The 243,793-nt window shown below is 42.2% G+C and overlaps 3 protein-coding genes and 1 long non-coding RNA gene across 5 annotated transcripts; 2 read left to right on the top strand and 2 right to left on the bottom strand.

Annotated features, from left to right (window-relative positions):
• Positions 1–20,794: 20,794 nt before the first annotated feature.
• On the bottom strand, positions 20,795–29,372 carry LOC149458008 (uncharacterized). Its single transcript, XR_016313528.1, has 2 exons — positions 25,373–29,372; positions 20,795–25,288 (listed from the first exon to the last, which is right to left on the bottom strand). It is a non-coding gene; the product is annotated as an uncharacterized LOC149458008 (long non-coding RNA).
• Positions 29,373–29,822: 450 nt separating this feature from the next.
• G3BP1 (G3BP stress granule assembly factor 1) lies at positions 29,823–105,787 on the bottom strand. 2 transcript variants are annotated; one of them, XM_089682802.1, is made up of 12 exons: positions 105,645–105,787; positions 41,639–41,752; positions 40,550–40,631; positions 40,275–40,448; positions 39,294–39,384; positions 38,560–38,653; positions 37,697–37,910; positions 37,511–37,612; positions 33,733–33,844; positions 33,437–33,562; positions 31,091–31,200; positions 29,823–30,917 (listed from the first exon to the last, which is right to left on the bottom strand). In XM_089682802.1, the coding sequence occupies exons 1-12, from the start codon at positions 105,722–105,724 to the stop codon at positions 30,708–30,710; spliced, it is 1,509 nt and encodes a 502-aa protein (XP_089538928.1). In that variant the 5' UTR covers positions 105,725–105,787; the 3' UTR covers positions 29,823–30,707. The 2 variants fall into 2 exon arrangements, with proteins under 2 accessions (XP_089538928.1, XP_089538929.1); XM_089682803.1 differs by lacking the exon at positions 105,645–105,787 and adding an exon at positions 66,941–67,095.
• ATOX1 (antioxidant 1 copper chaperone) lies at positions 105,701–125,786 on the top strand. Its single transcript, XM_089682804.1, has 4 exons — positions 105,701–105,851; positions 116,212–116,287; positions 120,212–120,370; positions 124,297–125,786. The coding sequence occupies exons 1-3, from the start codon at positions 105,723–105,725 to the stop codon at positions 120,340–120,342; spliced, it is 336 nt and encodes a 111-aa protein (XP_089538930.1). The 5' UTR covers positions 105,701–105,722; the 3' UTR covers positions 120,343–120,370; positions 124,297–125,786.
• Positions 125,787–204,805: 79,019 nt separating this feature from the next.
• Positions 204,806–239,967, top strand: SPARC (secreted protein acidic and cysteine rich). Its single transcript, XM_089682801.1, has 10 exons — positions 204,806–204,891; positions 225,509–225,578; positions 225,675–225,728; positions 226,891–226,984; positions 228,148–228,269; positions 228,584–228,704; positions 231,139–231,272; positions 234,746–234,894; positions 235,905–236,053; positions 239,089–239,967. Exons 2-10 carry the CDS (start codon positions 225,522–225,524, stop codon positions 239,115–239,117), a joined length of 909 nt encoding a protein of 302 aa, XP_089538927.1. The 5' UTR covers positions 204,806–204,891; positions 225,509–225,521; the 3' UTR covers positions 239,118–239,967.
• The last annotated feature ends 3,826 nt before the right edge of the window (positions 239,968–243,793 follow it).

The following is a 243,793-nucleotide window of genomic DNA, read 5'->3' as shown; positions in this document are numbered from 1 at the left end:
GGATGAGAAGAAGGAGAAGGATGAGAAGGAGAAGGAGAAGGATGAGAAGGAGAAGGATGAGAAGAAGGAGAAGGAGAAGGATGAGAAGAAGGAGAAGGAGAAGGATGAGAAGAAGGAGAAGGATGAGAAGAAGGATGAGCAGAAGGAGAAGGATGAGAAGAAGGAGAAGGATGAGAAGAAGGAGAAGGATGAGAAGAAGGATGAGAAGAAGGATGAGAAGGAGAAGGATGAGAAGAAGGACAGTTCTGTGACAGTTTCTGTCTATTTCTGACAGTTCTGGGACATTCACTCCATACAGCGGTTTCAACCGCTGTATGGAGGGAATGTCATAGAACTGTCAGAAATAGACTATTAATGACAGTTCTGGGACTGTCCTTCCATGCAGCGGTTGAAACATTGTATGTATTTGTTTCCATAAATGGATCCATTTATGGAAACAAATACATACAATGTTTCAACCGCTGCATGGAAGGACAGTCCCAGAACTGTCATTAATAGTCTATTTCTGACAGTTCCATGACATTCCCTCCATACAGCGGTTAAAACAGCTGTATGCAGTGAATGTCCCAGAACTGTCATAAATAGTCTATTTCTGATAGATCTGGGACATTCACTCCATACAGCTGTTTTAACCGCTGTATGGAGGGAATGTCATGGAACTGTCAGAAATAGACTATTAATGACAGTTCTGGGACTGTCCTTCCATGCAGCGGTTGAAACATTGTATGTATTTGTTTCCATAAATGGATCCATTTATGGAAACAAATACATACAATGTTTCAACCGCTGCATTGAAGGACAGTCCCAGAACTGTCATTAATAGTCTATTTCTGACAGTTCCATGACATTCCCTCCATACAGCGGTTAAAACAGCTGTATGCAGTGAATGTCCCAGAACTGTCATAAATAGTCTATTTCTGATAGATCTGGGACATTCACTCCATACAGCTGTTTTAACCGCTGTATGGAGGGAATGTCATGGAACTGTCAGAAATAGACTATTAATGACAGTTCTGGGACTGTCCTTCCATGCAGCGGTTGAAACATTGTATGTATTTGTTTCCATAAATGGATCCATTTATGGAAACAAATACATACAATGTTTCAACCGCTGCATTGAAGGACAGTCCCACAACTGTCATTAATAGTCTATTTCTGACAGTTCCATGACATTCCCTCCATACAGCGGTTAAAACAGCTGTATGCAGTGAATGTCCCAGAACTGTCATAAATAGTCTATTTCTGATAGATCTGGGACATTCACTCCATACAGCTGTTTTAACCGCTGTATGGAGGGAATGTCATGGAACTGTCAGAAATAGACTATTAATGACAGTTGTGGGACTGTCCTTCCATACAGCGGTTGAAATATTGTATGTATTTGTTTCCATAAATGGATCCATTTATGGAAACAAATACATACAATGTTTCAACCGCTGTATGGAAGGACAGTCCCACAACTGTCATTAATAGTCTATTTCTGACAGTTCCATGACATTCCCTCCATACAACGGTTAAAACAGCTGTATGGAGTGAATGTCCCAGAACTGTCATAAATAGTCTATTTCTGATAGATCTGGGACATTCACTTCATACAGCTGTTTTAACCGCTGTATGGAGGGAATGTCATGGAACTGTCAGAAATAGACTATTAATGACAGTTCTGGGACTGTCCTTCCATGCAGCGGTTGAAACATTGTATGTATTTGTTTCCATAAATGGATCCATTTATGGAAACAAATACATACAATGTTTCAACCGCTGCATTGAAGGACAGTCCCACAACTGTCATTAATAGTCTATTTCTGACAGTTCCATGACATTCCCTCCATACAGCGGTTAAAACAGCTGTATGCAGTGAATGTCCCAGAACTGTCATAAATAGTCTATTTCTGATAGATCTGGGACATTCACTCCATACAGCTGTTTTAACCGCTGTATGGAGGGAATGTCATGGAACTGTCAGAAATAGACTATTAATGACAGTTGTGGGACTGTCCTTCCATACAGCGGTTGAAACATTGTATGTATTTGTTTCCATAAATGGATCCATTTATGGAAACAAATACATACAATGTTTCAACCGCTGTATGGAAGGATAGTCCCACAACTGTCATTAATAGTCTATTTCTGACAGTTCCATGACATTCCCTCCATACAACGGTTAAAACAGCTGTATGGAGTGAATGTCCCAGAACTGTCATAAATAGTCTATTTCTGATAGATCTGGGACATTCACTTCATACAGCTGTTTTAACCGCTGTATGGAGGGAATGTCATGGAACTGTCAGAAATAGACTATTAATGACAGTTGTGGGACTGTCCTTCCATGCAGCGGTTGAAACATTGTATGTATTTGTTTCCATAAATGGATCCATTTATGGAAACAAATACATACAATGTTTCAACCGCTGCATTGAAGGACAGTCCCACAACTGTCATTAATAGTCTATTTCTGACAGTTCCATGACATTCCCTCCATACAGCGGTTAAAACAGCTGTATGCAGTGAATGTCCCAGAACTGTCATAAATAGTCTATTTCTGATAGATCTGGGACATTCACTCCATACAGCTGTTTTAACCGCTGTATGGAGGGAATGTCATGGAACTGTCAGAAATAGACTATTAATGACAGTTGTGGGACTGTCCTTCCATACAGCGGTTGAAACATTGTATGTATTTGTTTCCATAAATGGATCCATTTATGGAAACAAATACATACAATGTTTCAACCGCTGCATTGAAGGACAGTCCCAGAACTGTCATTAATAGTCTATTTCTGACAGTTCCATGACATTCCCTCCATACAGCGGTTAAAACAGCTGTATGCAGTGAATGTCCCAGAACTGTCATAAATAGTCTATTTCTGACAGTTCTGGGACATTCACTCCATACAGCGGTTTCCGGCAAAAAGTGTATGTGCAGAGTTCCTCTATTCTGCAGATACACTTAGAGGAGCTCTGCAGATACACTTAGAGGAGCTCTGCACATACACTTTTTTCCGGTTTGGAATTATTCTTATTTTCATCCTACTTCTTCTTCTTCTTCTTCATCCTCATCCTCATCCTCTTCTTCTTCTGAGGATGAGGATGAAGAAGAAGAAGAAGAAGAAGAAGAAGAAGAAGTAGGATGAAAATAAGATTAATTCCAAGCCGGCAAAAAGTGTATGTGCAGAGCTCCTCTAAGTGTATCTGCAGAGCTCCTCTAAGTGTATCTGCAGAATAGAGGAACTCTGCACATACACTTTTTGCTGGCTTGGAATTATTCTTCTTTTCATCCTACTTCTTCTTCTTCTTCTTCTTCATCCTCATCCTCAGAAGAAGAGGATGAGGATGAGGATGAGGAAGAAGAAGAAGAATGAAAAGAAGAATAATTCCAAGCCGGCAAAAAGTGTATGTGCAGAGTTCCTCTATTTCTGACAGTTCTCTCACAGCTTCTTCACATGTACAGCGGTTGAAATATCTGTATCCTAAATGGAAACTAATAGATACAAATTGTATCTATTAGTTTCCATTTAGGATACAGATGTTTCAACCGCTGTACATGTGAAGAAGCTGTGAGAGAACTGTCAGAAATAGAGGAACTCTGCACATACACTTTTTGCCGGCTTGGAATTATTCTTCTTTTCATCCTACTTCTTCTTCTTCTTCTTCTTCTTCTTCTTCATCCTCATCCTCATCCTCTTCTTCTGAGGATGAAGAAGAAGAAGAAGTAGGATGAAAAGAAGAATAATTCCAAGCCGGCAAAAAGTGTATGTGCAGAGTTCCTCTATTTCTGACAGTTCTCTCACAACTTCTTCACATGTACAGTGGTTGAAACATCTGTATCCTAAATGTAAACTAATAGATACAATGTTTCAACCGCTAAACATGTGTTCCTTCTGTCAGAGAACTGTCAGAAATAGCGGAGCTCACTGCAGGGACACTTTTGCCGGCTGATCGGGAAATGTTCGATTCGCGCACCCGAAGTAGGCAAAATTTCGGTTTCGACACGAATCGAATATTTCCTGAAATTCGACTCGAATTCCGGTTCGCCTAGTTCGATTCGCTCATCTCTAATTATAGCGTTTAATCAGGTGGTTAGGAGGCAATATAACGCCTCCACATCCGTTGTCAAATGTCCTCTGAAAAGTGGTCTGAACACAGATCCCTCTTCAGAAGGTCTAAAAATTTTTGTGCCCCTCAATGGACAATAAAAAAAAGTACCAGTTACACTTACCGGTAACAGTGTTTCTGGGAAATCTTCCAGGACAGCACACCTGAGAGATGACTAGCTCCACCTGACAGGAAACACAATCCACTTCCCTCCACTCCTCAGTTATGTACGAGTATTACTGCACCCTTGTGACGAAAGGTGAGCTGTCTCGAATTAACCAACACCAGACACGGATGGGAAGTAGGCCTGCCGGCCTGGACGATTTCCCAGAAACACCATTACCGGTAAGTATAACTGGTACTTTTCTCTAATCATCATCCAGGATGGCACACCTGAGACGAGAAGCAAGGAACTCAGACCTACCTTAGGACGGGACCACTGCCTCTAATACTTTCCTGCCAAATGCTTGGTCCTGAGGTGACAACAGCTCTACCCTGCAGTGTCTCACGGAGGTGTCCTGGCTTGTCCATGTGGCTGCTCGGCAGATCTGCTCAATCGATGCTCTGGCCTTCTCCGCCTAAGAGGTCACCTGTGTTCCAGTAGAGCGAGCCCTCAGGTGTAAGGGAACTGAAACCCCTGATTGCTCATAAGCTAAGGATATGGCTTGTCTGATCCATTTAGCTATTGTTGGCTTAGATGCATGCTGTCCCTTCCTCGGGCCATTAAACAAAATCAGAAGGTGATGCACCTTCCTGACTTCACTTATCTAAAAAATGAGACCTCTTTTCCCTCTCATTGCTAGGGTTTTTTACAGAAAGACCATAGGACAATCCCATGTCCTATGAAACTGTGAGGCCACTTTGGGCAAATAAAGAGAATCCTGTCTAAGCATTACCCTGTCCTCTGATACCACCGGGAAGGGTTTCTTGATAGGCTCTGAAGGTGGACTATCCTCCTTGACATTGTGATGGCTGAAAGGAAGGCCAACTTAAAAGATACAAAAGAAGAAGAAAACGCCTCTAAGTGCAGTATAAAGGACATTTATTCAGAAACAATGTAAAAATACTCACATGGTAAAAGTGTTGTTGGTATAATGGAGTATCAAATGACCGAGTCCTCGCTGGGAATTCCATGGTCCACGCTGGGGGAAACTGTAGATAGATGAAAGAATCCGGCCGGCGTGTCTTGGAAGATGGCGTTGGCACGCACCCTGGAGTGCAACGTCGGCGTCTAGCCTCAGTTACAAGCAGCGGTCCTGTCTCTCAGGCGGTGCTCTTTTCCTGGCTTGCTCTGTGTTCGTTGTGCAGCTCACTCTGTTTCCTGTGTGTGTGCTAAGAATGGCAGGGGGACAGTGAACTGCACAGCGAACACAGAGCAAGCCAGGATGAGAGCACCGCCTGAGAGACAGGACACGACCGCTGCTTGTAACTGAGGCTAGCCACAGACGTTGCGCCCAGGGGTGGACGGACCATTTGGAAACTCGGGCACTGCCCGAGGTCAGTAGGGGGCCCCATGAGATGCCCCTGGTACCTTTTTCTTAGGCTTTTTTGAGTTTGGGCAAGGCCACAGGGGCCCCATGATCCCCTATTGCCCGGGGGCCCCATGAGTTGTCAGTCTGCCCCTGGTTGTGCCACAGGGTGCGTTCCAACGCCATCTCCAGAAACTTACACCGTCCAGCTTCTTATGCCCATCTACAGTCTCCCCTTGAGCAGACCACGGCATTCCCAGCAAGGACTCGATCATCATTTGATACTACATTATACCAACCAGCTTCCTTTACACTTTTACCATGTGAGTGTTTTTACATTGGTTTCTGAATTAATGTCCTTTATACTGCACTTAGAGGTGCTTTTCTTCTTCTTTTGTGTCTTCACCCAGAGCCTGCTACAGCCTCAAGAGCTTGTCCTAGTGCTATATGGACTTACTTATATATAGACTTTATCATGTATTTTTCCCTTGTCTCTTGGCATTAAGAATTGGGAAATCTGATTGCGCTGATTTTTTGTTTTTTTTTGTTATTAACTTAAAAGATAAAATCTTATCAGAAATTTGTGCCACTGGCTCAAATGGTGGTTTGGTTAAAGCCTCTAACACTAAGGTCAGGTCCCAAGCTGGAAAATTATGTAACTTTACGGGGGTCACCCTTTCCCTGGCCCCCAGAAACCTCTTACCTAGGGGTTCTGACATAAGTCTCCAAAAAAAAGACCAACAAGGCCACCACATGCACCTTCAGGGTGCCTACTGCTATACCTTTGTCTACCCCTGCTTGGAGAAAGTCTAGGATCACAGGGACCATGGGAAGGGAAACGCATTTCTTCTGACACCAACTGGAAATCGCTCTCCACACCTTGGCGTATATTTTTCTAGTGACCGGCTTCCAACTGAGAAGAGAATCACTCTCTCAGAACACCCCCTTTTTCTGGAGGATCTCCCTTTCAAGAGCCAAGCCGTGAACCGAAAAACTCCGGATTGGGGTGCAGAGTTGGCCCCTGTAAGAGAAGATCCCTCCTGACTGGGAGATGCTGCGGGGGAGTCATGCCCAACCTCTTCGAGGTGGTGAACCAGGCTCTTCTTGGCCACCACAGGACCATCAAGATTAGTCTGCAGCCTGACCGACTCAACTTCTGAAGTACCCGTAGGATCAATTCCAAAGGGGGAATGCATAGGTCAGCTCGAAATCCCATTCCTGCACTAATGCATCCACAACCTCGGATCTCTGTTCCTAGGCCAGGGAAAAATACAGTCTCACCTGTTTTTCCTGCAGGCAAAAAGGTCTATCTCCGGGCTGCCAAAAACCTGACTTATCTGAAAAAGACCTTGGGATTGAGTTCCCACTCTCCCTGGCAAATTTTCAGCTGAGAAAATCTGCTTTCATGTTGGCCGACCCCTTTATGTAGACCGCCGACACCGAAAGGACCCTGATCTCTGCCTATCCAAGAATCTCCTGAGGTAGGTCCAGGATCTGGAGCTCCCCTGATGATTCAGGTATGCCACTGTCAACATATTGTCTGAAATAATTTGGACTTCTTTTCCTCCCAATCCTGTCTGCAAAAACCTGACTTAATGCCAACAGCTCCCTGCAATTGGAGAAGTTGGGCTTGTTTGCCCTCTAGATGAGCTCCCCAGCTGTACTCGCTTGCGTCCGTGGTTACCTGAACTTGATCCAACTGTGCCCATGGTCTCCATGGTACCAGATTCTGGGACCTGAGCCACCATCCCAGCGAGCTCTTTAATTTCTTCTGGAGGGAAACCCTCTCCTCCAGCGACTCCACTTTCCTGAGGATAGAAGGAAGAATTGAAGCTCCCTGGAATGATTGTACACACTCCACGGCTGGAATGTAGGCTGTCATGAGTTCTACTTTTTCGGTCTTCTCTTGGAGTAAAAAGTTTTTGTGCTCTGGAGTCTGCTACATACCCCAGGAATACCTTGTTTTGGAAGGGAATCAATGAGGACTTCTGGCGACTGACAATCCACCCCAAAGATTCCACTTTTTCCAGGTCTCTCAGGACTTACATAGTTAATTTGGCTGAAAAAAGACAAAATTCCATCCAGTTCAACCATAAAAAAAGAAAAGTTATAATCCTACACCCAGAGTGGATCCAGAGGAAGGCAAAAAACCCAGCAAAGCATGATCCAATTTGCTCCTGCAGGGGAAAAAATTCCTTCCTGATCCCCCGAGAGGCAATCGAATATTCCCTGGATCAACTATAATTAGAAATGTTAATATCCAGTTATATTTTGTGTATCAAAGAAATAATCCAGGTCTTTTTTAAAGCAATCCACTGAGCTGGCCAGAACCAACTCTTGAGGGAGTCTATTCCACATTTTTACAGTTCTCCAGACGTAAGGAGTGCCTCCTTGTATTCTGATGACCTCAGGGTGCATAACTGTATACCGAGTTCACTTAATGAACCACTGATGTATTTATACATGTTGGGCATATCCTCCCTCAATCTCCTCTTCCAAAGAGAGAATAAATTCAGTTACTCTAATCTTTCCTCATAGCTGAGCTCCTCCATGCCTCTTATCAGTTTGGTTGCCCTTCTCTGTACTTTTTGTGAATTGGTGCCCAAAACTGAACTGCATATTCCAGATGAGGTGTTACTAATGATTTGTACAGGGGTAAAATGATATCTCGCTGGAGTTTATAGCTCTTTTAATAGAACCCGCACCTTGGCGTTGCATGCCATTATTAAGCTTGTGATCTACCAGAACACCCAGATCCTTCTCCACCATTGATTCCCTCAGTTGTACCCCCCCCTAGTATGTATGATGCATGCATATTCTTAGCCCCCAACTGCATAACCTTACATTTATCAACATTAAACCTCATTTGTCACATAGTTACCCAATTATACAGAGCATTGAGGTCGGCTTGTAAGTCGGAGACATCCTGTAAGGACGTTATTCCACTGCACAGTGTTATCTGCAAAGACTGAAATGGTGTTTATATTCCCAGACCCTAGATCGTTTATAAGTATATTAAAAACTAAGGGTCCCAACCCTGAACCTTGGGGTACACCACTGATGACCCTACACCATTCAGAGCATGAATCCTTACCAATACTCTTTGAATACGATCTTTTAGCCAGTTTTATATCCATTTACATACAGATTTTTCCAAGCCTGTAGACTTTACCTTACACATTAACCGTGTGTGGGGAACTGTGTCAAACGATTTTGCAAAATCCAAGTATACCACGCCCACAGCCACCCCTCTGTCCAAGGATATGTTCACCTTCTCATAAAAAGAAATCAGATTTGACAACTCCTGTCTTTCATGAATCCATGCTGTTTGTTGCTTAAAATATTTTTTTCTTATTTTATGTACCATTAACAGCACCTGCGTGGGCACGCCTTCTGCAATGTTGGTGTTATAACATTATTCTCTATTTTTAATGTGCCATTGAGAGCCCCTGTGTGGGCATGTCTTTAGCTCAAGTCCTTCTTTGTTAAAAAGTTTAAAAATTAATAAAAACCATTGAAATACATATTAAAATATTTTTTCTGGCATGAACTCATCTATGTGGTCTTTTATTAAACTCTTCAGTATCGTCCAGACTATAGAAGTTAAACTGACAGGTCTATAATTACTTGGTAAAAATTTTGACCCCATTTTAAATATTGGCACCACATGGGCCTTATACCAATCCAGTGGTACTATGCCAGTCATTAAAGAGTCCCTAAAAATGAGAAACAATGGCTTTGAAATGACAGAGCTCAATTCTTTAAGGACCCGTGGGTGTATTCCATCTGTTCCAGGTGCTTTATTCACCTTTATTCTGTCTAAATATTTCTGGATCATATCCCCCATGCTCCTTTGTATACACAGAGCTGAAAAAGGTATTTAATAAATTTGTCTTCTCTTTGTCTCCAGTCACCCACTCTAGATTATTTTGTAAAGGTCCTACATGCTCAGACCAGACCTTTTTACTATTTATATATTTAAAGAATTTTTGGGGGTTTGTTCTGCTATCTTTTGCAATCTGACGTTCATTTTCTATTTTTGCTGCCTTTATTTCCTTTTTGCATATTCTGTTTGTTATAGTCTTTGTAATGTTTAAATGAGGATAGCGTTCCTTCTTTTTTATATTTAATAAAAGCTCTTTTCTTATTATCTATAGCTTTTATTTTTAACTTTGGCTGTAAGCCACATAGGTTTGATTTTTAGCCTTTTAAACGTGTTGCCCATGGGAATATATTTTGCAATGTGTTCACATACAGTCTTTGAAGAACTCCCATTTCTGTGTTGTGTTCATTGATGCCAATATTCCCTCCCAGTCTAAGTCTTGGAGAGCAGCTCTCAGCCTTGGCAAAATTAGCTCTCTTAAAATTGAGCGTTTTTATTTTTCCCGTATGTGCTTGCTGTTTCCAGCTAACAATAAATTAAATCATGTTATGATCACTGCTATTCAGATGGTCTTTTATATGAACATTCGTAATAAGCTCTGCAAGGTTTGAGATTACCAGGTCCAGCAGAGCATCATTCCTAGCTGGGACTCTATGAACTTTACCATAAAATTGACCTGTAGTAGGTTTAGAAATGTTTGCCCTTTAACTGTTCCTGCAGTACCATTACTCCAGTCAATTTCCGGGTACTTAAGATCCCCCATTATTATCACTGTCCCAGCCCTTTCAATCTGTGCAAGGCACGGAGTCTCCACCTCCTCATTAACACTGTGAGGCCTATAACAAACTCCAATGATTACCTTTGTAGTACACACCCCCTATGTGCAGCCACACAACACTCTCCATCAACTAGGTCCGCTTTCACACTCGCTCTGAAATCACTTCTCACAGACAGACACCATCACCTTTCCTTTTTACCGTCTCTCCAAAAGAGAACATAGCCAGAATATTAATGGCCCAGTCATGTAAAAAATGAAGCCAAGATTTAGTAGTACCAAATAAATAATAGTTCTGTTCATGCCCCAAAACTGCAAACTCACCTATTTTGCTTGGCAGACTTCTGGCATTGGTGAACAAACTAAGTCATTGACACCTTATGCACACATATTTTGCATATTTTTTATTTTCGTACAAATTGTACAAATTCCAATGGTTTTTTGCAACATTAGAATCTTCTTATCTGCCATAGCCCTCCCCTCATCTTTCACCATTCCACCCATCAATAAGTATTGACCCCTGTTTGATCTGTGTACCCCATTATAATTCAATTCTCCTTCCCCCCCTCGATCCTTGTTTAAATACTCCTCCAGCATCCCCATAAAGCTCTCCCCCAGCACAGCAGACCTCCTTCCATTTAGGTGCAAACAAACTCTAGCATATAGGTTGCACCCCAATGAAAATTCAGCCCAGTGCTTTAGAAACCCAAGTCCTTCCCTCTTGCACCAGGTCTTTAACCATGCATTTAGTTCTCTAATCTCCCCCTGTCTTTCCAGAGTTGCACATGGCACAGGTAATATTTCACAGAATATCACCTTGGAGGTCCTTCCTTTCAACTTGTAGCCTAGTTCTTTAAATTTATTCTTAAGGATCCTCCACCTTCCATGTATTCTTTCATTGGTTCCAGCATGAACCAAGACAGCTGGGTCATGTCCAGCCCCTCCCAGTAATTTATCAACCTGGTCCACCACATGCCGAACCCTGGCACCAGGGAGACAGCAAACCATTTGGTTGAGGCGATCCTGGTGACAAACTATTCTATCAGTCCTTCTGATTATAGAATCTGCTACTACAACTGTCTAGGCCTTCATGCACTACCCTCACCACCCCTCCCAGATGGTCTGCCCTCCCAGCTGTTAGGGATAGCAGTGAAATCCAGTGGTACCATCTCTGAGCTTCCACCCCTACATCTTCACCCAACTTGGCAAATCTGTTTGGTTGCACAAACCCAGGACCGGCCTTCCCTTTCTGTGAGCCCCTACCACTCCCTCTCATTACAGTAACCCATCTTCCTACCCAATAATCCTGAATAAACCCTCCATATCAATCCCATTTGCTACCTGCTCAGGGAGCAGAAGACCCCTTTCAAGGTTGTCAGTTCTGCCCAGTGTTGCAACTTACTCCTCCAGATCTCTAACACAAGCTTCCAGAAGGGCAACCCACTCACATCTGTCGCAGAGGTATCCATCCTGGAGCAGTTGCTCCATTGTGGCACACTGTGTACTACACAAAACCTTCAACCCTGCTAGCACCCATATCCTAGTTACAATATTAATATTACTAATAGGAAATAGCAGTTTTCACTTACAGGTTAGTAGACTGCTGTTATAATCTCTGGTTTTCAACTCCGCTCTTTTAACTCCACTTATCAAATGTTCACTTGGTCAAAAGGTCCAGCAAGCAAAATACAGGCAAGCTCAAGGATGAGCAAGCTCAGAGTGAGCTCTACAGCAAGTTATATAGGACCTGGAGCACCTGTGACCAATTAACCCCTCCACACTGAAAGAAGGCAAGGACAGGAAGAAAAAAAAAATGCTATTTAAAAAAGTAAAAAGTTTTTAGCAAGACCCAAAGAAGAAAATAACTACTACAAGCACCAGCAATCACCAGCAGTCAAAAGTAAAACCGTTTTTACTCTCCACTCAAATTTCCCACTCTTTAGCCATCAGCCAGCAAAAAGTGCCAGACCAGACTTGGTGAGAATCCATAGATCATCAGATAGTCTAGGTAAGAGATGAGGGAAATCCCCTGAAGGTGTAAATAGGCTACTACTTTGGCCAAGACCTTGCTGAATATTCTCAGACTGGCTGCTAGCCCAAAGAGGAGGGCTCGGATCTGCCAGTGACTGGCCCCCTGTACTGTGAAGATGGCGATTCGTAAGCAGGCTTGGTATTCCAGGGCAATGGGAAAGTGAAAGTAGGTGTCTCGGAGAACCACAGTGACCATAAACACTCCTCTGAGCAGATGTTTCCATACACTGTAGATACTTTCCATATAGAACTTCTTGTACCGCAGGAAATGGTTCAACCTTCTGAGGTTTATGATGAAGCAGAATTTCCCCGAAGGCTTTGGGACCACGAAGACTTGGAAATAAAATCCCAGAAAAAGCTGGTCCGTTGGCACAGGGACAATTACCTCCTGATCCCTCCCAAAAGACCCTCTGCCTTTGCTCTGTCTCTGGGGGGAAAGTCAACACAAAGGCATGAGGGGGGATTGAAGAGAATTCCAACTGGTACCCCTCCCAACTGCAGAATGTATGGGCTCTCAGTAATCTTCCCACATTGCTGGAGGAACCTGGACAATCTTCTACCCACCCTGAGATCTATATCATTTGGGGTCCTTACTTGTGGGTTTTGAGCCAGAAAAAAGGAAGCTCCCTTTGTTGGCCCATTTCTTGGGGCATTCCTTCCTAAATCTTTGCTGGCCATGATTAAGAGGGGGGCTCGAAAAACTTCTTCCCCTTATCCTTTTTGGCCTTCACAGGGAACTTCTTACTCAATAACATCTGGTCCAGCCCTAGGCCAAACAAAAAGAAACTCTCACAAGGGAAAACCACAGAGATGGGCTCTTGATGTCTGATCACCCTCCCAGATTTGACCCACGCTGCCCTCTGGGCTGAGTTAAGAAGCACTGCAGTTTTAGCCGATGTCCTGACCATCTCCACCACAGCGTCTGCTAAGTAGGCTACTGCCTTACTAACCACCTCCAGGGATTCCAACACCTCTTCTGACTGGGCTTCCCTCTTTTTCTTGGCACCCTGAGAGACGTGATCAATTACTCTATGCATCCAAGCATCACTATCCCTAGCAATGCAGGCAGATGCCAGGGCTGGGGCCAGAATAGCGGCATTAGCATCCCAGGCTCTACGCAGCAGCATCTTGGACCTATGATCCATCTGATCTCTGATGTTACCTGAATCCTCAAAAGGCCAGGTCAGATTTTTTAGATACTTGGGAGTTTTGAGGAATTTCTCTTGCTCCTCTTCCCCAAAGGGGTACCACCTTTTCCAGGTATTTAAGACTTTTCTCTCAGGATCCTTCCACTCTCTTAAGACAATATGTTTGAGAGTCTGTGGACGGGTATCACCCTGCCCCTATACATCTTATCTTGGGCTGAGACCTGTGTTGGTGATTCTGGGATGTCCTCTAAGGCATAAATAGCCCTTAGGAGCCCTTCCATATCTTCCACGGCAAAAAGGTGTCCAGCCGGTCTAGATTCCTTGATAGCCTGACTAGCCCCTTTCAAATCTTCCCCCTCTAAGTCTTCCTCCTCTGTGACCTGAGAGGACGAGGGACCCAAACACCCCCCCCCCCACTGCTTCCCCATCCACATTCCCTCCTGGGAAGATGACCCTTCCCTAGAGAACTGTGTATCCACCTCCCTGGATGGCAGAGCTGGGGAGTAACATCTCAGTTTGCACCGACAAAAACTCCTTCATAAATTGCAGAGGTTTATTTCCTGACAACTTGTGGATACATTTGTAACAAAAAGTGTCTAGCATAGTCTTGCAGGAATTTAGCATTACAATAACCCCACTGTTTGGAGCGCGGGGGGGAGGCTTTAGCTTTAGGTGTCTTGTGGGAGCTCTACTGGGCGATTCCACACGGCTCTGAAGGAGAGACAAACAGAAACTCCGGTTAGTACTATACTCCTTCCCCCTAAGTACACCTGTAAGGGAGTGGGTAAGATCTCTACACCCCTCCTCTCCCTCATTAGCCGAGACAGACTCACCGCCTGTGGTCTTCTCACTGGCTGCAGCCACTGCCTCGCCTTCCATCTCTGCAGGGCCCTTGGGACTGTGACACCTTTGCCAAGCTCCTGGGTTCACACTCCCAGGGGTGATTCCTGGAGGCTCCTCACCGGCCTCATGAGCAAGGGAACGCTGACTGCGCCGCTATCTTTACAGCAGAAGTCCCACCTTAACCGGAAGTCTGCTGAGAGCGAGGTTTGGTCCACAGCCTCACACCTGCTTCCAGTTCTGCGCACATGGACCTTGGGTTCTCCGGCTGCCTGCCCATCAGCCCTAACAGAATTATCATGACCTCCACCGCACCCCCCCCCCCCCCCGCCTGTCTACAAGCGCGCACTATGTGGTTCTTCGCCCAGCATTCCCCCAAGACCCATGGGTAACAACCTCCCAGCCTGGTCCTCATCCCCGCTGGCATGAATGAGGGAAGAAGGGAGCCTCGCTCCCGCAACACCAGGCCCACCTCCCTTGTGCCTGGAGGCTCCTACACTCTGGGATCCCTTTAGTGGGCGAGTGACCCCAGTTCGAAGCATGCCCTCCCCGGCTCAGCTGCTTAACCCCCAGGGGGAACCATGCAGCCCCAGGCCTTAGGTCTTCAAAAACAACATTTCACTGCCAGGGAAACATAATAAAAAAACTGAGGAGTGGAGGGGGTAGGGCGGGGAATTTAAACTGTTTGATTGTGGTTTTTGTCAGGTGAAGCTAGTCATCTCTCAGGTGTGCCATCCTGGAAGATGACTAGAGAAATATCCTATTGATCTTGCCAGAAACACAGCCCTTGGAATTCATGAAGACTGACACAGACAGATTTTGAAAAAGTGTCTGATATGCATTCTAAAACTGGCGCAGTATGCCTCAAATTATGTACCTGTCTAAAACTTGTACTTGGTGCATGCTATGCCACTTTCAGAATGCATGCGAGACACTTTTGCAAATTCTGTCTTAGCATGCAGAAATAAAGTTATGCTTAATTAGCTACAATTTAGTAAGATACGTTGGTATTTTATTTTAAATTTGGCGCAGGTGTTGCACCTCAATGTAGATGTGGAGCAAATTAGAACTTTGAAGTTTGGCCTGTTGGCACAGTTTCCAATTTGATTCTGAGTGCTGCTGCAAGATCCTTTTGGATGAAAGTTGCATCTGCAGAGGATTGGATGTACACCTGCTAAAACTTTGAAAAGGTATGAACAGATGACCAGGCAATGGCCTTATAAAGCTGGGCTACAGAAGCTTGGTGCCAGAATGGCCAGGAAACATCCACTGACCAGGTGGAGGATTTAGCTGATGGATGTTGTTGCTTTGGAGGTAGATGAAGAGCAATTTTCTTTGGATGCTTTGGAGCAGGGTACAAGGATAAAAGGGCTACATCTTAACTGAGGTGGAGGACAGATACCACCTTAGGAAGAAAAGATGGTCTTAGGCATAAGATTTCCTTGTCTTTGTGAAAAATGAGAAAACGACTCCTTACAAAACAGCTGCCAGCTGAGAGACACATCCAACAGACGTTACAGCAACCAAAAAGTTAATTTTGCAAGAGAGATAAATGTAAAAGGATATTTCTGATGGGTTCAAAGAGTGATTGCTGCAGGACAGAGAACCAAGTTGAAGTTCCAAGAAAGGACAGGGTGCTGTAGGGGGCCTGATCCAAGATATACTTTGAATAAAGGCTTTACCAAGGGAGAGGGAGACCAGAGGGTTCTGAAAAAGAATGGACAAGGTCGAAATCTGTCTTTTCAGAATGCTTAAGGCCAAGCCCTAATTGTACGACAGACAAAATATGAAACACAAAAATCTCTGGGACTGAAGTGCCTGCGTTGACACCAGGCAAAGAAGGATTTCCTGGTATAATAGATCTTTCTGGAAGTGGCTTTCTTGCGTTCAACAAGGTAGGAAAAGCAGGCTCATAGATCCCTCTGTCCTTTAGGACCTGAGCTTCAATAGCTCTGCCGTTAAAAGTTAGTAACTGAGAAGCAGGATGAAGTACAGGGCCCTGAGCAAGTCTGGCATGTTGGGGAGAGGTCAGGGGTCATCTCTGAGTAGTCTAAGTATGTCTGGGTACCAGGTTCTTCTGGGCCAGTTTGCTGGAATTAGAATTACCGACTTCTTCTCTTGTTCTATTTTGTGGAGCCGATTAAAGTGGTTGTAAATCCTTACATATGCCCAGAGAAGGGACTGGCCTCATGTAGGAGGATTTGTTTCATCTCTGTATCACCTAAGATGTGCCTGTTTAAATACATGTAGTGGAGAAATACTGTAGATAAAGTGCAGAATTCACACAGGATCACTGGGCTCTGAAAAGCAGGGGGTGGAGAGCTGAAGTTACATCAGTGAGGCAAGCTCTGAGAGCTGATTGGAGGAGAGGAACACACCCCTTCTGTACACAGCACACAGGAAGAGAGTTGAGGATGCGGTGCCCTCTCGGGACCTTTTTTCTCTTGGGATCAGTAAAATGTAGTGGTTCACGCAGATAGAGGAATGAGCCAGCAGGCAGAAATGACACTCAGACCCCATAGACACTTGAGTCTTTCTGAGCTTCAAGCTGAAAAAAAGCTCAACAAGTAAAATCCCATTCATTTCAATGGCCCCTGTTCAACTTTGAGCATTTTGTCGCCTATAGCAAAACAAGTGTCACTGAAATTTGTGTCCCCATAGACTTCAAACAGAAAATGTATGAACAGCAAGAAATTAGCATTTTTTTAAAAGTGTTTTCAGCTCAAAGAGCAGCTCCCCTCCCCTTTTCTAGCATCACACCACACCTTATAAACATACATCTGCTGTTCAAAATGGAGGAGAGCTTGCTGCTGGAAGCCGAGAGCTTCATTGTGCTAATTCATGGCCACCTCTGCATCTATGAGCCCTGGGATCCCCATTGTAAGGGCCAAGCAAGAACCCCCAAAGAATGGGAGGCAGTTGGAAGAAGCTTGCTGCCACACTGAAATAGGTACACTGCTCCCCAGAAAAGGAGAAAGGTACAGAACTTCTGTGTACAGCAGCCATGTGCTTGATTCTGGTTTTCCTGTTGTACGTGCCTAGAACCTTTCTACGGCATTTCTTGCAGGCATGTCAGTCAGGCATGATTTGCCATGGTTTTTAAACTTCATATCTTGCTCTAGAACTTTTGTGGAAGCTTGCAGCTGTATTCAACTGAGATCCAGTCATGTGATCAGTCTTCTCCATCCTGTGTAAAACCTGCCTAGAAGTTTTCAACATTTCAGCTGCAGGTCTTCCAGAAAGCAGAGCAACGTTATGTACTTGTAAACAGGTTTTCATTGGACACATATACACAAGTTTCTATTGGCCACATCACAAATGTCTAAATGACAAATGCCTAAAAAAAAAATACTCCTGCCATATTGGCAATTCTGCTCTAAAACCGTTCAAAACCTCCTGGAAAAAACACTTGGGAAAAAAAAAAAAAAAGACAACACTGAGCTGCTTCTCCAGGCAAAAATTACAAAACTGCAGAAGCAACGATTTTTAAGCCAGTGTGCATGTATGAATGTAGCCTCAGTGCTCTAGGTTGAGACAAGTACAAACTATAAGGGTATATGTTTTGTTCATTTTTCATGTCTGAGGTTTACAATTGTTTTAAGCGGAATTCAAAATGGAGGGAAGGCATAGAACCTGTCTGAACTGAGACCAGGGGCATTGCCAAGGCATCTGATGCCAGTGGTAGAGGATCCTTGTCCTGGCCACTATCAGAGGTAGCTTGTTATTGAATCTGGAGGCCTGGATATCCACATCCGGGGTCCCCCATCTCTGATGACAATGTCAGGGTGAAGGGCTCAATCCTTTTAGTCCAGGCAGTGAAAGCTGAGTTAATTTGGCTTCCAGTTGTCCACTCCTGGGACATGGACAGTAGAGGCTGCTGAACAATGGGGGAGATTTACTAAAATTGGAACATGCAAAATTTGTGTAACTCTGCATAGAAACCAATCAACCTTTTAAGTGTTATTGTCAAGGTTTAATTGAACAAGCTGAAGTTAGGAGATGGTTGGTTACTATGCACAGCTGCATCAGATTCTGAGTGCTCCAGTTTTAGTAAATCTCCCTCAATGACTCTGTCCATGAGATGGGTCAGACCTGCTTCCTTCAAGGCTGCATGGGTCCTGGTGCCCACGTGGTGGCTGATGCAGGCCACAGCCATGGAACTGTCTTATTGAACCCTGATTGGGTGGTCTTACAGGAGAGGAGGGGGTCCAGGTTTGCAAAGCCATCCTTACTGCTCTAAGCTCTGGGATGATGGGGAGCTTAGCTTCCCCCTATGATCATGTTCCCTGCACCATGAGGGAGTAGAACACTCACCCCTGACCAGATAGACTAGTATCACTTTTCCAGTGAAAAGGAAGGAAAGACTTCACCATAGTTAAAAGCAGAGTTCCACTCAAAAGCGGAAGCTCTGCTTTATCTGCCTACCCCAGGGGGGAGGGGGGGGGGGGGGAGTGGAGCAGGTACCCGCTCCCACTTCTGGCTCAGTTCCCCGTGGTGAAGTGAGCAGGAAGTTTGGCCCCCTCCTCCCTCCCGCAGTCTCCCAGGAACTTTCACAGGTCCCAGGAGACGCAGCATGACTTGTGCATGCACAGTGAGCACCAGGCTGAGAAGCCACAAGATGCCAGCCTGGTGCCCACAGCTGAGATGCCAGTGCCGTGGAGGAGAGAAGGGACAGCCCGGGTGAGAATGTCGCTGAACTCTGGGACAGGTGCGTTTATTAAAAGTCAGCAGCTACAAAAACTGTAAAACTCAACTCAAAAATATATGACGTATTTTAACTCATCCGTTTTTCTTTAAACCATGTCAGGTATACAGATAGACATTGCATCCCTTTAAACCGCACTTTGCATGTTATTTTAAAGCAGTCCAGACCCTTGGCTGCAGAAGATCATTTAGCAGTATTAGTCTTACCACTGTTAAATGTGACTGTTCAGCTCAAGGCTGCTGGTTGTTAAGGAGATGGCACCCACCAGCATCCTAACAACCATGACTCATCCCTGCTGTTAGCAGCAATTTCCCACTGACAACTGAAATGCAAAACAAAAGAGCTGACAGTAAAGAATTAAAAACCCTTCAGGAGTGATGTGGATTTCTTGGGGACCTCACGGTACTTTAAGTTCTTGGAGAGTAAGGCATTTGTCCAAAGGGAAGCTGTCCAGGCACAGATATTCCAACCTCTGGGCAAAGATTAGTTAGACTGTGGGGGACACACAGACTGAAGAAACAGTAGTAGAATCTGCAAATGTTTAAATCCTCTGGAACTGGAATGAGATAGGAGACAATCAAAAATTAACAAGAGTGCAAATTTCTTTTGTGGGTCGAAAGAAACATTTGAAAGCATGAAGTGTGAAAGCTGGAAATATCAGCTTGCAGCTACAAACTAGTGTTGAGAACCCATCCCTCTGCCGAACCTCTTAGAAGACCTGGCCCCCCATGCACACTTAAGGAAGTGACTCCAAGTCCAAAGAAATGCTTCTTGAAGTATAAAGGGCAGCAGGTTTTGGCACTGTAGGCTTAGCCTTCTAAGAAGAGTACCCTTACCAGTCACCTTCTGGGTGTAATCATCCAGAGTAGGACTGAACATTCCACTTGCTTCTTGCCAGGAAATTCCCCAACACTTCAGCCACAAGATCATGGCATGTAAAAACAAGACCCCCCCCCAGCAAGAAAGTTGCTCTACGGAGTCTTTCAAAGGTGTCCACGTGAGTAATCTTCAAATTTTTGTCAAATACGGTATCAGCACTAGTTGGATCCCTCTCTTTCATACGATCCTACACTCCCAGACCTTAGTGATATTAAAGGCATTTAAAAAAAAAAATAAATGTCATACTTATACCTGCTACATGTAGTGGTTTTGCACAGAGCAGCCCTAAACCTCCTCTTCTCAAGTCCCCCGCTGGTGTGCCTAGCCCCTCCCCTTATGCCTCCATAGCAAGCAGCTTGCTATGGGGGCACCCAAAGAGGCTCGCTCCCAAGCCACTGCTCTGCTTGGCCATTCATACATAGTGTGGCTTGGCCCTGCCCCACTCTCTCATTGGGTCAATTCACTGACTGTGATTGACAGTAGCAGGAGCCAATGAAGAGGGAGAGTCCTAGGAGAGCCGCTGCTCTTGTACACAATGCTGGATCAAGAGGCAGCTCCGGTAAGTATTAGGAGGGGCTAGGGAAGCTGCTGCACACAGGTAGCTTTTTTACCTTTATGCATAAAATGCATAAAGGTAAAAATTCCTGAGCTTTTACAACCACTTTGGCTTACGCCTACAACTGCAATGGCTGGGTGTAAAGGTGCTCTCATGAACGCAAGAGGTTTTATAAAGCACCTCCAGGCATCGCTCCTCGGTGTCTTTAAATACAAGGTCACCATCCCCTGCTTATGTGCAGTTGTTATTGAAATGAGAAACTGCTGGATCCACTGAGGACATACTACCATTTCTTTGTGAACGCACTTTGCATGAGGTATTGGTGAGCGAACCTTTTTTGGCAGAACACACACCTTGCGAGTGTGAGCCTAGTACATATACAAAACACACTTTAAATAATGTATAGAGAAGGATTGAGGATTTGGTAGTGACCACAATTCAAATCCAATTGAAACCTTTGGAGAAGAGGACTCAGAAGTAACTTTAAACTAGTCTGGACTACGTCAGTGAGAAAACTCAAAAAACGCCTTTTGGGTAGGAGATAAGTCCTGACCTTGGAAATCTTCAGAAGTAGATTCCTCAGATGAGAATCCCTCTCTGTCCCCCTTCTACCAAAATAGTTCCTCCTCTGTCATTAAGAGGGAGGGGGGTGAGCAGGTGAACACTTGTTTGTGACCAAGGCAGTTCAAGCTGGCAAGTATTCTAGACAGCTGCTGCTGGAGGAGATGCCTCAGAGGTAGCAGAAATACAAGCTAAGGAAAGTAAGTCAGAGCCACACAGAACAACCCGACGCCCAAGAGATAGTTTGCCTGGGGGTTACTCCCAGTTTCCTACAAGTAGGTATTTGGGACCCCTCACTCCCTCCTCTCTGCCATCTGTGAGACATGGCCTGCTGAAAAAATAAACAGGTAGCCGTTTACTAGTAAATAGCAATGCTCATCAGCTGAAAGGCGCAATTCTCAAGACCACCGAAGCACTGGTATCCTTTAGTAAGAAAGCCACCAGGAAGGTAGGCTGTATACTTGCAGCAACCAGTACTCCCACCACCAGGAATTTCTGTGCTCCCCAGTTTTATACCACGCTGTGCTGCTGAGACCTGTAATCCCACACAGCCAGCTCAGGAAACTTGATAGGACCTCATACTAGCATTTTATTAGTGTACAATCACCCAAACATGGCAGCATAACTGTCATCATGGATATGAAGATGCTACCTTATACTACCAAAAATATCACACACATTAAGTTTAAGAGCAGCCCAGTCTTAGTCCGTAGGGTTCAATATTGAGTTGGCCCGCCCTTTGCAGCTATAACAGCTTCAACTCTTCTGGGAAGGCTGTTCACAAGGTTTAGGAGGGTGTCTATGGGAAGGTTTGACCATTCTTCCAAAAGCACATTTGTGAGGTCAGGCACTGGTGTCGGTTGAGAAGGCCTCGCAGTCTCTGCTCTAATTTATCCCAAAAGGTGTTCTAAATCGGGTTGAGGTCAGGACTCTGCAAGCCAATCATATTCCTCCACCCCAAAACGCACTCATCCATGATTTAATGGATCTTGCTTTGTGCACCGGGGCGCAGTCATGTTGGAACAGGAAAGGGCCATCTGCAAACTGTTCCCACAAAGTTGGAGCATGAAATTGTCCAAAATGTCAAAGTATGCTGCTGATACCTGAAGAGTCCCCTTCACTGGAACAAAAAAGGCCAAGCCAAACCCCACACCATAATCCCCCTCCACCAAACTTTACACAATGCAGTCAGGTAAGTATCATTCGCGGTAACCACCAAACCCAGACATGTCCATCGGATTGCCAGACGTGATTGGTCACTCCAGAGAACACATCTCCACTGCTCTAGAGTCCAGTAGTGGCGTGCTTTACACCACTGCATACAACTCTTTGCCCTTGGTGATGTAAGGCTTGGATACAGCTGCTCAGCCATGGAAAACCATTTCATAAAGCTCTCTCCGCATGGTTGTGCTAATCTGAAGGCCACACAAAGTTTGTATGTCTTTAGCTGTTGACTCTGCTGAGCCAGTTGGAGACTTCTGCACACTTCAGGATGCATTGACCCCATCCCCCAGTCATTTTACGTGGCCTACCACTTTGTGGCTGATTGCTGTGGTTGCCAGTTGCTTTCACTTTGTTATAATAGCACTAAAAGTTGACTGTGGAATATGTAGTATCAGGAAATTTCATGGATGGACTTATTGCACAGGTGGTAACCTATCACAGTACCATACTTGAATGGTGATTGAAACACCTGAATCCAAAGATTTGGATGGGTGCCCCAATACTTTTGGCAACACAATGTATATATCTTATTATGTAACATACAGAACACGGTTTCTCAACCTTTTTTTAGTCAAGGCACCCTTGAATTTTAAATTCAGCACAGTCCTGAGCCACCCATTACAAAATGTAAAAAACTATAGCAATCGTTCTACAGAAAGCAGCAACATCTGTACATGTAGGAAACCCAATGTTAGAGGCAATTATTCTTCCAAAGCAAATACACCTTTGCATACTGGTACTGACTAACATTCTATGGTTTCTCTCCTCCCTCAGCTAACAGGACCCCATTGCAGACAGGAGCAAGCAAGGATGGTGGGCAGGAGCCCGATGTCCTTATCAACTTAAGACATCATTGATTATGTTGCCAGCAGCTAGCCAAAGTTGTAAATGGTACACAATGAAAATCTGTAGCTTTGTCTAAAAATAAAAAAAGGCAGACTTGATCCATTTGCTGGTTTTTATACCATTTTTGGGAATTTTGCCAGGGCACCCTTGAAGCAACCAGAAGGCACCCTGGTTGAAAAAGGCAGATATAGAAAAATCCAACAACAATCTATCAAAATTCTAGTTCCATGAACATGTTGAAAAATGGTCATAAAGAACACTATTGTAGACAATTTAGATAGCAAATGTTAATTTAAGCATTTCCAGAGACCACGCATCAGATGTTTTACATGCAGAAAAATGTTATGAACCTTTTAAACTATGCCAGGTCCTAGGAAGGAGAAACTGTGAAGTATCTAGGTTTTCATTAACAAATTAGGTAGAAGGCCTGTTATGAGCACTATGTTTGTGCTGCCACACAAACCACACACTACAACCCAGAGCCTGTATTGTTGTGCGCTGTATCCAAAAAAACTAGTGTATGTGCTTTTTTTTTTTGCTACATTGATGTGCCAGAAGCCCATGCAAATAAATGGGCTAACCTTAGAAAGTTCAACTTAAAATAAAAACAAACAAAAACCACATATGCTGTCACATATGGGTGTCCACTTAATCATCATCATGGCTTGTCTTTGCTCTGCACATCACCAGTTATCACTGCTGAAGAACGTTTTAGCCTGTTAAGTGGCTGAATTATCATGGTGATAAGCTGCAATAAAGCCCTGTATGACTTTAAGCCTGTGTGTTCAGCTGTTTGTTCGACAGAAGTTGGTCATGAGACTGGCTTCTGTAGAACAGACATGCTGAATCCAAACAGCACTGCTCAGTGTTTTTTTTGGAGTGGGGTATGGGAAAATCACCACACTAAGATCAGTTTTTCTAGTGTGTACCAGGCTTAAACAGTTAAATATCAATGATGTGCAGTGAGAGTGGGGGAGGGGGCAGCGGGAACTACAGAGATGATGCACACAGGTATCTGTGGGTGGAAACATATGATCCTTATAGAAAGGGTCAAAAGTTACTGCTCCCACATTCTGGAAATACAAGTCAACAAAATAGGCCCATATTTTCAGTATAAAAAAAGCACCCTAAAACCAGTAGCATTTTTATATTAAACAGAGACAAAACTGATTTTTTTTTACAGAGAAATTTTTTCTTGCAAAACACTTCTATTAAATCACTTCAATACCAGGCACATTCAACTTCTTAAATTTTCAGCACTCTTCCACTGTGAATGACACTTTTCAGTCATGCAACACTGTACCCATATGAAATTTGTATCTGTTCACACAAATAAAGCTTTCTTTTGGTGGTATTTAATCACGGCTGGGTTTTTAATATTTTGCTCAAAAAAAAAAAAAGTATCGGTTATAAAATTTTGCCAATAGATAACCCTTCATAAATTTAGGCCAAACTGTATTCTACTACATTTCTTTGATGAAAATAACCCAAATCAGTGTTATTCATCTGTAAGAAAGTTAGAGTTCACAAACTATGGTATATCTGAAATTCAATCAATCTGGATGTACTAACAGCCCATTTCTTTTTTTTTTTTAATTTATATAAACATGGCCGCAGTGCAGTACAGTGTCAACTAGTGTGTTGTTGATCACCTACACTGACTGGTGACAGTATGTATATAAAAATTCTTTTAAAAAACACTGTGACCAGAGCAATATATTACCAGTGTTTTTTTGCTTTATTGCTTATAAATTAGTAAATTTCACTGGTCTAGGCAACCATTTTTACTGAATGAAATTAAGTCAGTGTTTACTACTGTGGTTAGCTGTGATTTGCCACAGCTGGTCACATGGTAGATATGTGGTGATTGCACATAGTGATGGTACAGACAGGTCACAGAGGTAAACACATTGTATGGTGTTCATGCATGTCATCCATTGTGTACTATTGTCAAGTGATCGCCATGGTGCATTCCAAGAGAAAGATGTACGACATCCACTCAAAATGGTGAATGTTCCACATGGCCATCATGTGACTATAGGCCAGGCAGGACATTGTTAATCTGCAGAAGAGGGAAAAAAAAAAAAAAAAACCCAAAAAAAACAAAAAAACACCACACTTTTGTGAAGTGTCACTTGCCAAATTGCAGATGCATGAGAAAATGCACGACACATTCAAACAAGGTCCTATAGGTAATGAATTTGAGCATCAAGGGAGGAGGAACAAGGAACTATGTGCTGCAAAGCCTACTTGGATGCTTTATATCACAAGCATTCCTGCAGGTGTGCCTGATTAATATGGAAAAACCATCATGCCCTGGCTCTTCGTTTTGTTTTTTTTTACAAAAAAAAGGCCTTCACCACCAAGTCTAACTTGGTGATAAATCAACTTTTCTCCATATTTATCATGGTGATAACACATTTTTGTGGTTTTCACAGATAAAATACACAGAAAGTATAGAAATGGACCTGTTGTAATCACAAGCATCCATTGTGAAGAGAAGGGAACAGAAAATCTACTTTTTTAGTTCCTACCCAACTTATTGTTTATTAAACCTCTCATTAGGGACTTATCACTGTAATAAGCCCTTTTCAGTCTTATTCCCACTTGATACAGTTTAAACATACACCATAGTTCCAGCAAGGGCATCCTTTGTTTACACAAAGTCCAAAAGGAGCACCTCAAGATAACGCCGTGTGAAGAAAACCTAGGCCATATCTCAACAGATATTCCAACCAGAAATATCAGCCCAAACGTGAGGCAGTAACATCCCCATATAGGCGGACCTTTCTCCCATCTTAACCAAAAGCTTTTAACAGACAATGTCTGGGCAGCCTCAATACATAAAGAGCAACTCCACCTTTGTTCAGAAAAAGTAATTCCCTGAATGATCAATGTACATTGCAGGGATTTTAACAAACGGTTTACAGATTCCTACTCTGAAGAAATAAAGATTAGTTTTTTAATTATGTAGAATAAGGCTGTATATGTTTAATTGTTTTGGTAAATAAATTCCATTAATCCATTCACAATGTCATGCTCTTCCAGAGGTTTTTGTAAGATTATTGGGCAGTTTCTTTGCCTACAAGATATCACAGATGCTTGGTTTACTTTTGCAGTTTTCAAAACTGAATTTGACTCAGCGGAGATCACATGCCTCTTCTTCACAGCACAAAATGTTAAAACATGAACAGAGTTAAGAAAAAGACCTTAATCCTAACTTCTACAAACCTATGAATACAGAATCAACCCCTTCAGTGCTAAGTTTCAAGAAGTTCAGTGAATAGAAACAATATTTTTCTGATTGTTTGGAGTGGAATAGATCTGCACAAGAAGAAAGTGAGACTAAGTGTGAGGAGGAAGGGGCTGACAGTCTAAGTTTCTTAAAATATATATATTTTGTTTAGCCAAATTAGTTAACAAACATGGATGTTTGTTTAAGCAAATAACATATGCTGGAATGTTATTGTTTCAGTTGAATAAATCCATTTAAATTGTTATTATTAAGGTAATGATTATTTTTCTCCTTCCTAAGTACAACAGAAAAGTTGTCCAAATATGAATGATTAACCTATTAATCTGGGGATAAAAAAACTAATATGAAAAGTTGTTATTCTAAAAATCTTCATCTACTTGCATATTAAAGTTATACCAGCAAGAATTAGTCTTTATGTAGAAAACTATGATTTAAATCAAGCCTTACTGACTAGTGATTTAAATCAGTTTGATTTAAATCAAATCCACCCTGATTTTAGTGCAGGGAACTTCAACACACGCAGGAAATTTATGAAGGTGTTCTGTACACCAACTATGTAGAGAATGCCTCCAGGAGCCATGTTGAATTGACTATAGAAAATTACAGTAGCTGCAGTTTGACAAGGAAAAAAGGTAATTAATGACATTAAAACCACAATACGGCTTGTGCAGCTATTGTATATTATATTACTTTACTTGCTATATACTTTTGCCATGAAAGTGGAGTTACCCTTTAATTCCCCCCTCCAATTTTGGACATATAGAACCATCATCCATGCACAACACGCAGTACATCTCTGCAATACATGCACATTCCACAAGGTTCTCTTTAACCAGTTGCCGCCCGGCCTATAGCCATAGGGCAAACAGCTCATCCCTCCAGGTGGACGCCATATGGCGTCCTTTCAGGCATGCGCATTGCACACACCCACGCTGTGGCACGGTCACCGACTGTGTACCTCGGACAAGTAAAAAAATTAATAAAATGTTTTTTTTTTTTTTTTAAAGTACTGTCACCAGTGTCCCTGATCACTGCCATGTCATTACATGATGCTGTACTGCACTGGTGACAGTACGTAAAAAAAAAAAAAAAAATTTTATATTTCTTCATTTTCAAAAAATTACAACTTCAAAAAAACTTGCCATGCCTGTTCTGAAATAAGTCGGACTGTCTACTAAGCAAAAAGGGTAATTTGGGGGATATCTGTACTGTTCTGACATTCTTGGACCTCAAGAAATGAGATTGGCTGTCAGTAATTTAAAATTGGTAAATTTTCAGATATATCCCATAGTTTGTAAACGCTTACTTTCCTACAGACTAAAGAATACATCCTAATGTGGGTTATTTTCACCAAAGAAATGTAGCAAATACATCTTGGCCTAAATTTATGAAGAACAATTATTTGCAAACTTTTATAACAGAAACAAAGAAAACCATGTTTTTTTTTCCAAACATTTTTCGTTTTTTTTTGTTAATTTAGCAAAAAATAAAAACCCCAGTGGTGATTAAATATCACCAAAAGAAAGCTCAAGTTGTGTGAAAATTATAAAATTTTAGTTTGGGTACAATGTTGTATGACCGTGCAATTGTCATTCAAAGTGTGAGAGCACTGAAACCTGAAAAATGGCCTGGGCAGGAAGGGGGTAAAAGTGCCCGGTATGGAAGTGGTTAAACATGCAATTCCTGTTGATCCTGGTAAAAAATCAAATGAGCACCTAACTTCCTGAAGTGAGATGATAGTTCTGCCTTTACTGCAGTGAAATCGCAAGCAATGTTATACAAGCCCTGCTCAAGTTCTCGCCTGCAGGACTTTAGACCACCCCCCTCCCTTGTATACTGTAGAGAATGAAGGTGCTCCATAGTCCAGAGAACAACTCAGGCAGGGCTTTTCTCTGCTCTTGCAAGTCAGGCCTGAAGATTAACCCCCCCCCGCAGCCACCAGACAGTATATGCTTTTCGAAGGCACAGACCCTGAATAATAAAATTGTGGCAGGCACAATTTATGTCACATGATATTAAGAGCATGTTTCATCCACCACAAATGTGTAATTTACACAGGATGAGGTTATGAAAATAAGATAGCCAATACTCAAGCCTTCAAATTGCATATGACTGAACCCGCAACCACTGTGCTCAAAATTGTTCATAGGCATCACTTTTAAAAGCCTTTACAGGTTTAGCAATTTTGAAGTTAACTATGAACAATGGCCCTAGAATTACAGCTCTAGCTCAGACGCTAGCAGGGATATGAAACATGTAGCACAATGGTTATTTCTGTACATGGGCATACTTGCCACATGCATTTGTGTTCTTACATGAGCGTACAATAGACTGTAACGTGTGTGTGTTAGGGGAAAAAAAGATAAAATAAAAAAACACAAACACACACACCTGTGTCATCAATAGCCCCATATGTGATGCATTAGGCAGCAACAGGTTCTCTTTACTGAGACATTGTGGGCCCTATTAATTCCCCGATATCTCCCACTGAAGCTAAAGGAGCACAAATTTTGCACCATTAGCATCTTCACCAGCCACAGGGTTTGGAAAAAAGGAAGTCAGAACACGGAAGAAACAGCGTGCTCATCACTTCTGTGTTCAGTTGCGGGGGGGGGGGGGGGGATATCAGTGTAAGGATACCCGCCACAACGATCCAGGATCCACTGGGGGGACAGAGGAGTCCAAGTGACATGGTAGGGATAGTACGTTCAGTGGGCTGTGGAAGTGGACAGATTTACAGCTGCCCAAAATCAAACCCACTCAAAAGCCCAACTCTGAACTCAGAGGTCTAGCAAGTGACTAACTTTATGCTATCTTCTGCTCCAACAAAGACAAGTTAAAAAAAAAAAAAAAAAAAAAAAAAAAAAAAAAAAAAAAAAAGAATTCTTGAGCTGCAAGTACACAAACATATCAGGAATAACAGACAGACTATTAGAGGCCCCCTTTGCGACAGGTGCTGCAAACCTTTCCGGCAAGCAAAACTGTATATTGCAAAGTGGGTAAGGATTAGAACCACTATGAACAAGTTACTGCTAGCCAGGGCTTTGTCAAAGATTTTCCACTGCTTCCTGCTTACATTTTACCAGGGTGCCACTCATGTTCTAATAGCAGCACAAATAAAGAAGGGCCCTGTTGCAGATTCAACCCCCCCCCCCCCCCCCCCGCTGTCTTCCAGTCTGGTTATTTGCAGCACAGAAAGTGCAGGTCTCTTATAGGAGCCAAGGATAGCTGTATAAGCACGACAGAGGTTCTAATTCTTCTCCACTCTGTCAACCTTCACTCACACTAAAGGTTTCAGATTTCCATTCATAGTCACTATGAAAATACTGAAATCTCTAGTGATGTGGCAACAGAATCTAATCACTTCAAAAACACCAGTATTTTTCTATCCACAAGTAGCATTGACAACCCCCAAAACAAGAGATGGAAGGGAAGATTGTAGCATTGGTTTCTAATTACAGTGTCCAACCTAATGAGCCCTTTAAAATAAACTGTTAAAAGAAAAAAAAAAAAAAAATCTCATTAGACAGTACAGTACCTGAAAGAAAAACATCAATTTTTTATGCATTTTATTTTTATAACTTGCCGAGACTGGAATGAGATAAATAGAAGGCACAACGATTTTGCTTTCTTTTTTGAAGTTTTTGTTTTTTACAAATACGAACTAAAAACCATGAGGAAAAAAAAATTCCCTATCAAAAAAATATTTTCACAAATTCAATGAGTTTTAAAGTCAAGTAGCTAGACATTTAAAACCTATCCCAAAATCCAAAATTTGAGTGGTAAAACAGTAGTTTTCATAATTTTCCATAATTCCTTGTTGGTGTTGTATAAAAAAAGTGAGTACAGAAATTCCAATGAACACCTTTTATTATTATTTTTGCAGTAAATCAGATGGAGATTGTAAGCAGCTGTTCTAAGCCACCCGGGTCTTCATCACTACTCACAGCTTCAATGGATATATACTACAGAGACCAGAATACTGTGCCAAGGACTAGCCTTTTCCCTCAAGTAGGGCTTTGAGTAGAGTGCCAAAACAAGTTTGATAAGTCAGAAACAGAGCCTATACCAGCATTCCCAATCAAACTTCTGGATTTGCTTAAATTCAGGAAATGTTCCATTGTGTTTTACTCCTGAAAACAGGTTTTGTTTTGCTTGATTTAAATCCTTCCCCCCCACCTAAAAGACATTGTCCAACAAATGCTGGATTCTGGGAAGAGGATCAAGAAGAAAAAAAATCCATAAAATCGCAACACAAACAAAAGGGTTGGGATGGGACAGGTGAAGTGTAGCAGTCCATCACATTGGGACAATATGCCAAGACATCCAAGACCCCAAGTTTCAGAAGGCTGCAGGACAGAAGAGGGCAATTTGCCTTTTGATGTTAGATGCCACTCAAAAAACACACGAGAAAAAAAAAACAAAACAAAAACCAAAAATCACTGGCGTGGACCTTGAATGCCTCTTCCAGCCCCAAAACCAGGCTTTTGTGACATTGCACCACGTGGCGGACCTCTCAGACCCCCTCCCAGACCTCCACGTGGTCCTCCAGGGCCACGGGGCCTGTCACCTCGACGGTCACCCTCTCGAGCAGCACGTGTTTTCTTCTCTTCTACGTTTAAACGCACATCTGCACGGAACATGATGGGCTAAAGAAAAGAATAAAAAAAAAAAAAAAAAACCATGAAATTAATCCATAATTTAGAAGACACTAGTATAACTAAATGCACTTTGCTGTGAAGACTATATTTTGCACCAAGTGCATAGGGTAGCAAATTTTGAGGGTAGAAAAAAAAACAAAAACCCTACAGCCATGTCTTACCCGACTGCTCAGGATTTTCTGAACAGGCTCTGCATCATCGAATACAACAAAACCAAAGTTCGGAAGCTTTCCACCACTGTTTATACGAAGTTCAACAACGGTGCCATAAGCTGGAAACAAAAGAAAACAAAAATGCAATCAGCCCCGAGAAGAAGAGTTTGAAACCAAAATATTACAACTTTTTATGTGGATCTACAAAGGGGTAACAAGTTATAACCAACTATTGCATTCTGCCCAAAGAATAGATTAGATGAGTGCGCAAATTCCATGGAGCCATCAGCGCATGAGCTGCTTCAGTCAAGGAACTCTATGCCTGGAAACAAAGCTGTTTAATTTGTAATTCAACCTGCAACAGGTCCCAAAAAATCTTGAGGAGTCTATTCTTGTGGATCCAGGTGCTGCTGCCGCCTGATGAATTCTGTCAATTGCTCATGCCTGGGGCATAAATGGCAGAATAGCTGGAACGTACAGTTCTGCTCAGGAAATGATTCTACCCATCACAGTAGCAAGACCTCTGGAAATGCAAGCAACTGCTGTGACGTAGTCCAACTTAACCTGATCAAATAACCCCTCCAGTCTGGGTGTCCAGTGTTGCATGGACAGCCAAATCTCCCAATGTTCCAGGTTTGTCAGGAGACTACAATCATCTGACATCAAATCCCCTGCACCCACAAAGATATCCAGACACCTCTCCAGTCTGGCTGGCATCCATTGCAAAGATCTTCTCCAGGGCTGAGGAAGTCTTTCTTCTGCTCTCTTTTGAAGGATAGCTGAGCCACCACACAAGAGACAACTTGGGCTATCGGTGCCAAGCTAATCAATCTGTCCAAAAACTGTACAGAATTATCCCACAATGACCGAATGATTTATGGGATCTAAAATGGAACTGAGTAAAAAGAGGATTGCGTCAAAATGAGGCTACAATCAGTCCTAGAACTCTCATCAAGAAGTGAAGAGTTGGAGGACTCCTAGATTGAGAGCAATTCTGGAAGGAGCTTTAATGTTTTCCCCCTTGAGACTGGATGCTGTAGTAAATTTGTGTTTAAGGCCATATGCCTAGGACACAGGTATTGAATACATAAGGCCCTAAATGAGTATTATTTGGCACAGCATCCAGCTGCAGTGTATTTCACTCCTAAACCCCTCAGATGCAAAACACACAAGGATTTGATGCACTGGGGATGGATGCACAGGTTGAATTGAGGTGTTAATAGTGCTGGAGAAACTCCTGGGGTTGAATCCCCAAAGTTCAGACCAGAATGCCTTCAACATCTGGTTATAGACCTTCCTTTCCCTCAAAACCTGGGCTTTAATAGCCATTAAAGACAGTAACTAAGAATCAGGAAGGCAAATCCTTGTGACAGAAGAACCTGATCTTGTAGAGCCCACGAGCCATCTGCTAGAAGCCTTACCAGGAAGGCCTAATACAGCTTCCCAGGTCAGTCCAGAGCTGAGCAGCATAAGAATGCCCACCAGCTGGATCCTGTATAGCAGACAAGTTTTTGGGGATGAATGGCACAGATCAAGGTGTACTGATCCCATGGAGCCACCACTTCCGCTAGAGGATCCCTGAACCTGGGGACAAGCCTGCTCAGTTTGTTGTTAAACCTGGAGGTCCACATATGGCATGACCTATCTATAAACAAAAGTACTAAAAAACCTGTGTTTAGGGGCCATTTCCCCAGGACCAGGCACTGCCAGCTAAAAAGTCCATGTCCCAGCAGTAGATAGTTGGCAGGCAAAAAGCTGACAAGGCTGATGTGAAGTTTTGTCCAAGGCAGGATCCAATCTACCATTCTTGGAATGGCAAGACTTATTGGCTCTTCCTTGATTGCTGGAGGCCACTGCTGAGGTGTTGTCCACCTGGATCCAGACTGGTTGACTCGTAAGTAGACCTGTGCAATGCTGTAGAGAAAGCATTTTTTCCAAGATGCCAATTGGAAGATGAGACACCACCAAATGCTGTTCCCTTAACAGGTCGCACGGGTACCCCACAATGGGGATATGCCATAAGAATGCAGCAGGGCTAGAACAGCTGAATAAAAAAAAAAAAAAAAGAAGGCAGAAAAAACGGTTTCTGCCTTAAATTAAAAGTTTTGTTGGGAAAGGCAAACACTTAATTCTAGTATAGGAAACTTATTCTTGGGGAGGGTAGAGTGAAGCATCACATTTATGTATTAATATTGAAAATGGACCATTTGTTCTGAAACATTAATTCAAAAAATTTAAAAAGAAAATGTCTACCAATAACTGGGTTTAACCAGCAAACAAGTCAAAGAATTGTGTTTCAAAACACCTTTCCTACTGACTGAAAAAAAAAAAAAAAAAAAAAAAAAAAAAACTTACTCTGAAAGAACTCCTTAAGCTCACTCCTGTCCACATCGTGTGGTAGATTTCCCACAAACAGTTGATGGCTGTCTGGGTATCTGTTAATGCGCCGTGTCTCCAGCTCTCCTTGTTCACCTTCCCGTACTAAATTAAAAACAACAAAACAAAAAAACACATGCATCACATGTAGAATACCTAAATGCGTTATGGAGGTGGGGGAGACACATGCAGTACATCTCTGAAATGCATGCAGAGTATTGAGGGATAAAATACTGGGGGGGGGGCAATAGTGTCTTATTCAGTAATGCCTTTACCTGGTCTGGGCCCTCCCCGGGGAGGTACTGTCATAGTCCTCTGTTCTCTGACTCTTTGATCTCTCTGTGGTGGTCTCTGTGTTTGATTTTCTGGTTTGGCTTCAGGCCGGGGCTAAAAAAGGAAAACAAAACAAGAAAAAAAAAAAAATTAAATTCCTGTACAATGCAATGGTCTATAGGATCTCTGCTCTTACAGTGACTTAGCTGCTGAATGGACACTCATAACCCAAAAGTAAAGCAAACTGTCCATCTGCCATAAGTGACAATGTCTTGCACAGTTGGGTGTAGATCAAAACTTTAACCACTATACTTCCGCGTTATAGCTGGATAACGGCTACAGCAAGTATTCCAGTTTTGGAAGGGCATCATATAACCTCCTCCCAGATCATGCCCAAAGTGACGCACACCCAAAACGCTGTCTCCTTTGGACACAGCTGAACACATGACATGGTAAAAAGTGGCCTTTTGCCACGTGATTAGCTGTGTCCAATCACAGCTGACCACAATATCATTGCAAACGCAAGTTGAAAAAGTGATACATTTACAGGTGAAACTCGATAAGTTACAGATTATCATTAAATTAGAATATCAAAAAGTTAATTTATTTCAGTAATTAAATTAAAAAAGTGAAACTCGTTCTATAGATTCATTGATCTATTTCAAGCATTTCCTTTTAATTTTGAGGATTATTGCTTACAGCAAGTTAAAGCCCAAAATTCAGTACCTCAGAAAATTAGATTACATAAAACCAAATTAAAAAAAATATATATATTTTTAATACAGAAAGGTTAGCTTACTGGAAAAGTATGTCCATGTACAGCATAATATGCACTATACTCGGTTGGGGCTTTTTGCATGAATTACTGCATCATTGCAATGTGGCATGGAACCGATCAGCCTGTGGCACTGCGGAGGTGTTATGGAAGCCCAGGTTGTTTTGATAGCGGCCTTTAGCTAGTCTGCATTGTTGGGTCTGGTGTTTCTTCCTCCTCTTGACAATACCCCACAGATTCTCTATGGGGTTTAGGTCAGGCGAGTTTGCTGGCCAATCAAGCACAGCGATACCATGATCATCAAACCAGGTATTGGTACTTTTGGCAGTGTGGGCAGGTGCCTAGTCCTGCTGGAAAATTACATCAGCATCTCCATAAAGCTGATCAACAGAGGGAAGCACGAAGAATTTCCTGGTAGAGGGCTGTACTTGCTTTGGACTTGATAAAGCACAGTGGACCAACACCAGTAGATAACATGGCTCCCCAAATCATCACTGACTGGACACTTCCCACTGGACCTCATACAACTTGGATTCTGTGCCTTTCCACTCTTCCTCCAGACTCTGGGAACTTGATTTCCAACTGAAATGCAAAATTTACTTTTATCCGAAAAGAGGACTTTGGACCACTGAGCACAACAGTCCAGTCTTTCTCCTTAGCCCAGGTAAGATGCTTCTGATGTTGTCTCTGGTTCAGGAGTGGCTTGACACAAGGAATGCGACAGTTGTAGCCCATGTCTGACACATCTGTGTGTGGTGGCTCTTGAAGCACTGACACCAGCCATAGTCCATTTCTTGTAATCTCCCCCAAAATTCATGAATGGCCTTTGCTTCACAATGCTCTCAAGGATGTGGTTATCCCTGTTGCTTGTGCACTTTTCTTTAACCACACCTTTTCCTTCCAAACTTTCCATTAATATGCTTGGATACAGCACTCTGAACAGTCAGCTTCTTTAGCAATGACCTTTTGTGACTTACCCTCCATAAAAAGGGAGGAGGTCAATCATTGTCTTCTGGACAGCTGTCAAGTTAGCAGTCTTCCCCCATGATTGCGTAACCTACTGAACCAGACTGAGAAACCATTTAAATGCTCAGGAAACCTTTAAAGGCATTTTGAGTTCGCTTATTAGAGTGTGACACCATGGGGTTTATTTACTAAAGCTGGAGAGTCCAAAATCAGACTCCCTTCTGCATAGAAACCAATCAGCTTCCAGGTTTCATTGCCAAAGCTTCATTAAACAAGCTGAGGTTAGAAGCTGATTGGTTTCTATGCAGAAGGGAGTCTGATTTTGGACTCTCCAGCTTTAGTAAATAAACCCCCATGAGTCTACAATATTGAACTTTCACAATATTCAAATTTTCTGAGATACTGAATATTGGGTTTTTACTAGCTGTAAACCATAATCCTCAAAATTAAAAGAAATGCTTGACATATATCACTCTGTGTGTAAATGAATCTATATAAAATATAGGAGTTTCACTTTTCGAATTGAAGTACTGAAATAAATTAACTTTTTGATGATATTCTAATTTATTGAGATACACCTGTATAGTCACATGCTACTAGGAGGTTTGCTCTGAAAACACCACATGACATAGAAGTACTACACTCTCACTCAACCTTAACCACTTGCCCTCCAGAGGATTTACCCCCTTCCTGACCATGCCATTTTTTTTTTGCTGTTCGGCACTGCACTATTTCTGTTAATAACTGTTAATTGCGCGGTCATGCAGTGCCGCACCCAAATGAAATGTATGTCCTTTTTTTTCACAAGAGCTTTTTGGTCGTAAAAACCCCTGATATTTTTCACTTTTGGTTATAAAAAATATCCAATAAACTCAAAGTTAGTCATAAATTTAGGCTAAAATTTATTCTGCTACATGTCTTTGGTAAAAAGAAAAATTCCAATGCATGTATATTAATTGGTTTGTGTGAAAATTATAGCGTCTACAAACTATATATATATTGGAATCAACACAGCTTTTAATTTCTGACTGCGTGTTACATTTCTTGAGGTGCTAAAATGCCAGGGCAGTACAAACATCCACCCCAAATGGCCCCTTTTTGAAAAGTAGACACCCCAAGGATTTTGCAGAGAGGCATGTTGAGTCCATAGAACATTTAATTTGCCACATTTTTTGAATGACTTTTCTCTAAACAAAAGTTGTTACTTTAATGATATATTGCTTATGCATGCCATGGGTATATGTGGAATAACACCCCAAAACACATTCTCCTACTTATCCGGAGTATGGGGATACAGCATGCGAGACTTTTGCAGCCTAGCTACATACAAGCCCCCAAAATCCAATGTCCACCTCCAGGCTTTCAAAAGGGTTCATTTCCTCATATCACATCCCCACTACCTATCACAGTTTCGGAGGCTCTAAAATGCCAGGATAGTACAACCCCCCCCATGAACTGTCATGAGTTAGTTTTTGACAGCTCAAGACAGTGATCTGTGATTGGCTGGAGCTGGTCACATGGTACAGGGTGCCGTGATTGACCCCATGTATCATGTGACAGCTGTGGGCCAATCACAACTCACTAGGAAGAGGAACACAGCCGATATGAATGAGATTGCTTACATTGTGATCACATAGCGATCACATGATCACTGGGTCCCGTTGACCGGGATCTTCATTCCGTTGTGTCCACTGGACACAGCAGTCGCAAGGGGGGGAGCGCTGTGCGCCCCCCCTATGTTTTTACAGCCAGTGCGACATATGGGTACCTCACTTTGCTATAGCTGCCGCCCTGCATTGCGGGCAGGTGGTCGGGAAGCAGTTAAAGGCCAGAAGCAGGGACAATTGGAGGGTACTGCTGTGGAAGAATCTGCCATTATTCTGAAATGCAACAAAAGCAGGCACCGACTTCCATCTCTACCCCAACAGCTAACAAATACAGATTTTTTTTATTTTTGGGTTAAGACTGCAACTTTCCAGTAAAATTAGGCAACCAATGAGTCTTACTTCAAAACTAAAATGTCACATGTCTAAGTTTACCTGTGACGGTTGAACTTTGACAACGTGGGGAGGGATTCCAGACACTGGGACAGCGCCACTAGGTGGGAGATTTTTGCTTGTCACAGAGGCCCAGGAAAAGGTCTAAAGTGGTTGAGAGAGCCAAGAGTTAAATGACAGTCTTAGGTCCCTATAAAGGCAAGCTAAATCAATAGGAATATCCTTTACCCTGGAGTCTTCCTGTACTGCTGGCGCAGGGTCTGCAGGAAGTGGAGAGGAGCTCTTTTCCAACACCTCTTCCTCTTCTGGAGCTGGTTCCTCAGAGACAGGTTCACACTTTTCTTCCACCACCTCTGGCTCTGGATCCTGCTCAGGTTCAGGCTCAGGATCAGGTTCTGGTTCTGCTATCTGCTCTTCCAGTGGTTCATCCAAGTCATTGTTACTGAAAATAAGATTGGTTGGTATGAAATTCAGTTAAAATTACACAAGTTCATCCATGTAGGACATCGGTTTACAAAACCAAACCTGAAAAACACAAAAAACTAGAGCAAAAATACAATGCATATGGTTCAGTTCACAAACACCAGAATTAGGATTTTTGCTTAAGACACTTTTCAAAACTGACGTTTTACAGCCTAGTCACATTGGGTGCAACTTGGCATGCAACTTGCATGCCTTGCAAAACGTATGCCAAGTCGCACCCTATTGTCCACTATTAGAGCAGTCATATTGGTGCGGTTCCAACTTGGTTGGAGCCGCACCGATTTCTAGTGCATATACTACTTTGGTTGCAATTTGCATAGACATCTGTGTCAGATGTCTTGCAAATCGCAACTGAAATTGGCAGGTCACCGGATTTTTAAAGCATGCGACTTCACTGTAAGGTCGCACAATTTCAATATCGGCTTTTATGTGACCAAGGGCTTAGATTTAAAAAGGACACTCACATGGCTGAAAATAAAGATCCTTATCCTAAAGTAAACTTTGTGAATTGAGCATTGTTATATGTAAATACCTTAAGAGCATTTCTTACAGGGCACACTGTGCATGCATTACAAATTCCATCAAAATAAAGTGGAGAGAGCAGTTACCTGCCAGACTGGTCATAGTATGCACCATCCTCTGTGGCAACTACTTCTGGGGTCTGCTGCCTTTCCTCAGGCTCATCTACTTCCTCATCCGATTCTAGAACAGAAAAAAAAAGGAAGAAGGATAAGAAGGGGCACGTTAAAGTGTTACTAAACCCAGGACCCTGCATTCACTATAGGTGGTCACCCACGGTACACAACATAGGAATGCAATTATTTTAGTAATTATAAACTGCTGAATACCTTTTCTCATCAACAGTTAGAGCAGGCTTGTGACTTCTATCAGTGCTCAGCTGAGCACTGGTTAAAGCTTTCTAGGATGAGTTTTCATTCTGCTCTAGGAGGGTGCAGGACTCCTGACCTCTGTCTGGACAGTGCTGATTGGACCTGTGCTGGTCACATGCACTCTCCCAAGAAATAAAAACAAATCTCTCCAGCCACAAACACCAAATTGAGCATGTGCAGAGTGACTCTAAACCTATGTTCTATCAGGAGATATTTTAGGGGACACTGGAAGAAGGGGAGGATCAGAGAAGACAGGATCAAACATCCTTTTTACACAATCTGGAGAATTAACCCCTTAGGTTCCACAGTGAGTATAACAAGCATGCTTTACTGCATATACAGACCGATTTTACTGTTGTGGGTTTAGGAACACTTTAAAATACATACTCAACTATAAATGTCATAGTATTATTGACAAGTAATGTCATAGGGGGAATTTATAAACGACATACCTTCTGGAGGTTCTGTATCGGAGTCACCAAAAACTTCATCTTGGTAACGGAATATGTCATTGTGGACATAAAATTTGTTTGCCACAGAACCCTAAAAAGGGTGGAAAAAAAAAAAAAATTAACACATTTAAAAGGTCATAATCCTCCAAATATGAAACAATTTGAACTACTGAGATTTTCCAGGAAACCAAAAAGTAAAAAGGGCTCAAGTTTACTAGAACCCGCATTTTTCACAGGCCTTTTGATTAGCTGCTGCATTTACTCTGCAACCGCTTATTTTAAAAAATTATGTGGTCACAGCTTCAGTGGGTTCAAATGAAGGGCAATGGTAAAATAAGAATACGCTAGCCAACATTTTCACAGGCATTCAAAGGGGGATGCTGGCAGCTACAAAGGATTATCCCGTGAGGCACACAAAACGAATACCAAGTCACAGACACTCTGACTTAAAAGCTACATAAAGCGCCAATTATGCAACAAGAAATAAATAGTCATACTGGAAATTAGTTAAGCGACCAAGCAAGCAACCCTCCTTCTGACTAAAGAGAATGCCATACGTATTAAAATGCAATAGATCTAAAATGGTGCTGAAGGAGGTGTATGCTACCCCAGCGCACAAAGTAAAAGTCCATGGCTTTCATAGCAGAAGTGGAAGCAGCCCATTAGAATAAAGCAATCTGTCATTCTGGAAAAGGAACACAAGGGGGCATCAACTAAGTTCAGTCTTACCAAAAAAAAAAAAAGAAGAAGTATATTAAAAAGCTAATGGGCTTTACATGCAAGTTGCCCATTGGCTTTATAAGTTCTGCGCTTTGTTGGCGCTCCCTTGTATTCCTTTCCATCTGTAGTCAAGTACAGAGGATGATCAGACTGAAATACTACCTTGGGAAACCAGGGAGGGAGCGAGGAGAACCATTTTATATGTTCAACATACCACACATATGAAATCAATAAATCAGTGCTGTAAGGCAGGGTATTTACCTCTGGTGCCAAAACAAAGGTCTGCATAAAGCGCCGCATAGGTTGCCGGTTGTTGGACAGCTCTCCCATGACTTGTACCACGACCCCATCATTAAGAGTGGCATGAGCATCAACATGTCGGATCTTTGTCCGACAGTCCTTGAAATTCAAGGACATTACTTTTTTATGGATGTCCTGTAGAACATGCAAACAACAATTACTCGTACACAAAGAGGAAGATGACAACCCAACCTCCCCACCACCAACAAAACCATATCAATTTATATAGTACTTACAGCTTGCCCATAGACAGCATCTGCTGGTTTCCCATTGCTGTCCAAGCCACCGTGAACATAGGAAGAACTTTTGCCATAGAACCTAACAAAACAATAGTAAAACTGTTTTATGCATATTTCAACTTGAGTATGAAAAAAAAAAAAAAAAAAAACCCCTGCCAGAATGAAGCAGCAAGAGAAATGGTCTCAGTTTAATTTCTAGCCCTTGACACAGAGTACGCAAATCTGCAAACCCACTGGACTTTTTTCCTTGGGGCCCCATATTTGCGTATCAGTCTTTGTGCTCAGAGGGTGCCGCACTAATAGGGACCTGGAATTCCCATTCCAGGTCACCTAAACTCCGTGATAGTCTCTAATTGGCTATCAGAGTGAACAGTCAGAGAGAACATACTCACATATACTCTTTAAAAAAAAAAAAAAAAGCCCAAAAATACTGACCCTGACTTTGACCTAGATCAAACCTTTTTCTAGGTATTATTATTATTATTAATAAATATATATATATATTTATTAATAATAATAATAATACCTAGAAAAAGGTTTGATCTAGGTCAAAGTCAGGGTCAGTATTTTTGGGCTTTTTTTTTTTTTAAATTAGTACAGGTGTGTTTTATGTAGCTAAAAACCAAAAATGATTACCATTGTTTCTGGGCTGTACTACGGGTACAAACAACAACCAACATACACATGTGATAGCGCTGCGATCATCAGGAGCAGAATTCCACCTGGATCCACAAAGTAGTTGTGATGATATTTACCAACAAGTCAAAGTTACAAAATTGTGCTTCTGCATTAACATTTCACCCTTAGTTGCGAAGGGGTTAAACTAGAACCCCAGCCAAAAACACATGATGAAGACTCAGAACTTGTGTCAAGCATTTATATTGCCACTGCATCATTAGGGAGATGCATACAGTGCTTGTCTAGTTAAAGACAAACAAAAAGGGGAAAGCTACAGATTTACAGGTTTTCAGTGGAACAGAAGTGGAGAGAAGTTGCTCTATTGGGGACATTTGCTTTAGTGATTGCCATCAAGGTGTAACATGCCCACACACCTGTGTAAAGAAGCCTAAATAACATAGCACATACCTATGCAAAAAGTCTGGTGCCTGGTTAAGAAGGGTATAATATTGCCTCACAAACTCCCGCCCGACAAGCAGGGGACTTGGCTTCTCCATCACCATTTCTTTGGTCAACTGAAATCTGAAAGAAGAGAAAGCATATAAAAGATCAAAACACTGGCAAATATCCATTTACAGTTAGTTTTACACTGATGGTCTAGTAGCTTTGAGTTCCTGTACTAAAATAATTATTTACAATGAGTAGTAAACCTATACATTATGGAAAACCCCTCCCGACCACACAACTTGGTCAGTGGTGCACTCTTTACAGCTATGGATACACACAGCCCAGCTCAGGTGCACCCCTGCATGTGTTTTACCACCATAGTAAGCAGCTACCTATGGTGGCAAATGCATTAGAAGCCAAGCGGATACCACTGCACTGAGCAGGTACAACATTTGTTATTTTAGACACACACACACACAGGGTTGAAGAAACTGCCAGTTGTGGTAAACTAACCATGATTTAAAAAAAAAAACAGGAGGAGAACATGTTATGACAGACGTTTTAAATAAAGAAAGGTGCCACTGCTGACCACGTTCAAACATAAAAATCACTTGCTAAGTGAATAGACTTCATCCTGCATTTTTTTTCCCCTTTTAAAATTATCCGCTCAAGTTTTTAAGGAGCAAAGTGTAAACCAAAACTAGATGCAGTCTCTGTCAAGCAATCCAGCTGGCTAATATTTGATTATCCCTCTATCAGTTAAGCCGCCAATAAATCCCCACGGTTCACCAACCAACCATGACCACAATAAGCTTGTGTAAGAATTTTAATAGTGATTTACTGATCTCAAGCTGCTTTCACCTTGGGCTATGTGTAGGAATATCTGCTGCACTTGAAGCAAGCCATGCCCCTAAATCCATAAATCATACAGCCAAAGTATTCCTTGCAGGACTGAATGTCTGTGTTTTGGAAGGGAAGACACAAGCTACAATCTGTTATAAGACTGCACCTGCTGCTACTGTAACACTTGCCATCTGTTTTTACTCTAGAGTTGGCACATCTTAACCCGAGGTAGGCAAAGTTCACAGAAAAATAAGCAGTGTGTTTTGACGCTGTGACATTTTATGAATATTCACTCTACAAGACAATTAGAAAGACTTCTCGTAGATACAGCCAGTTGCCAGACAACACTTCCTTTTGAAAACCATGTAAAAAGTGGATGGATTGTACTCAACCACCCCCATTTATTCCAAGTGATTTTTTTTTTTTAAAGAATGTATGAGCATGGCAGATATCTCCCTTCATTTACATCTAGGTCAAAGCTCCTGGAAACTTAAAATGAAGCCTTGCTGTATTGTGATGCAAAAGTAATGAATGGCAACTTATGAGGCTTATCTGCTGCAAATGGTACGTTATTGTCCATAAGTGCACTTATCCTTTAGTGACCATATAGTGACAGACAACACACTGGTCAATAAGGTAAGCCATGACACTGACAGGCAAGTAGAGAACATTAGTCTGTATCAACAGCACAGTAGTGAAGTCACATCTAGTCCAGGAAAAGAAAAAAAAAAAAATGCATTGCTTGATCGTGATCTGGAGTTAATCTTTTAAAACAAGTAGGGAAAGCCTTAAATGGTTGATTTTCTAACACAATCTTAAATCAAACCACAGGAGAGCAAAAACACACGCTAGATGAAACATGCTACAACTGAAAGTCTATCTACAGGAGGACATGCTATTTATGGCAACTGGAAATAACTTGCTCTCAAATTTCTAAGAGCTGCTACGTTATTCATGGCAAGCCAGGAGAAACTTTGTGCAAAAGTTGGTCGCTATGAATGTCAAGTTATAAAGACTAGAAGTAGGAGGTTTTTTTTGTTCTTTTTTTTAAAAACCATTGAAGCGCACTGGCCAATTATTAGTATAAGCACTGGGGGAAGGTCACTAGAAGTTCATTGTGCCTGCACACTTGGCCCCCCTTACACAGGGGGCGGAATCCATTTCCCTCAGTAGGAGATCTGCTGATCCCCTGATGAGCAGAGCCAGCAGACATCAGGTATGTTTCTGCAAAGCGGACACAGACACCACCTTCTCTGCTCTATGGGCATTCAATTGTAAGCAGACTGGTTGTGCCCTCCGATCCAATCTGTCTAAATGGGTGGCAACAGATCCTCTTCCATTATATATATATATATATATATATATAATCAGCTTCACCTGAAAAAAAAACTGTCAGGCAGACCCAACTGGACCAATTGTATTAAAGCGACCTAAATAGCACTTTAGAATTTTGGTTGCACATCCCTTTAGTACTATAGAATACTACCTCACGATTCACAAGATTAAAGCCCGGCAGATTTAAAGCCACACATTATAGCTCCATATTCATTAGATTTAGTGTCTTTTACACCCTGTTCCAAATTATTATGCAAATTCTATTTAATGCAGGCCATAGATCGCCCAATCTTTTTACGAATAAAAAAAAAAAAAAAAAGTGATGGAGGGAGGAGGAGGATTCCAGTCCGCTATTATATTTGACATTAAAAAGTACTGCGGTTGCAACAATGTATCTATTTGTATCCAAACCCCCCCCCCCCCCAAAAAAAAAAAAAACATCTGTATCTGAAATGGATACAAATAGATACAATGTTCATGTTTTGCATTGTATTGGTATTGTTCTGTCACGTGTTCTGTCCCCCTTTGTAATGTACAGCGCTGAGCGAACTATTGGCGCTTTATAAATACTGTATAATAATAATAATGTTGCAACCACAATACTTTTTAATGTCAAATATAGCGGGGCTCTCTGCAGGGACAGAAGTAATTAAATGCCGGCCGTAGAGGAGAAGAAAATCGGCCGATTTTTTATTTTTTTTTTACTGTTGGTGGTAACATCGGCCTATTGAACAACCGATTTTTTGGGGGTTTTTTTGTTAAAAAAACGGCTGGTTTTCTCCCCATCTATGGCTTGCATAAGTGTCACAAAGATTAAATATTTTGTTTTTCAGTTTAACTCATGGATGGCATTGTGTGTCAGGGCTCTTTTGATCACTGAAAACAATCTCGGACACCTGTGATAATTAGATTGGCCGGTGAGCCCAATTTAAGGAAAAAACTACTAAAGGAGGGTGTTCCACATTATTAAGCAGAACACCATTTTCAAGCAATATGGGAAAGAAAATGGATCTCTCTGCTGTCGAAAAAGAGTGAAATAGTTCAATGCCTTGGACGAGGTATGAAAACATTAGATATTTCACGAAAACTTAAGCGTCATCATCGCACAATTAAGAGATTTGTGGCTGATTCAGAGCACAGACGGGTTCGTGCAGATAAAGGCACATTGAGGAAGGTTTCTGCCAGATCCATGCATCGGATCAAGAGAGCAGCTGCTAAAATCCCATTACATAGCAGCAAACAGATATTTGAAGCTGCTGGTGTCTCTGGAGTACCACGGACATCAAGGTGTAGAGTCCTCCAGAGTCATGCAACTGTGCATAAACCTTCTATTCGGCCACCAATAACCAATGCTCACAAGCAGAAACTGCTGCATTGGGCAGAAAAATACATGAAGACTAAATTTTCAAACAGTCCTGTTCACTGATGAGTGCCGTGCAACCCTGGATGGTCCAGATGGATGGAGTAGTGGATGGTTGGTGGATGACCACCCTGTTCCAACAAGGCTGAGACGTCAGCAAGGAGGTGGTGGAGTCATGTTTTGGGCTGGAATCATGGGAACAGAGCTGGTCGGCCCCTTTAGGGTCACCGAAGGTGTAAAGATGACCTCTGCAAAGTATGTGGAGTTTATGACTAACCACTTTCCTCCCAGCTACAGAAGGAAGAACTTTGCTTTCCGTAATAAAATCATCTTCATGCATGACCATGCACCATCTCATGCTGCAAAGAATACCTCTGCATCAATGGCTGCTATGGGGATAAGGAGAGAGTCATGGTGTGGCCTCCTTCCTCCCCTGACCTCAATCCTATTGAGAACCTTTGGAGCATCCTCAAGCAAAAGATCTATGAGGGTGGGAGGCAGTTTACATCCAAACAGCAGCTCTGGGAGACTATTCTGACATCTTGCAAACAAATTCAAGCAGAAACTGTCCAAAAACTCACAAGTTCAATGGATGCAAGACTTGTGAAGCTGCTATCAAATAAGGGGTCCTATGTTAAAATGTAACGTGACCTGTTAAAAGGTTTAAAAAGTTAAAATGTTGTTAAAAGTTTGATTGAAATAACTTTTGACTTCAGTAAATATGCTGCAAACACAACAAAATGACAATTTTCAGTTCTTTACAACCTATAAAGTGTTTTGAAACTTACTGTGCGTAATAATTTGGAACAGTGCATTGTAAATTTTTTATGTTTAAAAAAATAGTTATCAGGTGGTTTGTTCAATAACATTTGAATTGTACTTTTAAATAGTTGATAACATGAGAATTATGCTGACTGTTATTTACTTCAATTATTTAGGTAAATGAGAAAAATATAATTTGCATATTAATTTGGAACAGGGTGTAAATAGAAGCAAGCACCCAAATTTGACCTGGTATCCACGTCTTGTACAGCAGAGCTCAGGAGTGGCAGGGGCAGGAAAAGAAGCACAAAGAGCCAGTCAGGTGTTCTGCAGTGCAAGGGCATGCTCATAGGAAGGCAGAGGGACAAATGTGAACTCACATGGTCCACGGTCTAGTAACTTCTGGGAGGTGGGGTGACCCTATGAATGGAAAAGGGAACCACAGAAAATATTCAAGTCCTCACCCCTGCCAGACTGGGTCAAATGCTGGAGATATGCAAATTTTTCCCAGGGCAGATTCTGTTCCAATCAGACAGAAGACATGTTTTCTCAGTTTCTGTCCACTGTCCATTTATACCCAACCAACCTCTGATGCACTCTGCCTAAACGGAAAAGGACGGATGCCCTCTTTTTTTTTTTAGCGGACCTGGAGGTAAGCGGGTACAAACAGACGAGTCTGTTTACACCAGTCTGTTCATAGGGATGAATGGACTTTCCAATCAGGTCCACCTGAAAAAACTGATTCCGTGAACAGCTGTGGATGGGAAGCCTCATACAGAGCAAGGAGATGCTGACAGCGCCTGTGGAATCAAACATGCAGCAAACACTTGTGTTATGTGTCGATCTAGATAATTGCTGCATGTTCGATTATTTAACAATGGCCACTAATGCCTGCCTTATTGTTTTGTATCAGGCTTCCTGCCCACAGCTGTTTGCAGGAAAGGACATGATCAGCTCCATTATAGTCATTTACTGTTCGCGATCGGCTCCATTATAGTCATTTACTGTTCGTGTCCATGCATTTCTTTCAAGGGTCTGGCAGGATGAATTCTGACAAAAAGGAGGTTTCTGCCATAAATGATGGACCAGCAAAAGCGTGCTTGTTCAGAACAGGAAAGGATGGGGTGGTGAGAGCATTAGGGGTGTGGAAACCGTTGAGAAAACGAAGGGCGTGCCACGTGGTGTGGGGGACGGCAATGGGTGATGTCGGAAGACGAGGGGTCTACAGGCATGATGAAAGGGGGTCTGAAAGCACTGTAGGTTGTGTTAAAGGGGTGTGCTGGTGGGTGAAAGAGTGAGAGCACAGATGCAACAGGTGTCATGAAAACAGGAGCACAGGCTCAGCAGGTGGTGTGAAGCCAGCAGTGCATGCAGAGGGTGGAGTGAGTGACAAAAGAGCTACAGTGGGTGGTGTGAGGACAGAGGCAGGTTGGCTGGTGTGAAGGGGACAAGCACAACAGGTTGTTTGAGAAGAGGGGAAAGGACAATGAACTTGATACTGTTGAGAAAACAGGGCTCAGATTTAGCTTGTTTTTAACCACTTGCTTACTTGGCACTTTTACCCTCTTCATGCCCAGGAAAATTTTCAGCTTTCAGCGCTGTTGTACTTTGAATGACAATTGCGCGTTCATGCAACAATGTACCCATATGACTTTTTTTTTCCCCCCCACACAAAGATTTCTTTTGGTGGCATTTAATTGCCACTGAGTGTTTTCTATTATTTCTATTACAGTATTATGTATTTCTAATACAAAATTTTGCAAACAAGTAATTTTTCTCCTTCACCGATGTGTGTTGATGAGGCTGCACCGATATGCAGCAATGATGGGCAAAGATAAGCGTTACTGACTGACGCAACTGCTCGGCAGCACTGATCATCAGTGCGCTGATGATCAGTGCAGATGTCCCGTCATTTGCCGGTTATTGGCAGTACTATCCTTATGCTATGACAGTGTGAGAAAAGTGCAGCCAATAACCAGCAACTGTATTCACATTGTGATTTTGTGGTAAACGGCAGCTGTGATTGGCCTTATACTTCATGTGATCAGCTGTGTCCGTAGGACACCCAGTTCACGCCGCTGGGGGTGTGCGTTCTGGGAGGGTGTCATATGATAGGACGCCCTTTAAGAACTGGACAGTACCGCTCTAGCCATCATTCGGCTATAGCGCGGTTGGAAAGTGGTTAATGAAGGACAAGGGGAAAAAAGGGCACATCACATGCATCTTAATACAGAAATAATCTCCTTTAAAAGCATTGAAAAAAAGGTAAAAAAAAAAAAAAACACTTGGAAAATGCATCAACACATCAAAAGGAGAAGTGAAGTACAGACAAAACATGGGGGGTGAGCAGACAGCAGTGACGGAGCTCTCACCCTTAGAGCCAGCGGGAGGACCAATGTTGCATCTGAGGTATGATTTTTAGAAAAAAAGCAATCCTACATTTATCTTTTAAATCTTGGGCATTTTTAAAATGAGAACACAAGTATCAATCAAGTAAAACTACTGTCATACTTACAATGCCAGCATGTTTTACTTAGCCCTACAGCAAAATCAGTGTTTATAGCACTGCCTGGCACATCTAAATTTTTATTAAACATTCAGCGCAGACCTGCAAGGAATGCCAAATCAAGTTACCAACAGAACACCCATCCTTGACAATACATTCTGGAAATTATAGTTCTCCTGCAGCTGTTAAGTACATGCTTGTCACTGTACTAATGACACTGGCTAGGAAGGGGTTAATTATATACACACACACACCTCTCTATATCTATTAATTATATTCTATAAAAATGAAGCTCTCCAACGGTGTACTGTCACCACTGCACAGGCCTCCATCTTCTTGAGCTCCGCCCATACAACAGGCTGAGCAGGAGTCCCGAGCCACGGCACAGTACGCTGAAGGAACAGCACAGGTATGTTGCTCCTTTAGCATGCTCCGGTTCTTACAAAAAAAAGAAAAAAAAAAAAAAAAAAAACAACCACCTTGACCACTTGCCGGGCACTTTCACCCCCTTCCTGCCAATTTTCAGCTTTCAGCGCTCTCACACTGTGAACGGCAATTGCGCAGTAAAGCAACATTGTACCCATATGAAATTTTTATCTTTTTTTTCCTCACAAATAGAGCTTTCTTTTTGTGGTATTTAATCACCACTAGGTTTCCATTATAAAATTTTGCAAACCGGTAATTTTTCTCCTTCACTGATGTGCATCGATGAGGCTGCACAGAGGCAGCACTGATGAGGTGCCATGGATAGTCAGCACTGCTGAGCGCTGCTCATCAGTGCAGGTGTCCTGACATTAGCCAGTTATCAGCAGTACTTTCCTCACATTGACAGTGTGAGGAAAGGGCCGCCGATAACCGGCAACTGTATTTACTCTGTTCTACTGTGTCATTGGAAACAGTTGATCACGTGGTAAGAGGCTGCTGTGATCGGCCTTTTACCTCATCACGTGGTCAGCTGTGTCCGTAGGATACAGAGATTACAGACAGCGCTGGGTGCACGTGGTAGGGCATCCTATGATGCCCTCCCAGAACTAGACAACTGCGCTGTAACCGTCTTTTGGCTGTCATGTGGTTCTGAAGTGTTGTGACTGACCCTCCGGTGCAATGGTCACAAAAATAGGTACAGTGCCCTAAATAGTATTCCTACCCCTTAATGTTTTCCACATTTTGTCATGTTACAATCAAAATAGTAATTGTATTTTATTGGGATTTCTTGGGATAGACTAACACAAAGTGGCGCATAAATTGTGAAGTGGAAGGAAAAGGATAAAGATAAAGGATATAGGTTTTCACAATTTTTTATAAATATTTGAAAAGTGTGATGTGCATTTGTATTCAGCTCCCTTTACTCTGATATCCCCAACTAAAATCTAGTGGAACCAATGGCCTTCAGAAGTCACCTAATTAGTAGTAGAGTCCAGCTGTGTGTAATTTGATCTCAGTATAAATACAGCTGTTCTGTGAAACCCTCAGGTTTGTTAGGAGAACACTAGTGAACAAACAGCATCATGAAGGCCAAGGAACACAACACACAGGTCAGAGATAAAGTTGTAGAAGTTTAAAAGCAGGGTTAATTATATATATATATATATATATATATATATATATATATCTCATGGAGCACTGTTCAATCCATCATCTGAATCCAAAAACCATTTATAAAATTTTCCTTCCACTTCACAATTCTGTGCTACTCTGTGTTGGTCCATCACATACAATCCCAATAGAGTACATTTACGTTTTTGGTTGTAACATGACAAAAATGTGGAAAATTTCAAAGGGTAGGAATACTTTATCAAAAACACTGTAGATATACACCTTTGTTTCATGCAGATCAGAATGTATTGTTGCAGCAGTATTCCCCATCCCAAACACAAATGGAAAGGTTAGGTTTGGGGCAAAGGTTTTGAAGAATACCTTGGAAAGTTCATTATCTGCCTCCAATTTGATAGTAAAGCCACACACCTCACTACTCTATTATTAGGACTAAAATCAGTTGCATTAACATTAGTGTTCAAGTTAGGGATGCACTGAAATTTTGGCCACCGAAACATATCGGCTGAAAATAGCTCTATCAGCATTTTGCAGATAGGAAAAATTTAGCCGATACAGGGGACTGTGTACTGCACATGTGAGGGCGGAGAAATACAGGAGAGTAGCAGTGTATACAGTGACTGGCTGTCACTATATGTCAATGCCTTTTTTAAAGTCCAATTGCCAGTTTTTTGGGATTTTTTCCTTCTTCACTATAGCTTAGAGAATCAGCTGTCACTTTCCCGAGCTAAAAGAAACAGTTTCTTTTTAAGTGAAAATAGTATTAGAATCTGCACTGGTCAACATAACATCAAACATACAAGCTACCAGCACTATATTCTGCTACTGTGAATATACAAACATATGTATGGAGGTGCAGCACTAAAATAACCAAAAAGAAATGAGCAGTGAAAGGGGAAATATCAGAAGTCATTGACGTTTGAGTCTAATGAAAGCCCAAGATCTTTCTATCCTTAAAAAAAAAAAAAAAAAGGTATTACATTTTGCCACTTCCTACAGGGAAAAAAAAAAAAAAGCCTTTAAGTCATGAAAAAATACAGCACGAGTAGGAGGATCATAAACATTAGGAGCCACCCGTTTCTCAGTGGTAGAACTTCCCTATAGGCAACAGGGATTTTCAGGTGACTACTTGTCATTCTAAGAATGTATATGCTCACCTGTCCCTGTGGGAAACGATATATAGGACGTACCACTAGGGAAGCACACATTTGCTTTAAACAAACATTGAAAATATTAGAAAGGGCTTTAAATGGCAGTGCTTCATGGCACTATGCGCTTTCATAATAAGGACCCTGAAGGAACCACCTTCCTTGTTATAGATAAATACATCCCTCATTGGAGGGGTGGTAATGCCAAAAGAGATCTCGCTCTGAGGTTAGGTGGATCTACGACCATAAGACTTATGTACCATATTGCTTGAATATAGATGGGGATATAAATTGTTTTATTAATAATTAAGGCATTATTTGTTATGTAAATTATACGGTTTTTTATCTTTTGTCGTATTGTAGAGACTGCCGGCTGTATTTTAATTAAGTTTTTTTTTTTTTTACAGACAATAATTCAGAGGTGTAATTACCCTGTTTACCTCTAGGGATTATTTTAGAATTCTTATAGTGCTCGCCTCCAGGGGGTTGAGACATTCATAACATTTCGATGCATCTGATCATCAGTAGGGGGCGGTGCAATAGAGGTTGCTTGTATGATTCCCTTTATATGGTTTGGTCGCATGGGTCTTTGCATCGCGGTCTGCACCAGCCTGCGGTATTTAGATTGCCATAGCAACCTTGATGTTGCAGTGGAGGTGACCAATCACAGTCGGTCTTCTCTTTGGAATCTTTCCATACAAGCGCGGTGATGGAAATGCGCCCTTAATCCCCGATGATGTCATATCTAATGAAACGCATTGGGTGGAGCTAGGGCATACATCACCACACATGCACGCCCGCAGCCCTCTTAGAAGTGGCACACGCGTTCTTTTACCTGCATACAACGCTGTATTGGATTGTGATACAAATGCATTAATGTGGTTCAATAAATATTTAAGGATTTTACACTGTGGGTGCTTTTCTGGTTTCATGTACCTGCTTTCAATGTGCTTAACAATGATCTTCCCATTTGAAGTGCGGGAAAACGGATTAATACATGGTTGGAGGCCAAGAAGGAGTTTTGGAGAGGCTGCTGTTTGATTACATCTGTGCCTTAATTGACTATTCTAGAATATGATGGCTAATATTATCCGGTAAGCCTCCTGTGAGCACTGAGTGGGGTGACACATGGTGTATTTGGATACACTTGATATTCTTTATCATTGAAGACGCAGGATTTGATTGATGGATATTATTTATATATAGAGCGTTTGGCACAAGGACTGATTTGATCACCTTTTAGTGTTTGTTCACCATTCACATTATTTTTGATTTGAGCGCTGTATCTCCATACATAAAAATTTTTTTAGTTTTTCTGCCATGCTAAAAGGAAAAAAAAAAAAGCCAACAAATTAATTTAAAAAACAGCACTAACATATGACAGCCAGTGAAGGAGGCTCTCTGAATACACTGCTCCTCTCCTGCCCCCTCCTTGCACACAGCCCCCCCTTACAACGATAGCCTGTCATTCATATGCTATCACATTGGGGAGTATTGGTCACCTATGTGATAGCAATAAACTCATAAAAAGGCAACAAAAATCGTAAAAAAGACAACAAAAAAGTTAAATAAAAAAAATATATTGAAAGTAGAAAAGAAAAAAAAAATAAATAAAAATTGGAGCCGCCCCACCTCCGCAGACATTTCGGTTTGGTTTTTGGCCACATGCATTCTGAATTTTCGGTATCTGTTTCGGCACCAGATTTTTCATTTCGGTGCACCACTAGTTCCAGTAGCGTAAAAACACTTGTAATGTCTGGACAAAATTGATAGTGCAGACGCCAATAGTATGCAATACCTTATCCTGGGTAAATTACAATGAACATCTGTCAGTTTCCCACCATAAATCACAAAGGAATGCGCACGGTATTCCTGTGCAATTTAAACCCGTTCGTTTTGAATGGGTGCATTCTAGTGTGAAGCAGGGCTTAAAAATGTTCCAAAACCCAGGACCCTGCATTCACTATATCTGGTCTCCCACAGTACACACAACATAGAAATGCAATTATTCTAGTAAATATAAACTGCTAAATACCTTTTCACATCAGCAGTTAGAAGTCACAAGACTGCTCTATCAGTGTCCAGCCGAGCACATTAAAGCGTGTAGGAGTTTTCATTTTGCTATAGGAGGATGCAGAACCCCTGACCTATGAACAGTGCTGAATGGCTCTGTGCTGATCACATGCACTCTTCCAAGAAAGAAAAAAAAAAAAAAACTCTAGCAATACAAACCAAACTGAGAATGTGCAGAGTGTCTCCACCCAATATTTCTTATCAGGAGATAAGAGGAGAACACTAGGAGAGGATCAGAAAAGTCAGGATAAACCAGCCTTTTTACACAATGCAGAGGATGAACCCCTTAGGTTCCACAGTGAGTATAACAAGCATGCTTTACTGCATATACAGACTGATTTTACTGCTGTGGGTTTAGTAACACTTTAAAGTGCACTAAGGTCTATGTTGAAATTAAGTTTATCGTTTTCTGCTAGGGGTTCCTTTTCCTTGTGGTAACTGCAAAGGGATCCTATTTAAGTGTTACTAAACCCACCAATAACAGTAAAATCAGTCTGTATATGCAGTAAAGCATGCTTGTTATACTCACTGTGGAATCTAAGGGGTAATCCTCTGCCTTGTGTAAAATGGCTGTTTGATCAAGTCTTCTCTGATCCTCCTCTTGTTCAAATGTCCACCTGATAAGACAAACGTAACCCCTTAGTCACATGCACATGCTCAGTTTAGTGAGCATTGCTAAAAAGTTTTTTTTTTCTGGGACAGTGCATGTGAGCCGCACAGGGACAATCAGTGCTGTCCACACAGAGGGTCAGGGGTTTTGCATCCTCCTACAGCAGAAAGAAAAAACTCCTCCTGCAAGCTTTAACCAGTGCACTGCTGAAGTCACAAGACTGCTCTGATGAGAAAAGGTATTTAGCAATATATATTTAATAAAATAATTGCATTTCCATGTTGTGTGTACTGTGGGAGACCAGATATAGTGAATGCAGGGTCCGGGGTTTAGTAACACTTTACCCCAGCTAAAGGTGAAAAAGGTCAATACCATGAAATATTGTTTATACCATATGGGGAGGGGTGCCACGACGACTCACTCAGCATTCTCGTGGTGTGACACAGAGCCAATCAAGATTCTGCAAACATGGCCAATACTCCATAGTAGGTAATTTCACAGCAGCTAGATGTGGACACACTGGACCCTGGTCAGGCTGCAGCAGTCCAAACTTTATGCTGAGCAAGAGTACTCTTGTACTACCGTATTTTCAGGCATATACGACGACCCCCTACTTTTCCTTTTAAAATATAGGGTTTGGGCTATACTTGCCGTATAAGACTATCCCTCTTCCAACGCACACCAAATAAAAATTAAAAAATATCAGATTTGATGTCTATATGGTATGTTTTTTCAGTATGGTATTCCAATGATGGGGCACTATTCCTCCCACTGACACCAATGATGGTGCCCCATCATTGGTGCCAGTGTGGGAGGAATAGCGTCCCATTGGTGCCAGTGTGGGAGGAATAGCGTCCCATCATTGGTGCCAGTGTGGGAGGAATAGCGTCCCATCATTGGTGCCAGTGTGGGAGGAATAGCGTCCCATCATTGGTGCCAGTGTGGGAGGAATAGCGTCCCATCATTGGTGCCAGTGTGGGAGGAATAGCGTCCCATCATTGGTGCCAGTGTGGGAGGAATAGCGTCCCATCATTGGTGCCAGTGTGGGAGGAATAGCGTCCCATCATTGGTGCCAGTGTGGGAGGAATAGCGTCCCAACATTGGTGCCAGTGTGGGAGGAATAGCGTCCCAACATTGGTGCCAGTGTGGGAGGAATAGCGTCCCAACATTGGTGTCAGTGGGAGGAATAGCGTCCCAACATTGGTGTCAGTGGGAGGAATAGTACCCCATCGGTGTCAGTGTGTGGTGTCAGTGGGGGGGAGGAACAGTGCCGCATCGTTGGTGTCAGTGGGAGGAATAATGCTACATCATTAGTATCAATGACACCAATGATGGGGCACTATTCCTCCCACTGACACCAATGACACTTGCGGACCCCTGCTCCAGCATGGTGCTGTTGCAGCCAGCATATGTGGTTGCAGCAGCACCTCTGCATGGCACACTTACCGGCCGCTCCCTCACTCAATTTTCGTGGGGCCGCTTGGCTCCGCCTCCTCGCCAGTGATTGGCCGCCTGTGTGCCTTTCCTGAGCTACAGTTCTGGCGCCCAATCACCGGTGAGGAGGTGGAGCCGAGCGGCTGCGCGAACGTCAAGCGGCCGAACTGAATGAAGGAGCAGCCGCGTTTCCTGGACTGGATCGTCGTGGCACTGGGACCGGAGCCAGGTAAGAAACAGCAGCCCACCCCTGTACTTAATGTCCCTTCCGTTGGAAGGGGGGGCGGCACCAAGCTGCCCCTAAAAAGTGCCTCCCTGACACCAAGTGTCAGCATGCCGTATACCGGCATACAAGACGACCCCTGACTTTTGAGAAGATTTTCATGGGTTAAAAAGTCGTCTTATACGCCAGAAAATACGGTAATATAAAAGTTCATTAATCTTCAAAGGGAAACGCACCGTAGTTATACCTGCGTTTATGTCATAAAATATTAAAAAATCAGCAAACAGTTCATCAAATTGCTCTCCTGATGACGCTGTTATTCCCAATAAGCTTGATACACTCTGGTGATTGTGCATGAAATGGATAAAGTGAGCCCTACACGCCCAGATGTTACACCGCCGGATCATGGAGGTCCAGCGGTCATCTCATAGTACCAGCTGGTCAGTGTTTTTGTTGAACAATTTCACTGCATTGCTTATTTTATCTCACACAAACCACAGTGTATGTTTTATCTTTGACATTTTACCTTATACTGTTGAAATATTCTTATTTTGAAATACTACACTATGGGAATCCCCCCTTATTTTGCTCTGCACCGAGCACTTTAATTTCCTAGCTATCCCCCGAGGACCATCCCAATGCCTGAAAGAGGATGACCCACGCATTCCTTAAAAAGGAACCCCGGCTGAATGTCTTTTCCTGTAACCAAAAAGGAGAGCAGACTACCTCCAGGCTGTATCCAGACCCACCTTAAGAAGGGATACCTGGTAGACCACCTATATATGATACACCGTGCTAATTTTAAGCGCATCTGGTGAGTGCGCACTTTATCCAATTCTTGCACAATCACCTGAGTATATCAAGCGTCATCAGGAGAGCAATTTGATGAATGGTGTTTGCTTATTTTTTTTATATTTTATGACAAACGCAGGTATAACTACGGTGTGTTTCCCTTTGAAGATTTATGAACTTTTATATTAGTTCAAGAGTTCTTGACTCGTACATGTATATTTGCTTAGCAGCATACTTGTCTTTTTAATACACCTTTTAGCGCTGCACTTTTTTTATATCTTTATCTGAAGGAGTTTGGTTTTTACCTCAGTGCAATAGCTGCTCTTATAACTTAGAGCTCGCTTTCTCTATTTACATGAACATGAGTACTGAAGACCTACTTAGACAAGGTGGGCTAGTGAAGTCCTAAACTACAGCTAGCTCTTGAAGTCAAAAGGGAGGACTATTTAGGATCTACCAGAAACAAAAACCCCATCTGAGGGTTATGTTTACAATCCAAGAGTCAAGAAATCTAATCTAAAGCCAGAGAATGACTGTTTTCATCTGCTGCTAATCACACATATGCTCTTAACAATCCCTTTAAAACAAAGCTTGAAGACTTGACACTTTACATTTTAGCCCAACAGTGCAGAGTGTCAAATTCCTCAATACTAGGGTCCAATCCTAAAAGTCCCCAGCCATGTGCACAGCTGCCCCTGGGTTTAAACGATCTTTAGCCAGAGGCACTTTGAAGCTGAACTAAACACTCTCAATTACCATTAAAAAGTAATTCCACTTTCGTGGGGAAAAATAGTGTATTGCTACACAAGCCATATCGTAAGTGAATGTTAATATTACCCTCCGTTTTCTATTTGCAGCACAGTAATTTTCTGTAAAATGCAATATGGCTACCTGAGTCTGTAGACAGATGGCATACAGAAAGCCCCACAGAAATATCCTGTATGTGTGATAGTCTCACTGATTTTCCCAGAAGTCTGCACCAAGATTCAGATTTTGGGCATGCCTTGCAACTAAAATTTAATTTTTTATTAGTAACTCCCAAAAGACATCACATCTAAAAAAGGGATGTGGAACGTGCCATTTTCCTCAGAGGACTGCAGGTACAGCAGCTGATTGACAACTCTAAAGTCACTCCCATACAGATCCACTCTGCACATGGACAAACGATTATTTCTTCAGAGCAACAAAAGGTAGGAATCTGTAACAAAGTTTTGTTAAAATCCCTGCAATATATATAGATCAGGGGGAATTTATTTTTCTATCAAAGTGAAATGACCATTTTTTATTTTTTCTTAAACATTTCAGTTGCTTCCTGGTTACCTGCCTAGACCAACATGTCATATCCCAGGAGTCTTCATTTGCTTTTTTTGTTCATCTGGAAAAGGGTCTCTCACAGCTAAGCACGCCTGCCTGAGCTAAGGGCAGATGGATTCCAGGAAGTAAATACTACATGAATCATCTGCCCTTACTCAAGATGTCCCAAAGCTAGAAATGCTAGGGGGTGCTTTTCAACCATGGAGACACGGGTGGATGGGCACGTTTGCTTTGAATATTACATGGAGTTTTCAGTTTACGGTGCTCAGATATAGTGGTCTTTTAAAAAGAAACAAAAAACTGTAATACTATGAGTTAACATTTAAATACTGCAAAAGGATCACATGATCTCCTGCATCATCCTGGTAAGTTTTGAATCCAGAAGTGCACGACTGTGCAGCATGAACCCATTTCTGCCCAATGCAGACATTAACAAACCCTGTCACTAAGGGCGCATTACACCACCTGTTTTCAGTGCATTTACATGCGTTTGCAGGAATTATTTTCTCATAAATTTCAAATTTTTTTTACCAAGTTGATTTTACACACGTTCACGGTGCATTTATGTGGGTACTAGGGCAGAAAATGCAGGGTTTTTTTTTTTAACGCACATAAAAGCAATACAATAGTGTAAACTTGGCTTATTGGAATACATTCATTTTTGTTGCCTATGCATTCATACTGTGTTTAAAAATGCAGACTGCACCTGCTGCAAACAAAGCCTAAGTGGTACAATAACTAAGAGGCACCTCTAGATGCCTGCATGCTAATTCTGTTAAGTAACTAGGGTTTCTCAAACCCTCCCAAAGTCCACCAGTATCCAAAAGGCTCCTGACGGGGACAAAGAAACTCTGGTCCACCTAGACAAAAAAAGGGACACCTCACCTTGTGGCTAGCTGAATCCATCTACCAAGTCTTGGGTGAGGGTTGTCACAAAGACAGACCCCCAGGGCAGGGAAGGAAGGAACCCGATAGCCACATTCTCCCCCTAGACTTCAGGGAAAGCTTGAAAATGTACACATGAAAATGGAATGAAATGGAGAAAAAAAAAAACCCCACACATTGAGAGTAAAATGCTTAAGTGTTATAGAATGGCCAGGTATTGCAGCCTGGTAACAAACTGCCCTGGTCTCAGCCAAGAGGCCTAGTCCATTAGGTGAGGTGCAGGAGAAAGGGGGGGGGGGGGGGGGGGGTGTAGGGGAAAAGTCATGACTTAAAGCAGTTTCAGCTGAAAAAAAAAATAAAAAAAGTCAGCAGCTACAAAAACGGTAGCTGCTGGCTTTTAAAATAAAGCCACTTACCTGTCCCACGGTCCACCAGTGTCCTCACCACCTCTGGTTTCACCGGCCGTCTTCTCTCGCTGGCATCTTTAGATGTGACAGCTTGCGGCTTCAGCCAGGTGCCCGCTGCGCTTTGTGTATGGCCCCATGGTCTTCTGGGACCTGTCACGTGTCCCAAAAGACTACGGGGAGGAAGGGCAACTTTCGCTTCAGATTGCCTAGGCAATCACAGCGGAAGTGGGAACATGTCAAATTCGGCTACCTGCTCTCTCCCCCCCCCCCCCCCAAAGGTGCCAATCATTAATGGGGAGCAGGGGACAAAGCATTAAAGCAGAACTTCCCCTTTTGGGTGGAGCGCCACTAATGCTCACTCTCACAGGGAAGTCCCAAACCCATAGGGATACTAACACCTCCAGGCCGTCACTTGACACTGCAGGCTCTCTCCATTCCCAATGCTCAGCCAGCACTGCTCAAATCCAGGGGTACTGGCGGCCCCCCCCAACCTACTGACCCCAACCGTACCCAGTGGATGTTTAATTCGGATTCTGAATACCTAGAATGATAACTGCTAGTTCAGGGCTGTGGAAATTTTCAAAAAAACTACTTGTTCAGGGACTAAAATCAGTGTCACAAATGACAATCTACTTGCCCTGATAAAAAAATAAATTTTAACAAAAACCCGTATCTGCTTTAGGGTCCTTTCATCAGTTCAATCATGTTTTTTCAAAGAAAAAACAGGGGAGTTTACATCAGTTTTTAGTCATCACCTGTCAGCGGGGTTCCCCACTGACAGCTGAATGTAAAAAATAAATCATTTCAAAAACTTGCGTGGGGTCCCCCCCTCCATCCATACCAGGCCCTTTGGATCTGGTTTGGATTTTGAGGGGAAACCCCACACCAAAATTTAAAAAAGTCATGACTTAAGGTCAGGAAAAGGGGGCCCCCCTTCTCCTCCTGAACCATACCACATGCCCTCAACATGGGGGGTTGCCTCAACAAGGGTGAAGGGCCATTTCCCCAAAACCCTGGACTGTGGGTGTCTGCGGGCAGGGGGAATAATCGGAATCTGGAATCCCAGATCCCCCCCGTGTGAATGAGTATGGGGTACATGGCACACGTTTAGAAAAATCATTTAAGGCCTGAAGATTACGCAAAACTCCAAAACATTATATATTTTCTGAAATTAGAGGCCCTAGTGCAGGGGCCTCCAAACTGCAGCCCGCGTGCCAGATGTGGCCCTTTGCTTTCCTTTATCTGGCCCTCAGTGCACCATTCCTTCCACTGACGCCAACAATGGGGCACTATTCCACCCACGATAGAGCACGGTTCCTCCCACTGACACCAATGTAAATTTTTTATTCCCACTGATACCAGGGCATTTTGTACTCCGGCCCCCCCTAAAGTTTGAAGAGCAGTAAATTGGCCCTGTGTTTCGACACTTTGGAGACTCCTGCTCTGCAGAATAAAATAGTTAAAATTGTTTATGTCACACGATATTGTCACAAAGGAAAAATGCAAAATTTCAATAAAAAATACAATTGGATAATTTATTGCTTTTAGTGCCCTAAAATTAACAATTTTTTTTTGTAAAATATAAAAGATGAAGGTACATCAAGTAAATAGATTTTCAACATGTCAAACCTTAAATTTGCATGTGCTCGTGAAATGGCAACCCTATATTTTCTATAGGTGATGCTTTCAAAGCCCCTAATAGGTCATCAGTTTAGTGTTACGGAGGAGGTCTGGTGCTAGAATTATTGCTCTCATTCTGGCGTGTGCAGCGATCTTCATGCGTAGGCGCCCCAGCACATGCTTTTACGTTTGTACATAAGTACATATGTGGGGGTGGGGAAGCCTTGTAAAATTTTGGTGGGAGGTTATATATGTTTGGGTGTAACCAATAAAAAAAAACCCCACACCATCACATATGGGACAAAGTCTATGTGATGATTTTTGGTGACAGATTTTTTTTTTTTTTTTGAGACATCCAGGGTCTAAAAGACCCTGCTTGTCTCGCCTGTGCTCCCTGAGCTGTGTAAAAGCAATCGGGTGGCAGTGCTGTTGCCCGAATGCTTCCAAATGACAGGTGAGCCCTGTTGCCTGGCACCTGGAAGTACATGTGTTAGGTAATAGGAATTGAACATCCCTGTAGTTACTAGTATGCGTAGCCATCTACCAACCTGTCAAGCCATCAAATGGCTGGTGTCATCGCCGATCAACGTACACCATGACAACTGCAGATCAACCAGAGGCTAAGATGCCAGCATCCTTAGTTGTACAGGAGGCTTAGTTCTGACTTAAAGTGGAAGTAAACCCGATTTTTTTTTTTTAATAAAGGTTTACCTGAATATACCTTACATATCCCCTATACATGCACGGTTTAGGTGATATTTACAGCTGCAGTGCCCATGTCGTCACTGGTGCATGCATTGCTGTGCTGTCCATTGAGAGCCGTTCTGCAGCAGAGACATCATCACAACTAGGCCAAACGGCTCGTGAACACGGAAAGACCAGGTGAAGATGGAAGCCTCGGGAGTCATGACAGCACTCGGCTGAAGGACTTCATTTTCAGACCTTTCATAATGTGCTCTTAACTTACAAGGAGAAGTTTGGGGGGTTTTGCAGGGTTTGCTACCACTTTAAGTGATATAAAAGTAGAAATTGGGGCATAAACTTCTTTACATGTCCTTGTTCAGATTTCCTACCTTCACTGGATATATCATCCATATTCTGGTTCACACAGTAGTTGCTCTGAAATAGCCTATTCATTTTCGAATTAAACTGTTAATTTTCTTTGTTTGCATGCATGCAAGACCAGTGGCTGCAATGCCTCCTATTCCCCCAGTCACTGGTCCTGGCACATCCCTTCTGTAGTTCTTCCTCCAGGAAGCAGTGATGAAATTCAGCCCCACTTGCAGTGGTGGGTGCACCGAGACTCAGACACATTCACCATGTACAGGCCTAGTGTATCCATCCACATTCACTACAATTCCCTGTGGTTGATGGGAACTGTTGTTTACTTTTACTGTAGAGTTAAGAGGATCTGATGTATTCCCTGCTGTTACACCTCTTTCTTGGCAGAGCAGATGCTGTTATTTGAATTACAGAGGTAAGGTCATGAAAATGTATTTAGACTTTTCTCCTAAATGGTAAGGATTTTCAAAATTTAACTGTTTAGTGTATTCTGTAGGGGAGGAGTACTAATGGGTGATTTTTTTGTCCAGCCCAGAGTTTTTCTTTAAAGTTAGAAGTAAACATTACAGCTCAGCAATTCTCAGATGTGCTGGCTGCATTAGTGTTCTTTTCTAGGCTCTCATTTTCACCTGGTGATCTTGCTAGTAAGTGTTTTTCAACAGAACAAGCTGTCCTGCAGATATAATAGCTAAAAATGTTGAGAAACTAACATGGGTGCGTACAAAAAAAAAAAAAAAAAAAACCCACACACCACGGTTTACTGTAACAGATTACAAAGTGTGGAGTTTGTCTTCAATCTGTTAATGTATCTAAAACTGCTAGTACATCCAACACTGCCCTAACCCGAAATTAACACTTTTTCTGCCCAAATATGTGCCCCTGTGCTCCTTCACCCAAAGTGGGGGCACTCATACCAGGTGTGTGTAAAGCAGGTCTCAGATGGGTCGAAAATTCATCCACAGAATAATCGGCCAATTTTCGGATCGTTAGTGGGTGAATTTGTCGGCTGTTTTTCATGATTTTGACACATTTTTTTTTAATCGGTCATGTTGGGAAAAAAACAGCCGATTTTCACAACAATGATGGGCAAATCGACCGATCTTTTTACCGATTAAAAAAAAAAAAAAAATGCGCATGAGCCGTGACCTGCAAGAAAAAAAAAAGAAGAACATCTATATCTATTTGTACCCATTTCGGATACAGATATTTCTATTCGGATACAAAATAGATACAATGTTGCAACCGCAATACTTTTAAATGTCAAAAATAATAGCAGAGTGTCCCTGCAGAGAGCTCCGCTATTATGTTTGACATTTAAAAGTATTGCGGTTGCAACATTGTATCTATCTGTATCCGAATAAAAACATCTGTATCAGAAATGCATAATGTAGCAACTTGGCTATACTTTTAAATGTCAAATACAATAGCGGAGCTCTCTGTAGGGACACCGCTATTATATTTGCCGACCGTAGACAGGGCGAAAATCAGCCAATTTTTTTTACCAATGGTGGTAACGTCAGATTGAACGACCGATTTTCCGTTTTATTTTTTAAAAGCCGCCCGGTTTTTGCCCCGTCTAAGGCCTGCCTCACTGGCCAACTCACCAGGCAAAAAAGCCCCTAAAAAAATTCAGCCACCATAGCTAAGGATTGGTATGCTACAATATAAAATTTTTGGTTTACGATCACTTTAAATAAGGACCAATTATAAAATGATTTCATATTAATGTACCCTACATCAAAGTCAATCTGATTAGGTGACCTTTTAGATGGGGGGCCGCCGTCAACACGGACTTGTATATGTTAAAGTTGAAAGGCATAAATAGCCATTTTCCCTCATTTCAGATGGCGTAAGAAATGCTAGAAACGCTGTCAATTTCACTTTTGCTACATGTGTTGTGTTAGAGAAATCTACACATTTCCTGTCCCAAAGCCTCAGATCTATATCCCCTCCTGGATGTCATCAGAACAAGTTCCTCCAGTATGTCCTGAAATTTTGGTTGCCATTCAAATTAGGGTGGTCCATTTATCATATGCACAGTAAAGTGGACCTTCCACAAACAACCAAAAAAAAAAAAAACCAAACACCCATGGTCCCACAGGTGACATTACTATACCTCCTGGACACAAGTTTGGACCAAGGGAGTATTTTTTGGTGGGCCCGTTCACATTTTCACATGCATGTTGCACTAAGGTTTCATTCCGACATAGGCGGTGGGAAATCATGATTTCAAAAGGTGCTGCGACAATGTGAAATCACGCATCAGCACGTTCAGGTGCCATTAATTTCAATGGCACCTGAAACCACGGGGCCTTTTTTGACACAAGGCAATTGAAATGAAGGACATCTGAACACACTGATGCGTGATTTCACATTTTAAATAGTGCATTTTGAAAACAAGGCAATTCCTTCCACAATTTAAAGCGCCTGTATGTGAACGGAGCCTTAGACAGCACAATGAAAGCAACAGACTTTCAACCCTCAAAACTGTCTCAATTATCAGACAGGCCACTATGTTCCAATGCCGCAGTTCCTAGTATTGCTATTTAAATTGAATGACAACACATGCAACTTGTGTTGGGTTTAATGCGATGCACAGATGTAAAGTGGCCCTTATTCCTACTTGCAGCTATTTTTGTATGGGTGGCAGGAAAGCAGTCCTCCTATTCACATTGAAAGGATGCTAATGTGCATTTGAATAGGCTGCTTAATGTGCAAGAACAGGGACTTCTGCATTTTCCTAACACAATAACTCAGGTGTGCATGTGTTTAGGAAGGGGAGAAGCCATCACACTGAACATCAACATACAGGGTATGAATGGGCCCCAAGAAGAGAACAACTCTCCTTCAAAGGGGAAAAAACATCAAGAACGTGACAGGGGTTCTAACCCTTACCAAATCGAAATATTCCAGCTTTAGATACAAAGAAAATTATAGATTCTTTATTTGATTGAGCAGCCTTTCAGAGAATAAGATGTATTTAATGATCCATATCATTGAGCAGGTTTGATTAGCAGCGTTACATTCACATCTCTGTGTTCCTGGAGCACGCAAAAAAGCATTTGGCGCCATTAATGGTGGCTCAAGCGCAGCCAATGAACGGGCCAGAAAAAGATGCAGGAGCTTCTTAAGGGTGTGTGTTTGTAGGACCTACACTGATACGGAAGGAAAAAACACAACACACGCATTTGCAAAACGGAAAGCGTAAATGGGGCCTCAGAGGGGTGCTCCCCCATATCTCATCCTGAAAAATGGACTCTGCTCCCCACATTGTCCCCCCATAAACAGTATACAGATGAAGAGTTGTCCCCCCCCCCCCGCATAAACAGTATACAGATGAAGAGTTGTCCCCCCCCCCCATAACGGTATACAGATGAAGAGTTGTCCCCCCCCCATAACGGTATACAGATGAAGAGTTGCCCCCCCCCCCCCCATAACGGTAAACAGATGAAGAGTTGTCCCCCCCCCCCCATAACGGTATACAGATGAAGAGTTGTCCCCCCCCCCCATAACGGTATACAGATGAAGAGTTGTCCCCCCCCCCCCATAACGGTATACAGATGAAGAGTTGTCCCCCCCCCCCATAACGGTATACAGATGAAGAGTTGTCCCCCCCCCCCATAACGGTATACAGATGAAGAGTTGTCCCCCCCCCCCCATAACGGTATACAGATGAAGAGTTGTCCCCCCCCCCCCATAACGGTATACAGATGAAGAGTTGTCCCCCCCCCCCCATAACGGTATACAGATGAAGAGTTGTCCCCCCCCCCCCCATAACGGTATACAGATGAAGAGTTGTCCCCCCCCCCCCCATAACGGTATACAGATGAAGAGTTGTCCCCCCCCCCCATAACGGTATACAGATGAAGAGTTGTCGTCCCCCCCCCCCCCATAACGGTATACAGATGAAGAGTTGTCCCCCCCCCCCCCATAACGGTATACAGATGAAGAGTTGTCGTCCCCCCCCCCCCCATAACGGTATACAGATGAAGAGTTGTCCCCCCCCCCCCCATAACGGTATACAGATGAAGAGTTGTCGTCCCCCCCCCCCCATAACGGTATACAGATGAAGAGTTGTCCCCCCCCCCCCCCCATAACGGTATACAGATGAAGAGTTGTCCCCCCCCCCCCCATAACGGTATACAGATGAAGAGTTGTCCCCCCCCCCCCCATAACGGTATACAGATGAAGAGTTGTCCCCCCCCCCCATAACGGTATACAGATGAAGAGTTGTCCCCCCCCCCCCATAACGGTATACAGATGAAGAGTTGTCCCCCCCCCCCCATAACGGTATACAGATGAATTGTCCCCCCCCCCCCCATAACGGTATACAGATGAGTTGTCCCCCCCCCCCATAACGGTATACAGATGAGTTGTCCCCCCCCCCCATAACGGTATACAGATGAATTGTCCCCCCCCCCCCCATAACGGTATACAGATGAATTGTCCCCCCCCCCCCCATAACGGTATACAGATGAAGAGTTGTCCCCCCCCCCCCATAACGGTATACAGATGAAGAGTTGTCCCCCCCATAAAGGTATACAGATGAAGAGTTGTCCCCCCCATAAAGGTATACAGATGAAGAGTTGTCCCCCCCATAAAGGTATACAGATGAAGAGTTGTCCCCCCCATAAAGGTATACAGATGAAGAGTTGTCCCCCCCCATAAAGGTATACAGATGAAGAGTTGTCCCCCCCATAAAGGTATACAGATGAAGAGTTGTCCCCCCCATAAAGGTATACAGATGAAGAGTTGTCCCCCCCATAAAGGTATACAGATGAAGAGTTGTCCCCCCCATAAACGTAAACAGATGAAGAGTTGTCCCCCCCATAAACAGTAAACAGATGAAGAGTTGTCCCCCCCATAAACAGTAAACAGATGAAGAGTTGTCCCCCCCATAAACAGTAAACAGATGAAGAGTTGTCCCCCCCATAAACAGTAAACAGATGAAGAGTTGTCCCCCCCATAAACAGTAAACAGATGAAGAGTTGTCCCCCCCATAAACAGATGAAGTTGTCCCCCCCCCCCCCATAAATAGTATACAGATGAAGAGTCCCCCTACTAACCAGAAGGAGGTGGCTCAGTGCTCCCTCCATCAATCACAATGAAGACACGGTCTGGTATCCCCCAATGGAGCCCCCTATAACACCCCTTTCCCCTATTGGGAAGACTCGGTCACCGCTCACACGTGAAGGCGGCCATTATGAGGACAGGACTTCCTGGATACAGGCCGGCCACATACACGCCGCGAGGCGGAGACTGGCAGGTAGGTAGGCCGCAGGATGCACCGCGAGTCGTCTCAAGGAGAATAAAAATGAGGCCCGCGCTCCAGACTCCTCCCTCCACGCCTGTCCTCCTTCCTTCACCGTACCGAGCAGTCAGGAGACCGACATACCTGCTAAAGATCCGGCTTGGGGCGGGCTCTACGTTCCTGAGCAGCCTCGATTTACCTCACACAGCGTCGGCACAAGCAACGGCGTGCTCAGCTGCCGGCTACATATACCAGACCTACAACCTACCCTGCTAAGCCTCCCCGACCAATCACATCAATTATCCCCAAAATTTCGGAAGCCTATTCGTCTTTCAGCGCCTGGAAGGCGGAACAACGGCGTGACCGACCTGCCTATTAACCAATAAGAGTGTACAAGGGTTTCCGTAGGCGGGGTGCAATCGGAACAGGTCGCGAAGGACTACCAATAGCAGTAGACATCACATCGCGGAGGGCGAGGCTAACAGGGAGGCTCGCTGCCCACAAAGAGAGCCCGGGCCGGGTTGGCGCGTGGAGGTTCCCACACTAAAGCAGTGTGGTTGTGAAGAAAGGGGGCCCCTGCGAAACTGTGCAGGAGACCCCGGGAAGGATATAAAGAGAGGCGGGAAAAGGGCGCGCTGGCGAATCAGAATGACGGGACGGAGATGATTGACAGGAGAAGAAAGGATTTCTTAAAGCTAAAGCAACCCTTTGCCTGAGAACATACATGGTCATAAAACAGAACGCCCTCCTCAGTATTACCACCTACTGGAGAGGAACAGCTGGCCTCAAACAACATGAGGAGCCCAGAAGCTGAGCCATTAGTAGTAGCAGACCAGGGCCCTCCAAAACTGGAACAATACAGCAAATGGGACAAAGGAATGACCTCTGCCCCCCACCTCACAGTGTCCACTATAAACACACCTGACAACGCCACACAACCCCTTCCATCACCATGTCTGACTGACAACACACAACGCCATGGAGCTTGTGTAAGATACAAGTACCCACAACCACTGCACTTCATGTCCTTGGCTCAAAAAGAAAACATAGCCCTTCAAGCTGCAATGGCACATAAGGAGTTCTTAGAAGCACTTGAGGCATGCTAAAATGACACAATAATACCAACTGAGAGGCCACTTTAGCATGCCTTAAAGTGGCCCTAAAGTCTAACGCCAGCCATACACGGGTCAAATTCCAAACTCATTTTCTTTCGAAAATCTTTTGTAAGAATTTTTGTTCAAATTTTGCACCATTAGTGGGCCACAGCAAAGGTTGATTTTTGCGCAGCCATTGAATTTCAGTGATCGGGCATGATGGGCATTTTTTGAAAAACAAACACATTTCTAGTCAATGATAGAAGAACCGTGAGAGAAATGTCATTGAAAAAGAAATGAGCACGAGCTGTGACCTGGAATGAAAAGAAAATTCTTGGCCACGAAAGTTCTTTTCTGTAGCAATACAAGGTGAAATTAAGGGCTCATGTACGCGGGGCGTTTGGAAAACTCTTCTGAACGATGGAACCGACTGCTAGAAAACGTAGGTTAAAAAACGTCAGTTTAGCTGCATTTGCATACCGCGTTTAGAAGCGTTTGCATTTAGAAGCGTTTTTAAAAGATAACCTCAGGAGACCTTCCAAAATGCCCAGAATGCACTGAAAAATAGGAAATAATTAACGATTTCAGACATTTTGAGAGGAATAGAGAGAGCAGTATGTGTTGAGATGACCTGTCTTTTCTGGTTGTATTCACTATGGATCCCATCATAATGCGGTACACGTTCTACCTTTTTCTCCTTCACGCGAAACCTGGAACTGACTGCGCTGGTGTACCGGTCCATTTGAATACATGGAAAACACTTTGCATGCATTTCTGATGATGAAAAAAGGCTCTGGACAGCATCTGGATAAGGAACAGTTAAAAAACGCTTATAAATGCAAACGCTTATAAATGCAATTAACCGCGTTTACGAGCGTTTGACACGCCAGTAAAATCTACTCCTGAACGCAAGTTTGGTGCGTTCAAAAAACGACTGTAAACTCAACTGCCTATAAACGACAGTGTACATGGACACATAGGAAAACAAAGGAGAGTTCAGGGACTGCTGAAAAAAACGCTGAACAGGTCCTGAACGTCAGTTTAGCAGCTGCAGCGTACATGAGCCCTAAAGGCTTGGCTGGTTGAATTTCTAAATCAATGGTGGCACCATGGGATTGCAAGACACATAAAATTTCCAGTTTTCTAATGAAAATTTGTTCGGAATTCGAACCCATTTATGGCCTGCATAAGTGTTTTTTTTAGCTTTATGCATTAACCACCTCCCGCCCACCATAAAGTAATATGACGGACGCAAGGCGGTTCTCTCATTCTGGGAGGACGTCATATGACACCCATTCTAACCGCGCATGCGCAGCTGCCTGAGCGTGGAAATTGGTGGTGTGCTGTGTCTCTCGGGACACAGCAGATCACCAATCCACAGAAAGAGCTGAAGATATTGGCTCGGTCATGTGATCAGCTGTGTCCAATCACTGATCATCAGAGCACTGATGATCAGTGTGCCCTGATGATCAGAGTAGCCCCAGCTGTGCCACCTGTCAGTGTCCATCAGTGCCAGCTGTCAGTACTCATCAGTGCCACATCAATGCCACATATCAGTGCCCATCTGAGTTGCCTTTCAGTGTCACCTATCAGTGCTGCCAGTCAGTGCTGCCTATCAGTGCCCGTCAGTGCCACCTATCAGTGCTGCCTTTCAGTACCCATCAGTGATGCCTGTCAATGACCATCAGTGCCTCCACATCAGTGCCCATCAGTGCCACCTATCAGTGTCCATCAGTGCAGCCTATCAGTGCCCATCACTGCAGCCTCATTAGCACATATCAGTGAAGGAGAAAATTTACTTATTTGCTAAATTTTATAACAAAAACTAAGAAAAAAGGGGTTTTTTTTTCAAAATTTTCAAAGCTGAAAATTGGCCTGGACATGAAGTGGGTGAAAGTGCCCAGACATGAAGTGGGTGAAAGTGTCCGGAATTGAAGTGGGTGAAAGTGTCCGGAATTGAAGTGGGTGAAAGTGTCCGGAATTGAAGTGGGTGAAAGTGTCCGGAAATGAAGTGGGTGAAAGTGTCCAGAATTGAAGTGGGTGAAAGTGTCCAGAATTGAAGTGGGTGAAAGTGTCCGGAATTGAAGTGGTTAAGCTATACTGTAAGGCAGGGGTAGGCAACCTGCGGCTCTCTAGCTGTTGTGAAACTACATTTCCCATGAGGCATTGCAACATTACAAAACTGACAGTTACAGCTATGACTTGCAGAGGTATGATGGAACCTGTAGTCCTGCAACTGCTGGAGAGCCGCAGGTTGCCTACCCCTGCTGTAAGGGATTTATAAAGTCCTATCATTTACAGCTCTGCTTTCCAAGTAGCCCCAGCAGTCTATTTTAGCTTGAGGCTTGCTCTGGGTCCTAAACCATCCTTCAGCTCCAACTAGGTGGTTTAAGAAGCCTCAGAGGCACGTGTACCCCCAAACAGTGAGCAGGGTTGCCAACCTCCAGCAACTTTTTGTACTGACAGAACATGGAAATTTTCTGACAGAGCACTTTTTTTACTGACAACCTGAAAAAAATGACAGAACTATTAGAAACTAAAACAATCAATATTTAAACAGAATAAACACAATCTCTAAACACTGACAGTACCCATGACAGCCGTGGCCTGGCTTACACAAGTCAAGGCAGCATGATAAATTATCAGGCACCCTGCTAGGATACAGTTGAAAAACAAGTTCTGGTATGTATGCCAAAGAGAGCAATGGGCATGACCAGATTGCTTCTAATCATGGGAGCGGCCAAAAAGAAGACGATTAAATGGAACCACTCCCTAACCACCTACTTCTAAATCAGTGGTCTCCAAACTGCAGCCCATTGTTTGCCTTTGTCCGGCCCTTGGGGCACTAATCCTCCCATTGACACTAGCAATGGGGCAATAATTTCTGCACTGACACCAACAATGGGGTGTTAATCCTTCCACTGACATCAACAATGGGACACTATTCTTCCCAAGGACACCAATGATGGGGCACTATTCCTCCCACTGACACCAAGGAAGGGGCACTATTCCTCCCACTGACACCAATGACAGGGCACTAATCCTTCCACTGACAGTAATGATGGGGCACTATTCCTCCCACTGACACCAAGGAAGGGGCACTATTCCTCCCACTGACACCAATGACAGGGCACTAATCCTTCCACTGACAGTAATGATGGGGTACTATTCCTCCCACTGACACTAACGATGGGGTGCTATTCTTCCCACTGACACCAACGATGGGGCGCTATTCTTCCCACTGACACCAATGATAGGGCACTAATCCTTCCACTGACAGCAATGATGGGGTACTATTCCTCCCACTGACACTAACGATGGGGCTCTATTCTTCCCACTGACACCAACGATAGGGCACTAATCCTTCCATTGACAACAATGACGCGGTACTATTCCTCCCACTGACGCCATTGATGGGGCACTATTCCTCCCACTGACACCAATGATGGGCCGCTATTCCTCCCACTGACACCAATGATGGAACACTATTCCACTGACATCAACAATAGGGAACTAATGATTCCCTTAATACTAAAGATGGGACATTGTTTGTTCCACTGATGTCAGGACATTTACTACTCCCACTGGCCATGGTTCGGCACCACTAAAGTCTGAAGCTAGTAAACTGGCCCTTTGTTTATAAAGTGTGGAGACCCCTGCTGTAAATGAACATAGCAGCTTCTTGGGTGAGTACACATTGCCAAGGCCTTGATGCTTAGCTTCATAGTGCGGTCATTTTAACACGCGATATCAAGTTTCATAGGTGGTATTGTCTGTCAAACTGGCCTGTTGAGCTCAATGGGGTTGCACAGCAGCCCCCAGCCAAATGCTTAGCTTGCGCTTGTGACACAAAATTTCAATGCAAAATTCCTATTCAGCTGGGAAAAAAAACACATTCAGGAGGCAGCAGTATTACCTCCCGCTCTAACAGTGGGAGGGACTTAAAGTGGCATTAAATAACGGGAGAGTGCGTTAAGTACAAAGTGCAGGGTTCATGTGTGCACTACATATACAGAGTGCAGCTTTAAAATGTGCGCTACATACAGAGGGCCAGATTCAAGTGTGTGCTAAATACAGAATGCAGGGTTCAGGGGTGTGCTGCATACAGAGTGCAGGGTCCAGGGGTGCACTGTATACAGAGTTCAGGATTTAGGGTTGCACTACATACAGAGTGCAGGGTTCAAGTGTTTGCTACATACAGAGTGCAGGGTTCAAGTGTTTGCTACATACAGAGTGCAGGTTTCAAGTGTGTGATACATATAGAGTGCAGTGTTCAAGTGTGCGTTACATACAGAGTGCCGGGTTCAGGGGTGCGCTGCATACAGAGTGCAGGAATCAGGGGTGCACTGCATAAAAAGTGCAGGATTCAGGGGTGCACTGCATACAGAGTGCAGGTTTAAATTGTGCGCTGCATACAGAGTGCAGGGTTCAAGTGTTTTCTACATACAGAGTGCAGGTTTCAGGGGTGTGCTGCATACAGTGTGCAGGGTTCAAGTGTGTGATACATACAGAGTGCAGGGTTCAAGTGTGTGCTACATACAGAGTGCAGGGTTCAAGTGTGTGCTACATACAGAGTGCAGGGTTCAAGTGTGTGCTACATACAGAGTGCAGGGTTCAAGTGTGTGATACATACAGAGTGCCGAGTTCAGGGGTGCACTGCTTACAGAGTGCAAGATTCAGGGGTGCACTGCATACAAAGTGCAGGATTCAGGGGTGCGCTGCATACAGAGTGCAGGATTCAGGGGTGTGCTACATACAGAGTGCAGGTTTAAATTGTGCACTGCATACAGAGTGCAGGGTTCAAGTGTTTGCTACATACAGAGTGCAGGGTTCAAGTGTGTGCTGCATACAGAGTGCAGGGTTCAAGTGTGTGCTGCATACAGAGTGCAGGGTTTAGGGTTGCACTGCATATGGAGTGCAGGGTTCAGTGGTGCCCTGCATACAGAGTACAGCCCCCTTTTCCCCCAAATTTCCCCCTCCCCCAGTATAGTTCTCTACTCCCAGCCCCTCCCCCTCCTTGATAGTACCTGATAGAGAACTGTGACTGCAAAAGAGCAGGATAGGTTACTCAGGACAGTGTAGTGTATCTGTACAGCCATGGACACTCAGGTTCAGGCGCTGTAGCCACCAGGCAAGCACCAGGTTCCAACTACCTGTCTATGCAGAGAGGCAGCAGGTGGAGCACAGCTGAGATCCCTCCGCAGCTGGAACTAAAGGAGCAGACTCGGCAAATGCAACCGCCTGCTCCTTCTGCCGCCAGCTCCAGCCTGCTTCCATTTAAAAATAATCCCAGCTGGCTCCAAACTCTGCCTGGATAAGTGGCTGCAAGTGCTGTGTCAAGCTGTCAAGGGATTCTTCAACCCTAACCTACCTGAAAAAACTGATTGTTACTGACATAACATTTCTCTAAGAGACATTTACTGACAGCTATAAAAATCGCTGATTATTACAAACTGTCAGTACATTTACTGACGGTTGGCAACCCTGAGAGTGTGGCCTTGTAAGTATGTACAGAATGTACACATAAGCATCCATATTTAATTCATTCATACCAGCATGCATGTGTTTAGTGTTGAAATGACAAGCTTTATAAGTCCATTGAACTGAGAGACTCAATCTGGATTGGTTCCAGAGTGCACAATCCAAGTCAATACACCAGAAACATAGATTGCAGGATCTTTTTGTCAATGAGCTGCAATGCACTGCATTGGTGTGAAGGGATTCTCATAAAAAGTTAGTCTCTGATATCTGTATTTTGCTGGTGCTGAAAAAGGCCGAATAATGCAACAGTAAGCATCTTGTGTGAACAAGCCCTATACCATGGTCCCCTCAAAAGGCGACACATTGAATACAATACTTCTCGTCTAGTGATCATTATCAATTAGAGAGGCTTATTTTTCTAAAATCAAATTAAACCTGTCTGAGAGAATGGAACAGTGAACAAAATAAGGATACCCATTCTGGGACCAAAAAAGGTTAAACTATAACTAAAGGCAAAACTTGTTTTAATTCTGGATAGAGCAGAGAGGGATGAGAACACCTGTCAGTTTTTATTGCCATCTGTGCCCCTTTTAGGCAGTTTTACCCTCACTATTTGTCCTGTTTGCCATTATCTAGAAAGTGAAAGAAAATCCTACATTTTGGGTTGTCCCCAGAAAAGTAATTGAGGGGAAATCTTCCAATAGGGACACTAGTTCTGGTGACCTGGGGGGGACCCCGAGGAATTCCCCTATTTTACAGGGATATGGGAACTGCTAGAGACATAAATACTGTATATACACACACTACCCAGGTTGAACTGGATGGACTGATGTCTTTATTCAACCGAACTATGTAACTACATAGTTAAGTAGCAGAGGGGGTTGTTAATTAGTTTCAGTTGCTTTGGTGTTAATGAAATTAACAACATGTGCACTAGATGGGCAACAATGAGACGGTTCCCAAAACAGGAATGGTTTTACAGGTGGAGGACAATGAAATGTATTGTCCTACTCATCTTTTCTGACTATTTTTCACTAGTTTTGCATTTGGCTAGGGTCAGTGTCACTACTGGTAGCATGAGGTGATACTTGGACCCTACAGAGGTTGCACAGGCAGTCTAACTCCTCCAGGATGGCACATCAATATGTGCCATTGTCAGAAGGTTTGCTGTGTCTCCCAGGACAGTCTAAAGAGCATGGAGGAGATTCCAGGAGACAAGCAGTTACTGTAGGAGAGCTGGACAGGGCTGTAGAAGGTCCTTAACCCATCAGTAGGACCGGTATCTGCTCCTTTGTGCAAGGAGGAACAGGATGAGCACTGTCTCAATTAAAGTGTTACTAAACCCCGGACCCTGCATCCACTATATCTGGTCTCCCACAGTACACACAACATGAAAGTGCAGTTATTTTAGTAAATATAAACTGCTAAATACCTTTTCTCATCAGAAGTTAGAGCAATCTTGTGACTTCTATCAGTATCCAGCCCATCACTAGCTAAAGGTTGTAGGAGGAGTTTTTGTTCTGCTCTAAGAGGATGGAAATCCCCTGACCTCTGTCTGGACAGTGCTGATTGGCGTCAATGTGGAAAGAAGCCTCCAAACTCCAAGCAGATATCTTTTGCGTCCAAGAGTCTCATTTCCATGCCACACATACTCTCAGGTGCTCTCATAAGGATTACCTGCATGTTTTTTTAGCATCTGCCTCATGTTAAAAAAGAGAGTGCTTATAGGTATAAAGAACTCTCTTGCCTTCCAGCTCAAAGATGACATCCTGGACCCTCTTGGCAGATTCATCATACTCACATGTGACATCAACATACAACCCTTCACCCTGGTCAACATATATGCTCCAAATTCCTATCCTATCTGTTTTCTCCGTAAGACTTTATGTAAAATTCATAAGGCCACCTACTGATTTGTGGAGATTTCAATGCCTTAGCAGATCTGATGATGGACTCATCAAAACCACTCAAACGGTCAATTCCTACTCTTGGCCCACTTCTTCACTCTGAAGACCTGTATGATGTTTGGCACCTCCCTCACAGAGCGAAGAAAGACTTCACCTTCTTTTCTGCCAGACATACCATCTGTGCCCTTATTGACCACTTTTTGGTCGATAAATGGCTGCTCCAACAAACATCCTCTTCTTCTATAGCAGACATTACCTGGTCGGACCATACTGCCATCTCCACCTCTGTGGAGGAAAAAGATGCCTACGCACCTGTGCGCCTTTGGTGTTGTAATTCCAAGCTTATTAGTGAACCTTCTAATGTTTCATTTCTGATTCAACATCTCAGGGAGTATTTTGAAATTAATGCTACCCCCCAATGGAGATCCCTTTATATTATGGAATGCTCATAAAGTGTTATTGAGAGGAATTATCCTTCAAGTCTGTGCTAAAAAAAAACCCATTCTCAGCGCCTAGATGCAAAACTATTAGAAATTCACAAACTGAAGTCACCTAATAAAACCCAACGTGATCCCTCGCATTCATCTACCCTTCTTAAACTCAGACTACAACTGTGAGGTACAGTTTCAAGAAAAAGTATGTGAACCCCGTGGGATTACGTGGAGTTTTGCATGAATTGGGCATAAAATGTGCTCTGAACGTCATCTAAGTCACAACAATAGAAGAACACAGTCTGCTGAACATAATACTACACAAACATTAGATGTTGCCATGGTTTAATTGCACATAACATGTAAACATTCACAGTGCAGGGAGGAAAAAGTATGTGAACCTTTGGACTTAATAACTGGTTGACCCTCCTTTGGCAGCAATAACCTCAACCAAACGTTTCCTGTAGTTGCAGATCAGACCTGCACAACGATCTGGAGTCATTTTGGACCACTCCTCTTCACAAAACTGTTTCAGTGTAGCAATATTCTTGGGATGTCTGGGGTGAATCGCTCTCTTAAGGTCATGCCACAGCATTTCAATCGGGTTGAGGTCAGGACTCTGACTGGGCCACTCCAGAAGGCGTATTCTGTGCTGTTGCAGCCATTTTTGTTGAATTACTTGTATGCTTTGGGTCATTGTCCTATTGCATCACCCATCCTCTGCGGAGCTTCAGTTGGCGGACAGATGGTGGTACGTTTTCCTGCAAAATGTCTTGATAAACTCTGGAATTCATTTTCCCATCAATGACAACAATCCGTGCAGGCCCTGAGGCAGCAAAGCAGCCCCAAACCATGATGCTCCCTCCGCCATGTTTTACAGTGGGGATGAGGTTTTGATGTTGGTGTGTTGTGCCTTTTTTTCTCCACACATAGTGTTGTGTGTTCTTCCCAAACAACTCAATCTTGGTTTCATCTGTCCACAGTATATTTTGCCAGTAGTGCTGTGGGACATCCAGGAGCTCTTTTGCAAACTTCAAACGTGCTGCAATATTCTTTTTGGACAGCAATGGCTTCCTCCGTGGTGTCCTCCCATGTACTCCATTCTTGTTTAATGTTTTCCTTATTGTAGATGTGTCAACAAAAATGTTAGCATGTGCCAGAGATTTCTGTAGGTCTTTAGCTGACACTCTGGGATTCTTTTTACCTCATGCAGCATTCTGCGCTGTGCTCTTGCAGTCATTTTTACAGGACGACCACGCCTAGGGAGAGTAGCAACAGTGCTAAACTTTCTCCATTTGTAGACAATCTGTCTTACCGTGGACACATGAACATCAAGGCTTTTGGAGATACTTTTGTAACCCTTTCCAGCTTCATGCAAGTCAACAATTCTTGATCGTAGGTCTTCTGAGAGCTCTTTTCTGCGAGGCATGGTTCACATCAGACAGTGCTTCTTGAAACCAGTAAACCCAAAACAGGTTTTTTAAGGGCAGGACAGCTGTCAGCAACACATCAAATATCATCACACTGATTGGATTCAAGGCTGGCTCACTCCTGGCTCCAATTAGCTCTGGGAGAAGTCACTAAGCTAGGGCCTCACATACTTTTTCCTGTCTGCACTGTGAATGTTTACATGTTATGTGCAATTAAACCATGGCAACTTCTAATGTTTGTGTAGTATTATGTTCAGCAGACTGTGTTCTTCTATTGTTGTGACTTAGATGACGTTCAGAGCACATTTTATGCCCAATTCATGCAAAACTCCACGTAATCCCAAGGGGTTCACATACTTTTTCTTGCAACTGTATCTTATTTGAACAATTTGAACACTATGCTAGTGGAAATCGTGCAAGTAAATTACTTGCACATAGACTGAAAGCCCACCGGTCCAAAATGAAAATATCGCACCTTATTTACCCTGTCACCACTTCCAAGATAATCAATCCCCAAGATATTGCTAACTCCTTCATGGACTACTACAGCTCCTTATACAACCTTAAAGATGAACATCACACTCCACAACCTACCCCTCAAGATATCAACAGTTTCTTAGCTCGGCTTCAGCTCCCAAATCTCTCTACTGATCATCTCTCTAAACTTGATGCCCCAATTATAGCTAATGAAATCACTAAAATTATAGATTCCTTTCTGGCTGGGAAAGCCCCTGGCCCTGATGGTTTCACAAACGACTATTATAAATTATTTACAGAACAATTGGCACCTCATATGCAAAATATCTTTCAACTAGCTTTTGCAAAGGCATCCTTTCCCCGAGATGCTGAAGGCGTATGTTGTTACTATACCTAAACCTGGTAAAGATCCAACAAACCCTGCTAACTTTAGACCTACATCTCTGCTTAATTCTGATTTCAAAATGTATGCAAAACTTATAGCAGGGCGTTTGTTTCTAACCTATCGGAGTTGATCAATCCTGACCAATATGGGTTTACTAGGGGTAGACAGGCCTCAAATGCCACTAGGTGGATTGTTAATCTCCTGCACCACACTGGGTCCAGTTGAACTCCCTCTCTGCTCCTTTGTTTGGACGCAGAGAAGGCTTTCCACAGTATACACTGGGGCTATATGTAAAAAGTGTTGAAAAAATTTGGTTTTCAAGGGCTCATATTTTCGGCCATCATGGCCTTATACTCCTGCCCATCTGCCCAGGTCTTCACATCTAATCTTCTATCCAAAAACTTTGACATTACTAATGGCACCCACCAAGGATGCCCCCTCTCTCCCTCTATATTCAACCTTTTAATTGAACCCTTAGCTGAAGCAGTACGCTCCCACCCTCTGATGAAAGGGTTCCAAATAGGCCAAACCGCCCATACAATTCATCAATTTGTAGACAATATTATCTTATTGCTAACATTTCCTAACAATTCCCTACACCATGCCCACCAACTACTTTTATGGTTCAGTGCCATCTCCTATTACAAGGTGAACTGCTCTAAATCTTTAATTCTAGAACTTAGTGTCCCTAAAACTCAAAAACAATCTTTGCAAAAATCATTCCCTTTCTCCTGGAGCTCTCATGGTGTTCCTTATCTGGGCATTAAACTCACTCCTCGCACATCTCAATTGGCTGCACACAACTTAGACACTCTGCATAAAAAGCTAACCCAGGAACTAGCTCAATTGTCAATTTGAATTATCATGGTCGGGGCACCTTGCATCTTTTAAGATGCTAATTCTCCCCCAAATACTCTATCTTTTCAGAACTTTAGCAATCCCCTTCTCAGCAAAACAGCTACTCATACTCAACAATATGCTTAAAAAGTTTGTATGGCAAGGCAAGAGAGCGAGATGCTCGCACTCTCTTCTACTTAAACATAGGAATGCTGGTGGCATGGGACTAGTGAACTTTAAGGATTATTATTTAGCAACACACCTAGACCAGCTTAAACATTGGATTAACCCAGTAAATCCTCTTCCTTGGGTAGAAATTGAAAGAACCCTTCTCGTAACACCTTGTTGATAGCAGATCTATGGCTCCCCTTTCCTTTGAAAGGTTTGTCCCCACCCATTAAGGGCCAGGCTGCTGGCATGGAGAGCCCTGCACACTAGTCCTCATGCAAAGTGCCTTGATACCCCAGTGTGTTTTCCCATTGAAGCTTTACATTATCTTATACCATTAAATTTTATATCCGGTTACTTAGTGATATATTAAGTGATGGCAAACTCCTTGATCTGGAGAAATTGAAGTTGAGATTTGGACTAACGTCTCATGACCACTATACATGTTATAGAATTCAACATCTTCTTAAGTATTCCCCACCCCCTGCTATAAAGATGCCTAAACAGCTACTAGACTTTTATCTCTCACCTACTTCTAAACGCAAAGGAATTTCTCTTATTTACAATTTACTGCAAGAGAAATTGATCTTCCATAAATGTAAACCATTTAAACAATGGGAGGAGGACTTAAATTCCTCTTTCTCCACTTCTCAGTGGAGTACTGCCTTGAGGTCTATTTACAAAGCGACAAATTGTATACAACATTGGGAGTTAACCCAAAAAATTGCACTTTGCTGGTATTTCACACCTCTACGCTTAGCCAAAATCTCATCTGCACATCTCACCCTCTCTGTTGGAGAGGTTGTGGTCAAACTGGCAACCCCATACATACAGTTGCAAGAAAAGTATGTGAACCCCTTGGGATTACGTGGAGTTTTGCATGAATTGGGCATAAAATGTGCTCTGAACGTCATCTAAGTCACAACAATAGAAGAACACAGTCTGCTGAACATAATACTACACAAACATTAGATGTTGCCATGGTTTAATTGCACATAACATGTAAACATTCACAGTGCAGGGAGGAAAAAGTATGTGAACCTTTGGACTTAATAACTGGTTGACCCTCCTTTGGCAGCAATAACCTCAACCAAACGTTTCCTGTAGTTGCAGATCAGACCTGCACAACGATCTGGAGTCATTTTGGACCACTCCTCTTCACAAAACTGTTTCAGTGTAGCAATATTCTTGGGATGTCTGGGGTGAATCGCTCTCTTAAGGTCATGCCACAGCATTTCAATCGGGTTGAGGTCAGGACTCTGACTGGGCCACTCCAGAAGGCGTATTCTGTGCTGTTGCAGCCATTTTTGTTGAATTACTTGTATGCTTTGGGTCATTGTCCTATTGCATCACCCATCCTCTGCGGAGCTTCAGTTGGCGGACAGATGGTCGTACGTTTTCCTGCAAAATGTCTTGATAAACTCTGGAATTCATTTTCCCATCAATGACAACAATCCGTCCAGGCCCTGAGGCAGCAAAGCAGCCCCAAACCATGATGCTCCCTCCGCCATGTTTTACAGTGGGGATGAGGTTTTGATGTTGGTGTGCTGTGCCTTTTTTTCTCCACAGATAGCGTTGTGTGTTCTTCCCAAACAACTCAATCTTGGTTTCATCTGTCCACAGTATATTTTGCCAGTAGTGATGTGGAACATCCAGGTGCTCTTTTGCAAACTTCAAACGTGCTGCAATATTCTTTTTGGACAGCAATGGCTTCCTCCGTGGTGTCCTCCCATGTACTTCATTCTTGTTTAATGTTTTCCTTATTGTAGATGTGTCAACAAAAATGTTAGCATGTGCCAGAGATTTCTGTAGGTCTTTAGCTGACACGCCTAGGGAGAGTAGCAACAGTGCTAAACTTTCTCCATTTGTAGACAGTCTGTCTTACCGTGGACACATGAACATCAAGGCTTTTGGAGATACTTTTGTAACCCTTTCCAGCTTCATGCAAGTCAACAATTCTTGATCGTAGGTCTTCTGAGAGCTCTTTTCTGCGAGGCATGGTTCACATCAGACAGTGCTTCTTGAAACCAGTAAACCCAAAACAGGTGTGTGTTTTTTAAGGGCAGGACAGCTGTCAGCAACACATCCAATATCATCACACTGATTGGAGTCAAGGTTGGCTCACTCCTGGCTCCAATTAGCTCTGGGAGAAGTCATTACGCTAGGGCCTCACTTACTTTTTCCTCCCTGCACTGTGAATGTTTACATGTTATGTGCAATTAAACCATGGCAACATCTAATGTTTGTGTAGTATTATGTTCAGCAGACTGTGTTCTTCTATTGTTGTGACTTAGATGACGTTCAGAGCACATTTTATGCCCAATTCATGCAAAACTCCACGTAATCCCAAGGGGTTCACATACTTTTTCTTGCAACTCTATGTTCTGGTGCTGCAAATGCATTGAAAGCTTCTGGAAAAAGATATTTCACTTAATGTCTAAAAATTACAGGATTCAAATTTTGCAATCTTGAATCTAGGAATTGAAAATATACCCCACCGTTTACATATGATAGTCAGGCACATACTTTGGCAGCCAGACTCACGATTGCCAAAAACTGGAAAGCCCAATATGCTCCCAATCTCTCAGATGTGATTACCCTTACCAAAATCCACCACTCATATGAACGCACCTTGGCAAAATGGAGTGGGAAGATAAGGCACTTTGCCTCCTTTGGCATCCTTGGTCCACTTAGATCCATAAAAAATAAAGTGGACTACAATAACTCCTGATTGTTGCTGTTTATCTAGTATTTACAGTGCTTAAAGACCTGATGTCCCCATAGCTATGCTAACATTAATGTTTCCTTTCATGCTTGTATATTATGCTACTTTCATTCATCTAATGTTCCCGCTAACTACTGTTTCCTTGTATATTGCTTAAAATATAATGAAGACTTAATGATAAAAAAAAAATTATTAAGAGTATCAATTTAAAAAGCTTATATTGGTAAGGTAAGGCAAGCTATAGATGATGAAATTCTCTTTCCTTCAACCATGGGTGCGGGGAGATGTCGCTGCTGGAAGAACACAGTGATTACTGCTAGCGCTATAGCCGCTGGAAATAATCGCATCCTAAAAATCCAACATGCTGGTTGTACCCAAGTCAAATTGATGGATCGACTTGGGTAAAATCAGCCTGCCCATAGATGGATCAAATCTGGGCCGGTCCTTACTGAACTGGACGAAATTCAAACCATCTATGGCTGGATTAAGATACCAGAATGTCACATATTGCACTGTCAGTTTTACCCTAAACAGACATTTTCCAGCTCACAGGGCAACAATCTAGGCACCTGCAGACAAAGTGATTGTCACTGCAGCAGGTTAACTCTGCTGTTAACTTCTAACTCACACATACACAACGGTAACAGCCACTACATGTTTGCAATGGAAACACGCACTGTTAACAGCATCTGCTATTGCAATTCTGACCTTTACAAAATGTATGTGACACTCGCTGCCATGCCCAGACAGCAATGTAACAGAGTTTTAAAATATGATAGTCCTCACAGAGGTAAAGAGCGTTTCATTTCTGATTAGAGCATTCAAATATTCTGCTTAATGATTTTAAAATATTGTTTTAATGAAAAGAAAAACAGGGCAAGAAAATATTTACAGAAAAGATATTACAAATCAGACAATAAGCAACAAAAATAAATGGGATTAAATGGGAAAATGACTTTTGCAAAGTTCATCTGGTATTTGTTTTCCTGAAGAGTAAGCCCAATCTGATATATCAGTCACTAGATCTCATAAATGACCCTTCAGGCCCAATTCACACCCACGCAATTTGAAACACGTGCAGAACTGTGAGTTTACAAAACGCGCTAAAAACCACTTTGCATTTTCGGTGCTACTCATTGTTGGCATCCCAAACACACTGCTGTGCACAAAACATACAATTAACATGTAAAATCATTTCACCCTGATGAAGCCATGTGACCCGGTGGCATAACATGTAGGGGAGGGGCTCTGACGTCACGACGCTTAAAGGCAACACACAGCAAGTATACTACAGATTACAAGTGCACACTGTGGATTGATTTTACAATGATTTAAAGCAATTTTAACTCTTATTATATGTGAATGCACTACTATTTGTTTGATAAATGTTTTAAAAAGAAGATAAGGCACTATGCTTTTTATTACTCTCTATGGTACATACACTTATGGAGGAAGAGTCCTAAGGAAGTGAGGGGACCCCTGACATTCCCATCCAGCTCTAAGTCCAATTAAAGAGACACAAGCCTGATATGACCTCACTCAACAGTTTGGCCGTATATATCAGGTGAGAGCAGAGCCAGTGAAGGTGCACATTTGATTGATATCACAGCTTATTATTGGTGGATTGCACACAAACAATTTCTGTTACATCACCAGAAGGAGTGTGAAGTCACAGATTGAATAAGGACATTTTTGCTGCAATAGTGTGATAGAATTTGCTTTTGATTGTACTTTGTTTCGATATCACATATTTTGATTGTCAGTGGAGTGCGAAACTATTCTATATATTTTTGGTTTAACATCTATAACATGCAAAACCAAATGTGGCAAAAAGTCCCATGAGCTATTTTGCCAAACGTAAGGCAGACCATTGAAATAAATAGGCTGCCCTATGGATGTTATGCAAAAAAGTGTGTAAAAAAAAAAAAATGCACATCTGTTAAACACTAGGTATGAATGGGGCCTCATAGGGTAAGCGAGAGCTAATTTATCATTCACAGCCTTTCGGAGATTGTTGTTTTTAACATTTTGCTAAGGTCCCATTCATACCAGATACAGTGGGATGCATATTTGGCTGCACTCCAACTGCATACACAGTGCAAAATACAGGTTATCCTATGAGCATAGTTTACATTATTGCAGTGTAGTGAAAAAAGTACAGCAAGCAGCATCTTCCTGCACTACAAAAGCACCAAAACGTGCGCAAATGCATGTAAATGCACGGCGACACAATGCAGTGCATATAAATGCCCAAAGAAGAAAGAAAACTGATGAGACCTCAAAAGGAAGTACAAGCTTAACAAAATGCACTGCAAATGTGCAAAAAATCGTGCATCAAATGCACGTCATTGCACATGCAAAAACTCAGTTTTTGGTATGAATGGACCCTAAAGCTTTGTGTAATAGTACTGCATGGATTTCGAAGAAGGGAACACCCCAAAAACATGTCCAGAAAATGTAACATTTAGCATACATAAAAAGTACCATGGACAGAACTCAACTGTGTTTGACATGCTGCAATCTTTGGTAATTGCAAGTAGGCCAGGATGTCTAGATAATGGAAAGCAATTTCCTTTTCATTATGGCTTGTCACAGAAATATGAATTTACAACTTCTTGTGTTCTATTACAAGGAGTAGAAACTTTAAGAAAAAAATCACGTTTTATGATAAAGAGTAGAAACTTTAGAGAAATCTACTCTGTGGGCAATTATATCTGCAAATCTTCTGGCGATAGCTAGCACTACCGGGTACTAACAGAACTGATTTTAAGATGATTAACCTGGGTGAACATTATTCTCTGAGTTCAAATGCATTGTTTGGAGTGCTCTTAGCACGACTGCTAGATCTCATTGTGGAAAGTCTCCTTCTGGACAGGGATATAAACAACCGTTTCACTAGCTGATGGTTGGCAACCTGCTGACCCATAAATGTAGAAATGCTGAGACCAGTACTTTGAATGCGCTAACCGTCTGCTCTACGGCTCCATGTACACTGAAGCTGATCAACTGACGTTCAGGAGCTTTTCTGTGTTTTTTTTTCAGCAGCCCCTGAACTCTCCTTTATGTTTTCCTTTGTATCCAGGTACACTATGTTCTTTACAGTCATTTACAGGCAGGTGAGTTTACAGTCGTTTTTTTTAAAACGCACCAAACCTACGTTCAGGAGTAGATTTATCGGCGTTTCAATTGGCAAATGCTTGTAAACGTGGCTAACCGCATTTGGAAAATTTTTTTAACTCTTCCATTTCCAGATGCTGTCCAGAGCCTTTTTTCATCATGAAAATTTCATAGAAAGCAAAGAAAATATGTTAGACACTGCTGCAATAATTTCTGCACAGAGCTAGCTGGAACACATCCAAACACCACCACAAAAAAAAAAAAAAAGACAGGTCATCTCAACAAATACTGCTCTCTCTGCTTCTGCTCTCTCTATTTCTCTCAAAATGTTTGAAATAGTTAATTTTTTACTGTTTTTCAGTGCATTCTGGGCATTTTGGAAGGTCTCCTGGGGTTATCTTTAAAACACGCTTTTAAACACAAACGCTCATAAATGCGCTTAAATGCGGTATGCAAATGCAGCTAAACAGAGGATTTTAACCTACGTTTTCCAGCAGTCAGTTTCCATCGTTCAGAAGTGTCCCGTGTACATGGGGCCTAAAACGGAAGTAATTTGTGACCAGGAGCTTTCTCTATTCTTGGATAGCCATAGAATATACCTTTGTTTATATGGTACCAATTTTTTCATATATGGTGTTATTTTACTTTTCTATAACTCCCCATTCAGGTACCAAGTTGTTAGTCTGAGCTTCTAAATTTTGCAAGATAGAACCCACAAGATCATTTGCTTAGTCTCTGAAAGCTGCCGAACCCTGTTCTATGTGACCAGAACTGTTTTACCCTTTCCCTCTCTGCCCAACGTGTTTTAAATTACCTTGGGTAAGGAAATGTCCAACTTTACAGTGAATAGATCTGGGGGCCCCTTGTTAAAGGGGGCTTTCAGATTCTGATAAGCTGTCACAGCCGGTGCCCACACTAAAGATGTCGGCACCAGGGAGAGAAGACGGCCGGTGAAACCAGCGGTGGTGAGGACACCGCTGGGCCGAGGGACAGGTGTCTATATTTTAATAGTCAGCCGCTAAAAAAGAGGAGGTTGGGAGGAACAATAATGCCCAGTGGGGGGGTCAGAAGAAATAATAGTGCCCAACAGGAGGCAATGTGAAACAATAGTGCTCTGCAGGGGACAGGGAAGAATATTAGCGCCCAGCAAAGGGGTGGGGGAAAACAATCTCCAGTAAGAAGTAAACATTGAGGTTAGTAGTAAAAACACTTAGGCCCCTTTTACACGGGTGTCCTGTATGTCCATTTTCCATCTGTCCGTTTACGAATGAAAAATGGACACACCCATGTGTTTCTATGGACTAGCAGATGTAAACACATGATCATCTGTTTACATTAGGTATGCACGAAAATTTTGGTGGCCGAAACGTTTCGGCTGAAAACACCCCTTTCGGCCAATATGAAAAAAAGCACCGATACAGGTGCCGAAAAAACCCGCCCCTCGCCACTGCCCACCTATCGTCCTCCGCCACCAGCCGCCGCTCGGTAGTTCTCAGCCTTACCTAAGAAACCATCGAACAATCCCATCGTTGGGCATAGCGATGAGTTAAGGAAAGATGGCCTCCACTCATCTCTATGCCTTTGGAGGAACAGAGCGATGTCACTTCCGGCCATTCTTTTTCTGTTTTTTAAAGCACTAGATCAATGCTTTTTTTTGAGCCAATGCTTTACATTGCAGAGGAAAGATGTGGGGTCTTATTGACCCCATATCTCTCCATAAAGAGGACCTGTCACTAATTATTTCTATCACAAGGGATAAATGCATTTCTTGTGATAAGAATAAAAGTGATTAAAACGGACTGCAAAATAAACAAACGGGAAAAAAAAAAATAAATAAAAAATAATTTTAAAAAAGTTTAAAGTGCCCCTGTTCCCCCGTGCTTGCACATAGTGGTGAACACATACGTAGGCCATGCCCACATATGTAAACAGTGTACAAACCACACACGTAAGGTATCGCCATGAACGTCAGAGCAAGAGCAATAATTCTCGCACTAGACCTCCTCTGTAACTTTACACTGCTAACCTGTACAACTTTTTAAAGCATCACCTATGGAGATTTTTAAGCACAGCAGTTTCACATCATTCCACGAGTGTGCGCAATTTTAAAGTGTGACATGTTGGGTATCTATTTACTCGCCATAACATCCTCTTTCATATTTTACAAAAAAATTGCGGTATATATTGTTTTTTTTAATTGAAGTGTATTTTTTTCTAAAAAATATATATTCATTTTTAAAAACTGCGCATTTTGGTTTCAGTTTTCAGCCAAGTGCATTTTGAATTTTTGTTTCGGCACCAGAATTTTCATTTCAGTGCACCACTAGTTTACATCCGTTCATTTCCACATCCATTAACATCCATTTTTTTAATGGTAGAAAACCCTATTTTTCTTCCTAAAAAAAAAACAGAACAGACGAAAAACGGATGTAAACTGATGAAAGACGGATGAAAAACTGGCGTAAACTGATGAAAAACTGATGTGAACTGATCCATTTTTTTCTTGGAAAAAACGTGACTGAACTGATGAAAAAAAATGGACCGACCTTGTGAAAGGACCCTTACCTTGCACTGCAGTCTGTCTCACACACTGCTTATTCTCTTCGGGCCCCTGTCACACCAGTGGGCCAATGGGATCCGCCAGCACCCAATCCGATCCTGTATGCCCAAATAAGATTTATGGGGATCCATTCTCCATCTGTCCAGTGGATTGGATCAGATGACAATCGAGTGGAAACAGACAGGCGGTCCGGTTCTATCCAACCGTCCCACTGAAGTCAGCCGGCAGTGTCTGTGTCCGCTCTGCAGTGGCAGACGGACAGAGACCTGTCATCCGCCTGTTCAGCGGGATCAGCGGTCAGATACCCCACTGAGCAGGTGGATCACGCTGATGATCCACCCCGTCTGAAAGGGGCCTTCCTCATCCTGGTGCCTGGAGCAAGGTGCTGGAGACAAAGCGCAGGATACAGCCCGGATCTGTGGGATACCAGTATTTTGTTAAAATCCCAGAATGGTCCTGCAGAATCAGGAGGGTTTGGGGTATGCACTACTGTATCCTGTAATGGGTGGAGGTGAAAGGAAAGTACCAGTGAGAGCTCCGGGAAACCCAAAAGATCAATACTTTTGGATGTGATGGTTTCAGTGCAGACTTCATCTCATAATGTCTCAAGTGGTGCACAGCGACATGTGTTTTATTGTTATGCTTTATTCATTTATAATGTTTCTATGATGACAGGGTCGCTTTAAGTGCACAAGGTTTGTGATTCTTATATTTGGAGGATTCTAATGCGATTTGGTGAAAAAAAAAAAAAATGAAATAAAACAAAACATAAAACTAAAATAAAACCTGATGTTCACATAATGAGATTAGTGCTCATAAACACAGATTATATAGTTGTCACGATCTGGTCTCCATGGAAACAATTCTGAATTTTCTCATTTCTCCTGCACATACAGTATGTCATACCTAAAACCATCCCTCTTTGTCCCTAAATTAACCTTTTTAAGAAAACCTGTCAAGATCTCCTTCTGAAAATGCTATTTGCTTGGCTATCATGGTAATCCAGTGACTCCATTACCTCCATTACATTACACGCATAGATTTCTTCATCCATGACAAACAGTACGTGTGAAGGAATCTCTCGTCGGCTACTGTATTTACAGTATATAGTTACATAGTTAGTCTGGCTGAAAAAAGACAAAAGTCCATCCAGTTCAACCACAGAAAAAAAAAAAGTTATAATCCTACAACCACAGTTGATCGAGAAGAAGGCAAAAAAACCAGCAAAGCACGATCCAATTTGTTCCTGCTGGGGAAAAAATTCCTTCCTGATCCCCTGACACAGCTGCAGCGTCTGCGGTTGTCTGAATACCCAAACAGTGACTGCATCTGATTGGATCCAGTCACTTTGGCTGACAATTTTCCACTTGAAATCTATCGAATCGGGTGATGCTAACAGGGCCACCACAGCTCAAATCCTTGATGATTCAGCAGGAATCGACTTCAATTTGTGCCACGCTGTATACGGCAAGCTTTAGTCACTGAGCCAGAACAAGTATGCATATTAGGAGTTCTGACTTCACTTGCTACATGATTGTTCTGGGTCACTGACTCAAAAGTCTTGACACTAGAAACAGCTTGGCAACTAGTATTTTCAGAAAAAAGTCAGCAAGGGGCAGGGCAATATTTCTCGTAATACAAAAAAAAAAGCGATTTACAAATTTCTGATTGGAATTACCCCTACTGGTATTTTTGTTTCTGCACAGCCTCAAAGACAACATACAGTAGTTGCTAACATTTTGTATGATTTAGAAGGAGCACCTTAACCACTTGAGCACCTGAGGATTTACCCCCCTTAATGACCAGGCCTTTTTTTTGCTGTTTGGCGCTGCACTAATTCAAATGATAATTGCGCGGTCATGCAATGCTGTACCCAAACGAAATTTACGTCCTTTTTTTCACACAAATAGAGCTTTCTTTTGGTGGTATTTTATCACCTGTGCGCTTTTTATTTTTTGCGCTATAAACAAAAAAACCACGAAACTTTTGAAAAAAACAATATTTTCTACTTTTAGCTATAAAAAATATATCGTAAACTCAAAGTTAGTCATAAATTGCAGCCAAAATGTATTCTGCTACATGTTTTTGGTAAAAAAAATCCCGTGCATTAGCGGGCAAACTGGCGCTATCTAGGAGGAGCGCTAACACTATCGGAAGTCACCAGTGACACTAGTACAGTGATCAGTAAAAATCTGTTCACTGTAATCAATGACACTGGTGACAGGGCAGTGAAGGGGTTAACTGGGGGGGCGATCAAGGGGTTAAATGGGATTTCTGGTGCACTAGCGGGCAAACTGGCGCTATCTGGGAGGGGCGCTAACACTATCGGAAGTCTCCAGCGACACTGATACAGTGATCAGTAAAAATCGGTTCACTGATCAGTGACACTGGTGACAGGGCAGTGAAGGGGTTAACTGGGGGGGGGGATTAAGGGGTTAAATGGGATTACTGGTGTACTAGCGGGCAATCTGGCGCTATCTGGGAGGGGCGCTAACACTATCGGAATTCGCCAGCGACACTGATACAGTGATCAGTAAAAATCGGTTCACTGATCAGTGACACTGGTGACAGGGCAGTGAAGGGGTTAACTGGGGGGGGGGCGATCAAGGAGTTAAACGGCATTACTGCCGTACTGGCGGGCAATCTGGCGCTATCTGGGAGGGGCGCTAACACTATCGGAAGTCGCCAGCTACACTGATACCGTGATCAGTAAAAATCGGTTCACTGATCAGTGACACTGGTGACAGGGCAGTGAAGGGGTTAACTGGGGGGGGGGGGATTAAGGGGTTAAATGGGATTACTGGTGTACTAGTGGGCAATCTGGCGCTATCTGGGAGGGGCGCTAACACTATCGGAAGTCGCCAGCGACACTGATACAGTGATCAGTAAAAATTGGTTCACTGATCAGTGACACTGGTGACAGGGCAGTGAAGGGGTTAACTCGGGGGGGGGCGATCAAGGGGTTAAACAGGATTACTGGTGTACTGGCGGGCAAACTGGCGCTATCTGGGAGGGGCGCTAACACTATCGGAAGTCGCCAGCGACACTGATACAGTGATCAGTAAAAATCGCTTCACTGATCAGTGACACTGGTGACAGGGCAGTGAAGGGGTTAACCGGGGGGGGGGCGATCAGGGGGTTAAATGTGTCCTAGGTGTGTTCTAACTGTTAGTGTAGTGCTTTCTACTCACTTTTACTGTGTCTTCTTCTCTGTCTGGAACAGAATGTGTCCAGGCAGAGAAGAATGACATATCCTGCCCTGTGTAAATGTCAACACAGGACAGGATAGGACAGAGACCGATCATCTGATTTCAGCCAGAAATCACTGGCTGAAATCTAATGATTGATCCCTCCTGGATCGAATCGTGTCACCCGCGGGTCGGCGGGAGCGCGCCCCCTACCCACGAAAGTGTCGGGAGTGCAGAGCCCGTTTTAAAACGTGGTTTTGCGCTCCACTGCCGCCCTGCACACGTATATATACAGTGGCAGGGCGGCAAGCGGTTAAAGAGTTTGGTAGGAAATATGCATGATTACATTGTTACTAAACCCACAACAGTGAAATCAGTCTGTATATGCAGTAAAGCATGCTTGTTATACTCACTGTGGAACCTAAGGGGTTAATCCTCTGCCTTGTGTAAAAAAAGTTGTTTGATCCTGTCCTCTCTGATTCTCCCCTTCTTCTACAGTCCCCAATCCATGCTGATAGTACAGAACCCTGGGAGGCACTCTGCACATGCTTTGGTGTGTTTTGCTAGAGTTTTTTTTATTTTTTTGGAGAGAAGGTGCATGTGATCAGCACAGGGACATTCAATGCTGTTCGGACAGAGGGTTAGGGGTCATGCAGGCTCATAGGACAGTCAGAGGAGAATGAAAACTTCTACAAGCTTTAACCAATGCCCAGCTGGACACTGATAGAAGTCATAAGGCTGCTCTAACTGCTGATGAGAAAAGGTATTTAGCAGTTTATATTTACTAAAATAATTGCATTTCCATGCTTTGTGTACTGTGGGAGACCAGATACAGTAGTTGCAGGGCATGGGTTTAGTAACACTTTAACATATAGTTGTGAATTCAGGCTGAATGTTTTAAAGTGTTGGTCCATTGTCCATTTTCCTGCAGTAAAGCATAATTTTTCTGCATAAGGGCTCATGCACACAGGCATACATTTTTTGAGTTCAGATCTGTCATTTATAGGGATCCGAATGCAGCATTGTATGCTATGGGCCTATTAATACTGTTCTGCCCTCGTCTGTAGTGTTCAGCTGTGTAAACCAAAACTTAGAAAAATGAAATCTGCAAAAACTGGCGCTACAACTCTGTGTTTTGACCGTTTTACACCGCTCCTCAGAGTCAACATGTAAATTCAGAATGACTGCGTCATTCCGCACATGTGCCACAGTCACATAAATGATTCAATCAGGGCCGACATGTAAACAATATCAAGTAATCAGCAATGTCGCTAATTGCACATTGTTGTTTACATGTTGGAGTCAATGATGCTGCAGCAGTGTATTCACAGGATATATGTATCCAGGCCCGGACCGGAAAAAAATATAGAGCCGAGTAGCCCAGAGCCCTGGGGGCCCCTTCTCTTGGAGCCTGTTGGCAGAAAGCTAGGGCCTGTTTGCAAATGAGACCTTTACGACCCCGATAGTTCTGCCACGGGTGTCAGTTTTTTACAGTTTTTTTTAGGAGCCCTGTTGGGGGACTTTGGTGGGAAGGAAAAGGAAAGGAAAGGCCCCTTACATTAGAGTTCTCACAGAAAGGCGGGGGGGAGACTTCAATCGCAGTGGATGGATTGGCAGGTTGCACCTTTTTCTGCTGGCGGGGCAGACACAGTTGGAGAGGGCTGGAGGAGGAGAAGTAGAACCAGATCTCTCTATCCTCTCCTGTTCCTTACGGGAAGTTGAGGGGGGAACTGCCAGTGCTGGCTCTGGGCTGTGAGAAAGAGTCTCTCTCAACTCAGTGCCCTGCAGCCGCGGAGGATCCACACTCTGGCCCCTTGGGCCCCCCAAACAGAAAGGTGTGCCCTATGGCACTGTGGCCCTGTGCTGATCACATGCACTTTCACAAGAAAAAAAAAAAACTCTCTAGCAATACACATCAAACTGAGCATGTGCAGAGTGTCTCCATATTATATGTCTTATCAGGAGATAAGAAGGGGGGGGGCACTGGAAGAAAGGGAAGATCAGAGGAGTCAGGATCAAACAACATTTTTCCACAATGCAGAGGATTAACCCCTTAGGTTCCACAGTGAGTATAACAAGCATGCTTTACTGCATATATGTATTATTTATTTATTTCAGGTACTTATATAGTGCCGTCAATTTATGTAGCGCTTTACACATATATATTGTACATTCACATCAGTCCCTAACCCTCAAGGGGTGTACAATCTAAGGTCCCTAACTTACATCCATACATACACATACTAGGGACAATTTAGACAGGAGCCAATTAACCTACTAGCATGTCTTTGGAGTGTGGGAGGAAACCGGAGTACCCGGAGGAAACCCACGCAGGCACAGGGAGCACATGCAAACTCCAGGCAGGTATAGGGGGGCCTGGATCAGTAAGCTATGAGCCTTAGACAGGGGCGGACTGACAACTCATGGGGCCCCCGGGCAATAGGGGATCATGGGGCCCCTGCGTCCTTGCCCAAACTCAAAAAAGCCTATAAAAAAGGTACAAGGGGCATCTCATGGGGCACCCTACTGATCCCGAGCCCTCGGGCAGTGCCTGAGTTTCCAAATGGTCAGTCCGCCCCTGGCCTTAGGTCTGTATACAAGATTTAAAATGTGTAAACATGCTAAACATTCATGGACTCTAAGAACCTTGAATATTGTAAGTTTAAAAAAAAGGTATAACATCCGTAAAAAAAAACAAACATTTTAAACATTCACAGAATGTAAGAACATGAAGCAAGACGATGTGTAAAACAGGAGGTGCCAAATTCACAAGGAGATCTAAGGTGACCCTTCTATACCAACTGACTCATAGGACCATACCTTTCAACCATTTACCTCCCTAATACCGGAGGAGCAAGCACCCAATGATCAATGTCCTACACCATATGTCTTTTGTTAAGCGGCCAGTCAACTATCCCGCAGGCCCAGATCCAAGCATTAGACCTAAACCCCTGTGTACAATCTTCTGAAGAACAAGCAGAGCAAAGCATACGGTACAATGCAGTCTCAATTATGTAATGTAAGGCTAGACAAATGCTGATAGCCAGATGTGGTATGGTGACCATAAAAATAGGGAGGACTTTCCCCACCCCATATACATACACACACTGCATACCAATACTGTAAAATATCATATTGGGGTAACCTAGAGGAACAAAAAAAACTCAGTAAAAGCATTAACCTGACAGAAATAACATATCCTTTAAAAATCCCCAACGGTACATTTAAAGTGGTTCTAAAGGCTCATGGTGTTTTACCTTCATACATTGATAAAAAAACCTTCTGTGTGTAGCAGCCCCCCAACACATACCAGGGCCCCATTCCGATTCAGCAATATCCACCTTAGCCTTAGTTCTCTGGGGACTCTCACTCCTAATTGGCTGAGACAGCAACGGGAGCCAATGGCTCCTGCTGCTGTCAATCACAGCCAGTGAGCCAATTGGGAAAGGGAGGGGACGGGGTCGAGCCGTGGCTCTGTGTGTGAATGGACACGCAGAGCCGTGGGTCGGAAGTGTGCCTGCTCATGTGAGCAGCTTGCTGTGGGGGCACCCGACAGGAGGGAGGGGCCAGAAGCGGCGGCGTGGGACCCGAGAAGAGGAGGATCCTGGCTGCTCTGTGCAAAACTACTGCACACAGCAGGTAAGTATAGACATGTTTGTCATTTAAAAAAAAAAAACAACAAGACTTTAGCATCACTTTAAAGTGGTTCTATAGGCAAAAGGTTTTTACCTATTATTATTATTATAATAATAATACAGGATTTATATAGCGCCAATAGTTCGCTCAGCGCTGTACATTATAATACAAGACAGTACAATACAATACACGAAGGGTTCGAGGGCCCTGCTCCTTGGAGCTTACAATCTAGGAGGGAGGGGAGAGTGGTACAGGAGGAAATACCTAAATGCATTCTCTGCATTAAAAAAAAAAACAAAATACTTTCAATAGCTGCTCCTCCAGCCCCCTCTTACTGGAGTCCACTCTTGATTCCCATCTGCATCAACTCTTCTCCTCTCTGCCTGCTCTCACAAGCTTTGCTAATATTAGCAGGAACCAATGGCTCCTGCTGCTGTCAATGAAGTTCTGTGAGAAAAGAGTGGGGGAGGAGCTGAGCTGTGTGTGTCTATAGAAGCACACAGCCCGGTTTGAGAGTATGCTCCCATAGCAAGCAGGGGCACTCAAAGAAGAGGCGGAGCAGAGAGCACGGCGAGGGACCCCAGAAGAGGTCTGGGCTGTTCTGTGCAATACCATTTCAGAGCAAGTACGTATAACATGTTTTTCATTTAAGGAAAAAAAAATAGCTTTAGAACCGCATTAAAGGAGCCCAGTTTAGGGGCTTATTCACACTAGTGCAGTCTGTACTGCATGAACATGCCATTTGTGGAGCTGCATGCAGGCGGCCTACGTCAGTCAACGGAGAAACATCAGCTGTACTAACTCACCTGCACATCCAATTCCGACAGGCATAGCGGGATGGGTGCTCGACCCCCGAGGCACAGTGTCTGCATTCGGGGCCAATCCGAACAGCCATCTCCAATAACGAACATAGCTGCCTGCACAGACCTCCACACTGTAAAGATCTGACTCTTGCATGCATGTTTTTTAGGTTTCATAACAAACAGTACATCAGCTAGGAAACCTTTCAGGATCCCTGCCTTTGCTAGTACAGATTTGTTTGTTTTTTTTCACAAAAATTGGGTAACAAGTAACATTACGACAGAACACACCAAGTGCAAACAACGTTCTCTTCCTCTCCAACTCCATCTTTGTTGATCCTCCTTTATCTCATGTCACAGCTTGATTTCCACTACTTCCTGATGCCAGCTGATTGGCCATGTATGTTCAACAATTGGCCACTAGTGCTGCTGTATTCTTTAAAGTGCCCAGATTATGGACATTACTATTATTATTATTATACAGGATTTATATAGCGCCAACAGTTTGCTCAGCGCTTTACAATATAACGGGAGACAATACAGCAACAATACAGTTCAATACAAGAGGGATAGGAGGGCCCTGATCCTGGGAGCTTACAATCTAGGACATTAAAGGGTCAGTTCATCTTTAGTCCTCATGCACACTGGTAACGTTAGCTGTGTGAAGTCACGTTAAAAACGTGAGATTTTCACCTTTTTTTAGCATTTTTGCATTAGCGCTTAGCAGGGTTTTCCTGCGTTTTTCCGCATTTGCGGTTTTTAGCATTTTTAATAAAAAAAAATTTGGTAAAAGAAAAGTCCAAAAATGCCAGCGTTTTACTGCGTTTTCAGCGTTAGAGCGTTTTTACAGCTAAAAAACTCCTCTAGAAACCCCCTAGTTCTGGGTTTTTTTGCCAACCAAAAAACATTGATTACAGTGTATGTGTGCATGGATACATAGGATAACATGCTGGGGGAATTTACTGGCTGTAGAAAAAAAAATCAAAAGCCAAAAACAGCCGCTGTAAAAACGTCCAGTGTGCATAAGGACTAAGAAACATTTTCCAAGAGCCCCCTAAACACTGCAGCACCCCGAGCACATTCCAATCCACTCTTCAGCTTTTAAGCAAGGCAGAGGGGGGTCACCTATTCAAGCTTTTTACAAACAGAGAGCATATGGCCTACAGGTATGGAATAACAAAGAAGAGTGAAATGTAATGTGCTTGGGATGCTGCAGTGCATGGGAAGTCGGGGGAGGGGAAGTTTTGAAAAATGTCCCTAAAGGTAAACTAACTCTTCAAACTCTTTAAAGGTTAAATTCACCTTTTAAAAAATAATAAATGCACGTTATTTTGCAGGTAAAAAATGTGCATTTATTATTTTTTTTTAATTATGAGCCTGTAAAGCATTGTACGTGATCTGCAGATCATGGGTGCAGTGCCAGACTCCTGCAGATTGTCAGTGTAGCTGTGGGCAGGCAGTTACTGAATCACAGGAAGGATCAATGAACTACCTAGAGAGCTCATCACTGCCCTAGTAGTTCAATGAGAACTACAAGCCGAAAGCTGCAAAGGCTAACAGTAGTTGTAGTTCTCCTGTTCACAGAACACAGTGAATGAGTGATTCAGCTGGGTGGATGGATCTTTAACCGCTTCCCAACCGCCCTATAGCAGGTATACTGCTGCAAGGCAGCACAGGTGCGCAAAATCACATATATATTACATGCGATTTTGCATTTCCAGATAGGGGCCGCATGTAAGCACTACCCGCGCCACCATTCGCAGCTGCGGCTGTCAATCTTTGGGTCCCGGCCGGTGATTACTTACCGGTGATTTCCGAGCATCTCCGATGGGGAGGAGAACTGTTTGTAAACAAAACAGTTCTCCTCCTTGTCAGCTTGTGCACCCTGCTTTGCATGGCTGTTTACAGCACAGCCATGCAAAGCAGTGTGATTACAGTGAAGCATAAACACACGGCCCCCTAGTAAGACACACACAGCACACAGTTAACCGTTTGATCACCCCAGATGGTAGCCCTTCCTGGCCAGTGCCATTTGTACAATGTCAGTGCTTTTTTTTTAGCACTGACCACTGTATTGGCGTCACTGGGGATGTCAGTGACACCACGTTAGTTCCCCCCAGTGTCAGAATGCCCACCGCAGTCCCGCAATAAGTCACTGATTGCCGCCATTACTAGTAAATATAAAAAAAAAATTCTAGTATCTATACCGCCATTTATAAATGCTAAAACTTTCACCTAAACCAATTAATTTACGCGTATTGGGTTTTTTTTTAGCAAAGACATGGAGCAGAATACATTTTGGTCTAAATTTATGACGAAATTAGATTTTTTAAATGTTTTTACTGGATATCTTTAAAGTCAAAAATATTTTTTTCTCAAAATCGTCGGGAGTTTGGAGTGTGACTGTTTGAGGTTGTGGACAGGTGTCTTTTATACTGATAACAAGTTCAAACAGGTGCCATTGATACAGGTAATGAGTGCAGGACAGAGGAGCCTCTTAAAGAAGAAGGTACAGGTCTGTGAGAGCCAGAAATCTTGCTTGTTTGTAGGTGACCAAATACTTATTTTCCACCATAATTTGCAAATAAATTCTTTCCAAATCAGCCAATGTGATTGTCTGGATTTTTTTTCTCATTTTGTCTCTCATAGTTGAGGTCTACCTATGATGCCAATTACAGGCCTCTCTCATCTTTTTAAGTGGGAGAACTTGCACAATTGGTGGCTGACTAAATACTTTTTTGCCCCACTGTACATATGTGCTGAGAGCGCGCGCCCTGCATGTTCCCAGCACATATGTCCATAACTCACGGAAAGGTCCCGATCTCCCCTTGCGATCGGAACCTTTTCCGATCATTTGACCGCTGTGACAGCGAATCACGGCAGTCACATGACCCTAAAACCTCACCCCGCCTCCCGGCTTCTGAAACTCGTAAAGGGCCAAGAGGCGCTGGCGCAAAGGGGTTAATTTATATACAAATACTATGACTCTTATGTGGTGTAGCGTTTACAAGCATAAGAATGTTTTTCTTTTTTTGTTTTTACAACTAGAATGGATTTATACACATGTACATATTTATGTTCGTATATGTGTAAAATTTGTGAATAAGCCCCAAAACGTGGGATTCATGAATTGGCACATTGGGGGAGATTTACTAAAACTGGTTCACTGAGAATCTGGTGCAGCTGTGCATGGTAGCCAATCAGCTTCTAACTTCAGCTTGCTCAGTTAGGCCCCTTTCACCCGGGCATTCCATTTTTCTCATCAGTGCAGTCACGTTATTTCCAAGAAAAAACAGATCAATTCACATCAGTTTTTCAGCAGTTTAGGTCAGTTTTTCAGCAGCTTATATCCGCTTTTCATCATTTACATCCGTTTTAATCTTTTTTTTGTCCTTTTACATCTGTTTACATCTCTTTTTGTTCATTTACATCTGTTTTTCATCCGTTTACATCTGTTTTAATCTTTTTTTTGTCCTTTTACATCTGTTTACATCTCTTTTTGTTCATTTACATCCATTTTTCATCTGTTTACATACGTTTTTTTTTTAATTTAACTTTTATTTGGTTTTCCAGTACAAAAAGAACACATTTATAAAAATATTTCACATATACACATTCCATATTACGCAAATATAACACCCCCCCCCCCCATCCCCTTTTTCCCTATTAATATCCTCTTTCCTGACCATCACACCCGTTTTTTTAACAGAAGAAAAATAGGGTTTTCTTCCCTTCAAAAAAATGGATGTTAATCTGTTTATATCCGCTAGTCCATAGATATACACGGGGGTCCGTTTTTCATCCGTAAAAGGACAGATGAAAAACGGACATACGGAACGCCCGTGTGAAAGGGGACCTTAAGCTTTGACCATAAAACCTGGAAGCTGATTGGTTTCTTTCCAGAAGTGCACCTGATTTTGCACTCTCCAGCTTTAGTAAATAATCCTCATTGGCTATACTAGAGATGCATTCTGATCCATAAAAGAAAGCTGTATGGATCTGAATGTGGCTTTTTTTTTTTTTGAGTCCGTGTGCATGAGGCTTAAGGGATGCACATTTACAATGAGTTCTTGAAGTTAGGATTTGGCATAGAGCTATTATTATTATACAGTATTTATATAGCGCCAACAGTTTGCTCAGTGCTGTACATTACAATGGGAGACAATACATGAGACAGTACAATAACAATACAATACCCGAGGGGTTCAAGTTAAAGTGTTACTACAGTAAAATCAGTCTCTATATGCATTAAAGCATGCTTGTTATGCTCACTGTGAAACCTAATGGGGTAATCCTCCACCTTGTGTAAAAAGGCTGTTTGATCCTGTCTTCTCTGATTCTCCCCTTCTTTTACTGTCCCCAATCCATCTACTGATACTACAGAGCTCTAGGAGTCACTCTGCACATGCTCGTTTAGTGTGTATTTCTAGAAAGTTTTTCTTTTTGTTGGGAGAGTGCATGTGATCAGCACAGGGTCAATAAGCACTGTCCAGACAGAGGGTCAGGGGTTATGCAGCCTCATACGACAGTCAGAGGGGAATGAAAACTCCTCCTAAACACTTTAACCAGTGCTCTGCGCACTGAGCACTGATAGAAGTCACAAGACTGTTCTAACTGCTGATGAGAAAAGGTATTTTAGCAGTTTATATTTACTAAAATAATAGCATTTCCATGTTCTGTGTACTGTGGGAGACCAGATATGGTGCATGCAGGGTCCTGGGTTTAGTAAAACTTTAACAGCCATTGACCAAGACTTGTTAATACCTGTTGCTAACATGTGTCAAATGTCATATGTTTTAATGTACTGTCATTGAATTCCAAGGAAAAAAACTGACATATTTTTCTAAAAAAATGAAAACAGGTACTATTGCTTTCTGGAGAACTTGGATGCATACATGTTAGAGCATAACACATGCTTTGAAAAGCAACAGCATAAACGGGCCCTAAAGCTGCATTCACACCTGAGCATGAGCGCTTGCAGCTGATTTTAGATATTTTTCTGTACATTTTTGCACTTTTTTTTTCCAGCCAGTGGAAAGCTAGTTACTTGAAGCTGTTGTTTAGACTTGAAAAACCCTTGTTTTCAGACACTTTCATTGAAGTTTAGCTCCTGTACCTTTTTTTTGAGGTTCAGGTGTTGAGCTACAGCCACCTGAGCACTCATGTGAACAGATAAAAGTTAAAGGATAAGTTCACCTTTTGACAAAAAAATAAGCAATCAAATTGTGTAAAAAAAAAAAAAAATACTGATCACTTCCCCAAAGTAGTACAATGTTACTATGGTAACATTATACTACTTTGGTCATAGTGCAATATGAAAAAAAAAATCCTAAAAAAAGAGAAAAAATTTAATAAAAAATAAAAAAAAAAATATATATATTTTTTTTAATTATCTTTTTTTTTTTTTAAGTACTGTCACCAGTCAGTGTCTCTGATCACGCCACACCAGTTATATGCTGACACTGTACTGCACTGGTGGGAGTCATGCTTGTAACTGTCAATCTTGCAATGCCTCATGGGACTTGTAGTTTGGAGGGCCGCCAGTTTGACACCCGTGCTTTAAGTAAAATCCTACAATTGTGCAGAAAAGCAGATTTCTGTGATGGGAACGGCCAGATGTTTCCAGGCAGCTGCAGACAAGAAGCCGGTACAAATCAATGACAGGCCAACACTGTCTACAGCAGTACACATGGAATCACACTTGGCGCTATTACCTGGGGTTAGGGATGGATGTGCACCCCTGGTAGCAGACAGTTCATATCCAGGGGTATCCATCTGACCCCAACCTCAGGCAATAACTCCAAGTGTGATTACATGCGTACAGCCACAGACAATGGGGGAGATTTACTAAAAGTGGAGAGCGCAAAATCAGGTGCAGCTGTGCATAGAAACCAATCAGCTTCCAGGTTTTATTGCCATGGCTAATTCAACAAACTGAAATTAGAAGCTGATTGGCTACTTTGTAGAGCTGCACCAGAGTTTGCACTCTCCAGTTTTAGTAAATCACCCCTGATGTCAGCCTGTCATTAATTTGTACAGAATCGCTGTCTGCATTTGATCAGAACCACCCGGCCATACCTGCTGCAGAAATGTGCTGATCTGAGCAGTGTCTGGCCTTATAGTGTTTGAAAACCCAGGACCCTGCATCCACTATATCTGGTCTCCCCGGACCCTGCATTCACTATATCTGCTCTCCCCGGACCCTGCATCCACTATATCTGCTCTCCCCGGACCCTGCATCCACTATATCTGGTCTCCCCGGACCCTGCATTCACTATATCTGCTCTCCCCGGACCCTGCATTCACTATATCTGCTCTCCCCGGACCCTGCATCCACTATATCTGCTCTCCCCGGACCCTGCATCCACTATATCTGCTCTCTCCGGACCCTGCATCCATGATATCTGGTCTCACCGGACCCTGCATCCACGATATCTGGTCTCACCGGACCCTGCATTCACTATATCCGGTCTCCCCGGACCCTGCATTCACTATATCCGGTCTCCCCGGACCCTGCATTCACTATATATGCTCTCCCCGGACCCTGCATTCACTATATATGCTCTCCCCGGACCCTGCATCCACTATATCAGGTCTCCCCGGACCCTGCATTCACTATATATGCTCTCCCCGGACCCTGCATTCACTATATCCGGTCTCCCCGGACCCTGCAGTCACTATATCCGGTCTCCCCGGACCCTGCATTCACTTTATCCGGTCTCCCCGGACCCTGCATTCACTATATCCGGTCTCCCCGGACCCTGCAGTCACTATATCCGGTCTCCCCGGACCCTGCATCCACTATATCTACTCTCCCCGGACCCTGCATTCACTATATCTTCTCTCCCCGGACCCTGCATCCACGATATCTGGTCTCCCCGGACCCTGCATTCACTATATCCGGTCTCCCCGGACCCTGCATTCACTATATCCGGTCTCCCCGGACCCTGCATTCACTATATCTGGTCTCCCCGGACCCTGCACTCACTATATCCGGTCTCCCCGGACCCTGCATTCACTATATCCGGTCTCCCACAGTACACAGAACATGGAAGTGCAAATATTTTAGTAAATCTAAACTGCTAAATACCTTTTCTCATCAGCAGTTAGAGCAGTCTTGTGACTTCTATCCAGCTGAGCACTGGTTAAAGCTTGAAGGAGGAGTTTTCATTCTACTCTGACTGCCCTTTGAGATTACATAACCCCTGACCCTCTGTCTGGACAGTGCTGATTGGCCCTGTGCTGATCACATGCACTCTCCCAAGAAGAAGAAAACATTTTCTAGCAGTACACACTAAACTGAGCATGTGCAGAGTGTCCCTGAGGCTGTGTTCTATCAGAAAATGAAATGGGGAACGTAGAAGGGGAGGATCAGGGAAGAGAGGATCAAACATCCTTTTTACACAATGCAGAGAATTAACCCCTTAGGTTCCACAGTGAGTATAACAAGCATTCTTTACTGCATATACAGACTGATTTTACTGTTGTGGGTTTAGTAACACTTTAAAGTGACACTAAAGCTTCATTTTTGTTTTTTGTTTTTTTAAAAACAAACATGTCTACACTTACTTGCTCTGTGTAGTGATTTTGCACAGAGCAGCCATGATCCTCTTCTTTTCGGGTCCCCACCGCCGCTTTTGGCTTCTCCCCCTTTAAACAGTGCCCTATGGGAAAGCTGCTCGCCCTGGGGGCACCACTGTGTGCTCATCCCTGAGTCGCTGTTCTACGTGTCCATAAGACACATAGAGCTGTGGCTCGGCCCTTGCCCCCCTTCCTCCTCATTGACTCACTGACTGTGACTAACAGCAGTGGGATCCAATGGGATTCTGCTGCTGTCTCAGCCAATGAATAGGAAGAGTCCCCAGACAGCAGAGGCTGTCGAGAATGTCGCTGGATCGGAGGGGGCTCATGTAAGGATTAGAGGGGGCTGCTGCATAGAATGCATGATGGTATATAACTTGAGCCTTTAGAAGCACTTTCATTGGCCATTCATGACCCAAAGGCATATGCATGCTGCATCACATTTTGTAGGGATGGTGTTGTGTAGGGGCCGTGTTGTTAGACCATATCCCATGGTTTACTTTTATTTTTTTTCTTTAAACTTTATTGATGTGTCACAAAATGACACTTCTTTCCACTCTATGCACCACAGAGCGGCAGTGAGCTGCACTTTTTGCACATCACACACCACTGCCCACCTGTACAATGTGTATAGGGATAAGGAGGGGTCTGCTATGATCAGACACAAGTCCAAACCCACCTGAGCTATCCTGCTGGGAAGTTGTCAAAGATGAAAGCCAATCATAGGGGCTGAAGGCATTCAACCCCTATGCAGTGGGGCATGTATGGGGTGTTTATGTGCAGCTGCAGAGCGGGGAATGCCTCTGCCACTTATGATTGGCTGTTGGCTTTGACAGCTTCCCGGTGGGATAGCGCGGGGGTGGATTCAGACTTGTACCTGATCACGCATGAGCCCATCACTGGTTATAATCTCCAGTGTGCTTGGACTAGGATCCGAACTTAGAGCCCTTTCATGAAGGCAGCTTCTGTTCCAATCAGCAGGGGATCTGTGAGCCAATCAGGCAGATGACAGGTCCATGTCTGCTGTTTCTGCAGGGCACACATGGACAGACTCAGCTCTGCTCTATGGGTAGTAGATGGATTCTGCTGTCTGTTTACACCCAGCTGCCTCTGATCCAGTCCACTCAAACGCAAGAGGATGCAGTCTTCCTCCATTTTTTTCCAGTGGGCATGGTTTACATCCACTGGCCCATAGGAATGCCTGGACCTTCTGCCTGAAAAACTGACAGGTGGCCCTGATTGGATTGCCCGTATAGAAGGGACCTTGTGTGTGTGAGCCCCCCAGGAAGAGGTCACCTGTATGGGCCAATCATCTGCAGCCACACCTATTCAGGGGCGTGTACATACAAGGAGAGCATTGGCTGCAGATGATTGGCCCATACAGGTGACCTCGGCTGGCTCACACACACACAAGACCCCTTCAACATGGGAGATCCAATCAGGGCCACCTGTCAGTTTTTCAGGCAGAAGGTCCAGGCATTCCTATGGGCCATTGGATGTAAACACACTTTGGAGTGAGCGTAAATGTCTGTTTACATCGAATGGCCCATGGGAATGCCTGAAAAACTGACAAGTGGTCCTGATTGGATCCCCCGTGCGGAGGAGGCCTTCTGTGTGTGTGAGCCCGCCAAGAAGAGGTCACCTGTACGGCCAATCATCTGCAGCCAACGCTCTCCTTGTATGTATACACACGCCTGTATGTTACACCCGCCTACCTCCAGGTCCAATCAGGCCTGCTAAACAAATGGAGGAGCAGATCAGAGGCAGGCGGGGCAATCCTTGCATGTACATGCCCCTGTATACGTATGGCTGCAGATGATTGGTCCGTACAGGTGACCTCTTCCCGGCAGGCTCACACACACAAGGCCCCTTCCACATGGGGGATCCAATCAGGGCCACCTGTCAGTTTTCCAGGCGGAAGGTCCTGGCATTCCTATGGGCCATTGGATATAAACACACTTTTATGCCCGCCTACCTCCGGGTCCAACGTTTGTTTACCTCCAATGGCCCATAGGAATGCCAGGACCTTCCACCTGGAAAACTGACAGGTGGCCCTGATTGGATCCCCCATGTGGAAGGGGCCTTGTGTGTGTGAGCCCGCCAGGCAGAGGTCACCTGTTCGGGCCAATCATCTGAAGCCGTACGTATACAGGGGTGTGTACATGCAAGGATTGCCCCGCCTGCCTCTGATCTGCTCCGCCTCCATTTTTTTTTAGCAGGCCTGATTGGACCTGGAGGTAGGCGGGTGTAACATACAGGGGCATGTATACACGCAAGGAAAGCCTTGGCTGCAGATGATTGGCCACACAGGTGACCTCTTCCTGGTGGACGCACACAAGACCCCCTCCACATGGGGATCCAATCAGGGCCACCTGTCAGTTTTCCAGGCAGAAGGTCCAGGCATTCCTATGGACCATAGGATGTAAACAGACTTTTACACCCACCTATCTTTGGGGCCAATCAGGCCATTTAAAAAAAAATGGAGGAGGAGCATATCTTAGGTAGGCAGGGCACTCCTTGCATGTACACGCCCCTGTATGTGTAGCTGCATTTGATTGGTCCGTACAGGTGACCTGTTCTTGGCAGACTCATATTAAAGTTGGGCTCCTAGTCCAGTGAGGATAGGGCCCACAGACAAGTGTTTTCTCTGCGCTGATCTATACAGGTCAATGGAGCTGAGAGCAGGCTGGGGCCCGCAGCAGCCAATCACGTGTTGGCTAACATGTTCTAAGTTGAGTAAAGTATGAAGTTCGGAGTGTGATTGGCTCTGGCCCTCCAGTGTGTGATCGGAGGGCAATGCTGAGTGTGTCAGTGATCGCCCCTCGCCCCGCACTGGGGGAGTCCTCTGCACGGTAACCACAAGTCCCAACAAGTCACTAAACAGGAAAAAGAGCCCGCAGATAAAGCGGCCAACTTGTCCCCGGCCTGAGCATGGCGCTGCTGCTTAGTCCCAGCCCGTCAGCGGAGCCGCCATAGCCAGCCAGGACTCGCACACCGGACGAAGGGAGGAGACGACGAGCTGTGTACATACTTTGTGTCGGCTTCTCCCATGATGATCACTGTGTGCGCCTCAGCCTCACCATGTACACCACAAGATGGCAGCATCTTCATGTCCTATCAGCCGGGAAGGGAAGGGCCGCTCCCTCCTCCTCCTCCGTCATCACACAGGAAGCAGCCCGGATTGGAGGAGGCGGCACCTTCCGGAGCTGAGCTGTCAGTACACCTCCGCACCATGTCGGTAAGTGGGGGAGCTCCGGGCAGGAAATGGGGTTCATGTATCGCGGGGGGAGGGCGGCTCCCTCTCTGGGTGCACTCTGGGGAACCTGAATCCTCAGCCTGTCACCCCTCCTCCATACATCTCAGTCCGGCCCACCTCTGACACCCCTCTCCTACATGTACAAAAACAGCATTTATTGGCTGCAAAACGACTTGCAACCCTCATACATTTTTTGTTAGTGGAGGCCCTGGAGCAGGGGTGTCACACTGGCGGCCCTCCAGCTGTTTCCAAACTACAAGTCCCATCATGCCTATGTCTTTGGGAGCCATGCTTGTACCTGTCAATCTTGCAATGCCTCATGGGACTTGTAGTTTGGCAACAGCTGGAGGGCCAGCAGTTTGACACCTGTGCCCTGGAGAATAAAACGGTTGCATATTTTTATGTCACATGATATTTGCACAGCATTTTTGGGGGGATACACTTTTTAATGCACAAGAACCCAATATAATGCACAAAAACCCAATCTAACACCTAACGGGTAGAATATAAAAGACAATGTTGTGCAGAGTAAATAGATACCAAACACGCCACACTTTAAAATTGCACGGAACGGCGCCAAATTGCGGTACCTAAAAATCTCCATAGCCAACGCTTTAAAAGCCATTACAGGTGACTAGTTTAGAGTTACAGAGGAGGCGTGAAAATGATTTCTCTCGCTCTGATGCTCTCCGCGATACCTCATGTGTGGTTCAATCACCATTTACATACGCATGCGGGACCTACGTGCACATTTGTGCATGGGAACGGCTGCTCTAACTTTTTTTTTTAGTTTAATTTTATTTTTTTATTTAATCAACTGTAACTTTAAGCACTTTCTCTCTGGAAGATTTACCCCCCTTCCTGACCAGGCCAGTTTTTTGCGATACGACGCTGCTGACAATTGCGCAGTCATGCAACACTGTACCCAAATGAAATGTATGCCCTTTTTTCCTACAAATAGAGCTTTTGGTGGTATTTGATTACCTCTGCGGGTTTTATTTTTAGCGCTAAAACAAAAAAATACAGACAATTTTGCCTAGAGCTGGATGCCGCCAGTCACATGCATGCAGAAATGCACCCTGAACACAGAAATGTGGTGCGAACCAATCCTAAAGTAAAACTAAAGCAAAACTTTTTTGTTCTTTTGGATAGAATGGGTTATGACCCCTGTCAAAAATGTATATATATTTTTTTTTTTGCCATCTGAGTCCTATTGGAGAGATTTTCCATTGCTTCCTGTCCCATAGCCAAAACAGGAAGTGAGAGCAAATCTCTTCCAAGTGAGAAAATCTATGGTTTTCACCAGAACTAGTCTCCATATTGGAAGATTCCTGTTCTGGGGACAATCCAAAATTTGGGATTTTCTTTCACTTTTGGGATGCAGCAGCTCCACAGACACAGCCCCTGGTTCCAAACTGACAGTGTGCGTTGGGGACACGCACTCACATGGCTGTCAAATTGGGACCAGCTGGTGTATCCATGCAGCCGCTTTGTCCCCATAGACATGAATGGGACTGCCTGCATGGAACGTGTGTGCATTTCCTTTTAGGCAAAGACAGCCCATTGCACAGGTGTACACATGAATACTCCTGAGGCCTAAAGCACATATGATCCCAGAAACAATTATAGTGCAGTTCATCGGTGTTTAGATGTGGTGGCTGATCCTATTTCAGGTTTTTTGGGGGGTTTTTACCTCTGTATTTCACCTGATGATCCCACCAGTAATGCACTTCCTGACCTAGGGTAACAACATTTGCTGTAATTATGGAGGGAGCCATGGTTGTCACCTACGCTGCTCTCTTGATTTCCACTACAAGCATACACTATATTGCCAAAAGTATTGGTCGGCCTGCCTTTACACGCACATGAACTTTAATGGCATCCCAGTCTTAGTCCGCAGGGATCAATACTGAGTTGGCCCACCCCTATAACAGCTTCAACTCTTCTGGGAAAACTTTCCACAAAGTGTAGGAGGGTGTCTATGGGAAGGTTTGACCATTCTTCCAGAAGTGCATTTGTGAGGTAAGGCACTGATGTGTAATGAGAAGGCCTGGCTCAGTCTCCGCTCTAATTCATCCCAAAGGTTGAGGTCAGGACTCTGTGCAGGCCAGTCAAGTTCCTCCACCCCAAACTCACTCATCCATGTCTTTATGGACCTTGACGACTTAAGAGTTCCCTTCATTGGAACGAAGGGGCAAGCCCAACCCCTGAAGAACAGCCCCACACCATAATCCCTCCTCCACCAAACTGTACACTTGGCACAATGCAGTCAAGCAAGTACCGTTCTCTTGGCAACCACCAAACCCAGATAAGTCAGTTGGATTGCCAGACAGAGAAGTGTGGTCACTCCAGAGAACACGTCTTCACTGCTCTAGAGTCCATTGGCGGCTTGCTTTACACCACTACATCTGACACTTTGCATTGCACTTGGTGATATAAGGCTTGGATGGAGCTGCTCAGCCATGGAAACCCATTCCATGAAGTTCTCTATACACTGTTGTTGTGCTAATCTGAAGGTCACATGAAGTTTGGAGGTCTTTAGCTATTGACTGTGCAGACATTTGGCAACTTCTGCACACTATGTGCTTCAGCATGCACTGACCCTGCTCTGTCATTTTACGAGTTGCTGTTCCCATTTACTTCCACTTTGTTATAATAGCACTAATAGTTGACCGTGGAATATTTAGTAACAAGGAAATGTCACAGATGGACTTATTACACAGGTGCAACCTATCACGGTACCACACTTGAATTCACTGAGCTCCTGAGAGCGACCCATTCTTTCACAAATGTTTGTAGAAGCAGTCTGCATGCCTAGGTGCTTGATTTTATACACCTGTGGCCATGGAGGTGATTGGAACACCTGAATCACATGATCCCAATATTTTTGGCAATATAGTTTATCTCCTTTTTGTTTATTTGTATTATGTGGGGGACATTGGAGTAGGCCTCGTGTACACTAAGCATTTAGCCCCCGTGCCTGGGATTCCAGTGTTTCGGTGTGAGCGGAAGGCACGGGTGCACTGTCTCGCCTCACTGTCAGCAGCCTGCAAAAGTCTGAGAGGCTACAAAATGCAGCAGCTGGATACTGTAGAGCTGTATAGACTCCGGTATAAAGGCCTGGAACACAGACTACTTGTGATGGCATTCATCCCTAAATACATACTGCCCTAAGGCTCAGAATATCAGACAATCATAAAAAAACTGTTGCATATCACAGAAGTGTTTTGGTACAGCTGGTTCAACAACACATAGTACTTATGTAATTTGTGTGGCATTATTGAAAATGCTTTGATATATACATTAAAACATTTACATAGTCACCTTAAAGTGTTACTAAACCCAGGACCCTGCATTCACTATATCTGGTCTCCCACAGTACACAGAACATGGAAATGTAAATATAAACTACTAAATACCTTTTCTCATCAGCAGTTAGAGCAGTATTCCAAGCACTGGTTAAAGCTTGTGGGAGGCGGTTTTTATTTTGCTCTAGGAGGATGCAGAACCCCTGAGCTTTTTATGGACAGTGCTAATTGTCGCTGTGCTGATCACAAGTATTTCTTATTCAGAAAAACATAGCTCTCTTCACAAGTATGAACTGGCCCTCAGATGCAACAAATTAAGTAACCACAATCATAAAGACCGTATTACCCGCTAGCAAAAATACTGCTACAGGGCTGCGCAAAATCACGTGTATATATACATGATTTTGCATTTCTTGGTAGGGGGAGCGCGCGCCACCATTGACGGCTAGGGATGTCAATCACAGGGTCCCGGCCGGTGATTCCCCGCTGGCAGTCGCTGAGTATCACTGACAGGGGAGAGGTCTGTATGTAAACAATACAGATCTCTCCCCATCAGCTCCAGCACATTGCTTTGTATTGCTCTGCATAGTAGAGCAATACAAAGCAATGTGCTTACACGGTGAAACACAGCACACAGTTAAAACAACACACAGTTAACCCTTTGATCGCTCTAGATGTTAACCCCTTCCTGCCCAGTATCATTAGTACAGTGTCGGTGTTTTCTATTAGCACTGATCACTGTATTAGTGTCACTGGTGATGTCAGTGACAGTCCCCCCCCAGTGTCAGAATTCTGCAGTCCCGCTATAAGTCGCTGATCGCTGCCATTACTACTATAAAAAAACACAATTCCAGTAAATATACCGCCATTTGCTATAACTTTCACATAAACCAATTAATTTATTATTATTATTATACAAGATTTATATATTATTATTATACAGGATTTATATTATTATTATACAGGATTTATATAGCACCAACAGTTTGCTCAGCGCTTTACAATATAACGGGAGACAATACAGCAACAATACAGTTCAATACAAGAAGGATAGGAGGGCCCTGATCCTTGGAGCTTACAATCTAGGAGATTTACACGTATTGGGTTTTTTTTCCAGCAAAGACGTAGCAGAATACATTTTGGCCTAAATTTATGGCTAAATTTGCTTTTTTGCATTTTTTTTTACTTGACGTGTAATAGCAAAAAGCCAAAAATATAGGGTTTTTTTTTCTGAAAATGACCGCTCTTTTTTTGTTTATAGTGAAAAATATAAAATATTGCAGAGGTGATCAAATACCACAGAAAGAAAGCTCCGTTTGTGGAAAAAAAAAGACATAAATTTAATTTGGGTGCAGAGTTGCATGACCGCACAATTGTCAGTTAAAATGTGCCATAACGCAAACAATGGCCTGGTCAGGAAGGGGGGGTAAATCCTCTGGAGGGCAAGTGGTTAAAAAGTGTCCCCGAATGAATTGTGTACTCACATAACTAGTGTTGCCTGAAAGGCTTTTCTAGGAGGAAGTCTAGGAAAGTTTTTTTGCACCATTTTTAAAAGCTTCCTGTGTCCATAATGTTTTCTTGTGTTTCAACTAACTGTGGCAGCTGATCCGGTTTCTGTTTGGAGTTCAGAATGTGGGTCAGTGAACAGGAAGCAGGCAGGATACCAGACAGTGATGAAAAATACACGGCAGGGCAAAGACAGACAAAGCAGTTATTTGGGAGCGACAGACAAGGTACAGTTCTTTGAAGGCCACAGTCCTGTCTGTCTCATGTAAACAGGAACTTCATGAGGACAAAATAAGCAGTAAAGTGAAACACTGAACCCCCTCATGACCCGACATTGTAGTCAAATAATGGTCTGGTACACCTTTGTTTTAACCACTTCAAGTCCGGACACTTTCACCCCCTTCCTGTCCAGGCCAATTTTCAGCTTTCAGCACTATCACACTTTGAATGACAATTGCGCGGTCATGCAACACTGTACCCATATGAATTTTGTTTTAGCATTTTTTTGAGACAGATGAAACTTTATTTTGTGGTATTTATTCACCACTGAGATTTTTATTTCTTTGCTATATAAATGAAAAAGTCCAAACATTTTGAAAAAAAAAAGTGTTTTTTTTTTATAAAATGTGCAAATCTTTCTTCTTCATAAATCTTGGCCAAAATGTATTTAGCTATCTTTTTAGTAAAAAAAAAACAAAACAAAAACAAATTAGTTTATAACCAAAAATGATAATTTTTTTTTTTTTAATATTGTTTGTTTTTGTTACCCTAGCAGTGCAGTGTCACCATAGTGACACTACTACTTGTGGGGGGTGATGAAGGCTGTAAAAACAATCATTTCTCCTTCTCTCTAGGTGTATTCCTGCAGCCATTGAGAAATACTGTAAGAGCTGTGATTGGTCACAGCTTGTCACATGGTACAAAGCTGTTGTGAATAGCCTTATTCCATGTGACTTCTGTGATCATTCACAGATTTCACTAGTAGTAAGCAACGATGTCAGCAAGTGACATCTTGTTTACTACTATTCATGTGATCACTCATTGGCCAATGATTGGGACCTCACACAGAGGTCCCGTACAGCGATTGGTATTCGGATGACACAGCGGGCACCTGATTGCGGTGCCATGCGCTCTCAGGGAGCGCGCACAGGCAGTTAATGCGGGCACCGCTTATAAACAGCAACCCGCTTTGACACTGCTCCCGTCTGGCCGTTTATGTACATGGGCCGGACAGAAAGTGGTTAAAGCTGAAGAGTGCAACAGGCACTTACAATGCCTTTGATTGTGCTGCCATTGCAGTGAACCAATCACAGCAATATCAAGTATTTAGCACTGGTTGTGATCAGCAGCCAGCCCTCCCCTTCCTCTGACAACAGAAAGAGAGCCAATAGGATTGCTACTGATCGCTTCTACAATTTGACTGTTTAACCAGCTTATTCAGGATCTGAATCATCATGGGTATCATAAAGAGCAGACATCTCCAATTGGATCCATGCAACAACCTGGTAGCAGACTACAGGAGATGTGGTTAGGAGTACTCTCTGTGAATGGAAAAGGCCAGCGGTAGATATTTGATTATGTATTTACCTCTGCAGTTGGAAAGTTGCAGCAGTAGCTAGTTCTCAAGACCTTCAGCTGTAAGGCCCCTTTCACACGTGTGGAGCAGTCGGGTCCATTCATTTTTCATTTTTCAGGCAGACCCAATCAGAGCATCCCACCTGCATTTGATCCTCTAAAAACATCTAGTGGATCGAAACGGGTGACAGTTGGATGTAAATGGATAGGCGAGCCTTTGCATCCGACCGCCCATAGAGGAATGCAAGCTGTGTCCGTGTCTGTTCTGCTAAGCAGAGTGCACACCGACCTGTCTGCGGACAGATCCCCACTTCCTTTTAGCACTGATCACTATTAGTGTCACTGGTGATGTCAGTGACAGTCACCCCTTTTCAGAGTGACATAATGCCCTCTGCAGTCCCGCTATAAGTCGCTGATCATTGCCATTGCTAGTATAAAAAAAAAAATACAGTAAATATACCGCCATAAATGGCGAGGTTGTCGTTTACATCCGACCACCCATAGAGGAAGGCGAGCTGTGCCCGTGTCTGTTCTGCTAAGCAGGGCGCACATGGACCTGTCAGCGGACAGATCCCCGCTCTCTATTAGCACTGATCACTGTATTAGTGTCACTGGCGATGTCAGTGACAGTCATTCCCCCCCCTCCGTGTCAGAATGCCCGCTATAAGTCGCTGATTGCTGCCATTACTAGTATGAAAAAAAAGTAATTATACCGCCCAGGTCGTTTACACCCAGCTGCCCATAGCGGAAGGCGAGCTGTGTCCGTGTCTGTTTTGCTAAGCAGGGCGCACATGGACCTGTCAGCGGACCGATCCCCACTCTCTATTAGCACTGATCACTGTATTAGTGTCACTGGCGATGTCAGTGACAGTCATTCCCCCCCCCCCCGTGTGAGAATGCCCACTATAAGTCGCTGATTGCTGCCATTACTAGTATAAAAAAAAAAAGTAAATATACCGCCCAGCGATAGCTGGTCGTTTACACCCAGCCGCCCATAGAGGAAGGCAAGCTGTGTCCGTGTCTGTTCTGCTAAGCAGAGCGCACACGGACCCGTCAACAGACAGATCCCCTGCTAAGCAGGTGGATCCACTGGTGGAGTCTGCCCGTGTGAAAGGGGCCTAAATGTGCCCTATCACCTTGTCTTTTCTAGTCTTGGAGGAGCTCTGTGATGGTTGTAGTGAAATCTGCAAGTCTGTTATTGAAGAACTTATAAGGAATTCTATTTGATATGTGTGCTGAACATTTTTAGGGGGGTCCAGATTTTTTTTTTTTTCCTGCCCCTGAACTGTACTGTATGTTGGCCTATGTGTCCATGCATGCCATGGAGGAATTTAGAGGCAGAAAAAACTCAATACCAGCATGTCTAGGAGCAGTGGCATTGTGGCAGAAATAAACACTAAAATATTCTTCTGACCAATTAAATGAATTAACACCAATGCGCTTGATGTGCCTGAACACGTTACACACATTTACAAGTGGAAAGCTTTTTTTCTCTGCAAAACCCCCACTGCCAGGAGGAAAGGCATCTTGAAGAGATGGCCAAAGCATCCAGTGTAAATGAGGCTTTAAAACAGAATGTAAGGGAAATCTTTGGTCTTTTTTTTTTCTTTATATAGTATAAGTAAATGGAAAAAAAAAATGAATTTAGGTATACTATTATGTGTTTGAGCATGGCTGCTCAGGCCCAAGCTCTGCAGCCACATATAAAGCAGTGCAGGCTGTTTGCTTTGGCTGTGACAGAACAACAGATTGGTGGATGAGAGTACAGGTGCCTAGGGGTGGAAGCCCATAGAAGAGTCCAAGGTGGAAATGCAGAACAGAACTGAGGCTGTGGATGGGACTGCAGCATGGATAAGAAGGTGCAGATGGGGCTGCAACATGGAAAAAGAGGCTGTGGGCAGGGCCATATGGTTGCTATGAACATGTTTTTAGTTGTGTACTTTTTCGGTTTCTCTGAAGTTCCCCTTTAATATGACTTTGATAAATAAGAGTTTCTACACCCTTAATCCAGTTTTTCTACATCAGCTCTGGGGTAATTGCACAAACTGTTGTATGTTATCGCATTAATGAGTGAGGATCTGCTGCACCCAGGACTGAACATATGAAAGCACGACCTCTTGTTTCAGTGTCCTTTAATCTTAACATTCTGATACAAAACAAATATTTATTTAAAGACAACCTGTTCAATAACCCAACCAAGGCTTATCCTTCAAGTATATGTGAACCTTCACCTTGTAAAACAACACACTCAGTTTAAAATAGAAATGCATGGCAAAACAATTGTGTGTATATGTTAAAGAAAAATGGAAACAAATCTTTTTTTTTTTCTAATAAATGATCACATTACTGCTGTTCTCAACTGCATAATGGACATAGAGAGCTGATGGGGGACAATCAGCAGGTGGCAGAGAAACAGCAGCACACATCTTCCTAGTAAATGGCTATGCAACAGGTATGCCAGCGCCCGTCTGATCATTGGAGGACAGTACTCCCAAGTAAAATGCAATGACTCAAACTGACTACTCTGGGAAGGATGTGCTTTCTTGCCCAGTGTGGTCAGCTTGCAATAGGAAAGCAGGGGACTGGAAGGATCACCAGGAATTTCACTCAAAGGACACCATGCTAAGAGAACAGATTACTTTTCACAAGTACATGGTACAGCAGGCACATATCAGGAATAAGACATTTGGGGTAACAAATACTTTAACTCTCCATTTAACTTTGAAGCTGAAAATACACCTTCCACTCTTAAGTGCAATCTCTATTTTTTTTTTTTTTTTTATCATCTACCAATCGTATATAGTTGAAACCCTATGTAAACAGTGCATCACATTTTTAGCTAGTCAGGTAGGCTCTCGCTGTGCATAGCTCTTGGTAGATCTAAAGAGGATTGTTTAAAGTGATTTTTTTTTTCCAAACATGTCATACTTACTTGTTCTGTGTAGTGGTTTTTCACAGAGCAGCCCCGAACCTCCTCTTCTCAGATTCCCTGCTGGCTCTCCTGACTCCTCCCCCTTGATCCGTGCCCCCAATAACTGCTTGCTGTGGGTGCACTGGTGTGTGCTCGCTCCTGAGCCTCACCCTATGCATCCATAAGACACACAGTACCGCAGCTTGGCCCCTCCCCCTGCTCTCCTCATTGGCTCACTGGCTGTAATTGACAGTGGGAGGAAATGGCTTTCGCTGATGTGTCTCAGTCAATGAGGAGAGAGAGACCCAGGACAGCTGAGGCTCCCGTGCACAACGCTGAATTGAGAGGGGGCTCAAGTGAGTATTGTGGGGGGAGCAGCACACATTCTATGCATGAAGGTAAAAAACCTTCAGCCTTTACAACCACCTTAATCAGAATGGAGGGAGTATGGCCACGTTTTCTTGTACAATTGACTCTTACAGTGAATCTTAATAGCATATAAATGAAATGGGCAAAGCATGATATTTATTTAAAGTGACCCTTTCCTTTGATTATGCAGGAAAAAAAGCAAAAGGGTCACCTAACCCCTTTCCCCCACCACCCCAGCAGTATAAACTCACCTTCCTCAGACTTCCTCCCCAACCCTAAGTAACAGCACTGGGACAATCAAGAGGGACCTAGCGAAGTCACATGCAGGCAAGGGAAAGGCTCATTTTAAAGCCCAACCCTAGACATCTCCCAGATGTTCCAAATGTTTTTTATGCTTTTATTTTTTAGGGCTTCTGTTTATAATGCACTTTAGAACCAGAGGTGCGAGTAAAGGAACGTGTCAAAGGACACTGAGATATTGAATGTGTAAGAGGGAAATGTTGTGGGGGGGGGGGAATAATTGTATATTTATTTATTTTTACCAAGGATATTGTATGTATGGAAGTCCTGTTTTCATAATATGTAGAAAGCAATATCCACTTCTATGCTGAACCATGCAAAGAACGATACATGCCAGTGTGTATATAACATGTTGTTTTTTTTATGCTTTCAGAAACAGGAGTTTTTCGTGGACATGACCTGTGAAGGCTGCTCAAATGCTGTGACACGAGTTCTCGGCCGACTCCCAGGTATTGCGTGATTCTCTGTTAGCGTTTGCACTGTCCACCCATAAGTTATTCTCGTGGTATAGGCTGGTTTGTTGAGCCACCTGTTGGGATTTTGTATTTCATGGTGATATCAGTACTGATCACTCTTGAAATAGTTCCGGACTCGGTGCCAACTCACTGTGGCGTTTGTGTCTTTCTATCTATCTTAGGATATCTTTACTCTGCTACCACTTTCCTCCTAATAGGAAATAACAATAAAGCTGACACCTAAACACATCAATGGCAGGTTGGTATGTCGAATCTAAAAGATAAAACTAACAGTTCGTTTGGGAAACTATTCAGCCTGTACTAAAAACACTTGGTTTTAGGTGGGATCATCCTTTAAAATGATCCTATAAGGACAGAAATATGAAAGCTTCTATAGCTGATAACCGGTAACATGTTTATCCTGGCTTTTCTATCTAGTAAATGCAAGCATGCAGCAAGTCTCAAATCTGTCATGCATGCTTGCTTGAGGTCAGTGATTACTTTTGAAATGAAGGCAGGATCTGGGTCACAACATCCTAGCTTGCATATTTTGAAAACCCTTGTGCAAGCTCCCATATTTCTATCATGACCGGTTCTCTTTAATAGTTCATAGCTAGTTACTGATCGCCATTAGACATCGATTAAAATGTAAAATTGAGAATTCCTGTGCATTTGTAATGTTCTTTGTTTCATAATAGTGCAGAGAAGAATGGAGAGGAGTTCAAAGAAGCCAATCAGAAACGGGTTTTAAACAGCCTGTATTAATTCCTGTGTGAAGAACCTATGAATTCAGACGTATGATCCAAGTGGTACAGAAAAAGAGGAGTGCCAACTAAAATGTTTTCTTCATTAAACATCAAAAGGACAAGCCAATATGTTCTAATACAGCAACGGGCAAACTACGGCCCGCGGGCCGTATATGGCCCGGCGGACCTTTTAATCCGGCCCGCGGAGCTAGGCTCCCGCTAGGCTCCTCTCACAGTCCGCCGTGTGCCGGAGATCGCCGATCGGCTGCTAATGCCTGAAACTGGCACATGCGCAGATACGTCGAGGGGGACAGATCCTCATAGGAGACAGATTTTCATGCTACACCGGAACGACGCGGGAACACGGCGAGAGGAACGCGCGGAGCAAAGGTAAGTGAATTGACACAGGGGGGACTTGGGGACTTAATATGGGGGATGAATTAATATGGGGAATGAATTACTATATGGGGGATGAATTACTATATGGGGGATGAATTACTATATGGGGGATGAATTACTATGGGGGATGAATTACTATGGGGGATGAATTACTATATGGGGGATGAATTACTATGGGGGATGAATTACTATATGGGGGATGAATTACTATATGGGGGATGAATTACTATATGGGGGATGAATTACTATAGGGGGGATGAATTACTATATGGGGGATGAATTACTATAGGGGGGGTGAATTACTATAGGGGGGATGAATTACTATAGGGGGGATGAATTACTATAGGGGGGATGAATTACTATAGGGGGGATGAATTACTATAGGGGGGATGAATTACTATGGGGGATGAATTACTATATGGGGGATGAATTACTATATGGGGGATTAATTACTATGCTTACTATGGGGGAATATTACTATACTTACTATGGATGACACATACACATCATTCATCTACTCTTGGTCCGGCCCCCGGGTCCAGTATATGAACCCATTGCGGCCCTCAAGTCAAAAAGTTTGCCCACCCCTGTTCTAACAGATCCCCTGAGACCATCCAAATTTTTACCAGCAATTTTAATCCCTAGTGAAAGGAGCACATTATAACCCCCCAAATGCTTTGGCTTGTGTTTTTTTTTTTTAATGTTTTTATGATGAAATAAATTCTTCATGGCCTCCAACATTTTGTCTGAACCTCTTTGGTACTGCTCAGATTTCACCTGAAGACACTCAGAGGTCTCTTTGCTATTTGCCAACCAAAGACATAGAAACAATATGTAGATCATACCCAGATGATCCAGGTTAGGAGCAAGTTATTGTGCAAGTTATCAAAATGTATACAGCATATAAATTTGGTATGGTTCATCATAATGGCTTAAAGTGATTCTAAAGGCTTTTTTTTTTTTTTTTTTTTTTTTTTTTTTTTTTTTTAAATAACATGTCTGTTATCTGCTGAGTGCAGTAATTTTGCACAGAGCAACCCGGATCCTCCTCTTCTTGGGTCCCCCGCCGGAGCTCCGTACCCCTCCTTCCTGTCAGGTGCCCCCACAGCAAGCAGCTTACTATAGGGGCACCCACTGCTCCATGTGTCCATTCACACACGGAGCCGCAGCTCGGCCCTCCGCCCTCTCTTTTCTCATTGGCTCATTGTCTGTGATTGATAGCAGTGGGAGCCAATGGAGAGGGAGACCTGGAATAGCTGAGACTCCAGTGCACAATGCTGGATTGAGAGGGGGCTTAGGTGAGTATTAGAATGCATGAAGGTAAAAAAACCTTGAGCCTTTAGAACCACTTTAATTATAAGGCTTCTGGAATTGGTTGTGTGATTGGGAGGCAAGTCTGCAGATCAGTACCAGAGGTAGAATGAAGGTGAGCATGGCTGTATAGCAGCAGGTTTCTTTAAGGCCTCATGCACACAGGGCATTTTTACAGCTGCTTTTAGAGGTGTCTGGCATTTTTTATCCTGCCTCTAAACTCCCCTGCATGTTAGCCTATGTGTCCATGTATTTAGTGGCAGGAAATAAATGCCACTGCCAGTGCGTCCAGAAGTAGCAAAGGTTTGGCAAAAAAAACTGTTTGCACCTCTAAATGCATGTTAACCCCTTACCCTCCAGGCTCAAAAATATCTCCTTACATATCATATAAAAAGATGCACAGATGGAAAGTATTGTCATAGAAGGGTATGGCACGCAAATGTCATCCATTATTGACCTTTTTTCCATTCTCCCCCCCCCCCCCCCCCTGCACAAGTCTGTATTTTTACATGGGTGATTGCTTCCCTCAGTGTAATGTAGTCACAGCGTGGATAGATGATTTCTGACTTGAAGCAGGAAGGGTGGGGGTGGTTGGTTACACTTTTCAAGTTGCTTTCCACAAAGTGTAGTGTTTCTCTGAAATGTCCCAAGCTCTGCTTTTGTCCCTGTTCCCTGGCTTCTAAATCCTTTTTCTGAGCCATGAAACTATCTGTTCATAGTGAGTAATCGGGACAAACTGGAAACACAAGTAAATTTCTGAGCCCAGAACTCTTCATTACACTGTTGGATATTTGCCCGTACGGAAACTTCCTTATCACAGAAGGCTGGAGCAGTAGAGCAAAATGTATAGATGCTACTTTTCTATTTGTTGTATAGGAAACTCCAATCTGCAGTCTGTCTAATAGAGAAGTAGATCATGTGAGCAAGGGCTAGAAGCTCTGTTTGGATTGTAATACTGTCCAAATCTTTGTGGTGGGGAGGACCTGGTAAAGGGTTCTTAAAACCTCCTAGGGGACAATCACAGTATGTCCTCTGTTTTCTGGGTTGAATGATGCTGGGCAGAGAATCCTATTTCACATAGGTAGTGAAGGGAATCAAAACATGTTTCACCCTTATCCTCAAGCTAGGGTAAGCTGCAAACTGCTTACATCAAGACTGCTCAATATTAAGCCCAGCCTTCTTTTTTTTTTTTTTTTTTGTAAATACGCTTTCATTCTTGGGTCTTCTTGGAAATTAATGTAATCAGCCATTGCTGAATCCAGAGACTTTGTCCAACACCCCCCATCATTTGGTTTCTATACTGCAACGGCATATGAATGTCTTTTCTGTTAGGATCCAATATCTGAGAGATACCTCGCAGAGATAAAAGAACTGGTGAGTGCTTCAGCTTGGTAATATCTACCAAAAAACGAAAAGGACCTTCTAGATGGAAGCATTAATGTAGGCTTCTTTACTTTTTTAGATGTAAAGTATGAAATTGATTTGCCAAATAAGAAAGTGTTGATACAATCTGACCAGCACTCAGTGGACCAATTGTTGGAGACCCTGAAAAAGACTGGAAAAGCGGCAAAATACGTGGGCTGTAAAGATTAAAATACAGATGGAAAGGAACTAGCATACGGTAACTATTTTCATAGTGTTCATTGTGGTGCGCTGCATGGTCGAAAATGTTTCAGGTGTGTTTTTCCATGCATTAAGGTGGGCTTCCCTAATGCAGAACCCCTTAATGTAGGGAATTGTAGAGGCCAATGTTTTACTTACTTTACTTTTACTAACTTCTAAGTTATTTACCCAGTGACCCAGTACAAGTGTACATATATCAGGACTTCACAAGCTGTGAAAGCCAACACTGGCAGCTTTTAAATTTGTCCTACTAGGATTGGTTTTCAAATTTTCTGGGAAGCTCATTAACAGTGGGAGATGAAGGTAGATAAAGCCAATGATGCAGAGAAACTATATTACTCATTTTAAGGCAGTTAACCCCAGGGTGGATTTGATTTAAATCAAACTGATTTAAATCACGATTTAAATCACTAGTCAGTAAGGCTTGATTTAAATCCTAGTTTTCTATATAAAGACTAATTCTTGCTGGTATAACTTTAATATACAAGTAGATGAAGATTTTTAGAATAACAACTTTTCATATTAGTTTTTTTATCCCCAGTTTAATAGGTTAATCATTCATATTTGGACAACTTTTCTGTTGTACTTAGGAAGGAGAAAAATAATCATTACCTTAATAATAACAATTTAAATAGATTTATTCAACTGAAACAATAACATTCCAGCATATGTGATTTGCTTAAACATCCATGTTTGGTAACTAATTTGGCTAAACAAAATATATATATTTTAAGAAACTTAGACTGTCAGCCCCTTCCTCCTCACACTTAGTTTCACTTTCTTCTTGTGCAGATCTATTCCACTCCAAACAATCAGAAAAATATTGTTTCTATTCTATTCACTGAACTTCTTGAAACTTAGCACTGAAGGGGTTGATTCTGTATTCATAGGTTTGTAGAAGTTAGGATTAAGGTCTTTTTCTTAACTCTGTTCATGTTATAACATTTTTGCTGTGAAGAAGAGGCATGTGATCTCCGCTGAGTCAAATTCAGTTTTGAGAACTGCAAAAGTAAACCAATCATCTGTGATAATATCTTGTAGGCAGAGAAACTGCCCAATAATCTTACAAAAACCTCTGGAAGAGCATGACATTGTGAATGGATTCATGGCATGTATTTACCAAAAAAATTAAACCTATACAGCCTTATTCTACATAATTAAAAAACTAATCTTTATTTCATGATGGAATAACCTTTGGATGGTAATATATTTTCCTCAAAAAGCATTTTATTTAAAAAAAATCCGATTTAAATAAAAAAAATCTTTTTTTTTTTTTTTTTTTTTTTTAAAATCATTGATTTTTATCCACCCTGGTTAACCCCCTGCTCAACTGACCAATAGGTGCTTTCTTCAAGCAGTTCGCTACTTGCTCCACAGTCATAACCATCCAACAAAGAAAAAGTTGTAGTTACAAAAACACAAAACCACTAAAAGCAAAGGATATAAGCGCATACAGATCCCCGAATCCTATTAGCAAGGGGCACAAGATGAACAATAAAAAGTCCAATGTCGTAAGTGAGTCCATATAGCACTGGGCAAGCTCTTTTAGCTTTAGCAGGCTCTGTGTAGAAATAAGGAGGAAATAGGCGCCTTTAAGTGCAGTATGGTACAGTATTTATTTGGAAGCAATGTAAAACACTCACATAGCATTAAAATAAGGTAGGCTCAAGTAGTAAGGGTGATAGCTGTGTCCTCGCTGCACTGACCACGTCCGCACTGCTGGAGACTGTAGATGTCACAGAAAAGCCAGCTGGCATGTGAAGTCTCAGAAGAGACCATGGAACGCAATGTCGGCGTCAGCGTGATGACGTATGGGAGACCAGCATGCAAAGCGAAGCTTTTCAGAGCATGCACTAAACCACTAAGAGCGGTAACCCGTTCCCTTCTCAAAGCTTGAGAAGGGAGTGCACTTCCGGCCTTAGTGGTTTAGCGCATGCTCCGAAACGCGTCGCTTTGCATGCTGGTCTCCCATACGTCATCACACTGACGCCGACGTTGCGTTCCCATGCACTCTATAATTACATGCCAGTTATTCCAAACAAAACATTCATAAGTTATAGTACCCATACAATCAGTAAAAAAAAAGGCACTGTTTTTGTGTTTGTACAGACAAATTTAATGGTACAGTAGCGTAAAGGGAACCTGTACGGAAAGAAATCTTGGGGCTGCCTTTACAGACCTTTTTCTGAAAGTGCTAGATTCTTGGCTATCTCTGATTTTCAGTGGTTTCTGAGACACAGACCAGAATGGGAGAAAAAAAACTTCAGACCTCCTAATTGGCATGCTTGCTTCAGGACCATTACTATGAAAGTACTTGAAGTCACTGGTTCAGCATGACCGTTATGGAACTTGTAATTACAAGAGGAAAGGTCAATATTGATGACCTTAATATTTCTTCATTACAGCTTTTTTTAAGCAGTCGATACCTGGTTTGGCATAAATTACAGTTTAGAACCATCTGACCTTTTGCTTCCTAAACTCTTTATAACTTTGTTGCAGTTCTGTTCATATCATACCCCCCCCCCTTCTACAGAGTATAATTTGGATATTTGGAATTGGCATCAATGGCACACTGTTCATTCTTTGGTATGTGTCGGCACATCACAGACTCCTCACTACTCCAGGTATATGCCAGAGATGAGTAGGGGCAAGGAGCAATGACATAGTGTGGTTATTAATGGATCAGGATTGCACAGGCTGGAGGGTGCTAAACTGGTATGTAGCTTGCATCGGGTAATAAAAAATACCTACATACATTTATGCACTGTTTTTTGTTTATTCAATTCTGTAAAGCTACTTAAGATAATTTTATACCTTTTTAAAGTAAAACTAAAGGCCAAACTTTATTTTTGTTTTGGATGGAGGGGAGATGGGTTAGAACACCTATCAGTTTTTATCGCTGTGTATGCCCCTGTTAAAGAGATTCATCCTCTCTATTTGTAGTGTTTACCATAAAAGTAAAATAAAACCCCACATTTTGAGCTGTCCCTAGAAAAGTAATAGAGGGGAAATCTTCCAATGGGGACACTAGTTCTGGTGCCCTGGGGGTACCCAAGGTATTCCCTTATTTGCAGGGAATTCCTCTCACTTCCTGTTTTCGCTATGGGACAGGAAGTTAAGGTAAATCTCCCCAATGGGACACAGAAAAAAACAATCTTACAGGGTTTATAACCCTGTCTTCTCTATGCAAATTGAGCAAAAAAAAGTTTTGCCTATAGCTCTACTTTAAAACTGAATGTCATTTATATTTCTAAAGGGAAAACAGTACACCTAGATGGTTAGTGTAAAAAAAAAAAAAAAAGCCTGTATTTTTTTATTGTGCACTGCTTAGCACTATTGGCTGCTAGGCTGGTCAAATACCTGCAAGCCAGTTCATCAATAACTGTGCAAGTCAGTCTAATGTTTTATGTAGTGAAGGAGATAAGGACATTTTACAGTGGGAAAAAAAAAAACACATGAGGTGCTAGAGGGGTGTGACCATATGTTAAACCAACAAAATTCTCAATTAACGCTCTTTACACTGCTGTAGATCCTACTTCTAGACAACTTTTGCACAAAAACAGGGATTCTATGTTTGTATATGTTGCGATACATGTTCAAGCTGGCCAGCTTCTTTAAAGTCCAGGTCTGGAGCTCTCCTCCAACTCTGCCAGTTCATGGCATATTGGCACTGTCCATTAAAGGTCTATTAATGTCTGCTGTAAGGAAGTATTTCTCATTTTGCAGTAGTGTAAGAGTAGGGACTGGCCAGAGAAGGATTACTTTGAAGAAGATGGCCAGCATGTGTGTTGTATGTGTTAAAAGAAATATTACAGCATGCTTTTTAACATTTTTATCTGATAAATTAAACATTTTAAACCGATAAATTAAAGAATTCAATTAAAGAATCCTATGGATACTAACTGTTAACTATATTTCCCTTAGAATGACGTTGAAGCTGTGTGATTGGGATCAGATCGCATTCCATGAAGAATTTTTCCCACAATCGTAGAGATGACTCTGAAGAGCACATGCCAGGGACTTACTATGTGCCTCTCTTTAAAATGTTTTTTTAAATAGAAATTGTCTGCGTTGTCTACAGCCAGCAGTTGTATTCAGACTGGAAAATTCCAAATCTTAGTTGGCATCTTAAAGTTTGGCTATGACTGGTCACTGTTGACCACACAGGGAGTTCCTTATTAAGATAATTTTTGTAAATGGGAACCAGTTTCCTATACATATCTCCATAACACTAACCTAGATAATCTGATCATCACTAAGATTCGGTTAACAGATATTGTTAAGCCAGTTTAGCATGTATCTGTCACCTTTACAGCAAAGGCACACATTTTTTTTTTTAAGGAGACTTGCTTTAATTAAATGATTTTATTGAAAATAGTGACAAGATAACTTAAAGTGCAACAGAAGAACCTCTTGCCTTTCTAAGTGGAGTGCTAGGCCTGTGAGGATGCCTGTGTATGCTTCAGCAAATTGTACATGAGTAGGGATTGAATGTTTGAGGTATTATGGGGAGGAGACAGGGCCTGTATCTGCTAGGCTTGTATGAAATACTTTCCAATTTAAAACAAAGCCCATCTCCACTTTTAACAGCACCTACTTCTTTTAAATATTCTGAGCTGGAGCCTATGTAAATTCCTCACCAGCCCACCTATAGTTAAAGCAGTGAGAATAGGATGTCGTAAAAGGAGTAAAAAGAATTATGTGCTGCATTTTGCAGTGCATCATGTCACTACTTTAAAGCCCAACTACTCCCCGACCACTCACCCAACAGACCTGATGCAATGACTCTTCCTCTTCGGTTTTATCATTGAGGGTGGGTGGTCTTGAATGATGAAGCAAGCAGCACTGAAGTGGTGACATTAGCGCCACTCTTTGTATCAATACACTGTGAGTGGAGAAAGCTGTACCCAGGGTGGCACCTTAATGCTATAGTGAAATCTCTAAGGGTAGCCATACCCAGCTTGGATTTCAAATTATTCCTGTTAAATCTGGAATACAAGCTGGGGGTGGCCCTGTTGACACCACTCAGCTTGACCAATATTAATTAAAAATTAGAAGGAGCCAGGTGGAAAATTGTCAGCCGAACAGTGACTGCATCCAGTCAGATGCAGTTACTGCTTGGGTATTATATACAACAGCCAGCAATGCAGATTCCCCCATCCATGCTGTCTAGTGTGGATGGGGAAGTCAAGTGAGAAATCCACAAGTGTAATTTATAGCAGCAGTCCTAGTCAACATCTTTTGAAATGTTAGCCTACCCCCTAAAATTGGCCTCTTTTGAGTTATGAAGGAAAAAGGTACACTTTAATTGCCTTAGTTGCCTTGTTTTGATATGTCTCCCAGTTAATAAAATGTACATAATGACTGTAAGGGATGCTGGTATTTTTGTAGTAATAAATCAATTACTAAATGGAGTGTGATTAATTTTTTTTTTCATCATTTCTGTGAATTCGAATATAGGGGGGCTTATGTCAGAGCTGTCAGAAATGGAACTTAAAGAAAACCTCCATTTTTAATGGGACTTCAATACCAAAACAAAACGCATATAATTGCCTCCATATGAAGTACTTACCTCTTCTGCTGCCCAACACTGTTTCAGTCAAGAGTCAATCTTCTGTTCCCTCCACTGCACTTAGTGATTCTTTCTGCTGCCCCTACTGTTGTCCTGGGAAGAAGGAAGGGATGCCTATTCATTCATTTATTTATTTAAATTTATTACAGGTACTTATATAACACCATCAATTTATACAGCTCTTTACATACAGTGGAGGAAGTAATTATTTGATCCCCTGCAGATTTTGTAAGTTTGCCCACTTAAAAAGAAGTGAAAGGTCTATAATTATTATCATAGGTGTATTTTTATATAATAGAGACAGAATATCAACAAAAAATCCTGAACAAAAACACAATGCAAATGTTATAAATTGAGTTGCAGTTCAGTGAGTAAAATAGGTATTTGATCCCCTACCAACCAACAATAATTCTGGCTCCCACAGACCAGCTATGTGCTCATGTGGTACACAGATTAGTCCTGTCAATTTAAGAAGTTGCTCCTAACGATAACGTGTTATGTGTATAAAAGACACCTGTCCACATAATCTTTCTTCCATTCAAACCTCTCTATCATGGGCAAAACCAAAGAACTGATAAAGAACGTCAGGGACAAGATTGTAGACCTACACAAGGCTGGAATGGGCTACAAGACCATCAGCAAGGAGCTTGGTGAGAAGGAGACAACTGTTGGAGCGATTATTCACAAATGGAAGAAATACAAAATAATCAACAATCACCCTCAGTCTGGAGTTCTATGCAAGATTTCGCCTCATGGGGTAAGGATGATCATGAGAAAAGTGAGGGATCAGCCCAGAACTACATGGGAGGAACTTGTGAAAGATCTCAAAGCAGTTGGGACCACAGTCGCACAATATGCTGCCATGGATTGAAATCCTGCAGCACCCGCAAGGTCCCCCTCCTCAAGAAGGCACATGTACAAGCCCGTCTGAAGTTTGCCAATGAACATCTAAATGATTCAGAGAAAGATTGGGAGAAGTGCTGTGTTCAAATGAGACCAAAATTGAGGTCTTTGGCATTAACTTGACTTGCCGTGTTTGGAGGAAGAGCCAATGGATGGGGCCATGTATTGTAAAATATTTTATAAAGACCTTCTTTCCTCCACACTGTAGATGGGTCGTGGGTGGTTCTTCCAGCATGACAATGACCCAAAACATACCACCAAGGCAACAAAGGAGTGTCTCAAGAAGAAGCACATTAAGGTCCTGGAGTGGCCTAGCCAGTCTACAGACCTTAATCCTCCATAGAAGAAAAATTTATGGAGGGAGCTGAAACGTTGAGTTTACAAGCAACAGCCAAGAAACCTTAAGGATTTAGAGAAGATCTGCAAAGAAGAGTGGACCAAAATCCCTCCTGACATGTGTGCAAACCTGGTAACTAACTACAATAAACTTCTTAACTCTGTGCTTGCCGACAAGGTTTTCTCCACCAAATTCTAAGTTTTGTTTTACTTGGGGATCAAATACTTATTTTACTCACTGAACTGCAGCTCAGTTTATAACATTTGTATCATGTGTTTTTTCTGGATTTTTGGTTGATATTCTGCCTCTATTATTTAAAATACACCTATTATAAACATTATAGACCCTACATTTCTTTGTAAGTGGGAAAACGTACAAAATCTGCAGGGGATCAAATAATTATTTTCCCCACTGTATATATTGTACATTCACATCAGTCCCTGCCCTCAAGTGTGGGAGGAAACCAGAGTAACTGGAGGAAACTCACGCAGGCACAGCGAGGATATGCAAACTCCGTGCAGGCAGTGTCGTGTTTGGGATATGAACCAACGACCCAAGTGCTAACCAAAAAGATACCATCTAGTACCTTACCTTAGGAAGCCCACTATGCCAATAGGGGTGGCCTAAATTAACATCTTTTTTCAGAGTACAAGTATACAATAATCACCTATTCTGTAATGATGCTGGATAGGTCACAACTGTCAATATGGGTTTTTTTCATGCAAACAAGAATTGAAGGTAACAGTTGGGAAGTACTTCCAGTTTATAAACAGGTTTCCTCATCAAAGAATAAACAATTCACGATTATGAAAGGCACCTCAGACTTGTGGTTATTAAACATAGTGATTAGGTATTTGGTAACAATCTAACCAGGCACTAGATAACATGGTTTCACTGATTCTGGTAATAGGATTTCATGGTCACTGATGGCATGGGATTATGGGAAGTACAGGTGAAACTCCAAATTTTAGAATATCGTACAAAAGTTTATTTATTTCAGTAATGCAACTTAAAAGGTGAAACTAATATATGAGATAGACTCATTACATGCAAAGCAAGATAGTTCAAGCCGTAATTTGTCATAATTGTGATGATTATGGCTTACAGCTCATGAAAACCCCAAATCCACAATCTCAGAAAATTAGAATATTGTGAAAAGATGCAATATTCTAGGCTCAAAGTGTCCCACACTAATCAGATAATTAAGCCATAACACCTGCAAAGGGTTCCTGAGCCTTTAAATGGTCTCTCAGTCTGGTTCAGTAGGAATCACAATCATGGGAAAGACTGCTGACCTGACAGTTGTGCAGAAAACCATCATTGACACCCTCCATACGGAGGGAAAGCCTCAAAATGTAATTGCAAAAGAAGCTGGATGTTCCCAAAGTGCTGCATCAAAGCACATTAATAGAAAGTTATGTGGAAGGGAAAAGTGTGGAAGAAAAAGGTGCACAAGCAGCAGGGATGACCGCAGCCTGGAGAGGATTGTCAGGAAAAGGCCATTCAAATGTGTTGGGGACTTTCACAAGGAATGGACTGAGGCTGGAGTCAGTGCATCAAGAGCCACCACACACAGACGGATCCTGGACATGGGCTTCAAATGTCGTATTCCTCTTGTCAAGCCACTCCTGAACAACAAACAACGTAAGAAGCGTCTTACTGGGGCTAAAAAAAACAGACCTGGTCTGTTGCTCAGTGGTCCAAAGTCCTCTTTTCTGATGAGAGCAACGTTTGCATCTCATTTGGAAACCAAGGACCCAGAGTATGGAGGAAGAATAGAGAGGCACACACTGCAAGATGCTTGAAGACCAGTGTGAAGTTTCCACAGTCTGTGTTGATTTGGGGAGCCATGTCATCTGCTGGTGTTGGTCCACTGTGCTTCATTAAGTCCAGGGTCAATGCAGCCATCTACCAGGAGATTTTGGAGCACTTCATGCTTCCTTCCGCAGTCGAGCTTTATGGGGATGCTGACTTCATTTTCCAGCAGGACTTTGCACCTGCCCACACTGCCAAAAGCCCCAAAACCTGGTTCAATGATCGTGGGATTACTGTGCTTGATTGGCCAGCAAACTCGCCTGACCTGAACCCCAAAGGGAATCTATGGGGAATTGCCAAGAGAAAGATGAGAGACATGAGACCGAACAATGCAGAAGAGCTGAAGGCCGCTATTGAAGCATCCTGGTCTTCCATAACACCTCAGCAGTGCCACAGGCTGATAGCTTCCATGCCACGCCGCATTGAGACAGTAATTGCTGCAAAAGGGGCCCAAACCAAGTACTGAGTACATATGCATGCTTATACTTTTCAGAGGTCTGATATTGTTCTATGTACAATCCTTGTTTTATTGATTTCATGTAATATTCTAATTTTCTGAGATTGTGGATTTGGGGTTTTCATGAACTGTAAGCCATAATCATCACAATTATGACAAATCACGGCTTGAACTATCTTGCTTTGCATGTAATGAGTCTCATATATTAGCTTCACCTTTTAAGTTGCATTACTGAAATAAATGAACTTTTGCACGATATTCTAATTTTTCGCGTTTCACCTGTATAACGGCATGTTGCTTCCCTGCATCACACAGTCTGGCTTCTGTGGCAGAATTGCCTTCATGGCATTGATTATAACACACTTGTCTGGTCGCTGTTATCAAGGCCACCATTCCAGTTCTGATTATGCAGCAGAAATTTTGGATTTCAGTCTGCTTTACAAACTAGCAGAGCTGCATTGTTTTTTAAACAGTATTTTATAGTACTGCTTTAGGCATTCACGCGGGGCATTTTTCATCTTTGCTTTGTATACAAGGTAATTGCCCTAAAGCTGAGCATTTTTAGCTTTGCATACAGTGAGGAAGGGCTATGTCCTCACTGGGGGGTTTTGGTCACTTCCAGGCACACTGACAAGACAAAAATGAATTTTACCCCTGTTATGAGCTCTGGGCAACCAGCTTGTGGAGGCTGGCATTTCTTATTGAATGCACAAATTCCATGTAGTTTTGGCAGCCTTCTTGACCCAGATGTGCCTAAACTGAAACTACACTGCATGTAGTGCACACTGCGCACCACAAAGCAAAAATAGTATTTAATTCATTTTTAATATACAAAAGAAAACTCACCCATCCATCTATGTCTCCATTTTTTATTTTGCTGACAAATCACTTTGATAAACATCCCCCTAGCACTTCTGGCTGTGGCCATCTTGAGTAAGGGCAGATGATTCATGTAGCATAGACTTTCTGGAATCCATCTGTCTTTAGTTTAGGCATACAAGCTGGAGGGTGTGCTTAGCTGAGAAAACTCCTCCTCCCCTCCAGAAGACATCTGGGATATGTGACATCATTTGTCTAGGCAAGGAATCAGGAAGTAACTGAACAAACATAAAAAAAATAGTTTAAAACTATATACAGTAAATTCTATAAATATGACATACTTTCCTATCTATTTACTAAGGCCAGCAGTATAAGGAGTAAAAATCGTCAATGTTGATTGAGAGAGTGAAGTTCCACTTTGAGGCTAGGTTCACACCTATACAGTTTGCGTTTGATCCGTTTCTGCAGTGCGTTTTGCATTCTTGCACATGCGTTTTTTGACACGTTTTTGCTCCGATTTGCAGGGTTTTTTTTTTCATCAAGTTGTTGCTGGGCAGAATAAAACGCAAAACGTATATCAAAAACGCATCAAACAAACACTACATGCTTTTCTGCAGCATCTTCATTGAAGTCTATAGAACCAAAAACGCAACATTTTCTGTTTAAAAAAGTCCCTGACCCTTTCCAAAAAAAACACCAGTGAAAATGCGGAGATGTGAACCTGTCCCATAGGAAATCATGTTCAATGGACTGTAGTGCCCAAAATGCAGCGGAAAATGCATAGGTGTGAGCCTAGACTGAATAGCAGTTTCTGTCTTGTTCGGTGCACCCACAGTGTGGGATTAGGTCAGGCACTAGGAGCAGTGTTTGGAAGAAGTACCCGAAGGAAATGGTAGGTTTCCCCTTACAGGGTAACTATTCTGCCAGCTTCTTGGAACTGTTCCTCACCATCAGCTGGAGAAACTGCAAGGACTTTGGGGATCTCAGTAATTTGGATACCTCCTCCAGGGTAAGTGCTCCTCAAGCCTCTGTTAGACTTTCTTTGCTGCCTGAAGCACGATATGCATTTGGATCACTCTTCAGCCAGCAATAGTCAGGCAGTGGAGGTGTTGTATAGCCTCCTCACTGTCTGTGTTAACCCCCTAATTTCCAGATAACGGCATCGCAACTGCATGTGTTGTAGGTGGTTGCAGCTCTGCACCATTGCCCGCTGAACGCGGTGTACAGTTCCTGCTGTCGCTGTGGCATGTGTACACCCCCAGCCGCTGCCTCAGCAGCAATAGGAGGGGGGATTAGTAAAAACGTGGGGTTTTATCACCTCCCAACCACAAGTATAGACATCCCTTCAGGCATTCAGTGGTCTGTAAGCTCATAGTATATTGCTGGTGAAAAGTGCTTTGTTGATGGGTATTACCATTCTGCTTGAATAAGTGTATAACCCACATACTGTATATGGTTCAGTTTCTATAAACTGCCTTATTCCTGTGCTCATTCAATTTCTAAAATATAAAGTAACGCTTAAGTGTTGACTCTTCCCAGTTCCTGGGTATGTGGGTTAAAGGGGTTGTAAAGGCACTCTAAGTCTGAAGGTAAAAAAACCTTCTCTGTGCAGCAGCCCCCCTAATTCTCACCTAAGCCTCCTCTCAATCTAGCAATGTGCACTGGAGTTTCGGCTATCCCAGGACTCTCTCTCCTCATTGGCTGAGACAGAAGCGAGAGCCATTGGCTCTCACTGCTGTCAATCACAGCCAGTGAGCCAATGAGAGAGATGAAGCAGAGCAGAGCTGTGGCTCCCTATGTGAGAGGACACGGAGCAGCAGGTGCCCCCATAGCAAGCTGCTTGCTGTGGGGGCACCTGACAGGAAGGAGAGGCCAGGAGCACCGGGACCCAAGAAGAGGAAGATCTGAGCTTCTCTATGCAAAACCACTGCACACAGCAGGTAAGTATAGACATGTTTGTTATTTAAAAAAAAGCCATGAGAATCACTTTAAGCTCTGCCTGCATGACTATTTTCCATGTGAATACATTGAAAAGACTTACTCTGCCCACTTTTAGGCAATCTCTGAAAACCTTTCTCTTCAGAGAAGTCTAACCTGCTTTCAGCTAATAACCGAATCTCCTATTTCTCCCATCAGTCCATCCCCCACAACTGTTACCTTTTGTACCACCAGAACCTTCCCTCTTACAGTTGCAAGAAAAAGTATGTGAACCCCTTGGGATTACGTGGAGTTTTGCATGAATTGGGCATAAAATGTGCTCTGAACGTCATCTAAGTCACAACAATAGAAGAACACAGTCTGCTGAACATAATAATACACAAACATTAGATGTTACCATGGTTTAATTGCACATAACATGTAAACATTCACAGTGCAGGGAGGAAAAAGTATGTGAGGCCCTATCAAGAATTGTTGACTTGCATGAAGCTGGAAAGGGTTATAAAAGTATCTCCAAAAGCCTTGATGTTCCTGTGTCCACGGTAAGACAGACTGTCTACAAATGGAGAAAGTTTAGCACTGTTGCTACTCTCCCTAGGTGTGGTCGTCCTGTAAAAATGACTGCAAGAGCACAGCGCAGAATGCTGCATGAGGTAAAGAAGAATCCCAGAGTGTCAGCTAAAGACCTACAGAAATCTCTGGCACATGCTAACATTTTTGTTGACACATCTACAATAAGGAAAACATTAAACAAGAATGGAGTACATGGGAGGACACCACGGAGGAAGCCATTGCTGTCCAAAAAGAATATTGCAGCACGTTTGAAGTTTGCAAAAGAGCACCTGGATGTTCCACAGCACTACTGGCAAAATATACTGTGGACAGATGAAACCAAGATTGAGTTGTTTGGGAAGAACACACAACACTATGTGTGGAGAAAAAAAGGCACAGCACACCAACATCAAAACCTCATCCCCACTGTGAAACATGGCGGAGGGAGCATCATGGTTTGGGGCTGCTTTGCTGCCTCAGGGCCTGGACAGATTGTTGTCATTGATGGGAAAATGAATTGCAGAGTTTTTCAAGACATTTTGCAGGAAAACGTACGACCATCTGTCCGCCAACTGAAGCTCCGCAGAGGATGGGTGATCCAACAGGACAATGACCCAAAGCATACAAGTAATTCAACAAAACAATGGCTGCAACAGCACAGAATACGCCTTCTGGAGTGGCCCAGTCAGAGTCCTGACCTCAACCCAATTGAAATGCTGTGGCATGACCTTAAGAGAGCGATTCACACCAGACATCCCAAGAATTTTGCTACACTGAAACAGTTTTGTGAAGAGGAGTGGTCCAAAATTACTCCAGATCGTTGTGCAAGTCTGATCTGCAACTACAGGAAACGTTTGGTTGAGGTTATTGCTGCCAAAGGAGGGTCAACCAGTCATTAAGTCCAAAGGTTCACATACTTTTTCCTCCCTGCACTGTGAATGTTTACATGTTATGTGCAATTAAACCATGGCAACATCTAATGTTTGTGTAGTATTATGTTCAGCAGACTGTGTTCTTCTATTGTTGTGACTTAGATGACATTCAGAGCACATTTTATGCCCAATTCATGCAAAACTCCACGTAATCCCAAGGGGTTCACATACTTTTTCTTGCAACTGTAGATTGTAAGCTCCAGGGATCAGGGCCCTCCTATCCCTCTTGTATTGAAGTGTATCATTGATGTATTGTCTCCCGTTATATTGTAAAGCACTGAGCAATCTGTTGGTGCTATATAAATCCTGTATAATAATAACTGTATGGATTAGTACAAATGTTAACATTATAGAAAATCATGTTAAAAGAAAACCTATACTGAGGGAAACTGTAGGATGCCATTTTCCGAAGAAGGTCAGCAATGGGAGGCTTAATGTTTCTCTCAGCCCATAGTACCACAGTTAGAATGGGTTTGACTTAGGGATTCAAGCTGCAAAATATACTTCAAAATACACTATATTCTGAAAGGAGAAGCTGACTTGTTTCCATTGACTTGTGTACAACCAACCAGTTTTTTCCCCAAATTATTACTGCTTCCGGCTATAGCCGCCAACACTAACCATTGTGTTCTGCTGGCAGGGAAGGCTCCCTGCCGACACAACACAATAGCTCTTTGGGAGGGATTCCCCAATCAATACTGTGTTGATGGAGGAATCGAGCAATTTTGTTTCCTGCAACCCATGGTGGATGGAGAGAAAATTGAACAATCTATAGCTTGCTAAGCCATATTTCATATCAGCGTTGTTTCCTCATTGTTGAACCAGTTTGTTCTATTTCTTGCTGTGACTTTCTCTGTCATTAGCCAGTCACTTATCATTGCCTGTAGACCGGTTCTACCCAGATCTGCAATTACTTCCCTTTGCAGTCTTCTTCCATGTTTGCTTTGCACATTGCTTTCCTGCTTGACCCTCCTGATCCCCTTAGCAATCTGACATTCTCTGTTCCTGTTTCTCCCCAGCCCAGGAGCTTTTCCATTTTAAATGCACTATTCACCTTTTGCAAACATTTTAGAAATGCATCCATATTAATAATATAAGAATGTGATTTTTTTTTAAATTTTTGCATTGAAGCCAGCAGAGCATTGCAGCTGTGATCAGAGCATTGTGGGTGCAGTGCTCCAGCTCCTGCATTGTTTATCCCCAGGTCTCTATGTATTAACCTTCTATTACAGGGCTGCAGAAAGTAGACAATGGACTACAAGTCCAGTGATGTCACTTGTGCTCCTATGTGATCTGTGAGCCTCTCTGCCATGGTGGCAGGTGGGTCTGGTAGTCTTCCTGTTCACAGATCCCTGTACATATTTGATACGTCTGTGTGGGCCGAGCCAAATTCATCAAATTCAAACAGAAACAATGCTGCAAAGAGAAGCACCCTGCAATTCAGGTAAGTGGGGGCAGACACTTGGGGAATACAACCATATGGGTGGAATGTGCATTTAAATTGGTTGTAAGGGCAGAAGGGATTTTTTTTTTAACCTTAAAGTGGTTGTAAACCTAAACATTTTCTAAGTGAATGCATTCTCTGCATAAAAAATGTCCTAGTGCTAGTATCAGCCCCTAATCCCCCCTTATATTTACCTGAGTCCTCCGTTGGTTCAGCACTGTGCCTGTCTGTATCAATATCAATAGACGCATACAGCCGTGATCGGCATTGAGCCCACACAAGTGCCCCGATAGCAAGTGGCTTGCTATAGGGGCACTCGAAGAAGTGGAGGAGCATAGACTGCTGGCAGGGGACCCAGAAGAGGAGGTTTGGGGCCACTCTGTGCAATTCCAAAAAACATTTACAATGACCTTAATGCTTTCTCTGCATTAAGGTAAAAATAAAACCTTTGCTGCAGCAGCACCACCTAGTGTATATTTTTCAGAAGACACAGAAGAACTTGAATTGTGTACTTAAGTTGTGGGAATGGACTTCTGCACACAACATAAAAACCAACAGAAAACTTAAAAAGTAAAAATAGCCATGAAAGAAATATGGCTGCTGCCATTGTTGACTTCCTTTTGACTTTCCTTCTGCATATGCTAGTTGCCTGGCTGTTATGTTGACCCTCTGGCCTAAAGTGTATGTATAGCCAAACCATTTTTTCAGTATTGGATAGAGTTGGAAAGGATTAACATCTCTGGTAGGTTTTTTTTTGTCAATGTCTTTTTCCCTGCTGGGGATCCATTGTGACAGAGACAGAAAGTTTGTTTATTAAAAAGAAATTGTAGTTGTCATAAAAACATAAAGAGGTTTAATTTTCATATCCAAGACAGGAAATGAAGGGAAACCGCCTCAACGGGACACCGACAGCAAAAATAGACCTAAAGCGGAGCTCCACCCAAAAGGCGAAGTTTTGCTTTAAAGACTGTTCGCCCGCTCCCCATTAAGGATTGGCACCTTTGAGGAGCAGGAGGCGATTGGCCTAGGCAATCGGAAGTAGAAGCTGTCCTTCCCCCTCCCTCCCTCCCCGTAGTTAAATTATTATCTCACATGCACAGTGGCAGATAGCTATGTCTGTGCTACTGTATGTGTGTAGTGGGCACCTTCCAGTATATTATTAGGTGAACCTGTCTATTGCAATAAAGTTTATATGCTCCTGTTATTATAGGTAACCCTGTCCTTTCTGGTCTGGAATTATATAGTTAGTTTTAGTTGAGGGCTCAATAACCAGCTTAGACTAAACCCAAGTTAGGCATCCAGTGACCATTTCTGCTAGTTAGGAGTCCAGTTGCACGACAGATTAGATGCTTCTTGGGACTAAGCACAGAGTAGATAGGCTGACTCTGAGTTTGTATGTGCAACAAGACCATTTCTATTGACAAAAAGCTGCATTCCTGGCTGGTTGGACAATGACTGGATGGTCTACTCATCACCGCAGATTTTGTCTTCAGGTCTCCAACACCAAGACAAACACTGCATCGGGATCATCCTCAGGGGCCCCTGCACCTGGACTTTATTGTAATATTCATCTGGAGGTATCTCTAATAATATCTATATATACCTGGGTATGCGTGCACAATTCCACCAGGACTCTTGTTAGGCCCTTTGCTTTATACATTAAATGTACAGTATATACTATTATTTATGGTTTCTTATATAAACCTTCCTTACTGGTGTGTATCTATATCCAGTACTTATGGTTAATGTTATATGCTGGTGGAAGTTCTCTCTACAGTTCTAGTTCATCTGCTCCCAATTACTTTGATTAGATTACTGGTTATTTTCCTAGGAAGTGAATCTTCTCTGCTCACAAAGGCCCTGTCCTGGGTGGAGGGGCCATTTTTATTATCAAGCCCACGCTTCCACTCAGTGAGGGTTCTGGTTCTCCTATTTACATACAAGTTTAGTGCAATATCCTGTTTGCAGAGGGCCAGTGCTAATAACCCCCCCCCTCCCCTGAAGAGGGCTACAAATAGGTTGTGAGTGACTGGTGGCCGGTCTCCTGGAAGGTGACACTATTCTCTTGGGTTAGCACTTTACTTGGGAAAGGATGTAGTTGGCAGACATCCCAGGTGGGCTTTCTCTTTAGCATAGTCATACACACTACAATCTAATTGTACTATTGTTGTACAATCAACTTTAGATTATAATGCCCATGTAAGGGAGGAGATCACTCCGCCTGACAGAGCAACAACTGAGCCAGGGCCGGATGCTGGAATGAGCATTTCAACACCAGACTAGCAGCTAAACACAGCTAAATCTGTGGGACTCTATGATTGTTTTGAAATCTTGGGACAGTTCTGTAGAATCTTGGACTGCTGGGAAGTCTCTAGTACCTTTTGGCCTAATCTCGCTTATAAAAAAAGTCCTGTCCTTGGCCACTTTTTTTTACTCTTTAGTTTGACATGCTGAATTCTTGTAGGAAATAACAAAGAGTGCAGCCTACAGCGGCTTCCTGCAAATGTTGTCAGCTGTGCAAAATTGGCCAGCGGCAGCACAGTTTTAATAGGAAAGACTAGGCTGAAATGTAGAAACACAAGCAAGTGTTTTCATACAAGAATTAGAGTGTAAGCCCAAAAGAAGTTAGAGCTGTGTAAAAATTTGTCAGTGGCTGAATAGCAGAATATTTCTAACTAGAATATTTTTTTCTACTGTGGGAATAGGGGGCTGCAGTGAATGTGAATGATAAAATGTGTAGCGCTACCCTCCTGAGGGCCGCTGAGTTTCTGGGTCCCCCTAAAGCATAAGTTGACCTTTGGGAACCTGTTATTAGGGTGGAACATGTAACATCTTGCCAATCCTGCAGCTTTTGCAAAAATTGTACATTTATTGTTTTTGTGCAAAAGGTGAACTTATCCTTTAAGCTCTGCACAGCCAGGCAACACACATTTTCCACACTTGCATCTGCAGTCAGTAAAACGTCCAGGAGCTTGATTTTTGTTGTTTTATTAGGAGTCAACAGCTTAGATGGGGTCTAGGGGTATATGGGATGCCCAATGTAACTGAAAAAACTTGAAGGACAACTTCTTAGGCACAAAAAAGGCAAAAATCCAGCAAAACCACAAAAGACCAGAAGAATAGGTCCCAGACTATGCTCCTTAAGGAGTAGTTCTTATCTATTGCAGAAATCAACAAACAGTCTTTACTAGGAGCACTTGGTCCCCTATATGAACCTCTTCAGGCCCCAGATGATAATCTCCTCATCCACCTGGCTGTCATGAGAGTATCCCAGGCTCTCTGCTCCTTCAGGAGTGGCTCTTATCTTCTGAAGGATCAACACAGAGTCTTTACAAGGAACATTTGGTCCCCTTAAATTAACCTCCTCTGACCCCAGATGAAAATCTCCTCCACCTGTCTTGAGAGTATCCCAGGGTAAGGGATTCCAAGATACACAAATAATGTAGTCCCAATGAGAACTAGTTGGGTATTGCACGTGACCACCCTCCCCCTTCTTTGGCCCAGGGGGTGTAGAAGTACTCACACTGTCCTGTTCCTGTAGCTTTAAAACTTTAAGCTGCTTTCAGGCCTTATGCTGGGCTGGCTCCTTCCCTGCTGACTTTCCCTGGTAGACTGTGGGACAGTAGAGGTCCTTCTTTCCATCTTCCAGCTTGTAGGCAGACCCCTCTGCTCTGGGGCCAACTCCCAGCCTCCACACTAGTAGCACGTCCTCACTCCATCTTCCACCCGACTCTCCTACTGACCAGACTCTGTCATATTTAAGGGATGACCTAGCCACCATACCAGGCCTCCTGCCTTAGGATTGGCCAGATGCAACTAAGTATGCAGATCAGCCCCTCCTTATCCTCCGCCTACTGGCTTCTAGAAACTTCTCCAAGTTTCTAGAACAGAGGGAGGTATCAGAGAACTGACCTGTAGAACCCTTCAGCCTTAACCTTGAGTACCTTCGCTGATTCACTCCCAGGCTTGTGGCAAGCCTGTAACTACACACAAAAAAAAACTATCTTACACTAGAGGGCATTACAAATGTATGTTTATTTAGGTGCTTCCTCTAACTGGATGAGGTGGAAAGGTAGGGAAGATAATATCACAATCTTTATCTCAGCAAATCAGAGGAAGCTTGCATTATCTTTAATATAAGCATTGCTAATGTCACAAAACAACCCTCTGTTTCCCGCACTCTAGAAACAGGCCAGGGCTCTTGCACATCTATTGCTTGATGGTGTCACCCTCTGGAAAAGTTAAGAAATATTGTAGAGCTGCAATGTGCAAATAGTGATGAAAACCCTACATATATTAATAATGTAAATTTAATGCACATATTTTACATGTTTTATTATTATTATTATTATAATATGTTGGGGGTTTCACCACTATTTGTACATTGCAGCTCTGAAATTTCTCAAAATATTTTTGCAGAGTGGATGATACCATCACTGCTATATTGCAATACATTGGTTGATTTACACTTATAAGTCCATTTGTACAATTTTATAGAGGACTCGTAGGGTTGCGCTGCATTTTTTTAATTTTATTGATATACAGAGGACATAATGATCACCATTGTACAGGGGGGCACACTAACCACCATTATGCAGATGTACACTGACCACTAATGTAAGGGGGCACGAACAGTATTTACCACCAATGTACGAGAGCACACTGAGGAACTAATATTGCATGCAGTCTTGACCCCCCCAAATATACGCCAAATAGTGCTGACCTCTTCACTCTGTATGCTATGTTGTATGTTGCACAATGAAGGGGGACACCAAACTGATTACTATACTGCTGGGGCATTTAATATTGTGAAATGTTGGGGGTTAATATCTGTGTTGTGCTGGGGGTTTATTATTGTGTTGTGCTGGGGCTTTATTATTGTGATGTGCTGGGGGGTTCTCACGCAATGTTGCTGGTTAATTATGTGCAACATTTGAGGTTAATTGTTGTGTAATTTTGGGGTTTAATTGTTGTGCAATGTTGAGAGTCAATTGTCATTCAGTGTTGGGGGTTAACTGTTGTGCAATGCTGGGGGTTAAACAGTGTACAATGCTGGGGTTAATTCCTTTGCCATGTGGAGGGTTGAACCATGCCCTTGTTAATTATTTTGCTGTGCTGGGGTTATTGATGAACTTGAAACAAGCTGGGAGTTATAATTTCTGGCCCTGGCTGGGTTTATTTTAATCTGACAATCTCCTCAGTTCACTCCCTGGTCTTATTTGGTCTACAGAAAGGGAGAAAAGTGTTACGCTACAAGCCATAGACCATGGAGAAACATCCACTTGCTGGCCACACCCACTTGCTGACCACACCCACAGGTGCATGGTAGGTGGATCACATCGCGTGCCACATTAGCACCCCAACTCATACTTCCAGCACTAGCATAGCACCCCCAAAAAATTTTGTTTGGAGCTGCGCCTGCAAACAAATTATTTAAAGTGCAAAGCTAAAGTTAAATGACTTTAAACAAAGAATGTGAGTTATGTTAGTGCTTCCTCTATCGCTCTTAATGGTGGACAACAAGCAGGACAGTAATTAGCAATTAGGGCACTGGGCTCTTTTATACTACATTGTGTTTTTGTGCATTAGGATACATTGTATTAGCAAGCCCATTTAAATTTAATGGGCTGTAATACCTACCTTAATACCCGAAAATATGAGTCATGTTGCATTTTTTTGCCAGCACTGCAACACACATTGGCTTCTAACCTCAGCTTGCTCATTCAAACTTTGGAAAAGAAACCTAGAAGTTGATTGGTTGCCATGCACAACTTCTCCAGATTCTGTGTGCTCAAATCTTAGTAGTTTGCCCTCATTGTGCTTTTTGTAGATGATTTGTGGTACTAGTCAAAATGATTGCAATGTGCTGCTGTGAGTAAGCTGTAATGAATAAGGCCAGGAGTAGGAGGAAAGACTGGATGCAACGCGTTGGACACAAATCTTCAGAAGGTGAACAACATGACTACTTGAGCCTGATAGCTTGGGTGTTCAGAAGCTCTCTAACCAACAGGTAGCCCCTTGGAGGAGGAAGGGGGGGACATGCAGATTAGGAAATTCACATATAATCAGACAAAGAAATGTCATAAGTCCAATGGGGTTGGACAGTTCAAAATCTGGTGCAGTTGTCCATAGAAACCAGATTTTTCAATTGAGCAAGCTGAAGTTAGAAGCTGATTGGCTACCATGTACAGCTGCACCAGATTTTGCATGCTCCAGTTTTATTAACTCAACCCCAGTGTCTAACAATGCAATCAACAACAGCAAAAAAAGCTAAAAAACATCCAATGCGTTTCAGGGGACAGAAAATCCCCCTTTATCAGGAGTATAGAGAAGTACACAAATATTAAAATGAAGTGTATATAAAATGTTTGCATAAAATGGTTATACAATACGAATGCTGATATTAAAATGACAAATACAACATATAAGGTATATTGATAAAACGCCCATTAGAAATTATTATTATTTTTGTTATAATTCAAGATTTATATAGCGCCAACAGTTTGCTCAGTGCTTTACAATATAACAGGAGACAATACAGCAACAAGACAGTTAGGAGGGCCCTGCTTCTTGGAGCTTACAATCTAAGAGGGAGTGGTGCAAAAGGTAATAACTGTGGGGGATGGACTGGTAGGAGGAATAGAAGATTCCATTATTAGCTGAGGGCAGGATAGGCTTCCGTGAAGAGATAGGTTTTCAGAGATCGCCTAAAAGTGAGCAGAGTAGAGGATAGTCTGATAAATTGGGGTAGAGAGTTCCAGAGGATGGGACAAGCTCTGGAGAAGTCCTGGAGACGAGCATGGGAGGAGGAAACGAGGGAGCTAGAGAGCAGGAGGTCGTGTGAGAAGCAGAGAGGATGGTTTGCGTGATATTTGGTGACAAGATTGGTGATGTAATTTGGGCCAGCGTTATAAATGGCTTTATATTGTTAATGTTTTGAATTTTATCCGTTGGGCAATGGGAAGCCAGTGGAGGGACTGGCAGAGAGGGATGGCAGATATGGAACGGTTAGTAAGGCGGATGAGTCTGGCAGCAGCATTCATGCAAGACTGAAGAGGGGATAGCCTGCGATGAGGTCGGCCAATGAGGAGGGAGTTACAATAGTCAAGGCGAGAGATATCCAGGGAATGAATAAGTTGCTTAGTGGTTTCCCAGGTTAGGAACGGTCATATCTTGGAGATATTGCGGAGGTGAAGTCTACAAGATTTGGACAGTGAATGGATTTGGGGCTGAAAAGACAGATGGGAGTCTAGGATTACACCTAGTACCCTGGCATGAGGGTAGGGACTGATGATTGTGTTACTGATCTTGATGGAGAAGTCAGGGGAGGGGGCACGGGCTGGAGGGAATACTAAGAGCTCAATTTTGGAAAGATTGAGTTAGAGGAAGTGGAGTGACATCCATGCCGATATGTCACTTAGTAGGTTAGTAATGGGAGAGGAGACTGAAGGTGTGAGGTGAGGAGTAGAAAGAGAGATTTGTGTGTCATCAGCATAGAGATGGTACTTAAAGCCATGGGAGTTTATATCAAGCGACCAAGGGAGGAGGTGTAGATGGAGAAGAGAAGGGGTCCAAGGACAGAACCTTGAGGGATCCCTACAGAAAGAGGAAGTGGAGAGGTGGAGACAGAGTTATAGATAACGCTGAAGGAGCGCTGGGATAGGTAGGAGGAGAACCAGGAGAGAGCCAAGAGAGTGGAGTTTTTTGAGGAGGAGATGGTCAACAGTATCAAAATCCGCAGAGAGGTCAAGTAGTTAGAGTACGGACTAGTGGCCATTAGTTTTAGCTGTTAGTAGATCATTAGTGAGTTTTAGTAGGGCAGTTTCAGTGGAGTGTAGTGAGCGAAAGCCAGACTATAAAGGGTCAAGAAGGTTGTTGTCGGTGAGGTGGGAGCTCAGGCGATTGTAGACTAAGCGTTATAGGAGTTTAGAGGTAAATGGCAGCAGGGAGATGGGTCCTAAGTTGTTCAGGTTGGTGGGGTCCAGGGAGGGCTTTTTAAGTATGGGAGTGATGTGTGCATGCTTTAGAGGGGAGGGGAAGGCACCATTAGAGAGGAAGAGATTGAAGATAATGACTGTCCTAAAATGTGCATTAAAATTAAAAACTATTAATAATATGAAGCAAACTGCACCCTTAGAAGTCAATCATATTGTGTATCAGGACTGCTTGTACTGAGAAGAAGGGGCGTAGACCCCATAAAGCTTGTCCTGAAAATTGTTAGCCCAAATAAAAATAGGATCCCGGACAGGAAATAAGGTAAAATAACCAGCAGATGGCGCTTATTGCTTTTAAAAAAAAGCTCACACATCTTTTAGAAAACTTGGAGTGAGAGACGTAATGAGGGTGTCGTTGGTGACCCCCGTCTGAAAATCCTAGTTGTCTGGCTGCCTCTGGCATTCTTTCGAGACTGGGACCAGGAAAGTCAGAGAAAAGTCGTAATGTGTATGCTCTTTCAAGTCAGTTCCAGTCAATACTTCCCAAAGCGCTGAAGCTATTGGATCATTACAGTATATGAGCCAGGAAATTAGTATTTTCAGAGGAGGAGGTTAGAAATGGTATGCTCTATACATTCTTATTTCAGGTTAATTTTACAGCAGACCTACAAATGTTTGCCATCTAAACTCTAGACCAGGGGCGGACTGACAACTCATGGGGCCCCCAGGCAATAGGGGATCAAGGGGCCCCTGTGTCCTTGCCCAAACTCAAAAAAGCCTATGAAATAGCTACCAGGGGCATCTCATGGGGCCCCCTACTGACCCCGGGCCCTCGGGCAGTGCCCGAGTTTCCAAATGGTCAGTCCGCCCGTGCTCTAGACAGAGATAGAAGACACACATTTATGTAGCTCAGTAATCATTAAGCCCTTGCTTAGACTTGCTTTGCTATCTGAAGCGCAATCTGTGTTTGGATTGCTCTTCAGACATTAATAGTCAGGTGGTGAGGAGGTGTTGTATCGCCTCTTCACTGTCAGTTTTAACCCCCTAATTACCAGACAATTGGACCACAATCGTGTGCTTTGGTTGTGTGGAGTTTTCAGAGTGGCCGCATTTAGTTGAATGGGTTATACTCATTGGGCAGCACCACCTGCCAAATGTAACAGCAGGTATAATTCATGTGTACACTCCCTGGCCACTGCCTCAGCAGCAACAGGGGGAGTGGTTGAGGGGCAGCAAAAATGCAACTTAACCAAAGGGTTTTACTGACCCTCAATCACAAGTGTAAAGTAGGCTTAATGCATCACTGAATATATCTTTTTAAATGCAATGTAAAATATCTGCGTTTGACCTCTTGCTGTCCCTCTAGGGTTGCCACTGCACCCCTTTAAGCCCAAACACATATAATTTACACAGGTTCTGGGGCTAATTTATTGCAGAAAAGGCACTAGGTGAGTTTAATTACCACTGTAATCAGCCACAGAACCTGTGTAATTAATATGTGTTCAGGCTTAAAGGGATGAGGTGGCAACCCTATGTACAGCAGAGCTCGGGTGATAGAAGAAGGACCAGCACAATGAGCCAATCAAGAAGCAGAGTGACAAAGAAAAGATCTGTGCTGCTTCTCCTTCTGTTGTATAGTCACAGGCTGGGGTTGGTCCAAGGCAACTTGGCCTTAGAGGAAGTGGGTTGAATGATTCTGGCTATTAGAGTAAGATACATCTAGTAGTGAGGAGGAGATCTCTGGACTTCAGGTGAATAAAGCAGAGAGAGCTGGTTTTATTTTTATGTTTGTTGGGCTATTTATTTTTATCTTCTTATTTCTGGCTAGGATTTTCAATCAATCAATCAATCAATCAAGGGCTCTTACTGCATACATTTCCTGCCTGATTGTGGTCACACAATGTCGCAGGAGTCTGCTCCCTTCCAGCAGCTGTAGCTATATCAGATCTTGTGGTAAATAGAGTTTAACATTTCATTTATTATTATACACTATGACATCAGAGTGTTTTTTTTTTTAAAGTGACGGCAGGGTTTGCATTCAACTGTGTTGTACAGGTAGGATTTATGCAGATTAATCTAATCGGTCCTTAAATGTAATTGCTGTTAGGCCTCATTCACACAATATCAGCAGAAAAACTGATGGAAACTGATGTGCAGATTTCACTTGCAGAGACATCAGTTTACCCTAGGGTCACACTTGGATGTGGATTTCAGTGCATTTTCCAGTATGCAGAAATGCACTACAGTCCATTTAACATGATTTCCTATAGATCTAGTTTACATCTGTGCATTTTGAGCCAGTTAGTTTTTTTTGAAGGGTAAGGGTCTTTTTTTCCCCACAGCAGATTGCGTTTTGCATGACTTCAATGGACCTATGCCAAAAAAGCAAGTGTGGAGTGTGTGACATGTTTTTGATGCAGTTTTTTTTGCAAATAAAAAAGTATGACAGTTCTGTTCATGTAGTGCGGCTTTGATACAACTTTACACTCTCTGGCACTCAAGTAGCATCAAAGTCACATCAAAGTAGTGCAGGAACCTTTATGTGACCAAAGTTGGGTTAGGGTTAAGGGCTAGGATTAGGGTTAAATGTTAGAGTTAGAGATAGGGTTGCAGTTAGGGTTAGAGGTAATTTTTAGGGTTGAAAAGGTAACTTTAACAATTACTGCTTAACCTTAACACTTACCCTTAACCCTAGCCCCTAACCCTTTACCCTAACCTTTATCCCTAACTCTAACCCTAGCCCCTAACCCTAACCTTTATCCCTTACCCTAGCCCCTAACCCTTTACCCTAACTCTAACCCTAGCCCCTAACCCTAACCTTTATCCCTAACTCTAACCCTAACCTTTATCTCTAACTCTAAGCCTTAACCCTAGCCCCTATTCCAACCCTTACCCTTATTCATAACATTAGCCCTTAACCCTAACACTTAACCCTAGCTCTTAACCCCAACCCTTGTCCTTAACCCTAATGTTAGAGATAGGGTTGCAGTTAGGGTTAGAGGTAATTTTTAGGGTTGAAAAGGTAACTTTAACAATTACTGCTTAACCCTAACACTTACCCTTAACCCTAACCTTTATCCCTAACTCTAACCCTAAGCCTAGCCCCTAACCCTTTACCCAAACTTTTATCCCTAACCCTAGCCTCTAACACTTTACCCTAACCTTTATCCCTAACTCTAACCCTAGCCCCTAACCCTTAACCCTAACCTTTATCCCTAACTCAAACACTAGCCCCTAACCCTTATCCCTAACCCTAGCCCCTAACCCTTTACCCTAACCTTTATCCCTAACTCTAACCCTAGCCCTTAACCCTAACCTTTATCCCTAACTCTATCCCTAGCCCCTAACCTCTATCCCTAACTCTAACCCTAACCTTTATCTCTAACCCTAGCCCCTGACCCTTTACCCTAACCTTTATTCCTAACTCTAACCCTTAACCCTAGCCCCTAATCCAACCCTTACCCTTATTCATAACAATTGCCCTTAACCCTAACACTTAACCCTAGCTCTTAACCCTAACCCTTGTCCTTAACCCTAACATGCGACTTTGGTCATATGAAGGTTCCTGCAGTACTTTGATGCAACTTTTATGCTGCTTGAGTACCAGATAGTGTAAAGTCGCATGAAAGTTGCACTACATGAAAAGAATTGTCATAATTTTATAAATTACCAGACAAAAAAAAAAGCGCAAAACAAGGTAAAAACACATTTTCAAAGACGAAAAACGTGGCGGAAAACGCATCAACCGCAACTCGCATAGATGTGAACGGAGCCTTACATCAGTTTTCACCCATACAGCAATGAGTTTTATACACGTTGCAGATTCCTTTGCAGAATAAATCTGCACATGATACTATTGTGGTGTGAACAAGGCACATACAGAACAATAGATTTAGTTGTGGTTTTGCAGAATGTGTGCAGAAAAAACAATGTCTCTGCACCATGGTGTGAACGAGCCCTTACACAAACATAGCTTTCTACACCGTTCCCTCATCCCTGCTGATGTACAGTATATGAGACCTCATTTTATTTGATTGCTCTGTGAAACTTGTGGAGTAATGAGAGTTTATGGCCATTCTACAGGTCTGGACAAATCTCCTAAAGACAATGGCTCGTATAAAAGGTCTTTCCAAAGATTTTTGGAATTCTGGATGGGCATCAAAGGAGGCTATGTAACCCACCTGACCCAACGGTATTTGGTTCTAATTCTCTGTAGATGTCAAGGGAATAACTTGGACATCACTGTCTGAATGCTGAGCTCCAGCGGTTTACCCATATATTCTCTACTGCACATGTCCTCACTCTGCATGTTGTGCTGCATGTTCTATACTCCTCATCTCCTCGCTATGCATGCTGTGCTGCATTTTTTGTACTCTTTATTGTTTTATTCTGCATGCTGTGCTGTATGTTCTATACTCCGTAGATTCTCACATTGCATGCTGTGCTGCACATCCTCCTCACTCAGCTTATTGGGCTTTTTGTTCTATATTCTCCATCTCTAAACTATGCATGCTGTACTGCATTTTCTGTACTCCTTGTTTTCTTACTCTACATGATGTGCTGCATGTCCTATACTCCTCACTTCATCACTCTTCTTGCTGTGCTGCATGTTATGTAGTGCTCACCTCTGGGGTGGCTATATTCACAGTGGTCTCTAGTGGAACTGTGGAGTACAGGTGTCACACAGTAATGAAATGGATTGTTACACACTTGTGCAGCATGAAGAGCTGCTGGCCAAGAGGTATTCCTTATGAAGGTTGTGTGGCACCAAGGCTCGGTTCACACTAGCCTGACTCCAAAGTTGCATGACTTTCAGTGCCACTTTGCAGTCCGACTTTGATACTACTTTGATGTGACAATTTAATTGTGGCATTGAAGTCGTATCGAGGTTAGACCAAAGTAGTCCAGGAGCCTTCTCTAAAGTTGGTCCAACTTGTGTAGTATCAGTTAGGATGGCTCTGATAGAGAAACATTACATTTCACATGTCATCCAACTTGGGGTCTTACAAGTCAGATCGTACATAGTTAGTCTGGCAAAAAAAAAATTAAAAAATACAAAAGTCCATCCAGTTCAATCCTAAAAAAAAAAAGTTATAATCCTATACCCACAGTTGATCCAGAGGAAGGCAAAAAAACAGCAAAAGCACAATCCAATTTGCTCCTGCAGGGGAAAAATTTCATTCCTGATCCCCCGAGGGGCAATCAGATATTCCCTGGATCAACTTTACCTATAAATGTTAGTATCCAGTTATATTCTGTGTATCTAGGAAAGAATCCAGGACTTTTTTAAAGCAATCCACTGAGCTGGCCACTGGCCAGAACCAACTTTTGAGGGAGTCTATTCCACAGTCTCAGCTCTTGTAGTGAAGAAACCTTTCCATGTTTGGATATTAAATTTCTTTTCCTCCAGACGTAAAGAGTGCCCCCTTGTCCTCTGTGATGACCTCAGGGTGAATAACTCTACAATGAGTTCACTATATGAACCACTGATGTATTTATACATGTTGATCATATCCCCCCTTAATCTCCTCTTCTCAGAAGAGAATAAATTCAGTTCCTCTAATCTTTCCTCATAGCTGAGCTCCTCCATGCCTCCTTTAAGTTTAGTTGCCCTTCTCTGTAATTTCTCCAGCAGTGTGAATCAAGCCTAAAAAGGGCCACAGTGTGAACATTGCTGGATCATTGTGGAAACATATGAGTTGATAGTCTGCATTCAGAGCAGTGGGGGGAATTGTATGTAAACCCTATGGGCATAGTTCACACCATTGCAGGGCAGTTTAGCGCAGTGCAGGAAAGTACAGCATGCTGCATTTTTCCGCACCGCAAACACGCAAAAATGCATGTAACTGCACTTCAAATGCACTGCAGATGTACTGCAATGCATCACAGTGCACATAGAAGCCCAAGGAAAGAAGAAGGAAGTGACCTCACAGGTCAAGTGCAATTGAAAAAAGTGCGTGCCAACTGCATGGATAAGTACAAGGAAAAAACGTGCAGTTTCATGCAGTTTCTGGTGTGAATGGGCCCTAAACAATGCACATGAGTGCCTGTGCCAGGCTGCACAGATAAACTGATATTTAATGTAACAAAATAGATAAATAAAAATGTAAAAAAATCACACTATCTACGAGTTTGTAAGAAGGAAGGGGTTGGAAGATTATTATGTGTGAAGGTGCACTTTAACTTTGTATTCCTGTGATCAGTTTTGTATATAGATCAACTCAGAAATACAGCAGAAACATTTCTTTGACAATTATTTGAAAAGTTGGTAACTATATGCATTCCATAGCAAACATAAAGCAAGTGGATAAATTGTACTATTTCCAAAGGATAATTTATTGTACAAATTAAACATTTATTTTATAGCAATGTACCCCGAAAGACACTCACACAATGACATTCCTCAGTAATATAGTTTTTGGAATGTCTCTACTCAAAGTGTATGTCAAGCCCAAAATGTTTTCTTTATGTTTAAGTTAGAGTGGGGAAGGATTACAGCTGAACTCCAGGCACAAGTCTTTTATTCAAATAAAATACTCAATAGCCACAAAGGATATAAATTCACTTTACGTGCACCAAATGCCTTTGAAAATCAAGTTATCACCTTGGAAAAGTAGCAGTGACATTATCACTGTTCTGTACATAGTCTGTGCAGACAGCAGGGCAGTGCGAGGGACCCAGAAAGCTCACCCACTACTGGCTGCCTGTGGTTAACAATTGGAAGGGGCAGAGACTAGACCAGTCATCCCCACACAAGGTGGGAGAGCAGCAGTGACTTGTCAAGGTAGACCTATGGATGTGCGCAGTTGCGGGGCTCCTGCCATTTCCGTTCGCGGCCGATCGACGGGTGCGCATGCAAAGTTGCGTGCACATGAGTGACGGCACTTTGGCGCCAGGCGGGCTGTTTAAGCTAAGATGGGACTCTGCCTCAATGCCATTTGGTCTTAACCCTGTGTTCCTGTGTATCCTGCTATCTGTTTTGCCTTGCTGATCCGACCTGTTGATTGACCTCGCTAGAACGCCGCCTGCCTCGACCTCTGCCTACCCACCGATTATTCTTCTGCCTGCCGATTCTGTCTGACCTTGCGCACTTGTTGCTGAACCGGACCGTCTGACCTTGCCTATGCTGACCCTGCTTCCTACCGGCTACCCTGCAAGTATTCTGCACCTGCACATCTGCCTGAGCACCGGCTGCCTGACTACCCTGCACCTCTGCCAGTGTGCCGTCCTCCAGCCGCTCCTGTGTTTCCTGACACACATCCTTCCATGGAATTCCCATCTGGCACTCGTGCCCCTCTGTGCTCCGGCGCTCATTGTCACTTTTCAAGGGCCCCTGAGCCAGAGCTGAAAGGGAGGTCCTCCTCTACACCTCAGGTTCCACCATCAGGTACATGACAGACTGGTCTTTATTACAGCTCCTGCACTGATGCAAAGTTTTACATGGAACAGATATGGAAAAAATACACAAAGCACACTAATGCCTTGTACACACGGTCAGCATATCAGACACATGATCATCCGTTTTTTGTTTTTTTGCATGTTAGTTGCATATCAAAAATTAATTGGATACTAAAGTTATGAAAATTCTAATAAGACAAAACACAGCTTCAGAAGTGATGTAATTTATTGTATTGTAATGTGTTCTTTCATTTCTCAGCATGTGTGGTCTTGGTCACTCGATTTTTTTTTTTTACAAATACTATACTACTTACATGAAATTAATTCATTCTAATATCTTATGCATGGTCCCTCTAGATAGCCAGGGGGAGCTAGTTACATTTTTTAAGCTTGAAAGACAGAGTAGTAGCCTGGGCTTAGTCAGAGGGTAATTTTTAGGTCAGGGCTGAGAAGGTCTGCAGATCAGTTCCTTGATACCTCCCCCTGCTCTATAAACTTGGAGAAGATTCTATAAGCAGTGGGCAGGGGTGAGGAGGGGCTGATCTGCATTCATAAGGTATTCTGACCAATCCCCAGGCAGGAGGCTTGGCATGGGGTCAGGACATACCTTTAAGTATGACTGAGCCTGCTCAGCAGCAGGAGAGTTTGGGTGGAAAATGTGAGGATGGCTGAAATGCAGGAGCCTGGGAGGGGGCCAGTGGGAAGGGACCTACCTACAGGTCTGGACCTGGAAAGGAGAATCACTCAGCCTCATCGGTCCCTGGAGGGAGTACCACCTGTGGAGCCAGGAAAGGAGCCAGCCCAGCAGAAGGCCTGAAGGCAGCCACCAACCCAACCAGCTCACAGGCAAGGACTGAGTGAGTAATCCTGCACCCCCTGAGCCAGACAAGGGGCGAGGGCATTCTGGTGGGAAACCTAACTAGCTCTACACCTGGGACTGTTACATTTTAAGTGGCAGCTTTGGATCCCCTTGCCCAGGGATTCCTCTAGATAGCTGGATGAGAAGAGGATTAATCTAGGGTCTGGGGTGGTACACCAGGAGAGGCTGGAGAACTCTCCTAGAAGACTATGCTGTAAAGAGACTTGTATATAGTTTCCAGGAAGTTGTCCTCAGTTGCAGTTTCCTTGGGCATCTCATACACCCCTCAACCCTATCCAAGTTCATTACCCCTAATAAAACTTAAAAGAACTAAGCTGAAGGACTGTTTACTGTCTCCAGAATGAAAGTCTGTGAAAAATGTGTGTTACCTGACTGTGCAGGACTATAGGGGGACCCAACACTTCAGCGACTCCTAAGGGGGTCGCGCTACACTTACAGGAAAGATTTTAGTCCCTTCCAATATTTTCACATGAACTGCTGTGATTGGCTCTCAAAAGCTGTGTACTAGCAAACAGATTATTGGACGGTCGCTCTGTGTTTGTTTTTGTCCAATATTCATATCGTGTGTACTACACTTAAGATTCAAGTAAGAAATTACATGTCTGTTGTATTTAGACCATATTTGTTTATTCTGGAGTTTAGCTTTAAATTAATTGTTTCAGTTTTCACTACTATCCAGGACTAGGGATGTACAAAAATACAGTTACATTTTCATTTTTGTTTCTGAGGTTCAGATATAAAAAAGATTGCCATCTTCTGTGGCAATGGCAAAACGACAGATTTGTCCTATGGTAAGCCACTGAGGGCTATTTATAAACTGGTACATTAGAAACACCCAGCAATTCTGCAGCCATTCTGGCATATTGTATTCCAGCATGTGGTAGGTACAATAACCACTGGTTAGATGTTTGATATATTACTCTCCAAAATTAGCAATTAAAGGTACACTCCAGTACACTTTAATTTTACTATTGTTCCTGAATAGTCATGCCAGTCCATCCTGCAGAATACTACAGTTTCCAGTAACAACCAGAAACCCCACTCTACAGAATCCCATGGCCTTCAGTAACACCCTCCCCACTACCTACCTAACCTAATCTTATGGATGCCCGTAACATCCACAAGATGGTTTCTCTACAGAATCCCATGGTATCTACTTACACCTAACCACTCTACATAATCTTATACTCTCTAGCAACACCCAGTCACTCCACTACAGAATTCTACGATCTCAAAGCACACTCAGCCACTTCAATCTACAATCCTATGGTCTTTAGTACTATCCAACCACCCTACTCTACAGATACCTATGGACCCTAGTGTCAGGTTCCGCGATGGGGATGTCCTCATGTGAATGCTGGGCCCTTGTCTGAATCAATCACATGAGGACTTCTCCATCTCGGAAGTTACCGGAGCAAGCTTGATTGGCTGCATGCGGCCTGTGTCCATGATGGCGGATTCAAGCAAGAGCAAGCACACATGCCTAACACCTAGGAACACCCAGCCACCTCAATCTGCAGAATTATATGGTTTCTAGTTAAATCTAGCCAACCCACTCAACATAATTCTATGGTCTCCAGTAAGACCCAGTCATCCCATTTTACAGAATCTCATAGTCATCAGTGAGAGTCGGCCACTCCACATCCACAGTGCAGAACAATATGGTCATCATGCCTGGCTACCCCAATCTGGATAATGCTATGGTCACCAGTAACACCTTATTATCCCACTCTGCAAAATACTAAGGTCTCCAACAGCAGCTGGTCACCTCACTCTGCAGAAACATAAAACAGTGACATAAAAGGACAAAGTGGTCTATTACGTCTGCCTAGTCTTGATTTTTTTTCTTTTCTAAACTTTTGTCTGAATATAGATATACAGTATGTTTGTCCCAAGCATGTAAAAATTCACTTGCTGTATACTGACTTGCTACCTCTGCTGGAAATCCGTTCCAAGTATCAACTATTTTATTAGTAAAAAAAAGTACTTTCTAGGATTAGTTTTGAGCTTTTCTCCTGCTACATTGATGTCATGTGTCCTGTGTTTTTGATCTTAGCTGTCCTGCTAAACTGTAATCAAAGGTTTTAGTCATGTCTCCCTTTTCTCCTCAAGACTGTATATATCAAGTTCCTGCAGTCTCTACTGATATTTTGTAAACCTCAGACCTTTCACCATTTTGATGCCCATCTCTGGACTTGTTCTTTCTAATCAATTTCTTTTTATAAGTGAGGTCTCCAGAGCTGAACACAGTGTTCTAAATGAGGTCTAACTAAAGATCTACAGTTGTGTTCAAAATAATAGCAGTGTGTTGAAAAAAGTGAATAAAGCTCAAAAGCCTTCTAATAACTTTTATTTCCATACACTCAAATGAATTGGGAACACTACACATTCTATTCCAAATCAAAACATGAAGAAAAATATATCACATTTGTGTTGTTCCTCTAAAATAATTTAAGAAAAGTGAATATTAGACTGTTCAAAAAAATAGCAGTGTTTGTATTCTTCTTTACAAACTCAAACATTCACTATATAAACTGAAAAATGTTTGAACATTTTGCTTTCCTTTGAATCCCTTAATGAATATTTAGTTGTATAAGCACTGTTTCTGAGAACTGCTGTACATCTGTGTTGCATGGAGTCAACCAACTTCTGGCCCCTGTGATCAGGTATTCCAGCCCAGGATGATTGGACTACATTCCACAGTTCTTCTCTATTTCTTGGTTTTGCCTCAGAAACTGCATTTTTGATGTCACCCCACAAGTTTTCTATTAAGATCCAGGGATTGGGCTGGCCATTCCATAACGTCAATCTTGTTGGTCTGGAACCAAGATGTTGCACGTTTACTGGTGTGTTTGGGGTCATTGTCTTGTTGGAACACCCATTTCAAGGGCATTTCCTCTTCAGCATAAGGCAGCATGACCTCTTCAAGTATTCTGATGTATTGAAACGGATCCATCATCCCTGGTATGCGATAAATAGGCCCAACACCGTAGTATGAGAAACATCCCCATATCATGATGCTTGCACAACCATGCTTCACTGTCTTCACAGTGTACTGTGGCTTGAATTCAGTGTTTGGGGGTCGTCTGACAAACTGTCTCCGGCCACTAGACCCAAAAAGAACAATCTTACTTTCATCAGTCCACTAAATGTTGCACCATTTCTCTTTAGGCCAGTCAATGTGCTCTTTGGTAAATTGTAACCTCTTCAGCACATGTCTTTTTTTCAACAGTGGGACTTTGCGGGGGCTTCTTGCAGATAGCTTGGCTTCACATAGGCGTCTTCTAATTGTAACAGTACTCACAGGGAACTTTACACCTTCTTTCATCTTCCTGGAGCTGATTGTTGGCTGAGTCCTTGCCATTTTGGCTATTCTTCTATCCATTCGATAGGTAGTTTTTCGCTTTCTTCCACGTCTTTCAGGTTTTGGTTGCCATTTTAAAGCATTTGCGATCATTTTAGCTGAGCAGCGTATCATTTTCTGCACTTCTTTATATGTTTTCCCCTCTCCAATCAACTTTTTAATCAAGGTACGCTGTTCCTCTGAACAATGTCTGGAACGACCCATTTTCCTCAGAATTTCAGAGAGAAATGCAATGTAACCAGCATGTACAACATTTGCTGCCTTCCTTCCTTAAATAAGGGCAATAATTGCCACCTGTTTTTCAAAGAATGAATGACCTCACTAATAGAACTCCACACTGCAATTATTTTGAACATGCCCCTTTCAATTAGTGATTCAATTACACAGAATCAGCAGCACGCATGTCATGACTGTTGGGTCTGTTGGATTTCTATTACTCTACTACACCTGCTAGTAAATTATTTGCCATGTAGAAATATCATTTCTACCAAAAACAGTGATTGATCAGGTTAGTGATGTCTGACTGCTATTATTTTGAACACAACTGTATATAGTGGAATCCGGATCTCTTTTCTCCTGACCACCAAAAACACCTTTGCTATCCCACTCTGTAGAAGACTATGGTCACCAATAACACATGGCCACCTCACTCTGCAGAAGCCAAACCCTACCCTACCCTACCTTACCTTTATTAACCCACTACAAACTCAATATAAAACAGAAGGCATTGAGCAGGCATGCTGAATGGAGGCAATGTTTAGGGAAGCTACTGGTTAGGCAGAGAGATATCTTCGATGCATCATCTACACTTGGCCAGGTGATCTTAGTAGTACATTTAGAAGAAATAAGGGCTAGAATTAGCAGTCAGATCGGGGTTTAGGTATTGGGCTCAGGTTAGGGTGTATGGTTAGAATGAGATAAATGAGTTAGGGTTATTTGGGGTCTATGGTTAGGTGTTTTTCTAATTGTAACCTGTTAAATTAGAGGCCAAAATCGCATCCAACAGTGGCACAATTCAATTATGTAATGCTAAAACCTACAATATTACCATTCTGCAGGGAATATGACTGATGGGACAGATTTGAAAAGTTTACTAATTAATGTTTTTTCTTAGAGCTGCCTACCTAGGCCAATCGCTTCCCTTTCATAAGCATAAATATGCAGAGTAGTCTAAAGGACAGTCCTATCTAAACATGCTAAGATTATGTCTGCAATTACCCTCCTATGATTACATTAGACTAAAATCCTCCTAAAAATCACTTGACTACATATAGTAATTTTTTTTTTAAATGTAGCCCTCTTTTGGGGAAGGGGGATTATGAGGAATGGCACGATAAAGGATATTGCGATAAACCTGTAGGTGGGTAAGGGAACCAGAACCTTTGCAAAGTGGAAGAGTGGTTGATAATAAAGTTGGCAGTGTCTCCACCCAGGACAGGGCCTCTATGAGCAGAGTAATCTAATCAAAGTAATTGGGAGCAGATGAACTACTGTAGCCAGCATATAACATTAACTATAAGTATATAGATGCACACCAATATGGAAATAATACAAGTTTTATATAAGAAAAAATAATAATAATAGTAAATACTTCCAATTTACAGAGGTATTATCAGCAAAGTGCCCAACAAGAGTCCTGGTGGAATTCTGCACATTTACCGGAGCATATAAAGTTATAAATAAAGATACCTCCAGGTGAATGTTGCACCAACTTCAGTTGCAGGGTTCCCTGAGGATGATTGCGATTCAGTGTTCGTGTTTGATCTGGAGACAAGATCAGCAGTGATTGGAAGATCCTCCAACCGATGTCCAATCAGCCTGGAACATCATTTCTCCTCAGCAGAAACTGTGGTGTGGCATTGGAACACAGAGCCAGCCTATCTACTTGGTGTCTTGGTCTCTAGCAGTTTCTAATCTGTCAGGCAACCAAATCTCTAACTACCAGAAGTGGTCGTTGAAAGCCTAACCTGGCTCTAGCCTATGCTGATTATTGATCCCTAAGCTAAAACTAGCTATGGAATCGCAGACCAGAAGGAACCGGGTTATTTAAAATAACAGAAGCTGCATATAAACTCTATTGCAATAAACAGGTTCACCTCCTAATATACTGGAAGGTGACAACTACACATATACAGTAGCACAGACCTAGCTATCTGGCACTGTGTATGTGAGATAACAACAACATGACAGAGATATGTCTGTCACAAGGATTTAGATATACACTCAAGAGTCTAGCTGTAGTTAAACTATTATAACATATGAATACTTGCTTAATATTCTCTGCCTCTGGTCTGGGTGAAATACAGCAGCTCCTGTGTGTATAAGGTTATGTGGCCCCAGGCTTTCTCTCTCTGTCTCTTTCTACTTCCTCCTTCTGGGATTTTCAAACCAACAACCCAAAGATAGGAAGTTTATAGATAATATATCAGCAGGCCAACTTTTGCAAATACAGATAGTAGAGGGCAGCATATTCCTACAAAAGTACTGCCTGCTGTTTCTTCTTCCTAAAAAGTCAGTTTTAAAATGTATTTCCCAAGGCCCAATTTTATGCTCAGCATCACCTACAATTACCCCTTCCCGTCCTGCTTAAACACCCTCTGACCTTTTTATATCCAAAAAATGTATACACACTTTTTTTTCAAGGTGTCTTTGGTCCAGTGGCATCACAGATCTTCTTTTTCAGCAGGGGGTGGATCCTAAATACTGCGCTCTCGTTACCATTCTCTAATGCATCCAGGGTGAGGGGGTGCAGCCATGACACTGACATTGGATCTACAAACAGGAGACTTTGCAGGAGATAGTTCTGGAAAGTAGGTATACGTAGCAACTAGAGCTATCCTTTGATGAATAAATTGTGTATGTTTTTGACCAAGATAGATTTGCGATTTAATTCAGTGAAATCCATTCTCCATGAATGGCTCTGTGCCTCCCTGTGGCTATTTCCAGTTTGTGCACCCTGGCCATGGCAGTACATTTCTATGGAGTGATGTAACCAGCTCAGCCAACACTACACATGTTGATTCCTGCCCTACCTTCTGGAACTTCAGACAACCCGTAACACATTTATTTATTTTCAGGTACTTATATACAGTGGTGTATTTACCACAAGGCAAACTAGGCATTTGCCTAGGGCGGCATTTTGTAGGGGGGCAGCATTGTCCCCCAGAAGAAGGAACATATGAGGCGTAGGGACCAGGTTTGATCCGATAGGGGCTGCTTGATGGTGTATGCAGAGACTGACTGTCATTCCTGGGGATGTCCTGAGCTGTTAGTGGAAGGCTCTCTTGGGTGGGGGTGGGGATGGTCACTGTCAATTGGGGGGGTCTTGTGTTGGTCGGTGTTAGGCTCTCTCCGCCGGGGAGGGGGGGGCGTCTGCTTTCTGTGTAGCCTAGGACAGCACAAAACCTAAATACACCACTGCTTATATAGCGCCGTCAATTCACGCAGCGCTTTACATATATATTGTACATTCACATCAGTCCCTAACCCTCAAGGGTGTACGGTCTAAGGTCCCTAACTCACATTCATACATATACATACTAGGGACAATTTAGACAGGATCGAAATTCACCTACCAGCATGTCTTTGGAGTGTGGGAGGAAACTGGAGTACCCGCCGGAAACCCATGCAGGCACAGGGAGAACATGCAAACTCCAGGCAGGAGGTGCCATGGCTGGGATTGCGAACCAACAACCCAAGTACTGCCAGGCGGAAGTGCTAACCATTTAGCCACTGTGCTGCCCCACATCAAATTATAGTGCACAACTGGAGCCTACTTCCCAGCATGACAACACTGCTCTTGCATTGACAGACACTCGATGACAGTTGTCACTCAGATAGGAAGCTGCTGGGGAGGCTCTTATTGGCAGGATCACCAGGTTCAGTAAAGTAAGAGCAAGCCTGCATGGAAAAACAATACACTGAACACAGATAATGTAGGGTAAGTTAACATATAGGGATTTACATTTTTGGGTTTTGGTACACTTTAACTGCAGCCAACACATGAGTGATGAATTCTGGTTTCCAGCACTGTGCTGGTTGTCATTGCTTTCTGCACAACCTTCATGAGTAAGACCAGTGTGATGATATTTACAGTGGCAGCATGTGTGGTAACATGTATGGCAATATTGGATCATCGCTGCCTAACAGCTCCACCCGACACTTTAAGTAGAGCTAACTAAAGTGTGCAGAGAACATCTGAGTATGTAATTCACTCCAGGCTATGAGCTGACTGCCAGCTGTACAGCATCATCATTTTTACAGCATGGCTTCTGGGCGTTCCTCCACAGTGATGTGACACGTTGCTGAGCAGACATCATTAACTTAGCCACCAACGCCAAACATACCCCCTGCAGCCAAAGAAACCAGTCAATGCAGACATTTCCCAGCAACATCAGCTCAGCAGACGTTGTCAGAGAACAGATCTGCACAGAGTTCATGGTGTCCTGGAATATTCTGACAGATCATTATCAGAGTTTTATATGTAGTCCATTTACCATAAGACCATCACAAGGAATACTTTTTCCTAAGCCTAATAAACAATAAGAAAATTGGACAAAAAATACTGCCTTCGGAGCGATTGCACGATAATCTGATCATTAGTATTATTATTATACAGGATTTATATAGCGCCAACAGCGCTTTAAAATGAAGGTAGACATTACAGTTACAATACAATTTATTACAAGAGGAAACAGAGGGTCTGGCTCGTTAGGCCTACAATCTAGGAGGAAGGGTTGAGTGATACAAAAGGTAAGTACACCGATCATGACAGTTTATGCAAAATTATCCGTAGGGACAGGTATAACATTTTGTTCTGTATGATACCAGAACAAACAATTTTCATTTTATCGGTACAGCATATGTCCAAAATAAATCAAGCAACCAAGACAATGCATGCTCAGGAATGAAACAATACATTACATCACTTTCGAAGTTGTATTCTGTCGTACGAGAGTTTAGTAAATTTAGTAACCTCTTCATTTTTGATATGAGACTAGCATGCAAAAAAAAAATGGATGACCATTCATCTTCTCATCATGTTTTCCAAGCTATAGTTTCCACTTGCCTGTCATCTTTGGATATATCTAAGTATATCCAGCAAAAGGACCTAAAGTTAACCTGCGATTTGCATATTAAGGGCAAAGCTATATTATTTTTATTTATTTATTACAGGCATTTATATAGTGCCACCAGTTAACACAGCACTTTACACATATATGGTACATTCACATCAGTCCCTGCCCTCAAGGAGCATACAATCTAAGGTCCCTATGTTACATTCATACATACACATTGCGACTGACCACCTGGCACCCTGCCTTGGTGCTTCCGTCAGAGAACTGCTTCCTCGCTGCTGGGACACAGGAACAAGGTATTGCAACCATGAACTAGACAACACTAGCTTAGGTGCCAATAGGGACTTTACTATTGAAAAGAAATAAAGGCTTTTATACACTTTAGAAACAGGGGCAGTACCCATATGAACAATAAAAACAAATATTACACATTGGGCTAAACGTCCCACAATATTTAAGTAACGGGTAAAGTTGACACAAGACTAATCTCATCATGTAGGAACCTCCAGGAGGATTAGCCAACAGAAATAAACAATAGGTGACCTAATTAACTCAATTAACAATGAGAGAAAGAGACTTAACAGTAAACACATAACATTTTAATAAACAGATTACACATAACAGCAGGAGACTTCCCCATCAGGTTGTTTTGAGTTCATTATATTAACATCTGCTCTGAGTCTATCTAGAGTCTAGGAGGGGTTGAAGCTGTCAATGCTGGTTTGGGCACAGAGGTCCAATATCTGTATCCGGGTCCTCCAGTTCTCAGAGTCTGTGTGTTTTGGGAAGACATGGACTTGAATCCAAAGTAAACCTACTCCAAAGATCCCCCCCAGGCACACACGTCCCAAAGAATAAAGCCCCCTCAAACGCCAGGGCCCATAGTCAATAGGCAAGAGGCTAGCCTGCTGTCTCCTCCAAAAGACCCTTTCCCGGCTGGGTCTGTCACACACATACTAGGGCCAATTTAGACAGCAGCCAATTTACCTACCAGCATGTCTTTGGAGCATGGGAGGAAACCCACTCAGGCACAGGGAGAACATGCAAACTCCGGGCAGGTAGTGTCATAGTTGAGTTTAAAACTGAGGGCTGCAGTGCTACCAAGCAAAAGTGCTAACCACTTAGCCTAAAAGCTCACTTTAATTAGTGAGCCCCCCCCCCCACCAGAAGCATATTGTCACCTTTTTTAAAATCCACCACATCTGGAAGCAATGCTCAGTACATCTGGGTATGATGAAGCATGAGACTCACTTCCCTTCCATTGATATAATGGCTTTAGTTCTTGGAGTTTGCACCACTGTTGTCATATGGGGGACAGTCTTCAGCCCTGTGTAAGCTCCCATTGGAGCAACTCGGAGCTTACACTAGGATTACACCAGCAGTGGTCATTTTGGGAAATATTTAAATATATCCAACAAAATACAGGTGTACCTCAGTTTACAAACGCCTTGGTTAACGTAATTTTCAGTTTATGAATGAAAATCCATTGAAAATATTGCCTTGGTTTACGAATTTTTTTGCAATACGAACGGATTAATTGGTTTTCAATGCATTTATGATTTGTTTTTAATCATGTCCCTGTACAGTACTATGCCTTTAAAGTGCACTTTATAAAGAGTTTTGAACAGATAAGACTTTTTTTTACTTTTTTCTGACCTTCGGAATGGATTAATTGGTTTTCAATGCATTTACGAATTCATTATACAGTATTTATGCCTTTAAAGTGCACTTTATAAAGAGTTTTGAACAGATAAGACTTTTTTGACTTTTTTCTGACCTCAGGAATGGATTAATTGGTTTTCAATGCATTTACAATTTTTTTTTTCGCAACACGAACGGATTAATTGGTTTTCAATGCATTTACGAATTAATTGTTAATCATGTCCCTGTACAGTATTTATGCCTTTAAAGTGCACTTTATAAAGAGTTTTGAACAGATAAAAGACTTTTTTTTTCTGTCCTCCGGAACGGAATAATTGGTTTTCAATGCACTCCTATGGGAAACCACATTTCAGTTTACGAATTTTTTGCAATATGAAAAGTCCCGCAGAACACATTGAATTCGTAAACCGAAGTACACCTGTAAGTTGAATTACCAGCAGGGGCGGACTGACAACTCATGGGGCCCCCGGGCAATAGGGGATTATGGGGCCCCTGTGTCCTTGCCCAAACTCAAAAAAGGCCTATGAAAAGGTACCAGGGACATCTCATGGGGCCCCCTACTGACCCGAGTTTCCAAATGGTCAGTCCGCTCCTGATTATCAGATAAGTAAATATTGTGTAAATACAAAATGCATGTACTTTTACTGGAATCATGGTGTGCTTTGAGCATTTCTTCCAGATTTGTGTCTTAGTTTCTGGTAAAAAAGACCAGTAATTGCTGCTTTGTCTCTCCTTGTTCAGGTTGACTGGGCTTGTATCCGCCCCAGTCCTGTAGTTTTCATCAGTCACCCTGTAGTATGTGGTCCTTCTGGGTCCCTCCCACAGCTGGGTTTACAAAGGCATTTGTGGCATACAAAGTGGATCTTTATCCATTATGGCTATTTAGAAGTTCATCTTTAAAGTGAACTTTATGTGCCACTGGTGGGAGGACCCTTAAAGGATAAGTGTGGCTAAATGGTTAGCACTTCCGCCTGGCAGTACTAGGGTCGTTGGTTCAAATCCCAACCATGGCACCACCTGCCTGGAGTTTGCATGTTCTCCCTGTGCTTGTGTGGGTTTCCTCTGGATACCCTGGTTTCCTCCCACACTCCAAAAAAGACATGCTGGTAGGTTAATTGGCTTCTGTCTAAATTGTCCCTAGTGCATGTATGTATGAATGTGAGTTAGGGACATTAGATTGTACACCCCTTGAGGGTTAGGGACTGATGTGAATGTACAATATATATGTAAAGTGCTGCGTAAATTGGCGCTATATAAGTATCTGAAATAAATAAATAAGTTCACCTTTCATAACATGTTACACCCATATTCAGGGTGTAACAAGTAACATGTTATAAATGCACTGGCCCCCACTCCCCCACTTTGACAGCTAGCGGGGGATCTTCTCCCCTCTTGCTAGCTGTCAAACTTTGTAAAAAACACTGCCATGTGGGGCTCTGCCCATCCGGCCGCGTCACTCATTCACTGTGTTCTGTGAATGAGAAATTCCCATTCCCATCAGCCTTAGTAGCTGTCAGCTTGTAGTTCTCAATTAACTACCATAGTGCTGTGATGCGACATTGGTAGTTCATGGAGTCTTCCTGTCAGTATATCTGCTCGCCTGTACATCCCGTACGGGCAAGCAAATGTACTGACAGATCTGCAGGAGACCTGCATGGCACCAGCAATATGCTGATTGCTGGTGCCGTGCTTTAGAGCAGGGGTCCTCAAACTTTTTAAACGGGGCCAGTTCACTGTCCCTCAGACCGCTGGAGGGCCGGACTATAGTTTAAAAAAAAAACAAACTATGAACAAATGTGTACAGTACAGGAGATGACCAGAGACTGCGGACATACAACGGCGGCGGGAATACTGGGCCGGCCGCTCCATCAGATACACAGACATTTCCCCCCAAGTGTGTCTTATGGAGTGAAATAGTGCCCCATCATTGGTGCCAGTGGGAGGAATAGTGCCCCATCATTGGTGTCAGTGGGAAGAATCATGCCCCATCATTGGTGTCAGTGGGAGGAATAGTGCCCCATCATTGGTGTCAGTGGGAGGAATAGTGCCCCATCATTGGTGCCAGTGGGAGGAATAGTGCCCCATCATTGGTGTCAGTGGGAAGAATCATGCCCCATCATTGGTGTCAGTGGGAGGAATAGTGCCCCATCATTGGTGTCAGTGGGAGGAATAGTGCCCCATCATTAGTGTCAGTGGGAGGAATAGTGCCCCATCATTGGTGACAGTGGGAAGAATCGTGCCCCATCATTGGTGTCAGTGCGAAGAATCGTGCCCCATCATTAGTGTCAGTGGGAGGAATAGTGTCCCATCGTTGGTGTCAGTGGGAAGAAACGTGCCCCATCGTTGGTGTCAGTGGGAGGAATAGTTCCCCATCATTGGTGTCAGTGGGAGGAATAGTGCCCCATCGTTGGTGTCAGTGGGAAGAATCTTGCCCCATCATTGGTGTCAGTGGGAGGAATAGTGCCCCATCATTGGTGTCAGTGGGAGGAATAGTGCCCCATCATTGGTGTCAGTGGGAGGAATAGTGCCCCATCGTTGGTGTCAGTGGGAAGAAACGTGTTGGTGTCAGTGTGGGGGGGGGAATAGTGCCCCGTCATTGGTGTCAGTGGGGGAAGGGAATAGTATCCCAACATTGGTGTCAATGGGAAGAATAGTGCCCCAACTTTGGTGTCAGTGGGAGGAATAGTACGTCATTGGTGTCAGTGGGGGGGAATAGTGTCCCAACATTGGTGTCAGTGGGAGGAATAGTACCCCATCATTGGTGTCAGTGGGGGAAGGAATAGTGTTCCATCATTGGTGTCAGTGGGGGGTGGAATAGTGCCCCATCGTTAGTGTCAAATAGTGCCAGCATACCTGGTTGCAGCAGCACCATCTGTACGGCACACTTACCTGTCAGCCGTCCTTCTTCACTCCGGCCTCTCCCTCACTCGATGTTCGCGGGGCCGCTCGGCTCCACCTCCTTGCAGGTGATTGGCCACCTGTGTGCCTTTCCTGAGCTACAGTACTGGCGCCCAATCACCGGTGAGGAGGCGGAGCCGAGCAGCAGCGCGAACATCGAGTGAGGGAGTGGCCGGAGTGAATGCAGGAGCAGCGCTTCCTGGACTGGATCGTCGTGGGACTGGGATCGGAGCCAGGTAAGATATAGCAGCCAATCGAACAGAAAAAAACAACAGTGAGCGCTAATCCTGAAAGCGGCTAAGCACTCTAAGCAACCAATATGTACTTAAAATGGAATAACATAAAATAAGTGCAGCGCTAAAAGTAGTGATAATACAGATATAAGTCCACTGAAAGTCTTGGTCATATGTACGTGTCCAGTGACAAATGAGGATTCAGAATTGGTGATCCGTGTGGAAACGGCTGAAAAACGCACTCACCAGAAGTAAGACACATAAACGCAGTGTGCATCTAGAGCTCATGGATCCTCAATCCAGAAGGGGATAAAGCTGGTCCGGTTACAGGAATGGTGGATCCCTCCTCTGTGGATGCAGCAACAGATCCTATATTTTTTTCAGTATGTGCTTGCTCCTACTCAGCATGTTGTAGATGAGCAATTCTTAGATGTGGTGGTTGCATTAGTTTCATTTTTAGGCTTTTTTCCATTATTTTCACTTGGTGATCCAGGCAGTAAGTATTTTATTTTTCAACTTCCTTTAACAGACCAAGCTGTCTAGACAAAGCAGCAGTTAGAGGATTGAGACACACCATTTACCACTGACAGCGGTGCTTACAATGGTTCGATTTTATTCATTTATAATAAACCCTTTTCTCATAAGCAGTTAGAGCAGTCTGATGACTTCTATCAGTGTCCACTGGTTAAAGCTTAAAGCTTTAGATCCTAAAATATAGGATCTGTTGCTGCATCCACAGAGGAGGGATCCACCATTCCTGTAACCGGACCAGCTTTATCCCCTTCTGGATTGAGGATCCATGAGCTCTAGATGCACACTGCGTTTATGTGTCTTACTTCTGGTGAGTGCGTTTTTCAGCCGTTTCCACACGGATCACCAATTCTGAATCCTCATTTGTCACTGGACACGTACATATGACCAAGACTTTCAGTGGACTTATATCTGTATTATCACTACTTTTAGCGCTGCACTTATTTTATGTTATAAGATATAGCAGCCCCCTGCCCGCCCCGTACTTAGTTTAGTGTCCCTACCTCGCGGCAAATACGCCCCTGCCGGCGGGCCGGATAAATGGCCTCGGCGGGCCGCATGTGGCCCGCGGGCCGTAGTTTGAGGACCCCTGCTTTAGAGGCTCCTACATTTGAAAAAAAAAAATAATGCACATTTTTTTACCTGCAAAAAAAATGTGCATTTATTCTTTTTTGTATAAAGGTGAACTTATCCTTTAAGCCAGTGTTTCTCAACTCCAGTCCTCATGGACCCCCAACAGGTCATGTTTTCAGGATTTCCCTCAGATGAAACAGCTGTGGTAATTACTAAGGCAGTGAAACTGATCAAATCACCTGTGCAAAATAATGGAAATCCTGAAAACATGACCTCTTGGGGGTCCATGAGGACTGGAGTTGAGAAACACTGCTTTAAGCAAACCTGTTTTTTTTCACCTGCATATGCAATCTCTCCTTTCTCTTGATTACTGGTCCCCCTGCACACAAAGCTGATGGTGTGCTTTTTACAAATAAAAATCATGTGGCAGGAGATAAGGATGTTGTACAAAATGGTTTCATCATTCACCTTCTTCTTAAAATGAACTTTGCACTAAAATGCCAGGTCTGTGTATTACATAACCCCCTTTCTTCATCTAATATCACTGCATTGTACCTTAAAAAACAATGAAAAAAAGTGGGAACATATACTTAACTTACACCTGGCTACAGCCTGCAGTACTAAGCCAGGGTGACATTACAGTCTCTCTGGCGAGATCCTGGGAATGCTGAGAATCCCAAGCTTGTGAAAAGATGTACTTGCACTGTGGTGGAGTGTTTTCAAGTGAGATTTTGGTTCCTCCACATTATTGGGATCTCACTGAAGGATTGTGGCCTCACTTTCACCTAGGTGTTGTGGGCTGAAGCTGGTATAAGGAGAGTATATTTTCCAATGTTTTCCACAGGTTTGTTTTATGGGTATAATTTTAGATTGTGAGCTGTCACAAGCAGGGCCCTCTAAACCTTCTTATTTGAATTGTATTGTAACTACACTTTTATTTACCATTTATTTGCTAAAGCTCTGCACAGAGTGTTGTTTGTGCGTTATATAAATCCTGTATTATTATTATTATACAGTATTTATAAAGCGCCAATGGTTCGCTCAGCGCTGTACATTACAAAGGGGGACAGAACATGTGACAGAACAATACCAATACAATGCAAAACATGAGGGGATCGAGGGCCCTGCTCTTTCGAGCTTACAATCTAGAATCTAGGAGGGAGGGGATGGTGGCACAGGAGGAGATAGCTGGGGGGGATGGAGTGGTAGGAAGAGTGCAGGAGGTAGGCAGGTTAGCAGGGGGTGGGGTAAGCTTCCCTGAAGAGATGGGTTTTTAGGGTGCACCTAAAGGAGAGGAGAGTAGGTGATAATCTGATGGGTTGGGGCAGGGAGTTCCAGAGGATGGGTGACACCTTGGAGAAGTCCTGGAGGCGGGCCTGGGAGGAGGAGACCAGGGAACTAGAGAGAAGGAGGTCTTGTGAGGAGCGGAGTGTGCGTGCTGGGCGGTACTTGGATATTAGGTCAGTGATGTAGTTCGAGGCAGTATGGTGGACGGCTTTGTACGTCAGTGTTAGGATTTTGAATTTGATCCGTTGCGTAATTGGAAGCCAGTGGAGGGATTGGCAGAGGGGGGTGGCGGAGATGGAGCGGTTGAAAAGGTGAATGAGCCTGGCAGCCATATTCAGGATAGCCAGCGGCGAGGCAGGCCAGTGAGGAGGGAGTTGCAGTAGTCGAGTCGTGATATGATGAGGGAGTGGATGAGCTGTTTAGTGTTTTCTGGGGTTAGGAACGGGCGTATTTTGGCGATGTTGCGGAGGTGGAGTCTGCACGAGTTTGTTAAAGATTGGACTTGGGGCTGGAAGGATAGGTTGGAGTCCAGAATGACACCAAGTACTCTGGCCTGCGGGGCGGGTTTGATGGTGGCTTTGTTGGATGTGATGGAGAAGTCAATGGGGGGTGGTGTCCGGGCTGGGGGGGAGACAAGAAACTCGGTTTTGGAGAGGTTCAGCTTAAGGAAGTGGAGCGACATCCAGTTTGATATGTCGCTCAGTAGGTGTGTGGTTCGGGCGGAGACCAAGGAGGTGTATAATAATAATATTACGGTAAATATAGATGGGGGAGAAGACAGTATGAAATAAGTGGACTTTTAGTGCAAGGTCCAATTTAGGGCCACATTCACATGGGTGTACAGCTCCATATACCTGTAGCACCCTCCTAGTTAGCTAGGGGGAGCTCCAGTTCAATTTTTTAGTGGGGAGTAGCAGCCTGGGTGTGATAGCTGGTCAAATTGTGGTCAGAGCTGAGAGGCTCATCAAACCAGCTCTCTGGGACATCCTCCTGCCCAGGGGCGGACTGACCATTTGGAAACTCGGGCACTGCCCGAGGGCCCGGGGTCAGTAGGGGGCCCTATGAGATGCCCCCTTTTTAGCTTGTCACCAGAACAGAAATTGAGGGGAAATCAACCAATAGGGACACGTGTTTAGGTGGCAACTGTTGAAAGATGGTATTTACCTTGCTTTGGAGAGATTTTCTTTCACTTCCTATTGTGTCTGTAGGACAAGAAGTGAAGGGGAATCTCTTGAATGGCACACAAATGGCAAAAAACTGAGAGGGGACTATTTAAATTAAACAAAACGTTTGTGCTTTAGCACTACTGAGACACAGAAAACAGCCAGGAGTATACAGTGAGCACTTACCTACCTAAACTCACAATTTATATAAACCATAACTAAAGCCTGTTCTTAGCTTGAGTGCCACACAGGTTTGGGCTACTCCAAAACCCTCTTGAAGGCATAGACAGAAACAACAGTCATAGACTGAAAATTAGATGGTGACAGAGCATACACAAGCTAGAGGAATTCATAGTCCTCCTTGTGATTAGGTGCCAGACCAGCAATGGGCAAACTACGGCCCGCGGAGCTAGGCTCCCGCTAGGCTCCTCTCACAGTCCGCCCTGAAGACCGGTGTAGCATGAAAATCTGTCTCCTATGAGGATCTGTCCCCCTCGACGTATCTGCGGATGTGCCGGAGATCGCCGATCGGCTGCTAATGCCTGAAACTGGCACATGCGCAGATACGTCGAGGGGGACAGATCCTCATAGGAGACAGATTTTCATGCTACACCGGAACGGTGCGGGAACACGGCGAGAGGAACGCGCGGAGCAAAGGTAAGTGAATTGACACAGGGGGGACTTGGGGACTTAATATGGGGAATGAATTACTATAGGGGGGATGAATTACTATATGGGGGATGAATTACTATGGGGGATGAATTACTATGGGGGATGAATTACTATATGGGGGATGAATTACTATGGGGGATGAATTACTATATGGGGGATGAATTACTATATGGGGGATGAATTACTATGGGGGATGAATTACTATGGGGGATGAATTACTATATGGGGGATGAATTACTATGGGGGATGAATTACTATATGGGGGATGAATTACTATGGGGGATGAATTACTATAGTGGGGATGAATTACTATATGGGGGATGAATTACTATATGGGGGATGAATTACTATGGGGGATGAATTACTATATGGGGGATGAATTACTATATGGGGGTTGAATTACTATATGGGGGATGAATTACTATGGGGGATGAATTACTATATGGGGGATGAATTACTATGGGAGATTAATTACTATATGGGGGATGAATTACTATGGGGGATGAATTACTATATGGGGGATGAATTACTATAGGGGGGATGAATTACTATATGGGGGATGAATTACTATGGGGGATGAATTACTATATGGGGGATGAATTACTATGGGGGATGAATTACTATATGGGGGATGAATTACTATGGGGGATGAATTACTATGGGGGATGAATTACTGTGGGGGATTAATTACTATGGGGGATGAATTACTATATGGGGGATGAATTACTATGGGGGATGAATTACTATATGGGGGATGAATTACTATGGGGGATGAATTACTATATGGGGGATTAATTACTATGGGGGATGAATTACTATATGGGGGATGAATTACTATGGGGGATGAATTACTATAGGGGATGAATTAATATATGGGGGGTGAATTACTATATGGGGGATGAATTACTATATGGGGGATGAATTACTATGCGGGATTAATTACTATGCTTACTATGGGGGAATATTACTATACTTACTATGGATGACACATACACATCATTCATCTACTCTTGGTCTGGCCCGCGGGTCCAATATATGAACCCATTGCGGCCCTCAAGTCAAAAAGATTGCCCACCCCTGTGCTAGACCCAAGCACTGAAGCATGGTAGGATGGCATATATTCTCCTATACCTGGGAGCTGAAGATTTTTTTGGCAGCAGCTCCAATAGAACAACTAAGTTGCAGGGGAACAGTATGTATGGGTCAGAGGTAAGCTTTATAAAGCCAAATGGGCAATCTCTTTAACATGCATAAAATCTGCACATCCAATAATTGCTTCGCTCCTAGCAGTAAAAGGTTGTTTTTAGGTAGAATGATAGCAAATCAGTTTCCCCCATGGGTCATCTAACACCAATGAACATTTAGGTAAACAGACCTTTTTATTTCCAGTTATCTGAGGAGCTTTTCTAGGTAAAAATAGGGGGTTCATTTATGAAAGCTCCTACCCATAGATTGTATATGGTGATAGGATATACTGTATGATTCCATACACATGTGGTCTAAATAGGGTTTAAATACCATGTAGATACCGTGTGTATGGAATGTAAGTGTCCTACCACCATCTTCAATCTATGGGTGGGTTTACAAGAAGGACCACAGAGCACTCACATGCCTTACAGCACATCCTTCATAGAAAGAGCAGCTGTTTAAATAACAGACATTCCAGATTCCCATTGAGAGTTGAACAATCCCTGTCCTCACCTCTGAATAGAATGAAGATACCGTCTGGTAGTTGGCAGCACAGGGGGGGTGAGAAAAGGCAAATAAAGCTGGAGGTAAACAGAATTCTCCACTTAAGCATGTTTTCATATGACATTCACCTACAATCTATCACAGCCTGCTGTCGTTTTAATGAAAGGAACAGCTCGCTTTACCTTTTTCAGCATGTCCATTACCTGCTGCAAAATCTTTCATTTTGTCAGCTGTATGTAACAAAATTCCTGGAGGAAAGTATTGTGAGAGGGGAAGATTGGAGACCATTTCGGTAACGTTTTAAGCCCCGGGCATGTAATCCCAGAATTGGAGCTTAAAAATGCTTTAACAAATAAGTGAAACAGCAAATAAAGAAGTGAAATGATAAACAATGTATGACAGTTTTGAAAAAGGATAAGTGAAATGTATGAATACATGCAAGCAGGGGCGGACTGACCATTTGGAAACTCGGGCACTGCCCGAGGGTCTGGGTCAGTAGGGGGCCCCATGAGATGCCCCTGGTACCTTTTTCATAGGCGTTTTTGAGTTTGGGCAAGGACGCAGGGGCCCCATGATCCCCTATTGCCCGGGGGGCCCATGAGTTGTCAGTCCGCCCCTGCATGCAAGACCACTTTAGGATAATTGTGGGTCTGTGCCAATTAAAGCACTATTGGTCACCCTTAAAGCATGATATTTAAGAGCAAGGGTGTATCAGGGTAAACTCCTTGAGGTCAGGGATTGATGTGAATGTACAATATGTAAAGCACTTCGTAAATTGTTGGTGCTATATAAATACCAGTAAGAAGAAAAAGAAGGGTGCCAGACAGAAAGACTCTAGCCACATCTTCACCTTAGGAAGCACCAAAGCCTGGGTGTAATATAACGCTTGTCCAGGCCTAGGCCCTTTGCAACATCTGAGGCTGGTTATGACATCATGTAGCAACTACAGGGATCAAACATGCGCTGCTGCGTGTGTTCTGAAGCTCATCTCATCATTTGTTTTCCTTCAGCTAGATAAGGACATACCACTCATAATCCCCCCCCCCCCCAAGACACAAGTGAGCGTCTATCACCCACACCCCTCCCAGCCACCTCAAACAGTGAAACCTTAACCAATACCACTCTTGAAAATAAGATGAGGACCACCAACCAACTCCCCCAGTTATCCAACGCTTACCTTCTATAACGCCCTTAGACGGTAAAGTATTGCATGCCAGTGCTTGAGTTCTTGCAGGATAGCACAAGTCCTCGCAGCCAGTAAGGCTTACCCTTACGTTGTCCATATACTAGTAGAATTTCTTTCAAAATGATTCATTTTTAAAGGTTTGTTCAAATTTTCTGTTAGTAGGGTCAAATCGCTGTTTGTTTTCATCTTCAGTGACAAGAAAATTCTAATGAGCAGGACAGAAATTTTTTCTCAGTCAAATTAATTCCTAACAGTGAATGTGGTTTTAATTCAGGAAAGCCCATCCACTGAATGTTAAAAGCAAATTAAATTCTGAAGTAGTTTGAATGACATTCTCAAGTCTTTGGTTGTACTGAGAATTTCCATACAAATGTTTGTTGAAAAAATCTACTAGTGTATAGCCAGCTTTAGCCTCCTCTAAAATTATATAAGAGGGATGTTACTAATCCTTTTCATGATTTTACATCTGCACCCCCCCCCCCCTTTATTGATCTTACAATTAGTCCTTTATTAAGATGTCCAATGCCTTCACAAGCTTTGCTTTCCATGCATGGTAGTGACAGCAGGTCTCCTATAAACCTCTCTCCAGGTGTAGTAAAACATCCAGGATTTCTCCAGAGCCTCTCCCATCCTCTGGAACTCCCTACCACAGCATGTCCGGTCAGCCCCCACCCTGTCTCCCTTTAGGCGATCTTTGAAACGCACTTCTTCAGGAAAGCCTACCCCACCTCCACCTACGAACTGTAGTTGAATCACCTCCACCAGATCATCCCCCGCAGCTATCACCTTTTTGTATCATCTCCCCCTTCCTTTAGATTGTAAGCTCCACGAGCAGGGCTCTCCTATTCCTTCTGTACTGAAATGTATTGTAATTGTATTGTCTCCCTTATACTGTAAAGTGCTGAGCAAACTGTTGGCGCTATATAAATCCTGTATAATAATAAAAATCTTCTTTTTTGGAGGACTACTGCTAAATGCTGACTTCTTCTCAGGCTAGGTTCACATATGTGTGGGTGGTGCCGCTGCACATCCACACAAAAATCTGTGCAGCCGCACCACCCACACAGAGGAATGCGGACTTGTGGGCGGGTGCCATTAATTTTAATGGCACGCCGCCCGCACTGGAAATCACAACCGTACTGAGAACGGAGGTTCCCGTGCGGACTGCGTTTTCAGAAGAAGTGCAGGGACTTCTTCCCTGCGCGTCACAGGGCACGGGAGTCCATTCAAATGAAAAACGTGGACCGCAGTAACGCGGATATGTGAACCAGGGGTCATTGCCTGTCTTTGAAATCTCTACTTCAGTCATAGAGGAGGGGGAGCCCAGCCTAGCTATTGAAAATTTTAGGAAGCGCTGATACCATCAATTAGAATTATCTCCCATTGCCAGTAATTTCTATATGTCTACTAATCAACAAATAGGCATTTTTTATAGATTTAGGTAGAGCAAGGAAGATGTAAAGCCCCTGTCAGTTTATTTCTTGCTGTCTGAGTTCTGTTGGTAAGATTTCCCTTTGCTTCCTGTCTTGGAGATTCAAAAGGAAATGAGAGGAAATCTTAAAGTGTGATTAATTTCTTTCTTAGACAGTTGTCACCAGAACCAGTGTCCCCATTTGAAGATGTACCATCACCTCTCACCACCCATTACCTCACCTATCCAAAATGAAAAAAAAATGTTTTGACTATACATAAAACAGATACTGTAGAGAATGTCAGATAGTAAGCAATTAATGATATTGACAACCAACAGTTTTCGGAAGTGACTGGTTGAGATAAGGATAAGGAGAGGTGTGATAAGATCAATCCATTTAAAAGGGTTTATTCCTAAGATTCAGGCAACGTTCACACTAACTTGGTTTCCCTGCAGCCATATTGCGTAGGCACAGCAGCCTATAGATTTTAATAGCTGCTGTACCTATGGAATACGCAGGGAAAATATCCCTGCGCTTTTTCCAAAATCGTAGCCGCAGAGAAACTACATAGTACCATGTAGTCCCCAGCATGAGAAATCATGCTGCAATTTCCAGTGCATGGGGTGCCCTTAAGAATTAACGGCACCCTTGCATGTCTGCACATCAGCGCATTTTAGTGGATTCATACGGGAAATGTAGAAAGTAGGAATAAACCAGGCCTGGACCGGCCATAGGGCACACCAGGCAGTAGCCGGTGGGCTGGGGCCACCTGGATAGGAGAGGCGGCCGGACAGCACATAGAGGACCATGCATTTCTTGGTTCCTCTATGTTCCACCTGGCCACTGCTCCTATCCATCTCCTGCAGGCTGCATGCCGTGGGCTCCTGTATGCCTCCCCACGGCCAGCCCCCCTCATCCCCGGAGCACTGTGGGGGGGGAGGGGGGATCTGTCAGCATATCCAGTCCCCAGTGCTGACAGTCCCCCCCCACCTCAGATGGGAGAGGAGAGAGAAAGTTGCCCCTCCTCTTCCCGCCCTCTCCTCCTGTGTCTGCCCTGCCCACACTCCCAGCCAGCCTTATGTCTTCTCTCCCCCCTTCTCCTTTCTTTCTCTTCTTTCTTTCTTTCTTTACTTCTCTCTTTCTTTCTCTGCCTCCTGTTTCTCTCATTTTTCTTTTTTTTTCCTTTCTTTTTTCTCTTTCTTTCTCTCTTTATTTCTCTCTCTTTCTTTCCTTCCCTCCTTCTTTACTTTCCCCTTTCTTTACATTTTTCTTTCCTTCCCTCCTTCCTTCCTTCCCCCTTTCTTTACATTTTTCTTTCCTTCCCTCCTTCCTTCCTTCACCCTTTCTTTACATTTTTCTTTCCATCCCTCCCCCTTTCTTTCCATTATTCTTTCCTTCCTTCCTTCCTTCCCCCTTTCTTTACATTATTCTTTCCTTCCTTCCTACCTTCCTTCCTTCCTTCCCCCTTTCTTTCCATTATTCTTTCCTTCCCTCCTTCCTTCCTTCCTTCCCCCTTTCTTTACATTATTCTTTCCTTCCCTCCTTCCATTCGTCTTTCTTTCTCTCTCTCTGTCTCCTGTTTCCATCCTTCCTTCTTTCCCTCCTTCTTTCTTTTTTTTATACTTCTTTCTTTTTCTTTCTTTCTTTCTTTCTTTCTTTCTTTCTTTCTTTCTTTCTTTCTTTCTTTCTCTCTCTGTCTCCTGTTTCCATCCTTCCTTCTTTCCCTCCTTCTTTCTTTTTTTTTTATACTTCTTTCTTTTTCTCTTTCTTTCTCTCTCTCTGTCTCCTGTTTCCATCCTTCCTTCTTTCCCTCTTTCTTTCTTTCTCTCTGTCTCCTGTTTCCATCCTTCCTTCTTTCCCTCCTTCTTTCTTTTTTTTATACTTCTTTCTTTCTTTCTTTCTTTCTTTCTTTCTTTCTCTCTCTGTCTCCTGTTTCCATCCTTCCTTCTTTCCCTCCTTCTTTCTTTTTTTTTATACTTCTTTCTTTTTCTCTTTCTTTCTCTCTCTCTGTCTCCTGTTTCCATCCTTCCTTCTTTCCCTCTTTCTTTCTTTCTCTTTCTTTCTTTCTTTCTTTCTTTCTTTCTTTCTTTCTTTCTTTCTTTCTTTCTTCCTTTCTTTCTTTCCCCTCCTTCTTTATTTACCTCTTTCCTTATTTTCCTCCTTCTTTCCCTTCTTACTTCTTTCCTTCCTTCCTTCTCTCTTTCCTTCCCTCCTTCCTACAAAAAAAAAAAAATATATATATATATACAATTGTAAAAAATTAAATAAAAATAAAAACCTACTGACACTAGTGAACAAGAAGAGATGGGAAATTTTCCAATAGGGACAGTAGTTCTGATGACAACCAGGGCTTCCCTCACTTTGGATGGATTTCCTCTCACTTCCTGTTTTGGCTATGGGACATAGTGAAGGGAACTCTCTCCAATAGGAAAAAGATGGCAGAAAACCTGGCAGGGGTTATAACCTTCCCTTATCCAAAATGAAAAACGTATTACCTTTACTTTACCACACAAACAGAACAAATTGATTACAGATGTCAAGACACTATAGATAATCTTTTTCATAGATCCGTATTAAAAAGAAACGATGGGTTTGGAAAAGAGACTCAGCCAACCTGTCCTGGGCAGCACAGTGGCTAAGTGGTTGGCACTTCCACCTAGCACCACTAGGGTCCTAACCACGGCACTACTTGCCTGGACTCTGCATGTTCTCCTTGTGCCTGCGTGTGTTTCCTCCAGGTCCTCCTGTTTCCTCCCACACTCCAAAGACATGCTGGTAGGTTACTTGGATCCTGTCTAAATTGGCCCTAGTATGTGTATTTATGAATGTAAGTTAGGGACCTTAGATTGTACGCTCCTTGAGAGTCAGGGACTGATGTGAATGTACTATATATATGTAAAGTGCTGTGTAAATTGATGACACTACCCAAGTACCTGTAATAAATAATATTGAAACAGCATGAAAGCTAGACAAGCAGCTTTTCAAAAGATACATTCTGCAGTGGCAACCTACATATTTTCTCAGCACGTTCAGAAAAACAACAATCCCATATATGGGGGTTCTTTTTGAAGATCCCTTGTATATACAAAAAAACAAAACTTAAAGTATAACTAAAGGTATTTCTCTTTTTTTTTTATTTGCATATAATGGTGTCTGGGTTTTATTGCTATCCTTGTCTCCACTAGGGATATTCACTCTCTCTAATTGTACTGATTACTAATGTCACAAGGAATGTATGTAAGGGTAAATCCACAATTTTGAGATTCCGCCAGAACAGAAATAGAAAGGAAATGATCCAATAGGGACAGCTTGTTCCCATGACAACTGTCAAAAATGGGATCTTCCTCATATTAGAAAGATATCTTCTCAAGATCCATTGAGTCCATGAGGCAAGAAGCGAAAGGATATATCCCTAATGAGACAAAAATGGCAAAAAAGTAGCCAGTTGTTTTAATCCTCCCCTACTTTATCCAAAATTAAAAAAAAAAGGTTTTGGCTTTACTTTTATGTATATTTTGTCATCATGGATTTAAGAAAACCAATAGATAATAAATATAGGTCTTAAGAAATGTGCAATTTTGAGATGCCATTCACCCAATAAATGTCTCAGTGGCCGAAAATTGTTCTGTTAGTCTGGAATCTTTTTTCACGTCTATTTTCCCATCTTGCGATAACCCACAATACAGACAGATATTTCCTGTACCTGTTGCCATCATTGTGATCTTATTTGCCACTATTTTTAAATGTACTTTGCATGGGATTGTACACCCCATTAACACCCATCATACCATAAAAAAATACCTAAATATAAAGTAAACACACAAAAAATGAGGAAAACTTTAGGTTGTGGCTCCTTTATTGTGTTCAAATAGGTTTAAAATAAGAAATAAACTTTAAGACCAAACAGAACCTCTCCTAACTATTAACAGACTGGCATACGTAGTCACCAAGGCTCAAGCAGTAATATCTTAAACCAACCAAATAACAGTCACCATCCACCATCAATACCATCCACTGTCCACCCACAAAGTGGACAACATTATCCCAAAAAGATGGACCACAATGAGGGAAAAATAGAACAAAGGGGAGGTGGGCAGTGGAGCAGGTCAATAGACTCAACAGGAAGACTGAAGATAATCCAGAAGTGAGTCCGGATGACAGACATAAGATAAATTCTGACACTGCCCAGTGTCAGGAAAGGATATACAGTACAAGTGAAAGGTTACACTCATTAGCCAGATGTTCTCCAGCCGAAAGACTTGTCCCTAATCCAATGGTTAGCTGACTGAAGAACTGCTCCGCAGAGGTAAATCTTTCTGGCAGCTTGTAGCTGAAACATACACCAGAAATAACCAGCAAAGCAGCCCCAGAGAAACATGTACTTAACAGTCATCATAGTTCATTTAGAAAACATATTGATTACAGGGGTGACAATCCCATGGGGCCACTTTTCTTTCCTGGTCCTAACAAAAGAATGATTTTCTTGATTCATACTGATTATACAACGATAGTTGGTATGAAACTTTATAAAACCAAAAAGCTGATACCTCATCTGGCAAGATACAACTGATCCTACAGAACGGTCAAGTTGTTGCCATGGTCATGCAAAGGATGCCCAATACGGCTCCAAAGAACCAGATTAAGATGGATTCATCTCATATCTGTTAGCACCTTAAAGTACATGTTAACTCAATCACTAAAAACTCATAAAAGCTTTAAAATGTAAGTGTAAATTATAAAGTCATTTTGAAAATTGTTTTAAATCTTCAGTTTTCTTAAAAGTAATACCTGGTGATCCTGCCATGAAGGTCGTTGTTCAGGCTTTTCCTGTTATAGGGTGACAATGCTTTGTACCTGTCTTCCAATTGTGTCCAGCATTGTCTCCCAGTCACACAAGCTTCCGATGGAGGCTAAAAGTGGTTGATCCAACCCAAAACATAGTAGGCATGGTCCATTGTTGTCACCATCAGGAAGCATGCCCTATGAAACACCATGCAGCTGTTGCTAGCGCAGACTTTTCATATTTATACAGAATGCATTTAGCTGATTGGACTCTAGGATGGTAAATAAAGCTCAGGTAAACGTTAACCATTGATTTGTTTACAGGTATACATTTACTGGCACTCTTGAAATTCCACAATACTGTCCATTTTCAGTGGAGCATTGCAGAGCATTGTGCTAGATCACATTCATTCAATGCATTCCATAAAAGTGACTCACATATAAATTATTCAGAAAGGCTTTACACTGAGATTGTCCATGATCTCAAAGCAGTAGCCACGTTACACTAGCTGTATTGTGTCAGCTCCAGTATCATCATTCCACATAGACTGCTTGAACAGATCATTATAAGATAGAATCTAACACAGACCAAACATTTCAGATGCATAGATGAAGCTCAAAAGATTTCCATGCTAAGATTGCCATGCTGTGTCTAAAAGTTGTATCTAATAGGGGGATCAAAATCACAAAAACAATGTAGACACAATTCCAAATTTTTTTTTTGCACCATCAATTCAGAAAACAAATGCTATAGGTAAAGTAGGGGTAACCCCTAAGCTCCTCTTCACACCCAGGGGTGGACTGACCATTTGGAAACTCGGGCACTGCCAGAGGGCCCGGGGTCAGTAGGGGGCCCCATGAGATGCCCTGGTACCTTTTTCATAGGCTTTTTTGAGTTTGGGCAAGGACACAGGGGCCCCATGATCCCCTATTGCCCGGGGGCCCCATGAGTTGTCAGTCCACCCCTGTTCACACCTAAGTGTTCTAAGGCATTGGGTTAATGCATGTTTTGAAATCAAACAATTTATAATCTGCAACAAAGAAATAAGGTATAATTACTGGTAGTTGTCTTCTTCAATACATAAAAGGACAAAAAGTTAATTGCAAGTTCACATAGAGGACATATCAGGAAAACCAAAAGGGCTATAAGAGCCCATATCTGCATGCAGCAGCACACAATTGTGACCCAACTGGTTCAAATCTATAGGGATATAAAAGATCAAAAGACATTGGAAAGGGGGAATGTTGTGAAAAACCATATCACAAAAAGGATAGCTGATCTACAAGTTGGAAGTATTTCAATCCAAAGGTCTTAACACTGTCTTTGATTTAAACTGCTGTCTTTATGGGCAGGATTTATTGGATATAAGAAAATAGGGGAGGTATCGCGTGTTAGTCCAAAGGCTGAAATCCTGAAGAAGGATACAGTTGTGCTTGAAATGCGTTGAGAAGGTCCTGGGCTATTTTATGATACCTTGTGGTTACCCTTGACAGCAGTTTATGCCAGCAATATGGTGGAGCAGCAAAACACCAGCTCAAGAAAAAAGTTGGTATTGATGCAATGGACTCAGTAACAAGCATGCAGGTGCAAAAATTATATTTTTTAAGAAAAAGTTCCTTGTAGTTGCAGGCTAATTTGGACAACAACAGGAGGAGCAAGGATCACCTTACCTGGAACCTGGAATGAACCCAGACAGGAGAATGACACAAGAAAATTTAGGGAGGGTTTCATTGACTTTATCGCAGAGCCTCGATGAACGTACAGAAGGTGTATAGATAGTTATCTGATGCCCCAAGAAAAGAACAACAGCATATAAGGCATACCTCCCAACATTCCCCGATTTCGAGGGACTGTCCGCAATTTGAAACAAAGTCCCTCTGTCCCTCCTTTCTCCTCATTTTGTCTGATCTATATAACTGTATATAAAATAAACTATCTTTCAAAAAGTGTTTCCCAATGCTAAACCTTTCATCTAATTTTTAAATTGTTGCATTTGTAAACTTCAACAGCCAGTATAAAGGAATAGTAGTGGTAAAAAAAAGCACTTGTGATTTTACCTAAATTTTTTTATATAACTTTCCATTAAGGGGGCGTAGCAGGGGCAGTGTCCTATGCCTACATACATTTTCAAATAGGTGTCCCTCGTTCCCATCTCAAAAAGTTGGGAGGTATGTATCAGGTGAAGAGTTTTAAGCATTTTTGCTGTGAGATTTAAAGCTATTAAAGGAGGAGGGAAGGGGCATTGCTCCAATAAGAGTGTGATAGAATAATTGTGACTCTAATGGGGGTTGGAGACTGACAAGAGTGCTATTTTGGAAGGTGTTGCAAAAGTTAATGCTTAATCAATGCTTCCTAGAGCAAATTTTCTCAAACTTATTTTAGTCGTGGCACCCCTTAAAAGCAAGTGAAATCATGAAGTAGCCCAACCTAAAAAAAACACAATTGTTACTTCATCTTTGGGAAACCTGAGCCTGGGACAATGCACACAATTGACTTAATGAAATTAACTGCAAATCAAAAGTTCACCTTCAAATCAGACGTTCCCCCATCAAGTCTGTGTTCTCCCCATCATATCAGAGTCTCCCATATTGTCAGAGTTCCTCTCATACGTTGGAGTCCCCCCTATAAGTCAAAATTCCCTAATCACATTAGATTCCACCCATCACTGAGTCTTCTTATCACATTTAACATCACCCCCCCCCCATCAAAAAGCTCCCCAAATTATTGAGCCCCCATCACATAACATAATCTAAGCTCACCTTCCTGCCATTCTTCTTGTTCCTGGTTAATGTTAACCCCTAAAATATCCCATCCTGTTGAGTTATATTTTTCAGTCTCCCATATATTATTTCAGCTTAATAAAATGCCCAAATAACCACAAGGCTGCAAGTCCCTAAAATATACTTGGCTCACCCTCAACTCCGTAGCAAGCTGCTTGTCTTTCCTGTTTCATATAACCAGACCTTCAGTTTTATTTGACACCACAGTCAATGGATACGACATGCTCATCACGATGGCTTTAGGAGAATAAGCCTTGCAATTTTGGCAGGATGTATAAATGGCTCTAGAACTTACATGATGGTTATGTTTTTTAACCCTTTGGAGGCCAGGGCTCTGATTGAATTACCTGAAGAAACATGTATAACCCTACCCCCGGCAGACTTTCCCCCAGATCCTCACCTGCAGCCAAGCACACAGTATTTCCTATAACCCGGTACATACAACTTTTGCTTGTTACTCCAATTATCTAGGGATCAGTCTGGGGATTGTAGTTATTGTTGTTTTTATTTTGTTTTAGAACTGGGATAGGAAAGGGATATAGTTGGATACTGCAAATTGAACTAGTCACAATTGACATCTTTCTCTAAGTGGGTTCTCTTAGTAGAACTGGGTAGCAGATTGTACAAAGAATGTAGCAAAGTCTTCTGTGGCAATGTAGAAACTAAATGGACAGTTGCTCTTCGGAACACCCGCATGTGTCCCCTCTAGCCTACACGCAGCAGCTGACTATGTAGGTCCCAGGGGGTTAAACAGCACAAGTCCCAGGATCCCTTTAGAATGGTCTGTACCCACAAGGCCCTTGCTGCAGGTCACCTTCCTCCGTGATACAGGATCTGTAGACATCCCCCTTCAGTCAGCTCTCAGAACCATCCTGGCTTTCAGTGTTCTGGACCTCAGGTCACCCACCCGAGGCCTCCTAACAGCATGCATGTACCAGGGGAGGCATCCGCCTCCCTGGCTGGAACTCCCTTCTCAGAAGAAGAGGAAGAAGAACCCAGATCTCATGTACTCACTGAATATAAATACTAGTACCCAGCATGCTCAGGGGCACATCTCCCTGTAATTGGATGGAGCTGCATCCAATTTCATACTGCTCATCTGCATGGTTCATACTATCCACCCAGAACTTTCCTTGGTCACCTAGATACTGATGAACCTTCACCCAGATGTAGCAGCACTGTGAGTCACACAGAATGAACTAGCTAGCAATTGTAACTCTTCTGTTAAGCAGAGAGAAAGCTGCTAAATTTTCCTTACAGTCTCCTGTTAAGCAGAAGACCTTATTATACTATACTCAGCTCTCTACATCCTAGCACCCATCTAGGAGGGTGCTACACATGCATAATGGATAAAGCCCAGTGTTTCACAACTGCATCTGCAAGTCTGTCTATTGGAGATATATGAATACTTTTGTTATACTGATGTTCCCTTTAATGGTTAGGGTTGGGGCTATATGTACTTTTTTATGTAAAGGCTGTCTATCAAGAAAACATTGGACTAAGGTGTTAAAATCCCTGGTACTCAACTTGCAGCCTGGGGTCTCCATGCGGCACTTTGCCGCTTCTTGTGTGGTCATTGGGGTATTTGCAGACAGTAGTCTGTGTTTTGCGCATCTTGGTGATTCCCTGAGCAAATGAAGGAAAAGTATTCTTTAGACTGCCTTTAAGTAGGTAATCAGTTTAATTGGTTTCACGCTACATTTTTATGTGGTTAAGTTTTTCTCCTCTGATCTTTTACAATGAATCTTGCGGAGAGAAATATCAAATGTGGCACAAGTAACTTTGTAGGGTCTGTAGATGATGACCTCATTGGGTTACATGGCCCTATTTAGTCCAAATATTTGCATGTGACTATATTAGTTCAATGATGTCACCAGCAACCCCATATGTGGCAGATTTCTGAAGGTTTTGGATGAATCCTTGCTCACTGCTAGCAGTAGGGAGCCCAAAATGTGAAAGCATTGATTTGCAAAGATGCTGTAATTACAGCAGGGTGGGGACAAGGGGTGGGCAGGTGAGGCAGCTGCCCTGGGAGCAGAGAAGTAAGGGGGTAAAGAATAGATACAGGGTGGTACACCCCTTCTATGGCAGGCATTAAGAGTAGGGAGGGGCGCAATTCTGGATTCTTGCCATGGGTTCTCCCTGGGTTCTGGATGATCCTGCCCAGTACTGAACAGTGATCTCCTGCAGTTTAATGTGTTGTGTCTCCAGTTTTTGACTGGGTCCCTAAGCATGTTCACAGTATCTAACAACTCCTATAGTATGTCTGCAGTCTCTGACCATCTCCTGTAGCATGTCTAGAGCCCTTGACATCTTTTCTATCATTACATTCACTGAATAGTATGTGCATTCCTTTTGGTGATGTCAGTGGCTGCACTTGAGGCCTCTTATATCAAGTGGCCATACGGGATTGCTTGGAATGATGATGTTTTGAGACAGGGCTTTTCTTTCTTGTGGCTGTATATCCAATACTGACCTTAGTAGCACAGTCATCTACTGTAAGTGATGCAGACTTCTAGAAGTGTAGTGGGATCACTTTGAGAACTAATCAGTAGCTTTTAACCTGGCTATACACATGTCAATGAGAGAGAGGGATCAAACGTTCTTTTAAATGTTTTTGTTAAAGTCATAAAGCAAAGACTTAGTTGGATTCAAGTGAAACAGTGGATTCAAGTGACTACAAGGAGACCGAACCATAATTGCCCTAATCGAGCATGGTGGAAAAATCTGATCGCTTTCAACAACATTGCAATTTTTTTCTTTTTTTTTTTTATTCCAGTTTGATCTTTTACATAAATATATTAAAGTTGTCCATTAATGGCACAGTGCAATGAATTCTGATATTTGATAAAACTCATGGGTGGTAGATTGTTTAGTTTCTGTTAATTTCTTAGCAATTCCTGCTAGCTCAAAAGTGTTTGTAATTGAAGGAAATTTTGCAACAGGTATTACCAACATTAATGTTTCTAACACATACACCACTTGGCCTGTATACACAGACAAGGTTCACTTTAGAGGCCTGTGCCAATGGGCTTTGGGTTTGTGTCAATGGCACCAGTTTCACATCCGTTTTTAGACGCTTCTGAGTTCATTCAGATTTCCTTGACAGGTGTATTTGACCTGCAAGTGAGCTCCTTCTTATGTGTATTTGACCTGCTTCAAGTGGGTTTTTCATTCCTATAGACTTGCATAGAAAAGCAAATTCCTCTTGAAGGGAACAAAAGTCCATCAACATGGGCCCCTAAAATAATCTAAACCCAAAAACAAAAATGTAAACTGTTGCAACTTATCAATTAGATGTGGTGGCTACATCAATTTCCTTATTTCTTGCTAACAACATTTTCAGCAATTTCAGAAAATACCTGTTATAAATACAATGCTATAAACAAAGTATAAAGTATTTGTAAACCATAACTATTTTGTCATTATGTTTGATACCATGCCTCATGGTATACAGTTTTATTTAAAGCAGAACTACACTGCATCTGAGCACCACAAAAAAAAAAATGCTATTTAATTCATTTGTTATATCCAAAGCAAACTCACCCATCCATTTATGCCTCCATGCTTTTCTTTACTGAGAAATCACTTTGAAAAATACCCCCCTTAGAATTTCTGGCTGTCACGTTCTTAAGGGCAGATGATTCATGTAGCATTTATTTCCTGGAATCCATCTGCGCTTAGCTCAGGCATTCAGGCAGGAGGGTGTGCTTCACTGAAAAAACTCCTCCTCCCCTTCGGGATGTATGACATCATTTGCCTAGGCAAGAAACTAGAAAGTAATTGAAGAAATTTAAAAATAGTTTAAAATAAGTAAACATATACTCTCCTATCTATTTACTAAGGCTAGCAGCATAAGGATTATAAATAGTCATTGTTGATTGAGAGAGTGAAATTGCGCTTTAACTGTCTCATAACTAGCAGTGTTGTCAGCCTGCTGTGCATACTCCTTCATGTTGCTGTTGCACTGCCCAAGGGCGGACTGACCATTTGAGCACTTGGGCACTGCCCGAGGGCCCAGGGTCAGTAGGGGGCCCCATGAGATACCCCTGGTACCTTTCATTGGCTTTTTCATAGGCTTTTTTGGGTGTGGGTGAGGACACAAGGGCCCCATGATCCCCTATTGCCCGGGGGCCCCATGAGTTGTCAGTCCGCCCCTGGCACTGCCTATCTAGTAGACTTAGTAGTCATCCCAAAGACCATCTGAATGAACATACACAGGAGGGCTGACAACTCTGCTGCTTATTATGAGGCAGTAGCTTAGCATTGGCAGCCTGCAAAAGGAAGCACTGCAACTGGCAGGATCTATAGGCAAGAATCTCAGCAAAAGATTCCGAAAAAATTATTTGCTTAAAGCAAAACTTCAGTCCACCATCTTAAGTGACCCCCCCCCCCGGTGCCACCATTCTGTCACATTCACAGATGCATCCATTGCCTCTGACTGGTTTTTGGGTCCTGGCAGAGCCCATCTGCTCATGTCCTGTGGAGATGTTGTGCACGCACAAAAACAGGGAAGGTTTCTACCCTCACTATTACCCATCTTTGCACATGCGGAGCAAAACCTACATACACAAAGATACCGGGTACCCTGGCACATGTGCAAATGTGCCACGAGGCTCTCTCGAAAACTGATCCCTGTGGCACATCTGTGTACACACTGGAGGGCAGAGACAAAGTCTTACCTAGGCGAGAAAAGTTGAAAAAGGCAAGAAGAGCACAAGTTAAGTCCTTAAAAAGAAAAAAAAAACAAGTGTCTATTGCTAAGTGAGGGAGGAGGCAGGAGAAGACAACTTCACAGTCTGCTTTAACCCCTTCACACCTAAGGGTAAAACAAATCTAAATGCCTAAGCACAATTTTGCAATGTTGACATGTGTTAGTAAAACCGTACATATCATCACAACTACTTTGTACATCCAGGTGAATTATGCCTTGTTTTTTTTTTCAGAACAAATTGGGCTTTCATTTGGTGGTAAATGGTAATGGATATCTCCTGTTTTTTTTTATTATCAAAGGAAAACTGGCCCAAAATAGTAAAAAAAATAATTTTCTTTTTTTTTTGCTGTGTGTTTCTTGTTATTGCCATAATCTACTACCAAAGAACAACCCAAAATAACTTCTCCAGCTCTTGATGATCGCAGCGATACCATATATGTATATGTTATTTGTTGTTTGTACCCGTAGTACAGCCCATAAACAATAGTACACATTTTGTTTTTGTCTTTTTTTTACCTAAAACACACTGACACTGACACTAACTGACACTGATCCTAATTTTTTTTCAATCCTGACCTTTGACCCTGCCATTTTGACCTTTACCTTTAACCCTGACCTTGACCTTGACCCAAACACTTACCCTGGCACTAAACTAGATCAAACCTTGATCTAGGTATTTTTTCTTTATTTTTTCTTATTTTTTTAATATTTATTTATTTTTCTTTATTTCTTTTTTTTTCCTCTATGCAAGGAGTTAGTGAGATACAATGTATCTCTCTCCTCCATTCATAGAGAGAAAAAAAACAAGGGGGCCGGGCTGTACATTGACTGGTCACTGTGATAGCCAATCAGAGGCTATCACAGCGATCATGTGACCCGGAATCGGGAGTCTTGAGTCCCGATCGTTAGAACGGGACCCAGTGCTCTCAGTCACACCACTGTCTTTGTGCTGGGAGTGCGCCGCGCTCCCAGCAGAAAGACAGGTATGCAAATATGTGGCCCCACGGAAAAAAGCCCAGTTCTGTGAGGCCACATATTTTTGTTACGTTGGCGTCAAGGGGTTAAGATAGCTGCATATGATGGGACATGATGCCAAACATATAGAAAAATAGATACTAGGTTTACATATGTAATTCTTACTGGGTTTTTTTTTAGTAATTTTCAAATAAACCATTTTTTAAAAATGCATTATATAAATCTAACTAAAGTAAAATGTCTTGATCTCTCTTTTGCTCTCTCAGGTATGTTGTCCTGAGTTGTACCCAGGACTGGATTTACCACTGGGCTCAGTAGAATACCGCGTAGGTATTAGGTGTGCTGCTTTTTATGCCAAAGTATCTCTAATTTTAGACAAACATAATGATAAACAATCAATAGATTGCAGATTTGATTGTTTTAAACAATCAGTCTGAAAACAATTTCTCAACACAGCCAAAAAGTATGGTTGGGTTTCAAAATGGTAATGTGTTGATCATTTCATCCTTCTACTGCATTTCATTTTTTAAGGTTAGTTTAATAAAATATGTAAAAAAAAGTTTTACCTCCATTTACTTACCTGAATCTGTGGTCTTCTATCTTCTGATCTGCAGTGTGGAAAGGTCCTTCTTGCAGTGCGCACAACATTTCCTGGTGACATGGATGCTGCCCATTGGCTTTCAGAAGAGTCTATCGATGGGTTCCTTACAGGGTTCTGAAGACTTCTAGCTCCATGATGTCACAACACAAGGGTTAGCAACCAGACTGGTCAGCAGGCCTGGATGGCAATGATGGATTACTAGACTCCTTGATTGGAATAAAAAAGGTATGCACAAATGGAGCACCAGACCAAAGGATAAAAGAGTTCAAATTAATTAATTAGTTTGTATCAAAAATAGCCCACATGTTTTTTGACTGCTTTCACAGAAACTGCTGGCCAGCAACTCTCCATGTCCAGTAATTAGCTTCCTTATACAGATTTACACATGCAGCACTACCCCCTTAGGCGGTTGCTAAGGAATTGGGTCCCCTACAGTATAGTCCTGCACAGCCAGGCATTCAGCATTTTCCACACAAGTTTGCATCAGTGTCAGAAACAAGTCCTTGAGCTTTTGTTTTGTTGTTTAATGAGAGGATTTAGAACTGGGATAGGGGAAGGGGCTTGCCCAAGGGAACCAATAACTGAGGACAAACCTCCTGGAACTATTCACAAGCTTCTCTTCTGCAACACTATCTCTGTTGGAGAGCTAGCCAGCGTGTCCTTGATGTACCACAACAGACCCTAGATCAGTGGTTCTCAACCTTTCTAATGCCGCGACCCCTTAATACAGTTCCTCATGTTGTGGTGACCCCCAACCATAAAATTATTTTCGTTGCTACTTCATAACTGTAATTTTGCAGTGGGAGGACTAGCGCCCCATCACTGATGTCAGTGGGATGAATAGTGTCCCATCGTTGGTATCAGTGGGAGGAATAGTGCCCCATCATTGGTGTCAGTGGGAGGAATAGTGTCCCATCATTGGTGTCAGTGGGAGGAATAGTGCCCCATCATTGGTGTCAGTGGGAGGAATAGTGCCCCATCATTGGTGTCAGTGGGAGGAATAGTGCCCCATCATTGGTGTCAGTGGGAGGAATAGTGCCCCATCATTGGTGTCAGTGGGAGGAATAGTGCCCCATCATTGGTGTCAGTGGGAGGAATAGTGCCCAATCACTGGCGTCAGTGGGAGGAATAGTGCCCCATCATTGGTATCAGTGGGAGGAATAGTGCCCCATCATTGGTATGAGTGGGAGGAATAGTGCCCCATCATTGGTGTCAGTGGGAGGAATAATGCCCCATCATTGGTGTCAGTGGGAGGAATAGTGCCCCATCATTGGTGTCAGTGGGAGGAATAGTGCCCCATCATTAGTATCAGTGGGAGGAATAGTGCCCCATCATTGGTGTCAGTGGAAGGAATAGTGCCCCATCATTGGTATGAGTGGGAGGAATAGTGCCCCATCATTGGTGTCAGTGGAAGGAATAGTGCCCCATCATTGGTATGAGTGGGAGGAATAGTGCCCCATCATTGGTATGAGTGGGAGGAATAGTGCCCCATCATTGGTATGAGTGGGAGGAATAGTGCCCCATCATTGGTGTCAGTGGGAGGAATAGTGCCCCATCATTGGTGTCAGTGGGAGGAATAGTGTCCCATCATTGGTGTCAGTGGGGGGAATAGTGCCCCATCATTGGTGTCAGTGGGAGGAATAGTGCCCCATCATTGGTGTCAGTGGGAGGAATAGTGCCCCATCATTGGCGTTAGTGGGAGGAATAGTGCCCCATCGTTGGTGTCAGTGGGGGGAGGAATAGTGCCCCATCGTTGGTGTCAGTGGGGGGAGGAATAGTGCCCCATCGTTGGTGTCAGTGGGGGGAGGAATAGTGCCCCATCGTTGGTGTCAGTGGGGGGAGGAATAGTGCCCCATCGTTGGTGTCAGTGGGGGGAGGAATAGTGCCCCATCGTTGGTGTCAGTGGGGGGAGGAATAGTGCCCCATCGTTGGTGTCAGTGGGGGGAGGAATAGTGCCCCATCGTTGGTATTAGTGACACAAATGATGGGGCACTATCCCTCCCACTGACACCAATGATACTTACCTTGCTGACTCCTGCTCCAGCCTGGGCTCGCTCTCTCCCTCTCCCATCTACAACCTGCATACCTGGCTGCAGCAGCAAAATTTGCACTTACCTGTCAGCTGTCTTCCTTCTCTGGCCTCTCTCTTCACTCGCTCCTGCAGCTCCCTCGATCTTCTTCGATCTCCGCGTGCTGCCGCTCGGCTCCTCCTCTCCAAGCTCCACCTTCTCGCCGGTGATTGGCCGCCTGTGTGCCTCTCCTGAGCTACAGTTCCGGTGGCCAATCAGCGGCGAGGAGGCGGTGACAGGGGCAGCATATCATCCCCCCACACATCGCCGGAGACAGCAGCGGTGTCTCGGTTCCTAAGACCATCGGAAATATGTGTTTTCCGATGGTCTTAGGCGACCCCTGGGAAATGGTCGTTCGACCCCCAAAGGGGTCGCGACCCCCAGGTTGAGAACCGCTGCCCTAGATGAAACTTTCCTCTTCACCCAGCAATCTGGAGGTTTTCCTGAGCAGGAGATCTGGTTCCTGTCCCTTTAAACCAGTGAACAGTCACTAGTAGGGAACTAATATGATTTCCCACCAGAGTGCTCCTTCCCCTATCCGACCAGGGGGTGCACGTGAACTCACTCAGATCCTCTCCTGTACCACTTGCAGACTGGCTGCTGCTTCTAGGCTGGTTGCTGGGCTGCTCCTTCCCTGCCATACAGGTGGTCCTCTCTCACAGGGCCAGTGAGTACTGAGTTTTCCTTCTTTCCAGCGCCAGGCTTGCAGGCAGGCCCCATCCCTATAAGCCACCTGGCAGCCTTCCTCCTTCAGCCTCACATCTTCCTCTCTCCTTCTTCCACTTTACTCTCCTGAGTAGGCTCCATCAATTTAAGGGAAACCCAGACCCTTGCCAAGTTTTCTGTTGAGGATTGGCTGAGGTCCCTCAAGAGTGCAACCATCTACTCCTCAGATCCACCCACTGCCTCCAAGGCCCTCCTCTGAAAGCCTTAGAGCAGGGGGAAATTCCAGAGGGGCTGGCCTGCAGAGCCTCTGCCCTGACCACAATTTGATCCCTCTGGCTATCACACCTGAGCTGCAAACCAGCTCCTGTCTAACCATTAGAGTCTAGCTCGCCTAGCTAAACTATGAGGGTGTTAAACACAGGAAAGCTCTATTTTGAGTAAATTCAAGGTTCTAATTTTAACTGAAGCCCTGATAAAGGGGGAGTTTTTTCTGATGCCTAAAACATATTGGCTGTTTTTAATACAAGCTAATAAATTAATTTGGACTCTTATCCTTTGGCACTCTTTCCATTTGTGCATTTTCTTTCTGGTAGCCTGCTGGGGTACCCAGTGGAGAGTAGCCTTGTCTGGTGTGAGCAGCCTAACCTGAGCCAGTGGGCTCTTCAAATGTTTTTATCCACCCACTACTTTGTGTGAACTCACATCGAAGTTCCAGCACTGCTTCGATGCTTTACTCGTCATTGGAGTCCTTTACTGGCAGTGCAGTAGGATACATGATTTTGGACCATGGTAAGTAAAAAATGGTCTTACCTTAGGTTCACACCTAAGCATTTTCTGCAGCGTTTTGCATTTTGCAGAAACGCACTACAGTCCATTTAACATGATTTCATTATGGGACACGTTCACATCTCCGTTTTTTCACCCAGTGCATTTTTTAGAAAGTGACAGTGACTTTTTATAATGCAAAAAGTTGCGTTTTTGGTTCTGTAGACTTCAATCAAAATGCTGCAGAAAAGCATGTTGTGCTTTTTTGCTGTTTTTGATGTGTTTTTGCTGTGTTTTTGATGCATTTTAAATCTGTCTAGTAAGAAGAAAAATGTAAAAACCGGAAAACGCGTCAAAAACGCGCCAAAAAAGCAGGTGCAAAAATGCAATGCAGAAAAAGGTCAAACACAAACTGCATAGGTGTGATCTAGCCTTAAAGCGTTTTTTTGGGTGGTAGAAATAAGGCTTTCAGGATACAATGAATTCATTGTAAGGATTGCTGTATCAAATAATAAAGGTTTACTATTATAATTTGTGTCATGATTTCCTTCATCCTTCTATTCACCTTATTTTATTTAAATCAAATTAATTATTTAAAGGTCTAGTTTATGAAAGGGTTGTGGGCAGCACAGTGGCTAAATGGTTAGCACTTCCGCCTGGCAGTACTCGGGTCGTTTGTTTGAATCCCACCCACGGCACCACCTGCCTGGAGTTTGCATGTTCTCCCTGTACCTGTGTGGGTTTCCTCCGGGTACTCCGGTTTCCTCCCACACTCCAAAAGACATGCTGGTAGGTTAATTGGCTCCTGTCTAAATTGGCCCTAGTATGTGTATGTATGAATGTGAGTTAGGGACCTTAGATTGTATGCCCCTTGAGGGTTAGGGACTGATGTGAATGTACAATATATATGTGTGAAGTGCTGCGTAAATTGACGGCACTATATAAGTACCTGAAATAAATAAATAAATAATTACGACCAGTCTATAAATCCCTACGACAACTAGCGAGCATCAGACTTTAACTTTCCAATTGTCATTCTTCAGCACCAGGATTGGACTGACCATTCGTGCACTCGGGCTTTCTTGAGTGTGGGCAAGGACACAGGGGCCCCATGATCCCCTATTGCCAGAGGGCCCCATGAGTTGTCAGTCCACCCCTGTTCAGCACTGAACATGATTGTCGCTTAGGGACATTGCGGATCGTTTTTATGAAATGATGTTGGGATGCAAATTTGTCACAAATTTTTTCCCCCTATATTCAGAACATATTTTAACTCTGTAGCTGAAACTTTAAGGGCTCCCTGTTCTGTTAGCACCAGCTGTCTGGATGTAAAATTGCACAGAGAAATGTTGACTATTTTTAAAAAGGTAATTTTGAATAAAATAAACTGCAATCTTGTGGCAGAGACGCCACGTACATCGTCTGACATCTGCATCACGGCCATTTGGTTCTGTTTAAAGGAAGGAGGGGTGAACTGTGGGCCAAGAATGGGAGGATTTCCCTTCTGCCACGTCCTCAGCCCAATCAGCTCTCTACTGAATGTTGTATAAGTGAGCTTCAGCCCAGATGTTTTGTGTCTTGTAGAGACATGTACTCTATGAGCAGCTGCTGCTTTGAAGGCTATAATCGGGTCGGTGTATGGAACAGACCGTATTAATCCATTTCAGAAAACACTCAATCCAGGGCATAGCATATTATTTCCATCATGGACTCCTCTGCATGCTAGTCACAGGCCCCACACCATATACTCAGGCCTTCTGTACACAAGCCTGAGCTTGAACGGGAGCAGTGTGTAAAGCAAACCTTTGCACAGCATTTTCAAAGCTTTCAGCAAGCTTCAAACAACAAAAATCAAGGCCTTAGTGCCCGGTCATACCGATGTGATTTCAGGTGGGATTTAGGAATGGAAATCGCACTTGAAATCGCATCTAATGAATGTGAGTACCATAACATTTGCGATTTGCTGCAGCACAATCAGACTGACAACTCATGGGGCCCCCGGGCAATAGGGGATCATGGGGCCCCTGTGTCCTTGCCCAAACTCAAAAAAGCCTATGAAAAAGGTACCAGGGGCATCTCATGGGGCCCCCTACTGACCCCGGGCCCTCGGGCACTGCCCGAGTTTCCAAATGGTCAGTCCGCCCCTGAGCACAATTTATTATATTGTAAAGCGCTGAGCAAACTGTTGGCACTATATAAATCCTGTATAATAATAATAAAGTAGTTCTTGCATTACTTTTTCTGCAGTTTTGTTGCAATTTCACATACATAGAATATAACCCCCCCCCGATCACATCAAAGCCGATTTTTAAATTGTGCGACTTACAGTGAAGTCATGCGATTTCAAAATCGGGTGACCTGCTGATTTCATTGCGATTTGCAAGACATCTGACACAGGTGTCTATGCAAATAGCAACAAATGTAGTGCATGCACTTCTTTAGAAATCGGTGCGACTCCAACCAAAATTGGAATCGCAACGATATGACCGCTCTAATAGCGGACAATAGGGTGGGACTTGGCAAGTAGCACCTGATGTGACCGGGGGCTTATGGAAATCGCATTGCAAAGTGCAAGAAATCGTTGAAAGTCTTCACAAGTAGCAGTAAAGTCTTCAGAACTTGCACCTGAAATCATGATGAAATTGCAGACAAATCGCAGTGATGTGACCGGTGAGTTACAGTTAAATTGTAGGGAAGAGTGAAACCATGTGTGCAACTGAAGATGAGAACCTTTAGTCCGAGCCTTTATTGTCACATACTCAGGGCTTCTTTCTCAGGGAATAGGTGCAGATACTTCAATCTCGCCCGAGTCACCCTTTGTCTCCATCCCTAACCTACTTTTGAGCACTGTCCCTTGTTTCCATCCCTTATCCACTTCCTAGTACTGCTTCCTAAAGAATACAGAGCCAAGTATCATTTTGTGGTGTTAAGTAGTTTGTATGGAATTGGTTAATGATAATAGACCTCCCAGCAACAACAGATCCATTCTAGCAACAATAGACTCTCCCCCCCAGAAACAACCCCCAGCAACAACAGATTTTTTCCAGCAACAATAGACCCCTGCTGGCAACAATGGATCCACTAGCAGCCAGCATCAATATACCTTGCCCCAACTGTAGATCCCCCAATAACATAAGAGCTCCAGAGCAACAATAGATACCCCAGCAGCCAGCATCAATAGACCCTGTCCCATCAACAGTATCCCTCCCAAAAACATAAGAACCCCAAAGCAACAATAGACCCCCCACAGCAACAATAGATCCCAACCAGCAACAATAGACCCCCCAACCAGCAATAATAGATCCACAGCAACAATAGACCCCCCTTCCCCATTAGCACTACACCCCAGCTACAATAGATCACCAGAAATCAACATAAATAGACCCTCCAGCACTCCCCAGCCCTTTTTGCCATTACATGCATTCTGTGCTGGAGGTGCTGGAACTGCGTTCTCACTGAAAAAAATCCCTGCACATACTTAAACACTGTAGGCACAATTTTGTGCATTTCAAATTGTTTCTTACTCATAAACGTAGTAGTTAGATTGTAACTATGACATAAAATATAGCCAAATAACGGTTGGAAAATAACATATTATTCTGCATATTTAGGGCCGGTTCATACCACCATTTCTGCATTCCAGTGTGTTTTTGATGCAACATATTCTACTTTTGTTGACTGCACTGGAACGCACTGCCCTGGTGTGAACTAGCACTATTGGAGTCCATGTTAAACACTGTCCATGCATTGCTGGACTGCATCTGGTGTGAACCAGCCCTAAAAAAAGAAATAAAATGACTGTCCATTGCATTACTGTTGCTGTTTTGTTCTGAAAAAACGAAATGGCTCTTGTTTATTTTTCTTTTTTGGCTGAAAAGGGGGTAAAAACAAAACCTCAATACCTGTTCCTTAGGTACCTACTGTCACTTTACACATGCATTATCAAGACAAATACCATTGCTTTAGTTTTTACCATTCTTTACATATCTGAGCACAGAAATCTTTATTTATTTGTTTCCTGATAAAGGATGTGAACCCACTTTGTGCAAATGCATAGAACCAAGGTGTCAGAATTGCTTCATTCAAAATGACTGAACAGATCTGAAAGAACAATACAAAGGACACCATTATTTAAGCAAGAATATATATGGCTCATGTACCTAGGTAATATTTGTTTAGCTTGGACTTCAGCATTAAACTTTAGTGTGCATATGTCCATCGCCTCAGTGTATGGTCAATCTCCACACAACACCCATACTAACTTAGTTAAGAATACAGTTGTGGCCAAAATTATTCAACCCCCAATGCTGTAAAGGGGTTTAGGGACTATAGTGTACATTTGGAATTGTATTCAGAATCAAATCCTACAAGGACGTTGTAACTACCCAAATGCAACTAAAATGACATCAATTGTTTATGTAATACAGTAGTAAATGGTTCTTATGTGGTTTCTTCATTGCCACAATTATTCAACCCCTTAAAGACTACCACTCTGAAGAACAGAGGTTCATACAGGTGCTTTCCATCAGGTATTGAAAACACCTGTGGATGTCACCGAGCAGCAATCAAGCATAATAAGCACCAATTAGGCAGCTTTAAAATGACTGTGATACTCAGCTCCTTCTAGACATTTACTGGTGTGGTTACAAACATGGTGAAGGCAAGAGAATGGTCCAGGAAGACAAGAGAAGAGGTGATTTCTCTTCACAGGAAGGGCAATGGCTATAAGAAGATTGCAAAGATGTTAAACATACCAAGAGACACCTTAGGAAGCATCATTCGCAAATTCAAGGCAAAGGGCACTGTTGAAACGCTACCTGGTCGTGGCAGAAAGAAGATGCTGACTTCGACTGCTGTGCGCTACCTGAAGCGTAGAGTGGAGAGAAGTCCCCGTGTGACTGCTGAGGAACTGAGAAAAGATTTGTCAGATGTGGGTACAGAAGTTTCAGCCCAGACAATAAGACGCACACTGCGTAATGAAGGCCTCCGTGCCAGAACTCCCAGGCGTACCCCCTTGCTGTCTCCAAAGAATAAGAAGAGTCGACTGCAGTATGCCAAAAGCCATGTGGACAAACCACAAAAGTTGTGGGATAGTGTTCTGTGGACTGATGAAACAAAATTAGAACTGTTTGGGCCCATGGATCAACGCTATGTTTGGAGGAGGAAGAACAAGGCCTATGATGAAAAGAACACCTTGCCTACTGTGAAGCATGGTGGAGGGTCAATCATGCTTTGGGGCTGTTTTGCTTCTGCAGGTACAGGGAAGCTTCAGCGTGTGCAAGGTACCATGAATTCTCTTCAGTACCAGGAGATATTGGATGGAAACGTGATGCAGTCCGTCACACACCTGAGGCTTGGGAGACGTTGGACCTTTCAACAGGACAATGATCCCAAGCATACCTCCAAGTCCACTAGAGCATGGTTGCAGAGGAAAGGCTGGAACATTTTGGAGTGGCCATCGCAGTCACCAGACTTAAATCCGATTGAGAACCTCTGGTGGGACTTAAAGAAAGCAGTTGCAGTGCGCAAGCCTAAGAATGTGACTGAACTGGAGGCCTTTGCCCATGAAGAATGGGCGAAGATACCCGTAGATCGCTGCAAGACACTTGTGTCAAGCTATGCTTCACGTTTAAAAGCTGTTATAACTGTAAAAGGATGCTGTACTAAGTACTAAGATTGAATGTCACTTGGGGGTTGAATAAAACTGATAATGCTGTGAGCACAGAAAAGACATTTGTGGTTATTTCATTATAACTGTTATGTTATATTTGTCTGACCTACAAGTGCCTCTTTAATGTAAATGTAAGCAAGATGACTGAATGATCAAAAGCAATGTCAAACTGGCCAAAACACTCAATTTCAGTGGGGGTTGAATAATTTTGGCCACAACTGTATATACACTCACCGGCCACTTCATTAGGTACACCTTTTCAATTGCTTGGTAACACAAATTACTAATCAGCCAATCACATGGCAGCAACTCAATGCATTTAGACATTTAGACGTGGAGAAGACAACTTGCTGAAGTTCAAACCGAGCATCAGAATGGGGAAGAAAGGGTATTTAAGTGACTTTGAACATGACATGGTTGTTGGCGCCAGACGGGCTGATCTGAGTATTTCAAAAACTGCTGATCTACTGGGATTTTCACGCCCAGCCATCTCTAGGGTTTAGAGAATAGTCGGAAAAAAAGTTTTCCAGTGAGTGGCAGTTGTGTGGACGAAAATGCCTTGTTGATGTTAGAGGAGAATGGGCAGACTGGTTCGAGATGATAGAAAGACAACAGTGACTCATGTCAATATGGACCATAATCTCTGATAATTTGCTGAAGTTGAAACCGAGCATCAGAATGGGGAAGAAAGGGCATTTAAGTGACTTTGAACATTGCATGGTTGTTGGTGCCAGATGGACTGGATAGAGTATTTAAAAAACTGCTGATCCACTGGGATTTTCACACACAACCATCTCTAGGGTTTACAGAGAATGGTTCTGTGACGGAGGGTAAGTGGGACAGAACACACAAGGCAGATGGCAAAAACTTTATTGAAACAGACAACAGTCAATGGGGAGTAATGCAGAGAGAGAGCCCAAAATACTTTGTAATTCAGCCCGGTGGGCAAAGTTAAAGTCTCTACAGCAGTTTGTAATCCAACAGGGAGGTAAGAGGCAGTTCTTAAACAGGTCAGATAACACAAGAGAAGCATACACTCACACAGAGCTGATGTGATAGTCCCAGACAGAGCTGTCAGCGTCTCAGGCAGAGCTGGTGTGGTAAGCTCAGGCAGAGCTGATGTGGCTTCTGGGGTCCCCCTTCCTCCAATGGGGCTCAGGTAGAGTCTGGGCCACTAGAGTCCAGCCGCAGCTGGATCCCTCAGTGGCTGCACAGCAGAATGGCTGATCAGGAGAGACCAGCACTGACCTTTTAAAACCCCCCCCCCTGGAGCAGGATGAGAAGTGGAGGGGGGTCATTAGCAGGGTGAAGGCCTTAATTGAGTTTGTGGACATTTGGACGACAATGGAGGGGATGGACAGGAAAGGAAATACAGTAATTGAATTTGTAGCTGTAAACAGGAGGACAGTGGGGAGGATATTCTATTTCGGCAAAAACTGGTTGGACAGGATGGACAAGGAAACACAGTAATTAGATTTGCAGATGTAAACAGGATAACAGTGGGGAAGAATATACATTTGGACACAAACCAGGATGGGCAAGATGGACAGGGAAGGAAACACAATAATTGAATTTGTAGCGTTAAACAGGATAACAATGGGGAGAATACACTAATTGAATTTGGGACCTTTTGTGGAGGGGGCATGTTAATTACAGCTAGGGGCCTTTGGCACACAGGAGTAGAATACTAATTGAAGGATGCTCTTCCTATGGCCAGGAGGGATTAAGGAGGGAATTAATAATTGGGGACATTAAGCAGGAATTAATAATTGGCCGGGCCCCTATACCGTGACAGGTCCGAAAAAGATCTAGTGAGCGGCAGTTGTGTGGACGAAAATGTATTGTTAATGTCAGAGGTCAGAGGAGAATAAGCCGACTGGTTCAAGATGATAGAAAGGCAACAGTAACTCATGTCAATATGGACCAAAATCTCTGAGGAATGTTTCTAACTCCTTGTTGAATCTATGCCATGAAGAATTAAGGCAGTTCTGAAGGCAAAAGGGGGTCCAACCCGGTACTAGCAAGGTATACCTAGTAAAGTGGCTGGTGAGTGTATATTTAAAGCATATAAAATGCTGGCACTATATACTGTACATACCAGTAATAAATACATAAAATAAACAATCAGAGTATGGTGGTTCCTTGCAGCTCTCACTGGTTTCTCCTGTAGTAATTTGGAGGTCAACTGCGCCTACTCTGCTCACTTTTATGAGATCTCTGAAAACCTATCTCTTCAGGGAAGCCTATCCTGCCCTCAGCTAATACTGGAATCTTCTACTCTTCCAACCAGTTCATCCCCCCACAATTGCTACCTTTTGTACCACTAGCCCCTCCCTCCTAGATTGTAAGCTCCAAGGATCAGGGCCCTCGTATCCCTCTTGTATTGAAGTGTATTGTTGCTGTATTGTCTAGCGCTGAGTTATATTGTAAAGCGCTGAGCAAACTGTTGGCGCTATATAAATCCTGTATAATATAATAATAACTCTAGAAACCAGTAAGAACTTCAGGAAATCACGGAGATCAACACTCTCAGAAGTGCTCATTCAGCAGCAGAGTTTAGGGGGACGATTTCTCATGAACAGAGTGGTATTGAGAGCCATGGGTGACAGAAAAGGTAAATACTACACTCTTCTTTTCCAGGTATAGCTTTGCTTGGGAACCTTAGCATAGAGACAGGCTCACTTTAAAACCTTAGCAGCTTGCGGTGTATATGCTCAAACTTCATTTTTTTCTATGCTTTTTATAAACGATTCCTTTATATGATATGATCTTTTATTTTCTAGCCAAATAAAATTTTGCAGTCATTCATGACCAGTACATCAAACAGATCATCTGGAGGACACTGAAGTCTCAGTACAGGTAATGGGTTTCCTACCTGTTTATGGGGGTGCAAGAGCTGTGGTTGACGTCTGACCACATGTCTACACCTGGAAAAACCTCAGACCAAATATATGAATACCCTGGTGTAGGTTTGTATATTTTCTACTGCCAGGCAGGAAGTATAACTCACACAGCTGTCAGCCCCGCTCTTACAAGCAAGTGTCTATTGAAAACTCAGATCCCTGTAGTAGGACATATGTTTTGTAAAGCCTCATTGACAATCACAAACTGGCTGGAAGTGTTTACCAAATGCAGCTTAGAGGGAAATTGTACTTTACCCATACTAGGCAAAGTGACAGGTTCCCTTTACAGGACACATGCTAAGTAGTCAAAACTTACCTCTCTTGTGTTCTCCCACCTCCCCGATCTGCTGCCAGGGCACCCAAAATTCCTGTATAATGTTCAACTTTCTGAGCAAGTTACAACTTATACAGCGCTTTATACTGTATGCTCACCCCACAAGAGCACTCAGGCTTGATGTGAAATGAGGTACTGCATTATTTTGCACAGGTTCAACCACTTGCCCTCCAGAGGATTTACCCCCCTTCCTAACCAGGCCATTTTTTGCGATACGTGCTGTTACTTTAACTGACAATTGAGCAGGCATGCAACACTGCACCCAAATAAAATTTATGTCCTTTTTTTTCCCCACAAATAGAGCTTTCTTCTGGTAGTATTTGGTGCGTTTTTTATTTTTTGCGCTATAAACAAAAAAAAAACATCAATTTTGAGAAAAAAACTATATTTTTGACTTTTTGCTATTAAACATGTCCACTAAAAATGAAAAAAAATCAAATTTCCTCATAAATTTAGACCTAAATGTATTCCTCTACGTCTTTTCTAAAAAAAAAATCCCAATACGTGTAAATTAATTGGTTTACATGAAAATTATAGTGTTTACAAATGGCGGTATATATACTGTAATTTTTTTTTTCTAATGTATACTAGTAATGGCGGCAATCAGCAACTTATAGCGGGTCTGCGGGACTGTAGGACTGCGGCTGACATTCTGACACTGGGGGGAACTAACTGCCACTGACATCCCCAGTGACACTAATACAGTGATCAGTGCTAATAAAAAGCACTGACACTAATGACACTGGGCAGGAAGGGGTTAACATCTGAGGCGATCAAAGGGTTACCTGTGTGTGTTTTGCTGTGTGCTGTGTTTTACTATGTAAGCATGCTGCTTTGTAATGCTCTGTTATACAGAGCAATACAAAGCAGCATTCAGGGTCTGACAGGGGAGAGATCTGTATTGTTTACATACAGACCTCTCCCCCATCAGTGATGCTCGGCGATCGCTGGATGCTGGCAGGGAATCACTGGGCGGGACCTGGTGATCGACAGCTGAAGCCACCAGTGGCGGTGCAGGTAGGGTGCATGCGCCCGCCCCCTACCCGGAAATGCAAAATCAAGTATATATATGTGTGATTTTGAGCAGCCCTGCCGCCCTGTAGCAGTATTTCTGTCATAGGGCAGCGGGCAAGAGGTTAACTAGCAGGGTGCAGGAATATATATGAGAGCCCATTCACACTTCTGCTATTTGTCATGCAACTTTGGGGTGCAGAGTCGTATGACAAGTCACACCCCATGTTTCTCAATAAGCACCATTCATGTCTGTGCAACTTCAAGTCACAGTGACTTGAAAGTAGTCCAATTGAAGGGCATAGACTTCAATGTAAACCCTCCAAAGTGGCACCTGAATATTATACATATGACTTGTGTGCAACTTTGTAGAGTACAAATAATCATCCTCGTCAAGGTTGCTCTCGTCTAAAGTCACATCAAAGTCGCACTGTAAAGTCACAATGAAAATTTTGAAGTCACACAAGCGTGAATGGAACCTTAGGCAGGGCCAATCAGGTTATAGGCCCATAACCTTTGCCTTTCCCCTTTAACCAAAAAAGCATCTTGTTTTAGTGAAGAAGGGTTATGCAGGCCATAGACGGGTCGAAAACCGGCTGTTTTTTTTAAAAAAAAAATCGGTTGTTCAATAGGCCGACGTTACCACCAATGGTAAAAAAAATTGGCCGATTTTCGTCCTGTCTACGGCCGGCATTTAATTACTTCTGTCCTTTCTGATTATATTTGACATGAAAAAGTATTGCGGTTGCAACAATGTATCCATTTCGGATACAGATGTTTTTATTTGGATACATTGTTGCAACCGCAATACTTTTCATATAAAATATAATAGCGGACTGGAATTCTTCTTCTTCTTTTTCTTCTTCTTCTTATTCTTCTTCTCTTTCTTCTTCTTTTTCTTCTTGCAGGTCACGGCTCAGGCGCAGATTTTTTATCAGTAAAATGATCGGCCGATTTGCCCATCATTGCCAGGAAAATCGGCCGATCGGCAAAATCGGTCAATTTTTTTCCAACTTTACCGATAAAAAAAAATGTGCCAAAACCCAGAAAAACGGCTGACCAATTAACCCACTAACAGTGTGAAAATCGGCCAATTTTTTTTTTCGGCCGAAAAAATTGTCCGATTGTCGACCCGTCTATGTCCTGCATAAGTGTCACTATTATCATTTAATTGCTGTCAGGACTGGAAGTGATGGGTAATCTCTTCAGCGGGGACACAGACAAAAATACATTTGTAGTACAATGGAGAAGGGTTAGAACTTCTGACAATTATTGTCCTGTTTTCCCACAAACCCTCCCAAGCCTATTTTTAGATAGTTATTTCACTTTTGGTTTACATGGGTCCTGTTATTTTTAGTTACACCTCAACTGTGCAGAAAAAGAACAATCAAGGATTTCTCAACATTTTCTAAAAGTGGAAATAAAATGTAATTCTATAATGGTATATGATTTGAATACATATGGATTGTTGGCCAAAATCTCTGGTGACAACAGCAAGAATAAAGCAGGTAATACACGTTTTTTTTTTTATTCAGCCAGCTGGTCGAAGGAAAAAAGACTGACAGATCTTCACATCCACACAGTGATATGGATGCAGGAATTTACCCTGCTGTGCTATTGTATTTTGAAAGTTGGGATTCCCCCCTCCCAGAATACATAGATCAGCTCTGCAGCCATTGGCTGTGAGCCATTATTGAATGCTAGTTTTCCAGCAGGACCTTTTGACAGAAGCTGGTCGTTAGCCTGACCTCTGTTTAACAGACAGCAGTACACACAGAACACAATTCAGAAATCCTGCTAAACCAGTCGATTTACCCCCCCCCCCCCCCCCTCCTGTCGTAGATAGTGCTTCTGCCACTGAACATGACCCATTCAGGTGAATGGGGCTGTGTGCGCAACTGCATGTAATGCGCACAGATTTCCATGCAGTGGAGAAGAATTAACTGGGTTAAAACAGGCAGTGTTGAGGCAACATATTGCCTTCTCATCTCCTGCCAAAAGCCTTTGAAGAGCAATCCACCATGTTTCATTTTTCAGACGTGTGGCAATGTTAGCTGCATGTCTAAACATAGTGTTTGTAACAACTATAACATTTTAGATTTCCCTTCACTTTCTGTCTTGGTGACAATGGCAGAGCCATAGAAAGCAGTGTGCTTACACAGAAAAACATACCACACAGTAAAACAGCATACAGTTAACCCTTTTATCGCCCCAGATGTTAACCCTTCCTGCCCAGTGCCATTAGTACAGTGTCAGTGCTTTTTATTAGCACTGATCACTGTATTGGTGTCACTGGGGATGTCAGTGGCAGTTAGTTAGTTCCCCCCAGTGTCAGAATGTCAGCCGCAGTTCTGCAGTCCCGCTTTAAGTTGCTGATCGCCGCCATTACTAGTATGGAAAAAAAAAATTCCAGTATATATACCACCATTTGTAGATGCTATAACTTTCACATAAATCAATTCATTTACACATATTGGAATTTTTTTTTAGCAAAGACATGTAGCAGAATACATTTGTGCCTAAATATATGACTAAATTTAATTTTTTTATTTTTCTTACTGGACATGTTTAATAGCAAAAAGTCATAAATATTGTTTTTTTCTCAAAATTGTAAAGTTTTTTTTGTTTATAGCAGAAAAAATAAAAAACACACAGGTGAACAAATACTACCAAAAGAAAGCTCCATTTGTGGGAAAAAAGGGACATAAATTTAATTTGGGTGTTGCATGACCGCATAATTGTCAGTTAAAGTAACGCAGCGCCGTATCACAAAAAATGGCCTGGTCAGGAAGGGGGGTAAATCCTCTGGAGGGCAAGTAGATAGTAAGGGTGAATTACACAAACAACATTAAAACCTGACAGAGGCTCTGACACTTTCCCGATGTAAGCACCCCGCTCAGTGTTAAGTGATTTGTCTCATCCTTGTAAACTGATACATCTGGAAACGAACTTGTTCTGTTGCAAAAAAAAAAATCAAAAACTTAGGCTACGTTCACACTACCTTTGTTAGCAGGCATCAGACAGGTGTTTGGGAAGCATTTTTAATGCTTCTCAAATGCCTATGAAAATTCTGCACATGGCAGCACACAGTGCTGTTTTATTTATTTATTTTTTAATTTATTATAAATATAAAGGTACTTATATAGCACCGTCAATTTACGCAGCGCTTTACATATATATTGTACATTCACATCAGTCACACTGAAGCATTAGCGTCGTGTCACGGAAAAACTAACACCTCATGCCGAGTCAGGAGGAGTTGAAGCCTCCCATTCAAGATTATGGTGCCGCTCCTCAAACGCCTGGCAGGCGTTTGCGGTGCGGTTGCCATGCAGTTGCGAGGCATTTGCGGAGCGTTAATACCATTTAACTTCATTATAGGCGTTTGTGGTGCGGTTTTAATGCTTGGCAAATGCCTAGCAAACACCTCAAAACCATGCATGGGGCGTTTGGGGAGTGTTTGGGGAGTGTTTAAGGAACGTTAGAAACGCTTCCCAAACGCCTGTCTCAACGCCTGTCAAACGTTATAGGGGCATTTGGCAAGAATTAGAAATAAAGTCAAGTGTGAACAAGCCCTTACTGGCCAGATCACCAGATGAAAATAGAAGAAAGAAATCCTAAAAAAGAAAGCTAATGCAGCCGTCACACCTTAGAAATGGTAAGCTGCATTCTAATAAATGTTTGCTTTTGGGTTTTATACTGCTTAAATCTATTCACACTGCTTGCATTTTAATGCTATATATCCCTACTTCTATTATATAGTCGTATGTGTATGTATGAATGTCAGTTAGGGACCAGGGGCGGACTGACAACTCATGGGGCCCCTGGGCAATAGGGGATCATGGGGCCCCTGTGTCCTTGCCCAAACTCAAAAAAGCCTATGAAAAAGGTACCAGGGGCATCTCATGGGGCCCCCTACTGACTCCGGGCCCTCGGGCAGTGCCTGAGTTTCCAAATGGTCAGTCCGACCCTGTTAGGGACCTTAGATTGTACACCCCTTGAGGGTTAGGGACTGATGTGAATGTACGATATATATGTAAAGCGCTGCATAAATTGATGGCACTATATAAGTACCTGAAATAAATAAAATATATAAATATAGGCTTTTGTTCCCAGCACCTGGCAAAATATTTAAAAGATTACACCGTGGCCATTTATTGTCATTGTTTCCTACAAACTAGACAAATTCCATCACATTGTTCGACCAACAGACCAGGAACCTTCTATTCATATTACCCATTTCCTCTCCTAGGTTTTGGAGTCTCTATGGATTGTTCTGGTCTGAAAACTGCGATCCCTTTTTTTTTTTTTTTTTTTTTAATGTACTTTTGGCAACAGCCTTAGAATAGGTTTGTCAGGGGGCTGGAGTTTGCACTGAAAAAAAGACAGAGAATGAGAAAGACAGACAGCTCAGTCCCACCCATCCTGCCCCTGCTCTGTGCTAAGTTATTGTGCACCCTTCAGATTTCTTCAGACCATCCCTGAGGCTGAAGCTCTCTCCTCTCTTGTTGCAAGGTATGGACAATCTCCTGAACAGGCTTTATATACCGGTATCCCCAAATAATGCAGCTGCTTCTATCAACCTGGAACTTTCCAAGTAGAACTGCGAGTTCTCACTCTGGAATCTAAGAATAGAAATGTTCTTTAGGGAATAGATACATCTTGAGAAGCGTAACTATTAACGACCTGAGAATCATAGGTGTGGCGACATTACTAGAACTCTATTTTATATATTGTATTGACAATCTAGATTAATTGTTACATTTATGCTTATATCATTTTAATCCATTGCATTAAATGTAGCAAAAGGGAAATATTTTCGTATCGTTGACAAAAAAAAAAATCAAAATTTACCCCCCCCTGTGTACGTTGTCTGCTACTGATAGGCACATTTTGTACTATTGATCAAAGGGACCTTAGGGGTTAATTTTTTTTTCTGGTCTTTATATTAATTTTTTTTTTAAATTCCTAGAGATAAGGAATTATGTTGGCTGCAACACTCGAGAGATGCACAAGAATTTCAAAAATTCATTTCATAAAAAGGTGTGATTAGAACAGTAACGGGAAAAAGAATTACAAGGAGTAAAAAAAAACATTGTAAATGATGGTATCTTCTGTAGCTTGTTTAATTATGATATATATATGTATAATTATTATATAGGATTTATATAGCGCCAACAGTTTGCTCAGTGCTTTACAATATATATATATATATATATTTTTATATATATATATATATATATATATATATATATATATATATATATAATATTATTATTGTTATTATTATACAGGATTTATATAGCGCCAACAGTTTGCTCAGTGCTTTACAATATATATATATATATATATATATATATAATATTATTATTGTTATTATTATACAGGATTTATATAGCGTCAACTGTTTGCTCAGCGCTTTACAATATATATATATATATATAATATTATTATTGTTATTATTATACAGGATTTATATAGCGCCAACAGTTTGCTCAGTGCTTTACAATATATATATATATATATATAATATTATTATTGTTATTATTATACAGGATTTATATAGCGTCAACTGTTTGCTCAGCGCTTTACAATATATATATATATATATAATATTATTATTGTTATTATTATACAGGATTTATATAGCATCAACAGTTTGCTCAACGATTCACAATATAAAATACACACCTACTGCAACATTTTATCAGAATTTAGGGGGTATTTTTAAAAAAGATGTCAGCCAATTGGTTGCATTAATATTACAGTATATAAATATTATAATGATTTTTTTTTCACATGTGCACGTAAGTCTTGGAAATATCCCCATTAGCCAGGTGGTGTGGTCATATGTAGTACTTTACTGCCTATAGTTGCCAATCTACATTAACATCCTCACTCTTTTAACATAACACAGATTGCAAATGTTATCATTATTTTAAATACTTTATTTGAAAATACAATTTTAAATATATTTTGCAAAATAAGGTTTGGAATTTTTTGGGAGACTTTCGAGTCTCGAGCAGAAAATGAACCATTTTATATTTTTTTTATAGGCATGATCATACTCAAAAATGTTTTATCTCACTGTGAAATCCAAGAGCCATAGGAGGTGTTAGTTGATATATGCCCTATAGAGAGGTCTGTTGTGGATCACATAATAGATGATAGAGAAGGATGAGGGCAGGAGGAGTGGGTTCTGTCACTGGAATGTTATTAAGGTATTTTAAGCATGCCCTTGGGGAGCAGTGACTGGAAAATAGTCCAATGATAAATGTCTGTTATTGAGTATAACAATGTTACGTAGGAGAGTAACAAAAAAAAGAAAGCAGAGGAGATATTATGTTATTTCATAATATCAAGTTAAATAATAATAATAATAATTCTAAATGATAATGTTATATTATAAATATTTGAAACTCTTTTCTTTAGTTGGTACAGCAGAAATGGTAATATACAACACCAATAATCAACAAATGTGTAACAGACATTGTAGAAAAGTATTGATGATGGACAACAAAAATAGTCACGTAAAGCTTGCCGGTCACTGCGTGGCAGGTCCCTATATAGAGCTGTAAAGAGGGGTTAACACAGCCATTGTCTGCCACATAGGCAGAAAAAGGGGGATGGGTGGGATGAGAGAAAAGAAAGGAGGGGAGGGGTGATGTTGTGTGGGAGAGAATCAACTTTTTCAAACTTGCTCTTAGTGGAGCTCCACCCTGCCTGGCTCCCCTCTCGCATTACTCAGGCCCAGAGGAATGCTTGTTGCTGTGGTAACAGTCAGGTCCTAAATGGTATGACGGAGCACGCTTATGTCAAATCTTTATTTTCTCCACTGTCCACCTTCATCACAAGTCACAGAGTTGTACAGCATGCAAGTGTTTTTTAATGGCTACAGTTATCCAAATGAAAAAAGGCCAACGTCAATCTAGTTCATCCTCCACTAATTCCAATGGTTTGGGTCCATATAAAGCATGGTTTCTTAGCCAGGGTACTGTGGCTCCCTTAGGTTCCTCCAGAGATTGCTAGGGGTTCCATGAGCAATTTCTGCTCTCAGATAAGTCCCCACTGACACCATTGATCCTTTTAGCTATATGTAAGGAGGGAATTCTTCCCAATGACCACACGTGTATGGAGCATCCTTCCCATTGACCATCACCCTAATGTATCATGAGTTGTAGATATAGTAATTTTTAGCAGGGGTTCCCTGTGATTAAAAAGTTATTTCAAGGGTTCTCCTGTGTTGAAAAGGTTGAGAAAGGCTGACAAAGAATAGAAATATTCCCACATAATCCTTTCATAACATTTGTTTATTTGTGATATAACTAGTTAAGTTGTAGATTTTTCCATAGTTACTTCTTTGGGGTATGGAGTTCCTTTCACACTTAACTGTTTTCACGTTCGACTACGCCATCTATGCTCAGTCTGTACTGATGTCCCTTTGCTCTATGTGCAATCCGTGGGATACTTTTTTTGTGAATGGTGGCAGTGCCGAGCAAGCAACTCCCCAGTGCTTAGTGTGGAGAGGGGAAGTCCCTCGCACGGAACCCAGTTAGGATCTAGAAGATTGCAACAATTACTGTAGTAGTGCCGACTACCATAGTTATTACATTTTGCCAAGCTGGAACAATGTAAGTATCCAATACAGATTATTCCTGGAGTTCAACTTTAAATATTCTCACTTTCTTTTTATACATCATAATACATTTTATACATTTGACTTTACAGCTGCTGCTTCCAATGTTCTCCTCTCTCTAATGCTCCAATGACCATGCATTGTACTTGATGATGCCAGCATGTGACCAATGGGGCATCTTAGAGATGAGGCTTCAGAGTGTTTTAATAGAAGTAGAAAAATACTTAGAATTGGGGGCCTTTGACTCTGCATTAGGCATGGATGCCCCATGTTTATAAAAATGGCTGCACCCAGAGTGAATTTAGTACTATTTGAAGAATTAAAGCTGGTTACAGTCTGATTGTATTAGATTTATCAGTATTAAATAGTGGTGGCCTGCCTGATTATATACAAATGAAATTAATTGTTAGAAAGGACTTGGCATTTCATAGTAAATCTAAAGTAGGTTGTATTGAAGATTTAAAAATCAGATCGTAACATGGGTGGCTAGCTTAATATAGGCTAAGTGCCTTGTCATTTTTTTAACTATTGACTAGCCATATGTCCAGTTCCAGTCACTATTTCTTTTGATGACAAACTCCTATTAATGTCATGGCCTCATTTAAAGTATCTTTTTTGCTACTACTAAAGTTGCAGTAACCTCACACAAACCAATCAGAAATGGCTCATCTGAGTGGCAATTTCTAATTGGCTGTTGTACCATTGCTTAACATTTTTATACGAGCCTGAAGAGAAATCTTTATGTAGAATTAAATAAAGTTTTTAAAAAAAATAAATAACAAATACAATATATTTAGATATATGGCAGCCTACATTTCCTTTGTTCATTATTTTTTCATAAGGAGTAATTTCTCAATGGCTAACCTATTGTAAGTAAAGGGAAATGATAGAGTAAGTTCAGTAACTATAGATTTTGAGTGGTTTTATAACTTCCAAGATACATTTATATGGTATTTGTTTTTTGTTTTTTTTGCAGTGCCATATTTATTATCTATTTTCATTGTCTGTATATCAAACATATATAATTAACATATGTGTAGCAGTTGGCGAAATGAAACCAATTGCAAAATAGACCATCTAGACATTGGGGTTGATTTACTAAAATTGTAGAGTGCAAAATCTGATGCAGCTGTGCATAATAGCCAATCAGCTTCCAGGTTTTTTGTCAAAGCTTAACTGAACAAGCTGAAGTTAGAATATGATTGGCTACTATGGGGTTGGAGGTGTCTTTCCCTCCTTTCTGAACACAATAGCACAGCAGGGGAAATCACTATAGTAACATTCTCCTCCTGAGGTGTAAAACTAGTAACTTAAACGTAGAAACAGCAGACTGATGAGCTCATCTCTCTATGATTCTGCTCTCTCATTAGCATGCTCCCTGCAATGCAGCACACCTAATTGGCTGCTTATACTGCTTCTCCCTCCCCTTCTCTGACCTCTGCTGTACAGGAACTGCAAAGGGCTGATACCAAGGCAAATACACATACTTACACTCCATGTTAAATGTATTTTTAAATGTAAGCAGTGTAACTCAAAAAAGCGAATATTTGCTGTTAAAGGGAAAATTTAGAATTGTGCCTAAGCAGTAGCCTGACAACATTTTGTCTGGAATTTCCCCTGAACAATACCAATCTAATTCCTGGTGTGTAAATTTGCCTAGGCACTCCTATACCTACAACCACCAAAGCTGTATATCTGCAGTGTGAGATGTAAGGCACCGCTGCTTTTGACTGCCAGTCTTATGAGATTTGGTTGTTCTCCTTACTGGAGGGTCTGACGTGAGAAAGCAAAGCCCTGCCTCTACCAAGATGGCCACCTCCTCATTGAGACACAGTGCAGAACAAGGGATGGAAAGCTAGTAATGCGAAAAGATCAGCTGCAGGGACACCATAAGCAATATTGGTGACTAATCCTTTGCTGTCTGACTTCTTTTTGGCACCTTTTCAAGCATTCATTGCCTCTTTAATCATGTATTAAAGCGGAACCTCACTCTCTAAATCAACAGTGACTCTTTTTAATCCTTATGCTGCTACAGTAATAGATAGACAGATAGATAGATAGATAGATAGATAGAGAGATAGATAGATAGATAGATAGATAGATAGATAGATAGATAGATAGATAGATATGAAAGTATATCATATTTACTTGTTGTAAACTTGTTTTTTACATTTCTTCAGTTACTTCCTGGTTTCGAGACCTAGGCCAATGATGTCATACATCCCCTTCAGTAGGGGAGGAGGGGTTTTCCCAGCTAAGCACACCCTCCTGCCTGCATGCCTGAACTAAGAGCAGATGGATTCTAGGAAGCAAATGCTACATGAATGATCTGTCCTTACTCAGGATAGCCATGGGCAGAAATGCTGGAGAGGTGTTTTTCAAAGTGATTTCTCAGCAAAATAAGGCATGGAGACATGGACACATAGGCGAGTTTGCTTTGAATATTACAAATGAATTAAATAACGTTTTTGATTTGTGGTGCTCAGATGCAGTGTAGTTCAGTTCGATGTTTACAGATCTGCATTAATTGGTGTCTTTTATATTAGCCTAGAGCAGGGGTACTGAATTAAAATTCATGGGGGTCCGGTCAGTAAAATCTTCTTCCAGCGGAGGTCCGAGTGTCATGTTGGTGCTATGACTCAGATCATTCAAATCACAGTTTCCCGTGCACATCATAGTTCTTCCCCCCACCCCCATTCCCCCACTTTTACATCACAGACCGCCCCATCAGAAACTGCCCCATCACAGACTGCCCCATCACAGACCCCCTACCTGCATCACAGACCCCCCCATCACAGACCGTCCCATCACAGACCCCCCAGATCACAGACCCCTCTCATCATAGCCCTCCATCATTACAACCCCCCTCCTCATTACAGATCCCCTCATCATAGATACCCCTCATCACAGACCCCCTTCATCACAGGCCCATCTCATTACAGATCCACTCTCATCACAGACCCCTCATCACAGACACTCCCAATCACAGATACCCCATCAAAGACCCCCCCCCATCACAGATCGCCCGATCACAATCCTTCCTGCATATTACAGCTTCCTGTTCCTTTCATACCATTGCAGCACTCCCCCCTTCCTTTCTCCCTCCCTACATTGTCCTACCTTATTCCCACAACATGGCAAGCATGGCAGGTCTGGACATAGGGCGGGACTTTTTATGTTAAAGGCGGGTAAATTATTGCTTGGACCCTCCCGCTGCCTTGCAGCCAATCACCTGCAACCAACCACTCGCTTCCTAACATGAAAAGTCCTGCCGTAAGTCCAGACCTGTCTTGCTTCCGTCTTGTGTGAATAAGATGGGACAGTATGGGGAGGGGGGGGGGGAGTGCTGCACGTCAAATGATGTGCCCTTCCTCGAGGATAATAGCAGCAGCAGCAGCAGGCAGGGTGAGAACATTCAGGCAACTATTTGGTGAGTCTGCGGTCTGGAAAGGAATGTTTCTGGGTCCAGATCCGGACTGCGGTCCACTATTTAGTGATGATTGGCCTAGAGTTTAACTTTAAGCTACTCTCCTAGATACACAGTACATGGAGGAGACGTAAGATCAAACTGACAGCTTTCTCAGTGAAAACAGTATTTCCATAACAGAGTAGGCCATACCACTGCAAAAAAAAATTTTATTATTATTATACAGGATTTATATAGCGCCAACAGTTTGCTCAGCCCTTTACAATATAACGGGAGACAATACAGCAACAATACAGTTCAATACAAGAGGGTTAGGAGGGCCCTGTTACTTGGAGCTTACAATCTAAGAAGGAGGGGCTAGTGGCACAAAAGGTAGTAACTGTGGGGGATGGACTGGTAGGAGGAGTAGAAGATTCCATTATTAGCTGAGGGCAGGATAGGCTTCCCTGAAGAGATAGGTTTTCAGAGATCTCCTAAAAGTGAGCAGAGTAGGCGATAGTCTCATAAATTGGAGTAGAGAGTTCCAGAGGATGGGGGAAGATCTGGAGAAGTCCTGGAGACAAGCATGGGAGGCGGAGACAAGGGAGCTAGAGAGCAGGAGAGTCCTGCGAGGAGTGGAGAATATGGTTTGGGTAATATTTGGAGGCAAGATTGGTGAGGTAATTTGGGGCAGAGTTATAAATTGCTTTATACATTATTGTTAATGTTTTGAATTTTATCCGTTGGGCAATGGGAAGCCAGTGGAGGGATTGGCAGAGAGGGGTGGCAGATACAGAACGGTTAGTAAGGTGGATGAGTCTGGCAGGAGCATTCATGATAGACTGAAGAGGGGATAGCCTGTGATGAGGTATTCCAATAATCAAGGCGAGAGATAACAAGGGAGTGAATAAGTTGCTTAGTGGTTTCCGAGGTTAAGAACGGGCGTATCTTGAAGATGTTGCGGAGGTGAAGTCTACAAGATATATAGCCTCCTAAAAGTGCCTACTATTGTATTCAGATGCATTTACTAATTTTAGGATAGCTATTGATTCCCTGCAATTTAAAATATCTGAGAGGTCTAAAATGATTTTTTAATAGTTTCTTATCTTCTACAAGCTTTCCCCTGCGGACTCATAAAAAACAGATAAATAAAGACTAAAAACATAACCAACATAAAGAGTAGAGTGTCACCCATATCAGCAAAAGTTTTGCCTTCATTCTGTAAACTGAATTAGAAAAATGTCAGCTGGGATCTGAAAGGTTGCAAAATACAACATTTTAATTTTCTTTGCCCCAATCATTGTCAATTATAATTCATAACCAACCCTCTCCACACCACCCCAGCATCCACTCCCCCGACTTAATCTTAGCATAACACAATTTTGGATGGTTTCGTAATCTAACGTTAAATTTCAGTTTACACAGATGCCCAAACACTTTCCCTGACATGGTTCAGTTTATGACTAAGCTGGTCGATGACGTTAGCGCGATGATCCGTATGTACACACAGCTCTGTTTCACAGGTGGATGTCATTGGGCTGCAGACCAAGATAAATTTCCTTCTCCATCCTTACCTCATTCATGATGGATGTGCAAGTGTAATATACCTGTGGTTCTTGAATAAATGCTACGGCTCTGATACAACTCGGATAAATGACTTGGGCTGATTGACACTGATGGAAATTTATTACCCATAACAACCAACCAGAGTTCAGCTGTTATTTTTTATGTAAGATAGAAGATTAAAGTTACCTCCTTGGTTGCCACTAAAACAAGGATGCTATGGGGCTGATTTACTAAAATGGGAAAGTACAAAATCTGGTGCAGCTGTGCATGGTAGCCAATCAGCTTCTAACTTCAGCTTGTCTGGTTAAGCTATGACAAAAAAACCTGGAAGTTGATTGGTTTCTACACAGAGCTGCACCTGATTTTGCACTCTCCAGTTTTAGAAAATCAACCCCTGTGCTTTCTTCCGTTTGTTTTTATTTTTTCTTGTGTTTTTATAATATATTTTTTTCATTTTCATTTTAGTATAATCTCATTTTAGTAGACCAGGGTTGACAGCAGTAAAAGAAAGAATTTTCAAGAAACAAGGGTACATGGGACCTTCTCCTCCTTTATTAACTAATAAGTAAACCTTGGTGTTTGTAGCCATGGGACATTAGCCAAAATCTCTTGCTGGTTGCATTTTTTCTTGAAATGGTTTTGACCAAACAGCTCCAATTTTCAGTCTTCAACTAGCAAAATTAAGGGCAGGTTTAACAAAAGTAACTTTGCTTTACTGAATATAGGGCTATATAAAGCTTGGCCAAAAGTAAAATCAACTCACACGCAATCATTTCTTAAGGGAACATCTTCTATAAAAAAACCATGCCATCTACCACCTGTCTCCAGTAGAGAAGAGAATATGGACAGGCAGTAAATAGCAATATTTTATCTTGCCACTTCCTATCATCAGTGTACATTGAGAAAGTTGAAGAAGTCACCTAACAGTCTCAGCATAAATTCAGGACAAGTAGCAGTTTGGAAATTAGATACTTTAACGTTCATGTGCAACCATTTTTTCAGTTTTGAATACAGTGGGGAAAGATTAGATCCCTTGTCAAGATTTTATTGCTGTGTAAAACTGGTCATAGATGGATCGAAAGTTGGCCGGTTCAGCAGGGACAAGCTGAATTTTGATCCATCTATGACTATTCCCTCTCAACAGAAGTTGATCTAGCAATTGACATCTGTTAAATGGGACTGTTTGAAATCTTTGGCAATCAGTGAACTGCAGGCTGTCGGCTTCAGCACTGATCATTGTATTCTGACAGTGGAGGAGTCTCTGCTATCAGAATACAGTGGCACAATGGGGAGAATCCCTCCATCCATCTTGCTTATGTGGATGGTGAAATCCATTTGTTTTTGGGCTGAAACAAATAATTTATGGCCAGCCTAAGGCTCTGCTCGAGAGATTTACCTTCATTGACTGCACCAGTGACAACTTTTTCATTAGACAGGAAATAAGAAAAAAATCACAACCAGGACACAGACAGAGATGCCATTTTTTTTTGAGTAGGGGAAGGTTGGAACTACTGTCTGCTTTTTGTACCTGTTGCATATTTTCCAGATTTTGCTGTCTGGTGAAGCTGTTGTCATTGGTACAGCCAAAAAAGGGAAACCTCCTTTAAAGCTGAATTCTAAGGAAAAATTAAACTACCCTTTTAGTTGGACTCCCCCTGCACTTCAAAGGGTTAATTTTTGTCTAGGGTACCTTTAAATGCAGATCTTACTTACCTTATCCCTCGCTCCCATAGGCTTCACCTCTTCATGTGACTAGTCTCATAAAACAGCTTTTCTCCAGCATTCTGTCCATTGATCGCATCCTGGCGTCATCACCTACACTGCAAGACCATTAGTTCTGCATTGTAAGTGAAGGAGCTGAGGACCCATCCACAAACTGGGGCATTGGAAGAATGAGGGATAAGAAAAGTAAAAACCACATTCAATAGTAATCTGGTCAAAATTGAGCTTCTAACCCTTGCAGTACAGCAAGGAGCCCAACTGCAAATTTATTTTTAACTTTTCCCCAAAGTTATACCAGAACCCTTAACAGCAATATAAACCTGACAGGGGTAACAAATGTTTCCTTTAACAAAAAAAAGAAAGGATTTTGGATCAGAAGGATTTTGGATTACAAGTCAGAAGTGTTTTGGATATTAATCAGCAAGCTTAAACTATTGAATGTCTATGAAAAAGGAGCTGGAACGCCAAATTGTCATTGAGCTATACTGTTTTTTAAAATTAATTAATATTCTGGAAAAAAAAGAGTTTTAATTCAAGTTTGATAGTTGGTGAACAATTATTTACTTTTTATAGACTGAGGTGTGAGATGTGGCAATGATAGGACAACATGTGTACCTGGGCACACCTTAAAATGTCCTAACCCAGCCACCCATCCAAGGAGCAGGGCCCTCAAATCCCTCTTGTATTGAACTGTATTGTTACTGTACTGTCTCCCACCATAATGTAAAGTGCTGAGCAAACTGTCGGCGCTATATAAATCCTGTATAATAATAATAATAATAATGATAATGCACTGTTGATGGCTTAATTAAGTTCTCAAAGGCAATCAACATACAATTTTCTAGAAAATTGGGGTCAGGGAACTCACTGCAGTCTGATATTTGCATAGTTAGTTACTGATATAATGATTGCCAAGCGTGGCATCAGGATATTTGTGTACTAATCTCTGAAGAGATGCTTCTCTGTTAAAGTGGCGTAAAGCCAAATTCATGTGACAAACAACTTCCAGTGGACCTTACATACCAAAAATTTCCTTTAAAAACTGTCTGATTTCGATTTTTTAATATTTAATATAAATTTTGCAACTCATTTAGAAACAATTCAAACACATTATAGGCTGTGTATGGCAGGATCCGGATTGTCACCACTTCAAACAATTACTTGGAAGAACTTAGATCAGTCTTTTACCTGGGGCATTCTTTAGTCAATATTTTATTTAGTGTGGCAAAAAGTATGAAAAAATAAACTTGAAATATTTCCAATTTTATATTCATTTCTAAGATTATTTTTATAAGAAAGTAGGAAAGTCAAATCTTTACCCCTCTATGGAAGCTTATATTAGCAATATTCATATAGGGTTAATTGGATCTTCTGGTCAGTCTTCCATGATGAAGCAGCCAATGTGTATTTCTCTGTCCTGGAAGTGTACAAAGTGAAGTATTTCCAGACATAGATGAGGTTCAGGCATAAGTCTCTTTTCATAAACTTAGTTTACTCTTCTGAAATAAACTTGTTTTTTCCTTGCAATGAGATCATGTAGACCTGAGGTTTGTTTGCTACAGGACACGGTTCCTCTTCACAGCTCTCCAACCAAAACACACAAGGTTCTTTACCTCTGTGTCAATGGGTTTTAGCCGTTAAGGACCATCTGTTACTTTGCTGGGGGCAGTTGGAAATGAACAGTTCAATCTAATAAATACTGTATAATAATAATAATCTAATGGCATTCACAGATTAAACATTATGGCGTATAATAAAAGACAGGTCACCCTATATATCATGGTATTATGTAGCTTTCATCCAAATTGAGAGATATTAATTAAATGCCTGAATGGGTACATTTACTATAGAGCAATCAATTTGCTGCTTTTTGGTGTTTGGTCCCGCTAAACTGAATGAAATCCAAACACAGAGAAATATGGGGGCTACTATTGCTGATTCTCATGTTTTTTTGGAACCAAATCCCTCTATCCCTCCTTCTTCTCATTTGTCATTCTTTTAGGTCCGATGTACAGACCCCTATAACTATCTAAAGTGTGTCACTAAACTTTTCATCCAATCTCCAAATTATTGTTGTTATATCACGAAAGGCCTGTATGAAGGAGTGTTGGAGAGTAGAGATGAATTAAAACACTTGAGAATTTAATATGTCATTTTTTATGTGTATCATTTCTTTATGACCCATGTAACTAGGGGGTTGTTTGTCCTTTGCCTGCATAGGTTGTGACGAAAGCTACCCCTCTTTCTCTTTTCAGAAAGTTGTTAGATATGGTCCAGACATTTTCTAGTTGATAGGTTTATAGCCCTGATTGTGTAATATGGGGGTTCTATTTTGTCACTTTACCATCTGTGGTCCACTATAAGCAGGTGTGACACATTGTAATGTGTGAAAATTCTAGATGGAAGGGGGGAGACATGTAAGACAGTTTAAGTATACAGTATGTACAGCCAAAACATTTTGCTTAGTGTTGGATAGAGTGGGAAAGATTTTCACAGGTATCCATTGGAGAAATTTCCTCTCACTTCCTGTCATGCTGACAAAACTTTACCAGACAGGAATTGAGAGAATCTCCTCAGCAGCAACAGAGACAGATATTAAAATGTTTTTCTTTATTAGTACAGGGAAGGTCCAAAACCCCTCTCAGATTTTTATTTCTCTCTGTGTCCCCATAGCAATCACTTCTTGGCTAGTGAAACTGTGATAAACAAGAAAGGAAGTGAGGGGAAATCTCTCTACCCAAGCCTCGGATAGTAGCAAAAACCCAGTTCTTATCCTTCCCCACTCAATCCAAATAGAGGGAACATTTTTTGGCTTAGTAAACACTTTAAAGCTGAACTCCATAAGCAATTAATTATCTAAATACAAAAGTTACATGTATTCTAACTTGAATCTTGATGTGCCTTATGTATTTCTTCCAAACCTGTGCAGTAATCCAGGATAAAACTTTGCCTCTGTGCAAGAACTTCCTGTGATATAGACCAGTCATTGTTGTTTTCTCTTTGTACAGGGTGACTGGTCTTGTATCCGCCCCCTTTGTAATTTTCTTCAGGCAGCCTATAGTGGGTAGATCTACTGGTGTCCTTCCACTGTATTGAACTCTAGGCAAGCAATGTGCAGCACAGTGATGATGTCACTACTACATTTACAAGCCACTAATTGAACTTGGCATTTGGTGCATATAAAGTGAATTTATATCTTTGTGGGTATTAAGAAATATATTTTAATTAACGTATTTGAGTCTGAAGTTCAGCTCTAAGTTTTAAAATGTGACTTTGGGATAACCTTGAGGAGGCAGTGAGATTAAAAGAAAAACCTCTCTCAACGCCATCTCGAAAAAATTGGGGACACCACAGTCATCTCCAGCCTGCTGTTGATTTTGGTCAGGAAATGTGTTTTCACACTCTGATCTGCAATGTGATTAAATAACCATGTTTATCTTCTAGCTGTGGACATAAGGAATGTACTCCCAGCATGCATATACAGTGTGCCAGGAAGAATCCAAATAAAACAAGGTGCCCCAGCCTGTGCATACCGGGGAAGGGGCACTGAGTGCTGCCAACGGTGGCAGTAGTTTTCCACCCAGACAGTCATCAAAGTTTAAAAAAAACTGAAGTGACCTCAGTGTGAGAGACAGAGCACAGAGACAGAGCACAGTGGGGATGGCGTAGCCAGAGAAAATAGGATGAAAGGAAGTTTGCTGGCTGTACAAGCCCAACTACCTTACATGGTGTATTGGGCAGCTGACAAAGAAAAACACTGACCGGAAAAACCATTCAGGGTACACGTGTAGAAAAATCCTAGACTAACCCATGGACAGTAAAAGTCTTATTAAATACAATGCTTTACATATGATACATTTGCTGCAAGAGTGCAAATAGGAATGTACACTTTACTACAACAGCCTATACTTTTTGAGTACACCACTGTATACAGTCATGGCCGAAATTGTTGGCACCCTTGATATTTCTCCAGGAAATCATGTATTTCTCACGAAACGTATTGCATTAACACATGTTTTGCTATACACATGTTTATTCCCTTTGTGTGTATTGGGACAAAACAAAAAAAGGGAGGAAAGAAAGCAAATTCGACATAATGTCACACAAACCTCCAAAAATGGGCTGGACAAAAGTATTGGCACCCTTTCACAACTGCGGATAAATAAGAATGTTACAAGCATGTGATGCTCCTGTAAACTCACCTGCGGCAAGTAACAGGTGTGGGCAATATAGAAATCACACCTGAAATCAGATAAAAAGGAGAGACGTTCACTTAACCTTTGCATTGTGTGTCTGTCTGTGCCACACTAAGCATGGACAACAGAAAGAGGAGACGAGAACTGTCTGAGGACCTGAGAACCAAAATTGTGGCAAAATATCAACAATCTCAAGGTTACAAGTCCATCTCCAGAGAACTAGATTTGCCTTTGTCCACAGTGCGCAACATTATCAAGAAGTTTGCAACCCATGGCACTGTAGCTAATCTCCCTGGTCGTGGACGGATGAGGAAAATTGATGAAAGATTGCAACGCAGAATAGTCCGGATGGTGGATAAGCAGCCCCAAACATGTTCCAAAGACATTCAAGCTGTCCTGCAGGCTCAGGGAGCATCAGTGTCAGCGCGAACTATCCGTCGACATTTAAATGAAATGAAACGCTATGGCAGGAGACCCAGGAGGACCCCACTGCTGACACAGAGACATAAAAAAGCAAGACTACAGTTTGCCAAAATGTACTTGAGTAAGCCAAAAGCCTTCTGGGAAAACGTCTTGTGGACAGATGAGACCAAGATAGAGCTTTTCGGTAAAGCACATCATTCTACTGTTTACCGAAAACGGAATGAGGCCTACAAAGAACAAAACACAGTACCTACGGTAAAATATGGTGGAGGTTCAATGATGTTTTGGGGTTGTTTTGCTGCCTCTGGCACTGGGTGCCTTGACTGTGTGCAAGGCATCATGAAATCTGAGGATTACCAAAGGATTTTGGGTCGCACTGTAGGGCCCAGTGTCAGAAAGCTGGGTTTGCGTCCAAGATCCTGGGTCTTCCAGCAGGACAATGACCCCAAACATACGTCAAAAAGCACTCAGAAATGGATGGCAAAGAAGCGCTGGAGAGTTCTGAAGTGGCCAGCAATGAGCCCAGATCTAAATCCCATTGAACACCTGTGGAGAGATCTTAAAATTGCTGTTGGGAAAAGGTGTCCTTCCAATAAGAGAGACCTGGAGCTGTTTGCAAAGGAAGAGTGGTCCAAAATTCCGGGTGAGAGGTGTCAGAAGCTTATTGATGGTTATAGGAAGCGACTGATTTCAGTTATGTTTTCCAAAGGGTGTGCAACCAAATATTAAGTTAAGGGTGCCAATACTTTTGTCCAGCCCATTTTTGGGGTTTTGTGTGACATTATGTCATATTTGCTTTTCTGCCTCTGTTTTATATTTGTTCCAATACATACAAAGGGAATAAACATGTGTATAGCAAAACATGTGTTAATGCAATACCTTTTTTGTGTGAAATACTTGATTTTCAGGAAAAATATCAAGGGTGCCAACAAGTTCGGCCATGACTGTATGTCTATTTTCCTTCCCTTCCGATCAAACCTGGCAATGAACTATTTTGGGTCTGCTCGTAAACAAAACTGCTATTTCACCTGTCTCTGAGAAATAATCCCCACAAGCTTGCTATGTCTGTCACCTATTGCCAAAATAATTGCCAGTTGTACTTCTCCATACCTTCCTTCAAGGCCACCCTGAAAGTGTCACTACTCCATCTGGTTAAAAATTCCCAACATTGAAGTCCAAAAAGGTACAGAAAGCCAACATATGACAAAATTTACTAGAAACCACACAAAACTGATAGTGTATGTTCATTTTAGGTGGAGGTAGATTGTAAAATGACGTGTTTAACTTAGGCTGGCCATACATTATTCAATTTTCTGGAGATTTTTGCTTTAGATTTACCAAAAACCATATAATAGGAGGTCAAACCCACACAACACTTTCAGTTATATCCAATTAGGCAGACCCTTGCACTACACAGTTGAAGGTAAATCTAAAGGAAATTGGGCAGAAATTGGACAGAAAATTGTATAGTGTATTGCCAGCCTTTTGCATAGGGTACAGACTGTGTTAAAATGCCTGATAGATTTTTATCACTGCCTGTGTCCTGTTACTCTTTTTTTGTTCTGGTGGCCACTGCAGATTATGCCCTGTACCTTATCCATGGCAAATTTAAAACCCTTGTACCAAATTTGTCTGATTGTAGATAATAATGTATTAGAATTTAAAATGTATAATGTAGGTATAATATAATATAGGTTTACAAATTTGTAAATTTTTGTAACTATTATATTTATCTTGGCATTTGTCTAAGAGTCAAATCACAGTCTTAATAATGCAAAGCTAATAATCAGATTTCAGGATTCACCCATATAGTGTTGTCTGCGCCATGAAAAAACTGGCTGGTAGCTGTTGGTTACTGCACTTAACATATTATTCTTTTAGTAAATACAATGTAACAATTTATTGTTTCATTGTATTTAGTATTTCATTGATATGACCTTTTGATCTGCATATGACATCAGTTAAAGTTAAATATTTTTTAAATAACATTACTATTTAACCAATTATTAACCCATATTTTATCCTAATCAAGCCTAGCTATCTCCTTCCTCTCCTACGCTGAATAACTGCCATTTGAATACTTTTGTATTACTATTTTTTACCATTACTTATCAGGTTTTTTTTATCTTTCATTCATTTTGTTTTTTCAGTGTTGCAAATACCTTTGCTGTGCTTTGTTCCAGAAACATCATTTTTAGTGGCAGTTCAAATAGAACAAAGAGATATTTGATACATAGAGTATAATTTATAATTTTCTTTTACAGTAAGACCAACTTCTTTTTATTTATTTATTTTTTTACAACTTTTTGTGTATAGATTTAATAGAAAATAATATAATTTTGTCAAGAAAATATTACAAACAGGAAACATGTATGTACCCCCAAAAATGTATGTATTACATTGGTCCATGTTACTGTTCATTACTGCAATGCATACGTCAGGAGGGGCCTTTAAAGATGAAGGCACTTTTTAAGGCTAACTTCTAAAACATGCTACCATAAGTCTCTACAGTACATCAACAATTCTAATAGAACCCCATAATTTATTTATTACAGGAATTGTATAGTGACAACTAATTTTGTATATTGTATTTATACCAGTCCCTGTCTACAAGAAGCTTACAATCTAAGGTTCCTAATCCACAAACCATGGCCATTTTGGACTGGAGCCAATAAACCTGCCAGAATGTCTTTGTGTGTGGAGAGAAACTAGTGTAAACAGAAAGAACCTCTCCTGCACTCTATGACCCAGAGCAAGGGTGGATGGATGGAAACAGAACTTGAAAAATTTGACCACCAATGCATAGAAGGTTGTGGAGCTCTAAATCAGGCTGAGGAAGCCTGACCAGTACTGCAAAGTGAAACAAAAGGAAAGCGCACCACCCTTGCACATTACCTCAGTAAACCAAAATTGTATTAAATTGAGAATAATACTCACAAATAACGAAGTAAATCAAGCATAGAAGTCCTCAAAGGAACTTTAGGAGTGCAGAGCCTGTGCGAATCACATCGTAGGGGTAGACTCTCAAAGTACGACTGACGCGTTTCGAAGGGGGTCCCTTCTTCATCAGAGCTATTGGACCCCCTTCGAAATACATCAGCTGTACTTTGCAAGTCACACCATAGGGGTAGACTCTCAAAGGCTCTACACTCCTAAAGTTCCTTTGAATACTTATATGCTTCATTCACTTCATTGTTTGTGAGTATTATTCTCAATTTAATAAAATTGTGGTTTACTGAGGTAATGCGCAAGGTTGGTGCGCTTTCTTTTTGGGAAACTAGTGTAGCCAAAGCTAAGACACACAAGCACAAGGAGAACATACAAACTCCTGGTTAGGATTTGACTTGAGGACTTTAGTGCTACAGGGCAGAAGTGCTAACTGCTGTCCTAGCATTTAAATGTATTCTGTAGAATTAGATCTGTGCTCAGAGCCAATGTACTCTCAAAGAAATTTTTTTATGGTCAAACACATGCACTTGGATGATAAGAGGAACTGCTACAAAGGATAATGTATGTTCATAGGAGCCAAAATGCATATAAGAACTGCAAGGTCATTTTTCTGGTAGGGAGTACAACAAAGCACATTATTTTAGTTTTTGTTTAAAGTGGAAGACAAATTAGATCTTCTGTTAAATTTTTGTTTTTGTCTATGCCCCCAGTGAGGATACATTTCCTTATTTCCTGTGTGGTCACTGGTGCAGAAAACAAAGGACATACTCCTCAAAAGAACACAAAAATTCCTGACAGAGATTCCATCCTATCCACACCGACATGCATTTTTGTCTTGTAGTAGTCAATTGGATGTGACTTAGGCATTCTGCCATCCTCAAAGATTTACCTCTGCTACTATACATGACACTGCATGCTATATGTGTAACTTACTCTTCAGGGCTCCTTTATACTTTCAGTTGGTGGGTGTTAAAATGCATTGTTAAAATGTATTTGTAGCATACCCCAAACACATCCCCCTCCATACCGTCAGCTGCAATGGCAGGGGAAGGTGGTATTCACACAGTCATGTCATGTTTGGTAGGCAGCAAGTCATTCAAGCAAATGAGGAAACACCACAAATGCCTTGTGCCTCCTCACCATCTGTCAAATGGTTCTTAAAAGTTATCCGAGTTCAGAGGAGCAGTGGTTTAGAAGTTCATCTAAAACTAGCCTTAGGGAGTTATTTGTTCAGTTGTTTAGTGTTAGACTGCTACACTTCGTGATAAATCAATAGTGATTTCAGTAGCATGATTGAGCTACCAAAAATCATCTGTATAGTTCTAGCCTAATCAGGTGCCAGATTAGAAGTAAAAGAAATTCAATAAATTCAGAGGTAGTGTCAGGGGCGGACTGACCATTTGGAAACTCGGCACTGCCCGAGGGCCCGGGGTTAGTAGGAGGCCCCATGAGATGCCCCTGGTACCTTTTTCATAGACTTTTTTGAGTTTGGGCAAGGACACAGGGGCCCCATGATCCCCTATTGCCCGGGGGCCCCATGAGTTGTCAGTCCTCCCCTGGGTAGTGTACGTCATGTATGGCTGCAATACATAGCTATATCTGACAGAGCTGTATAGTACTCTCTCTTCATTGCCTGTGTGGCTCGCAACCTGCTTTCACACTGCTGCGGTGTGTTTTTCCCACACCATGGGTGCAGCACAGCATACCCTCATGTTTGGTGAACTTTATGAAAGTGCTCCAAAGATGCAGCATGCAGGAGTGTTGGTGCGCCTTCAGAAAGCTCACCAAACACGTTCGATATAATATAACTCTATGGGAAAGCGCAGCTAGCCCACTCCAAATACATGGGTAAGATGCGTGCACTGGCGGTGCGGGGAAAATATACCACAGCAGTGTGAAAGCAGGCTTAGGAATGCATTTAAACTGGAGCTATGCGGAAAAATGTATACAGATAGTTTTCATTATATCAGCATAAGTTAAAGAGCAGAAAAGAGAACAATGTGCTTTAAGGTCTAATGCACATTGAAGCTGGCAATTATTATTATTATTATTATACAGGATTTATATAGAGCCAAAGTGCTAGTTTCTTTGCCCCTATACATCCCTCTTTGTTAGCCTATGTGTCTATGCACATTTAGAGGCAGTAGTGTTAAAGGTCAGAAAACTGAATTCACCAAAATTGTATTTAGGGGAGAAGTTTTTTGGGCAGAAAAAGCACCAGACACTACTAAACACATGTAACTGCATCTAAACGCTAGGCACGTAAAAAAATAAATATATGTAAAAAAAATTTTTTTTTTCTGTAATGGAATTGGTTTATAGTTAAGTTTAGCGCTTGAGCATTCATTCATTATATAGCCCGAATAAATTATTATTCTGGCCACTGAAATGAATGAACGGGCAGCACAGTGTCTAAATGGTTCGCACTTCCACCTGGCAGTACTAGGGTTGTTGGTTCAAATCCCAACCACGGCACCACCTGCCTGGAGTTTGAATGTTCTCCCTGTGCCTGCGTGGGTTTCAACCGGGTACTCTGGTTTCCTCCCACACTCCAAAGACATACTGGTAGGTTAATTGGCTCCTGTCTAAATTGTCCCTAGTATGTGTATGTATGAATGTGAGTTAGGGACTTTAGATTGTACGCCCCTTGAGGGTTAGGGACTGATGTGAATGTACAATATATATGTAAAGCGCTGCGTAAATTGACGGCGCTATACAAGTACCTGAAATAAATAAATAATTAAATGAATGAACACCCAAATGCTCTGCAAACAGGCTGACTCAGCCTGAATCTCTGCAACCCCCCCACATAATTCCTAATTATGGAACATGATTTTTTTTGGTTGTCTTTAGATTTTCTTGGTTCACTACAAGCTAAATCCTAACATAGTAATATGTAAGTTATGTGTCTATCATAAATACAATGACTTTTTCTTTATAGCTTACAGTATATATCACTAATGTCAGTTCTTATCCAGATACTAGCTAGTTGTAGTTAGTCACATTCAAGTGGACTTGTCTTGTAGTGTCATAGACCCCTGATGTTTGGCTATAAAGGCTGGGGCATCTTCCTGTTACTTGTTGGGACTGAAGAAATAGTTGTGAGAAGCTACAAAAAGGCTCCAACATTACAGAACAAGTTCAGTTGAATGTGACTAACTGCCATGAGATGGATAAATGAGAAACTTCACAAATCTTTACCAGATACTCATGAAACGTTCTTTTTGTCTTCAGATCTAACTGCACAATGAGGGTCTGGATCTTCTTCGTCTTGTGCCTGGCTGGCAAAGCACTAGCTGCACCTGTAAGTGGTTATTATGTAGTTATTATATAGTGGTTATGGAATAGTAGTATTTAGAGCATTTTCTTCTTTTTTTTAACTAATCTCTCTCTTACACAGCAACAGGATGCTTTGCCGGAAGAGGAGGAGGTGATTGAAGATGTTGTGACAGAGGTAAAATTACATATATATCTGTGTTAGACATGCTTCTTTTTTTAAAAGGCAAATACTGAGGAAAAGTTATAAACAGGTCCACGCTCCAGATAGGACACGAGGGCCATGCATAGCTGCTTGCAAATGGACTCTAAGTAGATTTAAAAGACAGAGATTCCCCCCCCCCCCCTTCCCAAGCCTAAAGGCAGCCAATTTGGGTTACATACATGCTGCAATTACAATGCAAATACAATGCTTTGTTTCGATGCATGGCAAAAATGATCCCTCCTGTTGAGTTCACTGAGTAGGATCAGCAATAAATGTGACCCATTCCTGTGAATGGGTCCATGCCACAAATGCTACGCTTGCAGTCACAGAGCCATATTTCCATTAAAAAGCCCTTTAAGCTGTCAAAAAACATGCATTCAATTCAGGGGCGGACTGACCATTTGGAAACTCAGGCACTGCCCGAGGGCCCGGGGTCAGTAGGGAGCCCCATTCGATGCCCATGGTACCTTTTTCATAGGCTTTTTTGAGTTTGGGCAAGGACACAGGGGCCCCATGATCCCCTATTGCCAGGGGGCCCCATGAGTTGTCAGTCCGCCCCTGATTCAATTCAGCAAGCGGCTCCTGAATGCCTGTCATCCACACCAGCTCTATGAAAAGTGATCCACCATGTACCTTCAGAGAGCAATGCAGATGTAAACTACCCAAAATTTTTTATTAATTTTTATTTAATGCAAGCAGTTCAAGTACCTGAATTTTACTTGGGATCAAACTTTTGCAGTCCCAGTACAGAGCTCAGATTAGTGGGGAAGCAGAACAAGCACTCATATGTGAATTGTATCTGTATTATCTGTATTTATCTGGTTCTAAGGGCTCTTTGGGAGGACAGATTTAAATATAGTACATACATTGGAGAGGCAGTAAAAGGACTCAGAAGCAGACTCTGCAACTGATAGTACTGTGCATAAGGTAGAATAGAAAATTCAATAACAATGACAATAAGTACATTGCCCAGAAACGTCCCACATGAATAAGGAGATACCATATAAACTGCATGGAAGCTGTCCTCCAAGTAGAATAAACTAAAAACCCTATCAGGGCATAACATTAATGCTAACCTCTTGAGGAAGAAATTACAATGTGCAGTTTTCTTACTATAACACTTTGCTGATTACAGGAGGCAATTGTTGGAGCAAATCCTGTGCAGGTAGAAGTTGGCGAATTTGATGAAGCATTTGCTGAAGAGGAAGAGGAGGAAACTACATCTGAGAGTAAGTATGGTGTGAATTTAAAAAATGTCATCTTTCATTATATGAGTTAATGGAGTTGATTTACAAATAAAGAATTTTCTTCAGAGCTTAGTAAATAAGGGGAAGCTCTGTTGACTTCCATCATCCAATTATGTGCAAGCAAAAATAATTTTTTTTTAATTTTCTTCACACATGATTGGGTATTCTTTGGAAAGTTAATTTTTCACTACACTCATTAAGTTAATGAAAAATTACCTTGTGAAGTGAACAACCTATTTACCTTTAGTAAATTAATCCCAATGAGTTCTAATGTTCAGTTATAGCATCAAAGGTGGGAATAAATGTGTCTCAGTTATTACATCAAAGTTTCCAAAGGCATTAGATAATAGCCTCTATAGCTGGTTGAATGAAAAAAAAACTCACAGATCCCACATCCACACAAGCAATGTGGATTCAAGGATATCCCCTGTTGTACTATGGTATCCTGACATGGGACTACCCCCCCCCCCATCCCCCGTCAGAATACACTGATCAGCGTGGTGGCCATGGGCTGCAGTGGCTGATTGAATACTGGTTTTCTAGTAGGGTCATTATACAGAAGTTGGTATGCCAACCGGCTTCTGTTAAACAGGGAAGGGTGCACACAGGGGCGGACTGACCATTTGGAAACTCCGGCACTGCCCAAGGGCCCGGGGTCAGTAGGGGACCCCATGAGATGCCCCTGGTACCTTTTTTCATAGGCTTTTTTGAGTTTGGGCAAGGACACGGGCCCCATAATCCCTTATTGCTTGGGGGCCCCATGAGTTGTCAGTCCACCCCTGGGTACACATGATCTAAATTTGGTCTGTTCCTGCTGTCAGAATTTCAATGCATGTATACCCAGCTTAAATTTGGCATTTTTCTGTCCAGTGTTGAGGTACCATCAGATAGTCCTTCAAGACTGTTCTTAGGGAATTAAGTGATATAGATAGTTTTCTTAATGATAAGGATTATACCAAAATAGGCTGGTGCTGGGACTTGCACTGCCATTTTTAAATTCAAAGCTTATACAGCCACATTGTAACATGCAGCTAGCTCAACAAGGGCACAGCAATATAAACTTGGAATGCCTTTCCTCGCTCTATTTGAAATTCAGAAACATAATTTTGGATGGTTTTTTTCATGAAACGAATTCTTTTTTACAGATCCATGCCTTAACCACCACTGCAAACATGGCAAGGTGTGTGAAGTCGATGAGACCAACAAACCAATGTGTGTATGCCAAGATCCTTCTACCTGCCCCGAAAGTGTAGGAGAGTTTGAGAAGGTAAGAAAGCAAAATAAAGTATACACTTTATTGGCATTGATACAATTAAAAAAAAATTGATAGCATGAAATTAAAGAAAAATAAATCTGTCATAAAATGATTAGCAAACGTTCATTAGTGCCACTATCTACATTCTGACTGATATAAATTAACAGTTACATAACTTTAGTAACCCTGATAAAAAAAAATACCCATAAAGCCAGATGACATTTAAAGGATTTTAGACTCTGATTAAATGGATCCCAGCTATGCTAATATGTTTCTACTGATCAGGTGTCATTTACAAAATTACCTTTCTCCATTTTCTCCTACAGGTCTGTGGTACTGACAACAAGACTTATGACTCTTCATGCCACTTCTTTGCCACCAAGTGCACCTTGGAGGGCACAAAGAAGGGCCACAAACTGCACCTTGACTACATTGGACCATGCAAATGTGAGTCCTGCATCTATTTAATAACAGGAAATTCTTGAAAAAGTTCACTGCCTCAACCCTCTAAGAGCTCCTCTTATATGCTGGCATCGAGTCTATCACTTCTCCACACATGGCTTAATATAATCCAAAGGAAAAGTCTCACATCGATGTTGCCTTCACAGGCAAAACTTTTTAATCAGCTGATAAGCTTCAGCACATTGCACTGCCCCCAGGACCACCACTCTGACATATTTCACCAGATGGGCTTATTCATACATTATGGTGGTCCTGGGGGCCATGTACTGAAGCTTCTTGGCTGATCAAAGTTTTGTCTGTGAAGGCATCATCGGGGTGCAGCTTTTCCTTGGGGTTATACGGAGCATACTCTTGTAAATCACATATATGTGAAAATAAACACAAAGAAATTGAATAACACAAAAAGCATTCCTGCTGGTACCAGCAGCCCTATAAAATGAGAGTCATGAATGGAACTGTGACTTACCTGCAGTTTCTTTGCCATTCACCTCTGGGACAAGTGGCCAACTTCAAAGTCTCTCCAGGAGTCAGAGGATTCTCCATTTTCATAGACAAAGTTGACACATCACATCAGAGGGATACAGAAACTGTCAAGAAATTCTAGAAGTGGGCTGGTCCATTCAATTAAAAAAGACAGTAGCTAAGAGAGGGCTGAAGTGCATCTATTTTAATTAGTGATGGAACTTCGGGACTTAGATGGGACCTAAAAATAAAAACATATGAGAACAGTAATATTGCATCTGCCATTCCTAATTTGTTTTTTAATTGTCGGGTTCCAGGGCTGTCATGCTGACATTTGCAGCAAAATATAAAAATAGTAGGTAATCATACATTTTACTAAAATGAAATGTATATTAGATGTAGATGTGAAGTTTCCCTATTAGAGTAAAAATAGTTTGCCGAATAAAGTTAGAATTCTTACTCATTATACACAGTAACCTTGTCATTAAAGTAATATGAATACTCCCATTTATGGTTTGGAAATTTAAGCCCCTTAGTGACATTTTCCAATAGAATGTTGAAACAGGGCCCCAGGGTGACTGAATTTTAAATTACTGGTTCCAGCAAGTGTAGGTCCCAAGAGGGAAGATGTGATATCTAGCTGCTGGGAGTCAGCCGTCAATTTCCTGCTGGCTCAGCCAACAATCAGCGAAGCCACCCTTAGGGATTAATTCCTACAATACACAGATGTGTTTAGGCTTGCTATACTTTATATAGAACATTCTGTCCAGTTTCTTTGGATCAGATGGATGTCTGTGCAAAAAAAAAAAAACCTATTCTTTTTTCATATACCTATAAAAATGTGAGTAATTGTATTTAAAAAAATAATGTTGCTGCATATTAAACTACACATTTAGTGCAGGCATCATTCCCATCCTTCAACCCAGCATCCGGATAAGCTTTACAATAAATTTTTTTTCAGAATCACCACTATGACCAAAGGCTGGTTCTGTATATTAAAGTCTATGTTTACTGAAAATGTTAGTTTCAGTTGCTTTATTTTTAATGGGTGTTGTCTAGTTGAATCACCTATTGCCTACAAGCCTAGGGATATATTTCTGTTCCCACTTCTGTTGACCTACCACAGTTGTTCTAAGAGGATCTCAGTTTGGTCAACAAATTCACTTATTAAATTTTGTGTATGCAAGCCATTTTGTGCAATATCTATGTTTTGCCAAAGACATCCTACTATTGGAGTCCTCAAGACATTTAAGAAGCCAAAGGCTGGTTCATCCTACCAGAATCTATACATCCACACAGAAATAATCAGTTTTACTGACCTCATCTGTTAAAATATTCCTCTGTAGATATCTGTATTTCTGCAGGATTCTCATTTTAGCTAATAACATGGGTTCCTGGGTATAGATATCTTGGTGTCAAGGAGACCCTTTCTAATGACTGTGGCATGTCAACTGTTTCTGTCATCATAAGTGAGACATTCAATCAGTGAAGTACTCCAAAGCTCTAAGAGAGGCATTAGATCAGGAGGGAAAACAAAAGCTCCATTTTGACTGAAATTCTTCTGCTGTAAGTATTCAGATAAAAACAGGCAGAATAATAGATGTTACTGCTTTAACAAAGAGGCTTCTGTTCCAATTGAGAACCTTGGGCTGTAGAGTCTGTGAGTCAAGACCCGACCTAATAAAAACCTCCTTTCAGGGAGCCTTGGAGGATGTAAACAATGCCAATGGGGATTTCAGCAAAGTGTACTACTTAATTCCCTGTAGTGATGACATTGCTTGATATCTTTTTTGTGAAAAACGTACCTGGGCTATGAACCAGCTGTACAGACACGGTCACTCATATTGTCATTATTTGGATTACGTTAACAACACAAATGAAGGTTTTCCAGGTTGCTGAGCACTTTGCTAACCTCTTTAGTTAAGAAATATAAACGTTTTTCCACTTGGTCTTTCAGTTATTCCTGCTTGCATGGATTCTGAGCTCACTGAATTCCCTCTGCGTATGCGCGACTGGCTGAAGAACGTCTTGGTCAGCCTGTATGAGCGCGATGAGAACAACAACTTACTCAACGAGAAGCAGAAGCTGAGGGTATGGAATCTTATGTGAAGATAGCCAAATCTTGCCTCAATGTACATCTGTTGTGCAATTGTTATTCTTGTGTAAATGTTTCTTGGCTTCTAAACAAACTGATATTTGACTTCTCTATTTGAGTCATTAACTCAGAACAAGTATGCAGATGAGATACTGTAAATCAGGTGTGAATTTAGAAGTCCTTATCTGCAAGTTTGTTACAGGCCATTGACTCAATGTATTGAAGCAAGAAGGTGTAGGGTATATTACAGTGAACACTGGTCTTATATACTAGGATATCCTAGCCTTTTATTTATATGTCAGAATGTATGGTTGTATTTCAGACCAGTGACCACACTACAGCAACATTTTGCAGCACACATGATGTAGAGAAGGTGCAGGATTTATTACAGTGTACATTGGTCTTATATACTAGGATATTTTAGCGTCTCATTATATGTCAGAATGTATGGTCTACAAACTGTGGCCTGGAGGCCAGATGCAGCCCTTTGCCTGCCTTTATCCGGCCCTTGGAGCACTGTTCCACCACTACACTGTTCCTTCTATTGACACAAATGATGGGGCACTATTCTTTGCTTCCTTAATACCAAAGATGCACTGTTTACTCCCACTGACACCAGGATAATTTCTATTCCTACTGGCCACAGTCTGGCCCCCCTAGAGTATGAAGGACAAGTAATTGGCCCTTCGTTTAGAAAGTTTGGAGACCCCTGCTTTAGACCAATGACCATGCTACAGTAACAAATTGTAGCACACTTGATGTAAAGACAATCATAAGACTTTTAAGCATCACAACAAACCCAATGACAACCTGATTTCAAATTGACTGAATGCAGTTGGAAGCTTACAAGCATAATTGTCATCTTCCAGCCAATTTGGGCTGAGAGTACCTGATGACATTACTAGCTCCAAAAAAAGGTATGTAATGAAAATGGAAAAGTTTAATTTAAAAATGTAATTAGCATGTTGATAGGGAATGGGGGAGGAACCATAGAAGGAAAAATATAATCAGAACAAATTTCTGCTTTAATTATACAAATTAGGCATCTACATGTGTTAGTCAATCTGCTGCATACTCCAATTTATGGCCAGCTTCAGTCAACAGAGAAGAATGAATGAATAAATGAAAATACTATCAGGAGTGTTCTGTTTGCATTTGAGATCAGTTTGAGTTATTTCTACAACCATTCACAACTCATTGACAGGTGAATAAGACATGCAGTGGACCTCATTCTAAAACTGGCCATAGATGGATAAAATTTTGAATGAAAATTCTTAGGAAAAGTCCTCAGAAAATTACAAAAATTCTCAAAAAAAAGAATGTCGTTTGAAAAATTTTCCATCTTGCGCCTTCAAATTTTCTCATCACTGCAGTCAAAATCACACATCAATCAACCTGCTTCAAGCTACTTTTGCATTCACATTGATTTCTATGGGTGTCCCAGTACTGGCTCTATGGCTGTCCTTCAAAGGAAGAATCTAATGTTCTAAAACAAATACTAAATCTACTACTTTTAAATGTATATCGATGGTTCCATGCAAATTTGAAAAGCTCAGCATTACAGCCTATGAGTTGCTTTGTTTCCTCTATTCATTTCTTTGGAGACAACTTCATGTGTAAGGTATTTATTAGCATTTCATAGACTGGCAGTCTATGGAATCGCAACTTGGCAAGTTAAAAAACCCTATCTAATTGTGACATTTCCTCGTATTAAATTCCATCATTAGGTGTTCTGCCCACTTCCACACCACTCTCCAGAGTATAAACAGGAATGGTTAGACAATCTGCTTCTTTTGATGGAACAGCCAATATGCCAGTGATTAAAGGCATTCAAATTCTACATTATTTGAATTGAGTTTGTATTTTAATTATTTTCTTTAATAGTACTTCTTTAAGTAACACTGTATGGGGTGTAAAAAATTACATATTCCTAAACCCATAGGGGTTTATTTACTAAAGCTGGAGAGTCCAAAATCAGACTCCCTTCTGCATAGAAACCAATCAGCTTCTAACCTCAGCTTGTTCAATGAAGCTTTGGCAATGAAACCTGGAAGCTGATTGGTTTCTATGCAGAAGTGAGTCTGATTTTGGACTCTCCAGCTTTAGTAAATAAACCCCATAGTGTCATTCTCCAGATTTAAAACCCCATTGCATTAATTTGCAGATAATTTTTCAAAATAAATATGCACTGTAAAGTAGGAAGGTTGTTTTCCCTCTATTAGCAAAGAGGCCAATAACACAGCATATGTGAACACAGCTGAAAAACTGTAATAATAGACCTGGGGAAGAACAGTACAGAAAAATATATACAGAAAAACATGGCTAGTTATGATGGATTCAGTATATCACAGGCTGATTGTTCGTCCTTCAGTTCAGAGTATAAGGAATTAGTTATGGTAAAGTGTTTATAGTTAAAGGATTAGCTGGAGGTTTTCTGCAGTTTTCACATATTTGGAATGGACTGATTCCAAAACCCCAAGTTTAATTTTGAGTTGTGTTGTTTACTTCTCCCATATTTACCCCAAATAAAGTACTTCACCCATTCTGTTTCATGATGCTGGTCACTTTATTTTAATGTGACTGATGTTTCTAAAATTTTACATACCAGCAAATCTTTAATATTAATCAGTGAATCTTTAGTATTAAAGTAAGTGGTGTTGGCAATGCCATGCCCAGTGTGAGAACATGAGTGCATCCCTTGTTAAATAAAATATTACAATATGTTTGCTAATGCCAAAGCAACATTTTCTTGTTATAGTATATTGGTCACCAAAGAACAAAGAGGGCATAAATAATTGGTTCTTCCAGAATGAATAAAATGCATTGCCTAATTGCCAGTTCCTAGAATGATGATAGTCGCCATTTTAATAGACACTGGTGCAGGCCACAAAGGGCTGTTTTTTTGTTTCTATAAACAGAATCACCTGAAAGTAAAATTTGGCCCATAAAGTTGACACCTCAAGTGCCTGTCTGAACATTATGAGATTTTGTAGAGAAAAGTGGAGGGTTTTCCAGTTGGTAAAGAATGATCAGCTATGGTGGTTGTTGATCCTGGGTTGACTTTTCCTGCTTCCATTACTTTACTATTGTTTGGGGGCCTCCCATTATATTGATTGGCCAATTTGAAAGTAAGGGAGAGAGTAGACAAGAACCAGAAACCAAAAGAGTGTCACCTTTAATGGGGTTTAAGTGCATTCTATACATATATCAGCTAGAGTGTCAGCTGGACTATATAAGTCAATATCAATGCCTATAACACAAGATTACTTCAAGGCATTGTCAAACTGACATTTAGAATTCCAGGGTCTATTATTTGAAGACCCTGCATATAAAGGCCTGTAACACTCCTTGATGCTAACGGCAATAATATGTTAGAAATACTAGTAAGTACAATAAAGGCTTGGGGCACAGTATGCTTCCCAGAAGTCTGGCAGTGATTCTAACTGAAATAATATATCGTTTATAAAAGGTAAAGAAAATGCATGAAAACGAGAAGCGTCTGGAGGCTGGAGACCACCCCGTTGAGCTGCTCGCTCGTGACTTTCAGAAGAACTACAACATGTACATCTTCCCAGTTCACTGGCAGTTTGGACAGCTGGACCAGCATCCCATTGATGGGTATGTAGAACCTTTATTACAGTTAATGTAGATAAGGGGGAGCAGTATTTCATAGCATCTTCTGTTTAGGATATTATTATATGTGCACTATTGTAGGGCATATGCTAGGACTTGTTTTCCTACATAATTTCAGTTACGTCATATACACTTACACTTGGTTAACCAGGTTAACTGCCTTCTTCACCAACCACAGATTGGTTGAATGATTATGACTTCACAGGAAAGGGCATGGCTTAGTTCATTTAAAACATGAAAACATTCCAGAAATGTCACTTTACGTTCAGACTTGTTTTGAAGCCAAGCTCTACTAAATTATCCTTTGGCTGCTATAGAGGAACAGTGCAGAGGTTCTTGCATGGATTGAAAGTTGTGATATGCCATTCATGTTTTTCCCTGTATGCAAAGCACTTTCACTTAGGAGCACTCTATATTTTCGACATGCTTCCATTTTAAGAAAAATATTTTTACGCTGCTTACAGAAATGGTAACATTTTGCTATAAGGATTCTGCAGACACAGCTATTTCAGGTCTCTGCTGTTGTTTATAGAATGCTCATGCAGAGTAATGAATCTTTTCCAATCTGCACAAGCAGAATTTGAAGATTTCCCACTGGACAGTGTGTCAGCATGTATTGTGTTAAGGCAGCCCATTCATTTGATTGGCATGGCAGTGCAGCACATCACGACACACTGCAGTGCAGTACTGTTGTTGAGGTACCATTAACAAGCATTGGCGTATTGCATATGTTAACAGTGTGAATTAGGTCCTAAGTAGGCAAATAATTTGTTTGGACATTGATAGCAATACTAAGGATTCATAAAAGTAGGATTGGGTTTTTTAGATACATTGTCTACCAGAGTCTGTTTTTTTTTTCCAGCCCAAAGATACAAAGCACAGTAAATAATGTAAATGCAGAGTAGGTGATATTTTAGAAAATGAAGGAGTACAAGAAGAAAGACTCAGACATATGTATTTTCATACTTACTTCTGCTTACCATATATACCTACAGATACCTCTCCCACACTGAACTGTCTCCTCTCCGTGCCCCCCTCATCCCTATGGAGCACTGCACCACCCGTTTCTTTGAGGAGTGTGATCTCGACAGCGACAAATACATTGCATTGGATGAATGGGCTAAATGCTTTGGAATCAAGGACGGTATGTATTGTTACAGTACATGTATAGCACATTGATATGTAGAAGTGACTCCATCTTCCCAAATGACGTGCAGGGAATATCTGGTTGTGATAGTGACAACAATTTTGTCTAAATTTCAGACTCCTTAGGTTCAGAACAGCATGGAGTATTAAAGTGATTCTAAAGGCTTTTTTTTTTTAACAAAAAATAACAAACATGTCTACACTTACCTGCTGTGTGCAGTGGTTTTGCACAGAGCAGGCCTTCTCTTCTCTGGTCCCCCACAGGCTCTCCTGGCCCCTCCCTCCTGTCAGGTGCCCCCACAGCAAGTAGCTTGCTTTGGGGACACCCGCTGCTCTGTGTGTCCATTCACACATGGAGCCACGTCTCAGCTCCACCCCCTCTCTCTTCTCATTGGGTTTTTTACTGTGATTGACAGCAGTGGGAGCCAATGACTCCCGCTTCTGTCTCAGCCAATGAGAATAGGGAGTCCTGGGATAGCCGAGACTCCAGAGCACATCGCTGGATTGTGAGGGGGGTTAGCTGAGTATTAGGGAGGGATGGGAGGGATGGGAGGGATGCTGCACAGACAAGGGTTTTTACCTTCATGCATAGAATTCATGAAGGTAAAAATAACCTTGAGAGTTAAGAACCACTTTATCAAAATTTAGATCATGAAATGGTGAAAATATTCTTTATTTTGCAGTTCCAGTTTATGGTTAGCATTTGTAAGCTGTTAGCAGACTTCACTCACCAAAGTTTTGATCCCTTGAGTGGTAAAGATCAGGCCATAGCACTTAAGATGTCCTCATCCATTGCTCACCTCCTGGCTCCTGGTGCCATTTGTTCAATTATTGGCTATCTGACCCCACACTCTTTATCCCCCACATTGTATACACAGGCCACTGAAGTCATCCATAGATAGATCGAATCTCATCTGGTTCAGCAGGAAACAGCAGAGATTTTATCCATCTGTGCACGGGCTGACTGTGCCCAAGTCAATCCATCAATCAACTTGGCTACAACCAGCATGTCGGATTTCTAGAATGCGATTGATACCAGAGGCTATAGCCGCTAACAATAATCCTTGTGTTCTGCAACTCATGGTTGCAGGAAGGAAATTCACTCCGTGTATGGCCTGCCAAAGCATGTGCCCTCTTACACCCTAAGTTCTTCCTTCAACAGCCCTCCCTTGCAGATCAGACCAAAATACAATTTATAAATACTGTATAATTTGACAGTGTTTATGAGATTTGTCTAGTAGTCATTTTTGTACTTACTTTTTCTACTGTACAACAGATTGTGATAGTTTCAAACATGCAGTGAAGCTGTCATTTTCACTTCCTGTGGATAAAAAACATTTAAAATAATTTAAAGTAATTTTCCAACATGTTTCACAAGCAATGAGCTCCTGTACTGCTAGAATATAATACTCATTGCAACAGGAAAAGAGTATTTATACAACCATTGCGGATACTGGTCTGAGCAATGGTAGAGTCTAAGGAAGAAAACATCTGACTAGTTCTTTATTGTATTGATTCGTTGGTAAGATTAACCACATGCCGCCCATCCACTGTATAAATACGGCGGCAGGGCGGCACGGCTGGGCAAAACCACGTTTTAAAACGTGTGTTTTATAAACAGGTAGGGGGCACGCGCGAGGCACGCCGCCGCCCTACCTGTCCCGCCGATCACAGCCGCGGATGTCAGTCACCGTGTCACAGCCGGTCCTTACCGGCTATGTCCCGGCGATCAGCGGCAATCGCTGACAGAGAGCACAGCTGCAGTAGCAGTGCTTTCTGTCAGTTCCCTGACAGCTCCAGGACACGCTGAACGGGACAGAAGAGTTTCTCTCTCCCGATCAGCGGTGTTAACTAAACTTAACCCCTTCCTCCCCAGTGCCATTAGTACAATGTCAGTGGTTTTTTTTTTGCACTGATCACTGTATTGGTGTCACTGGAAATGTCAGTGACCCCAAGTCAGTACCCCCCAATGTCAGAATGTCCGCCGCAGTCCCGCCATAAGTCGCTGATCGCCGCCATAAGTCACTGATCGCTGCCATAAGTCGCTGATCGCCGCCATTATTAGTATAAAAAAAAACTAAAAATCCCAGTATCTTTCCTGCCATTTGTAAACGCTATAACTTTCATATAAACCAATTAATTTACACGTATTGTTTTTTTTTTTTTTTAGCAAAGACATGTCGCAGAATGCATTTTGCCAGAAATTTATGACTAAATTTGATTTTTAAATTTTTTTTTACTGGACATGTTTTATAGCAAAAAGTCCAAAATATTGTTTCTTTTCCCTCAAAATTGTCAGCCTTTTTTTTATAGCGCAAAAAATAAAAACCGCATAGGCGATCAAATACCACCGAAGGAAAGCTCAATTTGTGGGGAAAAAAAAGGATGTAAATTTCATTTATGTACCATATAGTATGACCGCGCAATTGTCCGTTAAACTAGCGCAGCGCTGTATAGCAAAAAAATGGCTTAAATTGCAGTATCTATACCATAGTTTCTAGACGCTATAATGTTCACACAAAGCAATCAATATACACTTATTGGGATTTTTTTTTACCAAAAACATGTAGCAGAATACATTTTGGACTAAATTTATAACCAACTTTGAGTTTACTATATATTTTTTTAAAGCTGAAAGTAAAAAAATATTGTTTTTCTTCAAAATTTTTGGCCTTTTTTTGTTTATAGCGTGAAAAATAAAAAGCGCACAGGTGATCAAATACCACCGAAAGAAAGCTCTATTTGTGTGAAAAAAAGGACGCAAATTTCGTTTGGGTACAGCATTGCATGACCGTGCAATTATCAGTTTAATTAGTGCAGCGACAAGTAGCAAAAAGAGGCCTGGTCATTAAGGGGGGTAAATCCTCAGGAGGGCAAGTGGTTAAAGTATGAAGTTGGACCTCAAAGGGAATTCTAGTCTAGTTTGAGTTAAATGTTGACTATGAATGTTTTAGTGTTTCTAAATCCATATGACTGTAATTAAAAAAAAAAAAAGAAAAAAGACTTACACATATCTGTTCTTCTTTATTGCAGAGGACGTGGATCAAGACATGATCGTCTAAGCCACACCAGTTATTTTTTTTGTCTCATCTGAAATTATTTGTTTAATATTTTATTTCGTATCTCCTCTTTCACACTCTAGTTTGTAATATTTGTCTCTCTGGGTTGGGCGGCAAAAAGACAAAAAAATGGTGCTAACTTAGAACAGGTTCTATTAACGGTGCTAAAGACCTTTGGAGCAAGACGCATTAGCGATTGGAGGAGATGACAGCGTGTCACCACTAGCTCAAAATTTCATCCAGTTCAAATTTCTCTCTCTTCCTCTCTGCTTTCTACATCCCTTCAATTCCTGACTTTCATGTTCTTTCACTCTTCCTGAGAACAAAGATTGAATAGAATGGCTTTCAACGCCAACTTCACTTCAAACCTTATAAAAGAAAGAAAAGACTTTTCTGTTCCCATGTTGCTTACCATTTTTTGTTCAAGTTCAGGGTTACCCATTTAAAGATAAGGGAGCATTAAAGCTGGACTTTAACCCCTTCTCTGCTGGAGTAGCCCCCCAATTATTGCAGAGACACTCTAGCAATGAAGGGGTTAACCCCTGGCTCGCACCCCCGGGTCAGGCAGGTGGCGGGATCTGACATAAGACAGGAGCTTCTTTATTCTTTGACATAGGGAAGTTCCCACCTAAGCCACGCACAAGGCTGGATTATCTGGAATGTTAATTTCATTTTTTCTAGAAATTTTGGCATTAATTCATCGGAACTGAGGCACAGGACTCCATAAAGAATAAAAGATTAAAAAATCTCTCTCCTTTTTTCCTTTCAGTTTCCTGTGGTTGCGCTGTGTCTCACGCTTTATTAATGAAATAAAATATATACATTTGGATAGATGCTTCCGCTAAAAAAGCTAGTTCTGGCTTGAAGATTGATTATTGTGTTCTGAAAATGAAGAATAATATAGAGATATTTCAGGGGCTTTTTTTTGTCAAAGTGTTTTTGTAACTTTGACTCTGATTTACTAAAGGAGTAGAACCGGGTACATTTTCACTTTTCTTATTTTAGTAAATGAGGTGAAACAATGTTTAAATTTACTTTGCAAAGAATATTCAATCATGGACAAGAAACAATTGAAGAAGCAGGATCTTTGCTTGTGTATGATTAGGATGATTGAAGTCAGCACAACTTCATCGTAAAGTAAAAATTCACTTTGAAAGTGAATATGCACTACTTCTTTAGTAAATCATTTAAGTAAATCAGCCCTTTCTGACATTTTTCCAGAGGCAATGGGGTAGATTTACTAAAAGTGGAGAGTGCAAAATCTGGTGCAGCTGTGCATGAATTGGCTTCTAACTTGTTCAATTAACAATTAGAAGTCCTGTAAGCTGTTTGGTTTCTCACCAGATTTTGCACTCTCCAGTTTTTGTAAATCAACCCCAGTGTGAATCTACTATAGAATGTGAGATTTAAATTGTTTAAAAAAAAAGAAAGTTTTAATACAATCTGTACTTATTCTGGGAATTTAATCACATATATCAAAATATGAGACATCACGCAATGAGGTGTTCATTTAGCAAAGTAGATTTTCACTGGGCTTAGTCAATGGGGCTGTGCTGTGCCGACATCATCTAATCATGTGAAAGCAAAAATCTTCTGGTTTTGTTTTTTATTTTCTTACACATGATATGCTTTTAAAGTGTATTTTCACTTACCTTCACCTCATTTGCTAACCTAAGAGAAGATTCATTTTGAAAGATGAACATGTTCTACTCCTTTAGTAAATCAAACTCAATGCCGTCTCAGCTCTAACCTTCAATTTTAACCCTGCATTCCCATATAAAACATTCACACTTCTTGCTGCTGTAAAACAAATAAAAAAATAACACTCTTGCTGTTTATTAAGGTGAATGATGGAAAAAAAATTTAATAAGGAATATATGATAGGAACATTTGCTCATCTCAATAAACAGCTGACATTTGGCTATATCAGAAAGTATGACCTCACTACAGCAAATTGTAAAATTTTTATGTTAAGATCTTTAAATGGGATTAGAGTGTACCTAAACTCAAGAACAACAATTAATTATATTGCCATTAAAAAATAATGGTAAGAAATAACATTATCAGTTTTTAGTGGTGATGGCTGCATTTATATATGTTTCAGGCTTAGCTGATTTTCTGTAATTAAATAAAAATACCTGTTGTTCCCCATAGAAATCCAAAGTCCTTGTTATTTAAAATGAAATTGCAAAGGTGTTAAAAGCTTTCCATCTTATCTTAAGTCAACTACAGAATCCCTCCTTCCTGCATAATGAAGACGAAGAGCTGTTTGTAGTCCAAATCAGGAGAGCATTCTAGGACAGGATAAATGTTACTGGCAGGATCACCAGGTGAAAATAAAGGGAAAACACAACCCGAAAAAAAAAGAAAACTAATGCAGCCACCACATCTTATGACTGAAAAGCTGCAATAAATTTGTTCTTTGGTTTATATACACTTTACTATAGCTACATATGTAAACTATGTGGATGGATATCAATTCTAGGTGTTTTACGTTTGTTTTGATGCTTAAAATATTTATATTACTGATGTAGGTTGAATGAAAAAGTGACATATCCTTTTAAGACACTTTGATAAATGAGGCCCAGTACAGATTATGAAGATGTTTTGGTTATCCAGCAGCCTGTAAAGATGTAGATAACAGGTACACTACATGATGGCAATGCAATGCAATACTAGCCATACTAGTCATAATAAGACAGCTGATGGTAATGATCACTACAGACACGCTATATGCAGACAGAATTTGGGCAGAATGCTTTTTAGCAAGTTGGTTCCTAATAATAGCAAAGTTAAAAAATTACTGCCACACCTCCAGGCTATTGCCATTTCCAGTCATTGTTAACATTTTACATTTCTGTATGATGGAGGAGGTTCAGTGGGTTTGTTGAAATTTAGGTCCATGAAAACAAAACTAAAAGTTCAATTTAGCAGAGTAGCTGGGATCTGAATATCACCTAAATTCTTTCCCCACTTTTGATGTTCTGGTTCGTTAATGGCCAGTATATGTAAAAATCCAAAAAAGACTTTTACTTTTCAATCATATGGATGAGGTTATGTTTGCCACTACCATGAGCTTGTGTGGCCAAAAACTTTGCAAGTTCACCTCCAGACATTAGGAACAAATATCATTCAGTGCATAGCCTTTGCCCTTTGTCAGCTGAGTCATAACAGTCAACTTGACATTGGTACATGTCTACCATGACAGTGCCCAGTCTCTGATGGCCAGATTGAATACAAAGCAGGGGCGGACTGACAACTTATGGGGTCCCTGGGCAATAGGGGATCATGGGGCCCCTGTGTCCTTGCCCAAACTCAAAAAAGCCAATGAAAAAGGTACCAGGGGCATCTCATGGGGCCCCCTACTGACCCCGGGCCCTCGGGCAGTGCCCGAGTTTCCAAATGGTCAGTCTGCCCCTGATACAAAGCTTTGCCACCCACAGAGTTCAAAGGGGTTCACTGTAAAGTTTGCGAACTTCAAACTCAAGAGTCTTTTTCTTTTAAATGGTTCACAAAACGAACCCAGGCAGATTAAATTATACCTACTCATTCAGATGAATGAGATCTGATTTCAAGAAGGCACGGCATTGTTGATACTGTTTACATCCTTAGCCTCCCCTCAGCAAAGAAGAAGTGGACAAAGAATTATTTATTTATTTATATCAGGTATAGCGCCGTCCATTTACGCAGCGCTTTACATATATATTGTACATTCACATCAGTCCCTAACCCTCAAGGGGCGTACAATCTAAGGTCCCTAACTCACATCCATACATACACATACTAGGGACAATTTTTAGACAAGAGCCAATTAACCTACCAGCATGTCTTTGGAGTATGGGAGGAAACCGGAGTACCCAGAGGAAACCCACGCAGGCACAGAATTGGCGGTTTAAATATTATGAGATATTACTCATTAAACATGTGGGGACTGGAGTAATTAATGCTCAATGTTTTTTGTGAGCTCTACACAAAGTTGTGTTCTTGACATATTTTGTTTTTTGAGATTGATGTTCTGTGAGCACTTTCATGAAATTTCTGTGTAATAGATTTTTGCCCATACTCTTGATTCTAATAGCAATACAACCACTATGTACAAAGAACAGCTTTTCACATCAGCCAATCAGATATCAATTTAACTGATCTGACTATAGTGATTGGTCGCTATGATTGGTCATCACTTTTTGTACTGATTTCTGAAATACATGCATAGGGGCCAATAATGGCAACTATTCACTTGGACACCGCTGTTCTGTTCCCTGCAGAAGGGTTTAGATCAGCCTTTCTCAACCTTTTCAATACAAAGAAACCCATGAAATAACTTTCTGGTCTCAGGGAACCACTGCTTAAAATGACTATATCTACAACTCATGATACATTAGTGTGATGGTCAGTGGGAAGAATGCTACTTACGCTTGTGATCATTGGGAATAATTACTCTCTTACAGATAGCTAAAAGGATCAATGGTGTTGGTGGGAATTTATCGGAGAGGCAGAAATTGCTCATTGCTCAAGGAACCCCTTGCAACCTCTGGAGGAACCCTAGGGATCCATGGAACTCTGGTTGAGAAACTGATTTAGATGAAGGAGCTCAAATTGTTATTGTCTGATAAAGGTTGGAAACAAACCTAAAGAACTCTGCAAGCACACTAGAGACAAAAAACTTTCTTTGACAAAAC

Source organism: Staurois parvus, unplaced genomic scaffold (genome assembly GCF_062004578.1).
Source record: "Staurois parvus isolate SC_StPar_1 unplaced genomic scaffold, SC_StPar_1.0 ptg000298l, whole genome shotgun sequence".
Taxonomy (NCBI): Eukaryota; Metazoa; Chordata; class Amphibia; order Anura; family Ranidae; genus Staurois; species Staurois parvus.
This window is presented reverse-complemented; position numbering and strand designations above follow the sequence as displayed.

Bases quoted from the DNA above. Each gene is read 5' to 3' on its own strand.
- G3BP1 (XM_089682802.1), bottom strand. From the start codon at position 105,724: ATGAAGATGCTGCCATCTTGTGGTGTACATGGTGAGGCTGAGGCGCAC. The intron at 40,632-41,638 runs GTATGTGCTATG...TTGTTTTGTTAG, and splicing joins GCACCAGACTTTTTGCATAG to GTTCTATGGCAAAAGTTCTT. The intron at 37,911-38,559 runs GTAACTGCTCTC...TCTTATTTTCAG, and splicing joins TACTATGACCAGTCTGGCAG to TAACAATGACTTGGATGAAC.
- ATOX1 (XM_089682804.1), top strand. From the start codon at position 105,723: ATGTCCTATCAGCCGGGAAGGGAAGGGCCGCTCCCTCCTCCTCCTCCG. The intron at 105,852-116,211 runs GTAAGTGGGGGA...TTATGCTTTCAG, and splicing joins TACACCTCCGCACCATGTCG to AAACAGGAGTTTTTCGTGGA. The intron at 116,288-120,211 runs GTATTGCGTGAT...TTACTTTTTTAG, and splicing joins AGTTCTCGGCCGACTCCCAG to ATGTAAAGTATGAAATTGAT.
- SPARC (XM_089682801.1), top strand. From the start codon at position 225,522: ATGAGGGTCTGGATCTTCTTCGTCTTGTGCCTGGCTGGCAAAGCACTA. The intron at 225,729-226,890 runs GTAAAATTACAT...TGCTGATTACAG, and splicing joins TTGAAGATGTTGTGACAGAG to GAGGCAATTGTTGGAGCAAA. The intron at 228,705-231,138 runs GTGAGTCCTGCA...TTGGTCTTTCAG, and splicing joins CTACATTGGACCATGCAAAT to TTATTCCTGCTTGCATGGAT.